This window comes from Anomalospiza imberbis, chromosome 1 (assembly GCF_031753505.1).
Source record: "Anomalospiza imberbis isolate Cuckoo-Finch-1a 21T00152 chromosome 1, ASM3175350v1, whole genome shotgun sequence".
Lineage (NCBI taxonomy): Eukaryota > Metazoa > Chordata > Aves > Passeriformes > Viduidae > Anomalospiza > Anomalospiza imberbis.
The window spans coordinates 34,058,052-34,301,844 of NC_089681.1; the positions used below are offsets into that span (position 1 = coordinate 34,058,052).

The following is a 243,793-nucleotide window of genomic DNA, read 5'->3' on the forward strand; positions in this document are numbered from 1 at the left end:
AACTCTTCATTGAAAGGAATTCCAACTTTGTATCAGCTTTGTATCTTTCACTTCAGAAATTAGTTTCTATGGATTAACTCTCTCTCTGTCCTTCCAGGCTCTGAGCATCTCAGCACCCAGCTGTGGGGGAGAGGGTTGTGAATTACATTGCACATGAATACAGATAATCTCTCAGACTTTTTACTTGTGATTTTTTTTTTTTTTTTTGTCAAAAACCTTTTAAATTTTGTGGGAAACCTTCCAAGTTACATGATAAGCACCATGATTGGTTCTCTAACTGGCATTTGACAGAAAAGGAAAGGGAAATAAAAAAAAGTTAAGATTAGCCTTAACTTTTCCAGGATTCAAAGCTTCAAACACATTGGGCCAAAGAGAAGCATCTTTACCCAGCATCTGAAGTGCAACTCAACATTGTTTCAGTCTGTTTAACCTTACTTGTCAATATCACTGCTTCCACATTACATTTCTCTGTTATTGAAAGATTACCTTTCAGACTGAGGATGTCCACAAGTAAATGAATAATGTCTTCCTTTGCTTTGTGAAATTATTCCTTTGTCTTCATGGACTACAGCCAAGGACTGTTTGTGATAGAGATGATTAATGCAAAAATCAAGTCGAACGTGAAAAGCCCTGGGAACAGTTACTTTATTTTTCAGCTTTTACTTTCAGTTACATCAGGATAGGCATACACATATTTCCTTCCATGGGAACCAAAGTCCATAAATTGTTATAGTAAATTCCTTACTGCTGGGAAGCTTAGATGGACAACCTCACATTGGATCATCTGCTTCATTACTCAGGGCTTTAGGCTGACTGTGATTATAATGCACCAAAAAAGCCCAGCTATGGTCTTTTTCTTTCCTTGAGTATCATTCAGCTTAAAATGGATGACCACATTTTCGTAAGAATTTCTATTTCACTATACTAGAATAGTGCTTTTACTTCCCATTGTGTCCTTTGGAGAATGCCCTATTACCTTGATCTTGCAGCTTCTTACATTGAAAGCAATAAGTGTTGCAGTCATTTTTTATCAGCAATGATAAAAGCTTTATTCTCCTCATGACAAGTGAAAAAAAAAGCTGCCCCTGTTCGTGACTTTGTCTAGGTTTCTTTAGCTTCCTGGTTCCAAGGAGAATAAGTCTCTGGAATCTCAATCTTTAGATCAAAGCACTGTTTATAGATCAGCTAAAACAAATAAAAATTAGAAAATCATTTCTCTGCTGTCTATCACCCTGGGCTACAAAAAGCTTCTGAAAGTAGACTGGAAGAACCATATGTCAAGAATTAAAACAGTCTGATTTCCTTTTTTATGATCCCAAGTCAAAATCCAAATCTTCAAGCCAAGCACTATATTTTTAATTTTTTTTTTCAAAGTAAATTTATTAACTCTTCTAGTAAATCAGTACTTTTTTTCTTACTGCCCAATCCATTGCATTCTATGCTATTTACAGATGTGAAATTTCCTGCTATTTGAGTAAATTTAGACTTTCAAGAGTGGACAGGTGAATCTGAACTTCTGGAAGTTAATTGCTGCTGGGGTAATTTATGGTAACTCTTCAATCTACTGTTCCTGGTTCTTACTAGAGACTCCACTTGAGACTGTTAATCTTTGACTTCCCTATTGTGAAGAAAGTTATACTTGTTCTTATGTTAGCTCATAACAGCAATATTAAAAGGAATGGTTCAATGTGCTTTATTAGGAGACTCAGAATAAGACTTAATACATTATTTACTCAAACTTGGCTAACTCAGTAGGTTTGTACAGAGACATTAATCTGGTACTTAACAGCTGCATTAAATACTAAAACACACAAAATCACACACACACACACAGAGCTCAGTTTCTACTGCATATTTGCTTACAAGAAATATGTCATTAAATAGAAAGGCTGAGGCTCATCCACAGCTTTAAACATACCGTACTGTCGTGTTCCTGACTGCAGGTTTGTCAGCACCATAGAAGACATCTAAGAAAAGAGATTTATGCCTGTCTGGCTCTTGAACCTGTTACATCAGTCACTTGTAAGAGCTGCAGTGCTCGGGTCTCTTCAGGAATTAATGGGTAAAAAAGAAAAAATGTAAACTGTGTCTTTCCTAAGGATACCATTAAATGTGAATATGCTCTAACACTTATTTAGTCATAAAGAAGCTCATCTGCCATTGACAAAATATTGATGCACTGTGTTTCATGCATTTGCTGTTATAGAAGGGAAAGAACTTCCTAATAAAAATTTTTCAGAGCTTTATAGAAGCAATTTTAGACATACCTTTAGTTTCCCTCTCATTGCTACCTTTTGGCAAATACTTTATTATGCCTAAACTCCTGTATGTATTTGACTTACAGGACTTTACATTAGTAGCTGAGTTCTTTCAATCTTTTTCTAAATAGTAAGTAATGGACAGTCCACTATTAGCTATCAGAAGATAGATTACATGAAACAACTGGCTTAAAATTCTTCCTGGATATTATCTTTCCAGAAATTATGATAGTGGAACATTCTAAGCAAAAAAAGGGAAGATAACTTGCAAATTTTTCAAATAGCCCTTACGCCCTCAGTTTCCGCTTAGTTTGTGTTTGCAACATGCTTCTTCAAATGTTTGGTTTGCACAAATATTTTAACAAACCAGTTCACTGTGAGGAATGCTTCATAAAGACAGCTTCCAAGAAAGTTTGAAAAATTATAGACAAAACCAACTGCAACAAGAAACACTATCTGTTTCATTAAAGTCTTAATTAAAAGCATTGAGTATTTACTCTTTTAGAGAAGGAAATATTCTATGCCACGAGGTCAGTACACCTTGAATCCTCAGCTTTCAGCAAAGTTTCTTGGTAAGTAGGCTACACAGCAGATGAGTATCTATTTGCAATCTGGAGCTACAAATGAAAAAGAAAGAGGTATTAAAAAAGAAAATGAACAGGACGGGAACAAATTTTGAGTTTCAAGTGACCTTTCCCCAGTGATGAGCACAGTGTTCATTACTGTTCTAAGCCCTGCAGTTGATCATTGCTGAATGTCCTCCTAAGCAATTTTAAAAACTATGATCAAAGTACAGCAAACTTTCAGACAACAACTATTTACTCCTCATAATCACAGTACTCATTTCTGATACAAGGTCAGGACTGTTCCATTACAAATCTGTGCCAAATTAATATGCTGATTTTGTATACTAGGCAGCAATAAAAACAACTGATGTTTCAGTGCAGAAATTATCTCTCTACACTAAATTAGGGCTAAATTATTTTCAATGAACAGATGTTGACTATTCATTGCCTTCATTAACTTCTACTGTACCTGGCTACTATGTAGTGCTAATAAAGTTATTGCAATTGAATTAACTTCATCTTTTCGTGGTACATTATCCCTTTGATGACTCTAGATCATGGTTTGGTTTAATGCCTCTGGTGATCAGGGAGATCAAAAAATTAAAGAATGCCATATGTTACCAGCATTGAAGAAGACTTTAGGACTTTTGTTGACAAAATAAAGCTTTGTAATTTTCATCCATTCTAAAAAATAACAATTAAAAAAAAATTCCAGGAGAGAGACATCTTTTCCATTGTACCTTTGGAGAGCACACAGGTACTAACAAATTCTTTTGGATCATTAATTTTTCAGAAAAAAAAATCGCACTTTTATTTCCATGTGCTTCCATATTTCCAGTGGAATCACCTACAAGGAAAAAAAATGCAGGTTCTTGATGCAAAATAAAAGTGAAACATTTCCCATAGTTCTCCATCTCACATATTCAAGTCTGCTACTATTAAGGAAAGATAGAGTAGAGAAGGCTCTATGTTCAAGTCCTTTGGACTGTGGCTTTGCTTGTATTTTATTTAATTTTATTATTATTCTCATTAAGTGAATACTTCTTGTCCCATTCTTCGTCCCCAGTTTTTTTTATGGCATTGCAACCTAAAAGAGGGAATCAAAAGGCAGAAATTCTTTCTCTATGTGGTTTAAAATTCTTCCTTCTGGCAACAGTTTTATTTTTAAATAAGTCTACAAAAGTTAATTGTAATAAATTTGATTTGATTTATCATGCCATACAGCTGTTTCTACCATCAAAATCTTATATGCTTTCATACTGTGAAAAACCATAATTACAATACAAGACAAAGCCTTATTTTCAACTCTCTGGAGTCATAATTGAGAGAAGATACACAACAGATGATCAACAGGAAAAATACAAATTTAATTTAAATGCTTAATTGCGCATTTAGATGAAACATTTTTAGACTTGCCAGCCTGAAAGAGCATGTATTTGTACATGAAAATTGAACTGAATATTTGCTTTCAAATAGATACATGGCAGATAGGAAGATGCACTAAGTTTGCACTACAAGATAATTTAATTTGTAAAAATTTTGTCAAATTGGATGGAGCATATGACCTAAGTTTCAGTGATCCAGAGGGAAGATGATTCCTATTCATTATATATGGTTTCTTACTCTCTAAAGCTTTATAGAGTTGCAAATTTTTACCTCTTCCTTTCTTGCATGACAGGAGACTATAAATTCATGCAGGGCACTTCTGTATTTAAGGAGTTTTAGATTAAATATTTAACTAAGTACTAGTTACTGAACAGTAAGGAACACATAAAAACCCTACAAATTTTAGTGTGTGCCAAATGTGGCATATGGTAAGTAATTAAATAAAATAGTTGCTTAACATTTACAGTTTGAAGGACACTTAAAATTTTATTACTCTACAGATTTTTTTTTTTTTTTTTACTTTGAGGGGGGAGAATTCAGTCAAATCCAGCTTTCAACTAACCATCAACTTCACTGGAAAGGTTCTTGATCCCTTTGAACTGCATTGGCAAAAAATCAGGTGATGCCTATATTTATGATCTAGTCTTTCAGATATTGACATTATGGGAGAAACAAGGGACAAGTATATTTTAGTTAAAAGAGACTGGAAGGAGAAGGTGAATTTCTAGCCTCAGCACTCATGGAGATGCTACTTTGTGCTGCTGATTTCCAGAAAAGTCTTTGGTGTGATTTTGTCCTGGGTCAGTTACATCTGTAGCCCAGCACTCCCGTGCAGGGCTTGGGAAGGGTGCATGGAGATAGTCCCAGTAGACAACTACAGTGCAGTGGTGCAGAGGAGAGCCCCAAGCATTTTTGATTTACTAGTACAGTCCAAGTTGTTGAAGTCAGTGATTAAATTCCCACTGAATTCAAGGAGTCAGGATTTACCCAGAATTTTTTGTGTTAAGGAGCAAATCTAGACAATAGGGCTGACTGGTCCTCATAAATTAACACTTCTTCAACTGCTCTGTGCAAACTACAGTTTCATTGTATCTACTTTCTTATAGGCCACAGAAAGACATTAGAAATCTTACTTTATTTACTGTTCCAGAACTTGTGAAACCTCAAAGAAAAAAGAAATCATCGTTTTAAGCCCTTAAAAGCATGGTGAATTGTTTTTGAAGTTTGTATTGTTTTATTTTGTTTTTAAAGGAAGCATCTTAGAATAGCATTATTTTTAATGACATATCGGGAATTATATTTTGAAATGTTTGTCAGCTTTTTAAAATGTGCTATTGAAACCTATTAAGCTGTCAAGAGTATGATGAATATGTTAAGTAACATGATCTTGTTGTAAATCACTACTTCGGAGTATCAGATCTCAAAGCCAGGAGAAGAAGGAAGAAAAACAATTGTTTGCAAATGTTTTGCTCTAACATTTTGCCCTGTCTGCCTTCACAGTCTACTGAATCTCACTGCTCTTAGAGGCATTTAAATGCTTTACATGCAGTGTAATCTGACCAAGGAAGCTGGACACAGAAGCAAGTGGGAATGGGAAGAACCGAGAAAGTACATCCAATGTAGCACTTTTGGTTTTCCGGCAATTTCAACCTAGAGTCAACATTTTCTATAGAAAGCAGTGTGGTTCACAAAAGGGTTATTCCATCAAAAAACAGTGTGTTCTTAATAGTTTTGACTGAAGACTTTCAGTAAACCCTGACATCAAGTTAAATGATACCAGGAAGGATGAACTTGTATCAGATTAAAGCTTTTGTCTTCAAACATACAGAGTTATTTGTTGCTGGAAGGGACACAGGAGTGTATTCTTTGATTACAAACAGGATTAAAACTGAATAAACTGAATATTTGTTTAAATTAGGAAAAAGGACACTCAGGTTTAGTTTTGCTAGGAGTGAAATTGCTTGTTACATATATTAAGATAGAATCCGCCGTCATAATTATCTATGATACTGGTATCAATCAAATGACCTTCCATTTGCTCATGCATTACCAATGAAAAACAACAACTGACATCTGGAACAGTTTTCAAACCATTTGATGTAACCATTTTCTAAAGAAAACTGGCTGAATAAAATAATTATTCAATCAATTGAAATTGGAGTTTATTTGTAACATCTGACTCTCGTATTTCTGGCTTAGCTGAAAGTAATTCTGTGATCCGTGCTACCTGATGATTTTCAATGGGTGACATAAACACAAAACATATTTGTAAGCTGCATGACCTTTTCTGTTTTGGATATGTAAATAGTATTTCTGCTAACATGACTTTCTAAGTGTCTCTCCCTCCTTTTGTATGGAGTAAGCACTGTTGGAAATTATGGCAGCACCTAGACTGAGTGGATTATGGCAGGGACCATGGCTTGGCTGGGACAAAGATGGTGGTCACTGGAGGGTACTTCTAGCCAGAACACCTCAGCTTTATTTCTCCAGAAATTCTGGAGTGTGATGGTGCATGGCAGGGTCTCAACAATAACTCAAAAAGTGGAAGACACCCCCGCCCCCCACCCCAATCTAGTCATTTAGATGTAGACACCACTATTCTGTTAATTTAGAGGGCAAATATTAAACAGAGGCATGAAACAGTAAGTTGTTCAGATACTAGAGTGACAGGAAAGAGGTAAGAATCAAAATGGAAGATGTATGTGTTAAGAAGGAAACAAAGTTCTATTTAGAATGATTATTTTTCATTTACTACTCCTACTGTCTAAATTATCTTATGCAATTCATTTCAAAAGATATAAAAATAATAATCCTTAACTACATAATGTGAGGAGTCTTCAAATTACTGCTTGAGCCTTCCTCATAGAGACCTCCCAGAGATACATGGAAATTACAAACGCTACCAGTTCCTTCCTCCAGCCAACCCATTCATCATGTACTCAGCCAAGTACATAAGGGTAATTTGGGGTCTTGGCTACATAAAAGATAATGGCTTGGATGCTTCATAAACATGAGTATTTTTTCCCCCAACTAACTATGTGACTAACTCAGGAAACCCTGATCATGGTCACTTAACTCTGCAAAGTATCTGGAGTGCTTGAATGCCTATTTACCTTTAAAACACTGGGAAAATATCATGAAATCAAATGGAAACCCTTTGAAAATTGAGTACAGAATGGCTTTTTTCCAAGATCAGTGCCCAATGAGATAAAGTTTAGGAAAAGGAGAATCAAATTAATTACATTTTTCCTAATTCAGCACGCCTCATAAAATTAATTCAATATTTCATCTAATCACCATAAATATATTATTTTTATTTTCTAACTTTTAAAAGTTAGAAAGAAGGAACTAAACTGTCAAACCACTAGTAAAACACACATTTTACACTGTCTGCTGATTCTTACATGAAGTTTATTCTTCACACCTATTCCATTATCAAAACAAACAACGTACGGTGTTCTCCTTGGAAAAAACTATCAATATATGACAATGTTTGTATATCCTTTCCTTAGTTTATGATGCTTTATATGTTTTTGATCAACCTATATTTCTCAAAACCCTTTAATGAGGGCATGATTAACTAGTGTAGTTTACAAAGTAAATACTTCACTAACATTATGTATTATGTGCACACACATATTTTTTCTTTTGATACTTGCAGCATTTTTATGGTATTACCATCATAGAAAAGTATCAGCTGTGATACTAGGTGAACCACTCCTGGTTTCCATTTTGGCTTTTCTATTCTTTTCTGTGTTTCTTATATAAACCAAAGATGGCTAGAATATGAGGTACATGTGTTTTTTGATGTCTGTATATAAAATCTAGTGCTACATGAAATCACTAGACTAACAGCTATTCTAGTAGATGTATTATCAGACAAAAAACTCCAAAATTGCCTATAGACATGTCTGTTTCCATGGGCCATCAGAAGACATGAGCAAGTGCTTGTTTACAAGCACTGAAGACAACAAAACAGGAAGTGAAGCCTAAAGCACAGCTTATGGCAGCGCTAGGATCTTTCTACCTGAAGTTTGAAACATGAACTTCAGGTATGTGCAGTAGGCATTATGGACTGTGTATGGAGATTATCTTCATATATTTTGGTATGACTCTCACACTAATATGTCTGTAAGAAAGATAAGAGGCACAATGACCAGCTGTGCTAAGAAAAGTGAACTAATAGAAAAAACACGTCACTAAGCAATATATTAAATCAGTGCTGGCAGCGCTGCCTTTCAGTGTAGGCCAATTTAGTGTTGAACTCTAACTACAGGTTTTCCAAACTGACTTCTACAGGAGCTAATACAGGCATTTAGCCTACCTGACCTGCAGCTGGTCTTTGTGAATACATTCCTCCTTATTCATTAAAGTAATACATTTCCCAAATCATCTTGCAACTTTATCGGATCATTGGTTCTAGCCACAGGAGTGCATTTGTGGCCATCTCCAGTGGACTTCTCTTTGCTTCTGAAGTAGATATATTACATGGACTGATGATGTGTGTCTGAAGCCTGCAACTTTCTTGCAACTTTTGGCAAAAGTGCTAGTGTTCAAACATTATAAATCTGTGTGCTAGACTTAACAGTACAGAACATTCAAAAATGATCACAGTAACGTGGGCCAATTTCAGCTATGGTTTTGATTAAAAGTTTGATAGAAACCTCAGAGAAATGACAACATGCTTCCATAGATAAGCTCTGCAACATTTATATTCCACTTCACTCCACTGGGTTGATTCAGAGTGTATTTGCTTTTCCTGGCCACGGTTTAAGTGCTCAATAAAGTAACATTCTGCTACTAAGTGCTGACTCTTTTTCCCTGGATTAATGGTTTGGGTTGTCCAGAGAGATGAAGTCTTTTGAAGAGGATGAAATATACCAAACTGAGTAACAGCACAGATACTGGGCTTTTGCCCTCTTATGGTGTAAAGAATGCCAAAAAAGAAAGCATTTTTCAGATCAGTGGCCTAAGATTATTTCATTTTTTGTGCAATATCTTATGACCCTTGAGGAAAAATTACTGCATTTTTCCTAATGAAGATTGTTAAAATGTGCCTTTTATAAATGCCCATGGATTAGACCTGACACTGTAACTTGATCCAGTAATGAAAATTAAAGGCTAGCTTGGACTGTTTTGCAATGAAAAAAACCTGCACAAATTCAATTTTCCTTACCCTATTATTTAGCAAATTTTGTGATTTCTAAATGATTAAATAATTTTATGTATTCATTCTGTACTGTTTAACTGATCACATATTATTAACAAACTATGAATCAAATGTGCAAGGCCTAGCTATATATCTGTATCCCCACTGTAGCAGGACTCCTAGCAGTACATTGCATATTAAATAGCTTGAGAGCAGATGTCTTAACCACCCAATTTCTATTCCCTGCCATTGCAAGACTATCTTAGTGTCATCTGAACATAAAAGAAATGGTAGAATAGCAACACTATACCCAGCAGTTCATTGCTGCATGCTCCTTGCATATTTATTTATCATTTACCCATCTGAAATCACAATATAGTCAATATTCCCAATTGCACATTTTAGCCAGACATTGGCCATTATGCTTTTCTTTCTTTCTTTAACAAGATGAATTGCACAGAAATATAAAACAGACACTAGCTACAAGAATACTGGCAGAGCAGTAAATATGACTCCATATTTGGAAAAACTCTCAAGGAAAAAACATGTTGGCAGTACTGTTTGATCTACATTCAAGTGTGGGCTTGAGGATACAGTCAGTGTAAACGCAACTATCATGTAGGAATGTTCTCAGAAATAGAACACAGTAGGTCATGTCTTATTCCCTCTCTCAATATTCTGGTAAACTATTGGACATTTCTGGAAGACAGCAAATATGTCACAAAAAAGCTACAAAAACCAAGGACAAGTAATTCAGGTACACATTATACCTGAAAAACAAAAGTATTAGGAAGAAAAAAACTGCAGCTTTTACATGATATACCCCATGAGGAAGACTTCAGCATCCATCCACTAGTTAGAGGACCAAATAGTCATAGGTTGATACAAAAGAGCTGCATGAGAACATCCTACACAGAGAAACCAGAATATATTACATACTGTATCATTGCCACAGCAGCTTGAAAGGTTTCAGCAGAAAGAGCATTTGGAACCAGCTATATATACACCATTCAGTATGGCAGGTGCTTGGTACAGTGCATATCTCACTGTCCAAACTACTAAAAAAATGACCTCTCTTCCTCCCACCTCGCCTCCTACCTGATTCTGACATCCATCCTAGCCCTACATACAGTAAGAAAACAACACCTCTTCCAGTGTCATGTTGCAGTCTTCTTATATGCCCAAGGGTTTGAGACTGACAGTCTGTCTCACTAAATTAAATAACAAAATATCCTATTATTTCAATAAAACTGGAAATTTTCTCCTTGGAGTATATGCTCAGTTGAATATAAGTCTCTACTTACACTTTCAGGAAACCACTCTACCAGGCAGGGGTCTTTCCTGACATGTCTTTCCAGTAGAGAAAAACTGTCACTGTCCCATTTCACCTGTGCCTGCTGGGTCTCAAATTGCAGAAGTGTGGCTATGGAAAAGTTAACTGCAATCACCCACTCACTTTTACTGCATTTATAGAATTCAGGACTAAGTTTTCTTATTTGCAGAACATGATCCTGTCCACTCTCTTTTAACTTTTCAGCTGGAGTCACAATTCTGCAGAAACTGATAATTTGAACGTGTTGATAGACTTTGCAGCTCAGCACCAGCAAATGGGTAAATATCTAGCTCATTTGCACCTATTTCATGTGCTGTCAAAGTAAGATGAAGGAGGTGTTATCACCAGCAAATAGCAGTTATAAGAAGAAACTATTATGTAAATAAATCCATAGATGGGTAGGATCAGCTCTAGTGTACATTGCAAGTTGAATTTCCAAGTCAGAAGAGCCCTCCAGGCTGTCCATTGGCATGACTGTGAGAGGCTCCACAGGCTGGAGAGCACAGAGATTCCAGAGCAAACATTTTCACTTGTATACGTACACCGGCACTGCTTCAGCACTGGGACATACTATACGGCAATGGATTTCCTTCAGGGTGGGAAGAGGACCTCACTGACAGAAATCTGTATCCAAAGCCAGCCACATCTCCTTTTCTTTTCTTTTCTTTTGTGTCCCGGGAGCCAGGCTGCAAGCATGAAGAACTGAAAGATGCTATATCTAGGGGGAAAAGAATACTGCACAATACTGCATAAAAAGAGGCAGTGTTTCTCCACTCGCTTTTGTTAACCAATTGCTTATTTTAACTGCTCTTCCCTCTTCATCTTTTGCTTTACCACGGCAGACTAAGGAAGGAGGTGTACACAGCCCTCAGACCTGTGCCAGACTGTTTCCCTGGATAATTTATTCTACTTTGGATCCACTCACTACATGTATTTAAGCTATTTGAAGGCAAACAAATTTAATCCTTGGGAGACATCACTTCTGCCAGGTTACCTTTCCCCTGGGAGTTTGAATCCATCAAATACAGGCCTGCTGAGGTGCTTCTACTGCAAATCAAAGCCAGAGCCATTCATATCAGCTCTAAGCCCTCTTGGCACAGTGTCCCTCCCAGAAGATGTAGGCAGTAAGTATATTGTCCATCTTTGCACAACAGTTCCATGCAGAGCAGATCCCACAATAATATTTATATGCTCCCTGCTTTGTCACTCTACAGTGAAAAATACACCAGTCCAGAAAAAAGACATTCACATGGACCCTGGAGCAAAAAATGATGCATACTTTGGGGGGCCATCAAATAAAGAAGTTTGATATCCTGCCATTTCTGAAAGCTCTCCTCTGAGTAGCATGCAGTGATCTTGGAGAAAACTTTTTCAGAGCCCAGGCACAATGTGAGTCTCAAAGATGGCAAATACTTGGGCTCAAATTCCTCATGCCCTATTATGCATATTTCCATCCAGATGACAGGGGACTTGTGTGTTTGTGTTTCTAATCCCATAATCAAATCTCATTATTTTTGTCTAAGCCAAATCATAACATTTTGGTCTACAAAAAACACTCTTCTCAGTAACAGTAAATTTATTTCAGACACATTTTTGGGGCCCCAAACTCACCAAAGAATAGCTCTACAGTTATAGCAAGTGGCGTTGCTCCTGTGGAAAGGTTTAACAAGGTGGATTGAAAATATTATTGGAGAATGTGGGCTGTAATGATTTTTACCTGGTGGGGAGTTATTCATCTGAATGTTGTTTTATCATTTCAAATGTTACTTGTGGGAAGGGAATGTCACAGCTCTCCAAGAGCTACATTATGTCAGCTGCCATGCTCTATAAACAGATTACACACACCTTGTATAAACAAACTGTGGTTAGTTAATTATCCTGAACAAAAATACACACACCAAGAAGAAAATTCATTTAAAAATGATTAATAATATAAATTTTAGTTTCAGCGACATTTTTCCTATATCCCCATGTGTAGCTACAACTTAATAAAACTCCCTATAAGATTACCACCATTTAGTTGGTTTCACAAGTTCAGATTGTTATACACAATCATGCCATGTTGTGAATTCAGTGCTAACCACATTGCAAACTATGACCTAACTTGGCAGGGAGGATGTATATACTGTAAATAGATACTTTGACAGGTGTATCAGCTAGTGCCAACAATCAACTTTTAAAAAATATATAGTATCGAATGGCTAGAGCCATAAATAAACTGGAAAAACTGTATATGGTTTCTTAAAATATTCAGGAAAAAAAATTTTATTCAGACGGTCATTTCTCATTACTCATCTCATCAGGTAACAAATTAGAAGTAAAATGCTAAGTCAGGTCAATAAATTTTACTCCTTTCTTTCCAGAATTAATATATAGTGCATAGTAATAGAATTTTGTAGAATGAAAAAAAAAACAACACTTAAGAGCGCTATTACTTTTTGTCAAATAAGAAAGTTCAGTAAAAAACAGCACACCTATGTCTTGTTTATGTCTTCCTTTTATGAAAACTAAAGTTTGTAAAATCTGTTCTGACAGCATGAAGGTTGAAGCAAATATCACAAAAGACATCCAATAAGGATGATAGAATTTTCTCTGAGACTGGGTTCAAAGCATGCAAAACACTTCCAAATTTGGAAAGACAAAGATTCTCACAGATTCCAGATCTCTGGATGAGTTGAGGAGATTAACTAGCAAAGCTAATGATTTTAAATCATACTTCCCAATGCTAACACACAGCATTAAATACAGCAAACAACTTAACTGATGTTGATACAGCCTAGGAATGGTTCCCATATGTGGTTCCTGACTATGTGTATACTGGGTAGTATATTTATTTCAGTGGTAAATAAAACCTTAATTCAGCAACCCAGTGGTTTACCAATAGGGCATGTGTGGAAATCCAGCTTTTAAGAAAAACATTTTTAGTGGTATTCATAGCCACATTACAAAACCCTGCAGACAGAAATTCCCTCATGAATTTCCATTGGAATTCCAGCCTAATATGGAACTCATGTGATATAATAAGGATTTGATTTTGTGACGTCTAAGGCAAAGAACTAGTTATGAACTGCTGGAAGTTTCACAAGTAAGTACAGAATTGACATCTTCAGTGTATTCTTCAATATCTGAACAGTACATGCTGGCAGACAATCTAAAAAGTTCTTGTAATGTCTTATGTTAAAGTTAATTGTAACAAGACTATTGTGAGAAAAGCACACTAAATTCTCATTTTATACAAATTATAGTTGCTAAACAATGGTCCATTCCTCCTTCTACCTCAACTCTCATGAAAGCATTATGCAGGAGAAGTGAAGCATTAAATATAATCAAGAGGTAGTGGAGATGCTCTCAGTTCTAAGAGCTTATTCCATATTGTTATCCAAGAAAATATTTACAAATATGTGGAAAAATAGGGAAATTAGAACAGTCCTTTTGATTTCCACATTCAAACATAATTTAGCAAACCTCTTGAAAAATAAGAAGAACTCATAAAAGAAAATACAATACAAAAGAATTTAAGATTGCAATAATTAAGAGAAGTCAATGATTAGACTGTCCACATAGCCCTAAGCTAGTATCCTTCTGCAAGTACATTCAAGACACCATGACATTAAAGACTTAAATGCACTATTTTCAGTTAAATTGTCCAGTTGATTAAGCAGAGTAGACCATTGCCCACGACTGTCTTGAAAATAGGAACATCATGATTGCAAGACCTCTGCTTGCTGCAGAAGTTGAAAGAAAGTCAAGGAAGTGTTCCTTTGAACAACTGTATTCAACCTGTCGCAAAGACCCTAGTTGTTCCACAAGGTGCGTTAGATTTATTTTGGCTGCTCTTATGGTGAAAGCTGCTTATCACTTTGTGTTTGAGTCTTCTGGAACTGGGTACTCAAAATGAATGGGCTACTTTAAAAAATATCCACCTTAGTATTTTAAAGTGTGAATTAATATTTTCTAGGAAATCCTAATAAAATTAGTTCTTTCTCTCACAGAAATAGAAAAAAATATTTTTAAGTGCTTTAAAAAGAAAACCCAAAGCGATGAGTCTTGCAGAAAACTCCATGAGATGAGTAGTGTGGGTTTTATAGCAAGGTAGTATATAGCAATGCTACAGGGAGCACAAAAGGAAGTAAAGATTAAGCAGTTGCTCATTGAGTATGTACTGCTCTGAATGAGGCAGTGACCTTGCAGGAAAGAAGCACATGCTCACAGAAGTTACAGATAATCAAAAAAGTAATCACTGGAAAATTAAATAATTTTGGAAAACAAACAAGCAACACCCTTAATTCTGGTATTTTCTAGCTTACAGCTGCAAGAGTTTGCCCCCAACGGCAGTTTTATGTATGCAATTTACCTTTTTGGGGTGGGAGGGAGGCTGCTAAATCTACTAAACAAAAAATGCTTTCTTGTGGATTCTTAAAAAGTGTGTTATTAAGGTATGAATTCCTCAGCCAACAGCATGAACTGTCTGAGCTGCAGCTGGTATGTGTAGTGGTTTGTGACTTGCTATGTATACCAGAAAAAGGGGACAAAACCTGATGGAAGGTTGGGAAACAGCTGAGATGTCTTGCTTTCAGCAGAGAAACAGGGACAGTGAGGTACTTCCCAGCACCTCAACAAGTTCCCTAGAAGAAACAAGACTTTTTTCCTGCTATATGGAATATGGATTTATCTTTTAATCCTACCAGACATTTGTTCTCCCATCTCACCAAAGACTTACAGTGGCAGCTCAAAAGACTTCCCAGCAGAGAACACACAAATGCAATGAAATGGAAGTTCCAGATCTTACTATTTCATCCATAGCAGTTTATACAATAATGTGAGTTTTGGGTCCAACTCTGGCTATAATGGAAATCCTAGTTTCTCCTTTCCCTTCCCCTTGGTTGTGGACTCTGCGTTAATTCCAGGCAGCAGTCACAAGACTCCTATACTAGTTATTCCCATCAGCCGTTCCCCAGCCTCTTGCTGCCTGGCAGCAAGGTTAACGTGATGTGTGTAGAATTGAAAGCTCCTGAAGTAATCTTCTGTCTTGCTGGAGAGGTTCAAAAGACTGTCAATATTTACTCCAGCAAGACAGAGAACATTGTGACCTGCTCAGCTGGGGAGAGAGAAAGGCAGGGAGGGGAAGTTCTGCTATGGGAGAATTTGGACTCAGACACGCCTGACTCCCAAACACACTCCTCTCATCCCACTGTGTTTCTGCTTTTCATTTAGAATATTTTATGTACTGGGAGGGCATTCCAACTAAACTGTTTCATGAGGCTCTGATCATGCATTATCAGGCCAAGACAAGCTGCCAGCTGCACCATGTAACATGTTGCTCCTTTCTCGAATACAGGAAAAAAAAGGGCTTGAAATGGCTTTTTGTGAAAGATTGATACTACCTTAGTTGTGTCAGCATGCTGCAAGTTGGTCTTGTCCTGCAAGATGTTCTCACCTAGTTACTACATATACACACAGTAGTAATATTTAAGTTTATTTAAGTTTATCCATTCATGCTTTTTAAGTTTAGAGTAGACCAACTTACTCAATGAATATGACCTCCTGCATAACAGGTCATATTAATCCTGCATCTAATCAGGATACAGTGTTCACATTTCTAAATGCTTTGCCTTGATAAAGAATGCTTTCCTTCTCCAGCTGTTAAATTTCTACTGTACACATTTAGTATGACTTGTAATGTTATCCAGAAGTTGTTTAAGGGTTAAACTACAACCTTTTCTTCTCCATAAAAACAAGGAAATATCTTAGCAACTGACAAAAATCTTCTTAGGAATTGTTATGTTCAGCAGCAACAGCTGAAAGCATTTAGTTTATGAGCCAGTATTCATCTTCAAAGACTCCATTCTGCCCAGAAAATAAAGAACAAGAGATCAATTAAGATCTCATCCAGCATGCTAGTAACAGTGGGAAACATACCTCACAAAAGTCATAGAATCCTGGAATACATCCTAAGAAAACCAAAATCTGATTTTCACTTTCTTACTTTTCATAGACTGTATAGATGCTGCTTCAGAGTGAGATGACCAGTTTGGAGGAATGTGAACAAAGAGAACCTTAGGGAGCTCAATCCCAAAAAAGGATCTCATGTGCAAGGTACCAGGTTCAATATTATTTACCACACATGATCCAGGTAATAGATCACCTGGATCTAGTGTGATGTCATCCCCATGTAAAATCTGTAGTGTATGGAGCAAGAAAACTGCATGTGGTACATTGCCCTATTTAATCCTCAAAGGAACTCCATCGAGCTGTCATATTGATATTAAACATGGACTTAATTATAAGTTTATGAGATTTTATAGAAAGGGTTATGAAACTACTGTTTATTCATCTGAAAATGCTTAATTAGGTTTATTTATAACAGGTTTTCATATTTTGTTTAGAATATTCCACTATGTTCCATGAAGAAATACAGTTCCCTTAGACGCAGACCTAAGAAAAACTCTGGGAGCTGTGCTTGAATTTTCCTGAAGATGAAAGTTTCTCAGATCTCAAGCCAGCTTGGCTCTCTGCAAAGGTACAGATGAAGACTCTGAAAATGGTAAGAATTTTCTCTAGCTTTTAAAAAGAGAATTGGTGTAAGCTCCTCACTAATTTTAATGGTAGGCAGGAGCTGGTTTTCTTCATGGAGAATAATAGGAACTACCTACCTTTCATCCCACTAGTTTTCTACATCAAATTCAGAACATTTGCAAAGGTGAATCGTATTTTTGGGGGGTCCTTTTTTTGGCCACTGTAAATTCTCTGTTCCAAGGTCTTGAGACCAAAAGGACTGATGTAAGAAAACGTATGGCTTGTAACAGCAGTCCTTATAAATCTCAAGCCCACACAAAAGAGCAAAGAAAATAAAGAGAGAGAGAACAGACTTTAAGACCAGGGAAATAAAAGAAAGTTTATTTAGAGGAGACTGACTACCAGACTGGCTTGACTTGAATGACGTTTGTAATCTGTAAAGAGTCTGTGTTACGTGAGGTGAATACAGAGTGATATTCCTCAAGGGGAAGAGAACACCTTGGAAGGCTTTCTTGTGATTCTAGAACTAACTCTTACTGTGGAGTATGGCTCAGAGCTTCGAATTGCAAGTGCAAAAATATGTACAATTAGCAAAGGTAAACTGTCCAGTAGAGCACAATTCATTAACATGCATGACAAGTAAATTATGGCTGTTTATAGATAATTTTGAAATAGTAAATGAGTGAACATTTGTCCTGCCCGCTTCTCTATGAAAGCACTCACATGCCTTTGTTTAATAAGGCAAGGGCAAAAGGGGGAAAAGTGGCTGGACAAGATGTTTTCAGTCTTAGTATACTCAGAGGGTTTTACCAGCTCAAAATATAATTCCAGCTACCACAATAATCTTATTTTGAATCCAACCTCTTATTTTTCTCTTATGGCAACGATTCAGACACTATATAGTTAAAAAGAAGCATAAATGTCTCCATAGCATTTTCAGGTATATTCTTCAATAGACTTTAGGAGAGAGATACCCACAAATGTATACTTGAAAACATTTTCAGTGTCTCCTCCAGGATATTCTTTGCAGTTCTTACACTGCAAGTCAGATATTTTGCAGTAATTCAGAAAGCTGAAAAGCAACATCTTACCATATCCTCTTATGGCAAAAAGTTATGAACTCATTTGAAGGAAAAATATATAATTGAGCTAATGTTTGAACTACATTAGTAAACAAAAGTTAACTCCAGAGCCATTGATTTTGCAAGTGCACTTGGAGCTCAGTTTAGTCTTAGAAATCAGGAAAATGGTTAACTGCTTCCATCTGGACTTAGAAAACAAGGCCACCTTCAAAAGAATCTTTTTCAATGAAACTTTTGGAAGAAGTGGCATCATGATTCTCACATCAGCAAGCAATTCTTCTGTAAGAAATCACAATTGTGTCTTTTTTCTCTGTGCAAGTGCATACAAAATCATATTTCTGCCTTGTTATGAACATGTTTACAAAAAGTCATGGAGGTTTTCGGGAATTGCAGTCCCATCCAGTGCAGATGTGTTATAGTCATGCCTTTTCTTTCTAGTAGCATGATTCATCTCATTTAAGATACAGAAATGCAGACAAAAACTACAGGCATTGGTGTGCTACATTTCAGTATCCTGTCTATAATCACCACAGGAAGAATGCCTGCATCATTTACAAAACATTCAACTTTTTTTATCCATTATAAATTTCCTGATCATAATATTATTAAATACAAACAAGTCCCAAATAATTTTTTCCCTGATCCCATACAACCTTTTTTCTTCTCCAAAAAAGCAGTATGGTAAGAAACCCTACTCAAACACTCATCTTCAAAAGCCATCAGGCTTTTCAGCCTGCAGGATGGGTTGATGCTGTTGGGAGGATAGAGATCATTCTTACTGCAAATTGTAGACAAAGGTAGAGTCCTTTGGAATGGACCAGCTGTTAATATTTGTAGCAGCTATTTGTATGATATTTCAGTAGTACATGGTGGGGAGAAACTGAAATTGCTGACTTGAACAATTTAGTACATAGATAATTAGAAACTGTGGTTGAATAATGGAATACGGTACTGCCAAGATTAAACATTAAAACATGTCAGCACCTTTTTATTGAATTAAAACATGAGTTTCTAGGTACCAAGTACAGTGAAGATTCAGTGCCTCTACTTTACACATTCTCTAAGACCTTTTTATCTTGAAAGTTCTAAGAGACTTAAATGTAAATCTAATACAGAATAGTCTTACCTCTGGGGTGAAACGGAGCAGCTGTTTAACATCATAGACAACAGCAGTTTAGGACAGCAGTTGCTAATGTGGGAAAACATACCCAGATGTTGACTCCTTGTCATTTTAGGATCACATCTTGCTTAGATATTCATGCTCAGAAGACTGAACTCTTTCATGCCTTTGAAAATTCCCTTTTCCCCTCAAATTCAAATATGAGAGGAAGCCATTATTTTTTTCCATATATAAAAGCATGACGTATATATGGCTTTACTGACAATTCTCAAAGCCCCTGACCACATGGTTTTGCTTTCTTGGACTTCAGAACTTTTGTGACCCATGAATGAATATTTGCATCTCAAAAAGCATTGGAAAAGGGGAGGAGAAAGGACTTACTGCCTTTACTTCCAGATGAAGTTCATGGAAAATCAGAAAGGGTCCCCACAAAGGTCACATAGATGTCCATAAAGACAGAAAGCTAATTTTGACAGCCACATCAAGTTTTGTTTCAAGACCAGAAACTTATTTTCTAGGCTAAAAGCATTGTGAAATCCTGAGCTGCTATCTGTTTGAAGTATTTTAAAAATTTAATTTTTTGTTCTTTTATGCAAAAAACTGTTTTAAGTCACATAGCTACATTTTTATATGGAAATCCAACATCCCTGCCCAGGACTAATGTGTTCCAATAGATGCCACAATTGTATTGCTCACAATTCAGAGAAACAAAATGCTCCTAAAGTCAAGCAACTATTAAGTGTTACATAATTTTATTGGTGTGGTGGCAGTGGAGAATTTATTTCAATGTCTAATTTCAACATCCATTTTTTTTCTCTTGTCCACAGGTTGCATTAGCAAGGCAATGCTACATCCATTGCTAATGACTTAAAGGTGTGGTCCCAGAACAGATGTTACAAGGGGATCTCCCATCAGGCGTAACTTTGGAATTTCCAGGCAGAGTACAAAAAAAAAGGGACCAATCCCATGAGCTTAAGAAACAGATATTTATTGATGGTACTTGCATGACAGAGTTTTTGGCTCAGTACTATAGAGTTCAGGGACTGAAACAAAACTGGAAGAAATTCCCCACAAGGACTGCCAGAAGGACAGCTGCATAGGGAAAAAGAAAAAAGCAGTGACCTACACTTCATAGTGGAAATGGGTGCAGCTCAGTCAATAGATGAAGTACAGACACAAAATGAACTGAAAACCCTGCTGCTAAGTAACATAAAGTTTAGATGCAAAAGTGATTCTGAAGCTCTAAGGAAGGTGAAATGTCTTAGAAAAAAAACCGTCTGCAGGAGCCAAAGGGATATGATGTCCCTAATCATGTCCCTTGAAAATGAGGCGTTTGTTTATGGTAATGGTTTAAATCAGATCCTTGGTGATGATATTTTAACCAAAATTAACTAATACAGTTAACTACAGATGCAGATCATACGGAAACCAAGGTAATCAAAGCTTTCAAGGCAAACAAGCGTGTCTAGCCTTTCCTGCTCAGGCAGATGGAAATATGTTCAGCAATACAAAAGTGACAAAACTCCCCTGAAGAATAATGTTTTTGGAGTCACGTCAATGATTTTATGTTTAATACAGATTACATTTGTTTATATTCGAATAAATATATTTATTTACATTTAAAATTACAAAGAAAAACCCCAAAAACAAAACCACAAATCAGTGACAAAAGCAAAGAGCCAACTAAACAAAAGTAAAAAATAGCTAACAATACCAGAACAAATTCTTCAGGTAGCCTGGGAGAGAACATGATGATCTAAAGAGTCTTATCTCTATTCTGCTTGCTAAACTAGCAGGAAGATTGAAAGGAAGGTAACAGGGTTAGAAGGAGGATATCAAATCTTCTTGCTTCATCACCTCTCCAGAAAAGAGCAAAGAAAATGGTTAAAGATTAGAAAACACAAAGACAGAAAAATAGTTTGCTGGGAAAGAGGGGAAAGATCATAGCATCCTTCAATTACATGAAAAGCTCTTGTCAAGAAGAAGAAAATCATCTGTTCTACTTGCTCATGGTGGAAAGAACAAGCAGTGACAGCATCAAAGGTTAAACATTAAGAAAGAAGTTTGGAATAGATTTTTCTCAGAAGGTCATGGAATTTCCATCACTGAAAAAGGTTAGACAAACATCTTTCAGGAAAAAAAAATATAGGTATAGCTGATCTTAGTTTAGAGACTTCATGACCTCTTGAGGTCTTTTCCAGGACTATTTTCTATGATTTGACAACTTAAGCAGTGATGACAAACTTTACAGACTCCTTTGAACTCTTTGGATGTCATTAAGATTGTCCAGACCCTTTATTTCAGCAATTACTCAGTACATAGATAACAAAGGCAAAATTTGCAGGAAGAGATGCCATATTTTATTTTTCCAACTACATCAAGTTAAAAAGATACTATTTGGAGCACATGTGTCTTTCTGAGTAGAGCAGAAAGGAAAGCATCACATTTGCATTGTTTAAAAGGACTGTTGGAGAAGAGCAGCTGTACTTTGCATTAGCTCTTAATATGAGGTCATGATATGACATCATTCTCATGAAGAACAATAAAACCTAATGTGCTGAAGCAATATATATAATACTAGAAACAAATTCTAATCTAGTTAACATCTCTACTATTTGTTAAAAACATACATTTACCTCTAGAGTTGCCACATTTCATACTGAGACGGAAGATGTAAGGCTTCAAGGGATTAAGGTAGTTCATGTAAACTTAGCTCACGTCATTTAAAAAATTACATTTTTTTTCCCTGTAACATTAAAAGGGAATTAAAATGATGGCCAAATGAGAATAATGGAAAAAGCAAGTATCATCTCTAGCATGTATTTGAGTGCTCCAGTGACATGAAGAGATAAGCACCAGCCTAATCTAGCATGGTTCTTCTGCAGGACAACCTCTGGTATCTGCATTTGGTTGTGATAAATGCTCAAGAAGAGAACAATAAAGTCTGGCTTGCAAGAACAATTCTTCCTGTCTGTGCCCTCACATAAGACTGTTATGGATGGGAGAAGTCAAAGACTGGAAAGGTTTGTTCATTAAACCCTCTTTGACTTTCTTTGGGAAAAAAAAAAGGTAATTACAGGAGTGTGCTATGTAGAAAAAATACTGGCAGGCAATTTTCACAGGTGAATATAAATAACCTTTCTGCTTATGAGAAGTATAACTTCAGTCATAAGACATATGACAGTGTTATCACATGGTACTGTGCCTCCCACTTCACACAAAATAAAACTAGATGCTATCAAAATAAGCTGTAGCATGGATTCTTCTTTATAATTCCTGTGCTTCCTTCATATTTTTTGCTATTAAATAGTCAAAACAGCTCTTCAGCCTTTTTCTATATTTTCTATTTTTCTCTAAAATGACCAGCAAAAAAATTCAGGAGACCCTGCAAGAAACTGCATTCCACAAACTTTACATATATATGGGAGGTGAATTTCCCTTATTCCTCCTAGAATAATCTTCCAGATATTTTTTTCTTTCTTTAAGGAAATCTTCTATTCTATCCCCTCCTAGTCTATCCTGTTTCATTCCATTCCATAGAGTGTATTTTATTTCCATGTTTTAGTCCAATATTGAAAAAGTTTATTTTCCCCAATTTTGCATTGAATTTATCAGATATGGTATGTACATACCAGATAATTTTAGAAATGGAAGTATGATATTAGGAAATATTAATACAACCACACTCTAATTACATTACATCATTGCAAGCCAGTCTATTAGATCAAACTTTGACTACCCTTTTTCCTCCTTTGCAAATCCCATGAAAGAGCTGATATTGCCATTGAAACCCCTTTTATATGCAAATCAAAAAGTCTGTCTAAGACACAAACAAATATAATTTGCGTTGTTAGCTATAGCCTAGAGACTCTGCTTGCAACATTTGGACAAACAGAAGCAGAGACTTCTCCCTGGTGATCTTCTCTTTTACACAGATCAAAGACTTTTCAGCCTTTTATGGGAGCCAGTTTAGGAATTAAAAGATGACTTGGCCTTATTCAAACATCAGACTTCCATAATACTTGGAATGGAATTAGAAAGCTTTAACAAAGCCTGTGGTTTAGAATTTATACTTCTCCTTTAAACTTAGAATCAAATCATATTTTCAGTGTGAACTATGTTAAATAAAACAGCCTCTCTGCTAGCTTATAAAAAATTGCAGACATCTTAGCTGTACAAAGTCTGTAGCGTGTTTATCTGTTTGAAGGAACTAAGCTCTCACTTGCAGATGGATCGAGTTCAGCTCTTATTAAAATTAAAAAAAATCAGTTTATAGAACAGAAATTATATCCTTAATTATGATGCAATTATTTTTACCTATTGCTTGTAAACTTATTAGGTCAGCTGTACCTTTGTTAGAAAAAAACAAAGGAAAAAAATTCAAAATAATTGAGCATATAAAGAAAACTTGCAGCTGAGCAGGCATTTTTGGAAAGAAAGCTGGAAAACCTCTCAGAAGGTGTTCCTGCTTAAATGGCTGTGTGTTAGTGTGCTACAGCTGCAACTTGCTTTTTATAAATGCCTCAAAGACAGCAGTGGACTTTGCCACTCCTCTAAGGCACAGTAAACCACAGCTTCAGCTCATTATCCTGAGCGCTCGTACGGCATAGACAGAAGTGGGATGTGCAGAACAAGCCCTACAACACCAGCAAGAAGCAGAGTATGTCAGGAAGAGAATAATACTGCAGGACACAACTTGTCTCCAGCTCTGAACTTGGACTGGCTATACATGCTCCCAAACCAGAAAGGGGCTTTCCAGTTTCTGAAAGCAGAGCAGTCTTCTGAGCCTCTAGCACCCAATTAATTTTTGGTTATAATACTTAAACCAACATCTTCTTACCAGGCATGATTGACTGAGGGAAAACCCCCCACAAGATTCTTAATCATAACAGAAGTAAATATTGAAGTAAGGTGCCACTACATGGCAGTATGTCACTACAGGAAAAAAAATGCTCAATCTATTCTGTCCCAAAGTTATAGAATACTTTTTGTTTGTTTTTTCACTTTTCTTTCTCCCCTTTAATATCATATTAAAATTAAATTAAATTCCTCAATTTACTCAGAGTAAAGGGATAAGACTGAAAGCGACCTTTGGCTAATTTGTTTATTGATCACTTACAGTAAGATTTACATTTCTGCAGTTTCTATGTAATAGAGAGAAAGTGTTAATAAAATTTGAAAAGAGAGGAAATATATTAATATTGCAGCAGCATCAATACTAATGATTCCTGCTCATTTCCAATAATTTACTGATTTAGAGAAGGAATTTCAACAAATAATGTCTGTTAATGCCCATACCTAGCCAAATATTACTGTACATTCATAACTTTATTTAATTCACATTTCATCAAGTCTCAGTAAGTGCAATACATTTTTTTGTCAGAAGCTTCTTATATAATATCCTTATATAATATACACAGCATATCTCAGCCTACTAAACAAACTTACAAGAGCTCAGAGAGAGGAGAGTAAGATAAAAGAAGAACAGAAGAAAGAACAATATTCTTTTAATCTTCTGTGGACTCTTTGTAATGTCAGTTACCAACAGATCTCCTTTCTCAAGAAACTAACATGCCACTTGTTCCAAAGATAGATCAGCAAAACACCAAGCACAGTAGAGTGAATATGAAAAAAATAAACAAGGCAAAACTGGCATCAATCTCCTAAGACAGTATTCCCAAACAAGCCAAAGGCCTGGTCTATAAAGCCTGCAGGGACAATTACCCTTCTAGCCATCTGCAAATGAAACAACAGTATGTCCTTCCTTCCTAAAGAGCAAAATTCCTTTAAGGAATTTAAATTCCATAAGGTCAGATGTGCAGGAAGAAAAAAATCTTCAATTCCCAAAAGCTTGTGCAAAGGAAAAGAATTTGCAGTCTCCACAACACGTGAATTTTGAGTCTGCATTTTTATCTGCTGAACAAAAAACTGAACATAATGCTGTATTACTAACCAGTAGTTCACAGAAGGTACTATTCTGCTATCTACCCTGTCAAAAATCAGCATTTCAGGGGGGAAAACAAATAGTGTAAATTACAGATAAACAAGTTTGTCTTCACCCACTCAAAAAATCAATGGTTGATGTATACATACAGTGTAAAATTTCATCCATTCAAGACTGTCTGAGACAAGCTAGGCAGGTGAAGTACCACAGACAAACAGAGCAAGAGCCATGGGCTTGGCTCCTGCTCTTTGTGCTCTAAAAAGGTCTTCTGGAAGTCGAGCTCTATGGAGCTTGGTGTCCTGGAGAGCAACTCCCTTAACAGACTTTCTCACTTAGGAACTGGAAAATAGCAAGCTCATACCTAAGTTCAGCTGGGACTACAAAGCAGAAGACCTCTCCGTAAGAAAACAAAGCTAGAATAGATCTCAGAATGTTAGGTAGGATGCTGTCAGTTCCTGTGCTGGACCCATTATGCCATGCCAATTAAGGCAAAAATCAGAGAATGCCTTCTCCTGTGGGGAACCGCACTGCAGGAAGCACAGGGGACACTGCAGTTTGCACCATCGGCAGTGCTTGTGATCAGTGATCTGCTGCTTCATGGGTTGAAATTTGCTGCCATGGCAGCAAGGGCTGAACACCACAACAAGCAGGAATTAACCTGAATTAAAGGGAGATGCCTGCTTGTTAAGTCTGTTTTTATAATGTAGAATAATATCATTTAGTCTGCTGGAAGCAAAGGAGGCTAAATCACTCTCCAGCACTCCCTCTCCCACAAAAACCTCTCACTTATTTTGCTGCTAATGACTATCTGTCCCTTCCCTCTTCTCTAAATGCTCTTTTGCGATGGTCCTTCCTGTGATTTATATACATTAGAATTGCAAGCATGAATAAGAAGTACCTCAGTTTTTTATCATGCCGTGTAAGTACAACACATTCAACCTAATAAATGTTCATTCTTCAATTTTTAATAGTTTTATTACTGATAATGGGAGTTTCTGTACTTATTCATTAAATTTGTCAAGTCCCTTCTTTAGGAATTGATTTTGAATTTATAACACATTTTGCTCTGAATTAATATTAATGTGTAATTCTAAGCCACATTTGTCCTGCCTTACTGAATTAATTTAATGTCTTTTTAAAGGTACAGCTCTATGTGACATCATTCCCCTGCCAGATTTATAACAGCCAATGAAGTCACCATTATAGCTTCTCATAATTTTCTTCTTTCACCAGTGGTGTAATACGCCATTATTCCTACTTCTCAATTCTGAATCTCGCTTCTGGACAGGTAACCTTTACCTAGAATGCAATATTTAACTCACAATAATTGTAAGAAATACTTTACAGTTTCACTTTGATTAATAAACCATATATCAGTATTAGCAAATTTCAGTATATTTTAGATACAATAGACATGAGAAGCAGTATAGAATATAATGGTTAATTTTGAAAATGTTGTACATGTTTCTGAAAGAATCTTATTTCTTTCCAGCTTTTAAATCTTACTTCAAAAATTTTTATTTGCTCTGTTTGTACCTACTTATTACACAGATATTTCCTTGTATAAGGACATGCATATGAAATTACACTCAGTATTATATGAAAAATATCTATTGCATATTGTGTTTTCTTTTCCTTTTACCCTTGTTAATGAGTGATTTAGTATGTTTGTGCTCCTTGTCCCAAGTTTAACTTCACTAGTATAGAAAGTAGGTGTGAAATTAATACCTTTCTGTAAAAACATTAATTTTGGCAGTTCAAACACTTTCAGCTGTAAGCTGTACCTTGGGCAGGCTGTTCCTTCATGTCTGCACACTGGCCATTGGCTCTGTCACATTTTGTCCTTTGGTTTCTCTCAGTTCCAGGGTCCCTTGGATGACAAGGAGGGACATGTGTCTCTTCTTTCTTCCTCAGTGTAGTGTTTGAAGCTCTGAGTATTTATTCTCATTTCCTCATATTTAGACTTTGTGTGGTTTTGTGTGTTTGCATTGAATGGTGCCATACCTTTGATTATTGACAAAAGGTTCACATCACAAAAAATTTTGTACCAATAGCTGGCCATAGCCATCATATAGGACCAGGTTAACACTAAGATTCTTTATAACAAAAACAAACAACCCATATATCTGTCTACAGAGTTAATTTACATGGATCCATCTCAACTGGTTCTGAAATTATCTTGAGTTTGGCAGTCATAGCTTTGGTGCTCTGGGCTAATATGGCTGCAGGAGATAGATTTATGTTATCGTAATTGTATAACATTTTTGGAAATGAGGCAAAATAGCATATTGACAATCTAATAAGAACAATATCCCTGTTCCAAACTTCAGATGTTTTTAAGAAATAAATACTTGTGTGTGGTCTTTCTTCCCTTTCCCTCCTCAGCAATGATTCTATTTCTCCAGGGTCAGAAAAAGGAAAATACTGGAAGCATGGTGGTGAGGAGAAATAGCAAGTCAGTGAATTAGCAGAAAGAAGGAGGAAAAATATGACAGATGAAACAGAGTACTACTCTTGAAAAAGGTTTCCCTAGATTTTTTAGCATGTATTATTACACTGTTGTGTACATTTTTCATTTATCAAACCTCCATTCTAAAAAATCACCCATCATGTCTATACATTTAACTTCTCTAAGCTGATTGCAGAGCTCAGCTGAGAAATATTGATGTAGAGGTTACTCTTTTCACAGCATTCAAAGTATTTATGGGAGTAATTTTGCTCCAGGATCATCACTTAACTCTTCTGTTTGCCAGAGGGCAAACAGTTCCCCTGATAAATTTTTTAACTCTAAATGTGAGAAAGAATGATTTTTACACTTAAACTCTTCAATCTAGGATTAAATTTACAAAGTTCCACCATATATGTTTTCCTTCTTACTTACCTTTCAAAGAAAAGAAAAAAAATAAATGGGCACAAAAATAAAGTTAAAAGAACGTAACCAGTCCTAAAACAAAAGTTGTGTATCAGGCCCTGATTAAACCATATTTTTCATTAAAGGATCGAATGTCCTTATTCCTGACAACTAGAGATAATGAAAAAATACAAACATGTGCTTTGTCTTTGTTGCAGGGTCAGGAGATACAATCACTCACTTAAACTATTAAATGTAATGCATACAAGCATAGGGAGATGAAAAGTGCCAGTTTAAATTAGCTTGACCTGTAGTGTTGACTCCTGGACAGATGGCATAATATACCCTGACTTCATTGCTGAGGCATTAGAAGCACACAGCAAGAGCCCATTGTGATATTAAGAAAAAGCTCACAAGTAAACTCCGACTGAGATCCAAAAACCTGCTGGCCCCCTGTGAGGCTCTTGGCTTCCTTTTGCCAGACCTATTACAATATAGAATGAAGTCTTCTCAGTTTTAGCTGAAGAAGGGCAGTGCTCAGGCAATGAACACACATTTTCTACTTTGCTGTCTAGAGTGTGTTTTAGGATGAGATTCAGAGTCCTAAAGACGAGGCTCACAAAGGGCAAACCAGTCAAAGTCAATGTATTCTTCCCAGGAGAAAGAAAAGCTAACTGTACCCAAACCTCACTGTTTGACAAAGCTGGCAATCCTTTTAAGGAGGAGTGAACAGGCATAAAAATTAGATAGATCTGTAGATCTAGCTATATTATTTCTCATGACACAGCAAGAGTCTTCTAAAGAAGTCTTTCCCCCATAAATCCTTGTACTGTTAGTAGAAACTGAAGGTTCTTACACAAACAACCCACACATAATTTTTTGTAGATTTCAAATTTAAAGAGAAACATAGTGCTTATCCAGCTTCTCTTTTGTATTCATTCTCAAAATTGGAAGGGTTGTCTCTCAAGTGAATATATAACTCACTGTCTAACCTCCTGAGAAACAGAAGCAGGGGTGTAGAGTGCAAAGCACTAACAAAACAGCCAGGTATATAAAAACAAAGAGATAAAGGCCAATGGCATCCCACCAAGTGAAAGGCAGTTAAGAAAGCAAAGTAATTAGCCATTTTTACAATGCATGGATGTTGGCATCTTGAAAATGGTTGGCTCCAAATATCAGTGGCACATCCATCTGTTTCTTCATAAGATTGCAGCTATACATTTTGGGAGCTTAGAATTTATGGGCTCTAAGTGGAAAGGACACATCACAATACTGTGATGTACCCAGCATTCATCAAATAGGGTCAGCTGCAGCTCTAAAGGTCATATGGGGTTTTATCTGGTCCTTTATAAAACTAGAGAAAATAATATCCCTGAAATCTCCTCATGCTTCTCTCTTCTGCAAAGGCAGAAAGCATAACAAAGGGCAAAGAAAGTTTAGAAAAGAGATGGTGACATTGGATGAACCTTGATTGGAAAGATTGTGTGACATTCTGTATGCCATGTTATTACTCTGAATAGACCTGCCCAAGCTTCTCTTACTCTTCAGTAATTTTTATGTACTGAGATAACCGTACAAGAAGCCAGATAGTGGTTTATTCCATAAAATGTACCGGATTCAAATTGTTCTTGCCAGTGACCACACTTTCCATCTTGTTTTGGAGCCATAGAGTAATCTAGTTATTTTCCTACACCCTCCAAAATCTTTATTATTTTACAACCATAAAGTTTTGGAAGTTCTCATTTTAAAGGAAGAAATTATTTTAAAAATAGGCAAAAATAGACAAAGATGTTGTCACCTACGAGTCAGTTTAACATAAAACGACAATCATTCAACCTCAAAGTCTGGCAGTAATCTGTGGCTCTCAATTCAGGCATCAACATATCTTGCAGCTTTTCCAGGCATTTGCTTTTAAAATTGTGTTCCACCTTTGTTACGTGGCTTGCAGAAAGCCTGCAAGAAATAAAGTATCAAATGTGGTTTATTTTCAGCACAGACCATCTATTACAGTGTGAATGATTTCTCTAAAGTTTCAAGCACCTAACAAGAGAATGATTTGTGTTCCCGAGTCTGAGGTTTTTTCTAAATAGTCCAATAAAAGATATTTAATCCTACTAATACTGCCTTGCCTAAAATTAGGCACCTGAGTAAGAAGGTTGAATTTAGGCATTCTGGCACCTGCTTTGTTAATTTAAAGCACTCTCTTAAATGTAAACATATTTAAGCACCAACACCAAAAGTGTTGGACTGTTTCCATTAATCTCTTTCAAAAAGAAAAAAAAAAAAAAGGAGAAAAAACCCCACACATTTATCTCCCTGACTAAATTTAATCATGCATATTAAAAATGTTGGCTTTTATGACTAATGGAAAGTTGAAATACTTTCTCGCTGTATTATTTTAAAGGATATTATTTTAAAGGACTTGCAGCACAGTGAAGTTTTCTGAGCAATCACAACCCTGTGCATACACACCCTGCCTCTTATTTATACCCCAATAGCACTGAGGCAGTGGATAATGGGTCCACTGTTGCAGTTACTGTACAGACAAAACTGTTGCAGCAACCTTTGCCAAATGTACAGTTTGGGTTAAGACTGAGCTGAAGGTGAAGGTCTAATCAGAGAGCACTCAGAGCAAGTGAGGGAATATTAAAAGCTCCCTTGCAGTTCAGAGCAAAGAGAGGCCTCTAAGTAGGGCAGATCTCCATTCCGGGCTGTCAGAAGGCTGAGTTGTAACATGAGCTGGGCTCCATTTGCTTTTCCATTTATATAAAAACCTTTTTGTTTCTTTTGTTATAAACTTAGACCTCCAGAATAAAGCCTGGAGGAAAGGGGGAGGGAGAGGAACACTTGCTGCCTGAAAGATGTAGTTTGTTGTTTGACCACTGTATGCAGCATACAGTTCCTAACTATCTGTCCAGTTTGCAGCAGCTCCTCTATACCAGATAAAATTCCTTAAAAAATAAAACTCCACATCCAGAGAAACTGACCCAGTCCCTGCCCCCAAGGACCCTACATTGCAGAGGAAAGACTAAAGCACACCTGAAAGGAAGAGCAAGAATGGTTTCCTTTTACAATACTCATAGAAAAGGTCAGTCTTTAGGAGACATTTTAAGATGGGAAGACCTTGGCAAATCAAGACTTCAAAAGCTGGTCATAGCAGAGAGGAAGAAATCAATAGGATGAGAATAGGGTTAGCATATTAAGAAAGCTCTGTATTTGACATTCCTGATGGCAAAGGGAGCAGACCTTGGACAGAAGGAGATAAACCTGGGAGGAAGCTGTCTCCAGGGGCAGCTGTATCTATCGAGCATGCTAAGGGGCGGCAGATCAGTAAAAATCAAGAATAATGTATTGATCATGCAAGAACAGCATATACTGACATATGCTTCTAAGAGATTAAAACAGGGAGAATAATAAGTAGTAGGACCTTACAAGAGTTAACATGGAAGATGATGAGTGAAAGCAAAAATGTAAGTGTTCTACTTTTCTGCAAGAGAAGACATATTTACCTCTTAGTCATGCACAGAGGAAGCAACACAAGCTGTGTTGATGTATTGGTGAAGGAAACTATAAAGAAATTGAAATGCTTTACTCAGCTGAGACTTATGAGTAGTAATAAACAACAGCAACTTTGCTTTTCATAAAATCAGTTTTCATCACTGCTTTTATGCAGAACCCTTATCACTGATCCCATTTTACAGAAGAGGGGAAAATGGCATACAGCTAGGTAATACCAATCACCTAAAGCTGCTGAGTGTGGCAGTACAGCCAAGGACAGTGCTTGGAAAACCCCACAGCATTTCACTCATGCAGCTGCATTCTTGCTGAAGCCAAATGCAGCCACAGCTGAAGGGAATGAAGGGGGAAAGCTCATTTGCAACAAGCAATGTGGGATACTTGAGAAGAGAAAATGAACTTCCAGGTGAGACATCCCTCTGTGAATTTCCATTGAGCAGGCTGAGTGCCTGTATATAGTTCCTGTATATAAGGGATTAAAAAAATTCACTCTCTCTCCAAATGTAAACTCTAGTTCTGTTTTTCTGTTCAGTTACCCACATCAGTTTATCTTAGGGCTTGTTGTCAAGACAACAAAGCCGTAAAAGAGAGAGAGTTGCCATAAATAGCCAATTATTAAACAACGAATTAGGGCTGTCCATGCTTTACTATGGTAAATTTAAATTGAAAGAAAGATGCATCTCAAAAAACAGAAATTCCAGTTTGGAAAGCAGTGATATGATTAAATTTTGGTGGTTTGTGTGAGCTCTGTAACTGAAACTACTGAAGGAATTAGGCAAAGATTTGAAAAGGTAAATAGACAACAAATTTCAGAAATCTGCAAAGCAAAAGGAAATTTAGTTTTGAGACTGTCCTCAGAGGTACTCTCTCATTTAAAAATTACAGAGGAGAGCTTCTCATGATGAATATTTCAGTAACTATCCACATCACAGGCTTTAAGGCTGTATATTTAAGGAGAAGGATAAAACAAGTAATGAAGACATTTGAAGGTGGTAGCTATTTCAGGATTAACTATACACACATGTCTACAAAATGGCAAGTAGCTTATAACTTCATATGCCAATGAAAAACCTGCTCAGAAAGACTTGAAAAGTACTGTAAACACGGTATATACATACATTGAGGAAGTAAGAGAAAATATGAAGGTGAACACAAAGGAAGAGCCTTGTTGTTCAGAACCAGAAAACTGTATGACATTCCAATGCTCTGTGAGCTCCCAGTGATTATGGAAAATATAAGGGCTGAATGCTCATAAGGTGAGTAAGAATTTAATGTGAACTATCACTTGGATGGTAGCTCTGCCCTGCCTTGGCCATTTTGAGCCTCCTTGCTTCTGCTACCACTGAGGCTGGGGGCTGAAATGCTGGGAGGTGAAAGAATTACAATGGGAGAAACAGTCTTCTTTTTCTTTCCTCCTACGAATCCCACAGGGGCCCAGAAACCACATTTTATATCAGATTTTGAGGGCTGAGTTCTCAGCCAGTGTTCTGTAAAACATGCTTTTTCATGTTATAAAACCAGAAAAAGCCAACAGCACTAACATTTTAAATTTGATTCTGTTAAAACAGGCTTATTTCTATTTCCTTCAGTTCCCTCTTTTTTTTTTCTTTTTTTAATTATTCCAAAGCCTATAGTAGCAAGTTTGACATTTGGCCAAGTTTCAGCATGAAATTTTATAGCTGAGATAATACAAGCTTCTGTAAAATGAAGTAGCAAAATTCTTCCAGTTAGCTTTAACAATAAATGGAAAGGGGAAAGTTGCTTCTGAAATAAGGCTTTTTCCTCTACTTGTTACTAACAAGTGCTGGAAGAGATTACTTTTTTATAGGTGCTATTTATCTTCTGCCTCTCCTTGTTATTGATTTATAAACATATAGAGAACATGCAAAACATATCTAAATAAAGTTTTTAACAGCACAGACATACACAAAGTCTCAGAATCTACAGTCATACTGCTTTTAAATAGCATAATGCCATTCATTTAATCGACATATTCCTGAGTTTTATTCCCGATTTATAAGCCACAAAAGTAGATCAGAATCTGATCCACAGAGCAATAGGATCTTTCTCTGTAAAATTTGGTTTTAAATGTTAAATAGTGCCGCAACGATCAAAAGATGCCACAACAGTAGCAGCATCTCAGTTATTCTGAAATTTTCTTGCTTGTAAACTTCAGACAAAACCTCTTTTTGTTTGTTGATGTGAGCATTTTAACAGGAAACAGGAGTTCAGCCACTAAAAAGCACTTTTTTTCCAACACAAATTTCACCATTGTACTGTGATTGACAGCCATCCCAATGTCTATAAACAACCTACAAGCCTCCCAAATTGACCATTCAGTTCCTGCGTCCAACATTTAAACACTGAGCGGTTTTTGCGCTCAATAAAATTCCTTTTCATTTCACCCTGGGTTGCCATGTCTCTTCAAACAGAGACAGAAAAGCAGTGCTCTGTGTCAGACAGATTTTAATTTTCAGTCCTCATCCATTCGTACAATGTAGACACAAGCAAACAAACCCTACCCAAAGCCTAGCAACCCACAGTTTAAACAGTCAATGCATATGAGCTACGGGATGAAGGCCTGGACCTGTTCACACATGAATAAAGAAGATTAAGATTTTCTTTCAAAGACATGAAGCCTTTTTGACAGCCTGTGTCAACAGCGCTGTCTGCCTCTCAATGTGAAACAGTCTTCTATCACAGGTTCCCACAGGGAGGTCTTGCTTATTAGCATGCTTTACACTTCCATTCCTTGTCAGTATTTAATTTAAGAATAAGGGTGCAAAGTTTTGCAAACTCTTACTTACTCACAATGAAAGGATAACTTACTGGAGACACTGAAAGGAAATACCAGCTAACATGAACACCTACAGGGTACACTTTTTAAAGAGGATAACCTAGAAAAAAAAAAAAAAGAGAAAAGGAGTGGTTACAGTTGTGTTCCCTATTTGTCATAGCAAGAATATACCAGTAAATTTGTTAATCATTGAATGTCTCTTCTAGCAGGTTACTTTTGTAGAGCTCTCGTCAACCAACACTTTAAGTGTAACACGTGTGCTGCTGTGCAGGACAATACACCAACTAAAATTTTGGACATAAAAAAATATCCATCAAAAGAGCAGCAATAATAATGACTGGGTTAATATATAAGCATAAGATTGAAGGGGGTCCTCAAAGTCATCAAACTGAATCCACTGCTATCATAAGCAATATGACACATAATCCCTCTCAAAAAGCGAGCAAGCACTCTTCTAAAACAACACTGTGAACAACAAAAAGCCAAACCCATTGTTTTCATTCAAGAGAAAGATTAGTCCTGACTGAAACAATTTAGATTCCATTTCTCAAAACGAATGACAGCCTCAAGTCACCATTACAGATTGCTGTGATCATACTGTTTAAAATTAAAATATTCTAAAACTCCAGTCTTGCAAACACACTTAGGTAGCTGTTTAGAAAAAGAAGTGATTGGTCCCAGTTAAGGTAATTTCATCATGCAGATGTAGAGCACATGCAGCTTTCAGGATTGCAGTTTAAATTTCTGGAGCTAAAAATAATAGGGGAAAAATGTACTTCCTGCAATACTGGCAAAGCTTTTTTTTTTTTTCAGGAACAAACAAAAATTGTTACCGCTGTATTTGCTCTATTTGCTCATTTCTTGGTTAAGACCACAGATTGTTCAGTTTGATCATCCAACTTAATACTAAAAATTTACTTTGAAATTATCACAGGAGAAAGTTAGATTTTCAGGGCAAAAAATATTATTGCAACAAGGAACAGATTATGTCTCAGTGAAATAATTGGGAAAAGCTCCAAATTTATCTCAATATTGGACTTAAAACAACATGATTAAATAAGGATGGTCCTGAAAGCCAAGTCATAATCCATATCACGGGAAGGAAGATTTCAGGCAGAAAAATTATAAAGATTTTTTTTCCAAAATCTCTAAGATTTTTCTTAAAGCTGAAAATAATTTGTATCTACAAGTTTTAAGGATTTTTTTAAAAATAAATTGTGCAGCTAAAAGAAAGGAAAATGAATGTTTCATGGTTCTAATGTCAAATTCAAAATGAGATACAGAAAGAGCTGAATGACCTTGTAACTAGAAATAAACAGCTGAGACAAGGAAGGATAACTAGGATTACAAGGATCAACATTTAATGCATCAAAAATCTTCCTTTAAAGCTGTGTACTGTACACAGAAATGAGTCATAGTCTTTTACAAGTATCTGCTTAGCAGATGCTTTTAACAGTATTCCTGATTTTTTGCCTTTGTGAAAATTGCAAATAAGTGTGTGAAAGCTAATACAATTACATGAAAGATGCACTTCCTTTTATCCTGGTTCAATACATCTCAAAGAAATTATCTAGGCTTTTAATTACTTATTTTTAAGGCAGTACACTTTGAGTCCTACAATTTGATTCTAGCTAGCATTTATTTCTGTCAAGCGAGTATGTGACTCAGTGCACTGCAGTTATAATTCACAACATATTTAGTTATGTTCTCAAAGCTACGTATTTGTTTAACAGAAATAAATGTCACCTCAGGTTTTAATTTGCGAAAGTTAAATTTGCCTAGCCACCTAGAGGAAAATTATACAGGTCAAAACACAAAGAAAATAAGTAAAGAAGATGCACAAATACAATGTATACAGGACCCTGGATTTTATTCTCCCTAATGTCAGTTATTTATAGGTATTAATTTTGAGAAGGAACATTAGGTTCTAGCAGCAGCTAGTGGCAGGCCTATAAATAAATCATTACCACTATAAAAGGAAAAAACTCTTCAACAAATAAAGTAGTTGATTTTTATTTTCTGATCAATTCTTTAAAGTTATTACATAAAAAATATATCCATGTCTTTGCATCTTTTTTTTTCTACCCACAAATTAATTTATTCACTGTCTCTCTGTGTCTCAGGTTGCAGTCTTTCATTTTGGTTTGGTTTGGTTGTTTTGTTTTATTTGAGATAGATCTATTACATGGAATAAAACATTCTTTTTATATTTCAATGAACAGTGCATACTATTTGCAAGAATCAATTTTAAAGTAATTTGGAGACCCCTGTGTAATTTCACTCACAGACAGGGACTTATCAGAGTGCCACATTTGTTTAAAAAAAGGTTCTAACCCCATATAGAATTGATAGGTTTTGAAAAAAAATCTATAAAATTCAGTGATTTTGATATTTTTGTGTTAATTTTCATCAACAAACAAGCTCCATGACAAAGTTGGTCAGTAGAAAAGTTCAACAAAGCCTTGTTGAAGATGTTTTTCAACATGGCTGCCATCTCCTCTTATTCTTTCCCAGCTGACCTCAGTGGGTTCTGATTTTTCAAGTGGTATTTCTGTCTCTTTGTTCTTAATGGGTTTCTCGTCTCCATCTCCTCACCAGTTACGAGGTCAACCTTCTCCCTGGGGGCATTTGGCTTTACTGTCATGGAGCACAATGGAAAATAGCCACCCTTCAAGCAACTGTCAGCAAGTTTCTCTGAAGAACAAGAATTGAGGAACAGTGGTGGTGGTGGTGGTATTTCATAACTTTCAGTACAGCTGGCAGGAGTAAATATGACCACATCTATTAAATACTTCTCAGGAGTCCTCACACACACTAGATCCTCTTGATAGCATAAGCAGGAAAGCGGAAGAAACTTGTTTTAAGTGTGTGTCTGACTGAAGGGAAAATTTAGGAATGTGTGCTAGGGGATGGGGATTTAGGAGAGACTGGGCAAAGGCTGGCAGATGGGAGGACAGAAAGTATGGATGGTGCTTAACCGTGAGCAGCTATTCCCACTCATTTATCTGGGGGATCTTTGAAGATACTTGTGTAACATATGGACAGGACTAGTGGCTGCCAAAGGCAAGAATTACCAAAATTTTTCTTCGACTGAAACATTCTGGTACCTTCAGCTATTTCAGTCATCGAAGAGACATCCAAAACTGGGTGGGGAGTAGCAGGAGTGCTCCAGCTTGCAAACTCAGAGGCAGCACCCTTGGACATTTGTGCCCTTACCATCAGTTTACATAGAATGACAGGCTGACCCACAGACACTGGATTGTCACAACCATAATTAATCTGTTACTGTATGGCATGCATGGCACAAAATTACAGGAAAATTGATGTTCAAATACAGCCTTTCTTTAACTTAGAGTTGATAAAGTGAATCGCTCACATGAGTTTCTTTTTCTTTCATGGGATTACTTCTTTTTACTTAATCCACAAGTAATACACCCATTCCTGGTCATGGGGGGAAAAGTACACATTCTGATTTAGGTTTTGTGTTTTCTTAATGATTTATCAAAATACTGAATTGTTTAAACTGAAAACCAAAATCACTATTTATTTTGAGATGTTATTGCAGTACCTTGCATTTTTTTCATTCATCAAGAACCCTGACCAGGCTACCACTTCACCTGAAGCTCCTTAAATTTCTCCCTTGGTACATAGTTTATGACACTGTATTTCCCATTGGAAGCTTGTAAAGAAATTTTGGGTTGGGCACAGAAATGCCACAAATAGCATCTTACAGGCAGCCCCTAAGTTTGTGCTCCTTGACATGCACAGCTCATAAACAATTTTTCACTGTTCACTCAGTCAATATGTTCAGAGGGAGTTTTACAAATTATCATATTCCAAACATAATTGACGCTACACTACAGTTCAAGGACATGTCCCAGCATCAGTGACGAATTGCATGACCCCCCTCCACTGTGCCCAGCTACAGGAACACAATACAAAATGTGAGGCTGCTCTATTCAATTTATTATCACATCGCAATCCTCAAACCTCACTTGGTGGCATTAAGAGCATGGCCCTTCATCCTCTCTTATTCAGGTTTGCTCAGAGTGTGAATGTGGCCCAAAGTGTTAGACCTGGTATCTCAGGTAAGCAAGAATCAGTCAGGTCGAAATTAAGAAAGAGTTGCTTCTGCCCCTCACAGCTGTGAGGCTGGTTGACCATACTTGAGGGGAACAGTAAATTCCTTCTGAATATTTGGGGAAGTAATGGACAACTTTCCCTTTGCCACACAGCAAAACCGTGAGAAGGAAAGGGAGCTGGGAGGGTGGTGCAGGGTGAGAAAAATTGGTTGAAGAAGCTTCTAGTCCTTCTGGGTCCTGAACTTCACTCAACAAAGGGAAGAAACAGATGCAGGGACTGGAGGTATCTCTGGGCATGTGAACACTGAAGAAAATCACACAAGAAACACTGATGATACCTAACAAATGGTGGTACCTATAGGATTCCACAATTTTGTAGAATGACTTTGTATGCATCAATGTTGGACCTTAATCCACAATATTTCAAAATTCTGTCAGGTGATGTGTGATCTAGTAGCTTCCCAGTTGTCCCAGTACTTGTTACCCTCACCACAAAGGCAAATAAGGTAAAAAGCAGTTGCTTAATGTTTTCATAATTTATAGTGTGTTTGACATTCATTCAGTTTACTCATCTTGTTCCTAATCCTAAAATAACCAGCTTTAAAACAGGGTATTCTGCAGATTTTTACAACTTTATAACATCTGCACCAAATATTGTGGGAATGTTTTAACCCAAGTTCCAAAATTATACATGATTTAATAAGGGAGTTGTTTATGTTGGTTAAACAAGTCAGCTATTGAAAACAGATTCACAGAGGATAAACAGCTCTAGTATGTGAATTGTTTAAGTTTATTGCATTGTCCATAAGTATATTTAAATATCAGTTATTAAATTAGGTTACTAAACTAGCTTAGCCTTACATATTTATGTTTGGAGACCTTGTATCGTATTTTGTGGCACAATGTTAATCCACCCATTAGCATTTTTAAATTAACCTGTTTGAAGAGTAACTGGAAAACAGGAACAGCATCAACAGGAAATGTTAAACAGCTATCAATGTGTTTATCTGAGAAGATTTCCTGTCTGTAAATACAGTCATTTTTGCACTGCCGTTGATGTCAATTCACTGTAAGGAGTTTAAAGCCTTTGTAACTATGGCTCCACCTTCATGCATAACTTTTCTTGAAAAGTACATAATGAAATGCTAATTTTGCATTACAGCCTAGATTTGACTGGCTTAGTAACAGAAAATTTACATGAGGTCCCAAAAATGTACAGTGTACATCCCTCTTTGTGGAATCATTTTCATGTCTCCTGATTGATGTAAACTCTTTTATTTGCAATTTCAGTGTAGTTTTAAAAAGCCATAATAAAATGCAGTTCCCGCTCCAGCATGCCAACAATCTAAAATAAATGGATAAAATAAAATGGATAAAACATATAAAGAGAAGATGCAACTAGTTAGTATGGCATTACAAACAATCAATGACTTTTTTCTTAAATATTGTTCTTCTGCATCCAGTTCTCTGCAAGTTTCTCCCCCTATAGACTAGTGAGCATGTAGATCATCTTTACGAAGTATTGCCAGAAGATGAAAATTAAGGAGTAGAATAAGTTATGGAGGTCAGGAGGAAGATAGGTGGTGTTGGACAAGGAAAGAAAATTATGTACAGTCATTAGCAAAGCACCTCTCACTTAGACAACATGTAAGAAGGCAGATGTCATGCATTTGCTAAACTATATTTCCACCTGTTCTCTATTCCCAGTCCTCACATCTTCACACACAGCTCTGCATTCCTTCACCAGGACAAAGGAAGCTTAACTGTGTTAACGTCAGGGTTCAGAGTTTTATTCCAGTGATCATTTTTATGTGAGAGAACGTACTCCTTTCTTTTTAAGCAACACTTGGCTCACTAGCAGGAGAAAGTGACAAAATTTGGGTAAGAACGCATCCAAGGTTTATAATCCACAGAGCCAGCTCTTCCCACTGCTCTCTGCCAGCCTCCTAGCAGATGTTATTCTGCAGGTAGTGCCAAGAGCCAACTGCTGCTCCTGTTAGAAAAAGCCATTCAGCTCACCTGCTGGAGGCAGGAGTTTTGCTATGACTGCTGCAGCCAGTTCATATTCTCTAACTTGAATAATCCAGCCTCTCCCCCTGGGTTAAAGGACCTGAGACCACAGGAGACACAGATGCCTTACTGGATAATTGAGACCTAAGCATGGCTAGACAGGAATTGCAGCCACCTGGTTTTCACACAGGCACAGCTTTTGCCTTGCCAGGGAGGCAAGCTCTATGCTGGCTTCTGAGAAAACATAATTTCATTAAATGCCAAACACCCAGCAGTGGCACACACTTTCTTCTTTGTTCTCTGCAACACAGAGCCAGTGGTCTGATTTCTGCCTTCCCAAAGGCATGGCTAATTGTCTCTCAGTGATCCATAGAGCGGCAACAAAACAATGTGTTGAGAATAGATATCAGACAAGGCAAGAGCAAAGAGAGGCATACTGATCATTTTTCCTCTTCAGCCGTCAACAAGCACAGAGATTTGAGCTGTTCTATCACAGAGCAATATTGAAGCTTCTGTGGCATGGCCACAACTAGCCATGTAAGTGGTGAACCAAGTCTGGCACATGCCAATTAAGGTAATAAAAACAAAACAATTGCAAGTAATGAGGTCTCAGATTAGTATCAGTAAAGTCTTGGCACTACCATTTATCACAACTGCTTCAACACCATGCATAAGTTCTTGTTTAATACTGACTCACACAAAAGTGTATCTTAAATTCAAGTGATAAACAAACCCTTCTTCATAGTTCTGACTTTTGTTCAAGTCACAACTTGAACACAAGTTAGACTTTTGTTTAAGATACACAAAAGTGTATCTTAAATTCAAGTGATAAACAAACCCTTCTTCATAGTTCTGACTTTTGTTCTTTCCCAGTTCCAACAAGACCTGTCTATAAATTAAAAGACAGGATGGGATCAGAGTGTGACTGAGGAAAGTCACGAGAAATCTGAAGCTTTTGGTAAGTTTAGCAGAATAGCAACAGAACATAGCTGATGAATACAGTAACACAAATCAAAAAGCCTTATTGTCAGTACTGGAAAAAGCCTTTATTTGACCAGCCCCACTTTAACAAAACACTTACTTTTTCCACAAGTGAAATATGGGGTGATTTGGTTGTTGGGAGTGAGTTGAGGTCTGATATGCCTGGTTAGTCTTTGGTGGGTAATTCATTTGGATCCTGAACACCTAGACCAGATGTTTGCATTTAATAGGTCAGTGAGTCTCATAAGCAAGTCATTATTTAATAGTAGAATTGGGTATTTCAGCATCTCTCTCTCCCTTTCTGCTACCAAGCAGACATAGTGTCACACATACACACTTTTATCACTTGTGTGCAGCATACTGTAGGCATTCAACAGCTGTAAGAGTTCTGTGTGGAAGACTGATGTAATTCTTCACCGTTTATGAGACCTCTAACTGTAGGTTTAGAGGATACAAAGGTTTAAGTATTCTATATATCTGGGACAGATTCAGAGAGGAAGCAGAAAAAGTCATGTTTGGAGTATAATACAAGTGTGACACAAGTACCACAACAGTCATCTGTTAAGTCCTCCTACTGCCTAATTTCAGCCATGGTTTTATTCATTAAATTGCATTCACAGCTAGACACTTTACTGAGCTGTCAGCCATTCCTTAATGTGAACCTGGAAGTGAATTCACTGGGGTAAGTCTGAATTCCAGGTCCTTTTCCTCAAATGTTCATTTTCTTCACAAAATTATTTTGGATTTAGTCCAGTGGGATAGGGTAGGGTTTGGCCCATCATCATTTCAGAGATTCGGAAAGTTTCAAACATTGGATTGTAAATGAACCTGTGATACCCACAATGTATGAAGAAATCTAATTACCAATTGAATTCAGATCTGTATACAAATAAGTAGAAAACAGTCAAGAAGTGCAGTTTTGAAGCTTATCAAATATATTTTGCCCCTTTTTCTCCATTCTTGAAGCTGTCAACTCCCACTAAGTAAAGGAGATTTTCCAAAGTGACAGGGCATAATTTGGAGCCACAATTGACAAAAAGCAAAAAGAATTGCTATTCTTAATACCAAGTGTCTTTATTTCCAATTATTATATATTAAAATGAGATTTTGAGTAGTAGTTAATCAGAAGGATATCTTTGTATAATCCAGAATTTTAGAGTGGGATAATGTACTGAAATTATATTTAAAAATAGGACTTTGAAGTAACATCCATTAATGTAAAAGAACAGATCCTTTTAGACACATAATTAAAGTTAGGTACTTAAATCCAGCAGTATAACTGAAGTATATAAACATAGTCTCATAGTACCAATACATAGCTAAGAGTTAAAACAAACTTTAAAGTGAATATGGAATGAATTAATTAGAATTCCCCAGTTCACCTCATGTTAAATGTGAATGGTAACAATGCCTTGTTGCCTAATTTTTTCCCACAATGACTTTTATTGTGAGTGTCTCAGAATTTTGCCATATTTCAATTGTTCTCCCTGAAGTATATAATGCTGTTTGCTCACTTCAGGCTGAATTCTTCTAGAGAGTGTCATCTTAAATGCTTCACCCATTTCCAGGAAGAGTATTAAGGTTAAAATGGTGTTGTCCATTTAAAAATCCTTCCAGCTGCCTTATGAAAGAAGTCTGTTATCCTTGCTGCATGGAGCAGAGGCATGAATCTGCTCAGGAGGTTTCTTGCCACAAAAATCTATGTCAGTTCAAATGTTGATGGAGACAGCTCTGAAAAGCACATTGCTACATGCTCCAGACAGTCAGCTGAAGCCTGGCAGCTAAATTTTCCAAGGATTCTCTGGGCCCTGAGCATGCCTTATCCTCATACGAGGACAAGGGGCAGAGCTAACAGTGCTCCTGGTTCTAGCCCACATTCTGCACCACTTTACATTATTAAAATGACAACTTCTGAAGTCCTGCTGAGCTTAAGAAAATTTTAGTTGTCAATATTTTTAAGAGAAGGTTTCCAGAACTCATTCTTATAATGAAAAGCCTGAAAATACAGTGTAACTACATGGTAAAATCTTAAAAAATAATTGAGAATAAATAAAACCCAAGAAGTCTAATAAAAAGAACAACAGAAGTTTGGGGTTTGGGGTTTTTTTAACACAGTCCTTTGACTGTGAAAGCAGTTTCATGATCTGTCGTGGTCTATGTCCTGATATATTAAATGCTTGTGGCTGAGAATACTAGAAATATGCATGTTTCCCTGGGAGAAATGCTGCAAGGGATGGAGCAGTTTTGTCATGCCAGTAGTCCAGAACTAAGACAGAAAACCAGTTTCTATCCATCAGGCATGCCATTCACATTAGTGTCCTGGCAGTAAAGGAAAGAATCTGATCCAAGGGGAAAGAGAGACAAGGAAACAAAAGGCATGTGTTGAGAGAGGTCAGAAGCTGAGGGTCTGGACGTAAGCAGAAGGGAGCAGGAGAGGGCTGAGAAGCAGAAATAAGCATGTCTATAGACAAGTGGTGAAATTGTTCCCTTTAGAAATCTGGGAAGAAAAGCAGCAGTCCTGTAGTCCTCTGTAGTGCAATGAAACACTGCTGTGAAAACCACTGCTAAAATGTGTGGCTTAACGCTAGGTAATAACCAACCACTGCAAGCGTGGACTGGGGTCTTAGCTGAGTTCTGAAGTTTCCAGTCTTGTTGGCCCTGCAGCTGTAGAGAGTCATTCCTTTCCCTGCTCCTTCCCTTAGCCTCCCATGTTAAAGACAAGCATGCATAATGGAGCACATTAAAACAAGGAATCCCTCACAAAAGTGACAATAGTCAGAATTAACATTGTAACAAGTCTACTCTTTATACATGATCATTCTGGAAGTCTCTGATTGCCCATTTCTTGCACAGCCTCCATTGTAGGATTATCAAACAGACAACAGCTACTACATGGCTCACACTTCTATACTTTTTCTCAGATTAATGTATTAAATACATTACAAGTATTTATGCCCCATTTTTGAATTCAGTCCTATTGTTAGTACTATCACAATGCTTAACAAATAAGGATGATTTTCCTGAAGAAGTTGTCTCAATTTCTTACAGCTAGTGCTGGGATTGACAGTAGGCAGCTGTGAGAAAGTTAATTAAAAGTATTTGATCATCTTTGCATGAAGAATTCTGTGACAGAAACAGAGATAAGGGCCAATTCAATGTTGGTGTGTTTCTCAGTTTCTTGTAGTACTAATATTGTCCTTTCTCTTCTTGAAAGCCTCCGTTTTATTCACTGACACCTTTCAGCTTCTGTAAAAACATATCAAGTGTTCCCACAAGCAAACTCGTGCAATAAATCAGGTGAACAAAGCTCTGTAGATGTAGGACTAACTCCTGCCCTTGGGATTTCTTTTTGCAGGTTATGCTGGCACCATGACTTCTGGCTCTGAGCCCAGCTGCAAGGAGAGACGTGTGCCTCCCACCACCTCCTCCCAGAAGGATGTCATTGAGGCAACCCTGCAAGGTCCCAGCATCTGGCCAAATGGAAGAACAGCAAATGACTGGATGGAAAGTTTCCAGACAGAGCTGGACTGGCAGCTGAATCTTGCCCTCACTATGTTCTGTGCACTTAATAGGTATTGCAATTATCATATAATTAAAGAACATCATAACATGTACAAGTAGGTTAAATTAATATTACTTAGGCAGTTTAACCCCAGAAATTATTAACTTCTCAGTGCTTGACTTGGAATCTTAGCGTTCATGTAAAATAGTTTTCTGGATGTAACAGTCTTTACTTATCTGACAATATGCTTCATGCTTCATTTGCCAGAAATGTTATGAGCTTTGAGTCAACACATTAGGAGCATGTCTCTGCTTTCAGCGGCAGAAGGCCAACTTTTAATTTCACTTATTTGCCACTGGCTAAACTGTGTCATTTCCTAAACATTTCTTAATTTTTAAAATAAACACCTAACCAGTATTTCAATATACTAAAACAGAGTGTTCAAATGAGTGGAAGGGGGGACAGAAATATGTGGTAAGGTGTTATATATAGGGGAACACTACTCCATTTTTATTTTGACAGCATAGGTTGAAATTTTTTTGCTTATATTCCCCCATGTTTCAATGTATTGGAAGTTTTATTTTGGGTTTAGCTATATTTTGCTTTGAGCAGGATTCTGTTTAATTTGCTTTACAGTTTTGTATTCATGATATACCATGTTACAGAATAAAACAGCAGTGCAAAGTACAAGGCAGCTTGCATGTCCCTAGAAATACAGTAGTGTCATGGTTTGACACTGGCGCGATGCCAGCGCCTCTATGAAAATGTACTTTTTTAAATAATTGCTGTGAGATGTGATCAGGAACAGAGCAGAGCAGGCCCAAACTTAGTAACAAAGAAAAGAACTTTATTAAACTACTACTACTATAAAAACTACAAACACTAAATCCTGGATGAAGACTTTCCAAAACACCCCTCCTCCTCCCACCTAATTTCCAAACAAACCCAACAGTGAGACACCACCCAGGATCCTGATCAAGTTGCCACCCTTCAGATATTCAAATACTCAATCTTTCAAGAGAGACAGGAGTCTCTCCTGTGCCACAGACTCCCCAGGAAACACAATTGCCACCCTTGTGTTTCCATGTCACACATGGCAACCGCCCGGAGAAAATCTGCCATGGTGACACTCTCCTTTCCATGTCACAGTGCTCTCACCACCGTGCATGGACAGACTGCTCATAGGGCTCCTTTAAGGATGCTTTGCCATGGACCAAAAGAGACAACAGTTCAGTTTCTCATTTTGGGACTACAGTCCCCCCCATTTTCCCCTGGGGCTGAGGGTCCAAGAACAGAGGTCTTCTTCTCCTCTTCTTCTTCCTTGAAGATAGAGGGTTTCTCCACACCTTCTCCAACTCTCCTCTGTTCTCTCTACTCCTCTGCTGGTAATCACTGAAACAAGTCTCTTGGCACACTAACGCACCCCCCTAAGTGCAGCTTCTGTCAGGAGAATTTGGTTCAGTCTATGGCTAACAAGAAAAGTCCAGCCACAAGCCACTCCATCATCTCCTTCCAACTCAAGAATTTCTTCTTCTATCATCTCGGATCCCAGACTGTCTCTCTTCTACTTCAAATCAAGGAGGAGTAATATTTTACAAAGCCTTCATTTCCCAGGAAAGGGTTAAAAGTTCAGACTCCCTGGATGGCTGATATCTCTGCCCAGCAGCCGATTCCCAAGGCCAAGGCTGGGCGCCTTCCCCCCCCTTCTTTCTCCTCCGCACCGGCAAAGTTATAGGTGCCGTCCGGACTCTCTGTCTCTTCCCTCTGTGGGGGGAATGACAAAGACATCTCCGCTTCTTTCCACCCTTCCGTCCAGAGGAGCTGGCTCGGTTCCAGTCCTTCTACCCCTCGGCTCACCTCGACCAGACCTCATGGCTTCCCCTCCCCCACCCAGCCCCATGGCTGGGCAGGGGAGGTCTGCACAGCACCCTGACCGGAACCAAAGAGAGCGAGCTCTTGGGAGTTCTTGCTTTTAACCCCCTGTGTTCTCAGAGGCGTATCCCTATCTTCAGTGGTCACTTCAGGTGCCAATATCCAAACCTGACCACTGATTGGTTTGACCTAACTTCCTGAAAAAATCACTTCCATGTCAAACCACGACAAGTAGCATGGATTAACAAGATTTGGATGTGCCTACTAAAACATTTGGCTAATAACAGATTATCATATTAAGAAGTGAGATGATTTTACTTTTTCTGCGGAACAAAAGACACCAGCACTCCTTCCACAGTGGCTATCGTCTGCATTCCCTGTGTATGCTTCCAGCGTTCAATAGTAGAGCATCTCTATTTTTAGGGTAAAAAAGCTCCTCTATACTATTATAATTTTTTTGTGGATTCCCTGCAATATTGAGACTCCATTGTCACCAATAGAGTGTCACTCTTGTGTGCATTTGCTCACAAGAGTACTTTCTCTGACAGATCCAGTTAATCTTTTTAGAGGAACTGGGGAGAATTGTATTGAAAATGAGAATAATAATTAAATGTAATCTGTCACCAGACAGTAAATGTATATCAGATTGTAAATGTAATCTGTAAACCTAATTTTTTGAAATATCTGGGGTATGCTATGCTAAATGTGTCCCACATTTACACTGAAGATTTTACTATTCACCTGAATGCTACATCTTTAAGAAATGGAACTTTTCCTTCTTTGTGACTGAAGGCTTATTGCTGACTTTGATTACTCATGTATTGCCATCATCACCTGAGCAATCTCCACACCCAGAAGTCATTCCCAATTACAAAAACAGAACAAAACAGGCCTGTTTTACCTTCCCCAAGCTGAACTTTTAATTATTTTTAAGACTTTTAGATTAATTAAGTATTCAATTACTTTTTAAATCTTTATTAATCACAAATATTGAATAGTTTGAAGGAAGATCCTTTTCTGCTGAAAAGAAAGGCACCACCACTATACAGCTAAGAAATATACAGCCATTAAAAATAACTGGATCAATTGTCTTTTATTTTGCAAAATGATAAGTGTCTTAAAGCTACTGAGCATTAAGACATTAATAAGAGTGTCCAGGGCAGCAAGTAATCATAAGTGATGTCAGCATGACCTTCTAATTTTATAGCCTTTTATTTGATATGCATTAATGAAGGAAGCCATCAATCAATACTTCTATATTGAAAAGTCAATTTTGAATTTCCATTGAAATTTCCATTTCACCTATTTATATATCTATTGTATTAATTCAGAAATAGAACTAATATTTCTATAGATGAGACAGAGACAATTCACTTTAAATATCCATTACATATATTTTTAGATGCTATTTAAAGCCCCAAGGAAGTGTATATGATATGCATGAGAACACCAAATTAACTCATTAAGATAAGCACAATTTTGTTAGTGTTAAATCAATTTCTAGTAAAAGACTGCTTTCTTGTGCTGATAATTTATGGAAGGATTTGACTGTTATAGCTCTCAGCAAATCCCTATGAGCATGTCTGTAATCTTACTATGCTGGAAGTATTACAGATAGTAAAAAATATGCTGAGGCATCATTTTTAGAGAATGTACTGTACCTTAAGGCATTGTGGAATTTTCATCCTCAAGAATATCATTTTTCACTTTAGATAACTTCCAAAACAGTACATGAAGTGGCCTCTCTCTGCCTTTTGGAGTACTCACTTCTAATGGTGTCATGTGAACTTTCCACTCAGATGAAAAAGGGGCAACATGGAGATGAATTAGGGAACAGATTGCATTAAAAGGACGGTGGGTTTTAGGATCTGTACCACAATTCATTCTGCTTATTTGAACAATCCCAATTCTATAATGGTTCACATTGAATATGGAATGCTTTCTGAAATAGTTACCAGATAAGATTTTTTACTTAAAATTCACAAGTCATGTTCAACAGCTACAAATCAGTTTAATTCCATTTGCATAAGCCTACAAATCCACTGCAGCATAAAACTACTTAGGTCTGAATTATCATGGTCCAGGCTTCAACACCACTCCTGTCCTGGTCATTCTTGCCATAGCTCTGTGGCTGAGAAATGCCAGAGCGACCCACCCTAGGTGGCTGACTGGCTGAAAACAAACCTTTGGTGGGGGAGCTTCCTGAAGGACTCTTGTTCAAGTATTTGGGCAACTCAGTGTGGCCTAAGGCAGAGGGAATACCAGTTTAGCAGGGCAGCCTGGATTTCAATCAGCTCCATTCACTCTGGGATCTTTGACACATGTCACTGAAACTTATTGCATGATAAAGCTAAATTGTGTTGGTTTCAGTGCAATAAATCTTTCCACAGTAAGAAAGGAACAGTTTTCCAGGTAAGAGATTTTCAAATAACATATGATTTGTCTATAAAACACTGAGATTGTGGTGAGCTTGAGGCACTAACTGAGCAGGGCAGATAGATGCAACTGATCTCTTCACTGAAATTACATTCAATAACAGAAAACCACAACTCCAGATTTAAGACTCCCTGATAGAAGTTAAAAAAAAAAAAAGAAAAAAAGAAAGAAAATAACAATCCCCCCAGAAAACCCCTATCACAGACTTGTTCACTGTACAGATGTGCAGCAGACATGTGGGTTAGTTGCTGAGGCTGCAGTTACAGTCTGCTTTGTACTAGGATCATGAGCAACATGTGACTGTATCTACCCCGACAAGTTGTGCACCCCAACATAAGCAGATCTGGAAAGCAAAACAGCTGGAGCCAAGGACCAGACTTCCAAACTCTCTGTGTTTGGGAGGACAGGGTGTTGGTTCAGATAAGCTCTGGTCTGCCCATGTGGAACAAAAGCCCCTCATGAGCTGTGGGGCTGCATTAGTTCAGCTCCTGAAGCATATTTTCTGCTATGGCTTAGCTCAAAACACTGCCTGTGTGCGAGGAGAAATCTCCACAACATGGATTGATAGAGAACAGGGTGAGTCTCCTCAGGAATGCTCATTCAGCTGGACTAAGCTGAAAGGCTCATAAAGATACACCCATGTATGTGTATCAGTGCCTGCTGGGATGGACTCGATGGATATTGCTGAATTATCATGGACATCAAGCAAACTGCTGAAAGATGTATGTGTGAAATAAACTGTGGTGTATCTTAATGCTTCTTTGCTTTTAGATATGAGGCAAAGTTCACCTTTGATACCTGCAAATGCTTTTCTTAATGGTGTTTTTTAATTCATGGCCAAATGCTATATGAAGACTTACATATATTCTCGGGTTTATTCCAGGCATTTTGCCTGTGTAAAGACATTAGGATCAGGCTTATAGATGCTAAATTCTTAAGATCCTTTGGGAGACATAAATTATGACTTCATATAAGTTGGCTGATTCAAGTGAAAGAAAATACATGTAAGAATGTGTACTTGTTAGAAATATATTTTTAAAGATATATTGAAAATCAAGTCCTGTTGCACTGATGTCATCTGTGAAGGTGGGGCACTGCCTGTGAGGTACTTCAATGTTTTGTGGGTTCCTATAAAACCTGGCGAAGGAGCAAAGGCATTTCAGTTTAACAAGCTAATAAATAGTTTTGAATAACTTACCTTGTGTCTCATAACATTTGGAATCAAAACATAAAGCAAAGCCAAGGAGGATAGAAAAAAAAAAAAAAAAGAAATGCAAGGCTGCCCTCTGTCTCTTGCACTGGGAGGGATGTAGGGATAATTATGGAAGCAGTTGCTTTTTGACAGTTGTGATCCATTGGCTTTTCTGTTTTCTACACTCTGCTTCAGTAAATGGAGCATTATGCTGTATTACATAAAACTAAAAAGATATTCTGACACCAATTCAAGGTTCATTAAACAAAAAAGTGTTGTGCAGAACATTTTTCAGGGAATTATGTTGCCTCCACCAATATGCCAGAATATTCAAATATTGCAGGAGGAAATAGTCCTCTGTCTTAAGATTTAGTCTAAAATTGACAGATTGCATTTAACATTCTTCCTGGGTTTGGACTTTTTCTAGGGTTTTTTAATGTTCTTTCAGGATTGCAAGAAAGTCACCTTTGTGTTAGCATTGCAGCTTCCCCAACTCCTAGATAATCTGGCAACACCATTGTGATCCAACCAGACATTTCTAAATTAAGAGAAGTGAAAGAGAAGGAGAAAGGCCATATTCATGTAGGATGAAAAGTTTTAATGGACAGACTCTGTACTTTACTGCTGGGAGTATTAAAACCATTGAAGTGACTTAGCCATAGAATAAACATAAGTAAAAGGAGCCTTAAGTCCAAAATTTTTATTGTTGGCTGATTAACTAGTGTCTAAGCTGACAAGTTTTGACTCAAACTGAATTTGAGACACAGTGCTTTTCTGTAGTTGGTGTCTAGAGGAGAAGGAATAAGAGAAGTAAATTATGAGAATAACGTAATTCAAAAGTAGCTCTAATTTTACTGCAACTGCTCTGACCTTTAATTACTTAGTTTAGCTACTTTTGATGGGAAACCTTAGGCTTTTACATGTCAAATAGCAGAAATAAATTCTAAAAATTAATTTTAAATATTAATTTTAGACATGAAGTATCATGCCATGGATAACATCTGCTTTTTAGCTTCAAAAGGCACAAGACTGAATCCACACATAGAATTTTAACCAGTTCTTGTATTTCATATAAGAGCACATGAGCACCTATGTCACCACTGTGGGGCCATTATGCAGGTTACCTACAAATCTTTAGATGTCTGCCATCTTTAGTCATACCTGAGTGCCCTCATTTAAGGTAGGGAATTAAACATGCAGCAAATGAGAATCATATGGGTAACATTTGGAAAATAATTACAATAACTATGCTGATGGAAATCATCCAAGAAAAGCTTTCGCAAAATGAGTTCTGAAGTACATTTCATCTGTGTTTACATTTTTCACACTAAAATACAAAGTTTATATTGTTCCCCTTTACTCCACCTGGGAAATGAGGGATATTTCTCTTCTATGTTTCCAAAAAAGCAAATATAAGATTGGAAATAAATGTTAAACTGTTACCTTAAGGGCACATTTTCATCTTGTTTGGAGCAATAATTTTAATAGTATTAATAAGAGGCAGACATACTGGGTGAATAAGTCCACCTGGGCTTGTGTGTGTCAGAGGTAAGTGAGCTGAGCTGTGCACGTCTTTGTCTTCATGGAATGACCCAAGCACTTTTGTACCTTATGTGCACAACTATCTCAGTCACAGCCTTTTCCCTTCCTTTCGCCAGTTAGTCCCTGCATAAATAGATAAGAATTTCTGATACTTGAATAGATAGTACTTCAGAAAAATGTAATATCCATTTGCAGATTAATTTTCACAGAAAAAAAAAAGAAAGTGGAAAAAAAGTATTCATCAATGTCTGCTTGTGTTAATGTATTACAAACACAAAGCTCAGAGGAGTATGACAGCTAAGTTGAAGGTGTTATTATTTATACTATTTCTCTATTAGAGAAGCATGTAAGTCTTTCAAACAAGGCTAAGGCTTCTCATTGTAGCAAGCTATGCACAGAGTCCCAGACTTTTTCCCTGGAGAGACCTGTAGGCATTCATTGTGTCCCAGCCACCCACTAGTACCTTCCAGTGGGTCAGGCTATGCAAGAACAACCCAGTCAGCTCCCCTTCTGCTGTCCAAATAAATATTAATAAGTAAGGGTTAAAATGGGCTACTTCATCTAGTGAAATAAGGTAAGGCATCTCCTCAGCAAGAATAAACTGAGATGGGCCATAAATATGAATTGGAAGCTTGTTTAGTTGATGAGTTTAGACGAACAGTCAATTTTTGACTTATGTCTTGCTTAGTAAAGAGCACTGCAGCAGAGCAGCAGGGATTTAAACAGAATAGATAGAAGCCTGGCTGGAGTTTTCCCATGAATGCACAAAAGCCTGTAAAAACAACAGATGATGGCCACTGAGGCTGGCAGAAAGGCTGGCTTAGCCAAGACAAAGGTCAGACACGGGACAACTCAGCAGAGGATAAGTGGTGCAAGGAGGCAGTTTTGTCCACCATGGGAATCAATAGACTTTACCAACAAAAAGTGGAAGGAGAGGAGATTGAAAAACTAAAGAAAGGATGCTAGAGGTGATGTTTTGAGATTAACCACCTGAAACAGATTAAATAGACTTTCTTCTCTGACCTAAGCAGTTATCATTTAAAGCTACAACAGGTAAAATAACTAAGATACATCCAAACAAGGTTTTGAGTTGCATGTACTATTAAAGCCACTGTAATTTAAAGCAGCAGAAGACACTGCACTGAGGTTAGTAAACACAGACCAAAAGGCAATAGCACAGATTGCATAATCCAAATCAATTAAAAGCAAAATAAACAGAAATAATTTCAGGTTGTGAACTAGTAGTGGTATTAGCTCTTAGAGCAAGTCCATCCCCATTCTGTTAAAACACAGCTAACACTCAGATAAAATAAGTAAATTTGGTAACCAGTAGTCCGGTCTTGAGCATTTCACCACAATCATTAAGTCAAAACTAACAAACCAATTACAGCAGTGTCTTCACAAAAGGGACACAATTTTATTCCACAAGAGCGGTCATCTAATTATCTCCTAACTTGATTTCTGAATGCAATTTAAAATCTTCTCAAAGGTGTTCTGCCCTTGAATTCCATGGATCTTGCCATGGCAGATCGTACATACACTAAAGCACAAAACATTCAGAAAAGTCTTCACTCATAAATCTCAGAGTCAAATACAGTATCAATAGGTAAGGGTGCCAGCATAAGCTATGGGAAAACTGTATTACATGTAAATTAAACAAAAAATTTGCAAACTAGTAGGAGCTGATTAGGCTCTTCGTTCTCAAGTTTAGCTTGGTTACAGCTCTGCATGTATTGAAAGTACCAAACAGTCAATTAAAGACTCTGCTCCTAGCCTTCATGGCTCAATGTTGTGGAGAGAAATGTTAAGCCTACGTACTCCTCTAATTCCAAAGTCTACCAGTACAAATCTGGGGCTTTACCCTATCGTTTTACAGGGTCTCTGGGACACGAAGTGGCAGGAATGCCAGAGATTCTCAGATTCTGGCAGATTCTGGAATTCTGGCAGAATTCCAGAGGTTCTCAGGACTCCTCCAAAAAACAAGGCCTCTACTAAGATAAAGATAACAGGAATAAGAATTCACTGGCAAAGACCTGTTCATAGCATAAGTTCTTGTAAAGGTGAACCCACACTCCTGGTAGAAACCCTCATTCATATTCCTGTCTTTAATCTAGCTTTCAAGATACTTTGTGAAAAATCTTGGCAAAGCTTAATTATAGTAATTCTGAGATCCTGAGCTACCCACATGACCTATAACCACATTTCTATTTGGTTTGTGACTATATCCTGAAAACATCTGGAATTTCTGGGACTTCACTGTACTAAGAGCCTCACTAAATTGTAAATCCAGCCACACTGAGAGCTGTGCTGGACTCATCTTATTGATTTTCCCACCCAAAAACATTTCTGAAGAGACATCAAAAAAGACATTAAAAAAAAAAATTGTTCTATTTTGTGCTCCAATGTGCCCTATATTTTTCTCTGTTCTGTCATGTCCTTACCCTGTGAAGAACCTAACATGTTCCCCCACAGCTATCATGCATATTTTTCCTCAAACTTTTAAAAGTTTTCCCTTTTGTTAGAACCAATCTGGAATGTTTGGCCAGCACTAGAAACTCATCTTGGAGGTGTTTAAAGAAAATTTAAGATTGTATCAGTACTGATGATAAATATCTAAATGAGGGATATACATGAAATTAACTCTCTCCTTTTGTTATCCTCTGAGACAATAAGAGGACAGCAAGGTCATATCCCTCAAATAACTCATAGCTTTTTTGGCAATTTTTGAAGAGATCTGTTACTCAGTAAATTGATTTACTTCCTGTATCGATTGTGAACAACAGACATTTTGTGGAATCTTTCCCACATTTCAGGAAAGGAACCTAATTTCATCTCTACAATATAAGAATGACATAGGAACCCTTGTGACAGCAAAACCAGAGAGACTCACAGTATGTGAGATAAACCCTATGTTTAAAAGCACTTTGAAGAGATATCTGCCTAAACAAACTGCTCTCAGTTGTCTAAAATTTACCTGTACTTATATAATGTTACAGAAAGAAAAAGAAAATTCCCAAAAGGTTTCTTCCTGATTGTATGCTTTTCATTTACTCCATGTACAGTTTTTAGGAAAATGTGTTTTGTAGTTGCCAAATGCTAATATGATTTTGTGCTTAGTAGAAAATCACAATCTCCTTTATAAATTAAAAGCCTCACAGATAATTGATCTAACACACTTACCAAGCTTTTTCTTTCTGTAAATTTAGATACAGTATTAAAAATAAACTTGAAATAATAGAATGGTTTATGAAATGCAGCTACTGTCTGTTCTACATTTTTTTAAAGTAAACTTGTGCCAAAAGGAAAGCTCACATAGAGCCAGAAAGTCTGTATGAAATCATTTACTACCCCCCAAAAATGCACTAAAGACAAATTAAGTTCTGAACTTTCACTGATCTCTAATAGGGCCCCCTACAAGAAATTGTTTATTGTTCATGGGCCAACACTAAAAATGAGATTAATTTCAGTTTGTGAAATATGCTTTGATCATAATTATTACATATTTGAATGAATCATTAGAAAACCCCACCCTTGTCTGAGATGGGATTTCAAGTACACTGTTCTACAGTAAGGTCTAAGTCAGGTGGAGTGGTTGGAAGCAAGAGAGAGGCAGTAGGTAACTTTTAAAACAGGATGGCGTGACTTTGTGCACACTAACATTGATTGCAATAAATCTTTTCTGCTTCAAATCAGACATTCCAGTGCTCTATCACTGATGAAATTCAGATTTCAAAGGCTGCAGCCAGAAAGCCTGGTTTCAATCCACCATTGGAATGGGGGCATGGGTGAAGAAAGAGAAAAATGAGCTAAACTGAAGATGATGAGATCAGCTTTTAAAGTGCAACATAGTGTGTTTTAATTGTGGTTTAACATACATAAATATATAATTTCAGGATGTCAACTGTCACGTTCAGAGAGACAATATGAGGTTATTCCAATCCTTCTTAGTGAAAGCAAAAAGCTAGCTCAGCAATATAATGGAAAAATAGGGTTTTGAAATCAAATTACATTGAAAAAACAAAGAGGTGATTGATCCAAATTATATCCTGAGAAAAATCAAAAAAATAATAAAAATATCAATTTTTCAGACTGTTCATCTCAGACTCCAAAAAAAGCACAAAAATGCAGCGAAGCTGCAGCAAATTTTGATTCCTGCAGTGCTGGCATGTTGACAGGGTATAGATGGAGAAGACATGTGGGCATGTTTTTGTTCATAGGGCATTCAGAAGTGCTGAATTATAGTCCCGTATTGGGACTGGTGGTACAGTACTGATTGCCCAAATACATAATCAGTTGTAATAAGACATGAACTGTGCAAACATTATTACATTATCCATTACATGGCTGAGTTTAATGGTCATGTGCTTCAAGAAGACTAGATAACAGAACTAATGTAAACTAAGTTGGTCCAAAATAACACACATTTGATGATTTCAGTGTTAATGGAGTTGGGGCTAGCATTCAGATTCCAAATTAGCTGGGATCAGAAAGAGCTGACAAAGGTTTAACCAATACCTCCTGTGCCTGTGTGTTTGGCAGGGACTGGACAAAAGCAAAAAAGATCTCCAAAAGCTTCTCTACTAGCCTGAGAAAACTTTGCTCTGAGACCAATATCTTCATGACCAGCAGATTCCAACAAACATGCAGTAACTCTTGCCCTCTTAAAATTAAAATTGCAAACCCATTAAAAAGCAACAAGATGTTACTTAACTCATTTTGTTTGGAGATGTTTAAGCTCCTGTGAATGCAAATAATGACAGTTTTATACAGTGACAGATCAAGGCCAAGACCCAGTTAGTAGCTGCAAATGCTCCATAGCAATATATCCTAAATAACTGCTGCCAGAGCACCAGGTTTAATGTTATTTACTCCTCTCCTTTGAGTAAGACTTCCTGGTCTGGGATTTGTTGTAAGGAGCAAGCAAACTTCACAACTGCTTTTTGGCCTCTTTCCTGTCCTGGCTCCTGAGCCTGGGAGATGGACGCTCTCCCTGTCATCATGTTTCAGAGTAATGGACAACAACAGGGCTAAGGAGAACAGGACTGGAGTCTTCAGGTTTTTAGAAAAACAAAGGTGTTTCCCTAATAAAAGGTACTAAGAAAGGAAGAGGAAATAGGGCAAAGGAGAGAAATGGGGAGGGAAAAAGTAATTTCTGGGGTTTGGGCTCTGCAGTCAAAAGGATGTTTGCCTTGATGGCCAGGGCAGGTATTTTGCAAGACCCTGACATTTTGCTCAAGGTCTTACTTGGTTTTAGTTTATGAATGTGTCTTTATGATGCACAAAAGTCTTCATAATGCTAAACCACAGACTAAATCAGGAGAGATGTAAAAAAACATTTAGAAAGTGTTGCAAAGAAGGCAGAGTATAGGATAGAAAAGGAAAAACAAAACTCAGAACAAACCAATAAGAACTATTCACCATTTACAATACTATATAAAAAGATTACAAAGACCGAAGTCACTGCCATACATGCAATGCTTGAAGGAGTTGTACTGCTGTGATGGATAGAGCTTTGATTCTCCAGTAGAAATGAGCTTGGTTCCAGCATTATATAGGAGAAACAAATAGTTCAGCAGATACACTAGACAGTCCATCATAACTGGCAGATGCTTTGGAGGACATTGAGTTGAAAGAAATTCAAAATACAACTGCCTTTTCTGCCTGAATATAGCTCAGTTTTTTAGTAAAACTGCTTTAAAATGTAAATGTCTTAAATATTAAATTAAACATATCTTTTAGAAGTTTAAACTCATAGTGTCACCACCAGATTTAAGTATTTTCATAGATCTACAATGACTACAGCCCTTCCCAGCACATTACTAAATCAAATAATATTACTCTAAAAGTAGCAAATTAGATTTAAGGTGTTTAACTGTTATAAAAAGGTAATTTTATTAGATCAATTATATCCAATATGTAATACAGTTACATCAAAGCAATTAGCCCCATTGACATCCCCTTTCTGGCAGATCTGATTTGTGACAGGCTTCCCATACACAGAATGCTAAACACAATAAGTAATCCATAGAAGTCATCTAAATAGTGTATAATCTGCATAGTGTAGAATCCCCCTGAAACTGAATGGATGTCTTAGAGGTATATAAGAAGTAAGGGAATCAGTCATCATACAGCCAGAGATTACTTCTCCCCCAGAAATATTAAAATAGTTCTAAGGAACAGATCTGGGGTTGTAAGAGATCAGCCTGCAGCCTGTAATGAAGCAAAGGACCCAAGACCACTTTCTTCCCAGCTATGTAGGCTGACTATCAAAAACCAAGGAGTAGAGCATAAATATTTCCAGAAAATGCACTTAGGCCAAATGTGCTTCCTAATGATGCTTAGTTCTTCCTGTTTATGAAAGCACTGTCTATTTATGTAGGAGGACAAATTAAGATAACTCCACTGATTTCCCCTTTTTTGAGTACCTGGTCTTGGCAATGAATTTTAAACAGAAGACATGGTGGGATATTACTTCGGTAATTCTTTGTCAGGAAGTGGGTGAAAAGGAAAATCTATTCTGCAGCTACTGAGACTACAATACCCAGCTTGCAGCAACCATATGTTCACAAGAAACTGCCCTCATTGTATAAAAAAATTGATAATTACTGAATAATTCAATGAAATCTCTTTTATTCTTGTATGACAGCAATCGTATTTTATAGCAAAATAAAGGTCTGCCCTTGAAACTGATTCAACAGGGAGATCAAGACATTGAACCCAGACAAATATCCATCCTGGTAACAAGACCTCTGACGTATCCATGTGCAATAACCAGAACATTTTCAGCATAACTCAACCTTCACAACCCTGGCAACTACTGAGCCTGCTCACCAAACCAAACCCTGCATGTCTACAAAGCCACTGGCCTGTGATTAAATTAAAATATGAGCAGATAGACTTAACCTCTGCTGTGTTTGAAGTTCTGCCATAGATTTTGTGGCAGTCTTAAGAGACAATCACTGATTGTAATCAGTAACTCAGTGGCTATTTAATACACACAATATGGTATGGAGCAAATACAAGCAGGACCAAATGGCATCAAATGGCTAATTTAATTTAAAAAGTCAGACCAAACCAAACTAAAGAAAAGAAACCAAAGAAAGAAAAATACTTGTTCAACTCTTCAGGATGGCATTAGTAAGCCCCTCCAAATGCTGCTTTCAAGCTGAATATCTTGATGGTTTGAAACAGCTCTTTACAAGCCAACCATACATTGGTCAGATTAGATTGTTCAGATAGGAAGGGTCCCTAAAGATCATCTCTTTCCAATCTCCCCGAACACCTTCTACTGGACTAAGTTGCCCAAAGGCCCATGCAACTTTGCCTTGAGCACTGTCAAGGATGGGGCATCTAAAACTTCGTGCAACCCGTTCAAGTGCTACACCACTCTCACAGTAAGGATTTCTTCCTAACATAGAATCTAAATTTATCCTATTTTAGTTTAAATCCCTTTCTCCTTAACCTATCATTACATGTTATCATAAAATGTCACCCTCCTTATTTTAATAAACACCCTTTAGATACTGGAAGGCCACAATGAGGTGTCCCTGGACCCTTCTCTTCTCCAGACTGAACAATCCCAATTCCCTTAGCCTGTCTTCATAGGAGAGGTGCTCAAGCCCTTTGATCATCCTCGTGGCCCACAAATGGAACTGTTCTAAAAGGTCTACATCTTTCTTGTGCTGAAGATTTGAGGCCTGGACACAGAATTCCAGGTGGGGTCTCACAAGGGCCGAGTAGCGGAGCAGAATCACCTTCCTCATCTGTTGGCCACTACTCTTTTGATACAGCCCAGGATGCAGCTCAGTTTCTAGGCTAATAAGCTCACACTATTAGCTCATGTCCAGCTTTTCATCTATAAGAACCCTCAGGCTGCTCTCAATGATTTCCTTTCCCAATTCATCCCAATCCATCCCAGTCCAAACAGTGAATGCAGAGCCAATCTTATTGCATTTTTCCTAACTCTCTTTTGGTAGCTTTCTGCACCATTTTCTAGATGTGCTTATCACATGTCATCTGTCTTTCTGTCTTCTCTGGAGACTGCGACACTCACTCCATGCTTTGGATAAAGAAGCAGGATTTCAAAAGGTGGCACTCTATCCACTTATTACAAGGGTCTTCAAATCAGTATTGGATTTGTTCCCAGGTAAGTTTGTGCATGCACATCTACCTGTGCAATGCTATGTGATGCAAGGCACGGGATGTACAATACTGCACTTGGCTAAATAACAGCTATATAGTCCTTACCAGAAGACCTAAATTGCCTTTCCAAAGAACACCTCATAGTTATTATATCCTTATTGTAGTTATTGGTTTTACAGTGGATTAAATGGGTCACCATGACACTTCCTTGAATTAATGCATGATCGAGAAATCTAAATTATTTATTACATCACCAAATGATTAGCAGTAGCTTTGACTGATAAGGAAAATGGTACAATATAGAAATGTCATTTAGAAATATCTACACTAATAATTTCTCAAGTTTGCATTGTCTAGGCACTATCAAACAGAGTTTTCTTGCTCAGTGAAAACACATGGCAGGAGGTTAGTGGTACAGAAAAAAGCAGAAAGATGATCATTCAAGCATCTGTTTTTGCTACCAGGGCTAGTTCCTGATTTTTAAGTAGAAAACAAAATGTTCTAAATAAATTTTAGAAACTTTGTCAACTCCTTCATGGAGGCACAGAGAAAGAAAGAAGGGCCAAGAGCTTCCAGTGAGAAATTTGATTGTTGGACATATTTACAGAATCTTCCTGCATATGCACAGTCTTTTCCAAAAAATCAGATGCCAAAGTGAGAGGCCATGAACTCATCCAAGCTCATCCAAGCATGTGTCATCACAACCAGAGAACTAACTATTCTGACCTTGCTCTTTTTTCTGGTAGACCAGTTCCACATTTCAGTATTCAAAAGCCTGAAGTAAAACGAAAAAAAAAAAAACAAACCCAAGCAAAAAAACCAAACAAACAAACAAACAAAAACAAACAAACAAAAACACCCAAAAACAAAACAAACAAACAAACAAAAACCCCAGAGAAACAATAGAGAGATTCTGGGTTCTATATCTTGCTGCCTAGAGCACTCAAGATGTTGGAAAATCATAATCAAACCCATCCTCTGATTCCAGAAGAGTAATCCCATGCCACTGGCTTTTTGTGGGCAGGACCCTAAACACCAGGGTGTGCTACAGAGTGAAGATTTCTCTACCTTTTTTAAGGCCAAGATTTGTTCTCAGTGAGAAGTAGCAAAATTTCTGAATTTGCAGCCTTTTAAAAGACAGGATAGATGCTTTTCTGCTGAGGATCTGGCTGTATTTAGAATCTATCCATGCTAAAATCTATTCATTGGTTTTCTGCCTGAAAAGTTTCATGACATTTAGAGTTAGGTGATAACTAGAGCTCTTAAAAATTGAGATTTATGTGCAGAGTCAATAAAGTGAGGTCTGTTTGATTAACTCAGTATGTTTTGGATATGAAAGTGAGACTTTGTTAGTTCTGAGATAATCTATACGTGCATACAGAGACATCCCAAGTAAAGGAATCATGCATTCTGTGAATTTAATTGCTTCAGCATCCATGTGTAGTCAGAAACTCACCTAGCAGTGTTTATTCCATTTTGCCTGAAAAGACAGGAATGAAAGAAATGACAACCAAAACAGAAGACTGAGTGGGTTTCTCTAAGCTGTGGGGTTGTGGGAAACAGTACCTAAAAATCTTCTTGTAAAATGTTTGATCCCACATCCAGATCTCTTATTGTTCTCAGTGGATGTAGGAATATTATTGTGGAGATTTAAAAGACAAAAGATGAAACTTGATATTAGCATAGCATAAATAAGGGCAATAATTTTGCTGTGATCACTACAATGTCACTTGGCAAACGCTAGTATTCATGTCAAAATTGAGAAATAGCAGTTTCAATGCTGGTTTGTGTTTCTAATGTTCTAGTTTTGATAAAATGCCTGTGCTCCATGCAGGAAAAGTATCTGAACTATTAAACTTTGCTATTTCATGATACAGTATACGTATGAATGAGGGGGCTTGAAGAGGCTATTTAACCAATGTCCACATCAAACTTGAGACAAACCTCTTTTAATTAGCTGTCAAGTTAGTACAGATAACAGTTTTGATGATTTTATAAACAAAGGTCATTAAAAGTCTACTATCGTCTCTGTGGGATTTTACTGATAATGGAAAAGAAGTAGTGTTGTAATCCAGCCAGGTTTCATGGGGAATTCAATAACATGGTATTCTAAAGTATTCCATAGAGTGATTCACAATATAGCTATTTTCCATATCTTCTAGATGAACAGGAAAAGAGAGGCCACAAACTCTAACTATGTTGGCTTAGCTAAAGAATAACAGTTTTTCCACATCTATTGTCCATTATTCAAACATTGCTATGTAATAAAAGGCTAAATCACTAAAGAGTTTAACATTAACAATGTGAGGCATGGTATTCTCTATATAGTCTCTATAGCCTCTTTGAAAACCAGCAGTAATGCACAAAGGCCCTGCTGTGAGTCTGGTTGCCACCGTCTTCATATTTTATGTTTACACTGCAAATACAAACGTGTATTTGAAAACAGATATAATTTAGGTCGGAAATATTTTAGAATTTTGACATTTGAATGGACTGATTTGTCATTATTAAAATGCTGATTTAATGTGACCACAAGTGTATAGCAAACTAATTGCAACTGTCATCTTTTGGACAGGTTACAAAAATACAGTCTAGTTTTGTTTGGGGTTATCCTGCATGACCCAAGAACACTGTAATGAAATGGAGAGAGTTATAAAATGAGGCAGGCTAAAACTAGGAACTATTCAGCATTCTTTAAATCTCATGGTATTCATCTAGAGGTTATTGTCTTGGAATAAGACAGCAGCTAGTGGTTATCCTCTTGGAATATGATAGTGTCTCCTGAGCCAACAGCACTTATCAGCTGATTTGACCAGTCAAAAATCTTGAAATTTATTTTAAAAAATTAAAATCTAATAATCATCTCTAAGAGAATTTAATTCAGCATTTTCACATGAATACTCATCTGGAGTAGGATAGTAAGATGAAGCTTTTTGAAATACTATTACCCTTAGCATGGAAATGTTTTTAAATGTTAATTTCAATTTAAATTTTTAAAATGTGTATAAAAATTTGTATCCCAGCATGCATTTGTGTGTGTTTTTTTAGCAATGCATAAATGCAAAAGGGATTTTTTCCAACCGATAGAGAAAGAAGTCAATGGACAAAGCTACTATGAATTGCAACAGTGCATTCAGCTGAGATCCCACCTTAATTATTACTGAAGGCATGAAACATTCCATATTTTATTTGATTCTACTTTGCTGGGTTCAGCCATCTAAAGGCTGCTAAAACCAGATCTCAATAGGACCTGACTTTCCAGTGCTGTACCCTAAAATCACAGCAGATTAGCCAAGTGCTGTACAATGAAAAAAAGGCCATGTCACAAAATACAGTTACAATCTCACTTGCTGAGGAAAAGGGTAAGTGAAATTTGACAGACATTCTTCAAACATGCTTATGTCAAGAAACTACTATTGACATTGTTTATCTTAGATAATCTCTATTCAATGCTGAGCAAATCAGCATATACACATCAAAACAAAGGAACACATCCATCAAGGTAAATAATGTTAATACTGGATCCCTGATAAAAAGTAATCTCATCAGATCATGGCTTATTGAATTCAGTTCACAAGACCTGAAGAATTACTTCAAAACATGGGACACAGTGCACTTAGCAACTTAATGCTTTCACATACGAGGGAAGTATGTTCTAAGTGTGTCTGGAGGACAGAGCCCATTTATCCTGTCCAATTCTGAATTCTCTTTGATTTTAATCCAACTATAGGCATGCACAAGGAAAGTATCTCCTTGAACAGGGACATTAAATGGCACTTGGCAAACTAATAAGGAAGAGTAGCTGAAAAAACCCAGGAGCTTGCATGCAGAATTACAGGTCACAGAAATGGAAGTGGACCCAAAGGTATGACAGTGAATGTAATCATAATGCATGCTTTATGGAGAAAGGAAATAACTCACGTGACTTCTTCTTTGCCTTATTTTTTTGCATCCTTTCCACCATAGACAGCATATTAGGAATTAATTTTGGCAACGGTGAATTCCTATTCTACCATCACAACTCATAAAGTATGGGGAAGCCCTTTTCATGTAACATGAGACGTTCCTCTATCAAGTCACTCAGAAAAGTGCTTATATACAACCTCCTCTAGTAATAGCAAACTGGTGGCTGAAAGGGATCAGGGACTGCGTCATATGAGGGAAGAACAACTCACCTGCTTGTTAATTGTATAGAAGATAGTGCCATGTCAACATTTATTAAAAATAGATGGCATTAATTTTTTTAAAAGCCTGGCAATTTTCCAGAGATCCTTTTAGTTAATCTTCCAATGCACTGAGCAGCTTTACAACTGAGAGGGCTAGGTTACTCAGCTCATTGGCAGTAGGCAAAGTAACTCCTCTCTTCCTTTCTGGATAAAGAGTCAAACAATTTTGGGAAGTCTGTAAATGTTCAGGGAAACATGCAATCTATCTGACTTCAGATGTTCAATTTAAAGCTGTTTTTAAGTAAAGAAGAACCAGAATTCTTAATCTGCTAAAAAGAGGCACCAGAATGCTGTAGGTATCATTTAAATTGCCACAGCACAATTATTAATTTTGAGGGATGGTCAACTCTCCTGGCATCTAAGAGAAGCCTCTCCCTTTTAATTTAGTTTGAGACTACTAATGAAATCTGAAAGTAAAAGGTATGAAATCCCACCACTGGAAAATCAGTATCACAGCTCTTAAATTTTACTGGTGGTGGTTTACAGTCTATAGCTGGAAGTTTCTAATCATTTCAGTATAAGAACTGTACTTCTCTAATCAGTCAAGTTCTCTTTGAACTATTTTCATCAAAGGCGGTAAAAACTGGCCCTACCTGATTGGATGGCAAAAAACTAGAAATAAAAACCAAGTTTCTCTATTTGTTTACTTTTATTGAAGTATTGTTTGGTTTGGCTGCCAGTAAACACTGATGTTTAATATTGAGGGAGTCAGTATATGTTACATTTATATACACATATTTGGCATACTTGGGTAGAATTTAAGAGTCTTTTTCCAAATTTTTTTTTTTTTTTTTGAAAAAGCATATATCAGGTAAGAATAATGAATTCCCATCAGAATTCTGCTAAAGAAACTTTATATTCAGTACTATCATCATTAGCAACAGAAGTATTCTTTCCTTCATGACAAATCAGATTGAGAAACCTATAAAACTAAAGGACTTGCCAGTGATAAATCTGTTGTAGCTACACTAACTTCTACCAAATATGGTTCTTATTTTTTTTTATGTAAAGACTCAAGAAATGCACACATAATCCAACATCCCAAAATGTGGGCAGACCTCTTTAGAAGTCTGTTATCACATATATTAATATGAAACAAAACATAAGTAACGCTTTAAACACTACACATTTACAAGCCATATTTTTAGAGCCTAAGGATATTGACAAGTCCATGACAGGACTGAGTATTTTTAATGAAAGTGGTCCATTTTCATAAATTTACTAAATGTTTACAACTGCAGATAATACTACAGAAAATCACTGTGATTTCATGTGGCTAAAATGAGTATACAAACCATGGAGTGTGTCTAAAGAAAGTACCTCATTTTGTAAAATAAAAAGAAAAAAAAAGGAAAAAAAAAAGGAAAAAAAGAAAAAAAACTTCATCAGGAAGACTAATTTGTTGAAGTTAAGACACTTAAGTGCTCTGGAGACTTATGGAGGGATATTAAGTAGGCTTTGGTAAGACCCATCAGGAAGGATAGTTAACCAAACCCAAGTGCTGGCTCCTTGAACTTACATTGATAGACAGCTTGATGTGCAGGACCCGTGAACAACTGAATGTCTGAAAGAATAGAGTGAGTGTCACTGAGAGCTAAGTGGTTTTCAGCCAGTCTTTATTAGCATTATTGAGGCAGAAGGAGTTCAACATAATATTTTTTTATCAGATTATTTTTCTTCTCCTTGACTACAAAAATTACCACTCTTGCCTTTCCCACAACTTACTTTAACTCTATCATTGCAGCAATTCATTCTCATCATGTTTACAGTAGATGTGTTTTGAGCTTTCTCTCTCTCTCTCTTATCACTTAATTCTGTATTAGAAAGCACCTGAGAGAGCTCGTAGTAAAGTCAGTAGTTCAGAATTGATTACAAAAAGATCTGGGACTAGGTGAGAGGTTGTAATCATAGATAATGCATACTGGCCATGTTTTTCCACATGTGGTTTTACTGTTTATTTATATGCACTGTCTGTTTATAGTGAATCAGCATTCCTCCCTCCAAGCCCTCACCTCCCACCCTCCAACTCCACCTCCACATGCCTATAGTACAATCATATTTTGTCTTGGATCTACTGCTATTAGCATTTCAACTAGCTATAGGTTTCTATAAACCTCAGCTCCATCTTTGACCCAAGATATAGTTTTAGTCTTTATAAAGGCTTAGTACTTTAGTGATTTGGGAAACAATCTGGCTGAAAGTGATTGACAAAAGAAAGTGGTTAATTTGCAGGTCATCACACAGCCAGCAACACATAAGCCCTGGCACAAGGGAAGGGGAAGTTTCTCAGCAGTAACTGCTGTAGTCCCAGTATGAACAGAACAGGCCTGATGGCTTGAGGAGGCACATACTGGCCCTTAGGCAGTCCTACTACAGAGCCAGATGATATTCAGCCTCAGTGGAATTGTTATGTCTAGCTCACAAAGCTTTAGGTATTCAATAAATCATCCAATATCAGTCAACTGAAGGGCAGAGCTCTACACACACCTCTGGCAAGACATGTTGCCAAATGGGAGCTAATGTCATGAGCAGCATGCCCTACATAATGATGTTTGGCATGTCTGCTGGCACTGTCGCCAGACAGTCCAAAGAAGTTCCCTTTCCAACTAGCCACACATAACCAGTGCATAAATAATGTGGGTACAGTGAGGTACCAAGTGAAGTCCACTTCACTTGTACCAACAACACTCTCCTACAGTCCTGCATATCAGCCAAGTCACTGCCATCAGAGAATTTCAGTAATGGATATTTCCATAAGTAGTGGAAAAAATTTGTTTCCTCTCCAAATATAAGTGTTCCTGCTTCCAGCTTTGTTCCAATATGCAGTGCAACAATTAGAACTATAAAAATAAACTGCTGGGAGGAAAAATTTCATTGTGAAAGATCTGCAATATTCTCATCCTTCCAGTACATGAAGGGAGCCTACAAGTTAAATGGAGAGGGATTATTTACAAGAACATGTAGTGACAAGAGAAAGGGAAATGGATTCAAACTGAAAGACTGTGGGTTTAGATTTGATATAAGAAGAAATTCTTCAATGTGAGGGTATTGAGGCACTGGAACAGGTTGCCCAGAGAAGTTGTGGATGACCAATCCCCGGAAATGTTCAAGTCTAGGTTGGATGGGGCTCTGAGCAACCTGGTCTAGTGAAAGATGTCTCTGCCCATGGCAGGGGGATTGGAACTAGATGATTTTTAAGGTCCCTTGCAACCCAAACCATTCTATGATTCTATGAAGATCAAGTACTCCCAATAATATCCCTCCCTCTCCATTTCTGGATTAAAACTATTGATTAATATAGATTATGTATAAAATAGGACTGTGGGTTATATTAAATAAACTAGTTCCATGACACATTTTTGTTGTAATCTGCTTCAAATCTACAATTTGAAAACAAGCTGGCATACTTGATAATTCAATAATGTCCAAATAATGCAATGAGGTTCAAAAGCCTGCCACATGTTTACAAAAGATTAAGAGATATCTAATTATGACTGGTTTGTGCTATCAATCAATATGCCACATATCCTCTACCTTAGTGACATTTCCTGGGAATAAGGTTCATTGCTTTGTGTGCTACTGACACAGGTCCTGCACAATGTAGGTGGTGAAAATTGCCATATGGTCAATATTAAGTGAAAGTTGTTCTGTTATAAATCAAAGAGTGGTGCTGCCTGCCACCACGGGAAGTACACAATCACCTTCCAAAAGGGTCAGACCATGCTATTTGTTTATGGTTTGCACTGGGCTACAGCTCAAAAACTAATTTTCTAACCCTCACAAAAAAAAAAAAAAAAGACACTTAGGTGTATACTGGTAGATCAAACTTTCTATCTATCTGCTTACTCTGCCTGTCTCCTATAAGTTAGCCCTAACTAAATTTTGTTCCTCTGAAATATGCCAGTAGAATAGTAACTCAAAATTATTCTGTAGAGAAGAAAGCTTCATAATTGTATGTAAAGAAAAAGTATATTTTATTACATGATCAATTTCAACTTCAAGGCAATAGAAGCAATTAAAAAGTCTCAAGTTTCAAATATTTCACCATAAAAACCTTAAATCTTACAAAGAAGGAATCTTTTTGAATGAAAAAATTGAATGTGTATAATAAATTTAGAATCCTGTATAACATATACCTCCTCTCTGTGATATAAATATTGCTTTCCATTGCCAGCAATAAAATTATTTTCTCATTCTGTAAAGTTACAGGATCTATCACCATATGAGTAACTTTTGTCTCCCTCATACGAGAGGAAATTGGTACCTTTGGGTACAGAATGTACAAAGCAAAGGGCAGATTTGAAAGCTCTGTATGTCAAAACTAGATTGGAGTAAATACTGCCTGTTAGTCAAGTTCTGGGACTGAGAGAAGCATTTTCTGGAGTGTTTCAGCACATCAGCATCAAATAGAGGGTTTGCGGAAAGCACTTCTAAATTCTCTCTTACAGTCCTGTCCAGAGCCAGATATTTGCTTGGCAGCAGAACAAGGAACACTAAATTGTATCATTTTAAGGGTAAAACCGCACTATTTACTTGTGGATCTGAGCTTATTCTCAAACCCGAGACAGGACTGCTCATCTCAGGACAGCAGCAGGGCATCTTCCTGGAACGTCAGTGTCAGATGGCCGCAGAAGTGTCCAAGTGCTGTCAACAGGATTTGGGAACTATGAGAGCACAAAGAATTTGGGGTGCATCAAAGAGTGTCAACAAGAATCTCTGTTTCCCAAACTGTTCTTGCAATCAGTGGAGGGGTTCAGCTCAAAGTGATGAGGTAGCCCAGCAGTAGTGCTGTGAGTCCTTCAGTAATGCGTGGCCAAGCACCTGAGAAAGAGCAGCTTGGGGCAGAGATGCCCACCCAGCTCCACTCGTTCAAACAGAAAGCAGTAGAGATGTACAGAAATGTGCACATACTCAGCACAAACAGCAGCACAGAAACACCCATGTGCAAACTCCCTTCACTTCCCAACACACCTCAAATTTTCTCCACCTGTGAAAACACATCTGAGGCCATTCCTACACTCCACCAAGGAGAGCTACAATGAAAACAGAGCACTCCTGTCTATAAGCAAAAGGAAGTGCTTCATGTGGAAAGCCATGTACTGAGGATAGACAATGAAGAGGACAAAAAAGTGCAGCAAAAATGCCCTTAGAGACTTTGAAGGAGAGGAATTCAAAGAGCTTGATTTGCTGGAAGAAAGTGGAATGCTTGTGGATCTCAGGGCACATTTCACTGCATTTCAGTACACTTGGCAAATGCCCCTTTGCCTCTACCTGGAAGCAATAAGACTGTCATCATATTAGCTGCCACTCAGCTGCATATTCTGGGTGGCTAAATGCCATCCCATTAGCATAAAAAAAAAGGCAAAGAAATTATACAAACAAAATCCCAGAAAATTCCTCTTGTCCAGTGGCATGTATTTTTCTACTAAGAAATACGAACTAACACAAGCTGAAACATAAGCCAAAACTACTAATTTTTTATTGAAGAATGGAGAACAGTCTTTAGAAATTCACATTAGCCTGTGAGAACCATAAATGTTAGTTTGCTATGAGGTTAGCTTGCTAAATTGAACTATGACCAAACTTCTTTAATACTGAAAAGGCATGAAGGCCATAAAACAGAACACTAGAGTATTCCTATGACATCATAGGGTATGAAATCAAAATGCAGACCAATTACTGGCACACTGAACAGAGAAATGAGAGATTTTTTTATTGCCAGATCTTATGAATGTGTTTCAAATAGAAAAATGCAGCTTTTACAAGCAATACGACACAACAAAGAATTTAAAATTCAAAAATTCAACATGTTAAAAGATTAAGTTTTTTATATAAGTCTCTCTCAGTTATCACCCTCTCTCCAAAATCCCATGGCAGTGGTAAATTACAATTAATAGCAGGAAAAACTATCATTGGTTCTCAGAATCACTCAAAAATGTTATATTTGAATTAGAGTAGCCATCTAATTTAAGAAATTAAAAAAAAATATTTAACATAGAGTCATTAGGAAGGAGGAGAAAAGATATTCCTAATGGAAAAATTGTAGCCCTGCAATTAATCTATGTCAAAGCTCACCTAAATCAAAATAAATAGTTTTGAAAGAATGATGAAAACCTTCAGATGATATTTTAAAAATGTCATGTAATAAAAATAGATGTCTTCCAAGCTCATAAAACATGAGGACTACAGGAGCTGAAAGTTCACTGTATAGTACAGAATCTGCTGGAAACACCATCCAGGATGCAACTGATCCTTCAGGGTGCCAAGAAGATGCAGCTGCTGGGAGGCTGCTCTCTGCTAGGACAACTTTGCCTTGCAAAGAAGAGAATACACCAGGTTAAAAAGACAACAGGGCAATTTGGATATGATGCTTTTCACTGTTCAGAAATGAGTGTAGCTTTTTGAACACAGAATTTATTAATGCTGTAAGAGAAGACCATTCTAAAGGATGTGGCACGTCACAGATGGGATAACCTTATACACAAACATCAATATTTCCTCTGAATTAGTAAGTACAGGATAAACCTTATCTCACTGTCTCTGTTATTACATAGCTGTGTATAGCATTTCATAACTACATTAGGGATAGAACTGAAAAGTATCATGGGTCAGGTAAGCAGTTGAGATAAAAGCGTGACACCACATGACCAACACAGGACAAAGTCAAGCAAAAAACATATCAACATTCTCTGTAAATATTATTTCTCAGTATTGGCAATGTCTCGTTGCACCACTCTGAAGAGTTAAGGACCCCTCTGCATGACACTTGTCAATGTTCTCAGATTTCTGAATCACTAGTGAAGACAGAAGTAATATAAAAGTATTAAGAAGGGCTGTTGAAGTTTATCTTATGTACTTGAATGGGGTTCCAGTGGAATGGAACAGAGAAGGATATACTGAATGTTTTTTACCTCAAGCTAGACAAATAAAGCACTCTGAATACAGATCACTATACTGGAATAAACATTCCTACACTCTTAGATTCATTCTCTTACCCCTTTAAAATCTACAGGGTACAACATTTATTTTTCCTAAATAGGTCAACTTTCTTCTGACATGTCCAAATGCTGAGAAATCAGTGTTCCACCATTTGAACAGAGTATTACTCTTTACAAACATTTTGTGTGCAGAAAGTGATAGAAGATAGAAGATAACATTAATTCTCACTTTGAATTAATTGCTTTAAATAGAGATAGTGAGTGTACATCTGTCTCAGGAGTTTTGGCTATTCTTATATCAGGAACTTTAGCTCTGTCTTTTAAATAGCTTCCTGTCTTTGCATAGAGCAGACACAGAATTATAGATAGGGTTGATGCTACAGTCTCTCCCAGAAGGCCTGTGCCTCACAATACCCCAGGCAAGCCCATCAGATGTTTTCAACACATCCTCATAGGAAAATATTTAAAATTGTGCAAGATCTGTGTCCAGATGAAAAGTCAATAACAGACAATGTATTCTGGACACAGAAATGTAACTACACCTGGGGGGGATAGGAAGTATAAGTTGCTGTGGAATCTCAGCTAAAGGGCCCCAGACTTTATTAAACCTGGAGTTGTGAGTGTGTAGGTGTTGGATTACACACATCAATAAGAAGAGAATGACTTCTGGGGGCACTTAGGAGAGATTTTGAATTATGGTACTTATCAGGCCCTGGGGAGTATTTTGGCAAGTTTTGAAATGCACTCATGAAATCCTCATGCACTTTTGGAGACAGCTACAATGGCTGAAGCATGGATGCTCAAAGGACTCTGCTGTTTCATCTCATGCCACTTTTAGTGCAAAAGCAGGGCTTCTCAGAGCAGCAGCATGTCCCTGTAGCACACAAGTCTTTGCTGTGTGCTGCTGACAAATCTGTGGGGCTGTAACAATGCTTCTTCAGCACTGTTTGTAACTTGGAATGAAATCCTGGCCACATTTGCATCACTGCAAAAATTCAAAAGGGTTTACAGGACCAGTAATTCATTTTCTTGCTTTGGGTGGCATCTCAATTCATTGTTATCTGAGCTGAAGCAAGATGTAGACAATTAAGATATAAAGAATGTATTCAAGGAGAAAAGATTTTGTTCTGAGAAAGAGCTGTCATGCAAAATACAAGCACTTGGATACATGATTTTCTAAAGATAATGAGAGGGGTTCTCTATCTCCGGAGATACTGCATCAGGGAGAGCAAGTAACTGATATCTGGAGCCCCATTGCCTATTACATTCCCTCTCCAGGCAAACATGAGTACATTTCTGGGACAAAAGGTCCCTGCTGAGCATCAGCAGCTCAGCATTCAAGTAACTCACAAGAGGAACTATTTCTGTTGGCTCTCCTGTGGGTCTCTTCAGAGCTGCTCTGTAGCTGGTTTTAGTGGGCAAAAAGGTCTCTTCTGTCTCTCAATTTAGAACGACATTCCATCATTAAGCTCTCAAAAGAAGGTCCAGGAATCTAGAGAACACATTGGTTCAGTGATTCTACCTAAACATTTTAGAACTGAAAGCATTCTTCAGGACTAGCTAATAATAATTAAAGAAAAACAATGTGAGGTTCAAACACAGATAATCTTCATACAACAAAGATGCATGAGCTGGAGAGGGCAGCAAATTCTACAGCAGAGCTTCTGGAATAGCAGCTGGCATAATATTAGTCACTAAAGCACTGCCATCTTCCAACAACAAAGATCTACAAAGATTGGAGCTTCATAGATTAAATTTCAGTTCTTAATAAAGGGAAATTTCTACCTTTGTACTGTGTTTGTGTAAGTGAAAACACCACTAGACTGCTTTGCTGATTAAACTGAACTGATGGTCCAGAGCAGTGTTTTCACTTAAAGATGCACCATGATAGGTTTAAAGCAGATGTAGAGGAAACTTCTACAGACAGTACATTTTAGATTTGCTGCATATCTAGAGCAGACAAGCCATAGAAAATAGTAGCTGACTGGACTATCCAAATGGAAAAAAAAAAGTGTGTAATCAAACTAAATTTGATTATGCTTTAGTTTAGCATATTTGATTGTGCTTTAGTTTTATAGAACATGTCAAGAATGAAAACAGCAACCAAAGTTCTAATGAACAGTTGTGTCAGAAATTTAACTTAAAAATAGATATCTTCTTTTAACCAGCAATTTGATAATTAAAAGCAATTAAGTTCAGCAATATAGCAAGAAGTAAGCTAATGCTGTCAAACCAGTGGTCTGTTTAAACTTTTTTTTTTTATTAATCCCAAAATTTTGCAATTTCAGCTAAAACTGTAAAGCACAAAAATATCCACAAAACTAATTGTATTGCCTAACTATCTACTCTCTGATCCATAAAAAAGTAGAAACCAGGGCAAAGACTAAATGGTCATATAATTCTCTGAACACCTATTTTTGCATATCTTTTTTTCTAGTGAAGCTGACTGGAGCTAGTAATACAGAGTTAGTAAAAGAACAGTAACTTCATGGTTAGCATGCTTACTGCAAAGCAATCCAGGTTGCTGTAATCTAACCCAGGGGAGCTTTTCTGTATTTTACATGAATAGTTTATTGGATTAAATGTGAAGCTTGTCCATGTACAGCCAGAGCAATGAAATGATAGCATCGCATTCATGAATGTGAGTTGGCTTTCATCAAATTCATATATACTTCTGAATTTAGTTGTTGGATTATAGGACTTCCCCTGCACTTATCTAGCTACCTCTGTAAGTAAAATGTAGATATACCTGAAGCAATACTCCAGGAAGCAGGAAACTATTTTTCTCCCTCTTTCTAAGTATTGACTCAGAAGAAAGACACCTAACAGTGAATAAGGTCATATTATTAGGAAACATATTCCCGCAGGGTTTTGTTAATAGAGAGTACAACTGATTGTTGTGTCAGTGTTTTTAAATTATTGCTGAAATTTTCAAGATAAGGATTTGCTCAGAGAAACTTTCTACTGGATATTTCAAAAGAAATTGTTTAATTATAATAGCTTTATGCAAATAAAAGTTCTTCCCTGTTTTTCCCCCACTCATACTTACAAATCCTAGAGCTAGACACTGGGGTAGCAAGAAGGCAGTCTTTAAAATCTGATTAATGATGAAATTACTTTATATGGGCAATACAGAAGGAAATCCATTAATAATATTGTTTTATTGAAATGAATACAGATACATTAAGGTTGTTTTTAAGATTAGCCAAATAAAGTATTAAGGGTATGAAGGCCTTAAAAAGAAGCAGTAGTAACTCATATGGCAATAAAGCCTATTTTTTATAAATTGGCCTTTGAAAGAAAAACAGCTGCTTTTTAGACAAGCTAATGCATTTTTGTATACTGAGACATATTTGGTTTTTTTCATTAACAAGTGTTATTTAGAATCCTGCATCCCTACATCACTGCATTCATAAAGGATTAAAAAATTAAGTTGCAAACATATGGCTAGGAAAAATGTATCTGTTTCTCATGACTCTTTTTTCCATCAAAATGCAGTAACTGAATAGCACCAGCAATGACCCATAAAGTATCTTTCTGAAAAGTGCTAAATCTGTTCTGTTCCATGCAATAGACAGCAGCACATTTCTATGCAGCTTTACAATAGCTTTATTTGGATGACTTTAAAGTGCCCGGTGCAGAGTCAAAAACAAACAAAAAAACCCCTCCACCTTGAAATTCTTGCCAAACTAACGAAAGCAGCATCAAGAGCATCCACAGCTGACTCTGAATTCAATTAGACACCATGTAGGCACAGTTTATTCCATAAGCAATTGAGAAACTGCTTCCTGAAGCCAAAAAGGTCAAACAGAAAATGAGTAAGGCTTCCTGCAGCTTGGAGGTGAAAACAAGTTTATCACACATGCATTCTGCATGGTCTGCCCAGCTGCTGCTTGTGCTCCCTGGCCCCCTAAGCTGAGCTGTTTGTTGCCTATTAAGTACATCTCAGCTCTTCCTTGGAGTTCTCCTGACTTGCTACGCTTCACTGCCAGCTTGTTTGCAGTCAGGGCACCAGGTGGCTGCTTCTCTGCAGTGCTAGCTCTGGTTGCTGGGCTGAGCACTAATATCAGCCAAAATTGTTTCCCATATGCTTTAGAGGGAGTAGTGCTAACTGTGAGTGTTAAAAAATCATGAGATCATGTCAAAATTATGAGAACTTAAACAAAAAAAAAAACAAACAACAAAAAAAAAAAAAAAAAAAAAAAACAAAACACAAACCCAACCACATGGGATTTTCTGTATGTTTTAGTAAAAACAAACAACATATTTTCTGTGGTTTTATCCTATGCCCTTCAGCTTAGAAAGTGTCCCAGAATAATACCATTGTTCTGGCCAGTCCCAAGAACAGCTATATATCTCAGGAGCTCAGGGCTTCATAGCTTTTACAACTGAGACCACCCAGGCCATCCTATCACACCTTGAGAAACTTGTGTACAATTAGTATGTGCTAAATTCTTAATCACTCATACAACTCTTGATGCACTCAGTATATCTGTAACTGAAAAGCCTTTTCCCCTCTGAGTACCAGTGACACGATTGATATTCTGCCTTTCTGAATAAAGCCTGTCTTGTATTTCTTCACCTATAACCAAAACTTCTAACCAGACATGTCCCTGACCAAGTATCTCTGCCCTACTGGGCCAAAACTGTCTTCAAGTTCTCATACATGCCAGAACTTCTAAAATTAAGATGCTGCCAAATTCCAATTTCTTTCTCAACTTGTTGTGAGCAATCTTGGTTCTCCTGAAGTCAATGAGATTTTTCCCAAGGATTAAATGTAGTCATAATTTCACCCAGTAATGACATGAAGCAGAAAGCATGCAGCTTAGCAGATGTTTAGTGAAGCAACTGAAGGAAGAAAAGGCAATCCTATTTTATATTTTTCAGTAATGTTGAGGTAAAATGTAAAATGAGGGCCACTAAGGAAGAATAAAACTCATGAAAAGGAGATATTAGTTTCACAAGAATGCTTTTCTAAGCACAACTGACTAATTGATGCTAATATACCCTCCTATATGCAAATGAGTCTCCAAGAATATTGCAAATGCACAGAGCATTACAGATTTTCTTTACTGATGACAAATAAACAAAGTACCTTCCCGAAATGAACTTAAAGGGACTACCCCAGGGCATTTCAGTATGCCAAACATTTTACATATAGGAACTGTACACTATGATGACACATATAGCAAGTACCTGTTCACCACAATGTTAACTTCCATTTAACTTGCTCATGACGAACACAGACCATACAGTTTCTGTGTATTTAGCACTGTGCAGTTGTGAGACACCAGAAAAAAGTTCACACTATGAAACACTTATGACAGACAACTTGTTTTTATTTCTTAAACAAATAGATGCTTTGTAATACTGCATTTTTAATAGTTGCAAGCAATTTCATTATATCATTCTATCTAAGATACAGGACATAATTGAAGACAAAGGAAACTGAGAACACACTTGACAGAATTAACAGGTAAATGAAATCAATAAATGCAACTGCCACATCCCATCATTTGATGTCTGTGCTAACACATCTAAAGTTCCAAGCACACAGCACACAACAGATAGAATATTTTAAACAACAAGTTTGTTTCAGTAATTCATATGGGTAACTAACGCTTTATCATAATATATGAAATTCCTTTTAGGATTTATTTTTGCATGCATGCATCACTACTTATTGTGTTCCCCTTTTTAACAGAGTCTTTATTTGTTTTAAAGATCAAAGTAGATAAATTCAATACAAAGCTATGCAGCACGAGCAGCACCTGTTTCAGCTACCCACACACACTCTTTCACTCATTCCCCTGTCTGACCTCTCTCTGCAGGTGACCAGGAGGGAACAGCTAGCTCTCTGTGAGACCTGAATGGGACATACACATGGGCAGATGCAGCAAATACTTTAATGTTTATTAATCTAAAAAGGAGAAAAGATTACAAAAATATAAGGAGTATAAAACCTTAGACAAGTTAAAATACATACAATCTTTAGGCAAAGTTTGTTTTGGTCAGGCAGAATTTAGTTTATCAAACATCAATCCAAAACAACAGGGGTATAAACTAAACAAAATATTATAGTAAATTTATACTAAAAGGTGACAATTACCCTTCTTTCCTAAGGCCACTGTACCACAGTAAATACTCTCATCCAGTGCATTACAGCATTCACATATCAGAGCAGTTTCACTCATGTGCTACTGATACTAGAAAAATAACTTTATTTAAATTTTTTATAAATAAACTAATGCAAATTTTCAGGTGTAGTTTTGATCACCATAATTTTGTTTTTTATTAAATTGTTCTTCAATAATTCCACTGATTTCACAAACCTGTGAAATCAAACAGAAAAACACAGAAGTTAGGGCTCAAATGTAATGTACACAAAAATAGGAGAAAAGGGAAAATTAATCCCTCACTGTACTTTCATTTTGTAAGAGTTTTCTATTATGCTGAATTCACAGTTAAAAAGCAACATGGATCAGTATGTTGGTGAATCTCAATTTTTTTTCTGCTTCTAAAATATTCAGAAGCAAACAACAGTGTCCTTAGTTATACTATTTATTCCAATTATTCAGTGTTTTCAAGGGTTTTTTTCTGCTACTTCATTTTCAATAGTGGTAATAGACTGCAAAAAATAGCCTGTGTTTCAAAAAACATTGAACATAATATGCACCTTTGATGAATCAGATAAACTGAGATAGCAATGTTTTAATTTCTGGTTGTGTTCAGGTTGAGAACCTTCCCCAAAGCAAATGGAAATTTAGCTTTAAAAATATTTACAGATGCATATTGCAATGGACTGTTTTGCAAATGTTGCTGACTGGAACACAACCTGCCCTCTCCATTGTTTGTATAAAATATAATGCTGTAACTGGACCTATTACATAGATCCAGTTAGAGAACCAGGGGTTATAAACTGGAAATAAACACCACAACCTCATTTAATTGTACTGCTGAATAATTGAATAATTGTACAGGTGCATAAAGGTCTGTGTGTTACCTGAGAAGTCTTCACCTTGCCATTTTTAAACACTGAAGGAAATCAGGCACAGCAGTTTCACTCCTTTTGAACATTTAAATAAGGAAGCCCTTTCTGGGAGATTTAAGAAACTTGGCATGAACAAACCCTTCCCACTATCTCCAGCTAATTAATTAAATACAATTGGAATAATTTTCATTTTATCAGATGATAAGCCTGGACTTTTTATATGATTCTGTACTGATAATCAACAAAGCAAGGCACATACCATGAAAACCTCTGCAACAACAAAAACAAATGAACCAACCAAACAAACAAAACACAGGACATAAAGCCTAGGAAACCTTAGTAACAGTTCTTATCCTTTATTTCCTTTACATGGCTGGGGGCTTTTTTGTCATTTATACCTAACGTTCAGTTGTTTTCCTTGGAGGTGCTTCTTTTAGCAGATATTCAAGCTCTAACACAGTTCGATCTATAAATAATGGATTTGTCTTATGATGGTATAAAGAAAAGCAAATATGCATAAGCCTGTTTCATTTGCAGATTCTTCTTGTGACTGTTACCCACAGAAAACCCAGGGACTAGTCTTAACTGGATAAATTAAGAAGTTAAGAATTTAACCACATGTTAATGGCTTTGAGTTCATTGTGTCCCTTAATTTTTGCTTATAACACCTGAAGCTCCTGGTTGCTAGGACAGAGCATTTAATTTCATTTGTCACAGTTTGATGAGTTGAATATTTTTTACTTAAACATCTATCTACAGATATCACATTATCTCTGAAGTTCCTGGTTGAATGCCTTTATGTGAGTGAGGCAAATTCCTAACAGGGCTCCCCAAACCTTAGTAATTTTTAATCATCTTCTGAAATCCCTTGAGTAATCCCAATCTTTCTTAATGGAAAGACACCTAACCCACAGGTTTTTTACTAATATTATGTGGAATAATGACTTTGCTACTTAACTTCTAAGGCATTCAAGAAATGGTCTACCCCTCTTCGTGACAGCATTATGCTGAGAGCTCACACTGAGATGATCTTCTATGACCATCCTAAATCCATTAGGTCACTGCTTTCCAGGACAAAGCCTCATTATTCTGCAGCAGAGACAGATATGTTTCTCTGGTGCCAGATATATTTCATTTGGTTTAAATGTACTTCATCTGGTTATAATAAAGTGCACTTTACTGGAATGTGGCCATTATACCAGGGGATTCATATCATTTAATAACTTCAACTTGTCCTTCCCACCCATTATCCAAATCTATCAGACCCTAATGAGACCCATTCATCTACATCTTCCCATTAGAAACTCTAGTTTTTGATTCCACATTGAGCCAGCTTTCAATTTACCTAATGTGTGTCCTGATAATTCTCTAGGCCATTTTTTAAATTACAGTGTCATTTTTTATTACATTAAATGTCGTTGGGAATCCAAGTTTAGCATAATAAGGTAAGCTGTAGAAAAAGATATCTGTAGGTTTGGAAGCTTTACTGAAAAGAGCTTTCTGCAGTAAAAGAGGTGTTGAATTTTTTTTTTTCTTTTTACTCACTGCAATGGAAAAATTCCTTCTCATACTAAATATTTAGTCCAATGTGAACTTTTCCAAAGTGAAACCAAATATGAGTCAGTATAAATAAAGCAATGTGCCTTAAAGCCTTAATAATATAAGAAGATAACAGCAGCTTTGGATTTAAGCACATCCATTCAAAAAATAGGAAACTTGAGTCTAACTTCAACTTTCCATAATGGCATTTGAACTCACCATTCACTGTTCGACAGTCATCTGACTTCTGGTAGAAGTAATGTCAATCTCAACTTTTGTTTCACCATCAATAAATAATTAAATCAAAGTGCGCAGGTTTCCATAATAGAAAATTATTTTCATCTACTTTCAGACTCAAAAAACAGTCATATGAAGTGATGCAGCTTCAGCTATGAGTGTCACAAGACATCCAGCCAAGACCATCCAACAGGCCTGGAGAAATTCTGTTTACAGGAGTGTTGTGGTTTGACACAGAAGTGAATTTTTTTCAGGAAGTTGGGTCAAACCAATCCGTGGTCAGATTTGGATATTGGCACCTGGAGTGACCACTGAAGGTATGGACATGCCTCTGAGAACACAGGGGGTCAAAAGCAAGAACTCCCAGGGGAACTGTCTCTGTTTGGTTCTGGTCATCAGAGAGTGCAGACTCTCCCCCGCCCAGCCACAGGCTGGGTGGGGGAGGGGAAGCCACTTGGCCTGGTCAAAGTAGGCCGGGGTGAAGGGATTGGAACCAAGCCAGCTCCTGCGGATGGAAGGGTGGAGAGAAACGGAGATGCCTTTGTTCCACCCCGCCAGAGGAAAAGAGACAGAGAGTCCGGCACCTGTAAATTTGCCAGCGGAGAAGAAGGAGAGGGAGGGGGAGATGCCCAGCAGTGGGAGTTGGCATTCTGCACAGAGATTTCAGCCATCTGGGGAGTCTGAACTTTTAACCCTTTCCTGGGAAATGAAGGCTTGTAAAATATTACTCCTCCTCGATTTGAAGTAGAAGAGAGACAGTCTGGGATCCGAGATGTTAGAAGATGAAATTTTTAGGTGGAAGGAGATGATGGAGTGGCTTGTGGCTGGACTTTTCTTGTTAGCCATAGACTGAACCAAATTCTCCTGCAATAGAGACTGCATTTAGGGGGATGCAGTGGTGAATCAAGAGACCTGCTTCAGCAACTACCAACACAGGAATGGAGAGAACAGAAAAAAGCTGAGGAGGGTGTGGTGATGCCCTCTGTCTTCAGGAAGGAGATGATCTTTGTTCTTGAGACCCTTGGCCCCAGGGGAGGAAGAAAATGGGGGGGAATGTGGTCCCAAGATGAAAAGCTGAACTGTTGTCTCTTTTGGTCCATGGCAAAGCATCCTTAAAGGAGCCCTATGAGCAGTCTGTCCATGCACGGTGGTGAGAGCACTGTGACATGGAAAGGAGAGTGTCACCATGGCAGATTTTCTCCGGGCGGTTGCCATGTGTGACATGGAAACACAAGGGTGGCAATTGTGTTTCCTGGGGGAGTCTGTGGTGCAAGATAGACTCCTCTCTCCCTTGATGGACTGAGTATTGATTATCTGAAGGGTGGCAGCTTGATCAGGAATCCCAGGTGGTGTCTCACTGAGGTTTTTTTTTGGAAATTGGGTGGGGGGAGAAGGAGTGTTTTGGAGGGTCTTCATCCTGGAGTTAGTGTATGTGTCTCTTATAGTAGTAGTAGTAGTTAATAAAGTCTTTTTCCTTTGTTATTAAGTTTGGGCCCGCTCTGCTCTGTTCCTGATCACATCTCACAGCAATTATTTGGGAAGGTGCATTTTCATGGGGGCGCTGGCATTGCGCCAGCATCAAACCGTGACAAGGAGCACAATCCTTTCTGGTATCCTATTTCTGAAGTGGACATAGAACTGCCTCAAGCTAAATATATAGCCAAGCCAATGGCAGGCAGAATGAGAGGCAACATATTTTCTTTAATATACATAAGTGCATATTGGAGAAATTTAGAAAATAACTCATATCCCAAGTAGACAAAAGCTTTATGACACCCTTTGGAAGGGGGAGATATGAATTTTTGACTGCAGTTTGTATTACCACATTTGAAACATTGAATGAAAGAAAGACACCAATAGGTTTCTCCAGATTATTCATGAATCAGGATAAAAGTCTCCCAAAAGTTCACTTCTGGGACAGATTCACTTGTGAGACAAAAAAAAAAAAAAAAAAAAAAAAAAAAAAAGTGTGTATTTATAGTGGATTTATTATCCACGGAGAAAAACTGCCAACTACAACAATTATGTTCTTACTAACCAGATATATAATTGACTAACATTTGAGTTATGCCTCATAAGCACCTTACTCTCTAGAGAAACCACATCTAGCCTTGCCCTAAACTCATACCCACTGAAAGAGACATTTCCAATACAGTTATGCTCTAGCAGAGCAGAGCACAAATACAAGCAGCTGAATTTGAATGACAGAAATGGAATGTGTTTGTGTAGACGCCATAAAGTTTGCAATCAACAGTTGCTGCTCTAACCCCAATTCTGTCATTCTTACTCATATTGAGTAGCACCTGGCCCTAGCAAAAACAAACTTTCACAGCAAAAACATATTCCAGCAGTAGACTCCTTCTTATTGTTAACTCTGGCCAAGTAATCTTCCAAATCTTAGGAACACTCATTTGCATAATTAGGATAAATTGACTGTTTTGGCATGTGAATTTACTCAGTGCAAGGAACTTTACCCATGGACAAATACTGTCTGGATTGGAATTTTACTAGAACACAGTCTGAATTTCTAAAGTCTACAAAAAAACACCAGTCTTTAATTCTTTTGAGTTTTCCCCTAGGCAGATGTGTGCAAATAGCAAAATGAATGTTTTTTTCAACAACTGTTGAAGTCATCAGCAGAGTGTCTTTGACAGCAGAGTTTCAAGACCAGTGCAAGAATGAATGGAGTAGAAATCCCACTTCTTCCCAATGACCATTTGATTTATCAGCAGTAGACATTTCACTGTCATCCTTAGCAAAGAGTTTGCAGATGAAGAGTAGCAAAACATTTAAATTTCCTCCCACAGGTCAGAGGGCAAGAGTTCAAGACTTGCCCTGGATCAACTGAGCTAGAAATGAGCATCTAGTGCTTCTTTTGGGAAGATGGAATGAAGTGATAATAGACACACAACTTGATGTGCCATTGACTACAGAAACTGGCATGCCTTAAGCAGATTAGCACAAAGGAATGTTTTTACACAGATGATCCTTAAGGGTGCCTTCCAGTCCTTAATGTTCAGTGGGTATATTTAAGATGGATTAACCAAATAGCAAGCTTTTCAAGAGTCTACTTCATTCACCTATCATGTACATCTTCTAGGTGGACTGACTGAAGGTAGGGACCCTTTATGTCCAAGGCTGTGTGACCTGGGGAAATCTGCTGTGTGGGTTACTTCTTGAGTTCGGCACTCAAGAAAGCAGACTTAGTCTTTTGGGCAGCAAATCCTTGCCAAGACTACAGCTGGCAGGTCAAATTATACCAAAAGCCCTGTCTTTGTCTTTTCAAGGTTCTTGGAAGCTAGCAACACTTAAAAAATTTCCAATCTTCAGTCTTTGTAGGACTTGTTCTCAAGGGAAAATTCAAGCAGACTCTTGTCAGTCCCCTGAAAGGATGAATTTCTTCTCATAAAAGCAGTCTAAAAAATGTTCTGGTGGCAGTGGATGCAGTTCTTCTATTTATGTGCATCAGTACCCCATAAAGAAGAAAATCTATTCTTGCCAGCTCAAAGAACTTTCATCAAACTGAAGGATTATGCAAGTAGTAAATATTTCTTCCAGATACCTCCTTTTTCCAAGAATGATCTCTATGCATTCTTTGAAAACTCTGCAGAGAATCAGCAGACAAGCAAACTACTGCAGATAATAATGGGGAACTGTCTACAGAATCACAGAGAAAGAACACACATGAGGCTCTGAATTTCAAAGGAGAGAATACATTTTGCAAGCAGAAGAGATTTTGTTTCTATATTATAATAGGTCTTAAAATGCATGTTTTAATTCCTATTTTTAATAACAAAATGCACATTACAAGAGCAAATAATTATATACTATCTCTTTCTCTGACTTATGGCCACAAACTTAATTAAGTGCACAAAGAGGAAAAGGAAAGGGCATGCTAAAAAAATCAACAAAGCTTCTTAAAAATGTTTTTTCTTTCCTTCTTTAATATAACAAATCTTTTAAGCTAGAATAATTTAAACTCTTTTATGTGAGTAGTTATTTGATTGAAAATGTTGTCATAATTAGTATGAAGGTTTAGCAATTATTGACTTTCAGTTATCATTGAAACTTGCTGCTAAGGATAAATTTTTAAAATGCTGTCAGAGAGCCTGGAGAATTGAAAACGTAAATTCTGATTTACAAGAACTGAGAACCAAGATCTCATTTCCATAAGACAAGATATGCACTGTTGTATCTGTTTTGCAAATGTTTCTTGAGAGATGTTGAGATTCCAAAGTGACCCACTTCTGTTCAGTTATCACTTTCTTTGAAAATAGCCTCTCTGAACTCTTACCTCTGAATACATTTGAAACTGTTCCCCCCTTATTTTTTCCATTCTTTTTCTTCTAAAACTCTAAACTCAGACAGTATTACTTTTAAATAACTCAAGGTGACTCACACAGTTTCTCTTTCTGCATTGTTTTCCCACTACCAAAATCTAGCTTTACACCTGGCTGCTATTATCTCAAAGTAGTCAAAGAATGTGGTAAATATTATCCACATGTAATTTATCAAAGCTGAGTCAAAGAACAGGTGTTACTATTGTAAAGATTAATTTTGCAGCTCTTCTGCTCAAACCCACGAATTATGGACTCCTGGGCCTTCTCAACACTAAATCACAAAAAAATACCCACACAGATTTATTTTTTTGGGGTGAAAAATGATGTGTAATCTTGCCAGCTGGTCTACCTACAAGCAGTGGCATCAGCAAGTGTGCCAAAGCCCCTTGCTGACTGCACTGACAACCAGGAATTGGCAGCTTCTCTTTGTCAGCAGTGGCAGTTCTGCACTTTCTTGACAATGTCACTACCACAAAAACTCAGACAGGGATGTTACCACCGTTAGTTACTTTTAATAAAATTTTTCACTATTAGATTTCAGTTACAGGAAGTATTACTTGAATAAAACATTTTTGTTCCATACCTTTAGTTATAGTAGTAGAAACAGTGATAGAGGGTGCACCAGCTAACTACAATGAGGTCAACAAGGGTTCACAAAGGGAAAGTCCTGTTTAACTAACTTGTTATCTTTCTATGCTAAGGTCACCCACCCAGTGGATGAAGGGAAGTTAGTGGACATGGTTTTGCTGGATTTGAGTAATGCTTTTGATACTGTCCCTCACAGCATCCTTCATGACAACTTGTCCAGCTGTGGGATGAGTGGCTGCAGGCTGTGCTGGGTGAAGAACTGGCTGAAGGGCAGAGCTCAAAGGGGGCCACTGGTCACCAGTGGTGTTGCCCAGGGGTCAATTCTAGGGCCAGCTCTGGTCAATACATTTACCAACAACCTGCAGGCAGGAGTTGAATCCACCATTAGCACATTTGCTGATGATCCCAAACAGGGAGGTGCTGCTGACTCTTTAGAAGGACAAGAGGCTCTGCAGAGGGATCTACACAGACTGGATCACTGGACAGTGATTGATGGCACGAAGTTTAACAAGTCAAAATACCAGATTCTGCAGCTGGGATGGACTAACATAAAGCACAAGTATAAACTGGGAGAGGAGTGGCTGGAAAGCCTCTCTGCAGAAATGGATCTGGGGCTGCTGGTTGGCAGCAGGCACAGCAAGAATCAGCAGAATGTCCTGGAAGACTAAGGACAAACCCCATCCTGGGGTGCATCAAATACAGAATCACCAGCTGCTCAAGAAAGGTGATTATCCCACTGTGTAGAGCACTGGTGCAGCCTCACCTGGAGCACTGTGGGCAGTTCTGGGCATCACAATTTAAGAAGGACGTGAGCATTCTTGAATGGGTCCAGATAAGGGCAACAAAGCTGGTGAAAGGGCTGGAAGGAATGACTTGTGAGGGGCAGCTAAGGATTTTGGGCTTTTCTACTTTGGAGAAAATGAAGCTGAGGATTGACTTCACTTCACAGCTTCCTGAGGAGGGCATGTGGAGAAACAGGCACTGATCTTTTCTCCCTGGTATTCAGTGACAGAACACATGGCAATGGCTCAAAGCTGGGCCAGGAGAGATTCAGACTGACATCAGGAAGCATTCCTTTACTGAGAGGGTGAAAGACTGAACAAGCTTCTGAGGGAGATGGTCAATAGCTCAAGCCTATCACTGTTCAAGAGACATTTGGACACTGACCTTGACAATATGCTTTTAATTTTTAACTCACCACTTTGTTTTATGGTCAGTGACAATGACCTACTAGTCATTGGAGTATTGGAGTATTATAGCATTCTTGGAGTATTACAGCACAGGATTTTGGGTGCTCACAAGTCCTCACACCCATACAATTCAAGTACAGCAACTATACAAAACCATGGTGTGTATCTGATATGTCTTGGAGCATCAGTCTCCCTGGTCACATAATTAGCATCAGTCTGTGTGTGCACAGCCAATCCTACCAATGTTTGTGGGACTGTAAATTCATTACAGAAAATACTGCGGAAAAATTGCACACACATGGAAAACAGGTCGCAGAGCTTCTCTTGAGCCACCCAAGGTGAGTTTCAGCTCAAAGGTAACTGAAATGCTCTGGTGCAAATCAAATTGGACTTACTGGCCTTGGACTAAAATCAGCTGGAAGCACAGAATCTCATTGTAACATTTTACTAGTGTTTAAAAAGACCTGGCACATGCTCTTTAGGATCTCACTGTGTAAATTTAAATTTTAGTCAAACTCTGGGCTGTGTATGAATTTGTGAACTGATGTATGAGTAAAAACCAATTTTTTAAATGGGTTTAAAAAATTTAAACCAATAATTTAAAATTAACTAATAATTTTTAGAAAAGCATAATTTAAAAAAATCTGTTTATCTGGCATGTTTCTTATGAATCCTTAATCCCTTACATAACTGTTCCCTTCTGTAAAGAAAACGTCTTTTTCATATGTTAACTCTTGATGTTTAAACCAGTATTGAGTTTTCTAAACATGCTGATTAAATCATCTGTTTTAATGATTTAAATATTTTTAAAAACCTAAAATATGTTAGGAAGCAGTTTGCATATTCACCCTTGCAGATCACAAAACTACTGTGAATTAAAAGAGATGATGTGAAACAGTAAGATCATTTACAGGTACCTCGTAGGCAGGGAGAATTTGCTACAATTTGAAAATATTGCAATTTACAGCCTGTTACTTGTTCTGCCATTTAGGCTCTGATCCTGCTGACCTTTACTTCCACGATTAGATAAATACTTCAAAGAGTGTAAGACATTAAGGATTACTGGTATGATTAAGAACTTTTTCATTAATACATATAAATTAAAAAGAATGTATGCAAAATAGATGTAATGGAGTGACAGACCTAAGGAGGGAGGCTCTACATTTCAGACCTGGACTGTTATACTTTGTTTTTTTTGGGTTTTTTTTTTTGGTTTTGTTTTGATTTTTTTTTTTTTTTTTTTTTTTTTTTTTTTTTTTTTTTTGCTGGTGAATACAGATTTATGAAACAGATTATCTATTTCAAGTTCATGTTATTTTCTGGACTAGCTACTTTAATACATCAGGACAAATAGTTTCACTTAGCTTAAGTAAACTGTGTTCTGTGGTCATTTTGTCATTGTTCAGTGACTACAGGAAAGCTTCTGCAAATCAATCCTATAAGGTTCAGCCCTCAGACAAAGAAGCAATTGGTACTTGTGAGAAAAGCTCCTGTGAGCAGGCATGACATCTCCACAGTATTGGAAGATATGGAAAATAGAAGTAAAGTTGAGGGGTTTTGACATATTATCTGGTCCTTACACATGTACTTACATTTGTCTTGGTCAGCTTCCACTTCTTCACTTTCTGTGTCACTCGGCAATATCCAAGGTTGATGAGCAAGTTGAAGCTGTTGTAAGAATTCATCCTGCCACAAACAGATCTATTTTAGATAAAATGACAATTTTTCTGTATAAATGAAGACTGCAGCAAACACTAGCCTCAATTAACTAGAGAAGATAAAGCCTTTAAAAACAAAAAAACAACTTGTGAAATAAAATCAAAATATAGAGGATGTGCAGGATCCTTGGAAATTTGTTTAAACTATTCAGTAAAACAAACAAACAAACAAAAAAACAAACAACCAAAAAGACCTGCCAAAATAAACAAAAAACCCCCAAAAACAACCAAACAAAAATCCACCAAAAACCCCCAAACCAAAAGCAAACAAACAAACAAACAACAACAAAAAATCAAACCCAAACACACCAAAATGAAGGGGTCTATTTAACTATCCACTATAAATACAGATACGTAATGTCATCTTGGAAATGCAGTGACAGGACAAAATTGCAGATATTACATCTGACCCTGCAGTTTTTGGACTGCATAGACATTTCAAATGCAATTTGCTTAAGTGAAGCTTTGATCTGTCAAAATTTTCACTGTTTCTAGTCTAATAAGTACAAGAACCTGAATACCTGATTTACAACCTATGGTTTTGCTGCATAAAGAGAAGGCCTAGGAAGGAAAAATTTTATGGAAACTTTTGTCTCTAAGATACCGTTTAGATATCAAAATATAAATATTTTACATGGTTAAAATCCATATTCAGCTGAATATATGCTTTTGAAAATGTTTTAAAATTGCCTACTTTTCTATTTAGTGTATATATGTATGCTAAGAATATTTTTCCATGCAGACACATATATATGTATGTGAACAGGTATACACACCGACACATAAAATACTTTGACACATTCCTCTGCAATATTCATGGGGAGAGATGAGACTGGAATGCACAGTTTTATTTTCAAAGACAGTTCAAACATGCAAGTTTAGTCTCTAAAAGAAAACTTTAACCTTGGCCAGATATCATAAAATTACTGGCTAATTTTTATAAGTTCTTGGAAAAAAAAGGGGGGTAATAACCGTTTTGTGTTACATCAGCTGAAATGAGAATCTACATATTTAAAGTTAAATTGTATTACAACATAAATGTTATTCTTAGGCTATCTGATTTAAATATAGAATCCAGGCTTGTTTAAATCAGTTTTGGGAGACTGAAGGCTGCTCGATCAAGATCTACCTCACTGGGAGTAAATTATTAATTGTGTCAGTAATGTGTTAAAAATTCCACAAAGACTGCTGCCATGGGCCAGAGTAAACTCAGGCAGGAGCTCCAGGCCTCACTCATGTATTGCCATTTCCAATGTGCTGTGCTGGAGAAGGTTGCTGGCTACAACACAGAACATGTTTTGGTTCAAGGAACAGGATTCTTACAGTAGGCATGTGTGACTCTCACACTGATCCACACACTTTTTAAACTTCCAAAAACACGGAGCAGAGACCTGAGCCAGGCAGTGGAATAGAATGAGAGTATCTGACCAAAAAGAGAGTCCCCATCACAAGTTATGCTCTATACTCCAGCAAATAGGAGTAAAAATTTTGTTCATCAGGGCTATATTCAAATAAGATGAAGTTTTACTGCTCTCAACAATGACAGACTAATAAGTATTGCTGAATACCAGTTTAAATTATCTGAATAAATGAAATTATTGCAAAATTTCATGTGTTCAGAAAAGGATATGGCAAACAAGGGAGTCAGTGGTATTTTCATTTCAAGAGCTATTGACAAGTATCACAGAATTGTGTCACTTTAATGGAATTCATCCTAAAGAGATAAGCAGGGTTCAACATTCCTTTGCCAATTTATACAAAACTCCAAAGGATTAGGAACATGCATAAAAGTATCTCTGCCAAAGGATTTGGAACCCTGATTTATTACCTTTATAAAGATAATAAAACTATTTCTCTAGGTAGCGTTTCTTTGCTATAATTCAATTCAGCCTTGAACAGAGCTGATAATAAAACACACCTGTTAGAACTTAATAATATTATGTGTGCCAGGAGGCAGAAAATTGTCCACAAAACCTCAGATCATTATAAGTCTTGAGCATTAAAAAAATCCATAACATTCTTAACAGCTGATAAGTTAAGTACTTGCCAAATTATTTAAGATTTGTGCTATAACAAGATTGAACCACCCATGCTGCAGCATGAACTTTACTAAAGCTTAAGAACTTTGAATTGTATTTATTAGTAATATTTTTCTATTTAGACTTATGTTACTCTGAAACACATTACAATCTAGGAAGCATACATAAGGCATTGAGAGATATGTTAAAATTCCCAACAAATAAGCAAGTAAATAGATAAGTAAATCAAGCTCCTTAGGGTAAAACATGCTCCTGGCACCCGGTAGTCATGTTCTTTTCAACTGACTTATTCTTATCAAATATATATCAAAGTTCTACTGATTAATTCCATTAATATCACCTAAAAGTAAGGAAGCAGAGTTATTTGCAAAATCTTATCATAGTATCTTCTATAGGATTGGCAATATAACCATAGTGTATTTACACCAGTAGAAATTCCCAGTTGAAACCATAAGGCTAATAAGAATAAAGGCAATTTCCCTTCTTTTATTTTACTGGTTTTATACAGGAAGAGGATACAAAACCTACAATGAAAGTCTCAAAACAAATTACAGTATCAGCCTTGAGTTTTATATGTTTGTGATCTGTGAAAGTACAAAGACAGGGCTCTTGTTCTTCTACCCCAAACCACTTCTGCCTTTTTAAAATATATCATCATGTTTAGAGACAAGTTGTGACACAAGAAAATTAAATCATATGGCCACAAATGGGAGGAAATGTCTAACATGGCAAAAAAGGTCACAGAACAGACATATTTCCTGGGTATGTTCCGTCTAAATCCACTTCTCTAAGTGACCAGGAACTTAAGTGGGCAAAAGACAGCTTGAAAGCTTCTAGTATAACGCCCCAGAAATGAGGCTGGGAGTGGCAGATTGGCCAGATCTCCATCAGCTACTTCCTGATATCCATGGGCCTTCACAACCTGGCAGAGGAAGGTCTTCAGTATGAACATGTCATACCAGCAGCTTTCCCTTTGGAAGTAGAGCTAGTCCCAAGTTGAGTTTCCATTATGTCAAAGGTCACTTGTGCATGTCAGAAAGGATAAATAGGGTCTGAGCTGGGTCACTAGCAGCCAAGGTACTATTGTATCCAGTGAGCAAAGAGAAAGAAAAGAATTTGTCACTCCTAGAAGGGATTTTAACAGAGGATAAGATCCTGCATAGAAATGCTGAGGTTTAACATCAGCTTTACAGTGGATTGCTGGCTGAATCTGGACATGCTATTCTAACAGGAAAATAGCATAATAATATTGCTCACTTCTTAAAATTCTTGAGACAAATATATACATATATTAAAAGTATATAACAGGACACTTACTGTAAGAGCTATCAGCAAACAGAAGTAACAAGACACAGCAAATTAAATAGGACTCTTGCTTATTATTACCATAACTACAGAAAGGCTCTGGAAGAAAGCATTTTTAAATGTCTGCCTTTTTACAGGAAAGATCAAAAGTGATGGGCAGATTGGATATCTCTCACACATTACATACACATAGTTTCAATTGCAGTATATACAATAATTTTACTTGGCATCACATGACTGTGTATCAGTTAAGAAGTTAAGACTGCTTAAAAATGAAGAAAAAGAAGGGTGAAGAATTTAGTTGGAGACAATAAAACCCTTCATTTCTTCTAAATATTTTTTGTTAAAAATTAATTTCAATTCTCATTTTCTGGTATGAGAGAAAATTATAACACACAAACATATCCCATACTTCAAAAGAGGACACAAAATGATTTTTTTTGTAAAAAAAAAAAAGTGTTACAATTACTTTTTTTATTTTCCATGGGAAACGTGGTTTGAAAATATATCAACTGGCAGTGAAGACACTTTCATGAGGAACTGTAGTCACCTTCAGTCCTCTGATCTGGATATTCAATTCTAAGGGAAAGAACAGCTCAAGTGGTGGGATTAGTGCACTGCCATTCAAACATCAAAATAATGAGTATTTATTTCACCACCAAATTTAAGTAAGATTTCTTCCCCAAATTCTAGAGTAATCTGTGCTTCCTTTCCTTCACAACAAATAATGGATGTCATATAATTAATTGAAGGGTTATACTAAGTATTTAATCTCTAATTTTCCTAAAAGCAACCCTAAGCAGCACTATCATAAACAACATTTGAAATTTCCTTTAGAAGTCATGAGACCGATAACACATTGTGTCAAGTGTCAGACCCAACAGATTATTAAAACAGATGATACTCCTCAGAAACAATCTAAAAGTATGATATTATTTTCAGTCTTGGAAAAAAGGTCTCCAGGTTTTGACAAATGGATTACAGAGAGATTGGTAATAATGGTGGGAACCAACATGTTCCACCACTAAAAAATTAGCAGTCTAGACACATAGTTCCTTCTCAAGTCAGTACAGAAGGACTGGCATATCCTGAGAAAAGGCTCACCTTTGTAAGGCATGTATAGAGATAGACAGCAGGGGTTTTCTTTCACAGGTGCTTTTATTTCCACTGCCCACACACTGAAGTTATCTTTAAGGCAGCTAAGGTTAGCAGAGGAGAATCCTACTCAGAATTTACAAGGTACTTTAACTTTTTCTTCTGTTTTGTTTTTAAAAAAGACTAGTCCTGTAAATGGCCAATAATATGTGACAGGAAATTTTTATGCTGTAAATTAGCCTAATTACCATGCACATAGTTTTAGACAGTGATTCAACAATGTTGTATATTTTCTCTTGCAGTTCAGTTTGGTGCTTTGGAAACAACTGTCCTCTCAGTTATGTTTAACTAATCATTCCAATTGCCCAAAATTATGAAATAAAAAGTAGATCAAGAAAATATCATGCACTGCCAATGCAGCAGGAAAAAAGAATTCCATGGAACATAAAGATTAGATAAAGTTTTGTTTAATAGTCCAGAGATATGCACCTGTTAGAAACTGTAATGCTAATAAAACAGCTATGCACTGTACAGGCAAAGCCCTACTGAGCTCATGGCAGATTTGGGGGACAGAAGTGTTTCAGTATGATTTCTGTAATAATACTGACAGTCTCTAATGAGTACCTCTCAAAGCTGAGCAGTATTTCCTTGCTAATTTTCTCATCATTATATTTCAAGTTCTTTTCAGCACAGTAGGTTACATTAGGTATACTGATGTTACTTGAACATAAAATGCAATCAAGTCTTGGCATTATTAAACATAGCAAAAAACATTAAATTGAAAATCTTACTTCTGATAAACTGTTTCTCTGAGTAGTGACAGTTCCAACAACATCTCCACTCACTTGCACAGAAAGCCCTGAAGCAGCACTGAGGGTCCTCCCCATTTGGCTCTTAGATGACAAAGATCTGCTTCTTTGCATGCTAATAATGCCTTCCCTATTTCCTTGGTTGCTAGGGGTAAGAGGCCGTGACAACAAGGTATTTGGGGTCATAGGTCTGCTCCCTGGAGCTGATGGCCTGGTTTGTGCACTGCTGTTTGTGACACTAGAGACCTGTGTTCTGCTGTTAGTGGGCAGCGGTGGTGATTTGCTTCCTTGGAGCTGAATGTTCTTCCCTGGCGGAGTTGGCACCTGAGGCCTTGGGGTTTGGCCCTGTGCAGCTTGAAGATTGCCTTGATGGTCAGATGTAACTACACTGGGATGCTGGACACCAGGGCTTCTCGAGAGCCTTGCTTCTTCCCACAGTGCGAGGTCCTTCTCAATGTCTGTGCACACACACATGAACAAATGGAAAAGAAAGAAACTCACTGTCTGTTTCTCTCTGGTTTAAAACTCTCAATGATTTTCTCCAATGTAAGTGAAAACGTGAAGCTGTGCAAAGAAAATCTATTCATGCTTAAAATAAAAGGCAACCAAATTAACAGTGCAAATGTTTGGCAAGCATTTCCTTAAAGTTTATTTACATTTGATTCACTGCAAACACAGCTATCCTGCAGAAATGAAACATTACCTCTTCATGTTGCATGTCAACACAATCTATAGAAATTCCTCTTGTTTCATCAAAATTATGTCTCTGTAGCTTTTGCACAGTTACTGCAAAATCAAGGTTAGTAGCAAACCAAGATAGAGCAGTGATGTAAACCTGCTATCCTCAGCTGCAATCCAAAACTGGCTCAAGGCAAAACTTTTGCTTCTGGCCCTGCTGTCTACTGCCCAACCAAAACTCTGAGGGAAGTAACTACTGAAGTCTGGTATGTCTGGATGTGTGATCCTGTTTGAACCTGAATCCCGTGCTCTGGCCTGCCATCAGTGCTGCAGCAGGTGATGGGGTCACCAAAATCCAGAGTCCAAGAAAAAAAGGTGGTCCATTGCCTAACTCACATACAACCATAAGAAATAAGATCTGTTTTAACACCACAACAGATTAAGGACAGTAAAAGTGTAATAATTTAAATCATATTAATGCTTCTAATTAATTAAATCAGAATACAACCATCAAAGTCAGGCGAGGGTAGCTGGAATTTAGGTTAGCATTAATAAAATATTGAAAATCCTTGCAAGTATAAATGCAGAGCTTAAGAAACAGTTTAATCAAGTTTATTTTATCTTACACTACTGTTATGAATTTTCACTTTCACTGGCATGTACTCTACTGTACTTGATTTTCATAGAGACAGCTGATTATCTTTAAAATAGCAATGCCATTTCCCAAGTGGCAGTCCCAGAAGCTGTAAAGCAGCAAGGCTCTTAAACACCCATTAAGTCAACTTGTCTAAAATAAGCATTTCATTTTTTTATTTTGCTAAAAATTATTTCAGGTTCTAAATGTCCTAAAAGAAACAGATTCTAAACTGCATATTGGGAAAATGAATTTTTTTTCACTTGTATTTACCAGTTGGTATAAAAGGAATGTTGTGTGTTAAATAATTAAGGATGTGCTGCCTTTAACATGTTTTAACAACATCTTGAACATATAACATATAAGATCTTGAAAACAGGAAAGGAAGCCATGCCAATTTCATGTTACTAGTCTAATACAACATATTGCACACAATTCAAATGCTATTACTAGAAAAGCTAATAAAACTGAAATAGTTGTGAAAGCCTTAGATAAAAGTTTCTCAACTTTTTAAAGATTAAATATTTTTCTGTTAGCAAATTTCAAAACATAGTCAATATTTCTAGCACACAGTTACAAATATTTCTAATTGACCCCTTAAAATTAATTATTTATATTTTGAAATTATTACATCTTGAACTACTCTTCCACTATGCTTTCACTTTGGAACTTCATAGAATCAGAGAATGGTTTGGGCTGGAAGAAACCTTAAAGGTCACCTGGTTCCAAAACCCCTGGTTATGGGCAGGAATGCCTTCCACTAAATTATTGCTCAGAGCTCCATCCCACCTGGCCTTGAGCACTGTTAGGGACAAGACATCCACAGCTTCTCCGGGCAACCTGTTCCAGTGGCTCACCACCCACACAGTCGAGAATTTATTCTCAACGTCTAATCTAAATCTCTTCTCTTTTAGTTTAAAGCCTTTATTCCTTGTCCTATCACTACATACCCATATAAAAAGTGCCTCTCCGGCTCTCTTGCAGGCCCCTTTAGGTACTGGAAGACCACAATTAGCTCTTCCTGTAGCTGTCACTTCTCCAGGCCAAACAACCCCAAGTCTCTCAGGCTGTGAGAGATGCTCCAGCTCTCCGAGCATCTTTGTGGCCTCCCCTGCACCCGCTCAAACAGGTCCACATCCTGTTTACCTTGAGGGCCCCAGAGCTGAATGCAGCACTCAGGCGGGGTCTCGTTAGCGTGGAGTAATGAATCACAGAATCTTCTGAATTGGAAGGGAGCCGCAAGGATCAAGTCAAACTCTTCAGTTTGGCCCGAATGAGGATCAACCCTGTGACCTCGGCATTATTAGCACCAGGCTCTGGCCAACTGAGCTGATCTTAGAGGAGGAAGAAGCAGCTCCCTTAGCCTGCTCCCTGCTCCTCTTTTGGTGAAGAAGGTGTAAGATGCCTGGCAAAAAATGAGGGGCCAATAAATGATACTGTGGGCTACTGATTTTAATCAAATGAAGAATATGGTCTTGTAAAGAACCAGACTAGTCTATTTCTTTGCAAAATTACAGACATCCCACTTGCCTGTAGGGAATTCAGCATGCTGAGAAATAGCATGAATATTGAATGTTTTAATAGAGTTAAATAAACATTATATGCTGGCTCATGTTTCCTTAATTTCATATAGCAATCAAGCCTGCAGATAAACCAATTATAATTATTTCTCTACACATAATTAACATGTTTCCATAGCATAATTATTCAGTTTTATTTACACATCTTCTGTTTGATTTTGCTTTAATATAAGCTTTTCAGCCAGAAAAAAAAAAAGTCACACATTCCCAGCTTTGCAGTATTATCTGATCCATATTAAATAATACAACTGAATTATGACTTAGGATTTCTAAAAATTCTTGTTGATGTCATTTAAAGGAAAATAAAATGCAACAGAGCAACACAAAGGCATTTTGCTTTTAAATAAAAAAATATCCAGAATAAGGATATGATTCATATGCACTTACAAACTGTTTATTTTTTAACAGTTCTTCTTGTGATAAAATATTTTCCAGAAGTATACAAAGACCACAAAATCAGTGCAACACACCAAACTGACAAGATACTGGAATAAACTACCAAAAAAAACCTACAAAACTTCTCTATTTACTTGTGATATAAAGCAGCCATAATAACATAAGAGCCTGGATTTTAGACAAAAAAAAATAGGAGCCATATGTAGAGAAGGAAAACCACTCCAGTATCTGATTTTGTAAAATTGCTGTTTTCAAATATCAAGGTACTGAGGCAGTTGCTGGCAATTGGCGCTAGCTCCTAATTTAGGCACAGGCACCAAATTATGCCTTATGTTAGGTGTGGTTTTTATCCAGCACACAGTACATAAGGGAAGGCCAGACCCCTTAAGAAAGTGTGAGACAAGGGGCCATATTTCATCATTACACAGGTAATCCAAGTCATAGCTCAGGCATCTAAATTACTGCCTAGATAGGCAGCCATTTTGTGGAATTAATAGGTTCCATTGCGCTTGCTAAGAGAACTGAAACAAGAGACTTGCTGATATCACAGACACTTGAACTTTTGCAAATGTATAAGACAAATGAGGCTAAGCAAAACCACAGTACTATTATCTGAGGTACTCTGAACTGATTATTCACAGAAATTATGCTATTCTTGTCTTTGACGGGAGTAATTGTCTCAAGCACCACTGGTGTTATAATAGGGCATGAATTATTATGAATACAATAGTCCAATGTTTAATAATTTGGCTGATTTCATGTGAAGTTCTCAGTCAGACAAAAATTACTAAATAGTAGAATGGCTAAACCTCATGTAACAACAGCTTTACTGAAACAACAGGCCCAAAGTCAAATGACAGGAACAGCACTGATGTGAGAGAGAAAATCTTGTGGTCACACAACTGCAGAAGGAATCTCAGAGATTAAGTGAATGTACCTAGTTAGTTTACAGTCAATTAAGTATTTAGAATTCCATATTCTATTGAATATTGTAATTATTACTGTCAGCTTTGCCAAGGGACTGCATATTTCACAGCATAATGCATGTAAGAACAGCTTGTGTGACCATGGAAGTGAGACCAGTTAGGACATAAATCAAAGCACCAGACTCCTCCTGAGCAATAAGGGAAAACAAGTGGTACCTCAGTAGTAGGGCCCTTGGGGTACACAGATCCCTACTATGCTACAGAAACCACACATTGGTTTGCTGCTCTCCTGATTCCCACTAGATGTTCCTAGGGGTTTCCATTTAGAGAGAGGGTCCATGGATTTTTCAATCTAGTTTGGCAGTGGCTGCAGCTCTAATAGGTGCCAGCTTTATGAACCTATCAAAAAAATTTAATTACAGCATCTCTACTGTCTGACACAAAACCCACCTAAAAAGCTTCATTTGCATATATTATAGTTTTTAGTTCTTGTTCCATTATGAGCAAAACCTATTCCTAAAAAGCTTCCCTCACCGTGCTTATAGCTTTGTCGTCTGCCTTGACGTCAGCTGCAAAACCCCCTTTCTATAGAGGATACAGCTTTCTCAGCATTGTTATTGGCAAGATACACATCCTAAGTACTTTAAAATACCACACCAAAAGTGTTCTCTGCCTCACTCTCTAAATAGCTTAGAAGAATGATCAAATAAATTTCTTTTCTACCTTCATTTTACATATACAGTCTTTACGGTCAGTGAAGCATTACCTTTCATAGAATTAGCCTATGAAGCTTTCACCATATGACAAATAGTAAGCATAACTAGGACTAACATAATATAGATCTATGTCATATCTTTTAATGAAAGATGAAGATAGAAAACATTGGTTACAAAGAAGAACAAATTGCAAGCTAAATTTTAGAATATTTCTCATTAATTTTTATAAAGCTCAGAAACATCTCTTTACCAAAAACCCCATGTTTTTTTTTTTTGACTTTTCAGAAATGGTTACCCCATCAAAGATGTTGCAGATGTTCCAAGACACAAAAATTAATAGATTTCACTCAGCCAGAATTCTCATGAACAAGGCGAATTTTTCCTGAAAAGCAATCTGTCCTCCAGTTAAAGATCCACTGCACCTGCTTTAAAGACTATTTAACAGTAAGTAAAACATCAGTACCTCCTTATTGCATAAGTTTGGGTGAAACATGAAAACAAAAAAAATGGTGTATTATTATGCTTTCAGACCATAAGTGTATTTAACATGGTTTAATTACTGTTTAAGTAGTGTACTTGCTGTGATTACAGTGAAGTGCATTACATCTACAAATAAAACACTAATTGTGTTTTCTTCAATGAAATAAAAAATTAAAAGTTTTTGTCTGTTTTCATCAGCATGTGAGTTAGATATTTTTTTCCTTCATCTGAAATATTGGCAGAGCAAGCAGGGTGAATACTTCTAGGCATTTTATGGTTCCTTGATCCCATACATACCAGCTAGGTGTTTTTCCATGGTCTGAAGTTCTTTTGCTGCTAAGGAGTCCTTTAGGAGTTTCTGCCTTGGGGAACCTCCAGATCTAACAGTCACGGTATCCAAGGTCCAAACCGTCTGAGACTTACAAAGATAAAAAGAAAATTGAATGCTTTTAATCCAGTTTAATATTTATATATGAAACAATAAAAACAGTGGTGTCCCCATCTAGAATCAGGAATCTGGTGCTATTATGTAGAATATATAAAATTTTATGCAAAATAATACCCAATATCATTTCTTAACATACACAAAATAAATAGTAGGAATTAGTTAAAATAAGCAGTTCTAAAATAACTCACATATACACCTTCACATAAGCTCTTGCTCTATGGTGAGACATCATAATAGGACAAATTCCTCAATGTTTTCCATTCTCTGCAGTTCCAATTATTTATTAAGGGTTGCACTTCTTTTAAATTACCATAACATTTGGTTCAGCATCTCTGCAAAGCTACACTTCTGGCAATATCATAGAATTTCCTAATCAAAATTTCCAGTACTGTTTTATCACTGCAAGAAGTATTCCTTTCAGAAATGGCAGCTAAATCATCAGGGCAACACAGCAGTTTGAAAGGGTTGTCAGCAAACAGACCATCGCCCCAGTATCTTCTTTATTGAACACTGTGGTGTTCAAAATCATTTGCTTTTTCTGGAATCCACTCAATATAGCTTTAGGAATTTTTTGTAAAATATACTATGAGGTAAACTTGATAGATGTGTATGTGAAACACGCAGTAAAACATATGACCAATTGTGCAAGACTTGTTCATAAAAACCAAACAAAAACAACAAACAAAAACATAAATTAAGTAATTCTTGACAGTCTATCGGAAATAAATTTTACATTATTACCTCACCAAAATATTTTATCTGTAGTCTAGGAAGTTTTGTTGGCTTCCTAAAGAAACAAGGCTTATGCAATGGTCACATTGTCATTCACCTCTTACTAATTTTTAAATATTTCATTAAACACCAAGCAAATTTAGAGAGGCCCCTGTTTCAAAGCCATTAAGCTGAAGTAATTTCAGGGAGAAGAATGATTGATCAGAGGAGGGAGATCCAAACTGGTGGCCCCATTCACAGAGGGCACACGGGACTCCACAGTGCATCAGGCTGGAGCTGCATCACAGCTGACACCGGGCTGCTGCGGATCACTGCCCTTAGTGATCACTGCCCTGATGGCACTTCCCTGGCCTGACTCTTGTCCCACAAGGAAAGGTGCAGCACAGTTCAGAGGATGGACATGAAAATATGGGTTTGATATCATCTCTATTAACAAAAAAATTGCTTTAAACAGTGTAGCTGCCTTCCCTTTTAGAAAAGTAGGTATAATTCTACAGAAGTAAAAGTTAAGAAGGGATATATTTTACATCATTCTTAATCCATTTCAAATAAACACTGCTTTGAATGCAAGTGATCATTGTGAACCATACATCTTTAAAATATGATAACACATATTTTTAAAGAAACAGCTATACTGTAATGCTGTTGGTGCATATGCAAAAAAGCCCAGTCACATTTACCAGCATACAAAATAGTTTGAAGCTGCAGATAACTCTGTTCTTATTAATTCATAAAATTTTCAGAACAGTAACAACATTTTTTAAATTTTACAAATGTTTTTTTGATGTTAGTTCTTCCCTGTTAAAGTTACCTGTATTTAATCCCATGCAAATACAGAGGAATAGCTGAATAAAACAGTAAATTACTCAGAAGTGAAGGCACCTTCAAACATTTTTATTTCAGACATATCTCTAGACCTGATTCACTTGTTCCCCTAAGAGGTTTTGAGCATTTTTGACTTGGGTCCTCTGTGTGAATTCTCCATCTAAATAGCAACTGGGATTGTTGAGCTCACTACAGAATATTAACTTCTATTAAATTACATTAAATGGTTATTTCAAATGGATATTAATTATCCAATATCTATCTCTAAATGGAAGAATATATTATTCTGTGATCAGTTCCTCTGAAATAAATGAAATTAAGTAAGAGAAGGAAAGGGGGGAAAGGTACATAAGAGAACTCCAATTTTTCACTTTTCAACATATTTTTAAATATTCTCTGTCCTCAGATTTTTATGGTGGAAAAAGAATATTTTCATTTGCATTTTATAGGGTAAATTTTCATATCTGGGAAAAAGCACATGGAAAAAAAACCCCAGGGTTAAAAGGATTAATACTTTTTTGAATATACAATTTCATTCATAAATAGAACTCTGATAAAATATGGAATAAAAAATAGTCAGTAGTCTCTGGCAATACTTGACAACCAAACTACTCTTCTAATATTCTTACACTGGATTATTCAAGCTTATTATAGCAAATTATTATCAGCTTTCAGTAACTCCTTGACCTCCTTAAAATCTACTTCCAAAGGTTAGCCTGATGAGATGATTTCACTTTCCATGTCCTGGAAATGCTTCTGGAAATGGAGTTATCTTTCTCTTCTCCAAACCTCTGCTGGTTTTTGGTACATTTTGCCTTTACTGTACTTCTTCCCTTCATGCACAGTAGTCATGTAAGACTCATACAAAACCAGGTGACTGAGTACAGGAAGCTCTCTACTGTTACAAATTCAAACTCTCTTTCAGTTACACAATTCCAACATCCTGTGAAACAGGGACAACTTTGGATGAATTTTCCCCCAAATTTTGTAACTGCTCCTGTGCATCTTCTATTTTATGTAATATCGTAAGCTTTTGACATTTTTTCAGGCAATAGCTTCACAAAAGATCAGAACAGTATTGCTATAGCTTCTATGGAAGATGACATATTTACTATTAGCCATTACATTTCATAACAAATTATGTGCTTATAACAATAGTAACTTTCAATTAAATGCTTACTTAAGAGAATCAAAATGATCTGGGAAACAAAGGGCATAAAAATTCATTAAAACTGTTCTGTAACCATTTTTTGCTCTTTCTCTGAAGCTAAATATTCCACACCTATAACCAACAACCTTTTTGGAGGCAGGCCCAGGTAATTTTTTTATATATTTCTAAATAACACTTAGCATTAAAAAATATTTTTTAACATTTTGAGACTATGAGTTCATCTAGGTGCATAATGCATAAACACAGACAGAGGTCCTCAGTGTCTCCAGCAAACAATTTATGCAACAGTCTTATTCCTAGAAGATAAACAAACACAAGCTGAAAGGAGGGGATGTTATCAAGATGGCTTTGGAAACAGGTCAAGTCAAATGCAAGGATAAATGAATTTGTACAGGTCTAGCAGAATTCCCTGATGTCCCTTCTTCCCATTGGATACATAGCAGTTCAAATATGTCACTTAAGAAAGAGATTCAGGCTTGCAAACCATTTATTTAAACATTCTTACCGCACTTCACCAAAACCTATCCTTTGTCTGCTGGTCAGGAACTGCAGAGATGAAACACTAATGTCAGTTAACTTGGACTTTAATGATCATCACAGCAGACTGAATGTAGTTGAAAAATACAGCATGTATGTATGAAGTATGTGCATAGAATCCTTCCAATTATTTCAGCATCTTCCAAACTACCATTGCCCTTGCTCATTCATTACACTTTATAAATATTAGCACAAAATTTATAAATGGCCTATTTGCATTAACAAGATTAATGAGATCTAACTATGAGGATGTGACTGAAAGACATTCTTGCCTTTCTAAATTGCAGAAACAACTCTGTGTCCTATTCATCACCTTCAAACTTTGAAGGTGAGGCAGTGAGCTCTGCACCAGAAATATGTTCTAAAAAAGTAATTGGGTTACATTTGTCAACTTTGAACGTCAACTGCGTATCAATTTCTTAAGTGACTTTCTTTATATATCATCATAATTTCTTCACATACAAAACATTCATTATTGCTTTTTTTTCCTTATATCTCTTGGCCAAATTACTGCTAAAATAAAAAATTACACACAATATGGCCAGAAATAATCTCTCTCATCACTGATTCCCCAAACTTCTGGAAAATACCATAACTTACCAGGCATGCCACAGTGGAACAGAAAAAAAAATTAAGGAGGTCATGAATCACAGTGAGAAAGTTTTTTCAAGCTCACTCTCTGTGCTTCAATCTGCAGCACAATGCTACACAGCATGAATCAGTACAGCTTTTGTCCCTCAAAAAAATCCAGTGCAGATGTGAACATTTTGATCTCATTGTTGGGCTGAATTGACCTGGCTATGTAATACCCAGTGACACCTGGTGAGTTCTACAGAGGTACAGCTTTTCAGAATAACTAAGACCAAGAGTTAGGGCTCCAACTTACATCACCTGGAAATCAAGTACTTGTTGGAAAATACTCTTCCTTACTGGCCATAAAGTTAATAAACTATTCAGCACATATTTCTGTGCCGTTTTGGCCTGTTTCAGAGTAATACCAAGGTATTTCCATGCATGCCCAGGCAGATGTGGAAGATTACCTAAAGTGAATGATAACTATGAAATGAGTAAAAGGTGAAACCAAATTAGTTAGCAAACTGTAAGTATATGAAAAGTGTTTTTATAGTACTTTCGATTCTACACGGTTTTGTGAATCAAGTGGAAATTTTATTGATAGCTTCAGGAGATAAAAGTGTAAGGAATACAACCAAGCTTAGCTTTCTATGACAACATAGCTTTTCTTTGCTAAATAACTTAAATATCATAAATACACATATTTGACAGAGATCCCTCTAAATTAAAAAAAAATCAAAACAAAACAAAACAAAAAACCCCAAGCAAACAGAAAAAACCAAAAAAAATTCCCTCTTTATTGAACAATTTGTTTACAAGTGTCCCTTGCACTCTGGCCAAGCAGGTGGTAAGTACAGATGTTCTGCATGCAGTGGATTTTTTTTGTGCAATATTTTGTTTAAGGCTTCTTCATTCAACATGTACTTTCTACAAAGAGGTCACCTAATATTTAATCTTTCAGCTTCCATAATCTGTTCAAGGACATAAGGTGAGCAAACCATCTGATACTGTAAAAATACAAGGCTTCTCGGAGCTCTGTTACAATATCAGCTGCCACCTCTAATCCCCTCTTCCACACTAGGGCCTGTTCTGCTTGAAATGCCGTGTAATTGTAATTACAAGCTTTTGGCTTCCCGTGGCAGTCAGCCAGCAGAACATTTTACACTAAACTTTACACTAAAAAAATGGTACTTTGAGGTAACTTACACATAGTTTTTCTGTTTACAGGAAAGAGGGAAGGAGGAAATATGTGGTCACCTAGGAATCACATTTGTTTCAGTTTTTGAAATACAACCAGAATAATTTTTTTCTAAACTTCAGTTCTGTTTTATTTACTGTTATTTGGATTAATATTTCTGAATTTGTCATGCCCAAGAACACAAAATTTTAGACACATAAAAAAAGGCATTCATTGATTTCCTTTTCTTACATATATTTTTCTAAAGTTCAGAATATTCTTCCAATTTAGAATTATAGTCTAGACTATTAAATATTTTCTAATAAGAAGATTTTTTTTCTGTATATAAAAAAGATCTGTGTCTAGTTTATAGATTTTGTCTGACATAAGGGAGGTCTCAACCAAATAGGTCCAGGGCATGCAATTCAATATACTTTCCTAACTTCTTGCAGGAATTATCATTTATTTCCCAAGAACCTTGATATTATGCTTTTCTAACCATCTTACATTCTTAACTTCCCTGACAGTAGTTAAACATACACATTTGTATGTAAAATGTACACATTTTTTTTTTTACTACCTGTGGAAGAGCTGAAGTAATCTAATTTAAACTGTTATTATTTTTATAGAAGATTTAAATTTTTAAGTTAAAATCTGAAATTTCACCTCTAATTGCCTGAATTTCTACATATTTACAAAATTCAGCTTGGATTTGAAAACATTTGTAACAAAACACAGCAATTTGAATATAAATATGTTCATAAATCTCTAATTTGAACATAAATATGTATATAAATATAATATAAATATGACCCTTATAATTCCTACTACCACAAAGGTGCACTGCTGTTGCTCCTGATGTGGCAGTGCAATCTTAAAAGAACTATTTAAATGAATAATCTGCTAAATGCTAAACAGGGACCCCAACCCAGTAAATAATTTATAGATTTAGTTAAATCTGGAAGTTTGGATGATTTCTGCTGATTATACTCAAAAAGTAATTCAGTTACTTCATATTATTCTTCCAGGGGAATAAATGGGTAAAGCTATGAAAATTTCTAACAAATAGAACTGAAATAATGTAACATTGTAATATTATTGTACTCAACATATATTGACAGCAAGAATAAAGGCTTAGTTTTTCCTTGTGCATGAAGCTTAAAGTCATTTTACAAACTGAGTTAAAGAATTTACACACGTATCACAGAAAATCCATGTCTGTATTTCTTCTATGAAAGCAAATTAAATGTTTCAAAGCAGTAGGGAATACAAGAAAAAATATTTAAAACAAAACACTTCTATAAAACATTTTATTACAGTATTTTTTTGCACAGTAATAAAGAGCAAAAACCAAAGGCACATTCATGCAGAAACATTTTTTGCAGTTGGACAACTTTTTTCTTCCAGTTTCTGTTGCATTTGGATTGCTTTGCCCTACATGGATAATTTACAAAGAAAAATATACCTTTTATGTGCATGTGCAAGGCAAGATTCACAAAAAAAAAACCCAAAAACTAAGCCTAAGTCCTCTTAGATCCAGGTGGTAAAAGAAACAAGTCAGAGAGAAGGCAAAGGCTACTCAATGTAATCTGCTCAGTGGTTGTGCCCTCGTTCTATCTGTTAGTTACTGTAAAGCTAGCAGCTTTCTCTGACACCCTGCTTTTCCATTTCTGCTGGAATTCCAGGCCACTTAAATTTTTCCTATTATCACTTCTGTATTTTCTTAGAGTCTTATTTTACTTTATGTTTCTGGAAATGTTCTAAACATTTGGCTAGCAAACTTTGTGTTCAGCACAGTGAAAAAATCTCAAGAAAAAGACTGCATTTTGCCTGGCACTTTTCGTTACAAAAAATATTTGCCAGGCAGTAAACTAGGATCTCTAAGGATGTTTTGAATATTTGTTTCCACTTTGAATTCTTACAAAACACTTGGGGAAAGTGCTGATTCCTGTAAATACTTCAACCAGCTTTTTGCCAGCTTTACTCACTTATTCGCCCAGAATGCCTTGTTTGGGGTTGTGCAGCCCTTAAAATCTAAGTTTTTGATTTTTCAAACATTAATTCTCTTTATGAAAAATACAGCATAGCAAAATATTCTATTTTAAAAAGTATAAATAAAAAGATCTAACTACATAAACCAGGGTTTTCAGAAAAAGAAAGTAAAAATATACAAAACTGCAGAAAAATCATAATATAATCATAGTGTACATTACATGAACCATGTAATAGACATAGATGCTGCCTATCTCTTTTGAGTACTAGTAACCAGATTGTTTTAGGATCCACATTAAAGTTCTTGTATGTGGTTTCATACATGGGACATGAAAAAAATAACCCAAAGGCTTTTTCTGAAAATCATTATGCATAATTCTTGCTGTTTTGTCCTACAATTTTCCTCAAAACACTTACCCCCTGAAGGCCAAGGCACCTTTAAGGAAAAATTTTCAAATATACGTAAGCAGAGAAAAAATTATATAATCATCTATTTAACTAGCCACAAACACAAATTAGCCCATTGGAATGCAGCACCAATATTAAACATTGCACACCTTGAGCCATGTCAGGATTTTTTACATGTAATACGCACATTTGAGGGAATACCATGAATCAATTAGTCAAATTTATGAGAAATGTCTGATCAACATCTAATTCTATTTTTCCCTCATCTTGCATCTCATAAAATATGTAAAAATCATTCAAGTCATGAGAATACAATTTGGTATTAATTCTGAAGTAATTTTACAGGAATATTTCTTACTGCTTTAAAGGATTGTGGAAATCCATTGCAAGACTGCATTTATCTACACAGCCTTCCTATGAGGCATCTCAATTTTATCTCTGTATTTTGTATGTCAAGATTGTCAAAGAATAAGTCTCACTGAAAATTATTAGGGCAGCATGGAACAGATCTCCCCTTTGGAGCCCTGAAAGGCAAGGAGAACAGTTAGTTCCTTTGTTTCTTTTTGAAGAGATACAGACAATGTGTTGGATAGCTGAATTTTATTTTGAATATCAAGCCTTTGTAAAGAGACAACAATCAGCTAGTTACACACTATTTAAGCAAGAACACTAAGACACAATACACCAAAAATAAAAAAAAAACCCCAAAGCGTATGAACTAACAGTAACTGGCTCCTTAGAAACTTAGGCAAAGTAGTTTTTCAAGAGCTCAAGAATGTGAAATGATCTGCCTTTGCCCTGAGGAGAGGATGGACGGGCAGAGCAAGAGCTGCAACTGCTCTTGTCTTCTTTTTGCAGCGCTGGTAATTACAACATCAGCCAGCTTTCAGGGATTCAGCCCAGGGAACCTTACTGCCTCTGGCAGTTCCATCCTCCAGGCAACCTTAAATAAGCCTGGAACTACCAGAGCATGAAATGAACACAGGTATGTATTGTTTGTTTGCTCCTAAGCCTGCACAGAGCATACATGTAAAATTCTTCAGCTGAAGGCTATACCTTTCTGTAACCAGATTTTGCTAATAAGCATAAAGAACTGTTGCTTTCTTTGTAATTTTTTAAATGTAATTAAGTTCATTTGTTTCTCTCTCCCCATGTTACATGTCTGCAGAATTACGAAATCAAACTTTGTAGCTACAAATCCAAATCAATAAGAAAATGTGAGTTCAGAAACTTCTGCAAAATTTATTTTACCCCTCTGTTTACTGGTGGGAAGCAAAAAGGAGGTTTGAAAAAGAAGCTCCAAGCAATGCCAGCTGAAGTTCTGTTCTTTACTCTTTTTGCCCAATATCAGCAAGTGCTCTGTGAGGTTCTTGCACTCCAAGTTCTCAAAGAGCTTTAGGAATCGATCTGGAACTCCATATCCCTCAACTGCTTTGATAAATAATCTGGTTGTAAATACTTCATGTTCAATACTATCTAGCTTTATTCACACTTGCCTGAAAGACTTCAAGACCAACCTGCATTGTCATTTTTCTTCTTTCTTTATATTGCCCATTTTTTCCTTAGCTAACAAATAATGAGCCCTTCTTTCACTTCCTATATCAACACAAAAGTATGCTAAAAAGCAGTATTGCTGAACAGACTGAACAGGAATTAATATGTCCTCTTAAACTTGTCTAAAATTTTGCAAAATTGAACAACTACTGTAACTTTATTTGCCTTAGGGAAAAAAATCCCAATCCTTTTTTTAACCTATATTCAAACTCCTGGTGCAATACTAGTAGCATCAAAATTATGATTATATAATTCTTTTAAAATTATTTTACTGCTGGTTATGTTTTCCACAAACTGCTTATCTGTAGAGATTTTCTTAAGTTTCAAAATAAAAGAACAGATGGAGATATTACCAAGCATAATATTTCATTTTTTAAAAATATACAAATGAACTAGCCACACATTTAACTACACTTCTCTTGTTAGCTTTCAAGCAAATAGTAACAGAAATCTAAATTATAGTTGAGATATCACAATTTCATATTTCAGGGCAAAATTGTTCTCTTCAATTTGTAAAACTGAATATTATCTGGTAAAATTAATATTTGACTAGCATTTAAAAATATACAGAATATACATAAAATTACTGCACTTCCAATGGGCAAGCCCAACAACATGTGGTCTTGTAGATTATAATAATGTATTTCAAAATACCCCCTTTCCTAGAATGAAGAAATTCTAGGAAAAAAGCAGAGAACTGAAAATTCTGAAGGGTTATGTAAATTACGTTGTTTTTTTTTTCTCTAGGATGACAGTGCTGGCAAACACAACTTTTATATCTGTGCACAATCTGTTTTTTATGAAATAAATTTTAAAAATTACAGGATTACCCATAAGGGAAGGTACTTACAGATGCTGCCACTTGAGAAGCACTCTGAAACTCAATATCTTCTGTGAGTGTTTCAACCCCAGGTACTTGAGCTGTTCCAAAGAGGTACAAGAGAAATGTAAATCACTCTAATCAAGTAAGTGTTAGTCACTTTGAAAATTTAATGCCTAAAAATTTACTGCTGGGAAGGTATATGTGGATACTGTAAATGTTCTACTTTTCAGTTACACTTCAATGGATTATAATTTATGTTTTATTTTAATTTACAACCTTAATGCAACATGGAACAGTGTCTCCAACATGACTAGAGTGATAAGCAAGCTTTCTTCAGCTGCCAAGATATCTTCTAGTTCCTTTATTAACTTTATTATTTAAACTAAATACTGTTTACCCTTTACACAAATAAGTAGTGGATCTCCAGCTTTAATTAAATGAATAAAATTATATTCAATTAATTCAGTTAAAATTCCTGAAGGATTTGGTCAATTCAGACAACATTTAAAAGCCTTGCAAGTATAATTTTTGCCCATATTACCACATTTTTAAAATGACAGAATTTTGTGAGGAGTGTAAAATGTCTCTTTGTTGATTAAAACAGATTTTATGCAACACTGTCAGAGAAAGAAATTTCCAAGTAACATTCTATGCAGTTTCACTCTTTGCCTAACATTCTGCTAAGGCACTTAGATGCTGCATCAGCAGCCTAACAAAAGAGAATGTCCTGATCTTCCCTATGTTCTGCATCAGCAGCCTAACAAAAGAGAATGTCCTGATCTTCCCTATGTTCTGCTGTTATTCAGACACATAGCAGGGAGGTCCTTATGTTTCCAGAACCCAATTCGTTAAACATCTCAGGCTGTACTTACTATGAAAGCAGAACTTACTGCGAAGCATAGCAACTGTGGTTACCAATTCATTGCAAACACAAATTGATGTGGAGGGCAAAGAGGTGATGATAACGGAAAGTTGTGGTCAGGGAATTGTGTGGGAATTGAGAGATGATGCCACACTTTTGCCATTGCCTTATCTAGTTCTCAATACTAATTTCCACATATTTGCATCCTTAATTTTTTACCCTGGTCAAGCAGTTCCACCCAGAACAACACTATATGTGTTTCATATGTTCATGTTTTTATTGAACATCCCCAATTCCAAACTTGTCCTCTACATCCTAATGTCTCTTTTGAACTTTCTACTATAATGACACTTAAAAGGGGAAAAAAAAACCGAACAAAAATAAACAAACAAACAAACCAGAAGCCAAACACCCCAAAAAAAACAGTGACTCCTGTTTGATAGGGAATAAACTACTGATTGGAAATTTGCTCTAGCAAAATTTATTTAGCAAACTATTATATATCACAATATAATCTGTAGAGCTGTAGATGCAATAGCACAATAAAATAGGAAATACCACATTCACACCGTGGCACAGTACCACAGAACCAATTATCTTTGGTCCAACATTATTCCAGGTGGAGTCACAAAAGAAACAAGTCTTTGCCCACACCCCAGAAATATGTGGAGTTGCACAATACATGCAAAGAAACTCACATAATAAACAGCTTTTCACAGATATTTGAGGAGTGGTTTAGAAGTTTTATACTTTTCATTTATCTTATATTAGGAGATTACTCCCTAATACATTAGTGCATTTTAAACTTCTACAAGAATGCATAGACTGCAAAAGCTGTATTTGCAAAAACATCTTCTTTTCCTGCCTTATATCATGGCTTCACTCGAAGGGTAAGGTACATTTCAGCAGAAGAGAATGAAACAAGTGAAACAAGGTTGTATGGTACTTATAGGAAATTGGGAGTAAATGAACAATTATCCCTAAGTGATACTATTTCTATATATCTAAACCCCCACCCAAAATACTGAAGTAGATTGCTTCTACAATCCCACCAACCTGAAAAACACATTGGGGGCTGTTGGATGTAGCTTTTTCTGGAACAATTCTGTTGTAGTGTGTATCTTTTGAAGCCTCTGCAATTCTCCCCATCTACCTCTACAGAACAAGAGCAAGCCTCAGTGGAGAACTGACCAAAGAGACAAACCAGACAAGCTTGGCACCTACAGGGAAAGTTTGCTGTGCAGTCATCTATGCTGCTGCTTCTGATCAAAATCAGAAATTATTATTAAATTCTATTTATTAGATTCTATTAAATTATTAAATTACTATTAAATTCTTCCCTTAGTTCTTTCCAGTGAAGTGGTCTAATGGAAAAGGGAAACATTTTTGAGAGGTATAGTTTAGGACAGTGAAAAGAAACTGCATCTCTAAAGTGCCTTGTGTTTTTCTATCTTAAGACCTGATTCCTACCTCTCATTTTTACTACTTAGATCAAACACAAGTCTGTCCAATTCAGTAGGATTATACTACAGTGAAATCAGTGTAGTGGTTAATTAGAACTAGATCCAGATTGTCAGTGGAGTCAGTATAGTGTCTGAGGCTGCACATGATCTTCTCACATAAGCTCCTGCATTGACTTTAGTAGGTGGAATTGCTTAAAATGAGGTTATTTATAAGGGCTGTTTGATCACATATTCTGCCAATTCTGAGCTTAGTTCATCTGAAATTCACAGGAGAGATGTTCCAGATCTAACAACAGAAATGGATCATTATTTAAAGAAAGCTACTCTCAACTTTGTTGTGCATCAGCATCTTGCTTGCTTATTCTTGAATGAATGGTTTGCATCAGCACTTCCCAGTGCACTTTTCCCTCATTAAGGTCACTGGTACTGATAAATAGCAGAACATAAATTCAAATAAACCTGCTAAGTGAAGCCTGCTAGTCACTCTTTCACGATGTAATACATCTGTAAGAGGACATAACTAAAAATTCAGTGCAACAATGCCTTGGTTACTCAGGGTTTTTTAACAATATCTCTATGAAGCATTTTTAATCATCCTCTCATACATAATATTTATTGGAAATAAGTATTGGATGCAAAGAGAGCAAATATTGTGCTGCATTTACAAGAAAAATTGATAGAATGGGCAGTTGCCTGAGTTCTATGTCTGTTTATAGTCTGTACCTACTTGTGAAATCCAGATGTGGTTTTTTTTTCAAATTGAAGTGTAGCACTAGCCAACATTTTAGGGAAAAAAAGACCCAACCATATGTTAAGAAACATTGAACATTTCTGAGAGCACCTCTTGACAGAAATTTGGCATTACCTTACTACTGACCTCAGTCTTTTCACCCAAGAGGCTTTGTTATTTTCTAGCTACATGACTAACATGCTCATATATATTCATAGACATGAGATAGATGTTTATAACAACATGAATATCATTTCCCCACCTACCTAAATTTTACTCCCTGTATTTTATTTAATGTGGTGTTTTGTAAAGAAAGCGTCTTCCATCTTCTCTGTAGCCATACTGATTGCAAAGTATTCAGAAGCACATGAAGTGGCCGAAGGTAGAACAGCTGTAGCACTTCTGTGCTCCATACTCTGTGACCATGAAAGATCCAGCTCCAATATTACACAGCATCCAGTACTTTCTGATAGTTTCACCTTCTTTAATCCTGGTGTCTCTGCCACTTAGCAAAACCTAACTGTTTAATTGAAGCCTGCAATTTCAGAAGACAGCATGGCAAAGTGGGCATATTTTCACTTCAGGAGCAAAGGTACACAGGAAGGAAAATGGAAGAATGAGACCTGTTCAAGAATATTTTGTGAACTGTAGAGCTTTTTCCCACATGTCTGTCTTACCCATCTATTTGCTTCTGCTGCAATAATCTCATGCATGTATTTTCCCTTACTTAACCCAAGCAAGCCACCATCACCTCCCTTTCTGGGAATCACTCTCACAATAGAATTTTGCATTCCTTTCATAGGGCTTGATTGAAGTCACCAGTCTGAGCATCTCTTGCTGACAATCTTTGTGAAGATTGTAAGGACATAATGTTTTGAGATTCTGAGTGTCCTATTACCTTTTCCAATTAGGTGATCAATGGCAGATAAAAGGAAAAGACAATATCTTGACTGCATGAAACCACACATTCTCACAAAACCAGTTTGAAAAATTTATCTTTAAAGACATATTCGTTACTAATGGTTGGTTTACAAATGAGGCAAGAGAAATGAGTGAAAGTTCAGGTTGCTGTGATACCTAACAGCATATTAGCATATTAGACAGCAGACAGAGAGTAGGATAATTTAAAAAAATACATTCTGGGGGGTTTTTGGTTAATTGATCACCTTAGCTAACTTGTCTATAGCTGCTGAAGACTACACTGCAAATCAAACCATAAAATTTGTAGACTTGGCTGTTTTGGACCAACATTAAGGGAATGGACTGAAGGATTTATCTTTGCAGATTCTCTGTCAAAACCTGTATTTCTTTCTCTCTGCATTACAGTAGCAGCTAAGATAAAGATAACCTTCATCAACTTTATCTTTCATAGGAAAGCTGCGCATTCTGTGGAAAGATATCCCTTATGAAGTGCCTTTTTCAACATTTCAGGTGTTACTCAGTTCAAAAACCTGAGAAGAAATTGAAATAAGCCTGAGTGTCCTGACTGCAGATTAACCCAACATATGAACATGTTTGTATGAGGGGAAAAAGGGTTTTTGAGAGTTATTTCATAAACTCTTTATTTCTACTGTAAATCATTTGAATCATCTGAATGCATGTGTAGTAATAAATAAAATATTTCAAAGACCATTCCTTGGCATAAAAGCAGCAATGAACAGCCTATGTCTATGCTATTAAGCTGTTTTAAATGTTAGTGTACTAACATAAAATCTGTCTACTAAGAACAAATTCTGGCCAAATGCACCTCTCAAAATAAGTCTAGAAATTATTGTGGAGTGTTAATTGGCCATGACAAAAAATATGTTAGTGGCTCCTTGAACATATTTAAAGTGTAAATGATTGAGTTCAAATGCCCAGGATCACTCTCTTGGAAGTGTTTTATCTTTTACAGACATAACCCCTACTCTCAAATTCAAGATGCTGATGTTTGAGATTTTTTTAGGAGCAGCAAATATTTTTATAACTTACCATCAGAGTCTGACACTGCTGGCTCAGATGCCTGAGATACCATGGAGACATCTTCTGGCCTTTCTGCCAAATTATCCCCTTGCAATCTAAATTGTGGAAAAATGCAATGAAAACATTTGAAATCCTATTCAATGGATAAGACACAGAAGAATATAATCCCTGGCTACATACCCTGCTTACAACATTGCCCTAATTAAAAGAGCAGCTTTGCTGAAAAGCCCACACTCATGGTTCAATCATAACCTGGACTGTCTAGTAACCAAAACTAGCCTCCAAGGAACAGCCAACTGAATCCTAGCTTATGCATTTTTATAAGTCTTGTTTTACAAAAGTGGGGGTTTGGTGTGCATATGAGACTGCAAGCTTCCTTCCCTACCTTCAAAAATATTTTAATTGAATCGGACTGTACTGGATGTCCATGCCCATGTGTTGGCAGTGCGGTGGCCTTGGTGAGGAGAGGCTGGTGCTGCCCTGAGCCAGTCACAGGTAGTTCCATCTGGCTCCAAAAAGAGCCATGGCAGGGCATGGCTGAGCTCTTCAGCCAAAATGGTGGCACCTTGGAGGAAACACAGTTAAGGAAGAGCCAGCCACAATGCCACACAGGCAGAAGAGCAGGGAACAGGAAGACTGGGAAACAGCAGAGGACACACCAAGGTCAAAGGAGATGGTGATCCATACTCCGAGCAGATACTCCCATACAGCCCATGGTGAAATGCCAAAGGCAATATCCCATGCAGCCCCTGGAGGACCAACACCAGGCCAGATGAGTACATCTGGGATGGACAGTAGCCAATGGAGATCCCACACTGGAGCAGGTGAAAAGTGGGGTGAGGAAGGAAAGGCAGAGAGGACCTGTAATGGACTGACCACAAACCCCCATTCCCTGTCTCCCCTGCACTGCTCAGTGGGTGGGGAGAGGAATCTGAAGTGAAGGAGTGAATTTGAGCCCAGGAATGGGAGAAGGAAAAGTGTGGTTTTAATGTTTATCTTTTAGTTTCTCATCACCTAAACATATTTTAATTGGCAATAAATTAAACTAATTTTGCCCAAGTCAAGTCTGCTTTGCCCATTACAGTAACTGGTAAGCAATTTCCCTGTCTTCATCTTAACCCACAAGCTTTTACTTCCTATTTTCTCCTGTCATCCTGCTGGCTGGGTAGGAAACTGGCCCTTAGCCAAAGTTAACCCACCACATGGGTTATGTATGCAAGAATATTTCCTCCTCCTTTGTTACTTGTTAAAAGGAAAATACAGTAATTGTGGCAGACTTTGTCTTCAGGCTTTCCCACTGCACTAGCTGACTGCAATGCCTTGACAGCAATTTATACAAATAATGTGTGTATCTGTTTTTTTCAAATGAGCATCCCAGGAGTCCCACCATCCTTCTCCAGGCTCTTATGAATCTTGAGTACAACTTCTGCTCTGAAGAAGTGCTTTGTAGCTCTAAATGCAATATAACTGCCATTTACATAAAGGTTATCTTACCTTGGATTTATTCAGACATGAAAAGAATAAGAAAAATGCAATTCAATTTTGCAAAGCCCAGGAATCATAAAAATGCATTGAAGTAAAACCTTGTGGAAAGAAATAACTTATCTCTTGGAAGAAAAAAAAAAAGTTCTTTTCACTCTGTATTCTTACTCTCTGCAGATATTTTATACTAAGCTTGAAATTGACCTTTGAAACCAAGTAGAACCCCCTTATCTGCCCTATCTAAATTTCACATTTTATGATTCTCACAGTTATCTAATATAGATGGATCTTAAAGTCATCTGTTTGTACTCCTCAAAACCATTTCCCCAACAACCCCTCCCCCAATTACTTTTATCTCCTTTTATTGCCCCTAGAATGATTTATGATGGAAAGGAAAGCTTAGTGTAAATTCATAATATTTCTTATCTAAGGTGGCAGATCCATAGAACAAACTCAAGACAACAAAATGTAAAAGTTAGAAGCTGCAAACCTAATTTTGAAAATTACTTCTATGAACCCTTTATAGCTCTGTACCTGGATTCTAATGCTCTTCTAATGCTCTAGTTGCTGATTCTTTAAAAGCCTAGCTTGTCAAACAGAAGCAAATTACTTTGCATCCTAAAGATATTCAAACAGGGAGAAAACAAATTGCAAATGAAATAACTATGCAAAAAAAAGAAGCTCTCAAAAATCACATAATTTTCCACTGCAATACAATTCACCCATCCTCCTTTATTACATACATATGCACATTTACTGCAAACACATATTCAGTCTTAGAAAGATATGCATGAAATTGCAGGAACCAGAAGTGAGACACAATTCTCTCCAGCCATGTTGGTAGTTCATTTATGTTTGACTACAAGGAAAATTACTCCAACCTTTTCTGCTTACATTACAGTCATATAAACACTATCTCTAGAAGTAGGATCTGCTTCTTTTATCCCACCAGAATTTTCAATATTTTCTAATATGTTCCCATTCTGAGCTTCAATAAATTCAAACCAGGCATGAATAACTGAAAATATTCTCATCTTATTCTAGAATTTAGATATAATTCAGTGGCCCTCTGCCTCATGAAGAACACTCAGACACACAGAAATCTTTTCAATGTATCTAATCAGAAAATCCATTTCATACGATATTACTTTGTAGGAAGAAATGGCTGGGGTACTGTGGGGATGGGTGAATAGGATGTTTGACATATCCATACCTTATTTTCACATCCAATTTTCAATTTATGTATGTATTTCTTACATACAGATTCATATCAGAATAGATTCTCATGAAACTCAAGCAACAAAAAAGTCAGTCTTCTTGCCAAAAGAAGTCTGGTACTTGGACTATTACAATTTCTCCTTCAAAAGTAGTATTATTCGTAAGACATCTCCACAGTAAAATGAAAACACTTAAAAACTCTTAAGCAGAAAGAAGCATTCATTAGAAAGACACATAACTTTAGAAGAGTTACCTAAAAACTACTATCTTACTAACACTTGACGGACTACTTCAGCTTTTAACCAAAACATTATTTCAGCTATTAATTACTTTAATGTGAGTCTAAATTTGATACCTGATAGCCAACATTTTCTTTCCCATATCTGTTTCTTGTGGGATTTCTTGCTTAGAGGACATTGTTTCAGTTATATTAACCAGCTGCATGTTGGAGCTTCAAGAGCTACAAAAGCAAACAGCCTACAGGTAAATATTTCAATTTTCTTTGACCCCAAAATGCATTCCAAGAAAACTGTTAAGGACTTCAGGACCAGAAATATTCTGAATAAATTCTATAGATTTGGTGCAGAAGCATTATACGGGGTCTATCACTACAAACAAGCTTATGGATCATGAATCACAGTCCTCCTGCCAGTATGATTTGAAAAATATGATACACAGATTCATGGAATGGGTCAGATTGGAAAAGACTACAGTGAGCCTGCTTGACCAGACTCATCCTAGAACACATGGCACAGGTGTCCAGACTGTGGACAGACAGTTCTTGAATATTTCCAGTGAGGGAGATGTCACAACCTCTCTGGGCAACCTGTTCCAGTGCACAGTCACCTGCACACTAAAGAAGTTCTTCCTCATGTCCAGGTGGAACTTCCTGTGCATCAGTTTCTGCCTATTGCCTCTTGTTCTATTTCTCGGCATCACCAAGGAGAGCCTGGATCCAGCCTCTTGAAACCCTCCCTTCAGACACTTGTAAACATTGATAAGGCCCCCTCTCAGTCATCTCTTCTCAAGGCTGAACTGACCCAGCTCCCTCAGCAGTTCCTTGCAAGAGAAATGCTCCAGTCCCCGCATCACCTTTGTAGGCCTTCACTGGACCTGCTCCATGAGCTCCATGTCTCTCTTGTTCTGAGGAGGCCAGAACTGGACACAGCACTCCAGAGGTGGCTTCATCAGGGCTGAGTAGGGCTAGAATCACCTCCCTCAAACCACTGGCAATGCTCTTCCTAACGCATCTGCAGGACGCCTTTGGCCTTCTTGGCCACAGGAACACACTGCTGGCTCATGGACAATGTTGTCCACCAGGACCCCCAGGGCCTTCTCTGCAGAGCTGCTTTCCAGCAGGTCAGCCCCCAGTCTGTGCTGGTGCAGAAGGTTATTCTTCCCCAGGTGCAGGACCCTGAATTTGCCTTTGTTGAATTCCAGTTGGCTTTTCTCTACCCATCTCTCCAACCCATCAAGATTAGATGCAGGACAAATTCCTACCTGGGAACATAATACTTCTGAGGACTACATGGGATTAATAAAAATAATTACAAACCTAGGTACTTTCTATCATCAGGGCCTAAGGAGAAGGCATAAAGTATTCTAAAAATTAATAAATGGAAATGCTTCGGATACCTCATAGTGAGACAGATTATATCTAGTATTTGTTCTTTGCATAGACTATTGATTCAAAGTATGTGTATTAATAATTGTCTGGTGCTAGTTTGTAATAGAGGTTGTACTTACTATCTGAGCCAAATAAAATTCAGAGGGTGATTGTCACTTACACACAGAGAAATTTAGATTATATTTAAGTTAATGCTATTTTGACCTATTCTTCCAGAAATATGTCACCAAAATCCCATTCTATTCCTTCCTAAAATGAACCAGCAGAAGGGTTATAATTTTTAGACAAAATCTCCTTTAATCCCAAATAAACAACTACAGGCAAGAGTTATATAATTACTGTGCATGTGGCTGGCCTTCAAATTCTGGTAATCTTTATTTTTAAACATAGCAAACTAGAGCTGGATAACTGTGCTCAAAATCTGATGTTCCCTAGAAGTGAACAACAACAGAAACTGAAACTCCACTTAAGAAGAAATTCTGAAAACCTGCTCTTTCAAGAAAATACAAATGCTTCTGCTGACTTTTTAGTAGTGAAGAAAAATTCCTTCAGGGGCTCCAGGACAGTAAAGAGCACTCTCCTAGGAGGAGGGGGAAATTGCATGTCTAAGCACTGCAGCTCCAGCCATTCTCTCTGCTTTGCCTTGTGTCAGCTAAATTTTGTTGAATCTGAATAAACACTGTAAAAAATTTTGGTTTCTGTGAAACATTATTCCTGAAAACACACATTTAATTGGAAAATTCCTGATCTCCATTGCTAAAGACTCAGTTGACTCCTTTTAGCTGAATACGGTGAGAAGTAGTGGAAAGTTTGGTAAAGAATCCTTAAATCATTCAGCAAAAAGAGCCGTAAAGTTGTTTTCATGATCAGCCAAAACAGGTGCATATTTTGAAGGGCACAGCAAAAAGGTTCTCTGAAAAACAGAGATAGTGTCATGTTTGAGTTAGAATCTTAAGGAGATTTTGACTTGTTGAATCACTTATTTTCCTTAAATTATTTCAAAGTAGATTACCCATTCTCTTGAAAAAATCCTACCAAATACTTCCATGATTTATAGTTAGTTTCTTTATGAAGTAGTTATTATTTTGGATCAGAAACTCTATTATGCATTTTACAAGATTAATGAATATCATGAACTTATTAAAAAAATAAACTTCTACACATAACACAATGATGTTCCTTCATCAGCCAAAGGGAATTTTAGTCAGAAATGAGAAGAAGGATAAATTTGACTTATTGATCTTTCTTTTTTTTTTCCTCCAAATCACCTGCTTCCTTTCTGTAATTTAAAACTTCAAATCTACATCTAACCTTCTCTGATAGCACTGTAATATTGAATTATAACTTCCCTAGGAAAAATACATAACTCTAGGGAAGTTATAGCAACAGAGATCAGACAACAAAAGCCCTGAAAGGCCCCACACGCTTTTAGGTTACACTGAATGTTTCCTTGCACCTTTACCTAGCAACCTCAACACCAGTAAGAGTATTTCAAGCTTCATAATCATCTGTCCTGACTTGCCTATAATAATGAGTTTACTTCATTCTTTGTTCCCAAACATACTGATCCAAACTCTGACCTCATGTACCTTGACTTACTGACTCCACAAATGCTGCACTCTCTTATATTGCTGTAAAATCCAAAGTTTTTTCAGCACCTAAATATAAAGCCAGGAATTTCTGACTTATTTAATTTGTTTAACTAATGTCTTTTACAAATATAAAATTATTAAAACTGTGCCAGAAAAATTCCTATTTTATTCACAGGTACAGAGACACAAAGATATCAGTTTTCCAGTACAGATTGTACTGGTTAATAATAGTGGTGAAATTATATTAAATAAATATTATAAAAAAATATACAGGCAAAAGTACTCTTCAGCTGATAAAACTCCTCATCAGCTTTAGCTACACACACTACCTTCCTAATGAAGATTAGATTTTTAAAAAAAGTTTATATGATTTTTAGATCACTGAACTGTAGAAGAAAAATGCCTTAGATCTATAGGAGGAGGATCCTCTAACATAGGATTGCGAATTTGGTGAGCATTGAGAGTGGCTGCCACCTCTGAAGCAATAATAGAAAAGCTCTGTAGCATGTTACCTTGTTATATTTAGAAATCAGTGCCATAGTTTCTGTTTTTACTCTACACTGAAATACAGGAATCATCTGCATTGAAGAGAAACAAAGCATGAAGACTATTGGATTATCCTGCAGAACATTACCTAGGAAGGCAGACATTTCCAATATTAAACTATAAGACTATGGGATAAATGCAGATATTTAATACCATTTCTAAATAAAATGTAGGAATATATGCTTACTGACACAATCAGCATGTTTTCCAATGGAGATTTATAATTCCTTTAAATCCACTTTAAAGAAGTGATGCAAGGCCATCAGGCAGGAAGGAGTATGTTGTTAATACCAGGAATTCTATTCATGTGAGATATACAGCATTTATATTATTTGAGTTTCATCCTGATCTAAGATACAGTTAAGCTAAAATAATGAAATAACCAATAAATAACCAATACCATTCAAACCACAGTCTGTTTCTTGCTTTTGCAATCACTTTCTTAAGGACATAATTTCTCAGTGCTTAAACTCTGAGAAATAGTGTCCTTAAGAAAGTGAGTGCATCAGGACATAGCAAATTATTTGTAAATTCATAAAACCAGTAGTTAAAAATGGATTTTGGTTGACATTCATTCTCCTTCTGCAAATTAAACACACTATTTTCCAGTCACTCTTGGGGTTTTTGTGGAAAGTTTCCATGTCATCAACAGTTAATGCACAGCATAATGTTTTCTGCTGGTAATACAAGAATATACACTTGCTGAGCAAAACTTACACATTGACACAGCCTGCAAATTAATCTTTTTTTTTGTGCTGCTTGCCTTTCCAAAATGTCTGAATGCAGGTCTTTGTGCCTTTAAATAAGTACACTCTGCAGCTATTTCTGAGGAGAACCAAAAGTGGAAATATATTTCCCAGAGTAAGGAATCCATAAAGAGACTGAATTATCTAATCCTTTTACAAGATGGGGAATTAGGCCATTCTTATGGCAATCTTTTATCTGCTTCTGGCTTCAAACCATTATCTCACAGGAGAAAAATTACAGTCTTTGTCAGTCTTTTCAGACTTAACACTCTTTCTTCTCCTGTGAACCATTTTTTTCGAGGACTTGTGAAAGAGTTTTGTGTGTGAGTGTGCATTTGTGTCTTTAAGAGCTATATTAAACTGCTATCCAGAGCCTCAAATTACGACCAACAAGCTTCCTCAAGCTCATGATCTCCTGGCTTCCGCCCTCTATCTTTTTCATCCAGAAGAAACTTCTGTGGCTAATATACATCACAGTGTTGTACAGAAACCAGAAAGATACTCGAAACATTGCCATAGAGAATTAGCTTGCAAAGCACACATCAAAGAGAGCAAAGGAAAAGAAGGGAGAAAAGCTTGGTAGAGCATTTGTCTTTTTAAATTATTGAGGGGGTTAAATGGATGCGTAGGGGAAAAGAGAAAGAGATGTCTTGACAAGATCTGCAAATGAAAGACAGAATGAAGTGGATTTTGCCCTCCATAAAATTGAAAGAGAGCAGAATAATTTTCAGGACCAGCAAAATAGTATTAATTTCATATTCAAATATGCTCTTACTTCCTTCATTTTTACAAATCAAGACTAGGACATTAAAAAGGCCTAAAAAAAATCCTTTACATCTACTGTTCTTAGAATTTGTCCACAGCGGTTTTAAATGTGCACCAACCTGCTCAAACAAGTTCTCTCTTTAACAACCAGCCTTAAAAAAAATAGGTGCTGTTGAACAATAGCTCTTACAAAAGATAGTCTAGTGACATGTCACTAATTCACAGCATCTTATGCTGCACTCTTCCTGCAGAACCAAAACCACATATTAATACCCTGTCAGTTAAGTTTATCTCCACATAAACTCGGTGTACTGCCATGCTTCCAAAACCAGATTTATCATGATAAGGTGTACGTGTAAGATGCAACTCAGATGCAAAATGTACCTGGTGCTCAGGTTTCAAGTCTAAGTTTATTTTCAGTAACATGTAAACACTTATCTTTCTTCAACAGACAAATGGAAGTCTTCCATTACTTTTATGCTGACTGATAGCTATTTAAGTCAAAAAAACCAAGTCTACCTCTCCTGTGCATACTATAAGGAAATAAAATAGCTGTTAAATCTAACACAGAGGGAAATACATCATTTGAAAACACTGGTCCCTTCACAGCTTATCATAATTTTTGATAACAGATGATATTTTTATTATCACAGTACTTTCTGGAACTTCTGATAGGACTGAAATTATTGCTTGGTGAACTTACCAAGTGGGAAATTAATGTAAAAAAAAGGAGGAAAGTAGTCTGATCTTTCCAGGATTTCTGTCTAAGCACTTCATGTAAATCTCCTGTCTTATATTGTTGCCTTCCCAAGACACTGTTAAGATTTTGAAATTAGAGAGACTTTGGCCATTCTTTCAAAACATACATTCATTGGGAGTTTGCCATGAAACTAATTAAGGTTTAGGACTAAAAATTATACCATCTTGCGCATTTCAGAGGTCAAACTTAGATACATGAGCTCAAAAAAAAATTCGAAATCACACAGATATTTTCTATTTTGCATACAGTAAGATGTTCTAAAGAAACACAAGACAGTGAGAGAAAAAGCAAGCCAGTGTGTTACTCTTAAAACTTAGCAAGTCAGCCTACCAAATCTTAAAAAAATTATTTATGGTCTATGTCTCTGATAACCATGAGGGCCAGTAAAAATATTTTTTTAATTATTTTCTTCTTCAATGTTTTTCTTTTGTTTTGAAAGCACAAGCTACCAAAGTGTTTCACCACTCCAGGAAAGGAAAGATAAAGTGATTTATTTTAGTTGTACTGAGCACTTACAAAATCAAAAGACAATGAATACACTATTTTGGTTATTTATGCATCAAAACTGGGCAAATTAACCACTGCCCAAATGCAACTCATTGAAAAAGCAATGTGAATATTTACTTTTTTTTTTTTTGCCGCAGCTTACTGCTTTTTCTTTTCCCATAATTATTTTTGTTTTTCTACTTTATAAGAAGTTTTAACTAGCCAAAGGAAAAATATGGAGTTTGTTTTCAATTTTCCAAAGTGAAAGGAGATTTTTAAATGTTATAAAGCATTTCCATATGGAGTTTAATTTACTTGTTTGCCACTATTAAAAGGAAAAATATGCAATAAAACATTTTGTTTAGGACAAAGTCTGTGAAGCTGGCACAAACAAACATGAAGAAAATTCAGCTCTTTTAAACAAAAGGTCCAATAAAACTAAGGTTACAAAAAAATAGATGAAGGAAAAAAGAATGTAAAATAGAGACATGAGTCATCTAGAATGCTTAGTATTTTCTGCCCTATAAGAATAGACACTTAGAAATAGTATGCAGTCAGAAAGATAATATGAAATGCATGACAGAAAAGAAAAAAAAATACGTATATGTAATCAAAACTTTTGATTTAGATTTGAAGACATAAATTTCCTCAAAGTTTGTACATGAATCCTAATCACAGAATTTTCCCGCCAACATTCATTCTGTACCAACCACCTCTGCTTGGAAACACTTTTCCCCCTTGGTACTTTGAAGTAATTTGTTCCCAGGTTTCAGGAAAATTAACAAAGCAGAAATTTCTGCCAGAAACTGAGTCACTAAGCTGGCCTTACCACTGCTGGGCAGACATACAAAGACTATTCTTTATGCAAATACATGTACCAAACCACACATATACCTGTGCCCATTCCCCAGTATTACATCATAGTGTACAGAGTCAAATAAGGCATTATATGGAGCACTTGAGAGGTTATTCTTTCTGACATATCTGTGTATTATTGATTAATAATATCAGAGTTTATAAAGAAAAGCAAGGAGTTATTTTATATTCACTGTGCTCAAGTTTAGTTCTAATTCCATCACCTCTTAACACTGCTGTTAAAGGGATGATTATAGCTCATGTAAACATACCAGAACCAACTTTAAGTTAGCATTTGCAGATTTCCTTCACAGAGCAGTTGGGACAATTCACGTAGCAGCTAAGGAATATTTGCACATGCAGAACTTTTCCTGCTAGAATGCAATGCAGACATAGCCTTTTATTACAACACCCAGGCAGCACACGCTGTTACATGTGGTCAGGATAAGGGGAAAACAGTCCATGGAGTTTCAATGTCATTTAGTCTTGCATGCATTTTCATGGTATTACTCCCTTTGAGGTGACTGATGCCAGAATGCTCCATTTGGGAACAAAATCTTACAGTCTGACTTGAACAGCAGCAGTCTGCTGAAAACAGAGCAGACGCATCTACTGTGATGGCTTAGTCTAATTTGGCAGAACATAAATCTAGACCAAGTGCCAAAAAAATGCACCAGTAGCAAAAGTTATATCCTTTCTTCTTCTGGGACCTATGGCATCTATAGAGGGTGCCAGATGTTGACACTTTTTCACCCTATCCGATTAGCCTCTATCCCAATGTTGCATGGTGCAGTATCCATTCCCTGACACCTTTCCATCCCCAGTTCTAGAGTTATTTTGGGATTACATGCCTGGGCAAGGTCGGAGAACCCATCTCATTTCAAAACACAAGTCAGCTATACCAACAGTTTCTGTTCAGGGAACACAATGACAATGAGAGCAGACTGGTCATAAGCAATAAGGAAGGGATTTGTGCAGGGTAGAAGTAGAGGAGGCTCAGTAGGCTTCCTTTCTTGAGGAAATCTTCCAGAACTCCATCACCAATGTCTGTTTTTTAAATGTAGTCTTTAATCAGTATTTATGATCTTCCTCAGAGGGGTAATTAATTTCATTATTTTTTCTCTTTGTTGTCTGAAGTTTCAGGAGTGTTGTCTGGGTACAGTGCGTACAGTAAAATAGCTTAGTAACAGCAATTTCTTCCCTCTTTGCAGCCATCAGCTTTTCTGCTTTTGATAGTTAAACCAGATTCTGTGTCAAGCTTCAGACTATTTTCTTCACAGCTCATTATCAAGTTTTCCACCAAATGCTCCTTTATGACCTCAAGTCTCATTAGTATTGTCAGAGCTTTGTGGTACTGAGATAAAGCACTTCCATACAAACTCTAAGATTATGAAACAGTTGAAGCTAGATTAATACCATAGAATTCCTCAGCCAACCAAATAATTCCTGTTCTTTTCTAGAGATATATGATGGCCAATTCAAACAACAGTTACATAGTTTCCACCATTAATCTGAAATTATGTCAAATTATAGCTGGCTCCTTCATTTCTTTTGTCTCCTCCCCTGTAGGTTCCTGGTTGTCAGGGCTCTATGTCATGAAGATCTGCTCAAATTCCATTGACATATTGCAGAGAACTAATATGTGATTCTAAATTTCACTTAGCACCACACAGTTTATATGATTATATCCCAGGCATGCATGGACATAGTGGAGACTATACTGTAGAAAACCAAACTTTAAAAAATCCAAATTGTTAATGAAAAGGTTACTGGTAAATAAACAAGCTAACTTGAAGACCATTTGAAGGACAAGTCATCTTAAAGGTGTAAAAGTCACAGACGATGAACAGGGTTAGGTTTCACAGGCAAGGCAAACTGGCATGAGAATTTTTGAGTACTTTCTTCAAACCAAGTTTTCCAAAAATATCTATAATGGCAGCATGCACAGAGTACCTCATTTTTTCTATATTAACAGCTCAAGGATACAAGTTACTACACTTGAACAGTACTCCACGTCCCAAGGCTGAGAATAAGAAAAGCTCCATTTTATTTTTTTAATGTATAGATGTACTTTGTTTATATCTATATTTTTGATTCCTCTAATATTTTAAAGGCCTCACTACACTGTCCTTTTGCTTTAGCTAACCTTAAAATATTAACTAAAACATTGCATCTCAAACCTACATTTGTATGCGACTAGTGTTTCTTCCCAACATTCTTGTTCAGAAGCCTCCAAGCTTGTGGCACAGTATGTTTTCTATAATCCCATTTCTTTTTTAATCACATGCAACCCCTTTTTTGTATTCTATTGATGTTAAAAAGAATGAATGCAGCCCTCGCGCTATTAAAAACAAAAAGCTTCTTACTTTCAGGAATGCATTGGCAAGACTCCACAAGAACAAGATTTAACTTTTGAGCATGGCAGTGGGCATACAAGGCTAATGGGTGGTCCTTAAAAAAAAGAAAAAAGAAAAAGAAAACCCCCTGTAATTCATTCAATAGTACATTAATATTATCTTTTACCTTATGGTTGATTAAATTCTTGCAAAACGCTCAATGTGCAAGTTACAATACATATGAGAAATATGGAACTGGTGTTTGGCTTTTACAAATTGTCATTTCAATATCTATTTAACCCACACAAGTTTTGTTACTGTGTGAGGATGTCTTATAATGCATTGGCCAAATCTGAAATGCATTTGTTTTTCCTGTATGTGAGAAAGGATTCACAAAAACATGTTACAGAATGAGTCAGTCTATTTTAAAAGCCACTCAGACCAACTGTGCCCTTAGACAAAGAAATAATTATTATAAACATTTTACTCAAATAATCAAAATCCAGATCCATTTTAGCAGAAGTGTCCCTCCTAATTTTTCAGGCTAAATAGAAAAAAGCAACCCTTCCAAACACAGGGTAGGGTTTTTTTGTAGCCCTTTTTCTGTATCTATAAACCTTGTTTTGTTCCACCTTGTGAATGATGTCACCCCTTTATTTAGATGACTTAATATGCTACTTAACTTGCCCTGTAGTCCAAGAGCAGCTATGGGAATAACATTGTTCTGGTAGCTACTTCCCCATTTGAAAAACCTCTTAAAGCTGTTATCCATCTGCATTTCGCTCATCGTGTGTGAAACATCTATACAGAAAACAGTAAGCTCTCTGTTTCTTACAGTTATATGCCAGACTACAAACCAATTTATACTCCAGTAGAATTAACCCTTCCTTTAATTTCTCATCTCCATCTGGGGAGTTTTTTGCAAAGGTTTTTTTGGGTCTTGGTTGTTTTGGGGGAATTTTTTTTGGTTTATTAAATCATAAGCTGTGAAAACCAACTTGGTATGATATCTTAAAAGAATTCCCCATTTTTATTTCCTGGATATCTGGGTGGAGACCTTTACCTTTTTAAAAAACTACTGACCTGGTCTGTGATAACTATCTACCTGTTTATTATCTGAAGATGATTGGTGAAATTATCATGACTGAGGGTTAAATATCAGTTTCTAAAAAAAGGTATAAGTTTGGGAGTTTTATTCTAGTTCAAATTATGTTAATTCTCAGTCTCATTTCTTATGATTCACAAACAAGTTCGTACTTTTGTCTAAGAGACTTAGGGCAAGTGAGAATATTTTCCCAAATGCTGTGTCTCAACACCATTGCAGGTTTTCTCCACAATATAAACTTGATTTAGTTTATCTTGTAACAAAATTGGGTTTTTTCTCTAACTATAGTCACTTCCATTTGGCATTCCTTTTTTGTGGTACAAAGGGAAGAAGCTAAACTGGCACTAAATTAGGTCTGATCACAAGTATCTCAGCATGGAGGTTTAGTCCATTCTTCTCACAAGTCATTGCTCTCATTGTAGGAAGCTCCAGAAGCTATAGAAATATAAAACATATAGCTGCACCCTACTGCAGGTGGTTTTATGGGGCATACAAAATGAAACCAGCACTCTTCTCAGGCTAAGGTAACCTACACAATAACCAACCTAATAGCCATAGACCTGTTCACTCTAACCCTCAAATAATGAGAGAGAGCGCTAATGATCTATGGCAAGCAAATGTAATCTTAGAAGCAAGAGCATCCAAAACTTACACACAATTTTAGTGAAGAAATAGGGTGGAATTTCAATAAGAATATTTGTCCTTTCCAGGTGAGATACAAAATATTAAGCCAAATTAATTAAAGCTAGTACTGAAAAACTCCTTCAATTGTTTAAATAAACATCTCTTAGAAAAGCTCCAAGCTTTCAAAGAAAGCAGGAAATCTTCTGAAGGAGGTGTCATAGAAAGTAAATTGAGTGGAGAGTAATGAGAGCAAAGCATTTAAAAAAAAATAAAGCAAGATTGAAAGAAATCAATTATGCAAATGCATGAGTAAAATTCAACTTTTTTTCGGAGCCAAGACATATGTTTCCTAATATTTGGAACTTTGCCAATTAAATTTCAAGTAAAAAGTCATATTTCGTCTAACGACAGCCAAAATACCTTCAGCAAACCTAATCTGGTAATCTGACTTGACAAACCCTATTATCTACACAACACCACTGCCATTAATAGCTCAATTCATTTCAAATCACCTTTTACAACTGAAAAATGAGTAACGTTAAGAAGAAAGATACCTGTTTAATTGTAACCAAAAGCATGCATGCAACCAACAGCTCTTATTGACTTATTTTTAAATTGTATTCAATCATGTCTACAACCAAATCATACAGTATTCATATATACACTGTACAGCACACCAGAATACTTAGAGAATGGAATATGAATACATAAAAGTATAATTTCTAAAACAAATTAATACTCTAAAAGATTCTGTATTATGACCTTACATTAAATATTAGCCTTTGTCATAACAATGGAAACAAAGGCCAACACTGAGAAACTGTATCAGTGAGACGATCCAAATACTCAGACTCTAATTTTATAGCACAGTATTTTCAGTGACTATATATATAATTGACTAACAGACAATCTAATTGCTCGTGAAATCAAACAGGAAAAAAACTGTCTTCGTGTCTTTAAAGGCACTTGTTTCATGCAACTGTACCCCCTACTTCATCAGCTGCAAGAAGGTTCCAGACTAAACCCCTGTGAAGGAACTGAAGAGAGAGCTAATTGCACTAATAACTGTCTTGAAGAGAAGAAAGTTGTCCTCAGTAAGAAGGAAGGAATGTTCCAAAAGAATGGATAGACTTTATCACCTTGAAGAAAAAAATGCTAGTTTCCTCACTAGTGAATACAACAGAAATACCCGCTTGTCTCTTTTGATTTCCCTTGCTCCTGAAGAGATGGTCTATTTTTCTAATTCCTCCAAAGTTTAAAGAAACTGCTAAACTGCAATGAGAGTAAAAAGAATCACAGTCATGAAGGTATCACCCAGTTCCTCACCAATTTCCTTAAACACGGTAGGGAAATCATTGAAGGTGCACCAGCAAAATAAAGCATTGTTTTGTATTCTCTGATAAGTGAAGTGACAAAAGGGATTTTTTGAGATCTTTCTCTCTCAGGTCATATTTTAAAGGGCAGAATAGTTTATTACATGCAGTTAAAGAACAATACCAATAGCCAAGGTTGCTAGGTTTGGCTCAGCATCTGAGCCCTTTGTTCCCTGGTGTGCAGGATTGAGAGAACATATAGTATCTTGGCACCTGCTGTTAGCAGCTACTTAAAGAGAATTCAAAATTTAATTAACCTTCATAGTAATCCATAAAAATGTTATGTAAGCTCAGAACTTCAGAATTTAGAGAATTTAAGGTTTCTATATTCCTTACCTCTCTACTTAATCCATGGACAACAGATCCCAGGTGAAAAAATGTGCCATGCTTTCATGTAGGTAGTTGTTTGGAAACATTTTACAACATAAGCAATTTGTTTGTATGAATTGGGAAGAATCCCATGACACACGTTTGCTCTTTCCTTAAAGCATAAGGCCACACTGCTGACAAGCAAAACTCTCTAGAATTACAAGGCCATCCAGTCACTGCTGCTCTGACAGTACTGGGAGGTGAATTTCCCTGAGGCTCCACAGCCCTGCTAGAGAGGCTATTGCACCAGTGATTCAGTTTTGCCTCCCGTAGTTGTACTTTCAGAGCATCAAAAAATGTCTTGAAGCCCCTCTGTCTACACAAGAGCTTTAGAAAAGTAGTAATTTATGAGCAAAATGGGGAAAAAAGTAGAAAAAAGTAGGGTGGCATATGGCCAAACTTTTGACTTAATTTCACCACAGGTTGCTTTTTATTTACCAGTGGCTAATCCGCTCTCAAACTACACAATGGAGCAGCCATTGGCAAAGGCAGGCAGATAAAATTGGCATGCCTCTATATTGTTCTTGTTAATCTGAACCATTAACGGAAGGGTGAGAAGGCTAGTTTTGTCATTTAAACAGGCTTAAATCCCTTCTCCAAATGAGCTTTTGTCTACATAGAAGAATTCATCCAGGAAATTTAAAGGGTTTCTGTTAGTGTTGCATTCTTGAGTTGACTAAGCTACACGAATACTAACCTGTTTATCTGGTCTTCATACTGTAAATGCAAAAATTATTGCCAGCTGTCAAAACCAAAAGGGGCTCAACCTGACTAAATTATTTCTCAGAGGTGAAACAGGATGAGATTATAAAGTGCTAAGAAGCAACTATTTGAAATCCTGAACTGCACCTGTGCAACTAAATCTCCATTTATACAGGTGCTTTTCAAATTGGATTTGAACCCTCAAATTCCCTGATTCATCCCCCAAAAAACCACAGAAGCTCAAATAACTAATGAAATTCAGAGACGGAAGGGCTCAAAATAGTTTCAAGCTGTGAAGCAAGGCCTAAGACTAACTATGTTCTTTGATTCACTGTCGATGTGACATATCAAGCATAAACATATGTTGCACAATTCAAATGCCAGAGGTTACAGGGTAGCCAGTAGCTAAGTATTTTTTTTTTTTTAGCACAGGAAAGGTCATCACCTGGTCCAAAAGCACAAAGCACAGCCAAATACCTAGAGAAAAAAAGTATCAGTTGGCATGATCTGGTTTTGTTTCGATTTTACCTGGCACATCTTGCACATATATTCAATGTGACCTTTGCTTGAGGCTCAGCCGTATGAGCACTTCGAGTTTGATTGAATTTGCTCCCAGAAGACACCACACTTGTGACTCCTTCCATTCTGAGATCATCAAGATCCTCTGCAACAAGACAGAACGATGGGATGAACACATGATTAAATTTTGTAGCAATAAAGAAGCCTTACCTGTAGAATCACTAAAAAATGGAACTGCTCAAAAATCAGGAAGAAAACAGTGACTTACATACTAATAGGAAAAGACATTTGAGAGCATTTTTATTTTTATATATTATCAACATCTTATAAGGGGTTCCTTAAAAATATTCAGTATCATTTCCACATCAAACCATGCTGCATATTTTTAAAATCTTTATTTATCTGGTTCATTTCTTAAAAATTTGTCATCAATAGATGCTGTCCAATAGCTTTATTTGACACTGGACATACTGAAAATAAAAATAATTTTTTAATGTATGCTATTCCTCTGTGTTTTTTTCATCATCTAGTCACTTAGCAGTGAAAATATATTGCTAAAATAAGTGTTCTGCTAAACCCCAAAAATATGAAATGGACATATATACCACACTGAAAGGGACCATAATGTGCATACTTAAATCTACCATATTCCTGTAATATGGGCAACTCACAATAAAAACTGAATTTTCAATGACTGTAAAATCATTCACATTTTGAATGGAGACAGAAGAGGGTCTCAGAGATTTTTTTTTTCCCAAGATGACACTACAGTGGTGTAGCTCAACTGGACTGTAAATGAATTCTCTTGGTTTACAGTCAGGCCATTCTTTCGAGATTAATCTCTTTATTTTTTGCTAACACAAAACACAAAATATTTTTTGCTAACATAAGTTCTCTATGCCTCATGTATCTATAAAGCCCAGTTTTCAGTTGTTTATAACTTGATTAGACTCTAGCTGAAATGCAAACAAGCAAAGCACTGGCTAGCTTCTACTAAATGACCATGTAAATGTAAATGACCATGTAAATGACCATGTAGCAATTCCATGTACTGACTGATGCACATGGTACACAGTATGTCATCATCTGATTAAAATGTCTTTCAGATATTCTATACACATGTATTTTCATATATTTACATTTACAAAATAAACCTAATGTTAAATGATCTGGATGAAGCAGGAAGTACAAAAATATTTTAAATCCCAATATGAGAAGGAGAAAAGTCACAGAGAACTTTAAAATTAGAGGAGGCTAATTAATTTAATTAATTAGAATTTAAAATACACAAGTAGTCATTATAGACACACAGTGGAGAACCAAGCTGCATTTCATACACAAAAGAACGACATACAATCCCCACAAATCTCTACCCAAAATACTTCTGGTTGTCCTCTATAATTGATAGACCCTCCTCCTACCAATGTGCTTTAAACTCAGGGCAATGTGGACAGATTATCGGGATTATGTCCTGTTAACAACACTATTTTGGGGAGACATGGATTTTAATAAGCAACAGTCAATAACAGCTAGGCTAAACTCACATGAAAATTTTGTGACCAAAGTCCTTGAACCACATTTTCTTCTCTGTAATGTTTTATTTTACTGTTTAAGAAAACTCTCCTCCCCACCAACACCCCCTCCCAGCCAATTTGTTGCCTTGATATAAACTGTCAAGTGTACTGAAGTTTCTGGCATCATTTTACACCATTTCAACACCTTTTCCTTTAAATTTCATGTATGGTTAATACCCAAACTAATTCAAAGGACCTGGAAGATTATATGATAGAGAGCTATGAAATCAACCACCTATGAGTCATTTCAGGAAAGGTATTACATATTTGGAACACATTATGCATTAAAATAAATACAGTTTAATTGTGCTTTAAAGAGGTGTGAGAAGTTCCATACTTTTTAACAGATGTAAACCACTGGATGGATTACAGCTTAAAAGAAATTGAAGCATATGCTTCAGGTTTTTCTCCCACTAAGCAGATGTGATTTATTTAAATAAGGTTTTCGACTGTTCTCTGCTTGATTAACTTTTGGCTCTCTGATGACTAAGTGTTTCAACAAAGCAATGATATAGGCTGCCCTCCATGATACCTTTTATATTTGAATTTGGATATCAAACCCATGCCTTTTTGTCATTTTTAGTCAAATAACAGCCTTTTTTCTCTCAAAAGAAAATTAAGTGAAACTTTGTGCAAGAAATGTGGATTCAAGAGCTGCCTGTAGTAGTAGCCAACAGACAAGAAGGCAGAATAGTATGCAATATTAATTTACTGTCAGATGCTGTTGGAATAACAGCAGTAAAGTGCATACAAAATGCAGATTTAAAATACCAAAAACCTACATCATATACAACTGTTATTTTTCTCAAGGAATTTTAGTTGATCTAACTGAACATTGGATGGAATTTGTCCATGGCAAATTACAAAAAGCTGTTAATAATACAAGTAAACAGGGTAGTGTAACTACATCTACCAAATCCAAAGAATAACTGCAGCATTTGATTTAATTTCATTACTGCACCTCTGCATGGACATGATTTCAGTTTCCTCTGGATACCTCAGATTTACAGTACAGATACTGAACATTTTCTCACTAAAGCAACTGGCCTTTGAGAAACCGCCTGTTTTGTAATACCCATAACTTTGGATGGGAATTTTTGACTTTGTAAGCAAGTTGATATGCCATCTTCCAGACCAACCCCATTCATTACTGAAGGTTTTTAATTTAAAAAAACACCAAAACAACAAAACCTAGAAGCAGTAAAACAATAAATCATAGAGAAATTTTAGTGCTAAACTCTGAGTGTAGGCGTGCATATTGTTCAATAATTCATGTGTGCTTTGCAGAAAAATATTTGATCACAAATAAGAAAGTTATTAAAATAGATACAATCAGTGAATGCAATAGTGCTTTTATTTGTAAAAAAATAGAGCTCCAAAGGTTCAGATACTTCTATCGTAAAGAACCAGTCTTACCAAAATAGGATTTCATTAGAGAGTCAATTCAGTTACAGGGTCTGGACACTGAATCTTTTATCTTTCTTTGTATTCTTTGCTAGACTAAATAATGATGATACAGCTGAGTGGCTCCATGATTTTATTGAGCAGCAATGAGGTAATTCACGGAGATAAGAGAAAAAGAAAAGCCAAGCCGGTGACTGCTTCTGTCATGAAAGACAAGAATACAGTGAAACTTCTCAAATCCTTACGAAATTGTTATCTGTCTTTGTATAGTGATAGGCTGAAAGTTCACATAAGTGAAACAATCTCATTTATGCTAATAAAAGTTTGTTATTTTAATGTATGATTGTTCACCATATTTCTCTGATTTAATGGTCACTGCCTGCTATTCTCTAGAAAGGGTATGTGAAGACCCAGCTTTGGTCCTATAGCAATTTCCATTAAATACGTTATTTGTGTTAAAAAAACTACAGGTGAACCAAGCAAAAAGAACATTACATTTTCCTCAAAACAGCAATTTACCAAAAGGAATTCACACAGCTGCAATCTTTATGCTTTGCCACAACAATACAAAAAAATATTTGGAACTGAGATAAAGATCACAAGTGTAATATAGCATAGAGGAGAACCAGATGTTTTCTAGATTCATAATAATGCTGTGCTAAGCTTAATTCATCGTGATTTTTTTATATAGAAAACTTTCACCAAAAAGGGGAGGGGAAAAAGTTATCTTTTTCAACTAAACAAGAATATAGCCCAATAACAGGGTCATGTTTTTAAATAAGACACTGTTCACAATTATTTACTTACTTTCTTTTTTGGTGGAAGGGATGGGGAGAGGGAAAGGGGCACTCACTAGTACCAAGTATTCCAGAAACTGCAAGATTGCTTATTGGCTTGGGATGACAGGTTGTGGAATCATCTTACAAACACAAGACTTGCACACCATTCAGTTTAAGGACAGAGCTCTTCTTATGCAAAACTCCTATAAAATACAGTGAAAGCTTAGTTGCACAGAAGGCTCACGTAATCAGATATGTTGTATTGTTTTATATGATCCAGTCACTTTTGTCTCCTTCCTCCATTATAAAATCTGTAGTAATTTCTCAGGAGTACTTCAAGAAGTATAAGGTTCAAAGCTGGAAAAAGTCTATGGCAGCTCAGTTTGTCTCTTCAGTCTAATACTAAGAAAAACACTAAATGTTTTCATGTGAGAGTAAAAATTCAGATAATGAATTCTGATTTATATTCTTGCATGCCACCAGGCAATCCTGGTGCACCAGTAAAATAATGCCTCATTCTTCGAAGCAACAAATTTCTCAGAGTAGTGTTCTTACATTGTGGTAGACAGTGATGCATTCCTTGTATATAGCATTGATTTGTCAAGGCATTGTTGGCTGAAGCACAAAGTCTTAATATGCTCTAAGTAATCTTATTTGAAAATAAAGCCCCCACTCAACCAACCAAAAAAAAAAAAAAAAAAAAAAAAAAAGAACAACAAACCAAGCAAAGAAACAACCCAAAAAACTCAAATCAGCAAAATCCCACTGCTGATACGCTGATAGAAGCTCTGCTTGTGGAATCTAAGCAGCTTTATATGTCATATTTTTATGTGTCTTATTACATTTACCAATCCTCTTTGTTTTAGATAAATTATCTTGCCAGATATCAAGAGATTATAACAAAAGAACACTTCAATTCCTAACAAAATACTGGGGCAAGCATGAAGTAGACTTCCAGACAAGGAAGAATCATAAACTTAGAATATCTGATGCTCCACTCTTGAAACAGATATTTTAAATATTTGCTTCAACAGATGCAAAACTGGAGTTATCTTCTGCAGTACACTAACTGCAGGACATCTCATTTTGTTTTTTCAATGTCATGGAGCAGACAATGCTGTTAGTATGGTACATATGTTCTAAGATGTTTTCCCATAAACATCTTCAAATACCAGAATTTCCCCTAGTTCAGACCCATGTCATAGAGTTTTGATACAAATATCATTCTAACTAAACACATCAACAGACTTTCACTCCTTAGGTGTATCTAAGATTTTTGAAGAGACTGTTCTGAAGACATCTTACTTAAGAAGCATCTCAAGTTGACAATAAATTCCCTAAATGTTTTTGCTTTCACTGATGGATGCACAGAAAGTCAATTGAAACATGATGCTGCTGAGTCCTTGAGTTTACACACCTACATCTACCTCTATCAGTTGTCAGAGCCAGTCTAGCAGAATCTCACTCCATAGTCTAAAAACCACAAAACCAACAGGGGAGTAGAGAAAGCAGCATTGTTTCAGGTACTGAACAATACAATGAATCATTGATTTGAGTTCTCATTTCTAATCAGTAAGAATGAAAGGAATCTTTCTTCAGTATCTCCCCCTTCCTATTTTCCCCCAGCTGGGATTCAAATTAACATAGGAGGTAGCCTTTTCTGATATAGATGTTCTAGTTTCATTAAACACTTCAGTATCTTAGAAAATTACATGAAGAACTGCCCCACAGGGTTCCTGCTTATTCTCCCTTTTCCCACAAAGTGTGATAGTTATTTTTGCTGAAAACAAGTAACTTGTAGGCAAGACTGATGGAACACTGACTTAGGAGATGAGAGCGTCTCTGCATGCAGTGCAGGGGCCTCAGAGCACATGATGGTCTCATTTTATTTACACGAGGAAGCCCATAATCACAGTTGAAAAGAATTGGCATTGTGCTCCTTTATCATTCTGGTAATCCAAGGATCTAATACCACCAAATAACCACTGCTCACCCACCAGTTCAGCAACAATAACTGTATAAATAACTGTTGTTGTTCCTTACCAGTAGGGATTTCAAACTCATTGGTCTAAACTTTCAACCAGGCAATTTCATTGAGTGCTAATGAATTTTTAAAAAAACTTTATTTTTACATTAATGGGAATCTAGTATTGCCTGGAGCATTTTAATTACTTCTACACTTCCAATAAAATAAAATTTAGAATATTTCACTTGCTACATCACATTCTACAATGCATTACTGCAATTGCCGTAACTGTACACCAGTGCTTGCACTGCAATAATACAGAATCTTAAAAAGATCATAATGAGATAATACACAAAACTACCTCAAATTCTGGAGTTCAGAAGGCATCTAAAGGAATGTCATTTAATGCTTTCCCTTGGTAAATTTTTCTTTTTTCTTTTTCCCACTTTATTTTTAAGTAAAGCAACTTTTAAAATTAAAAGCAAATTTTGATCAATATTTCTAATTAGCTTCAATTCTGATGTCATGCATTCTTGCAACCACTATAGTTGTGTGCAATTTGGGCCACAGTTCAACTCTGTGTTCTTAAAGAAAACCACTGAAAAAAGCTTCTTCATAATAATAGAAAAGGCCATGTTTAAATCCCAAAGTTTTTCTTCAATCATAATGAAAATATCAAAGCATTAGAAAAGAATGTATATTTAAAAGGTTTCAGTTTGTGGTTTTTTATTTTTTAACAAAGGGGAGATAGCTGTAATATTTTGAAGTGCATTTGGTTAACGTAATACAGATGTGCCTTACAATATATATCTGTAATACTGAATTTCACATTACATTATTGCTTACTTTTTTATTTAAGTCTATTTTGAATTAAGCTGATAATTTGCATGCTGTTTATATGAAGTTTTACAAAAATGAGCTGAGTAATTCATTAGTTCAGTATTCCTCACAAAACACAGAGCACCTAGAGTGCATTTTCAGCCAATCAGACAAAATATTATCCTGTTTTGCATTTTATGAATCAATTTTTGCACTGAGGACCACATTCATATTTCTTTGCAGCCCCATAAGTTACTCTACCAGTCCCTCGGCTGGATTAATCCTAGCTAGCTTGTTCAGAGGCCAGTGGAAATTCATGCACCATTTATTAAAATGAAAATTGAGACAAAGCATAAAAATTACAAATAATTTTATGCCAAACATTTCCAGTAACATGGAACCTTCCAAGAGGCCTTTTTTAATTCGTTTTTTAAAAACTGTTTGTCCAAAGATTTTTGGAGTGCCAGTACGTATACTCTCTTTCATAAACCTACACACAAGAATTCCTACAGTGCAAATATCTCTAGTTCCTCAACTTCTATTTTTTAATCAAAGTTACTTAAGTAAAATTAAAATGTTTTACTTGTCCTCCAGAGAATTTTTTTCATTAAAGAGAGCCACCATAAGTAAGAAGCATGATGCTTATACAGCTTAAATTTTCTACTGATAAACTAGCACATCTCCCAGTTTAAAAAAAGTGCCTTTCAGTCAAGCACTTTTGCACATATTACGCTAGAAAAGTTCCAGTTAATTTAGGGACTAATATATGAGTGATCTCAGACTGGACAGTTTGGGCAGGCAGGGAAAAAGCAATGACATCTCTAAACTCTCTGGGTGCACAGGCACATTTAGCAACAGATAATTCCTATGTTGTATGTGAAAGTTCCTAGTGAGCTCTAGGTTCATTAAAGTCCTGATTGAGACAGTAACCATGTAAGAAATTCTACGATAATCACCAAAGCTCTAAGCTAAAAAACTAGAAGAAACATACTTTCCTGTTGTTCTTCAACTTCTGCCCAGCTGCAAAGGGAAAACTGCCCTCTGTTACTTCTGCTAACTGTGAATCCAGGATGAGAATGAGTATAGCATGGCATCCAACGACCCAGGCTCTGCCATTTCTTCCAGCCCCATCCCTCTATTAGCTTGCATCAATCCTGCTTGGTCCTGAGACAAGACCATCTGTTTTGTATCACTATCCTTATTTTGGCCAGACACTGGGACATCTGGAAGACTGCACTGTCTACACTCCGAGAAGCAGACACTGAGCTGGATACCTTCAGCATACCAATGGCATCATAGCTGACAGTACATGCTCTTCCTCACTCATTGATTAAATTCATACCACTGACATTTTTCCGAAGAGGATAGAAAAAAATTTTATAATTTTATCTCCCCAGTGGGGTCATGCAGATAAACTAGCAGGTATGTCAAAAACATTCCCCACATCCAATAGATTAATCACTGAATAAGGTTTCAAATATACCACACAGTTTTCCAATATTTATTTCTTTTTTTACTAAAGAGAAGTAAGTGCTTTTTAAATAAAGTTTAGGTTACTGAAAAACATGTGCAGTTGGAGATGTTGTATAGGTGCTGTTTATTCTGTTAGATTGCTTTGTGTAACCTATGAGTTCAGTGCACTGTTGGCTTATGTTTCCTCATGCTTTTGTTTTGGAAAGTAGAAAATTAGGTTTTTGGTTTTGCTGCAATGCTTGTGCAATTATTCTACAATGCAAGACAGAGACCTGGCTGAAATGGAAAATGGTCTAGTGGCACATATAATGCATTTGGTTGCTACACTTTCATTGAATATTGCAGGACAAGATAATTGCCTAAAAATAAATCAGGCATTACACCATATTAGGTCATGCAACGTTAGTTCAAGCCTAGTATCTTAAACATCATAAAGATACATTTGCTTTTACTCAACACTACTTTATCTTCCAGATATGAACGACATATTTCTCCAGAATATCTCATTTCAGAAGATTAAAATAATTTTGAAAATCAATCAGAAAATTTTATCTGACAATTCTGCTTCTCAAGACACACTAACACTAATCATGACTCCATTGAACTCAAGGGGAATTTTCCATTACTCCACAGACTGAAAATTTATCTTAAGTATTTCAAGTTTCTCCCTTTTGGGTTTTAACTCCTTAAAATGAGAGCTGTGAAACTCAGGTACATCTTGAGAAATAACTTTAACTTTGGAGTCCACAGCAGTGGAACAGAATGTGAACCACATCCCCGGCAGTCACTGTATGTCCTTTCCCTGTGGAGGATAAAAACCGCAGGCTAACCACTCTATCTACACTATCACTGACTGAGAGGGAGTCAGAGACTCTAGACTGGAAAGCCAATTCAACATCAGATATCAAATGATCCTCTAAGAGCTGTGAAAAAAGGGTGAAGGAAACGCAAAACATTAGGAAGCACAATCATCATATGCTGGTTGGAGGCAGCAGAAGAGTACATTAAATCACAGAAGATAAATTACTAATTTATTGTATTTTCCTTCTCAAAAATAACCATCTGTACTAATTTCCTAGACTGTTGGCAGTTTGACTGTTAGAAAACCTAAAAATGAAATAAAGGCAAAGTCACAGTACAAACCATATCAACAGGAAGAACAGAGAAAATAAAGAAAAAATCCCAACAGCAGAAAAGATCTATTTCAAGCCAAAAGGAAACAGGTAGCACTGCACCAAGAAGAAAGTTAGGTCAACATAAAAAGGCCAAGTAATTCATGGTTTTCGACCTTCAGCCACACTAGCAAACCTCACTAGCCTTGAAATACTGTTAGCTCAAATCATGGATGAATAAGGTCAAACTCCAAGGTGCTAACCTGCAGCCACTAAGGATGCAGTTCTGTATTCCAATAGCTTGTTTCCTGTGGTTAAGTCCCACTTCTTCCTGTGCTCTTACCCCTTTCTACTATTCCCTGTGATATCAGTGCTTGATTATTACCTGACTCTGGTACAAATGCATAATAAAAATACTATATTTTTGGTGGAATCTTCTGCATGTGTGTTGGTAGAGTTGCCTTGGCGCACTGAGGGTTCAAGCATTAAGATCTATCTAAAGGAAACAACAGGAGCCTAGGAGCCTACAACTCTGCCTGAAAGTACAGAGAAGGAAGTAGGATCACCTTCTCCAGCAAAAACAAGCTTTCATATTCAGTTAGGCTCAGCCCTTCTCCCAGAGCCATAACACTAAGGAGTAAAAGCATCTGGTATTTAAGTAACACTAACAAGTCAGAATATGAACATGTTTATCAGAGCATCAGTAATAAAAGAAAACAAGATATCATTTTTACATTAACAGAATGATACCCCATCTGCGACTCACCACTGCTGCTTTAACGACCTTAAAATTTAGTGTAATTTTGCTTCTTGCTTCTCTCAAGACACAGAAGTTTTTCAAAACTGAGATTCTATGAGAATATTCACATCTTCAGAAACGCATTCCTAATATATTACCAACACATGATTCTTAATACTATGTGTTACCACATTAAAGATACAATTTTCAACTTTTTAAAAAAGTATTACACATGGCAAGTAATCATAGCCTTTTCTTTTTTTCTTATTTAACTGAGCAATGCCAAGCTGATAAAATCTGTTACGATTGAACTTCGAAATAAGCTTGAATATGAGAAGCAGGCTAAAATCAGACTTGTTATTAACACAGCGTCTTATCACCTTTTCCTCATCTGTTTTAAAATTCCTGAAATATGGTAATGTGCATAAATTAAATTATATCTGATATTACGATACAGCTTTCTAAATGAATGCAGACCTAATGGATAAGTCATGATATTTTGAAAATTAACATAAATTAGAAAGGGGATCCATAGACTCAAAGAAATTTTCAAAACTTAATAATTTATCAATTTCCATACTACAGATACAAATATTATACTGAAACTAGTGTACACGTACATTTGATCCTTCATAAAATTATGTCATATCAATTAAGTTGCATTCCTCCAAATTCAACACCCCTTAAGTTTCTCAAAACACAAGAAGTAGCTTGTAACATCTGACAGTGCTTCAGCATATCCACAGAAACACTCACCTCAGCTCCCAAATCACCTTTCCAATTATTTATGCACAAAGTTCCTTCTCAGATGAGCACTTCCAAACAGTCTGTTTAAGAAGTTCAAGAAGCTCAGAAGGCTGACACAACTTCCCAACACACCAGTGAAAGTCCCCCATATGATTAATGTTCTATTTCTTATGGAGCATTTCTCTATGTGAAGATTCAATATGATGTGAATTCTTGCCAAACTGTTGCTCATTCACAAACTATAAATTATAGCTAATATAAAGAAATCAAACCCACATAATCCAAACAAATTCTAAACAGGCTATCAGAAAGACAATTCCCAAGTCACGCGTTGTATAACTAAAATATTTATAGAATTTGGAAGTTTTAACAGAGAATTTTAGGTTCCTTAAGCTAGTATTTTATTCAAGCCATTTCACCAATGCCTTTGAACACATCAATAGAATATTAATATTCAAAGACAAAAAGATAACTACTGCTTTGTGAGACCATAACAATATTTTGCCCCGGTAACCAGACATATATTTAGAAAAAATTTCACCTAAAAAAGTATTGTTTTTATCAAACCATTGAGTGAATATTCATAAAAAACTCCACAATGATAAATTCAGCCAAATTATTTGTGACTGACATAACCCACTTGCTACCCATTTCATGAAAAACATCAGGAAAAAAAGTTCCTCTCAGAAATATTCAAATATGTCAAAAGATTTTTCTATCCCTCTGAGGACATCCAAGTAAGCATAAAAACCATTTCATAAAATCCCCCATATGGACACATTTCCCCATACAGCCAAATGGAGAAACAGGTCTGGAAACTATTGCTAGACACCCTGACAAGTCTTCTCTACCCCCAACATTACTTAGAGTACTTCTGCAGTTAGGTGATAGTGATTGAGTAATTAAATCTGTGACGTTCTGAGGAATTGTCTCTCCACAGACATTAACTCACATTTACTTTTAATAATTTATACTCTAAGCAACTGACAGAGATGCTGAAATAGGAATTAAATCATACATAAAGTCCCTTTGAATACATAAAAATGACAAAAATTCACTCAACTTCTGAATATCCTAAATAAAAATAGAGTAATCTGTATGTCAAGAAAAAGCATTTTCCTGTGATGTGCCAGATTAATCTTTTAGAGATGGGGCAGGTGAGCAAGAGGAAACAATTCCATGAAAGCAAGCATTAATTAGGAGTGACTGTATTCTCTACATGTAGGAGAGAAATGAGGACTTTGGTTCATAGTTCAACGTTTGAAGGAAATAAATGTTTAGTCACTTCTTTGTACTATAACAGGGAACTATCACAGTGAATGGCAAGCTCTCTGTAAGGTATGTGCAGTTCTCTTGTGTCCATGAACACCCAGTTCTCTTGTGTCCATGAAACCAGCTGATTTGCCTTCAGGTGCTCTGAAATCTACATGCAACAAGAGAAATATTTCTACATGAAAAAACTGTAAAACATGCACATGGCAAGCATGGCTTATCTTCTCAATCTCAAAGTTTCATGTTTTCAGCTTAGTCAGGCAAAAGATTACATATGATAATAAAATTAGTTAGCCTTCATTTGCATTTCATACAAACAGTACACAATGATTTGTAATAATTATTTAAAACAATAAATGCATTTTTATATAATACAAATATTTTTTCTAGCTTACTGGACAATACTTTAATTGTCTGAACAAGCTTGAAGCTGAAATTACTCATAAGAAGCAGCATGAAGGAAGACTAAGAAACAATTATATGCAACATTACTTTCATGCTTCAATGTCAGCATTTATAGATTCAAAAATAGGAAAATACTAAATTCAATAATATTTTAAAATTTTGCAATAAGGTAGGAATGTTTTGAACAAACAGAAAGCATGCTCTTTACTTAAGTTAAAAAGGACAAATATGTGACTATCACTTGTTTTGTTTTATTATGAATTATGCTTTTAAGAACAATTTTGTTCTTTTATAGTTTCATTTACACCACCTTGTCAAGTCTTTATTCTCACCATATTGAAAATCATGCAATCTCCTTGTAACTTCTGGTTTTAATAAAATAAAGGGAGAATTTTTTTGATGACACAATGGGATTTGTTTCTCTGCATCTGGTTAAAAATCAATACTGACAATCCTATTATTTGCATATTTATTTATATTTCATCATTCCCAGAATGGTAAAGTTTCTCTGAAGAGAATTAAAAACAATTGAATTACTAATAATTCTTTTCATTTCTATTTTATTCCTTCATTATTGGATACTTCAAAGATATACCATTTCTTTACAGAGAAGAAATTTGGGCTACATCAATATAACCTAGAAAACAGTAAGCCAATAAATGAAACCTTTGTGTTCAAAATGCCTTCTGTCACAAACACACACTGTAACCTCTACTGTTTAGTCCAGGATTGTACCAACATTATGTATTTAACATCACATACATAGACACAAAACCTAATAAATTTTAATTTCTTTTTCAGATGCTCAATATCTCAACATTTTGCTAACCATTTCCATCCTCACTTTTACATATTCTTCCAAAGGTGACTCACCATCTTTCTTGCCATGATCACACTCCCTCACAGCAAAACCTTGGCTTTATATGCATCGGTGGCTAAACTCATATTTTACTGCAGTGGAGCCAGCATTTAACTCTTCTAATAAGTTGCTCCCTGTGCAACTTATTGTTCAAAGATCTCAATGACTCCAGCAGCAGTTTCACAATCACTTTAAGCTAAACAAAGTCTGTGCTGCCATGGCAAGACTCAGACCTGCTTGTCCCACAGGCCAGCTGACTAATTTTTCCATCCTTATGCCAGCAGCCAAGCTTGTGTGGCCCAAAAAGAGCTGGACTAAGCAGCTCATCTCTCTGAAGGTTATCTCTTTCTTGCTGCATTGATTTTGAGCTCAGCTCAGACTCACCCAGCAGTATCTTCTCTGATGGTTTTTGCTCAGACATGGAACTCTTAAACAAGCACTCAGAAAAGCTGAATTTAAAATACAGCTTAGTATTTGTTTTCAGCTCAGGGTCTATGATATAAAAACAGTTAAATTAAAACAGGGTAATGTCTTGTTATTTAAGTTAAAATACAAGACACCACCAAGAAGCATCTTTATAGAAAAGAGCAATACTATGTCATCTTAAAACACAATTTTTAATTTCCTTGGGATACAAAACTGAAATCCTATAGCCTACAATTTGAGGAAATATTTGGTATATATTAAAAATTAATTTTAGGACTTAGTTTTAATTTAGGATTTTAATTTAATTTTTACATTTTACTTTACCAGCTCTTGCTTTGCATTTAGTTTATGCACAAATATTATGTGTACTATCTTGAGATCACTGCAGTAGTAAAGTACAGAGAAACATAGAGAAATTGTCAAAACTTTCACAACTCCAAAGCAAAGGTTAGAAGATAAATTTGCTTCAAAAATTGATATTTAGATTAAACTAATACTCCCGACTGCAGGGGGGAAAAAAGTGAAATAAGGAAAGGACCCCAAATAAAGAATTATGCACAACAACCTCCAGTGTCTACTTTTCCTTTTTACAAATCCATTGACTTCAAATTGTTTAATATCAAAGATAACTTGGATTCTTATATTTAAATCTGGCATATTAGCTCTTTCTTGCCTTATCTTTGCCCATGGCCATGCCTTTTTAAAAAGACTTGTTACATAGTGTATTCTTACTGTACCTGTCTCACCCACACCCTTTAGTCCTCACTAATTATGCACAGGGTCTGGAAGCTATTTATGATAACTGACAACGGCCTTCATTTGAAATGCTCCTTTAGGTTATTTTTAATTTACTTGCAAGCATTCCTATTTTGTAATGACATGAAGTGATGATTACCCCAATAACTGTTCTGTTTATAAATTTCTCATGTCCTGAATACTTTTTGTCTCCACAACATTTTACCCTTCTTCATAATTGATACATTAATAGTCAAAATGTCTCAAATACAATAGCACTTACTGCCAGTATATTCACATACAAAGAATGATGTCTTCATGACTGTTGGGTCATTAAAGAAAAAGCAAGAACAGGCACTGGAAGCAGCACTACTGTTGATATTAGCAGGTGCGATGCAGTTACTACAGTGAACGTGCAAACCCAAGGTATTGCGTACGGTGACCCTGTGAACCACAGCAAAGGCTGATGAGACTCTTGGTCAGCTCAAAATGGCTCAGACTTACAAAAGATGGCACTGGTAGTGCTATCTGACTTGGAGTGCTTGAGACTATGCTTTTTTTGCAGGGGAATCATGAATTTTACTGCTAATTTTACCTGATGGAAGTAATTTCTTAAGACAGAAATCAAAGCAGACAAATTGAGTATTTGCAATTTTAGGTGGGCTAAAGACCTGTGTTGAAGTGTAGTTACTTACTTCTTTGTTTTCAACCTCACTCTCTTCTAATTTTTATCAAGGCTTTTCAAATTGCTTTTTGAGTTCTGAAAATATCAGAGACATTCCCCTTCTGAAAACCCACATTTGCTCCTTTTGTACTTAGCTATAAATTACCTCCTACTTCACTCTCTTTCTTCTCCATGTTTATTCTTCCTCTGTCTTCTTTTTTCATTTTAGCAATTACAACCAGTACTCCACTCCCATTTAATTTTATAAAATAGAACACTCAGAAATTCTTCACATACAATACACTATAAAAAGAATCACAGAATAATGAGATTGGAAGAGACCTCTAAGATCATCAAGTCCAACCTATGCCCTAACACCTCAACTAGACTATACCACCAAGTGCCATGTCCAGTCTTTTTTTAAACACATGCAGAGATGGTGATTCTACCACCTCCCTGGGAAGACAATTCCAGTACTTTATTATTCTTTTAGTGAAAATTTTTTTTCCTAATATCCAACCTATACCTTCCCTGACATAGCTTGAGACAGTGTCCTCTTGTTCTGTCAGTTACTGCCTGGTGAAGGAGACTGACCCCCACCTGTCTACAACCTCCCTTCAGGAAGTTGTAGAGAGCAATAAGGTCACCTCTAAGCCTCCTCTTCTCCAGGCTAAACAACCCCAGTTCCTTCAAACTTTGCTCATAGGGCTTGTGTTCCAAGCCTCTCACCATCTTTGTTGCCCTCCTCTGGACGCACTCAAGCATCTCAATGTCCTTCCTGAACTGAGGGCCCAGAACTGGACACAGCACTCAAGATGCGGTCTCACCAGTGCCAAGTACAGGGGAAGAATGACCTCCCTGCTCCTGCCGGTCACACAATTCCTAATGCAGGCCAGGATGCCACTGGCCTTCTTGGCCACCAAGGCACACTGCTGGCTCATATTCAACCAGCTGTTGACCAGCACCCCCAGGTCCCTTTCCACCTGAACACTGTCCAGCCACACCATCCCCAGCTTGTAATGTTGTAGGGGATTTTTGTGGCCAAGCAACAGCTCTTTAGTCTAAGTTTAATATCCTGTTTTCAAGTAAGAACAGGTAACTTAACAAGTAAGTTTGTAATCTGCCATGTTATTCACTGCTTTGCATATTATTTGCTGTTTGCAGCATTTACAATTACATTTATCTTCTAAATTTTAAAATCTGGCTTGCACTTGGTATCATACTGAATGGCAAAAGCACACCTTGCAACATATAATAAAATTAAAATTCAACCTGTCAGGGAAATTAAAATACACAAAAAAGGTAGACTTAGTTAGTCTGTAAGCCACAAAGGTAATGAGAATCCCGGAGAATCCCCTTGAATTCTCAGGGATTTGTGTTACATCTCAATAATTCCTTCATGCTAATATCAGCTGCTTCCCTCTATATTTTTTAGAGTATCCTCTCCCTAGTAATCCTGCCCACCTTTCTTCTTTCCCTCTCCTTCATTAATTCAAACAGCTTGTCCCAAAATGCTTCAGCAAGTCAGCAGATGCTTTATTTGTTTCAGAGCCATAATAGTGATCAATCTACAGTGGTAACTCTTTACCTTGCACTGAAGCTTCAGGATGGTACTAATGAGATTGTCTTCTAACCAGACACCAATTTTCAGGGAATTGGAAGAAATTTCCTGGATTAGAAAATTGTCAGTTTCAGTTGAAATTTGACAGTAGATTTAAAAGGGCCAGAACTCAAAGACAGAGTTGCACACCTTACAAAATCATCTAAGTCCACATAAAAACATCCTCACGGGAAAACAGGGGCTGAAAACCTACCAGGTGAAAAACGATGTACAGGGGATATCACTATCGGGTTACATCACACTAAAATCACTTGTGTTACTGTGAACAATTTCCCCACTGAAATAAACCCTAGGTAAAACAAACATTTCCTTTTTTATCAGCTTTCAGTAGTTAGTAATAAGCTTTAGTCCTTGAAATTTTGAATACATGAAGTCTCTGGCAGACTAACCCTGCCTTCAGTTGCTACCAGGAGAAACCATCTTTCCCTCCTCTGCCAGACAGTGCTACTCTCCTAGTCAGAAACAGCTTTTCTTAATGCACTGGGCTGAAAACAACAGTGATTCACAAGCTGATTTACAAGCAGATCAGATGTCTCTACCTTGAGGGCTTCCATATCTATTATAGGCTCAGGGCAAGGCAGATGGCTGAGGGTGGCAAAAACTCCAGCCAACAATCTCCTGCGGCAAGTTTCTCAGAAGCCAGACAAGAAACAATTTACACTCACTAATGATTTTGCATGCCCTTTTTCATTCCTTCTCTAAACTGCTATCCATAAAACCCTTCAACTTCTGTCTTCAGTCATTTCCCTCCCATTTCCCTCCCATTTTCCAATGTCCTTCCCTTCTGCTATATCTTCTCTGAGATGAGGGTGCCTAGAACAGAAAGGCTTTACACCAAACTGGGATGGGGATAGCTCACTGGCAACAAACAGGAACAACTGAAAGACACTTGAAAGCAGGATATCCAGTGCAGACAAAGCTATTATTTTGACCTAATAGCATGGGTCAAAGGTATCTTGCTCCTTTTATGTTCACAGCTGTTGTGGGCCTGCAAACATATCATCACAACCATTCATTTTATTTAGTTACCTGAAGAATGTAGCAGTAGGACAAATCATTCTTTCTATCTGTTCATGGACATTTCCCAACCACAAAAGACATCTAATATAACATTGTTAATTTTTAGAAAATTCTTCACTTGTTTTTGGCCCTGACCATCTTGGATATTTTAGAGTAATGCTATAAATGTCACTTCCCTTATCGCCTACCTCCCATTAAACGATAACATTCTAATAGAGATACTCAAGGCTACTGGATTGCTAAAATAATAAATATTATAATGCTTAATGCATTTATTAATTATTACTCTTTGCCACATGGGCAATTATTAATCCATGTCAGCACTTTATTTTTCACTTTATGACTACTTTATCTCCTTAGTATGCTTTTGTTTGAGGTTTTGGCAAAAGTTTTTTACGAAAGTCCAAGTAAGTCATCCCTACTAGTACCTACTAGCCAATATTTTGCCAACACTTTCATGAATCATAATTACACACACTCAAAAAGGAAAATATACTTGTACTCAAGCCTATTCACTAGGAACATCCCCTTTCTGTATCTTTCTAAGGAGAAAAATAAACTTGACATTACTATGAACACACACCTTTCAGAAGCAGAGAAAAATCCCTCATACTCAAATGGTTGATTTACTAAATACTGAGAAAAAGAGAAGCAATAAGTAAATATTTAGTGTTTGAGACCAATATTGGCCTCAGAAGCAATTTTATAGCTGTCATCCTAACAATGTATTTCTTATGAGAAGTTCTGAAATATTTATATGGAAACTCCTCTGATGCCTTCTTTTTCAGAACTGAACCTAGCAAGCAGCTAACTAAAATTCCATCAGACTGCAATCATAAATTCATAAGAAAATTTACATACAATTTTTACAGTTGGTCATACTCTTAAACAACTTTTGTAATAAATTCAATTGGTTTCGTTTTAATGCAAAATAAGCACTTATTTTAAAATATTATATTTTCTATTTTTACTACACAAGATGCTCGTTAATAAACAAGTACCGCATTCCACAATTTTTCAAATAATAATATGTGTTCAAAGATATTCAGTGTCAATTAATGACTCTGGGACATTTCATACCAGCTGACACAAAACTGTTATTTTGCCAATGACAAAAGGGATGCTAGTAACACTAAAGAAAACACCTTCTTTACTATTCATTGAATTGCAGGGTGCAAAAGAAGGGCTCTGGTATACACTGACAAATTTTTTTAATCAGTGGAGCTTAATAAGCCAACAAAATAGAATTGAATTCTTTACAATGAAACACTGAACATGATTATATGTTCTTGAAATCTGCTAATCATGGTTATAACTAATCTTCATTGAGAAGTTACTTGAAATGCTGCATAAATGCAACATTACACCAAGAGTGTCAGAGTGTAACTTCTAAACTCTCTGAAATTTTATGCTGTGGCAAAAATTATAGCAAAGAAACGTGGTTATGCCTTGCCATCACAATTGTGTCACATCCACTCCTTATATTAAATGGTTTTGTAAATGCTGACAGCTTTCCTTTGCATGCAGCCTGACTACACCAAGAAAACATTATCCATTTCACAGCCAAAAGCCATTCATTCGGTATTGGGCAGACTCCCTTTAAGAAATTATACAATGCCTAGGGGGTACAAGCACTATTTATTCTCTAAATTTCAGCTCATTTTGTTAACCAAGCATGCAAAAGGACAATAGCTTAGAGTCCATCCTGTTAAACATGTAAAACCACAGACAGAAGTATTTGCCATACTGTTAGTTAAGCAATGCCTTTCCAGAGGTAAAAAGACCACAAGCTTTTTCAGAATTGCACAACTATTCTGGACCACTGAAAACAGAAATTTACTTTGATGATCATCAACAATACTCCAGATGCTCATTCCTTCTTTTAGGAAAAACAATTCTGAGCTGACAAAAATGACTTTGGTGCTACCTGCTCTGTATTTCAAATATGATTCATCCTAATTCTAGTCAAACATCATCAAATATATTTCAGCAACAACTGCCTTCACACTAACAGTGGAAGACTGATGTTCAGGTTTCCATGTTTCAGCTATATTCAAAAGTACTACATCATTAAGTTTAAGCATATTGTATTAAAAAAATTACCAGGTTTGCTATATTCCTTCCCCATACAGCACAGATTTACACCGGCTTTTTTTACCCAGCAGCAGTGTTTTTTGGTAGGAATTCCTCACAGATGTTCTTGCTGGAACCTATTTGTTGCTATCACACAAGCCTGAGAAAGCCTACTGGGCCACAGTCAGCATCTGCTCTCAGAGTTCAAGGGTTGGGAATTTCCAAGGAGCTGGAAAGCTTCAGTTTAAAGAAGCTAGAACTCTAACCAAAAACCAGGTTTACACGCTGCACACTGAAGTCACCATGGTATCATAACCCTAGCCCTTAACTGCAGATTTGGACATACACCACTCCTGTAAATTCTGAGCCATTCTGAGCGAGGTGGCCCAGGCCTGTAATTGCACAACCCACAGAGGGGCTCCCCCTGAGGCACAGATCTTGCAGGTCCCAGCGCCTCCTCTGTGAAAATGTTCTTGTTTTTCCACCACTAACAGTATCTGGGAATTTGTCAAGAATGCCATTTTCAGCAGCCTGCAGCAGCGGAATCAGGCATCTTCACACAAAGAGATTTACAAATTCCTTACTTGGAATAAAACATTTAAGAAAATAATAAAAACAATGTCTGCTATTCATCCCACCTTAATATGTAGTTTTTCTTTGAGGCATGTCTAAATAGGCATGTGATTCATAAATGTCAAAATTTCATACCTGAATTGCAATTAAACATACTCTGCCAGCTTCAGTGATCCTCAGGGTGCAGGGAAACACAGAAGAAAGACTTAAGTGCTTCTCACAGGAAATGCCCTACCCTTTTATTGGCAACAAATTATGAGAATGCTGCAACATTCATTCTTACACTGTAATTCTTGACTTCAAATTTGTAAAATTACAACAATATTCATTTTCATGGCAATGAATTAATAATACCCCATTATTGCAACAAAAAAGAAGCAAAATCCTGTAGTCACAGAAAAAAAACCCCAAATATTAGGCTAAGAAAATTGGGATTGTTCAGTCAGGAAAAGAGAAGGCTTTGGGGTGGCAACCTAATTGCATTGTTCTAAGTACATGAAGGGAGCCTACAAGAAAGATGGAGAGGGACTGTTTACAAGAACATGTAGTGGCAGGACAAGGGCGAAGAGATTAAAAATGAAAGAAGGTAGATTTAGATTAGGTATTAGGAAGAAATCCTTTAATGTGAGAGTGGTGAGGCACTGGAACAGGCTGCCCAGAGAAGCTTTGGCTGCCCCATCCCTGGAAGTGTTCAAGGCTAGGCTGGATGGAGCTCTGAGAAACCTGGTCTAGTGAAAGTTGTCCCTGGCTTCAGCATGGGGTTGGAACTGAATGGTCTTTAAGATTCCTTCCAACCCAAATAATTTTATGATTCTATGATTATATATACATACATATATATGTGCATCACAGACTTTTGCTGGAGATTACTTGAGGTCACTCACATAAATATATACTACACTTCAGGTGGAAAAACTGCCATTGATTTTCTGAAAAATAAAGAACATGATTCTGCATATTATTTAATCTGATGCTGCAGATTTATTTCACCCATCATCCTGAAAAAGTTATTTAAGATAAAGATGCTTGTGAGAAGTAAACCTTCAGCTCCTGAACAACAGTATAACTGTTTTTCATTTTCTTATAATAATGATGAATATATGCAATTTCATCTTTTTTTTTTCCCTTATTTCTTATATCTCTCAAAAGATCTCCAAGAAAATGTTACAGAGTTAAATGGTTTTATCACTTCTAAGCATAAGGAACTCAAAAGTATGTCTGCTCATGTTAAGATAATTATCTATTTTACCAAGGAGTTCTTAAACTTCACACACAGAAGCAGGAGCAAAAAAATGTTGTATGAAGTCATGAGAACTTCATTACTATCAGACATCTTATTGGCACTTCTGTGGAAAACACAGTCAATGTGGCATCCTTGTAAGAGCCTTAAAACTTCAAATTTATCTGAGGTTAATAAAAGCTTTTAGGGCTAGCAGCTCACTCTGCCTACCATCCAGGGATACGGACAGATGTATCCTACCTGGTGAATATCACACCTCTACATTGTACCCTCTTGTCAAAGGCTCCAGTATCGGACAGCTATTCATTGTTTGTTCTGCTGGACACTTGCCAGCATTGTTTCACCAAGCATCAGAACTGATGGCATGCAGTGCAAATGGAGAGAAAAGTGAAGGATGTACTTGGTTGGAAACAGGCACAGAGAACAAGAGCAAATGTAGTCATACATTAAAAAATTACATTCTGAGCATATATTCTAACAAGGATTTCAAATGACATATGCAATAGAAGCCTAAGTCTAGTATTTCTCAAGTTGTGATTAAATGTCCTGCCATTTTACATCTATCCATACTTAAAAAAAATTAGTCCTATGTTTGATAATCCACTTACTGAAGACAGAGCTTACAAAGGGACCATTCCTTGAAAGTCTTTTGGAGTTGTAGTTTTGTCATGAAGTAAATCCCTACAAATTCACATTATCTTTTGCCAGCTAAGTTACAGTTATGCCACTCTTTTATCTTGCTCTCTTTTCCTGCTCATTGTAACTCACTTCAGTTAATATATGACAGCCTCAATAAAATAATCCACACTATTCTCCATTCTGTATTCTTATTTCCCAGAAATTACAGTCAAATTGCATCACAGATTCAGGTGAATACTCTCTAGAGTAAAGTTACAGTTGAGCTAGTGATGGTTTCAGTAGCAGTATCTATGCAAGCTTACATCTGTTTATAATGATTATCATAGCTTATTACATATGATCTATCTGAAGGGAAAATGAGAAATGCCTATGCTCTAGAAATAGATATTATTTAAAAGCATCTTTTGAATAGCATCAGCTTTTTTTCCCCCTAATCTTCTGTGTGGAAGTGATCACTCTCTCACACACACACACACACACAAAAAGAAGACTCTATCAGCACTGTCTTTTACCCGAAAGACTTTTGAGCCTTTCATTTTCATAGAACAAGGACTTTTATTAATATTTTATAGCAAGAACCCCTTAAAAAGTAGGTGATTATATGCCAATGCTCTGTTTCCTTTTACAAAACAATTTGCAAAACAGACTACTTTTTATCTTATAAGATAAAGACAAGCATCTTTAAACCCCTCATGGGTTTAAAGGTTTTTTTTTATTTTATTTAAACCACAAGTTCTCCCTTCTTTCAACAGACTTAACTCAGTCAACTATTTGAGACAGGGTTTTGTATAAACAAATCAAATAATAAAAAATTAAAGTTGCTAAAATAGTCACACATTAAACAACTTGCCAGAAAAATAGTGTCAGGATTAGAACCATTTAAAATTCAATTCTCCCACATGATTCTAACAAAGTAAAAGGTGTGCTACAAACTAAAAGTATGAATTACAGTCTGAAAAGAGAAAGCAATACATACACAATGAAAAATTTTCTTTGCTGGAGAGAAGGAAGCCCTTTAAACCCATTTGACCTACAACTTCTTAGAACAAAATAAATTCTGTTTTAACTTCAGTAGGAAGGGTAGCACTAACTTCTTATTTTCTATAATTATCAACATACAAACCATAAATTAATTGCAAAAACTGCGCGTACTCTTAATAAAAATTTTAAACAATCTAATTGTCCCTATTATTCCAATGCAATCTCTTTTGAACACACCAACGGAGAAGAAGTTATGTGAACAGTAAAACTCACCTTAAAGAGAAAGTATCAAATTCATTAAAATTTTAAACAACTGAAGCTGGAGATACTGAGCCCATTTTTTAGGTTCTCTACATTTACATTTTCTTTCCAAGAGTTTATTTTTCTGGTCTGTACACACAAGGTATTTTTAAAACTTATTTTGTGATAATATTTCACAGAAACAGTATCAATGTTATACTGAGAAAAAGGATACAATAATTACTGCAACAAAACAAGTAATAATTCTATTAATTTTGTGGCAAGAGGATGAATGAAAGATGACCATTTTGATGATGGGTTTCACATATCTCTGTTCCACACTAATTAGTTCTTTTAGCCTGATACAAGTAACTGTAGTTTGTACATGTATTCAATTAAGCACGTTTTATCATATACTATGTCACGCTCTTGATTTATAAATCATTTTCCAGCACTATTTAAATGTCACCATTGGTAAGTCTAGAATTAACTACATGCTAAGTTAATTACAAATGTACTAAAATTAAATGAAGTTCAAATTCATCACAGCAACAAAGTTTATTCTTGTAAAAATATAACTCCGCAACCTTAACTGAACATCAGCAGTTCTTCTCCTTCCTACACATTTATTCCCTCCCCATAGCTAAATAACTCCTTTGCCAGCAGATTTACAAAAACTGGGATGAATTACATATACAAGAGATCAGCGGTGGCAGTCTTTATGAGCAGCAATTGTTGATATGATTCTGTCATATTTTGACAAGTGTTGCTCTCTGAGTTCACTTGCTTCTACATTAATCAAGATGACACAAACCAGATAGTCAAAATTTGTACAATTAGATGAATAATGCGACAGGCTTACAGCACCACTGACCTAGACCAAGAAAATTGGGCAAAACACTCCATATTTTGTTAAAAAGGACAAATCTGTGCAGTTTCAAATAGCTACTATAAGGCAGGCCAAATGGAGGTCCATAACACCTTATTTTTTTGCTGCATCTTTCAGCACTTGATTATACAGAAGAATAAGAAGTTTTCTTTCCCCTATGAAAATTTTACTTTTTAATTCAAGGAGTAAAAACTAAATCTGATTCTCATTTCTTCTGTCTGTTACTTTTATTTGATGCATATTTCTATAATGAAAGCTTCAAAATCTATGTTCATGGCAAAAAAAAAAAAAAAAAAAAAAAGTTTATGTGGACCACAGAACACGAATTAAAAATTGCTTATTAGTTCTTGCAGTCACATGCAGTTTTCAGTGTGAATTTCCATACAACTCACAATAAAATAAAGCACCTATTTTATTTTGATAACTTTTGAATGGAAAAATAACACTAAAGGTTTACACTGTGCCTTTTTTCGCCCCGTTCTCTTGCCCATACGGTATTTCTCTCCTGCAACACGGAGCACTGTGCTCGCCTTTTAAACAGATTAAATCTCATCTAGCTTGCCATGAATCAACCCCTAAGGAAAAGCGCCAGCGCCCCCTCGTGGCCACGGCCACCCCCTGAAAGCACGGGCGTCACCTCAGCTCGGCGACAGCGACACGGAATTGCTTTGCTAACGCGTTCATGATTTCTAATCGTCCACTAGGCTGCGGAACTAGGCCTGTAAACTGCTGAGGGACTCTCTTGTTTGCCCAAAACGTTCGCTTTCGTATCCGTATTTTTGCTATAAAATACATGGAAATAGGCCTATGAGGAATATAACCTCTATGCTCTTTGTTTTAGTGGCTCATTTCACAAAGTAATTAGAAAAAGCAAATCACATTTATTACGTTGGCTTGTTATTTTAAAATATACTGAAAGCTGTTGTAGAACACAAGAATGACAGGCTGAACCTGAATGGTCCAATCCTAGTGCAAATGCACATAACAGTCCACACAATCAACATACACGAGTGAAGATGCGCTAAGGAACTGTGTCTTTGTTTTTGTGAGGCTGCTTGCAGGAAAAAGTCTAAGTATGTTCCCAGTGCCACTCAGTTTTTCACAGTGTTTAACATAGCTGATTCCTATAAAGTCTAAAGATATCAGACAGAAGTCCCGCCTGAACACAATTCCCATGATATAATTGCAATTTCAGGGTAAACAGCAATCACAGTATCCCAGTTATAAAGTCTTCAGAGTATAAATCTTTGGTTCAGAAAAAAGATATCGTTGCAGCACCAATAAGAAACGGAGTCCCAAATGCAGAGCAGTATTTGGAACCAGTGTGCCAATATCAGTTAATTCAGGAGCCTCTCAGTCCACTTCTGGAATTGTGTTCATCACTGTAGGCAGAAAGTGTCTGGGGTCATATCCCAGAGCTTTCATTGAGGCATATGCCAGATCATTGCACCAACTATTTCAGAGTATTACAGGAAACATTTCCTTTCTGGAAATGAAAAGAAACTCTTCCAGGCTGTCACAAGTGGCAGAGACATTAGACTGAGTCAGTGCTGAGGAGTACTGCTGAAGATGAAGCCTATCCCAGTCATTCTCAGCAAAAAACATGACTTTTTGAGCATCTCATTTTGTCTATGTCCAAATACTTGTGACAGAGTGATACTCGGGGTATGAGGTAACTTTGCATCCAAGCAAAAACTTTTAAACAAGGTTCCACTGAGTTCACGGAACTGTATGAAATTAATAGGGACCTGTTTTAGTAAGAAATCACAATAAAACAAGCAAAAATCTTAAGATTTAGCCAATACTGAAATATAAAATTCCTTTATTGTTCTCTTTTTGCACATCCTTGATTTAAAGGAAAATATTGCTTATCCATCAGAAGTTTATTTTGCCTTTGGACTATTTATTTTTTAAATGCTATTAGTGTCATCAAATTTGAATAAAAAATTAAATATTTGCAAAATCTGTTTCCACTATTTTTAAAAAAGTCTAAATAAATTAATAAAAGCCCTAGAAACATTAGAACAATAATAATGAATTTTGAAGACAACATAAACTGAGGCAGAGGCTCCAAAGCATCCTGACCAGGCTCTGCAGCAGTGGAAAGGGACTAGATGTTTATGCCTCAGGCTCCTACATACTTTTCCTAGCACTGTTCTTACCTAGCTCTGTAGCTTCCTCTCACCTCCCAAGATGTGAATGCTGTAGCTTCTCTGCAGACTGCAGCAGTGAGCAGTGTGACTCTGCATCTCTCTGTGAGATACTACTAAGACCTCATCTCTCACCTGTTCAATAACCAGGACTGCTCTGTGTGGGCCACCGTTAAGACCTCATTCTAAACGATTATATTCATTGCATTTAAAATAACACTGCCTCCTCACCTGTGTCATGGTTAAATGCACTATCATAGTCTCTGTCAAGGATTTTGGAGACATGAGGGAGCTGCTAATTGTTTGTCCGATTCTATCTGCCTTCACGTGTAACTCTGTGATGCTTCATTGCACCAAATATATCCATATATTATCACCTCATATTCTAACAGATAAAGTTTCCAGTTGTACCTAAATAAATTCATACACTCTCAATTGACTTTTTACTGATTCTTTTTTAAATTTTCCATTAGGATTGCTCTATCTGGAGACCACTGGTTAATACTAAACTTTCATATATTCTGTCGGAACTGTTTCTTTCTTCTATCTAAATCTAGGTCTCTATCACACAGTTGGGGATGCCTCCAGCTTTGTGCTCAGAGGGCCCATTTTTCCATCTATCTTATCATCCTCCTATTCCACAAAAAAACCCCTATCACTTACGGGTTTTTTCAGAGCTAAATGGGCAAAAATTATTACTTCAACTAACTTTTATTCATAGCATTTCACCTTCTCATTTTAGCTTCCTGTTACTACCCTCACAGCTGAGAAGCTACTTATCAACCTATAAAGCCTGCTACCATTTTTAAAAATTACTTGTTCTGAAGAGAAAGCAAAAATTGGAAGACATTCACTACCATTTATTTAGATCATTTCAGGCAGGCATTTCAGTCCACTTCAAAGGCTCAGGAAAAGTAAACAATTGTAATGGGCTGTAATTACTTGTCCAGGTCATTTTATGTTTGACTTTCTATCTGTATAATTTTAATATTAACTACTTGGGTCTATCAACTTCTAAAATGTGGCATAAAAATATATTTACTTCTGAGTGTTTAACTGGACAATACCCTTCAACCCTCTCACCTGGTTTTCTTCTTAAACAAAATCAACATTTTAGTTTTGAATCAGCCTGCAGTTTCTTTTTTACCCCCATGGTTCTGGAGATAACCACAAGGTTTGACAGAATTTCAGCAATACATACAATGAGAGCTCATACAATTGTCTTCAGTAAATGAATGTCCATCCTAGATGACTGAACTGGTAATCAGCTACTGGTTAGTTAGAAGTGCAGCTTGTACTTCTAATACTTGTTACCATATTTGAAACTGCCTTTTTATGTTAAGTTATAGAGATCTGAGAGGAATAAGGAAATTCAGCAATCATTCATGCATATTTGCATGACAGATATAATTCTTATACAGGTTATCTAAACCATCTAATATTTTAAACCCCTTTGCATGTCTTCTAATCACACAGAAAGTATCCTATTTCATTACCTATCTTACTTTCTCTCTGAAATCTAGATCCAATCCCTTTGTCTCAGCCTGTGTGTTTTGTTGGTAAAACATTTATTTGCACAGCAGTTTACTCAGATATAGATCAACATTACGTTTCTAATGATCTCATTTTGAGTATATTACAAGCAGAGTACAGCAAAATTACATGTCATGACCCTCTCTACACTGGCAATTCACTGAATCATTCGGGCTCAGAAGGACCTCAGGATGTCTAGGGCTCACTGTCTTGCTCAAAGTAGCATCATTCAAGATGCTTAGGGTTTTACCCAACTAAGTCGTGAACACATCCAAGGCCAGTGATTCCACAACCTCCCCGAGCAACCTGTTTCAGCAGTTAATTATCCATACACTGATTTTTTTCCCCTTTATATTTAATCAGGATTTTGCCTCTATCAATTTCTGCCCAGAGTCACACACCCTCCAGGTGTGGACCTCAGTAAAGGTTGTGGCTCTTCTCAGGAACATCCACTTTAGCTCTGGGAAGATAGATAGGACTCTTTTATAAATACTGGACAGTCTTAAAAAGGGACGTCTCCTGCTTCTAGCTGCTAGACTTGCTGCAGCATAACTTACTCAATCTCTTTGCTATCACAACCTTTATCTTGTATACTACTCTATGCATTTAATTTTTTTCTTTTCTTTTTTTCTTAAAGAATTATAAGAAAACACAAGCTGTAAGTGAATGTGAAAGGCATGGAAAAAGCAGCTCTACTTCTTTACTATCTGCTTATCTCAAAACTGTTATATCTCATCACATCAAAGTACATAGCTCTGCTGCAGCAACTGAAGCTTCAGGGAACCTGAATTTCCCATTTGACCCACATTTCTGTTTATGAGGTTTTGCCATTAAAAAAAAAAATTAAACAGCCTCAAGGAAAAAGGAAGATATGGCTCTATTTTTATATTCATCCTCCTAACTGTACTATTACTTCTTCTCTAAATCACTTCCTCTTATTTCATTATTTTACTCTTAGTAGACAATATCACACATACATGAGATATCAGATGTACTAGTTCATTGTTGTTTCTGGTGGGAATACTAGTTATTTTGAAATATCCCACTTGTGGAGAAGAACGTATTACTAAAGCTATTCCCCCACCCTGTTACAGTACTTGTCAACTCCAATTTCATTTTGTTAAGTTTCACACTAAAAAAATGGCAGTTATACAGTCAATCTGTTTTACCTTACAATCCAATTACTTCTTCTCAATAAAATCATACACCTAATTCTCAGTCTCCTTCTCGTACTTACAAATCCACATGGCAAATCTGTGAATGTAAACCCAAATATTTAACTACACATTAACAACTAAGTGATCAGTCTTCTGGAGTTACTAACATTGGTAGTGTCCAATGCAACATAGACATTTCAGTCTGACTTCCAAAGTAACAAACTCAGTCGGCACTCCCTACTTATTTTCTGTGATTTAGAAACTTGTCAGAGTTTATCAGTATCTTTTGAATAATCCTTCTATTAATTCTGCATCAATAAACCACAGTGACAATTGTGAATTACACTAGTTGCTAAACTGGATGTCAAGTCTCAGCACATGTTAACCTTACAAGCCAAAACTAAAAGGCTTTTAGTAACTGGCTGTATAGATACTGTTTGAGTTTGGTTTTTTCTCCGTGATAATCCACTAATATTTATTGGGCACTGATTTTTGCTACAGGTTTTGATGCCAACTGTGTTACTTTATCATATGATTTGCTGCCTATACATCTTGGAAGAGTTAACATCAGCTGCTGTGTTATCCTGCCACATGGCAAACAACTGCAGATGCAAGTTAATTTTAACATCACAAAGCACTGCCTTGTAACAATGGAAAACCCCATCAAAAGGAAAAGAGAGTAGCACACATTTTTACATCACCTTACCTTTAACTGGAAGTATTTAGGGTAGATGAGGTAGGAAATCCCAAAATCCAAATACACAGTCTGTTGGAATGAGCAAGAAACAATAGCTTTCCTGCCCAGAGAAAAGCCAAAAATATTTGGTGCATTCATTTAATGAAAGGAGACAAGGAATCAGTCCTCAGGGAATAAATTTTAATTTAGCACTGTGTGATTTTCCCATACTATTGGCAGGACAGGAATAATTAATACAAGAATTAATTCATGAGTGATTTAGGGGCAAAGAGGTATGCTAAGAGTATCATCTAAACAGTAATTATAGAAAACACTTAACCTAACTTCAAACAAGAGAAATACTTACTGTTTCAAGGCAAACTACCTAAAACTACTTTATATGAAGTCCTGAAAATGTATCAAGTATATAGCAATCAAATGCTGCATTCCACATCAAAAGACATTTTTTGAGAGAAGGAGAGAGATGACAGCAATGCATTAGATACCTGATTTCTCATTACTATGATGGCATACATAAAATCCTACCCACAGCCTCATTCTTGCACTAGCAGACTTGGGATCAGCTCCATTACATACTCCACCTGAAACTGAAACAAATTTAACTGACCTACCGAGACACAGAAAGATACAGTAAACAGTTAAACCAAAATATGAAGAAGTGACTCTTTCTACTGCCACGTAGTGTTCTGAGCTGCTTGGGCCTTGCACTGTTTTGAGTACAGCTATGTATTTAAACCACACATTTAGCTTTCATAATTTAGCTTTCACTTTTAAGTAAGAGGTTCAAGCAGATTGAGCCTTTTCAGGGCTTGTCACCTGAATGCTGACTCTTTCTGTAAGACTAGGACACAGTTCTGTGATTCTCAACTTCTGTAACAATTTGAGGATATTATTTCTCAAAATACTCTTTTGTTCCCTTCCAGATTCTATTCATATGTGGTAGCTGAAGGTCTCATATAAGTGATATTTATCTACATTGAGTTGTAATATTAAAACACCTCCTCTCTTTCTCCTCTTCTTTAATGGCAGAGGAAGGAGCATCATGAGCCCTCAGTTTAATATATAATTTTTTAGTTTCTCCCAAAATTCTCCTTAAATAGTCACTGTGCTCCACATAAGAAGCATGTAAGTTCATGTCTTGATAAGTGCCAACACAATTCCACTAAATCATGTCAAATTAGGCTTCTAATGTTAGGAAGCAGCAGAAATTATATATTTTGATTATTAATGCTTTTGATGATCATTTTGCATGGCATATATTATCAGTTCTGGAAATAGACTAAATAGTTTCAAATCTAACTCTCAATAGAAGCCACTAATGTAAATTATCATCTGCAGAAAAGCAGTATTTGAAACATCCTTTAATATACTAATAACCTTTAATAAACCACATATAACCTATGTCTCAAACAAATTTGGAGTGCCAAACTCAACTACCAAAACCAAATAAAACAGAAAAACTAAAAGCAAATACAGTATAAAATACCAGGAAACAGTACATAACAAGTTTTTAATTATAATACTTACATAAGTAGACAAGATATCCATAGTATTTCAACAGAACTCTCTTAATTTTGGGTGTATCAGATTCAACAAATCAACCCAACAAATTTGGGTGCACCAAATTCAACACTTTCCCCTAACTGCACCAGAAACAACTATATTCAGGAAATGTAAATAAACCCCTATTTTCTGCAAATGGCATTAAATTACAGTTTCAACAATTGGAAAGGCTTCACCAAGTAATTAATGCATCAGAAAAACCTAATATGAATTTTTGAAAAAGTTGCTGTGGTGTTCTACAGCACATGGCAATGGAATCAGTTTTTCCACATGGATTTCCAACACCTTCCTCTCAATAAATTCTAGTTTAGGAAGACGAACAGAAAAGCACATTTTAAAGTATTTCATACATAGTTTGGCTTGATTAATTTTGTTTCAATTTTTACTTTGTATTGTTACATATGCCAAATTCTGTCCATTATTCTAAACAGCACTATGATTCAGGGTGCAAAACCTAAGAAATACTCTTGCAAAAAATATTTTTTTTTTATTTTTTTTATAATTTATATGTGTGATTTTATATTTATAAGTAGATCTCTATGGCCAAGCATAAAAACCTGCTAAATTTATACTTCACTGAATGTTCTTGCTGGCAGTAATTATGTTATTGTGAGCAAATTATCTGTATGTAAAATAAAGGACAATTTATTCATAGAAGTTGATACTTTAGCAATTCAGAAAAACATGACACTAATCAGCCACACATTAATAAGAAAAATACCTTTAAAGCTCTGCTGTGTTTGGATATAATTTCTTGCCTTCACACTCTTGCCTCACAATATGAATTCACAAATGTCTCTTTGAATAAGCCCTCTTCCTATCTATTACTTGGATGAACAATCTCCCCTCAGTAGCTGAAAAGAGCCCCAAAGCCAAGGAATTCAATGAAGCAGTTAAAACACTAGCTCTAAGGGGTTGTGATACCCAAAATCCAGTAATTGCAATAACTCTCACTCTGCTGTCACCTCCCTGAATTGTCTGGATAGCTCTAGATCAATCCTGTCCTCCCAGCACAAAAACAGCGATTTCAAATGTCTTTAACTGAGTGCTAAAGAACCCTCACCAGAGCTCACAGGGTTCCCCTGCTCTCTTCTGAATCTCCAAGTGAAGAAATCCTGTAATTTCTTACTAAATTACAAGATTGACTGTTGTAACTGACTTTTTTCCTACTTTCTTTCCCTGCATGGTCCAAAAAGAGAATGTGATTGCCCCCGGGCTGGCAGCAAGTTTAGCACAGAGACTGGTCAATCAAGTGGGCCAGATCTCCCCAACCAGCTTGTGAACTCCAACATTCTCATTTTCAGTTTCACTGTAAGCTAAAGAATATATGCAGAGTATATGAGGATACAAGTGCTGATTACTAATACTGGAGAGTCAGCACCCTGAGTAAAACAGATCCAGGCACGAAAGTAATTACATCCATTGCTGGATTTCCTTAGATATGTTGCCGCAGAATGATCTCCCCAGTATGTCTAAACTAACCTGAGTATCCTAAAGAAGTACAAAGTAGTTTGGACATCAATTTATCCAGCACCCTAGGGATATCCCATTTTTAGGGATTATACAAGATCAGGGCAAGTACATAAAGATACTTTATCAACATGCAAATGTGAGAGGTTAGCAAATGTGACACCCATCTACAAGAGCAGCCAGAAGGATCTGGTGAACTACAGATCTGTTAGCCTGACCTCGGTGCCAGAGAAGGTCATGGAGCAGATCATCTCCATTGCCACCACACAGCACATGACGAAAAACCTCATGTCCATGGCGATCAGGCTCACCAGTATGGGTTTATGCTTGACCAACATGATGTCTTTCTACAACAAGGTGACCTACTTACTAAACAACAAAAATGCTATGCATAGTGTCCCCCTGGACTTCAGTAATTGACGCCATTTCTCCAGTATTCTCCTGAAGAAATGGACTGCTCACAGTTTGGATAAGTGCACTTGTTCATTGAATGAAAAACTGGCTGGATGATGGGGTCAGAGAAATGTGGGGAATGGAGTTACATCCAGCTCGTGGCTGGTCACCAGTGGTGTTCCCCAGGGCTCAGTATTGGGGCCAGCCTGGTTTAATATCTTTAGCAATAATCTGGATGAAGAGATCAAGGGCACCCTGAGTCAGTTTGCAGATGACACGAAATTGGGCAGGAGTGTTGATCTGCCAAAGGAAGGCTCTGCAGAGGCATCTGGACAGGCTGGATTGATGGGCCAAGTCCAACGGTACGTGTGGGGCTCAACAAGGCGAAGGGGTGGGTGCTGCCCTTGGGTCACAACAACTCCACTCAGTGCTACAAGCTGGGGCAGCATAACTGGAAAGTTACCCAGTGAAAAAGGGCCTGGGAGTGCTGTTTGATAGATGACTGAACATGAAACAGCTGAGTGCCCATGAAGGCCAATGGCATCCTGGCTTGGATCAAGAATTGCATGGTCAGCAAGATCAGGGCAGTGATTGTCCCTCTGTACTTAGCACTGGTGAGGCCAACCTCAAATCCTGCGTTCAGTTTAAGACCTCCCACTAAAATAAAGACATTGAGGTGCTGGAACATACCCACAAAAGGGCAGTTGGTGAAGGGTCTGGGGCACAAGTACAATGAGGAACAGCTGAGGGAGATGGGGTTGTTTAGCCTGGAGAAAAGGAGTGTCAGGGATGACCTCATCACTTCTACAACTCCCTGAAAAGACGTTGTAGCCAGGTGGGGGTCAGGTGCTTCTCCCATGTAGCAAGTGACAGGACAAGGATCCAAGTCATGCCAGGTGAGGTTTAGATTGGATATTAGGAAAAAATTCTTCATGAAAAGTTTGTCAAGCATTGGACCAGGATGCCCACTGAAGTGGCTGAGATGTGTAGATGTGGTGCATAGGACACGGTTTAGTAGTGGACATAAACTTTCTCCACTCTTGTTTAGGTACAGGTTTAAAATAAAGTTTGGTTTCTTCTACAAACTATAAATGAATGACATTTTAAGCTTCTGCACATCATTATATTCAGTACACATCTATTCCTTGATAATTAATCATTCTTTTGAAACTTTTTTATTAGCTCATGTATCTTATTTCAACTCTAGAGAAGCTAGTATCACTAGCTATAATTGGTTTTCTCTCTCTACTTTACCTATAGCAATATGAAGCACAATCAACCTCACTTTCAATCCATTTTATGCTTATCTAACCAGCAGTTGTAACAAGTGTTGCAATATGTGACTAATTCATTTAATAATTTATTCTAACATTACAAACACACTCTTAACCAAACAATAGAACTCAGCTTACTGAAATTTATTGTTAGTCTAAAAATTCTATTTAAACATCAAATACCTCGAGTATTAAGCATAGAAAATGCAAGAGCAGGATTCTATTAGGACTTTAAACACCAAATCCTTCTTCTCGGAAAACAAGTTAAAGCTTTGCTTATTCTCAGATCAACTAAAATATGCTCACAGATGTTTCTGTCTCTTAGCAAATGGCCACAAGATGAAGTGAAATCAATGAACTCCATGAATGACATTAAACAGACTGTGGGTAACTGCATATTTCTCTTGCTCAATGACTTTATATATTTGCAGAAAAAATAGAAAAACTGAATATGGTATTTGCTGGACTTTGACCTCAAAAAGATATTTAAACCCAGACCTGATGGAGCCTGAGTGCTCTTCTAGAGGACATCTGTTACACACACACCAGTGCACCGTATTTGCCACTGAAAACTTTGCAGTGTATAGCACAGCCAGTCTCTGCATACAGAGGAGGCCTCCTGTCTCCCAGGGGTGTCATTCTCTGTGCATGCCCTACACAGCACATGCCCACGTAGTTTTGCCAATAGCTTCCAAAAACACAAGACTCAGTGAAAGGGAACATTAGGAGCAATTCACACATCTTTCTCCCACACAATCATTCTACTTAAATCACAACAAAACAGGCTACAGGCCAGAAAACTGTTCTAAAGATGTAGTACAACTCACATCATCTTCCCCAGGGCTTTGTGGTCTCTTTTCTGAAAATTCTGTATTCTAGTCACATAATGGAGAAGGTTTCATTCATCTGGGAAAGTCAACAAAAAGCAACAACCTGTTGCTAGCATTAGCATAATTTATCATGGCTAGAGTCAGCTTCCTGCATGTTGTCAAAGACCCCTAGGAACCAAGGAAAACAGGAATGTCTGCTAAATCAGAGGAAATACACTGAAAATACTGCAGATTGCACACCCTTTCATTAATGGCACAGAGGCTCATTAAAAAAGCAGTATAGATATTTAAGGGGTAAACTACCAGACACTGAGCTACAGTCTCATCCTTCAGACAAATGCAATCTCCACTATATTCTACTTATCTCCTCTTGTAATAAAATGTAAATATATCACCAAACAACCTTTCAAGAGTGTTAAAATGATTAAATAATTAACATTTGAAAGTTCTTGAAGAAAAAAAGGCTAAAGATTAGAAGAAGAGTTACTAAAGCAAAAAGAACACATCAGGTATCTCCCAAAGCAATAATTGTAAAGTTTATTGCTAATTGAAGTGCATTTATATCTTTAAAGATTCAGGTTTATTACTGTATAGAAGGAATTACACATAATAAACATGAGGCAAACAATCACTTCAACTTTCACTTCAAATTCATACATTATGGGAAAAAAAGCATTATTTTTGTGAAACCAGCTCCACAGAAAAGAAGAGTTTTACAAGTCCTGATGCTCCAAACACTTAAGTTCAGCTCAGATATAAGAGTATTTGCATTGAAATCAGAGAGGCTCTTCAGAATCATACAGACTGCCATCAATTGCAGGAATTTGGCTTCAGTCATCACCACCTTTCACTTCAACCACAGTTGTGTGAGTGAACTTCCTGGGTACCCTTAGCAGTGGTGCTACAGGGTTAACTACTGCACAGCGTCTGTTAACATATGGTAACACTTTTAGTACCAAGAACACACTGAGAGATTGGGCAAAACTAAGAAATTGCTGCTTGAGTATTATAACTAAATATCACAGAATTACAGAATCATTTAGGCTGGAAAAGACCATTAAGATCATCAAGTTCAACCACTGCCCTAGCACTGCCAAGTTCACCACTAAACCATGTCCTTAAGTGGCACATCTGCTTATCTTTTAAATCCCTACAGGGTTAGTGACTCAGCCATTTCCTTGGGCAGCCTGTTAAAATGCTTGACAAACCTTTCCATGAAAAATCTTTTCCTAATATTTAACCTAAATCTCCCCTGGCAGGACTTGTGGTCTTGTCCTAACACTTGTTACATGTGAGAAGACAGAAAACTCGGCCTCCTTTCAGAAAGTTGGAGTGTGGTAAGGTTTCCTCTAAGACTCCTTTTCTCCAGGCTAAATGACCTGAGCTGCTCCTCACAGAACTTATTCTCTATACCATTATTGTGTAAAACAACACAGAATGTCTTTTTCATCTTACTTGTAAAAAGTTTAAGAATGTATATCTAAGTCCAAATGTGCTACAGAAATCCTTATACTTTTACTACATGTATGTTTATGCACAGCAACACACTTAAGCAATTACATTCTTACACTTAGTCAATTGATTTTTTAAAACCAATCGAGTCATGCTTTGGTGACTCGAGTATAATCAATATTCACAGCAACTTCAGGGAAAATAAGAGTTCAGTCCTCTCCTATGCACTTCCGTGAGATACTGAGGGAATAACATAATTTCTAAGTCTCAGTGGACTTCACCCAAATGTGAGAGACAGCTTAAGCCCAAATGTCATAGAACTCCAAATGGGCTGCAGAATTTCTCAAAGAACTATGTCGGCTCCTGGTTACAAAACACAATACTTGGCATTATGATGTGTAAAAAATGAGTCCCTTGATATAATTTTGTCCCAGACATCAATTGCTATGACCCTTTCACATTTACAAACACATGTGAATTGACAGTAACAGTTCTCAGCTTTTTGAAGTCGAGAAGATCCTTTCCATTATGATGTTATCAGTCATTAATCTATTGCAGCCATCTGCTTAACTGAACACACTTAGAAAGTCACCAGCATGGGAACAGCCCTCCTATGCATCTTATCTAACATATAAAAAGTGATAACTGAAATCAGAATATAGCCCTGTAACATTCTTTTTCTTCTTTGCATATACATTTATTTTAAAATGGATAACAATGTAATTGTTTCTTTTATTTGGGATAAAAAAGAATTCTAGCTAAAACCTTCATTGACTCACCTAGGCAATGGGGTTTTTTTAAAGAAAATATGCAAAAAGTCAGCTTCATGCTTTTAATATCTAAATAAATCAACCAAAATCTAAAAAAGATTCTCTTGAACACACCTAAAGATGGATGTTTGTGTTCTGCATTTTAAACATAGTGTATGCTTTAAATTATCTGCTATAAATAGCAGAACTGTTTTCCCAGAATCCTGACTTAGGAGCATGAAGTTTTCTAATTTTTTTAAAAAGGGTTGAATAAACAAAAAATACTGAACTGTGAAGAGAACAAACCTAAGAGCTATATGCAACAGTGCCCTGCAATTCAGTGATGGCTGAAAGCCATGATTTGAAATTAGTTATACTGCATATAAGGTGTGTAAATAGCATCAAAGCAGATAATGGATTAATGCGGTACATAATAAAAAACCCAAAAAACCAAAAAACAAACGAACAAACAAAAAAAACCCCAACAATTGCAGTATCAGTTACTGACCTGGAAAATACATGAATGAAAAATACCTGTATTAGCTGATAGGAACTGAATTTCTTTATGTTACCTTCAAAGGAAAACTAAAATATCCTTCCCATGTAATATAGTCATATCCTCAAATTTTGAGCATTTCTGGAGAATGTAGCCTAACCATTATATGAAATATAACACACATTCTGTTAGCAAATTGCAAAATGAGAATTAAAATAAAAGCCACTTTTTCAGAAGCACAGCACTTTAAATACCTAAATGTGCATATAGAACCATCTCTCAGTGGTTGTTACTATAACATGGCAATATTATAATCACTACAAGGATGGCAGCTCCTCAAATATGTCAGTATTTTGCCTCAGAATCTTACATTCATTTATACAACACCCTACCCAAATTGAAGGTCCTGTTTGTGAACTTTCTTAGTTTTAAGTTGGTTTTGTATAAACTTAGCCAGTTTTGATGAACTGCAGGATAGAAAAATATTCCAGGTTTTGCATGGCACAAAACTAGAATGAATTCTTACAATCAAGTACTTAATAAAAGAAAACCCCAAAACACTTGTTTGTACATAGATAGTTTTCTACCCAAATGTCAAGACACTAGAAAATTCCTTTATACTGCCTTCTTGGTTCCAGATACCTTCAGGGATTCAAGGAAGTAAAACCTGTACATCTATTGGATACATTTTGCTCACTATCTGCACAGAAATTAACAAAAAATCTATCCTGTGTGTGATAAACAATGAGTGATCCAGGCCATTCTCTTCTTTCTTGTAAAATAAATGTAGGTATCAAACTTTAAACTACTGAAAAATAAAAGGAAATTATTTATTAATTCACAATTAATTGAGCAGAATACATATATTTTTTTTTACCACGAGCATGGTCAAGCACTGGAACAGGCTGCCCAGAGATGTTGTAGAATCTCCTTCTTTGGAGAGAGTCAAAATTCACTCAGAAAAGCCTGTTACGGCTGATTTTTTTCAGGAAAAGGTCGTGCTAGATAACTCCAGCAGTCCACTCCAACCTAAAATATACTGCGTTTCTTTGAAGACTATAGTAAGGATGCAACAGAAATATAGAAAGTAAAAAGAGCAGCATGTGTTTTCCTTATTTTTAGATCAAGGTCCAACCTGAAAAAGAAAAGTCATGCTAGAATTCATGAACTTAAGAGACCTCAGTTATTCTGAGATTGTGAATTTCCCATGCTTTGATCCCACATAAAGTTCCATAGAGCAGAAACTGTGAACAAATAATGAAATCCATGAATGCCTTTCAAGCATCATATACTGAAACTCTGAAAAATAGCAGAAAAGAAATTATTAAGTAAAATTAGAACCATTATTAACTACAGTTAATAATTCTAGGAAAGGGAGGCAGCAGCAAGCATCAAGTCTTCTAGAGTGCAATTTAAGATACAATACAGTCTAGTGGAAAATTACAATCAAATCCTCTGAAGAGGTTACAAATTCACATTACATAAGCTTTGTGTAGCTAGTAAGTAAAAAAAATCTACTGAAGTTAAAACTGATACAGCTAAGAAAAAGTAGAACCAGTTGAAAAACAATGAAGCTGATTCTGTTCCTTGTACAGAAATATATTCTGCAAGTAAAATGTGAAAGGGATTTATGTAGGAAACCAAATTAATTACTTTAAGCACCTGAAGCATTTATTTAATGGAATTTGGATGCAGCTGGGAGTTTATTCAGAGACATTTATGGTCCTCCTTACATTTCTCCTGAAAATTTCATGTTAAACCCTAATTAACCTTCACACAGCTGCTCAATACTTCAGCTTCAAACATAGGGAGTAGTTTCTGACTAATCTCTGTTTGATTTTTTATTATAAAAAAATTCAGAAAATACACATATTTTTTTGCAGTTACCCAGTAGTTCCATTGCATCATCTTCATTGTCAATGTCTTCTTCGGTTACAGATGGAGCTGTGCTTTGAGCAGAATCAAAGGAGTCCTGAGAAAGCATGGCAGCCAGCAGTTTCTTATGTTGCTGCTGTTGATGTTTTAATCCTTTGGTCTTTGGCTCCATTTTTAAGCTGTGAGGGAGGAAAGCACAACTTTCTCTTACTGGTGCTCTCTTCAAAATACATCACTCATTGGATGTTCTAAGACATTTTGTGTTTTCAGTTTCTACTTAAAAATTTGATTAAATTTGGGAAATTTCCCATTGATTTTTATGTGCACTAATCAAGTCTAAATAATCTAGACATATAGAACAGGATGTCAATTAGTAATCAGTATTGCTAAGCTATTGATAAGCATAGCAAAAAGTTGACAACAAAGAACTGCTCTCTATAGTAGTTTTAATACCATTACCCCAAAGGATTATAACACTTTTCCTGATTTGTTGAGTTGTGCCTCTGACCTAAATAACAGACAACTGGAATTGTACAGATGTTAGAAGGGTCTAAGGTAGGACTTGCTACAGTTTGCCATTCTTTACTGTATCAACATAAAACAGACAGGAGTTTGTTGCCCCACATGAGGGGCACCTCATGAGTGTACCACCAACACCTCAGATTGTCCTTACAGTCTGTTGCAGGAAAGCAGAATTGTTGCAAATGTATGATTTTTTATATAAACAACAATTGTTCACTTCTCCAGCAATAATAAGATAAAGTGCACCTTGGAGATTAAGAATGGGCTTTGATTTTAGGACATCAGGTTATGGATAGGGCCTCTGCAAGCTCTAGTTCATTTCACGCTCTAAGAGACGAGTATCTAATAAAAACCACTCAAATTCCCCATTGTGTACATACATTATCCCTGGAGGAAGATTCCCAAGAGCCTTGCATCTTCTCAGAATTCCTCCAAGAAATTTTTCATATAGAAAACTACCAACACTGACCTGGAAATGAGTTTAATCCTATTTTCATGGAGTTCAAATTTCTGAAAGATGAGCTCGGTACCAGCAGGATTGCCCTCAGCACTTTTATATGGTCTCTTATCGCTTATTAATACCTTGCCTTTCTTCCTTACAGCAGCAACAGATAGCAGTGCAAAACCAGTGACAAACACAATCTTTCCTCTGTAGCAATCCAGAACATTAAGAACAAAAAGGTGACCCTTCATCCATTTGACAAGACATCCCTAACAGTGCTACCACAGACTGGCTACATTGTCTTTCCCAGTCAGAGCAGTAGTAACACCTGTCCTTTCAGTTGCTCTTTTTTTCTTCCTTTTGAATTACCGGGCTGGGCTTTCAAATATATGACATGCCTGCTTCCGTTGCTCATCATCACAGGAATGCACGTTTTCAGGAGGAAATGGTGGTTCTGTCACACTACACTGATGGCACTTACTCTACCAATGATTTGTCACGTCTAATTCTTTGGATATTTATATAGTGTTTCATATATGTACCATTTCCTTATGTTTAGTGACAGGTAAAATAAAGCATACGACATGGAAATAATGGAATGATTACAGTTTTGACTTTCCCATTCTTGTATTTTAACTGAGTATTATAATTAGTTCTAAGAGTTTCCTGGCTTATCCCATAGATCCTGATAAATAGTGATAAACAACTGATCACTTTTTATTAAAAGTGATAGCCAAACTTTCTTTACAACTGATAAAGTCACTCTTTTGAGAACAAAACACACTCTTCCCACTATTTTTAGATGTACTAGTTATTTGCAAGATTAAAACTAAATTATTATTACCTAGTACTTGCCTTGTGCATTTGGTGTGTGGTCAATTCCAAAATTTTGCATTAATAGCACTTCAATTCACAGTAACACTAAGTCAGACCTTGAAGAAACTGCCAGTTATTAGTGAACTATTATTAAATATTCAGATTAACCCTGATCAACATGAGTCTTTAAAATTTCCATATAGAGTTGACATCAATTTTAGTATCACCACTATCTTGAAGTTCTGCAACTTTATGATTCCTTTACAAGACTGTACACATGGTTTTTATAAATGCCATACAAAAGCTGTTGAAATGCTAATGAAGCAAAGAATTGTCCCAGACACAAAATCAGTCATCCAAATGTAAATCCATATGCTGCATGTAATTTAGTAGTTACTCATTTCCACTGAAAATCAGTACTCCCACTTAGCAATACATATTTTTCAGTAGGCCTTCAGCACTTACTGCACCTAAAAACAGAGATATCAGCATCCCATGAGTCTGTCCTGGCATCAGGTTCCCTATATTCTCCTTATTCACACACCAGGAAACCTGATTTTGTCATGATACTCGACATGATTCCTCAAATACTATACTCAAAGCCATTAATCACATTTTTAATTATAGCATTAGCTGTGAGGTTTCTCTTAGCTTGTACCACCCTCTACAAAGAGAAAAAGGTGCTGCTTTGAATCATGTCTGTTGCTCAGAACTAGACCTCTTTGCTCCCTTCTGGAAATTAGACAGAGATGCTTATTTCTTCTCCTTTCTATTGACAGAAGGGATACAATATCCTCAATTTGCTCTGAAACATGGAACAGATTTTTATTCAATGCCTTTACTGAACTGCTGAATAAGGAAAAAGAAACCCAGGCCTGCACAATCAAGCTGCAGTGCCAGTTGCTGACTCCATTATTTTCCCAGGAACTGCACTGAAGAGACCCAGAGTCTGAGTTGTGTTGGTTCCCGTCCAAGGGCTGGCTGAGGGATCATTACTACACGCTGCTACTTCTTTGAAATAATAGTACTCACAGCTACTCCCACAATAATCTAATTAAATGAAGTACTCATGGATAACAAATATTCCCAAGATGTGAGGAAAGTTAATGAATGCAGTCTGTAAGAGCACAGCTAGTGACACATTAGTTTTGGTGTGACAGGGAGGTGAATTCCAATGTAGAAGGCACATGGAAGAATGTGAAGTAAAGGAATACCTTATACCTTTTCAAAGGGAAAGCAGAGAGCTTCTGCCTTCTAAAAAAAGGAGGAAAAAGGTGTCTGTTCCAATCAAAGTACTAGTTACAACCCAGGAGATATGCTCCAAGGCTAAGGGAGAAATGTAGGTATTTAAGCCAATTAACAGAGGCAGTGCAGAACATTTATCCCTTTTAAAGCAAGGCTGTGAGTATTTAACCTTCTGTGATAAACATATCTTTAAATCATGGAAAATGGACTCATTATATTATATTCTCTTCCATGTAGCCAAAGCACAAACTCTTTCAGTCAAGTGCAATAAATCTTCAGAAAATATTTACTGCAGAGAACAAAATTTCTCTTTGAGAAAGACTTGTTATTAACACCAAAAAGCTAAGATGTGAAATGAAAATGAATTTAGGAAGCTCTGTTAAAAATTATATAGATATTGTTTCCCTTGCCTATCTCTCCTTTAAATGAGAAAACCAGATTTATCACTTAAGTGTCAAGAAGACTAATAAATAGCTACTACCAGCCCTGGAAAGATGGAAGGATATGAAGTATCTGAATGAAGCTATACATTACAACATTACTACACAATGGACCCCAACCATGTCAAAATACACTTAGCTTTTCACATGGGAATAAATCCATAGGATTGCAAATGGGTATTAAATTAATCATCGAGAAAAGCATGAGAAGAAAAAAGTCACATATTAATGACTTCTATTTATTGTGCATGTGCCCACACTATGGCATGAGAATTCAAAACCCCTGCACTCAGCCCTCAGAAATGGAATTTTTGTAACAAAGACAGCTCTGTTTCACAAAATATAAAGTTTCTAGGCCAGATCAAAAACCCACCTTCCTCCAGGACTGCTGCTATCCTCACTGTCCCACTGCTCATTTTTATTTCTTGGTATTGGTGGCTGCAGCATCTCAGCAGCCAGAGGGTCTGCGTCATTCTCTTCACGGCCAATCCATTCTCCAATAACACGAGGTCTGAGAAGGGGGGTGCTAAAACCTGCTGTGTCCTGAAGAGGAAAGAAAAAAAAAAACAAAAAAACCCCAATGCACTGCTTGTTCTCAACCATAGATGTAAACAGAGAAATAAAAAAATTTAGAAGTACAAAACCAATACATTGCATTATCATTACAGAGGGCTGAAAAATACCCAGAAACAATGATGGACTAATGAAAAGTTCCCCATTAACAAAATTCCAATAAATAATCGTGTACACTGATGCCCTGGTGCCTCAAATCATTCATTTATTTTTTTTTAATTGCAACTGTAGAAAAATCACCTTTTTTATTAAATGCACAGCTCTTAAAACCTTCAGTATATCTGTTCTGCTAAGCAACACAAGGCCATTTGTATAAAAAAACCAGCCAATAGACTGTTGTAGATTAATAGCAACACTCTTATTTGCATTATGAATTAATGCAAAACTAATAAATGTATCTGCATCTTGCATTTTAAAAATAACTCTGCTGGGCTTTACATAATGTATCTTTTTATTCTGAAAATAGTATTAACATTTGAATAAAATGCATTTTTGAAACTATTTTTAACCACTTACTGGAGGACAATAAATAAACCAGACAGGATTACAAGAAGCAAGCAAAATATAACTGACATATTCAAAACAATAGCAGTAATTTGCACCATCATATTAGGAATTTAGATTAAAGAAACAAGTTGTCCTTAAGTTCTATGAAAAAGTATTCTGATGTAGTGAGTATCTCTGTTTTCAATTTTACTAGAATGGTTGTAGATAAAGGGTCATGTATAACAGCATAGTCAAACTAAAAAACACACCTGTATACCAAAAAAAAATTATGGGATAGGACTAATTATTTTTCTTTAATTAAACTGTTTATAGGCTACTAAAGATATTTTAAACATAGTGTACCTAATTAGGACAGATATATTCCTATCATTTAACAAGTGAAAATTATAGGAAAGCAAATCCTTGGCTGTTAACTTAGTGCCTCAATAAATATTCCTGCAATAAAAGAATGTTTTCCAAACAAAAAGCATCCAGAAAAAGTATAGCACACTAACTAGGTAGCCTAGAAACCATATTTTATTTCCTTCCTAAAAACAAACCATTTTTGAAATCTCCTCCTAACTGAAACAGATACAGTAAAAGCAGTTTGAAGTATAAGTCTTTACTGAAATGAAAGTAACAAACAAAAAAACCAAAAGAAAATGCTGCAAAGTGCTTTCAATATGAATATATTTACCCTCTGGCTAGATGCTGCAATTTTGCTGAGCACAAGAACCTCTATTTTGAGAGTCAAATGTAACCCAGGCCTTGGATCTGACTCACTCACCCTTGCTCTTTTGTTTAGCTTTCTGCAACATGCCTGTAAGTGCTTTTCCACACTCCACTCCACACACCTCTGTCCATATTTGTCCATCACTTGACTGACTAATTCACTTTCACACAATGTTTTTTTTTCTACAAGGACCACTGAAAATTGAATCTATGGCTTCAGATGTTTTAGGATACTTAACCACTGGAGTTGGGGTTTTTTTATGTACTTACATGTTTTGTGTGTCTATTTGGAGCTGTGGCATAGTCAGGTAATGTAGACTAGATGACAGTCACCTCTGGGCACTTGACAACTACAAGTTGTCACAAGTGTGGCAATTCTTGTGAGCTTAGAAAAAAGATTATTTTGCTGCTCATAATGCCTTCATTACACAAGGTGCTTACATTAGTTAATTAACCATCTGGCCCCTTCTGAGGTTTATTCCTGTTATTCTAGCTATTTTATCCTGTCCCTTTCTCCCTAGGATAATTTCTAATAATTAATAAAAATTGTTCCTGGAACTAGTTAGTTAGAATAACTTGCACTGTCAATCTTGCTAAAAGCTTTCAGTCCCTTAAATGAAAATGCAAAGCACCAAAATATTTGCCCATAAGTTTTTCCTGACACTACACACTGCAAAATCAGCATATGAATAAGTAAAACATGAATTCTGTGACTGTCCTTGCTATGCTAATTTCTTTCATAGGCATTTTAGGGATAAAGTACCACTTTCATACTCTACTTATCAGAAATGTAATTTACATTACATAGTCATGCTTTGCCTCACTTTATCACCTTGCTTTCCTTTTTTAAATTGTGTTAGATAGTACAATATGGTTTCACTGACCTAATTTATTGTCCTCCTTTCAACTACATAAGCAGCCTCATTGAAAACACCAAATGAAGAAGAAGAGACAGCTCCATTCAGAACACCAGGATGTTTATTTGGCAGTCTATTTCAAAGGCTGCAAAATATTGAGATGAAGTATTCTGTTCTCAAACATGATGTTATAGTTTTGGTTGATTTCTTCATATAAACTTTAGAATCTTAATTGATTTCCAATTTATATTCACTTATAAATAACAGAACATATTGACAGTTACATTAGTGTGCCCAGAAATATTTTCAGTATAGGTAGGTATTTAAATCTGCACTAAAACAAAGAGGATTATTTCATGGTGCAGTCCAGGTGTCATCCACTGATTCACATCAGTGGCTACCAATTTGACACACTCAAGCTTCCTTTATGTGGAGAAAAGAAGGGAAAGACTGACAGACAGCTGATTCTCCTCTTCATGCTGGGCTGAGATGTGGTTGCTGAATTCAACCTCTGCCCAAGAGGACAACATTTGTATATCCATTTATTTATGCATCATTCATAAAGCTCTATTCCTGTTTTCTGATATGGATTTTGAGAGAATCTCCATAGTGAGAAATACCTTGGGATGAGAATAAATTAATTTATTTTTATGACTTAAGAATAGTTGTTTCCTCTATTTTATTAATAGTAACCTGTTTTCATTTTAGAATACTTCATATAGGAAGAAACTATGTCCTAGACAGCATATAATTTTTTTTAATATTAACATTGAGGGTCAAAGTCTACTATTAATTTTTAGATCTTCATTTGGGTCTAACTCTGGATCTCTAATACTTAAGTGTCTCCCATTATTAGTGTTTGAAGTGACTGAAAGATATCACTGGGAATTCCAGACAAATGTCACAATGTTATGACAGGCCTCACTCTTCTAGAGTTTTCCTCTAGCATATTTTTTTCAGCCTAGAACTCTGTGAATATCAAAAAAAAGGTGAACATCCTAGCTCTTCTTTGTTTACATTAAACCCTTGATATTATGCATGGAAGTGTGCAGTTTCCTAAAATCCTTCAATAGTTTCTGTTCAGTGGCAATGAGGGTGAGTCAGTTCAGAAATATGTATTATATTAAATCTGCATTTTAAAATATGTGACTGACAAGGCATCCCTTCTTATTTCCTTTTCTTACACAGTGTACTTGCAGTGTGGGTTTCTGACTTTACATAGCCTCCATGGCCTAGAGACAGAGGCTGAATCATCAAGAGAGACAGAACACCTCTGCAAGCCTGAAGTAAATGAAAAATAAGGTAACTGCTACAGTAAGCCTATTTAAATTGCAGTAATTTTCATTTTTATTTCGCTTTTTTTTTTCAAGGTTACTAGTGAACTCAGAAATTTTAGGAGATTATGTCAAACTGGAAAATTCCATATTGACCGAAGGCTCAACTCATGTGCCTGTATTTTCTCTATTACTGTCTTGGACAAAAAGCTCTAAGTACTGACAAAAAGCTAATACTAGCAGATATTTGACAAGAATCCATTTAAATGAAACACTCTTTCACAAAAGTGATTCAGAGCAAACTGGCTTTCCAAATCCAAATGCTAGAGTAACTAAGCAACTAACTAATTAACTGGATTACTTGGAGGAGGAGTTACATTAATCAAAAATGCTGATTAAGTACCAGCCTGACAAAGGAAGCTAGAGGTTACTGAACCCAGAAAGAAATATTTAAAAAAAAAAGACAATCAGAAACAAAAATAAAGAAACAAAAATGAGGAAACATACACGTGCATTCTCTATTTTCTCTAGGTTCATAATCTAAACCATAGATAAAACAGCATAATTATGGGCTCTGTCATACTCTTAGTTCCCCAAAATATTCCTGTTCATCAAGGAAGTAAAGCAAGGAAGAGCACATATTCAAGTTTTATATGTCTCTCATAACATCTCTGCAATGCTGATGTTTTACTAGAATCCAATGCCAACTTTGGCCATGCTGTTCTAGTCCAAAGGCATGCACCTGATGAGTAAATTGTTAATCCAAACCAAAGATGAATGTGATTTCAAAAATTATTCAGAGCTGCTACAGTTTAGATAAGGAAGCTCTAGTATATCAGCATGTATTAAAAAATTAAAACTTGACTACATTTATACCTGAAAAATAAACATCACCTGTGAACACATTTAGGTGAAATAGAACCAATTCTCTTTAAAGTTAAAATAACTATTATCAGGTTGTCTTTAGCTGCTTTTGGCCCAAGGCAAATAATACATGTAGAAACAGGTCACAGGAACATTTCAGGAATTAGCTTGTAAAAGGGATCATTCCTAGGAGGCAGGATTCCACAGAATGGTCCTGGGCATGCTTATTTTCTTAAAACAGACTAGATTTTACATTAATTAAAAATCCTTAAAGGGTCAAACAAGAAACAGAAATGAAGGTCACTAAAGATCATGGAGATAAAAAAAAATCACTCTTCTTCTCTAAATCTATGCTGAAAGCCTGTTGAGCTGTACTGCACAACTGGTGTATGCTAGAGAGTTTAATTGTTTGGGGTTTTTGTAGAAATAGCTTTTGACTTCAAGAACATTCAATCTATTAATTGAATGTATATAACCTAATTCCAAGTTTTTTTTTAAAAAAAAGCCTACCACCCTCCAGTTTTAAATTATAAAAAATAAAGTATATAGTAACAAAAAAACCCTGACTCTTCACTCAAACTACATCCTGTGGAAATTCCCCGATTATGTTCTCCATCTCGGTTTTCACATTGAATAACTAAATTTAAAAAACATTAATGTTTTTGAACAATAAGGTATTATAGTTAAAAAAAAACAACAAATCAACCAGAAATCATTTGCTAAAATATATATGTAAAAAGTATGTGACACCAGGCTCTAGCCTAAATTGTCTTTTTCCCCCCTCAAAGAGTATCTTAGAGGGTTTTTTCAACAACAAAAACATAACCAATTGAGTTCTTCATAAGTATTCTTAAAGGTGAGGGTTGTAATGGAATGACTTTCTAATTGTGTTTACCATCACTTCTGAGCCGAGTTATGGAAACAGTGGGAACACTTAGGCCATAGTTTGGAAATGGCAGCCACAGATGCACTTCATTGCACTGAAACATTTATCAGTCTTACCTAAGTGGCCTTCCTTGGAGAATGCAGTGATGGTATTTTATACGCACTTGTGTCAGAGGGACTTGTGTACTCATTTTACCAGCAGAAATGGAAGTTATTTAAAAAACCAAAGCATTCTATATTAGGCATTATTCCTGTGTCTTACATACCTTTTGAACTAATTATCCTGACAGCAATGGCTTCTGACACCAAGAACACAACTCAAGTTTCTTGGCACTAGAAGCACACTGCTGCTCACTGCTGAGAATAGGGAAGAAAAATTGGTTCTTTTTCCATAAGTACTTAAATAAATCCAGCTTGATTACTCTTTCAATATAGAATTTATTATATCTAGGATTAAAATTCATGTTAACTGTGTAAGGTATCAAAAATGGCCAGAACTGAAAAAATCTTTTTTGCATTCAGCAAGGAGGTAAAGACTGATCTTTATGCCTTGTGCATTCCTGAGTAAATCTGGGTGGTAAAAATAATTTTTAAGTATCCTCACAAATCATATTTAGGAATGCAGAATTCAATTTCATGAATAAAAGGTATTCAAGGCTAAATGTTTCCAAAAGTACACGAAGTAATCCAACAGATTATATTAAGCAAAGATGGTGTCAAGATCAAAAGTATTTCCATGGTCTCATTAAGAGTCTCTTAAACTCAGTCACTTTTTTTTTCTCCACACTTGATAGCCCATCCTTGGTCAAGATCATAATGTATCCACATATACTGTACTTACCCATATAGCTTTCCGTACCTAAACTTCCTCTGAACCCAACAGAACAGACACATATATGCCAGGACAGTGGCATGTGCCTTATCATAATCATCAGCCTCTTTGTATTGCTCATTAGACATCTTTTATCAGTCTTACCTTATCGAGTTCATCAGAAATAGCAATGCCTGAAAACAAAACAGATTGAAAAAAAATTTAGAAAATTTAGAAAAATGCTTTCTACACATCTTTTACTATGGTAAGTAAAAGTAAGGTTAAATCTGAAAACTATACATACTGTTCTCTGCATGCTGTTGTACCATACAATGTATCATATTTTGTTCCATTACGAAATTGCCTGGAAACAATACACTCTTCATTTTCCTCAGCCCAGAATATTATCAAAATGACTTCAAAAATGTGGAAATGAAAATGGCAGATGTGCTAGTAAAGTGACAACAAATTTAAGCATACATCTATCTGCTTTCTAAAATTAAATCAGCAATATCAGATTTACCAATGGACACATCATTATGCAAATCTCACCCTGACCAGCATGCATAACACATTATGCTGCAATTACAGGGCAATATGCACATTTCTCTTCTCTCTTTCTTCACAATATAAAGTGGAAATGATCCTATAAAACCAGGTGGAACTTCAGAGAATAAAGTAAAATTTCTCAATAGAATGTAAAATATTTCCTAAATCCTCTGAACAAGAACTTGTATATTTGGTCATTTTTTCTGCAGATGCCTTCTCAAGGCTTCACAATGCTTGCTTCCATCACGTCGCATCTCAATTATTTCTATTCTGTAGCACATTAAATATGCAGAGTTGGTCTCAGAATTTTTAACATTTTAAAAACACCAGTATATCACAAGGAGTGCTCAAGTCATCATATATATAATCCTACCATGTTGAAAAATCTGATAGATTGGAAGCAAGCATCTCTTAGATTCTTATGAGATTTGATAACAAGCATTTCCAGATTAGAACTTCAAAATCAAAGAAAAGTTTCTCCTGGTGGTAAAAGTAAGTGAAATACATAAGAAGAACACACACTTGAAAATTGCTTTGTAAATCATATATCTTGTTATCAAGACACCTTCTTTGACAAAATGTAAGAGACTATATTTCAAAATATATATTATTGGCTGAGTAGATAGCTGATTTTACTCTTTCTAAAATCACACTAAAGAGTGCAGCAGTATAAGCTAATATATAGGCTTGTACATATGCAAGTCTATACTACTTGATAAACCATAACTACATGAATTCTTTGGGGTTTTTTACTGTGCTTTTTATCATTAACTCTATTTGGCTAATTATCAATTTAGATTACTTCCTTACAGAAATTTCTGTTTTTAAAGGAACAAAGTGCTAAGAGAACTGCAATTATAATTTAAGGACCTCATCAACACATAAGAAACATGGCAGGACTTAAATAAATATTTACAGTAATTCAATAGTACTAAAGTAGATCAAATTGAAGAAAATCCTTCTATCCTGACTAATCCTGACTAATCCTTCTATCCCTCACTGCAATTAGCAAGTTTTTAATAACTTCAGACTATTATTTAGCCCAGACATATTACTAATGCCCATAGAGTATAATAGCCAGGTTGCATCAACCAGACTTTAGGATGTTATGAATTTCTTCAATCTCAAATGGACATCTTCTAGAGAGAAGATAATTTCTTTCTTGAAGGTAGTAAAAACCTAATTCAAGCTTCTTTTCACCTCATCTTTGAAAACCTGGCTACCATCAACCAGTTCTCCATCACATGGATGCATTTTGCTTAACCAAGGTCAATCCATTCTACAACCACATATACTCTCTAAACAGACAAATTAATTTTTCTTAGCAATTTCCCATAATGTTAATGTAGTTCATTTGGTTTTGATACAGGCTTATTTCCTCATATTGAAAACTGGTACCCTTTTCTTCTGCTTTCACATATCCCCGTGAATGTGTACTTGTAATTTGGGAGTGGACAGAAGGGCAATTTTATCTTTTCTTGACTCACCCCTTAAAATATATTTTTTTTCAAGTATGGTAAAAGAAAATATAAAATGTAATCCTGTCATTTCCAAAAATCTGTTCCAAAAAATGCCAAATGTTTTTTACTACCCAATTGCCTATGTTGCCTATCAAAGATCGTTACTAAAAGGACAAAGTAGCAAAAACAGTATGGAAAAAACAGTACGCACTACTATATTTCTCACTCAAAAAGCTCTACTAACCTCTGTGATTATATTACATATAAGACATAAAATTTTAAAATATCCATAATGTAAATAACTGTGCTTTTAGCAAAATGCTTTGTGTAAGTCCAATTGCTCCCTAGAACTTACTCTGAATTTAGAGAAGAGACTGAACTGAGTAACTGAATTGACCAGAATGCCTCAAATTTTTTCTTTACTAAATTGAAAACAGTAGCAAGACATGAAAAAAATGAACTGTATTTTTTAGACAAGCATGTAGAGAATTAGCAGCTTCTGAGGACACATTGCCAAAATAAAATTTTACAAACTTAGAAATCTTTGATCTTTGCAATCACAGAATTAAACCTGCAAACTCTTTTTAGCTCTCTCTCTCTAGTGTGGCATCAAGAGAAAAGAAAAAGAATTCTGGGGAAGAAACTTTTTAAGGAGCTTGTTACAGCACTCTTGTGTGGTGGTATTTACCATGTCAGTCACACAGACCTTTTTGTCGTCTTGAGCCTCATAAATATTAACAGTACTCTTTTAGTGACTGATAACACAACTCCGTCAGCAGATACTAGGATAAAGAACCCCGAAAAACATTTGATGTAGAACACTTACTTCATTCCAAGACACTAGTGCACCACAGTTAGTGTGTGTCCAACTCTTAACAATTTTCTTTGCAATTGCCAAACTCACAGAATGTCTTGGCTGACTGAGAGGAGGGGATTTGCACCCTGTGTGCAGTAGACATAAAATCCCAACAATGACATAATTTTTTGGGTGCAGATGTCAGGTGGAATAATATGTACTCCAGTTTTCACAAAATAATGCCTCAAAAATTTTGAAATTCTTGCATATTTACAATAACATTAAATAAAAAAACTCGACAGAAGAAACCTTAATCCCGAGTCCTGAGAACAAAACTAGAGAGAGTCACCATTATTGTACAGGAGTATTTAGGGTTCCTGTTAATTTCTTAACCCTTAGCAGACATGACTTTTCCACTGTCAAATAGGTTACTGTCAGTTACTCTATTTTCAAATAATACACTGACAATTTAAAATAGTTTCATTTCTATAAAGAAATTGTACCAATGGTTGCTATCTCTGGTTCATCTAATTGCTAGTATCCAGACAACAGCATTTTTCAAAAAGAAAATCCTTTTGTCACTTCTTTGTGTAGGTGACAAAAATTAATTGCTTATGCTCTCTGCACTTTCCATAATAGTTTTCATTTACCTTTTATATATTCAAAATAGAAAAACAGCATAATAAAATCACAGAACACTAGAGGCAAAGGGAAAGCCTATTCCATGAAAATACTAAATGGAAACAACATTGCAGTTTTAAGTAAAACATTCGTAGGTATAGCCAAAATGTCCATACACAAAAAACCTTCAATCTGACAATTTAGTCACTTGTTCACACTGTAATCGTTTCCACCAAAACTTAATCCTAAACACAAAAAAACTCTTAATACCAGAAAAACTGACACATCTAGTTTATTCAACCTTAAACCCTATGGCTTTGTTAGAATAAAAGTTACTATGAACAACTATTTCTGACTTCCCCTAGCTTAGAGCATTTAAATCCTGACTCTGCATGATGATGAATGTAGAAAATGGAAAGTTGCATCATCATTGCCCTGCTGCAAGACAATGAGCAGAGATAAAAAGGGAATGTTAAAACTGCTTTCCTGCCTTTGTTGGGAGAGGTCTTCTGACGACAAAAGCAAATCCTCCAGTAATAAAGGAGTATGCTTTACCTTTTATCTTATAGCAGCTGTTTCTCACAGACAATGTTTGCCATAGTTTTATATCATAAAACTCACAACTATACAATAGACCAACTACTCTTACTAACCATTGCAAATAAAGGGATGAGAAGTTTGCTTCCCACCACCAGCTAAGGCTCATGGGCAAGGTTTAACATGATAATTATTCAGGTAGCTAGCTGCCAATTTCATGTCTTTAAAAAAATCCTCCCTTTTACAAGTAGTTACTGATGATAAAATTTGATCAGGCATCACAAGTATCCAGCCAGGGCACTTGTTTCTAGGATGTAACAACCCTCTGTGCTGTAAGGATGCTGAATAATGAAATAATTGGTATGAACATGTTTCCATAGTCCTTCAGAAATGCTCCACAGCCACAACTACTGCCATCTCTGATCAGCAACAAATCTGGAGAGGTGCTGCTAATGCTAGCACAGCCTCTCTCAGCTGGAACACTCATTCTGTCATTAGCTTGGTTTTTGAAGAGGACTGGAAGAACAATGTACTGTCTGATTGCAAGAAAAGTTTGGCATGCTATGATTAAATGAAATATATCTAACGAACAATGTAATAACAATGTAATTTATTGTAGCTTGTAACTTAAAACTTATATTTATTAACTTATAACTTGTAACTTATATTCTAGTTACTATTATCAAGTCTACTTTAAGCAGATTGCCTAAAAAGTGTATCTCATGCTGTATTAGCCATTTACCTTACAGATTGTCTATATTTAAAATGCTAAATCAGTTGTTTGTCCTGTCTCTTAAAATTAGCATGGATTATTAAAACCATTCTTTATATGGCTAGCTTAGATTTCTGTTCCCAGTCTTCTATCCCTATGACAATCTGCAGCAGCACAATGCTAAGTATGGAGAAATAAAGATGTAGATCAACACAGCGTTACAGTATCTTCTCTGATGTAAAAGCCACCTCTCAAAACCTTTGCATTATATTTTAATAAAATAAAATCCTTCCGAGTCTTCCACAGTACAGGTTTTTTGCTTAGGACATTCTGCTTCATTTTTATCTTACCAAGAAATTAACTTTCTTTTCAAAGAAAACTGAACATTGTTTACAACAATTCTGTGACTCCCTAAAATGCCTAGCTTTTGCATATGCATATGCTTAGCAGAAGAGCTTTATTTATCCAATACCTAATGCCTTCACTCAGTGTCATTATTTATCTTTGAAAAGTGAGTTTTAGACTTTGATGTTCTCAATCCAACAGCATAAAATCAATTTTCAAAACAAAAGGTACCACACAAGTTCAGGTCTTTTTGAAAAAAAGCAACTGATATCATCTACATGGACTTGTGCAGCGCACTCAACACTGTCCCATAAACATCCTTTTCTCTAATCTGGAGACACATGGCTTTAATGGGTGGATCAATCAGAGGGTTATTGCTGGATGGCCACACTCCAAAGAACTGTGGTGAATAGCTCAGTGTCATAGTGGAAACCAGTGGTGAGTGGCATTCCTCAGGGGATGGTACTGGAATGGGTGCTGTTTATTTTAGTAATGGACACCCTCAAGTGCACCTTCAGCATGTTTGTTGATGACATCAAGCTGTGTGGTGCAGTTGACATGCTGGAGGGAAGGGATGCCATCCAGTAGGACCTTGGCAGGCCTGAGAGGTGGGACAGCTGTGCCAATCTCATGGAAGTTCTACAAGGCCAAATGCAAGGTCCTATACCTGGGTCAGAGCACAAGTATGGACTGAGCACAGAAAGGACTGAGAGCAGCCCTGAGCAGAAGGACTTCTGAGTGTTGGGAAACAAGAAGCTCGACATTACTCTGTAATGTGCATCTGAAAGGTGAACCCAGAAAGCCAACCACATTCCGAGCTGCATCAAAAGCAGTGTGACCAGCAGGTCAAGGGAGGTATTCTCTGCCTCTACTCCACTCTTGTGAGACCCTGCCCTGGAGAGTGTCCAGCTCTGGAGCCCCCCAAAAAAGAAGGGCATGAACCTGCTGGAACAAGTCCAGAGGAGGGTCAAGAAAGTGCTCAGAGGGCTGGAACACCTCCCCTATGAAGACAGCCTGAGAGAGTTGGGGTTGTTCAGCCTGGAGAAGAGAAGGCTCTGGAACCTTATAGCACCTTCCAGTACCTAAAAAGGGGCTACAAAAAGCTGTAGAGGAACTTTTTACATGAGCATGTAGTGATAGGACAAGGCATAACAGCTTCAAACTAAAAGAGGCTGTGTTTAGATTAGATATTAGGAAGAAATTCTTTACTGTGAGGGTGGGAAACACAAGAACAGGTTGCCCAGAGAAGTTGTGGATATCCCATCCCTGGAAGTGTTCTCAGGTTATGCGGGGCCTGGAGCAACTTGATTTAGTGAAAAGTGTCCCAACTCAAGGAAAGGGGTGGAACTAAATGAACTTTAAGGTCCCTTCCAATTCAAACCATTCTATGATTCTATAAAATGGCAAGGTATAAAATGCCTTACTGCTGCATTATTCCTAATCAGTTTTACAGTAGCTTAAAATCTAGCAATATTTTCATATGCTATACACACCTGAAATGACAGATCTGGTGTTCTGGTAAGAATGAAAGTTTTGGAACTTAAAGAGATATCTATCATTTTTGCTTTTATTTGTGGTCCTTAAATAATTACAGGAAGTAATAACACGTAATAAGAATTTGTTGAGGGGCTTTTTTAAGACTTGCATTTTTCTAAACACACAATGTACATCTGAGAAGACTTATGTGCACCCAATCATAAGAAAATAAAATGCTACTACTTTAATGTATGCCAGACTACCATTATTTAACTCAATATTCAAGGAAATATTTATGTGTTTTCCTAAACATCCAGAAGATGGCCACATAGCTCCCAATAGCCAGTTTTCCTACCTGCCAAACAAAGCTTTCTGGATTTGACAAATGGCTTTTGAAATTCAAATTTTAGACATACTAAGACAACTTCAATGCAGCTCTGACTAACTTGACAAAATTCATTCTCAGGATCAGTCTAGGCAGGGAAGTTCTGGATGGCTGGACTGTCAACCTCATAGTGCATATCACAGGTTCTGTAACAAACTCCAGGACAGAAACAGCATTCTTATTCTACCATTATTAATCCTGCAGCTTTGCGCACAAACACAGAAATATTGCATCATGTATCAACTGTCCAGCAGTTCACTGCCCCATGCATTCTCCAGCTCCAATTCTCAGGGGAAGCTTATGTTCTTCTTACTGGTGGGACAGGCCATCTTAGATATACTTGCATTTCCCATTGGCAAAACCTTGTGCCATACTGCAGCAGGCAGCACTGTATGTTCTAGTCCCTGTACCTCTATGAACCATGTGTTGAAAACAAGGAAAACTGAAACTCTTTCATACCATTCTTGGATTATAAAGGACATAAAATGGTTGCTCTTGTTGCACCAAACAAAGCATTCCTCCCCCAGAAAAAGTACACAAAAGCCTAAAAATCTCTCAAGTTTCTGTGTAGGAACTTTAAAATATGTTTGTCATTGACTGTCATAATAGACATTCTTATAATATTCCTTTATCTACAGAGTCGTTTTACCACTTTTCTCCAGTAGTAACTCACAAATTTTCTGTAAAGGCATGTTGAAATGAAACCTCAGAGTTTTCACTAATGAGGGGTGTATGTCCTCATATTATTAAGCAACTTTAAACCTTTTGTAGTGGTATCCATCTTGAACAAGGATAATATTCCTCCCAACACTTGGCCATATTAAAACAAGAGAAACTGTCATTGTCAAGGCACCACATATCAACATACATATGTTGATATGTTGAGCACAATATGCATCTTATAGTTACTATCTAGAAAACATGGATTCAATCCCTCCTCCCCATATTGGCTTTAAAAGAAGATAAAAATAATTAATCCCTAGCAAAATAATCTTTGCTTTAGACTTGCAGAATAACTATATCCAAATTTCTGAGCAGCTCCAATGGAGAATTCAGATTTCAGGACTAGGTTTAGTGACTAATGAATTATGCAAACACAGAGAGATAAAATGCAAAGCATCCAACAAATATTATGTCCCAGAAACTCTCCTAGGCCAAGGTCATCTCAGAAGAGAATAATCAAAACTGCAGAACTCTTTAGGGGAAGGTGTACACTGCAATAGGTGGGTTAAGCATTCAGAAGCCAAGGACAGAGTCATAGCTCATGTTCTGCTGCCCCACAAATGCCAACCCCCTTGTACGAAGAACTAGAAAGTTCCATATCCAAGATGACAGTCACACAAATCCCAGTTCTGCAATAGTATTAGAGAAACTTCTAGAAAGTCAAATACTAAAGAAAGGACAAGGTAACTCAAAAAGAGATTCTAGTCCTAAAATTTACAGGATCAGAATGGCAAATACCTTCACAAAGGTGATTAAAATATCTGCAGGAAAAAGATACTGATAACTAAAGTAGCAGTGATCTCCTGGCCATACAAGCCCAGTTTATAATTGAAGAGTAATATTTATGCTCATATTGTTCCTCTTTCAATCTCAGAAAATATTATTTTGTATTATTACTCATACATCATACTAAAAGCAAGTGGATTTTATGAGCAAAGGCGGTATCAGATAACAGCTGTAGTACTGAGATAAAATTATCTTCTTTAAAGGTTTGATTGAGCTTATCTAAAAATGTTGATCTCAAAATAAATCACAAGCATTGATCTCATGCAAGAATATCATGATTTTAAAGTTCAGACTGAAGAGAAGAAGGGAAAAATCCTCTACAGGATGACTAGTCTTGTGGCTCAGTTAGCAGAACACATTTAGGGCTAGGTGGTCAACTGATATCAGGGAAGTCATCTTTATAAATTCTACGTCAATTTCAGATCATCAGCTATATACAATTGAAAAAAAATACTAACATGTTATGTCCTAAAACAATGCTCCCCATAAGGCAATTGACAAAAGTCTAGTTATGTCCTGAAGATGTGCATTTACAGTTATATGATCATGATCACCACCATCAGAAATGGCTGGCTTCAATAAATGTTAGTGTCATTCAACTGAAGTTCATTTTCCATATCTGGAATGTAAATCATTAACAGTTTCCTACAGTGTAGAAGCTTCTAAATGAAACCCCATTCTAATGTGTTTGTCAGAGACTACTAAATGCATTCAAGTAGTTCATGATGTATATATATAAAGCTTCTCACATCCCACACACTCGAAGGTTCATCCACAAAACTGAGGACATGATTTTAGCAGTTTGTTAACATATTGTGATTTTGTTTAGAACTTGTTCTACCCTTCTAGTTATGGGATTTTTACTCTTGTTGCTTATCTTCTTTCCTGTAAAATATAAACAGAATATACGCTTTTACGTTTTACTATTTTATATTTTTCTTAAAGAGGTAAGATCATGTTTGCCTTTCTTAACAAAATTATAAACAACATCAACTGATTCTAATATTATGATAAATAACTGTTTGGGATACTCTGGAGGGACTTAGAGATCTTTCATTCTAGAAGGTATTGAAGAGCCTTGACACTTGGCTCTAGGTGAGCCTGCCTGAGCAGTAGTGATGGACAGGATGCCTTCATGGGGTCCCTTCCAACCTTAACCATTCTTTGATTCTGTAATTGCTTATGATTTCCAACAATATCTCCTACTAGATGGAAAACCATGGTTTTCTCATTTACTGATTGTTTACTGATTACTCCCCTTCAAAGTCAGGAAACAAAAGAGGATTTTTCTTCTGTTATATGTAGATACCATTGCTTCTGGGATTCCCTGAAACTGACTTTGATTCATAGTTTTGGTTAATGTTAACTTATTGCCATTTTTTGACTTTAGAATGTCAAGTGAATTCAAAGCATGATAAATTTGTTTCTTCCCCTCTGATCTGAAGTGTACACCTGGCCTGAACAAGCATTCAAACACTACTAACAAAATGTCAGTTATCTTCACTAAAAGGGTATTTGTGATTATGAAAGAGTACCTATCTCATAGCAGAAGATATTTTTTTCATCAAATGCAGTTACTAGCACCTTCACTATGCACACATTTTCAATATGCACTCTAATCTTTAACTGTTTGTATAAAAGATGCAAAGTTGTTCATCAAGTATACAGACTTCCCACCTAATTGCAGCATGATCTCACTGATTTAGTCCTCAATTTCCCCCTACTTAAAACTCTCATCATTCACTGGTTTCCATATCTTGTTATCTGTTTTTCTATCCTCAGAAAATAGGGGAAGGACAAAGGCAAGATCAAAGGCATTCACTGGCAAGATCCTCAGCTTTACAGATTTTAATTCTGTTTTAAGGCAAACAGGCCAGAAGGTGAAATACAAGAGCATATATTTGAAGCAGGATGGAACTTTTCTTCCATATGATCAGCACAGGAAGAAGGATGACAACAATAAAGGTAGGAGAGATTGCAAAAAAAGAAAATTAAACATGCACAATGGAAATGCATTATATTCCTTTAAGTTGCTTTACAAACCAAAATCTTCCCTAAATAGATGACTTGATAGTTCCAAATCCAGTTCAATTACATACAGCTGATTGAAGAAGCAAAGAAAATCCAGCTCTCCCATGTGAGTAAGCCTCTGAAAAATTGTATACTTAAATCAGCAAGCTCCACCACACTTGGACCATAATTGCAAAAATAATCTTCTCCAGACTCTCAAAACTCCTAAGATATTTCAGCTTTGAGTGTGAAGTCACTTTTTGGTTTCTCAGACTTACTAAAGCAGAGAATTACTCACTCTTGACAGGGACTGGGAGAAAGCGTCCAAATAAAAGCAAGTTCAGTTTTAATCACTAGGAACGAATATAGAAGAGACCAGACATCTATGTGCCCGAGTCTCACCTTCCAAATCTTACAGGCAGTTCTAATTTTGGTTGAAGTGCACAAGTTTATCTCAAAGCAGGTATCTAGACTGCATAGTAAATGAAGCAATAGAAACTAGAATTTAATTCACAGGCTATGTCTGCTGCCTAACAGGCAACAAAGTCATGGAAACTCACTAAAAGATCCAAAGATTATCTTTAAAATGTAAATAAATTCCAGGACTTGATGGAAAATTCATTTAACTTCAAACATTTCATTTTATGTGTCACTCTTCACTGTTGAAACACTGAAGGAAAAAAGAGAGGGTGCTGTAAAAAGCCATTAATAGTACATTTTGATCATTTGTGTACTCAGCTGTTGAGCCCAGTGTCTGTTCCACACCACTTCAAAATAAGATTGGCATCAAATGCAGTATTAAACTCATGGCATCCTTGTAGAAACAAAAGCACTAACTAGCCTGCCTGAAACAAGCAACAGGAGAGGTAGATGTGAGATCTTGTGATGGCTTTTTAAAAATTCACCACATGGGATGTTTGTTTGGGTACAGCACAGAATGAGTTTCATGCACCTTATACTTCTAAAGTCCTTGACCTTCTATTCATTGAAGCCCTCTAAGATATTTCCTATGTGCAATCTACATTCTATCTCTGTGAGAACTAAAATTAATTTATTTTCAAAATTCTACCTCTTCTCTATTTACAAAGTTTTCACATTTTTCATTTTTATTTTTCAATATAATTTTGATTTTTCAATATCATGTAAGAAATAATAGCAAAGATTTTTTTATTTCTTGAAATTAGGTGAAAAGAAGAAGAACAAAACCTGGAAACAAGGAGATACAGCTTAGAATTAATCTGATGCAGGGGTTTAAATGATAGCAACAAGAAAAAAAGGTTAAAGTGCAGAGTAACTAACAACTATAAAAGAACATAAAAAGCCATAAGAAAAGATACTATAAATACACTTGAAAAGGAGAACAAATTAAAATACAGAACTATTACATCAAAGAGAAGCAAAGCAAATAAGACATGACACAAAGAATTCCCAGTGTTCAATACTTTCCCTGCTTCAGTCTTTATCAAAATAAAAATCAGTCACAGCCAGATGCTTAACAGCAGTGGCTTTAAGAGGAAAAACTGCAAGCCAGACAAGGGAAGCTGAAAGATCTGCTGGTGATTTAGATACATTCAAATTAAGACTCTTTTGAAATTCACTCTAGAGCATTTAACTAACTAACAGAAGAAACCTCTAATCCATTGACTTTTAGGAACAGAGAGGCCAGAGAAGGGCAAATACATATCTTTGAAAAAAAAAAAGGGAAGATGTGGGCAACTACTAACTACCAAGCCTAAATCAGACAACGCTGTTAAATAAATAATGTATCAACATCTAATGGAATAGAAAGGCGATAAGAATGAGTTGACATGAATTTATCAAGAATGAATCACATTAAATTAGTCTAATTGCATTCTCAACTGGGAAACTTGCCTAGTGGATAAGAAAAAGAAGCAGATGCAAAATACTCCAGCTATAAGACTCTATTTACTATCCTAGATGATACCTCAGTAAAAAAAAATAAGAGAATTACAATCTACGTGAAAACACTGCAAGGTAGAAAAAAGTCTGGTGGGAACAAACACACTTACTGAGTAGCTTTCAAGGGCTGGTTGTCAGATCTGAAACGGGATCATGAAGAGGTCTGACAATATTTCCATTAATGAACTGAATGAAGAAATAGCACATTCATGAAAGTGAACTGATTATCACGCTGAGAGTGATTTAAAGCACTCTGGGGAATGGGATTTAATTCCCATATTATCTTGACAAACCACCAGAAAGCATCAAGAACTAGAGAGAAAGAGTGAAGAATGTTTCACTTGTGAAATAACTATGAAAAAGACTCCAACAATGGTGATCAGGTACATCCACCTCATCCAAGTGTAGGACCCAGTAGAGCTGCAGAGTTTTACACTCTAATTAGAAAACTGTGGGGCAAGGAGAGGTACAGAATGCTGCAAAATCTATTTTAGGCATAAGGAAGTATAGGTATCGTTCTCGGTAAAAGTGGAAACTTCACAATATTCTGAAAAAAAGACAAATATGTAGAATTGAAGAGTAGATTTAGGCATTAATTACTGAACATTAGTTATTGAACAAATCTGATTGATTTGTATCTCCAGAGAATGAATAAATAAGCCTTTCTGAAATTCAAAATATTGTTTCTGTATCTGTGCATAGCTTAGCTACAAGTCTGAAGGAGAAAAGCTTGAAAATGATACTCACATCCATCACAGTCAGGCAACAGGGAGGCTGCAAATCAGAGATGCTGACCAGAGTTGGCTTAGCTCCTTACAGGCAGAGAGAACAATTTACTAGAAAAGTATTTCAAAAAAGCTCTGTAACTGTAATACAAGTTTGAAAATAGCTCAGAATATAATTGTCGTGATCAAGGTAAAACATTTGGGAGAGTGTGATTTGGGAAAACTAGTTTTGGGTATTTGGCACAACTTGAAAAAATGCTGAATCTCAAAATTAATTGCAAAACAAATCTTCTGTTCCTCATTCAGCTCTCTCTGACCTCACTATCTGTAAATTCGCCAGAGAATCAAGAACTTCCAGGGATAAAATTTAATGAGAGAAGAAATAAATGTTTCTCACAAAATATCTCCCAGATCATGCCACACCTACTTTCCATGTAGCATGGCAAAGAGTACTTGTCATCATTTCATACTTTAAAAATTCTTAGCAGCATTTGCTCCCACAAATGTATTTCAGAATTCTCTTCTACAGGAAAGAATGTAAAAGGAAAAAAAAAAAAAAAGAGCAGCTATTCCTAATCATATCCAGTAAGCATCAGAGCTGTTCATTCCACGAGAGTTTAAGGGATAATACATGGGGTTTATTATGAAATAACTCTATTTCATGTTTCTGAGTATTTATTTGGGATGCTTTAAAATATTTTAATTTCTTTTGAAAACTAGAAGGTCAATGAAATCAAGGATACAAAATAGCTAAACGTTTTTCAATAACAGGTCTGAACTCCATCAATGTGGTTAAGGTTTTGCAAAGGTTGATCCCCTTTAACTACCACACAAAGGAGCAATCTTCCTGCTGCATGCTCCCACCATTTTCATTAAGCCAGCCTCTTGTATTGAGCTCATTATGAGCTAATTCAGCTCACTAAACTGGTAGAAAACTAAAGTAAAAAAAGAAAAGGTGGTGCAGGGGTAGTAGTTTCAGTTTTCAGGAGAGCTCCTGAATTATCTCAGACAATCTGTAAACCTTATCAACAGGAATGTAAGTGCTGATGTCAATGACCTTGGTCTTCATTGAAAATGAAGACCACCTTCCTGATATGTACTTCCAAATTACAAGTCAGGCTACATGGTTACATTAAAAAACTAAAATCAATCAACTTACTGCGAGACAGATTCTCAAGGGCTTTTCCAAGTTTTTTGCTCTCTTGAAGAATATGATTTAGTTCATCAAAATCATGGTTCTCCGGATTTGTCTTCCAATCCCATTTAGGATGCTCTATTGACCTTGGCACTAAATATACACAGATATATAGATGAAGTTTAGATTTGGTAGTTCAGACTCCTACAGTAGAAAAAAATCTGCACAGTGAGTTTACAAGCTCAAGTATCTTGGGTGGAAATTACTTAACTATTCTTTTATTTTAACTGCTGGAAATATTTTCTTTGGTCAAGGTGAAGTAAAAACATCTATGAACAAATGTATACCTGAATTATTCTTGCAAAGAATTAATTGATAAACAGGATTATTAGCATTAATAATTGAAAATAATAAAACTAATGTAATAAAAAAGTATTTAAACTATCATACATGATGGTATCTAATTTACAACAAAATAGAATTGTGTGGCCCAGGGGTCCATAAGAAAAAATGTTGAAAGAAAAATGAGTAGTAACTTTTGGCTTTGCTAGTTATTTTATCAAGAAAAAAAAATTTAGATTAGCTTTTAAAACAACTTTTTTCTTTTTCAAAAATCATAAAGTGTAGATAACGCAGTTCATAAAAAACCAGTGAAACAAAGTCCTTATCATTCATGTTGTACAGCCTCTAATCTTCATTGCACTACTTAAACAAACTCAGTCTTTGGGAAGCACAGACCTGAGCTTACAATCTACTGCTCATTATCTATCACCAAAACCTTTAATTTTAAAATAACAGTATCTCAACTTCTGAGCTAAGTTTACCTACAATGAAGAGGAGTGTCTGAGATATGTAGGACTCACAATGAACAGAGCTTCTTTGAACAATGTGAACATTTTCAACAATTTTTAGAAATGAAAACAAAAACAATGCTCTTTCTGGAACTGCAGTTTAACATGTTCTTTTGCCAGTGTTCAGAATTAAGTGAGCTTCTGCTTTTGCCAAGAAATGCAACTGTTGGGCTGTCTTCAAATACTGCATTACCATGCTGGTGTAAAGATGATGATTTCTAGTCCACCTTTCCACCAGAAAGGACCAGTTGCATTTTTACCAACCATCATTTACCAGTTGCTGACCACTCACTAAAAAACAACTTCAAAGAAAAGCCTAAAATACCCAATATATCCTGGCCAGCTTAAAAATTTTTGTTTACTAATTTGACAACTGTCAACTAATCTATGCTTATAAATTTCATTTTCATTACATGTGAAGAAGGCAACTTACAGACTCCTATAGATTGTGCTAAAAAGGTGGTTTCATGATAATTTGGAACTTCAGACTGCTTTTATGATGGTATGGGGAAATCATGCTCAGACATCAAGTCTGGTAGCTATTACAAAATGTGTTAAATAACTGTGTGAATATATAATCTGCTCCACTTTGGATCAACTTCAACTTTCCCTTGTGGAGTTAAGTCAATTGTCACCTTTTCCAGGAAAGAAATGGAAAAAAGTTAAGCTGAAGTCCTTCTTTCACAAATAACATGATTCTACCTTCTGTAGACATAAACCAATTCATTTTCAAAACAGACATCTATGGGGAGTCTGATAACCCAGAGTATATCCTGATCTGTAATATCCACTCAGGAACCTGGCTATTAGGGAAGTTAATGTATTAGACTGCAATTACAGACATTCTCAAAGACAGAAGACAAAAAAGACATTTAAAAAGACCTACAGTGATAAGAATAGAAGGAAAGGGACACAAGAACCCTCAATAAGGAGGAAGGAAGAGAGGAACAAGTTGAGTGTCAAAGTCTTGTTCTGTTCTGTGTTCAAAAAAGGCAAGTAATATATTTCTGTCTCAGGACAGTGGAAATAATGAGCTATAGTGGTTCCCAGTAAATACATACAGACTTTAAGGTATTAGAGTATCAATAGTCTCTACTGAAATAAGCAGCTTGTTTTTTTTGTTGATATTTATAAATTTCAAACACTATTTTATAATTCCCTGGTTTAAGAACTACTAGGTCAATTAAAATTTACATAAATTTGTGTGTAACAAAAGTTGACTCCATTCACAGATTGTAGCATATACAAACTAAACAGCACAACTTCAGCATTTCTCTTCTTTTTTTTGTTTATTTACAGAAAAAAAAAGTTCCATCTAGTATTTTTTCAAAATTATTACTAACTGTATATATAAGTTTTTAATAAACTGGAAAAGAAATTCTATAAAGAGTTTGCTCCATTTTCACCCACCTTTGTTTTACATTAAGATCACACACTCCTTTTGAGTCCTTTTGCAGTCATCTTACCAACATCCTACTGTGGGCCAATACAATATTCTACAACAATCACTCATTAGCAGTATGACAGACTTTCCTTTCTATGTTAATGCTAAATTTGCCACACCAAAAAAAAATCACACAGTACCACCAGAATACAATCAGGCAAAAATTTAATATAGTAAAACCATACAAAAAAACGACCAAACCTTGGAGCTTCCATGTTGAAGAAAATTTCCACAAGCTAGAATTTTATACCACAGCAGTTTGAAACAAAACACATTTTTTTTAAATAAAAAAGGATTTTTGAGAAACCATATGCTTTTGAAGCAAAATTTGTCATGGGACAGAAGCTGGATGAAACAAATATAAGTTTTACTTGACAGCTGTGGAGTTCCTGGATCAGCAACTGCCAAGTATATGGACCAACTCACATCAGGAAAAAAGAAAGTCTTAAGACTCTTGTTCTTGAAAAGTAGGGACACTTGCTCAAGGTAATGACCTGGTTGCTAATTTCAGAGAAATGTCGCACAAACACAGGAAGCTTGGACTGCAGCTCAGTATACGGATAGTGGGAAATCAGTCAAAGCCATGGTGGAAATTTGCTTTGCATGCTGGTGGACAAACAGTTCTGCTTTATTGAACCATTTTGTAATTCAGTGAAAAAGTACCAAAATAGATATGCTGTCATTATTTATTTCTATGTTAAATACAATTTGCTTTAACAATGATTTGGCTCATTCTGAGGAATCAAAACAGAGGAGGAAGTTAAACAGAATTAGAACTGACTGAAATTTTTATTACTTCTAGAGAAGACATAGTTCTTCCTACTTACCTAGTCTTTCAAATAATGAATGGTACTAAACAACATCTATTTAGTAGCATCATGTGGCACGTGTTTGTTCTTTCAAGTTCATTTTCTTCTTGCTTACAGATTTTTTCAAAATATAAACCCTTATCTTCTCAGCTTTAGGATCAACAAGCACTGGTAATTTTCAAATTAATGGCTTTGTTGGAAGCATTCAGAACTGTACAAACACCATATGACCTTTCTTAGGAATCTTTTCCAATAAGTGATCCTCCTCTGTATGCATGAAGTACGTCATTAATCGTTTATGTGCGTGTGTCACTACACACTCAGCAAAATCCTTTCATTATACTCTGACCTTTATCTTTCTTTATTACGCTCACTCATTCCACAAAATCCTATCAGTAATTTTAAATCTCTTATCACATTACCCACCTCAACCTCATCTTTGTTATTTGAAAGATTTATATATTATCTAACACTTCCTCTTGAAATTATTTGCCTACAATTCAGAAGATTTATTACATCTATATTGTATCATTTGTATTGAAAGATGTAGAGTTTCCTTTTATGAACCTGAGAATTCACCATCTCATCTTAGGAGACTGGACAGACACACTTGCCAGTATTTCTGTTTTTCTGGTGGTGTGCCCTGACCATAAATGCACATTATATTTATTCACAATTGTGTTATGAATTCTGCCACAAATCAGCACGCCTTTATTTTCTACTGGATGATGGTACAAGATCAGTACCGGTACCCATACAAGTCTTTTCAATGCATGATCTGCAGACAGAATTAGACTAATTGCTCATTAAATCCAACATTTCATTAATACATTGTATGGCCATCTTACATCTCAAAGAACAAAAATATGTATCATGTAATTGAGTGTAAAATTACTCATTTAAATCTTGTAATAGCATTCAGGTTGAAGTTCTTTGATAATAAATCCAAACTTTTTGGTTTACATAGTATCTGGATATTAAAAGGCTAAAACAGTGATGGTCTACAGTCCTAGACTGACCAAGAGCAACTAGAAGCACGCAACATTGTACTTGCATTTGGGATGTGGTGAGAATGCTAAATGCAAGCAGCATGAAAGGATGATTTGTGATCTGATTTAATATGGAAGTGGTGAAGAGATCAACCTACTTTGCCAAAAAGTAGCTTGCTGGGAAACAAAAAGTCTGTTTTACAAACTAGCTTGAAACTTCCAAATTTATTTTTCTTCATATACAGAATAAATTTAAATTTAAATAATTTAAATTGTTTAAATTATAATTTAAACATTTCATTTATATACACACAAACACCCCTAGCTCCAAACTTCTTTCTTGCCAGACAACAGCAGCAGCTTCTGGTTAACTCTGGTTTTGCACACACCAAACAAGTGGTCAGATGGCTTAGATATTAAAAATCTTTGTGTGTTTCATGTGCACCTGAGATCATAACAGGCAGGAGAGAGTGGAGGTATCTTTTCAGTAAAAAAATTGAAAGCATAAGGAAGAGACATTTGTGCAGGAATAACATGCACACTGCAGTCAACATCACTCTGTTGAAGGAAAAATATATTTCCTAATTAAATAAATCAAATACCCTCATGTTCCCAAAGATTCCTATGAAATGACAGTTCTGAATAAATGTACAAGTTCCTAATCATTTGAACTAGACAGTCACAAGGCAAAAACTCTGAAACAGAACATAATAGAGCTGATGGACTCCTTTAAATTTTGGGTTTGTTTTGGAAGTTTGGGAGGGTGCTTTTTAGATTCTTGGGTGTGGGGATTTATTCTTTTCTTTTAAACAGAAATCTAAGAGTAAATCTTTAGGTCTTCGCAGGTCCAAAACTTTCTGTTTCTCAGATGAGTCCTTACTACCTCTTTGGAGATGCTTTGGGAAAAAAAGTACAAGTGGTAGAAGCTGAAGACACAAAACAAATGGAATATGGTGTGCACATTAGGACAGAATTCCTTCTAAACACGCTTGCTGATCTGTGTAGTTGAAAGGGTACATGGTAAACGCTGATTTTGGCACAAACCAGAAAGAAAAAAATGTCAAAAGCACATTCAGAATATTAATCTATATATATAGATTATATCTATATATATAGATTAATATAAGAATATTAATCCATTTGGCCAAAAATAAGAGAAGCAAGATATCGCAAAAAGTCACATGTCTGAAACCAACATCTGCAATAACAACTAAAAGAAAATGTAGTTCAAATACACAATTTTCAAAAAGTTGCAGATACAACTAATTGCAGGTGTATGAGATTAATTAAGGTTTAAGTAAATCAGTGTTATGGGAAAAAAAATGGAAATGCATAAACAGCAAAGCACAGAAGCAGGGGATAATTAGGCTGGAAAGGACCTCTGGAAGTCATCTAGCCCAACCTGGTGCCCTGGACCAGTCCATTGAGGGCAGGTTGCTCAGAGTATTTAGTTAAATTTTAAATATACCCCATGATGGCAATTCTAAAGCCTCTCTGGACAACCTGTTCCAGTTTTTGACTACCCTTGCAGTATAATTTTTATTTCCTCGTCTTTTCACTAAACACTCTTGAGAAGACAAATCTGACTACGTTCTCTCATTCATCCTCCAGCATACTAGTTGATGGTAACAATGAAATCTCCCCTTCATTTCTTCAGTATGACCAAACCAATTTCTTTCAGCTTTTTCTTGTCCATCACATGTTCCAGTCCTGTCATCATCTTGGTGAACCTCCACAGGACTTGCTCCAATACACCACTGTTTCTCACAATGGACTCCAGATGCCACCTCAAAAATCAAACACTGCTGGCTCTACTCTTGCTACTGCAGCCTGGTTATGTAGGTCATCTTCAGCACTGCATGAGCACACAGCAACAGCTAGTTCATATTCCAAGTCCTTGTCCATCAGCATCCCACATCTTTTTCTGCAAAGCTACTTCCTAGACACACATATCCCAGTTTACACTATTGCTCAGGGTCATTCCATCCAAGACGTAGGATTCTGAATTTGCCTGTGTCAAACTTAAAGAAGTACCTCTCAGCCCATTCCTTAGTCCTATGCCTCTGAATAGCAGTCCTACTACCCAGAATACCAACCACTTCCCACAATGTGGTCTAACCACAAACCTAAAAGAAATTCTATCTCATCATCCAAGGTATTAGGAAATTCTTTTAAATGGCATCAATCTCAGTACCCGTCCCTTGAACATGCCACTACAGATAGACTTTCCCATTGGACTTTGCATTGCTAGTCAAAATGCCTTGAATCCACCAGCTAAGTCAACTTTCCATACATCATCTTGTCCACTTACTGAGTCCATATCTTACCAATTGAGTAATAAGGATACTACAGGAAGCTGACAAAGGTTTTGCTGAAGTCATGGTATGAAACATCTATCGCTGTTTCTTTGATTACAGAGCCAGTTATGTCACTTAAGAGGGCAACTGCATTGATCTGATCAGACATACATGGTCTCATAAATCCATGCTTGATGTTCCGAATCACATTTTCTTCCTTGTGACTAGGAACACCTTTCAGGAAAGTTTGCTCAATAATCCTTGCAGAGGGTGAGGTTAGGGCTGATCAGATTGCCCTTCCTCAAAATCAATGCATTTTTTCTAATCATCAGGAACATCCCACAATAACTATGACCTTTCAAAGATGACAGAATGGCCTTGCAATGATATTAGTCTCCTGTTTCAGTATGCTTGGAATCAATCCCATGTAGTGTCATGTATTTATGAATGTCATTGCACTAAGCACACCCTAACTACCTCCTTGCAGGCAAAGCTGCACTGCCACATGCTCTTTCTAGACTTGGGAAGCTTGAGAGTAAGTCTTACCAACTGAAGAGTATTAAGTTTCCTTCAGTCCACAAGGACAGATCCTTGACCCCAGGTGTCTTATGAATGTATAAAATATTTCCTTGTTTGACATGAGACCTTATAGTTTAGAATGCCCAGCCTCCTCTTTGTCCCTCTAATGGGACAACCTAAGGGCTAACAAGCACAAAACTTGCAGTAGGCACATATTTGAGGGGAGTGACATGATGTCATCCCCCTATCTGGGATAAAGGCAGAGAACTCAAGATCTTTAGGAGATGGCATGAAAGTTATTTGATGCATACCACAGAGTCTGAAAAGCAAGCACAGGGCAGAAGGAAGGAACAAAGTATGACAGGAACAGCTCATAATACCTTTTGGCCACTGTTTCTAACAGTGGATCTCCATAAATTGTTATTATCCAGCAAATCTGTTAGATAAGACACAGACTGAGTGACTATGAGCATTTATTGGATTGTCTCTATTTATTCTTGAAAATAAATTAAAATTCACATGCTTCTTTTGAACAGACTTAAAAATTCATGTGTCCATTGAGAGGCACAATGGAATTGATGATCAAATTTGAGTTTTTGAAGCAGACAATGTGCTTCATGAAGAAGAAAAACAGACAAATGCTCCATTTCTAGAAAAACATAATCCTGAGAAAATCCTGTACAATGGGACACAGCTACCTGTAACAGCCATTTTTACTTGTTGCAGTTATTTATTCTCAGTAAAAAATGTTGCATAATCATACAAGACTTAATCACTCAAAAGCACAGTATTTGTATTGCATAAATTTATCATGACTATTTTACCAACTGCTGTGTAGTATTTTGAATTAGTGAGATCACTGGTCAATTTTCCTTGACTCCTAAGTCTAGACTTTCCCATATTCTTTTAGAGGAAAGACAACAAATTTTCTATTGCACTATACTATATCTCTGTTCTCATCTGGTACACCTCATCACACCCCACATTAAAAAGATTTGGCTATAATAAAAATATCAAAAAGCTACAAGAGTCAACAGAAGAAAATCTAATTTTTCAATTTATTTTGGAAAAAATCTTGTACAAACAATTCCCTGGGTGTGTAACTATATATATGTATGCATATTGTAAATATATTTATTTTTGAAAAAGCCCTAACATTAAGAATCAAGCTTAAAAATTAGATTTCTTCAATAGCCAGTACACAGGAAGCATATTTCATTAAGGCTTGCTGTCTTCATTTTCACTTATGTTTTCACAGGTAGTTGACAATATCCTCTTCAGCTGCTCTATTTCTACTATGCCTTTTTTTTCAGTGTACATTTAGATTCCTTTGGCAATGCTCAGAACAGTACACCTGGTCTGCTGACACTACTTCTATATCTTGAACAGTATCTGTTCATATTTCATAGTACTGAATTGCCTGACACTGAGAAAAAAAATCTATTAGGATCAATATCAACAGAAGAGATTTTACACATGCAAAATGGCAATGCAAACTAAAACAACAAACCATAATCAGTATCTGGACATAGAATAGTGAATGACACCCAGATATTAGTCTGTTTTTTAATCAACCTATCCAGAATTATTTTATATCTACAAATGATAACATAGGGCATTATAAAATATTTATGATTCAAGTGAGATTAAGGCAAGAATCAAACTCTTATATATATATATATATTTGTATATATATATATATATTTGTGTATATATATATATATATATATATATATAGAGGCATTTCATCTGCTTATAGTTTGCTTTCCATTTTAAACCTTATTCAAATGAAAAAGATACTATAGGTTGGAAAGTATGCAGAAATTATTAATGCAGTGAAACTTTCTTACATGACTTGGACTCCGGTGATGGTGGAGAAATGTTGGACACAGCAAGGTCGCTCTTTGACTTTTTAGGCTTTTTTGCATTTACCTGCCAAGGCTTATCATAATTTCTAAAATCTCTTCTTGTTCCTTTATTTTCTGTTAAAAGAATCAAATTAGATAATCATAACATTTGTAGGGTCATTTTCAAAGACTTAACAAATAATTAATCAAAAAACTCACAAGGTATATCAATCCAAATTAAAGACAGTCTTTTTTTTCTTCCTATTTCTGATTTCTTTTGTATTTATTATATTTATTCCACTTTTTAAATATCAAAGCTTAGAAATTATTATGTTTTTCATTAAAAAGGTATATTTTTAATGAAAAACTACTTAATGTCCATGTTATGTACATGTTTTACTGCCTATGTTAAAACTGTGTATTTGATATAAATGGTTAATTTGTCAGCAAATTAATACGTTGGCTACCAGCAACTATTTAAGCTCCATAGTCTGAAACAGATCATTAGCCAATTTTTAAACACAAATCTAATATTGTAATAGTAGCTTGTACCAGAATATGAAAACCAAAACTTCTACTTTACAATCAGAGCGGATACTACTTCAGAATATAATTTTAATGCTTCTGAAGATTTACAATCATAAATTATTCACACTAGAGTTTATAAAGTAGCATAGCAGCTCCTCATTATGGGTTGGGATGATAGGTATATAAAAACATGTATTATTAAAGAAAGTATTTCAATAGAGTTTAATCTCAGGCACAAATACACCATGGGAGGAGAAAAGAAAACAAAGAAAGAGGACAGCAAGGGAACCTCTCTCATTGAGACTGGGACTGTTTCCATTCTGTAACTCTGATGCATACTCACATGACATACACCTAGGCTGAGCTGACAGACAGCAATGTATATTAAATTCAGTATCTGCTGGATAAACAGGATTTATTCTGCATGCTCAAAACCATAAAGCAGTCCCTGTTCAGTAAGTAAATGTGCATCCAGGAAATCATGGACACAAGTATGGGAAGATTATACTGGAGACCAGCCCTTTCCAGCACACAGAACATACCTGATGTTTCACTCTCTGCCCAGAGGGCAGCAGAGCCAGACAATGTTCTCTGAAGCTGACCACGGTTTCCCTGCTTGGACTGAAGATGATCAATTAGAAATGGGATTGGCTGGTCAGGTGTCTCCGTTATCAGCTTGGTCATCAACTCCTTTAGAAAATTAAGCCAAAACAAAAAATTAGTGAGATATAGCACCTAAACTAATCCTGTTCAGGTTTATTAATAATAAAAAACTAATATTTTATTACACTGTTGCAGACATGGATATAAAGCCAATGGCAACAGGAAAGCATCTTCTATGACATACATTGATGCTATCCAACTGCTGTTCTGCACCTTGACTGTGCAGGGCTGCAGAAAAAGAAACACTCTCCATTATTGCTGCTGGGGTTCTTTCTGGCTTCCTAGGCATAAAACACATTAGGAATCCAGAAAGAAGCTGCGGCTCTGCTCTGTGCATGTACTCTGAGAGGAAATGTATGACTCAGGGCAGGTGAGGTGACCCTGAAACCCATTTAGTTCTACAGGAGATCTGTGGCTGCTGCTGCAAAATGAAAAAGCTCCACAGAAGTAAAAAAATTACAGGAATGCACAACAACATGAGAACAAAATAAAAATAAAAAAATTAAAAAAAAAAAAACCTAAGCTAAGTTATTCAGAGCATATATTCTCTCTTCAGCAATCACCAAGTATAAACCTTAACACAACTTACATGCACTTAAGTCTATCCCCATTTCATCTTTTCCACACTCTTTCATGTAATAAAATTTTTTTCAAATGTCAGTAGTTACTTAGCATTACCATCAATTAAGTGTGTTGGGAAAAGATAATTCAGAGGAAGTATACTAAATAGCAGCAAACATGAATAACTGCATGTAGGATTACTAAGGCATAGCAAATTCTCTTTGTCCACAAAAAGGAAAAAATATGCCCAATCTGACCACATGTCTTAAGACACAATCTTCTGTGATGTCATTTTTGATACTTATCCACAGTGAAATGAAAAACCCTGGGTGTCTCTGGTTTTGAACTGGAACTCCACAGGGAGAAATTAAGCTACTTACTAATCTTAGAATTGTTGGAGCTATGGAGTGTAACTTCATCTGGACTGCCTCTTACCAAGGTAGGAGAAACCCTCCGATACACATCATACAAGAAAAATTCAGAAATTGCAGTAATTCATCTTTTAGTTGCTTGGCAACACTAACAGCAAACCTTTATTCTTCTCCCTGCCAAAATGCAGAATTAGTTACAATGGGAAGATGCAATCTAGTGCTTGTAGTGGACCACAATATCTGTAGTAATTCCACTGCAGAGGATTCTACTACCAAAGGAAAAGGGCCAATCTGTTACAGCTAACTTGTAATTTAAATAATTTCTCAGAATCATGGTTTGAAAACTATTTTTGTCGTACATTAGTAATACATTACAAAAGGTAATACAGAAAAATGAGAAATTTTAGAATGCCTACATATCAATGTAAGACAAATGCTACTTGATTGTTGTCATAATTGATTTGCTTGTAGCAGGAAGAAATGGTCTTTAAGTAACAAAAATTAATCTAATAAAATAAAACTGATTACAGGATTCCTTACCTCTTCTGAGATGTAGCAAAAAACCTAAAGATCAAGGTGATGTGAAATTAGATTCTATTAAAAAGTATCACTTTTTGTACCTACTGTTATACTAAGACCTGAGTGATACAGAGATCTGTGCTGTCCCAGAGAATAATCAGTCCTGTTCTGAGACAGCACTTAGAAATTTTTAAAAACTGTAGATAGAGGCTACTTTTATCTGGAATAACAAATGTGTTACAGGAATCCTGTACACCTAAAGTGGGAAAAAAAAATAACATTGCCAAAATCCTCATAAACTGAAGAGTGTGAAGTTCAGGAAAAAACCTACTTATTTGTGTAATAAGCCTCAAACTAATTTGCCTCAAGCACTCTCAGAAATGTCAAAAGTAAATGCAACTTAAAATGAACATAAAGGCAACTCAGGTTATAAAATCTGCCATTTAAGGAAGACAAAACTCTTTACAACAAGTATTCCACTGCAAAAAGGGAGTAAAGAAACTCTTGGGAATCTACTTCTTAAGATGCTTCAAGCAAGGTTTGGAAGTGGTCTCCAATTCACCACTTTCCATGGAGTTCCTGAACTCTGGACAAGGTGCAAAGAACACCTCCACTCTAAGAACAACAGCTTCAGACATAAACTCTGTGCAAATTCACATTCACATGGTGAAGGTGTTATCGCTCTTCCATATCCTTCTGCCTCACACACTGTCAGACATCCCAGAAATAGGATCACAGCTCCATGACCTTCACTGCCTTTGCTCTTCTGGCCAGTTTCTGCCAAAGGACACAATTACCAGTTTCATCCAGTTTCTACCAGTTTCATCAAGGGACACAACTCCATCTGCTCAGCTCTCAACCTGTCCTCTTCAAGCTCACGTTTCTTCGAGACTTTTGTCATCCCCAGCAAATTGGCAATTACATGGAAATATGCTAGCTGCCTGCATTCAGTTGCTTGGCTATGCCATGAGGTGGGAGGGTTGGAGGGCAAGAAAAACAAAAATAAAGCCAAACCCAAGCTACCCAACAAGAAGCAAGCACAAAGCTTCACCAACATTAACTGTACATAGTGAGTGCTCTCCTAATTTTTTAAGTAAAAATACATGCTTCTCTGGAGGTGAAAAGATATTAGAGATTAGGAACGGCAGCTAAAGGGTATTCTCATTCTAGCACCATTCTCTAGCAAAACTAACTTAAACTTCTGATTAAATTATCAAAAGCTTATCTAATGACCTCATCTGTTCCTCAGGTGACAACTTAATAGACAGTAGGAATAACATACTACATGGTACTCTAAATATACTTTCACGTGTTTGAAATGTCTCTAAAAAAAGATTACAAAAGTGAATGTATTAAATAAGAAAAACTAAAGTGTACAAGGTACAAAAATAAAATTCCTTTTTGGTTAGCAGCAGTCTGATCTGACTCACAATGTGCTAAGTAGGCAAGGTTTCACAAGAAAAAGAAAAGGGAAAAGACCAACTAGTCTCACTGAAGACGCCTCTGCATTAAAAGCAGAACAAAAATGGCACAAGATTATGGAAACTGAGATTAATTTTTTCATTAACAAATCATCAGGTAAGTTTCAACTCTTCATAAAAACAAAAATGCAAGACACCTAAAGATAAGTCTCTTAAAAATATTAATTATACTTTTCACATTTTTAGCTCAAATTTCTTAGTTTTCTACAATTCAAATAAGGCAAGTCTATTGTTCTGTGCACAACATGCCTTACAACAACAAATAAAAAGCCATGACAAATTGGGTCTCCATGATGCCAAATGAATTGCTTACTACCCATAATTTCTCTCTTCCTATCTCCTTTCTACTGCTATGTCCTCCTTTCACTCTACATCCCTTTGTCTTTTCTATCAGTGGACTCCACACAGTCTCTTCCTCCCAGCTGTGTATCAAGTCAAGAAGCTGTTCGGAAGTCAGTAATTATGAATTCCCTGTGCACCCTTGAGACACACTGGAGCACAGAAAAGGGGCCAAAGGAAACTTCCATGGTTACTACAGACTAGAGCACTCAGATGAATACATCAGTTTCTGCTCTTTCCTAATTCTATTGCCCCAAATTAGGCTCTGCAGAATGAGAAAGAACAGGAAGGTGATATAAGCTCTTTCAGTTAACTGCTTCATGGATTTTACCTAGCACTGTGAAAACCAGTTCTTCTTTCTTCATACCTTGTAAAGGTATCTTCCTATGCTCCTACATTCACTAGTTTTATTGAACTATGTTACTAAGACTGTTTTAAAACAATAACTTGTAGAAGTTCATTTGTGGATATTTCCAAGAGAGGTTCATGCACGTGTAATGAGGCTGCAAAAGATCTTGAAAAAAAACACCAGGTCTGAAGTAATGGTTTAATATATTATTTATAAAGAACATACTAGAATTTGTAAACAATATTTTATAAAGAATTCTTTATATCTTTCATTATTGTGCTATCCTGAGGTCCTCTATTAGTTATTCAATGAAGGCTTAAATTTTTATTTCCTTGTAACTTTCCAGGTGTTTAATACAAATTAAACAGTCTTCATAGTCTATTAATCATAAGCCCGATTACAAGAAAGTCCTAATTAGCCCTGTCTAAATGTACCTACCAGGTTATTAAGTTAATTAAGAGACATTCTATCTTGCCCTGCAACTGGTAATGGTAACTACACAACAATCATGTTTTAACTGTACAGACTTTTACAGACTGTGGCACAGCATTCAAAGATTCTGGCTGTGTTACACTCTGCCTTTCATGGATTAAATTAGAAGTTTAAATACAGCAAGTCTTCACAGTGATGTCAGTAGTGACTTTGTCAATAAAGAAGTCATGAGGAGTTAGATGTCTCCCAGCTGACCAGCCAGAGTATGTCCACTCAGGATAAGAAGAATTGCTCTCCTGGCTCCACTGACTTATTGGAGATATATGCATTGACTACAGTGAAGCTCGGACACTTAGACATCTAAATTTAGACTTGCTAACCCCTTCATACAGACTATAAGTAAACAAAGAAGATACAAAACTGAGGGAAAACTTGTGGAAGGACAGTAGGTTTAAGAAACTCTTTAATGACTGACATTTTTTTGTTAGAATTCCATTCTGATTACTGCAGTAACAAAGCATGTAAACAAAAAAAAAGTAATTCTTTACAAGTATATTTTAACATTATTCTTACTGACTAAATTAAGAGTCTGAAATTCTTAAAAGAGAGCAGAAATGACTGCTTAAATGACTGTTTCTATAATAAAAATATTAATTTCTATGGAAATAAATGAAAAATACCAGCATCCTTCTTTTGCAAAGTACCCAGGCTTTAAATATTCTTGAGCAATTTTTCATTAAAAGTAGTAGAATCACATTATAAACTATGAACAAAATGGACCTCAACATATTTTATGTTCATGAAATGATCATCACATCTCCCTATAAAATATTCAATCCTACACAGATTTCCACACAAATAAAATTCATATGCCTGTACCATACTGTTTACTTCAAAGTAACCATAGCAGAATAATAGTTGAGAACAAACAGTAGTCCTATTCAGCTTGCTCATGAAAATATTCAGACTTTTACCTGGAATTGACTAAAAAATTTTCAATCAACACATTCTTTTTTCAGCACCTCACTGATGCCATTTCAGACAGCTGTGCAGTTAAATTCAATATCACAAGACTGTAGTACACAGCATGGGAACACAACCCACACTTTGGACATAGAAGTAAAATGAAAGTACAAAGCTGATATGGTGGCTCTGATGCTTTGGTGCAAACAAAATTCCCCTAAAGGTGGCATTGTTGGGGAAATCTAAGGTATGGGACTAGTGGCACAGGTAACATTTCATAGAATGAGAATAACAGGAGGAAGTCTGTAAAAAAAACATCATTTAATAGCTGTCTTTCTTAAGTGTTCATCTAGTAAGTATCTGTACCAATTCAATAAGAAAAGACCATTTTTGGGGGCTATATTACTAACCATTTTTTAGGGGGACTCTGGAGAGCAGAATGGAAACAGTAGACTGGTTCCACTATAAATCCTTTGCAGATCAGTTCCCTGACTCAGATGAACTAGCTCTATCTGAAATAATTCCAACTCGTGCACGTATTTAGGAATGCAGGGGGTCTGGTGGACAATTTCAAAGTTTCACTGAGAAAGTTCATGACACTTTATCAAACTCCACCACACAAATTATAATATGCAATATCTATCTGAACCTCTTGCTGCATCTTTTCACTCATTTATCCTTTGAGGTTTTTTCCTCTCACAATCTTAGTATTTCAAATATCATTGTCCCTAATCTATTTTACCACTTCTGAGTTCACAAAATAGCTTCAAACACCTTCAGTCACCTTCAGAAATACTGAACTACTTCCTTTCTCCCATTCAAGCATTCCAATAATGCTGTCAAGAGAGAAGTCACTGCTACTAGGTTACTCTAAAACATTAAATAATTCTCAATAGAAAAGATTAAAGACATGCTCTCAGAGATGCCACTCATGGCAACAGTTATCATGTTTTGTCCCATAGTTTAGTTTCCAAGCCACAGAGATTTCCTATGATAGCTTTCTGCAATCCTGTATCTCTGCATGACAATCTCACACTTGTGGAATTATGCCTACCATATAATTATCTTAACTCAGCAAGGATTTATCAAATGAGGGTAGTTCATGTTATTGCAGAAACACTGTTAGGTTTCCCTGAAGCATAATTCAGAAGCCTTCCTCAGTTTCCATCCACTCTATCAGCTACTGAAATTCTGCCCTCAAGGCATGCACTTTACAGTTCAGCTAAAGAAAATGAAAACTGCTGGTTTTCTGAAAGATTTGTAGGATTTACATCAAAAGAAATACTCATAGATAAAGACTAGGAAAGACTATTACAACCTGGACTTAAATTACAGGCATAAAACAACACTGACTGCACGTCACTGCCTTACCTAAAAGCTAACTCAACAGGCTGGAGTTAATCTTTCTCTTATCAGCTGAAGTAATCTCCTTTCAATTTCAAGGTCTAAGTTGAAATCACTTGTTCCACCATGTGCAATGATTCATTACTGCAACTGTTAAAAAAAAAAAATCACATCGTATTTCCAGTTTAAGCTTCACTGACTTAGCTTCAACCTGTGTGACACATTTTTGAGGAAGGGTAATGCTAGAAACTGAAGTAGCAGGTATTTTTGTGACCCAAACCAGCAGCCAAGCACACACCAGCCATTTATTCATTCCCACCCTCAGTGGGATGGGGAAAAAATGAAAAGAACAAAACCAAGAAAAATTAATGGGTCAAGATAAAGACAGCTTAATAACCACAGGAAAGAGAGAAGGAAAAAAACCAAAATCAAAGAACAAGTGACACCAAGGCAGTCACTCACCACCTCCCACTGCCTTGCCAGTCTGCAAGCAACAGATATTTCAGAACATTTACTCCCCAAGTTTAAATAGTGAGCATGAAAATATATGGTACAGAATATCTCTTTGCCCAGGCTGGGTCAGCTGTTCCAGGTGTGTCCCTTCCCAATCCATACCCCCCCGGGCCTGCTTGCTGGTGGGCAGAGAGAACAGAGTAAGGCATGAGCCTGTGCAATCACTGCTAAGCAACAGCTAAAAGGCTGGTGTACCAACACTGCTTTGGCCACAAATCTGAACTACACCAACATACAGGCTTGCAGTGAAGAAAATCCAGTCCCTGTCAGACCCAGCACAGTACCACTATAGAAAGGGTTATCAAGGGTTTATGAGTGGTGATCAGAAGAAGGCCATATATGAAAAAACCAACTAGTATATTGAGGAGTTGTGTCAGCAAAGCCCTTAATCTTAGATATTCTTTATGCCTGAGAAGTACATAATTACAAAGCCATGGGCATGCTTAAAATGCTTTGATGAATTAGATCACTGCTCTGTGATTTTAGAATTATGAACACTTCCTTCTTTCTGGAAGCCAACAAAAATAAAAAAGGTAAATGAATGTTTTGAAGATTGATAGAAATCCTTTCAATTGCATCCCATGGAAAACTTTGATAATACACATTTTAAAAAAGTGTGCAGCAACCACCACACTTCCCAGGTGCTTTTCTTTCTCCTCCCAAACACTCCTCCAGTAACTTTGCATTACTATACCATTAGATTTATTAAAGTTATACAGAAAGATAAATGTGAGATGATGTTTTAAAACATTCTACTGTCTAGTGTGTATAGTCAAAGTTATTAAATATTCGGCGTAACTTCTATGCAGTAAGATTACTATAAAAATTGCTTTCATATTTTTCTTAATCTTGACCAAGAATTTTTAAACTATTCACATGGAGCGTCAAATAATAACCAAAAATTACAGTGACACAAAATGGAGAATGTGAGTTACCAGAGTCCAGGGTGGGGAAGTTCTAACACAGAATTAATTACCTTGACTTTAGCTGCCTACATAAATTAACGCTAAGTTTGCTCCAGTAATGTTCACTAAACACATGTCAAAGAAGTTAATACATGCTCCCTGATTGTTAAAAAATTACTTAAATCTTGTAATTTGGAAGTGTTCCTTTAGTACAGCAACTAAATAACTATGAGCAATATGCAGTATAATTACAAGTTTTATTCATACACTTTGAATAGATTAATATCTATTCAGATACACATCTTAATTTCCTGTTATTTACCTGTGAGAGATTGTCTTGGTCTCATAAGACTTAATACCAATGTTGTAATCAGCTTTTTAAATAGATCTAAATGTTTAATATGCAACAATACAACAGAGATTTCTCAACTGGAAAGGTGAGAATTTATTGCCACGGAAAAATCTGGAAATTCATTTTCACCACAGCAAAACACAAAGAGGTTTTTTTATGTTTGTAGAATTTATATACTGCAACTGTGCATGGAACTCCTTAAATAATAATAAGTGCTTTTTACATGGCATTTTAAGAAGACAAAGAGGTTATTTCACATGTAAGCAGTTGTTTGATTGACTTAAAACTATTTGCATCCTATTCCCACCCCCCGCACAGGAAAGGTCACACTGATTTGCCTGTCACAGGTAACACAAGATGTGCATTATCTTGTCAGGGTAACCACCACTGCAGACTCTCTGCAAGTTCTAAAATCTTTTGAGAACACTTAGTCAAGTTCAGTTTGGTTCAACATAACTAATACTCAATGCTTCTCTAACGGCAACTGGAAAATCTTTTTACTATTACAAGTAACACTTTTATATTATTTCAACCAGTGTCCACATAAGTATAGATTAAGCTTTTGCTTAATTAACACACTTAAACTTTGCTATTTGAAAAAAAAAAACAAAAAAAACAATCACAATGAAATTGGAAATAACTGGTCTCTTTATTGCATGAATACAAGAATCTTTTGTTATGCAGAAGCCATCAGTCCACAGATTTAACAAAACTTGATTATAAATGCATTAATTAATAAAATTCTGGTAAATATCTAAATAATCATGTTAAATAATAAAAAAGAAATGTTGACTAATTTGTTTTTATACTCTAGAGATCTTCCTCCATTTTGTGTACTATCTTCTATTAAATGTTACCACATGGTACTGGCAACTATTTCATTTCAAAAAGATATCAGTGTACCTGAATCTATCTTCAGCCCCAACCAGGAAGACACCTTAATAATTCCAGTTCAATTGAAAGCAAAATACAACTCTGATAGCTTCCATATGGATTTTTATCATCCATCAGTTAAGTCAAAATACCTCTATGATTTTCCTCATCAGCAACCAAGATGACAAAGAAAATGCTTCAATGATTTTTTTTTTTTCTCTTAATATTTTTTACAAACTTCTGTCAGATTTCTAACATTTTCTGCCATCATGGACTATCTCTTTGTTTCAAGTGAAATTAAAATAGATATTTCTGCTACTTAAGGTGAAGAAACTTCTGAATATGATGATTCAATCATAATCAGACTAAAAAAAAATTAAAAATTGAAGATTGGAAACACATATGGGAAAAAACATGCAGGTGTCCATTTTGACCTGAACAGTGCAGCAGGCTTGAAGTATACAGGTTTAGAATGCAGCATGAACTGTGAAGAATCAGGCAGGAGAGACACAGTGGCAAAATTACACAGAAAAGGAAATGTTAACACTGAGGGCAGAGGTACCATGTTCTACATGCCTCCAGCCACTTTCCGAGGTTCCCAAAATGCTTCCCACTGGCACTGCCAGGTTCATTGCTCTGCCTCAGCCCTGAGAAGTTACAGTCACTGCCTGTCTCCATCTAAAATAGGCTGCAATTTGGGGAAGCACTCCCAGGCTGTCGTCTGGGCTTCTCCCAGAAATCAGGCCCTTCAGGGTTGGGGGTTACAAAACACACACAGCTGGCAATGCTGAGGTCTGAGCCCAGGAGATGACACCACCTACTGAAGATGAACACCACGCTGCCCAGCTGGCTGCTCCTATGAGAGAAAACCTGTGCTTGCAAAGCAGGCACCAAGATTACCCTGCTGAAAATGCATGGTCCAAGATCCTCTCCACTGATTTACTTGTTCACCTCATTTACTGCCTGTGTGCTGCCTTGGAATAAGACTCAAAACTCATCAGGCAAGTCCCTTTTGCAATATATCAGGACAATTTTTGTCACAATAGGTATGATACCTTTCCTTTGCTACAGCCAGAAGATGAAAATACAATATTAAGATAATAGAGATTTGCAGCAGACAATTTATTTAACTCCATATAGGAAGGATAATATTTTACATTCTGTTTTAACACCTTGAAATGTACCCTGAAAAAAGACACAATCGTATTCCCCAGAAGGCATGTAAAAACATAAAATGTCAGGTATAATTCAGTAGTCATATTCAGAACAGTACAGATACCTAAATAATATTTAACTTTGTTCATTTAAGAAATACTATATTTTACTTTAATCCTGCAGTATGTAATGTCAAAAATTCAACCTAAACATGTGCATCAGGACAGTCCTGCATTAACTTATTTCCACAACCAAAAATCAATTCCCTGTGCCTAGACACAACTACAACATCCTGTGTGGAACTTGAATGCTCAAGTGCATTTAGATGTCACAAAACAGAGAGATCTGATCACCATCAGAAGAGACAAAAGCCTCTCACTCTACTTCCTTCCTTTCCACAATTGTATTGCCCATTGCGAAGCACCATGAGGAAGAACACATCCCCATATACAACTTCTGCACAGAAAGAGTCACTGGAAAGCTTCCTTCAGACAAGACACTTCCTCCTTAGAGGAAGAATGTTCTATGATCATGCCCAGAAAAGAATTCTTCAGCAAAAGACAACTCATGAGCAGAAGTGAACATACAGTTGAACTGTATGAGGAAAAATACCAAATTTTGTTGACCACATACAGTAGGCACATGTTTAACAGAAGAGAGGTCTAATGCTATTATTTGTTTCATTAGAACTAATTTGAATGCCTAAGCCCTTAAAATACCCTCACCTAAGGAAGTAATGTGAAAAAACTCACAGTAGCTCTAAAGAGCAGTTGAAAACGGAGAACTGTGTCAATACCAAGCTGCAAAAAAAAGGCTCTGAAATGAGAGGATGTTGGACACCACTCTTTGACCTCTGAGGCCAAGTGCTTTGGTTGTACAGGCTTAAGGCTGACACTTCTATCATGCCCACAAATAAAGTAGGTCTGAGATAAGGGGGACAGATAAATAAATACTAGCTTACATAAGCTGGATATACTTTCCACTCTGTAAGTTATAGATTAGCTAAACTACACATATGATGGCAATATTAAAGCCATTAATGCAAAGCGTAATTATGAAACAAGAAAAAAAATTATTATCAGTCTCTGTGTACCAAAAAAACACAAGTTAATGAATATATTTTTCCCAAAAGAAAAAGTAGCAGGAAAAAATATTTTAAATACATAAAAAATATGAGCACTAATAATTATATCATATGGATCAACTTACTAAAGTCACTTTCTAGCCCAAACAAGGTAAATTTAACACATACACAGAACTGATATGTTCCTGGAAAGTATCATTTGCACCTAGACTATCTCCTCCATATAAACTGTCACTATGGATTTAGTCACCATGTCCTCACTAGCCTACCAGGGACATAACCTGCAACATCCAGGAGCTGTCCTCTGGCTCAGGTTTTCAAACAAAGGACTAAAGGTCTATATTTTACAAGAAAGCTAGAGCCTTAGGTGGATATTTAAAGAGGTACTGCTGTACTAACAACTGGAGACTTTCTGTGGGTAGCAACAGTAATTATTAAGGACAGATAATTGAATTATACCTAGAACAGGAGTTAGGCCCATCATTTCTCATTAGACACTTCTACCATCAAGACTGCAATGGCTTAGGCAACTAAAAATCACTTAATTTTGAGAAGCTGAAATTTGTGTGATTTTAGATGATGATAGGGTTTTGAAGCTGTAGAGCTATTTTCAATAACAGTCAAAGCATTATTAGTCTGATTTTCTAATGCTTTTTTATTTAGAAAACGTCTGTGAGTCACTGGTGTACATTTTTGTTTGTTTCCGAGATTGCAAAGTAACTTCCCAACCCTGACAGTGATTGCCCAATTAAAGCTTCCTGATGATTTGATTGTTCTTTATTTAACATTATACTAAATCTGCCTGGTTATGAGTGAAGGCCTTCTTCTTGTAAATCAGGGTCTCAGCAACTGCAGCAGGGCTCCCTGTGGGAATACAGCGTGCTCACATGGACTGCGCTGCAGCCTTGAGACTTGTCAGAGCTCTGCATTTCCACACTAAGCAGTGGAGAAGGAGGGAGAAATCAATTTTTTCTTGATTGTGTGGCACCAATTAATGGGATTAATAGCACTACCAGGCACTGAAGCAACAGAATGAAAGAAGAGAAGGCAGAAAGACCATAATGAGCTAAGGGCCTTGCTGTGAAAACTCCTAAACCATGTGAAGACCATAGAAGCCAGTGGGGTTTGCAGGCTCTATGCAGACAAACAAGACAAAGGAAGGGGAAACACAAGCACAAAATAATACATAATAATGCAGCAGGACAGCATCAGCAAAAGTAGGAATATAGCCACATAATTGACTATCATTTTAGTATCCTAACTACTATATATTTTATGTCCTCTTCTTACTAGTTAACTTTTTTTTCAGTGTTTAAATGTTAAGTGGATCTTCATTCTGGCCAACTTCATTTTTCTAATCTTTTTTTTGTATTATCACAGGGAAACATAGAATAAAATAAATTCTCTTGAGCTTCTTTTTCTCCCCTGCTGTCTTTTTCTTTCAGATATTTCTCCTTCAGGGAATAAGAAATCAAGATTAAATCTGTTACTCTAGCAATTTAGTCTTCTTTTTGTGCTTATCTCTCTGAATTGTTCCCTATTGGTAAGTCTACATCCGGCTTCTGTCTCCAAATAGCTTCACTGTCTTACACTTTGTATTAGACTACAGGCATGACTATCTAACAGCATTATTCTAAACCATGACACACTTAGGAGGAGCTCTGAAACACCTTTTTTAATTTTTTTAACTGATGTTTCTACATCATGCAAAAGTATGTCATCAGCACAACTATGGGTGGTGGTTCATACAGCACACCAGAGGAATTTCTGCATCTGCAAACCTTGGTCTTCTCCACTTGCATTTCTCTGGACATCTCTGTTTTGTCCTCATTACATAGAAAGGACAAGACTCTTCAGAATCCTGAGGAGGATGAACACCCAGGTTGCACTGGGTGTATTGAGCATGTCGTGCATGCAATGGGCACGTGCAATTAACACAATGTGTCTGAACATGAACACACAACACCTGCCACATTTATATGGGATCTCTGTCCAGCACACATGGGATTCTCAGGCCTGTCCCAATGTTTCACAGTGTATATATGCATTTCATAGAGCATGCACATGCACACACATTTCAGTCTGAGAAATCCTAGTACACTCAGTAATGGAAATTATCCCATCTCGCTTTTCTTCTCTTTCAAGTGAAATAATATCCTTAATTACACAAAAGCCCCCAGTTCCATCTCTACGAGATGAGAGTCTGCATCATAAAACTTTTCTCTTCCTAACTGGCCTATGCATAATTGCTTCCAGAGGCTCTCTTCAAAGGTCACCTACAGCTGAAACTACCCTTCCTTTTCAGTTCTATGAACCATCTCTCATGTCTCCAGAAGAGACTGCTTCCACTTATTTCGGCTTCTAGGATGAAATCTGTTATCAACAACACAGAGCAGCTTTCCTGCACTAGTGCACCAAAATGAACATGGAGCTTATGTTCATTCAGAATTCCTCTCTTTGATAGAGATACCCAACCAGAGGAATATTTCACAATCACAATCTGTTTACCTCTCCATTCATACAAATATCAGCAGAGGCACAACACCTGTCAAAATGGAATGTAGCTCTTTCTTAATGAAGGAGTTCATGGCACAGGAGCTAGTATTAATAGTGGTGCTAAGGACACCTTTAACTCTTTGGCAAATCCATGCCTAAGAAATACATCCAAGATCAAGTACTAGAGGTGTGAGTCAGACACGGCAAAACATCCATACTCTTTACATAATAAGTTATATTTTCCCTGTCTTTCTCACTCTTTGGTTATACTCTTAGCAACCACCACCACTAGAACCTTTCTTTAAAAAAGGAAAGTACAGATTCCAGGTAGCCACTTGACAGTACGGACCAAGATTATAAAAATAAAATAGAAAACAAAAATAACATGCTGGTAATACAGCATTAATAATTTTCATCCCACCCTCTCCCATTTCCTATCCTTTCTCACTCTCACAGTGTATTCGTATGGTCTATTTCCTCCTATTTTGTTCAGCCATCCTCCCTAATTATTCAATTCCCTCTTCTGCTCCTTCACAGAATCAACTGGGCTCCATGACATTCCCCCAGCCTATGGGGAACTGCACCTTTACAAGACAAGATCCATAAGATGCTAACAAGCACACAAGCTTTCCAAATCTCTCATGCCTACCCAGTAGCTTGCTCCTGGAGAAAAGCAGTTGTTCTTCCCTTCCCTCCCTCCCTTCACCTTCAGGCCACCTACATTTTCTCTCCCAAGTCAACGACACATTCCTCATCAGACTACGTGGTGACCCACTGAGCTCAGCCTACTGAATAATTTTCACTTCTTTGTAGACTTCATTTTCTTCTATTTCATATTCCCCAACTGGGTAACTGTAACATGACACAACTACCAGTTCTGGAACAAGGGCAGCAGGAATGTGCAGCCAAAAATGAAGATGAACAGAACCTGCAACAACTGGCTATTAAATCAGCCTCATAACCCATAGTCCTGAATACTAAACCATCAGAGTGTCTGGAGTAAAACAAACTATGATAGGAGGAAAGATTCAACTAAAAAGGCTCCAACACAGTTGAAAGACCCAAACTCTCATGATTCCTGCCCCAGAAAGCAGCTCCTACAAAAGCCAACAAAAGAGCTATTGCATAGTAAGTGCATTGTACTAGACATTATAGAGAAATATAGTTTATGAGTAGAGTGATTTCATTTATTGAATATTGCAGGGAGCTGGAAAGTGAGGAAGGTGAAAGGATGTTTCACATGAATACATAATTAAAAGTTTCCACTCTCTGAATGAACAGATTTTTTAAGAGGTGGCTAATGTAAAATAGCCTTCTATTTATCATGAGTAACACATATGCATTCTTCATTTTGTATGTGCACTTCTCATAACTGTAACACATCTCCTCATAGTGCTATATATGCTATATGTATGCCAAAATCTGAGGTGTATCACTGGAAATTCCATGTTTAAAACAAAGATAATATTTGAATTTTATTTGAATAAGGGAAGAAAACTGCCCAAATCAACAGAAGAGCAAAACCAGAAAGGCAATATAACTACAGCCAAATGATTCTGCCTGAACATTTATAGATGGAACTAAAAATAAACATTCAGTGAAACTGAGTAGACAAAGGAGAATTGACAAAGCACAGCATATGGGACCTGACATAAAAGTTAAGGCCATCAAAAACGTGTCCATTGCAAGCTTTTTAAAAGGATATTATCATCTCTGCTAAGAGCAGATTTGGATTTTGGGTTGTCTTGGCAAAGACATAGGTTTGCATTTCAAGTGATCATGCTCTTTACCTGTGTCCAAGGATGAAAATCTGCAATCTTTGTTTCTCCTATCAGCTGTGTGCTGCTTTTCATTGCCTTTAGTAATGTGTGAGACAGCCCACTGCTTTAATCAGGAGACCAAGGGCTTCCTATCAACTGTATTTGAAAATGCTCTTGCTTTCACTGGTTTCTAACCCCATCTTAGGGTTTCAGGCAGAAAAGACTCAACATAGAACCTGTCTTTCTGTTATACTTCACAGGTCCTATGACATTTCTTAGGAGAAAAAGCATGCATCTGTGCAAGGGGGATAATACCAAATACAGGAAAGAACACCTCATTTTTGTCTGAGTAATTATGGACACTAAAGTGTTTGGGTAGTATTTGTTCCAAAAGTTGGTGAACATAAAATGCTTCCAGCCGCCTCTTGTAGTCCAGAGGTAAATAAGTATCTCTATCCTTCCTCATCTATACAAAAATACATATGCTTTCCCAGAAAACAAACCACATATGCTTTCCCACTGTATGAAAAAATCCCAAATAATAATTAGACAATTGAAAATGAGAAATTCGTCCCCACTTTTGTATTTGCATAAATAAGACAAATGAAAAGACACAAGTGAGAATAAAAGATATTGGTAAAAAAAGGAAAGAATATTCATTTGATATTCAAAATAAGAGGCAAATTGTAAAAGAACATGGTGTTAAAATACTCTTAAATATTATGTTTCTAAGTCAGTATAAATATTATGTTTCTAGATTCCATTTACTATGTAACACTTTTAAATAAGAAACACTAATAACAGGTGTCTGCCTAGGTGTTTCTTTTTAGTCAATGCCATGATAAAGCAGATAACTCAGAAACACACTTGCTCCAGAACAATGAAATAGCACATCACGTGTGACAGAAGTGCTGGTTAAGGTACTAGCTGTTCCCTTCCCTCCCAGAAGCTCCTAAAAACAGAAGGCTGAGTCTGAGCTGACTCTGGAGTATGGATACTCTCTAGCCCACTTGGAAAAGCATAAATAAATAACAGCAAAGAATATGTTAGAAAAAATTATAGGCCGAGTTAAAACCATCAAAGTATTTTACTCTATATTTGCCACTTAACATTGATCTGCACCAAAAAGACTGGACTAACCAAAAGAAAAAACCAAACAATTGAAGAACTTACTTCAATACTGTTAATGTAATCCTAAACTTTGACAATACTTCATAATGTGATAAAACACAAAGAAATAAGACCAGTAGTAATGGGCTTATTTTTATCCAGACTGATTAATTATTAGACAAGTTGCCAGAAAAAATTCAGTATCATATCTGTTAGCTTTACACATTAGCATTGAGCAATCAGGCTTTGCTGATACACGATGGTGAGAACAACTCAAGTGAGAACAACTTCTCATTTTCCCAGGTATTTTATGATGCAAGATAGTAATGCCTTCTGCTCCTCCTCTCAATAAACAAAGTAATTGTCATTTTGAGAGTTTAAAAATATTAAAAGTTAACGTAATAACAGGATGCTATTATGATACTTTCACCTTATCATTCTGTATTTTAGATACAATTCTTCCAATTTAACTACTACTTGGATTTTTATTTATTTCTGTGTCTGTTGCCAAATAATTTTTTTTTAAAGCAATTAAGAAATCAATTAAGAGAGTCCACTTTTCCATTTCAAGCAAGTAATATTTTTACTTGCCACTATGGAAACAAGGTTTACGTGATTACTATCTATGTTCTTGGCCAGACAAGTGCATACCTGTATCTATGATCTCTTTCACTGTCTTTTTCCAATATGCTTTTAAAGTCTTCAACTAACTTCAGACAAATTCCCAGAGGAATAAACATCACAAAAGTGCAACTCCTTTTAAATGCTGAGAGGTTAGGTTGACTAGTCAGGCAGCAAGACAGTGTAATTTTCCTCATTCAGAAACATTTTTTCTTAATCTTAGATTACATGGGAGAGTAGAATTATGACTGCCTCAACCACAGGGAAATTTCTTACATTTGCATCCTGTTGGTCACCACAAAAGCTAAGCAATAAGAATAAAGCCATTGCTTATGGAACTGTTTGCTAATGGAAAAGGGTGTGTCTATAGTTTTAATTAGTCTTTCATTTGTTTTTACTTAAAGATAAACTTAACTATGGCAACTATGAGAATATATGATGAATTCTCCATCATGCGAAGGACATCTCTACACAATTTTTCCCTTTGACTTACATTCCCCTTAAATAAGTCTTTTACGTCAGTGCACATTAAAGCTACAATAACATCTTACTGTATCAGGCACCAAGAAAAAAAGAAATTAGAATTTGATTGTGATTCCCTACCCCCTACTGTGCAAAACTGCAGCATTTCTAGGTCACTGTTGGTTTCCACACATTACTTGAAAACCAGCTAATACTGGCTTCCCTGCAACAGGAACTGCCAGGCTGGAACAATGTCACTGGATAACCAGTTAGTGCCTAAAATGATACTTGTGATGCCTAAGTACTGAAAAACTCAGCCTTTCAAAGGTTTCATCTAGCTGCTTGAAATCAAATGCTTCACTAAATACATTAGCGTAATCCATAAAACAGAGCCTTTCAAGCTAGCAACAGAATCTAACCCACTAAGTTTAATACCAAAATACTCAAAATTTGGAGGTTTTGAGCAACCTCAAAAGAAAACAATTCTTTGAGCTCACCTCTGTCATTCAAGTTCCAGATTGAAGCTTGAAACATAATTTTACACTGTGAGAAATTGTGAACTGGTTAATTAGACATTCAAGTTGACGGTGTCTATCTTTGTGTATTTAAGAATCAAGGGTAAACATTGCTTCAGAAGACAGTCCAAAACTCCAAAATTAATCACCAAACTTTGACTAAGTCGGTCATAAGATGAACTATAGATAGTGTTCATCACCAAAAAGGCTAAGGTTTAAGTGAAAAATGTAGTTATTTTATTTAAATAACAGATATCACTGCATAATATACACCAATAATGCTATTTCATTTAGGGAAAGAAAAACCATCATAGATTAAAAAAAAAAAAAAAAACAGTTTCCCATTCTATTTGCTAGGGTAATTATGTCTCCTAAAGAAAGAAAAATAAAGCTAAGGGTGGTATTATGAAACCTTTATGTTGTTTGAAATAAAAATTACAGTTCTTATCCCACATTACTTGGAGAAAAAAAATCTTAGGTAACCAGGAGTTTGGCATGTTTACCTTGAGAAGAGTTATTTTGGCTTTTTATAGCTCAAAGAAATTACAGTTCTTGGGTTTGCATAACAACAATGTACCTGCTGGATGCTTTTTAGCTGCACTTCTAGAAAACAAAAAATTCCAAAACACTAAATCCATCTCAGAGCTCTTGAAGATTTATTGCAATCTGTTCTCAAGAGTGCTGATCCAGCTTTCAAATTCACAAAAACTAACTGTCAGGTTGCCCAAATGAGAGCACAACTGGATACTAAAGAGATACACTTGTACAGAAGAATAGATGTATGGATACAGGCAGCAGGATTATTCATTGAGATTATTAGCACACAAATAGAACTTGTTGGATTGGATGCTTGAAATGCAAAGTGGGTCAATACTTCACTCAGACAGAAATGAGTAGGTGCTGATTCTGAATACTCTGTCCTAGCCAATTTTAGGCACATACCTCCTGTTCACATTTTAGAAAGATGGAAAAAAAAAACAGCAAAGCTTCATCCCAGAAATAATTCATACTTAGAATTCTTGTTACATTCCAAGTTAATGTGGAAAAAAAATCTAAAACAAAATCAGGTAGTGCCATGGTATGTGTTACCACGAAAATCCCAGAAAAGAGGCACTTCTAAAGGGCATTCCTCAAATCTAAACTCGTTCTCTAACCACAGTATTCTCAGATGCCAACAATCTCTCACAAGTCTAAGCTTTCTGTAAGCTTCTTTCTAAAACCAAAAGAAAAAAGAAAAGAAACCCACAACAAAAACTACACAAAACAGGATAAGGATGCTCATGAAGCCTGACAGAATATAAGGGCTCAGTTTAAAACCTTACTGTCAGCACTAACAACACCTGCATGCCCTGGGGCATTTAGAAGCTGTGTTATAGGTTCACAGCGATCTTACCTGCAAAAATCTTGGGCACCTGAAAGATGAAATGGCAGAGAAGTAACAATTTTGAAAAGTCATGACTTGGGGATCTACATTCAAAGGGGAAAAAAGGAGGCTGCAATATCAAATTTGTTTTGCAACCTGTCAAGTCTCAAAACTGACACAGTCTCAGATGTACACAGTAATTCCCGCCCACCTTCCTTCCCAGCTGTAACCCATAAATAAGAATTTACCTTGTAAAAATGTTTGGAATCAAGTGAATCTGGGCTGAGTAACCATTCATAGCTGAGTGGATAGGGCTTCCTACTATGTGTTAACAGATACTGGTAGTCAGTAGAAGACCAATGCTTGCTGAGTCAGCTTAAGCTCATTAATTCTTTCTCCAGGAGGTTACTCCTCACATTTCCTTACAGAGAAGGAAACAACTTTCAAACCAAGGCAGAGTCTAAGGTCTTCCTGCATCTCATGTGTCAAGCACTTCTCTTGAACACTTCTCTTTCACACAAATTAGGAATATAATTCAAATGTCAAACCACACAAAACTTCAGGAAAGATGTCCTTAAGTAGGTACTGCTGGTTAATGAAGTACAAAAATCCCTAACCACTGTAACAGAAGGCCACAAATACAGGACAGGATGGAGAAAAGAGACAACCAGGATACTGGAACGCAATGACCTACTAGTGAGAGCAACTACTGCTCTTAAGTGTAATGCAGGGGAATTGTACTTCACCTTCAGTACACTGCCAACTGTTCCGTCCATCAGCATTCTATGCCTTTGTAATTGTCTAAAATCAATGGTGTAAAGTCCCCCTGATCATTGATTATTCATTAGGCAAGTATGAAATACAATCTGTTTATGCATCACTATCCCTGCTCTCATCTCAGAAAGCTCACAGGTCCTCTCTCCATGTCCTTCTTTCCTGTGACTGCCCTCAGCTACCCTGTTTTATTTCATGCACTCTCTAAAATGTTGACTTGAAGCATATATTGAGCAATTACAGTCACAACCTGCTCAGCAGATAACACTGGAGAAAACTGAACCCAAGTCCACTCTGTTCTGAGTTGGTATTAGAAAATTAGTACTCCTGAGAAAAAAAGATGGCTGTCATCCATGACAAGTGACAGTTAATTAGCATCCAAATCAGAAGCAGTATAAGAAAATGCTAGCTGTTCCTGGATGAAAGACAAAGCACAGATCTCCTTTTGCAATGTGTCAGAACTTTTAGACACGTGAAAAACTGACATGTTAGTGACTATATCTGACTGTGAACACATGGCATTCTTGAAACACCATAAAGCACATCTAATAGGAATACTAGTATAGAGTACAAGATTCATCTGTGCATAGTCTTTGATCAATTCCCATCAACTTCAAATACCTGTCTTCCTTTTTCTAAGGACTACAGGATCAAGCAAAGGCTGCAGATCTTCAGTAAACTATTGAGAACAAAAAGTACATAAAAAAATTAAATACAAAAGTAGATTTTAAATGGCCAATTAGGAAGTAGAGGAGACAAAAATCATGATCTTCTTCTTCCCAGTGTAATGGATTAAAATAACTGTAAACAGCTGTAGGAATGCTATAACCCTATATCTTAAAACCAGTCACTAGTGTTTAAGTAGATTTCACACCAAAATGCCTTCCTGGAATACAGGAGTAATACAGGAGTATACAGCACTAAGAACCTGTACACAGCCTGCACAGTTATGCAAAGAGCCTTTCACAGATTCTTTCTATGACAATAAAATTCCTGCATTACAAAGATTAGTGAAATGAGTGGTGATACGTGAAATGCTGAAACAAATACAACTTCTTAATCTTTCTCTTTGCTATTGATAACTAAAACATCTCACAAGAATCCAAATAGAGACAAGCATCTTATACTACAGAGAAACTAGGTTAAAACACAGTGACTCAGAACAGAGATGTCAAGTGGTTCACTTGAATTTTAATGTGTAAACCTATGGGTTAACGAAATTCAGAATGAGAGCTGTCAAGGGCCTAACCTTTGAACAACCCCAAAGCACTGAATTCCCACCGAAATAAACAAGCGTCAGTTACATACTTAGACCTAGCAACACAGCTGATTGAACAGAATTTTATTCAGGAATTGAACCACACAAATGTTTCCATTTTTATCAGTTCCTTAACTAGAAAAATCACCTGCTGTTCCCTAGTACCCAGTTAGTGTTCTATCAAATGGGGCTTTATTTATTGCAAAATAAAATCATCTAACACCGCTAGCACTGAACCAGCACAGTGTATGCCAACAGCCTATGTACACAAAAAAAAAAAATAAAAACAGATCATCAGTGAACAATTTTCTAACTAAATTTGAACCTTTCTCATGGAGGGTGGCAAAATATACACTGAAGACCAGGCATCCACCACACCAGAATAAAAGAGATTTCATACATAGTAAGCTTGATTGAGAACAAGTTAAATACTGAGAAAAGGAGACTTGTGCCTTATGATAATACTGTCAGAGTGCAGTGCATAATATATGTGCATTTAGATGTTTAAAACTGCATGAGAAACAGGATGATAAAGTGGTAATAATCACGATTGCTCTAGCACCCTTTCAAATTCTAAGTATTCACTGCTTACGTACTGAAATAGTAAAATATGCACATCTGTGCATCTACAAATCCCTGCAAGTGCATCGCTGTAAGAAAACGTTAGGTCTATAGCAAAAACACGCTGTGTGACTACAGATAAAAATTTCAGAAAACACCATCGACACGGACTTTTCACAGGACAGACTTCTTTCCGAGTGCTCGGTGCCGAGGGTGTGTTTCCCGGTGGGAGGCACCCACCTGTCCCTCACCGCTGGCCGGTCACGGAGGGGCAGCGCCTCGGGGCTCGCCCGCGGGCCGTGCAGCGCCCGGCGCTCAGCGCTACCGCCCAGGAGCCGGCGGGGGTTGGAAGCGCCGCCTCCCCTCGCAGCGCACGGCGGGTGCGCGCTCGGCCCGCGGCTCCCCGCGGCCGGACGGCGGGGCCGGGCCGCTGTCCTGCGGCCGCCGGGGCGAGGCGGCAGCGCCGACGGGGGAGGCCACGGGTACTCGGGCCGCGGGCGGCAGGGCGGAGGGGCACCTGTTTGACGGCCCGCGCGGGATCGTGCAAAGCAGAGGGCGGCGCGTTCGTGGCTGGGCGAAGAAGCGGGGCACATCCTCGGGATAGCCGGGAAGGGAGGGCTGCGCGGAGCTCCGGCGCTCGGAGGGGCGGGGAGGAGAGACTCGAGGGCACACGCGTGCTCCAGGACAGAGTGAGGGGTGCCGGCACTGCCGAAGCAGCGCCTCAAACTCATCTTCGCTCCTGCGTTCACCTGGGCTGCGCGGGGGGCCGCGGCCATCGTGGGGACACCCCCGCCCCCACCGCTGCCCGCCGCGGAGGAGCCGGCCGGCAAGAGCGCACCTTACCTCGAAGAGGGGACCGATCTTATTCTTCTCCAGGTAGGCTTGGATCCTCGTCTGCTGGTGAGACGCCATGAAGAGCTCCGGGGGCGGGGGCTTGAGCTCGTCTCCCCCGGCGGCGGCTGCAGTCCCTCCGGCTGCTGGCGGCTCACTCCTCCGCTGCACAAGGGCTGCCACAGCGGGAGAGGGCGGAGGCGCTGCCAAAGTGCCCGGGACGGAGCTAACTCAGGTAACTGGGGCCGGGGGGAAGGAGCCGGGTGCCAGTCGCCCGCTTAGCCGGGCGCGGAGCTGGCTGCCCTCAGGGAGCAGCGAACGGGCGCTGCCTGGAGAGAAGCATGGTGCAGGGAGGAGAGGAGCTGCAAAGGCGAGCCCGATCCCGCGCCGCTCCGCGCTGCGTGTGTCTGTCAGTCCGTCTCTGTGTTTCTGTGCCAGGCAGCGCCTTGGTGACGGGAGCGGCCGCGGCTCAGCGCTGCCGCCCTCGCCACAGCGCCGCTGCCGAGGCCGATAGCCGCGGGCTCCTGTCAGCTCCGCGGCCGCCGGCGCCCGTTGACGCCCGGGCTCGGCGCACAAAAGGCGGGAGCGGGGGAAGGGGGAGGAGAGCGGGCGGGAGGCGGGGGCTGCTCTGCCTCCGCCGCTCCCCTGCCCGCCCGGCGAGGGGCTTGCCCCCGGTGAAGCCGCAGCCCTCCCTCCCCGCCGGCGGCCGCGGGGCCCCCAGCTGGCTCCGGTCCCCTGGGCGGGGGTGAGCGCCGCGGGCCGCCCGGCGTGAGGCACCTGAGCGGCACGCGAAAACTTCGGCTGGGGGAAGGTCGCGGAGGAGTGGAACGAGTCGCGCTGCCAAGGGGGATGCAATGACTGCAGCCAGGGCTTTTCCTTAATTTCTGTTTAAATTGTCTTTAAATCTTAAAATGCGACCTTTCTTATGATGCCAATGAAATTACCAATTAGGTGCAATGATCATCTTAATGGAATAATTTGAGTAGCTATGCAGGTGCATCCTGGTCGCAGGTTGTGTTGAGTTCCAGCAGGCAGCCAAGGGCGCGATGGAGCAAGTAAGAAATATTAACCCGGCTTCAGAGAGTACTGAGTTAATGGGTGCATCAAAGAATCAGTGTTTATTCTGTCTTCAAGTAATTAGTATCCCACCATTTCTGGAAGCAGGATCATAACCAGCTTTTTTTTTTTTTTCCTCTCTCCCTCTCTCTATTTGGAGAAGAAAAAAACATGCTTCTTGGGGTTTGACACTTCTGTTCTTCTGCAATAACTGATTTTGCTGTACTAACATTAACCTGTTTGGTTAAAAAAATACCTTTTTTTTAAATAAGGATTTTTTAAAAATACACAAAACAGCTTTCAGGACTATTGGGAACATTCAGCACATCTGCTGAATCAGGCTGCCTGTTCCCAATCAAGCAGTGTTCTGCAAATGCAAGAGTACAAGCATCTCCTGATTCAGAACTCGCTAAAGAAAAGGATTAATTTTGTCGGGAGTCAAAAGATCCTGAGTTTTGCTCCCATAGCCATTGACTCTCGTTTGACTTCAAAGTCCTCCATACTGACCTAAACCTCAAACCTCTACCTAGAAGGAGGTCAAGTGTAAGTTGTATTACAAAGAGCCTGCAGCGCATCCTGTAGTGTAAGCAATAGCCTGTAGAATTCTTTAATGGTTTGCTGGAATGTGCTCATCCTAGCCTTACTAAGGCAGTGTTTGTTTCCATAGTAGTCACTTAAAATGGCACATTTTTTAAATTTGGATTCTCAGTGGGTAGTCTTCTAAAATTCATATCAACTCAGAGTTTTAGTGTATCTTCTTCAGCAAAGTATTGCCTGGTGCCACCTAATAATATGGTGCAAAGCTAGTTTAATCAGCCTAATGAAGATCATACAATCATAAGGGTAATTGCCAGTGATGCTGGTTCTCTACAGTGGCTCTAATGATTCCCATCAGATGAGAATGTTTGTAAAATTTCATAAATCTCACCAGAACCCAGACTGCTCCAATAAGTAAAAGTCTCCCACTTTGTAAAATTATGCCCCCGCCATGATGCAAAAATGAGAGCATATGTTTCTATAACCCTACACAGCCTGACGTCTCAAAGTAGCAGCATGTCCAGACCTGCTGAGATATGGCCATATCAGGACCTGCAAACTGTCACTGCTGTGTAGACCAGAAAGAGGACTGAAGAAAAGAAAGAAGACTGTCAGCAATATCAATAGAAAAGAGAATTTATTAAAGGAGGTTTTAAAGATAGCATAAATGTCTATGGTTGCATATTGTACAATTAGATAGATGCAAAGATCTCACTGTTAAAACCTCAGAGTTTTGAGAATTTCTGTATTTTGGCTTTTTTTTCTTTCCTCCCAGTGAATGACAGATTGGTTGAGGTTGAAAGCGACTGCTCCAAACCCCCTGCTACAGCAGACTCACTTACAGCTTGTTGCCCAGCCCTACGTACAGATGACTTTTGAATATCTACTAAGGATGCTGGATTTTTTGGTGTCCATTGTCATTCTTGCTTCCTTTTTCCCTAGACCATTTTTCCTTCTCTTAATTCTCACCCAGACATATAATCTAGATTTTCCAGTTGGCTTGGGAGACACAGTAGCAGTCTTGCTGTGGCTGGGAAAGCTTCCAAGGCCAAATGTAGAATTAGCTTTCTAAACAGACACATCTTGTAACCCCCACAGCTCCTGTGAGAGTTAGTGACAGGTTATCCTTTGATAATGGATTAGATACTTTAGGGAGACAAGAACACAGACAGTTCCTTACCAAGAGCTTCATGCTGCTGTTACCTAGTTGAAGGTCTACAGCAGTTCCCTGACAGTAAAGCTTTCTGAGTGCTAAAATATGGGAGTTCAGGTGTCTCCTGCAGAGAGCATAGGCTGAGTGACATGGTATAATAGGAAAAGGATCTTCACTGATAGCACTCTTTTCTCTTTTTTTACAAGAAAGCACAAAAATTGTTGCTAGGTTTATCACAAGCCACACCAAAATAGCAATCAATAAATACATGTGATTTGCAAATAAGCACAGAAAGCTGGATATGTTCCTGTTGTCCTCTTAGTTGTTAGGAGAAAAACATTTTCAAAATTTAATTAAGATATTCTAAGTTTTTAAAACTGGTATTAATACAGTCTTTTAAAATTAACTTTCATCTTAATACCAAAGGAAAAGAATCTCTTGGATTAAAATTACTGGTTTAGGCATGCCTGAATTTTTTATTACTTTTAGCAACCTTTTTGTATGACCCACTGAATACTAAGTTACTTTACAACCTAAGTAATAAAATATAGTCTCTGTATTGCACTTTGCTGTTGTCCTGTTTCATCTCATGGATATTTTTCTTTCAGGAGCAGTATAGAGCATGCACATCTACATAGCACTCAGCAGTGAACTGCAAGAACAGAAACGACTGAAAGAATTTGCACATGGGCACCAAAAAATGAAGAGTATCTCAATTAAAAATATATTCCCCTCACAAAACAAGATTCCCAAAAAACAAGGAGAAAGAGTCAAAAGAACAGGGCTACTTTTAAGATGCTCGTGACCACACTCTATTCATTTTTTATCCTGTGTCTGTGATACCTGAACTCCCTGCTTCTTACAATTGTTATGTTGGTGGGTTTCTCACCCTGCAATCTTTTCTTCAAGAGAACGGTGTGCATTTTTGATAAGTCGTTTCCAGTTTGACTTACTTAGTTCAAGGACTTTGCTAAAGTAGGGACCCATTAAATAATTCCATAGTATTCTACATCATTTCAGTCCTGCCATCCATTTTTCAGTTTTTCAAGTTTGCTACAGTTCCAATGCTGAGCACTGAATTTTCTAAGTTACAGTCAGTTGCAGTACCCATTCATCATTGCCAGAGTTAAGTTACCCAGGCTTCACATGCAAAGGTGTTCTTCAGGAGTCAGAGCTGCCACTGCCTAGCAGAAAAGGAAACTGATGACTTGGCTGGCTGTAAAAGTACTCTGTGGGTCACAAATACTGAGTGCCAAGTCAACAATTTTTTTTCCCTTCTGGCTAAAATTTGATCCATATGCTCTGTATGAAGTTTATTTTTTGAGATGGCATCTGGAGTACAAAAGAGACATTACAGTCTAAGAGAAATATAGCGGCAATATATGAATTTGTTACAAACCTTTAAATGGCTTTCTAGTTCCCATTAAGTGCTTTATTTCTCAGCTATCAAAAATCATCAGAAATTCCTTAACAAACCTTTCAAAAACAATTACAGAGAAGAGAAAATGTAGCAGGCACATCAAAAGAGGTAGTATTCATCAAGACCTGGTGATGTTTTCCTTAGAAAGCTTTCTGTTTTGTCAGTGTTTCCTTTCATGTAATAACTCTACAACAGAGAATTCTTCTTCCATTACTGTGATTGTTTCTATTGAATTTGATATTCTATTCTAAGTCATTATCTGCTTCATGAAGAGCTATTAGCCATTAGTCAACAACTTACTAAATGCAGTCCTTAAAGTATCCTTGTACTTTAAAAAAAAGGAACTGAAGTTATATCCAGGAGAATAAAATCCCTGAGTTCCTGCACTTTATAAATGAGACATTATTTTTTATTGCCAAAGAATAGCCTTGGGACATTACAAACCCCTGTTGTAAAATTTTTTGAAAAAGCACACATGCACACACACACTGGCTAAATATTGCAGTGCTCCAAGTTGTTTAAAATAATGAAGGTCTAGCAGTTCCTGACCTAGAAAGCTGTCATCTTGCTTTTTATTTAGCATTCCCCTAAAAATGGATTTGCTCGGATGGCATGTTCTCAAAAGAAATTGAAGCATCTTACTGTATTATGCTGAAATATCCAATTTACCTTTTATCCCATATCCAGTTAACTGACAGAATTAGGAATAACATCACTGGAGGGCTGATTTTGTACACTTAATTTTATCTGGTGGGTTTTTTTTTTAAATGTACTCAGTAAATGATATATCCACAAGCTTGAGTTCAAGCAACCTTAAATATCCTCTGTATGGTTTTCTATTCACACCAAGATAGGAGCCATGCAACTTCAAAATCTGGACTTGACCCAAACTTGTTGTAAAAAGCAAGAATTTCTTTGCATCTTCATTCTCATAGAGAATTCAACCTGTGTTTTGGATACTTTGTCCTTTATACATTGTGATCTTGACCACAAACAGCCTCTGTGGTAAAAGATTTCCTATTCTCTGCAGGGCAGGAGCTCTTGGGAACTTGAAAGTTTGCATTATCGTCAGGCTCTCAATAAGGACAAGAACAAATCACTGTAAAATCCAAGATTCATAAACCCCCACTGTGCTTAAGGAGGATGAGTGTCTACCTCTTTGACTCCTCTTATTTTCAGATGTATTCTGTAATTTGTTTTCATGTATCATGTTCACATTCCTGCTTCCAATGATTTGTTCGGGAATGCTCTCATCCTATTCAGAAAAAAAAATTCCATCTCAACTTGAAGAATCTTGCTCATATCATATTAGCAATCCAACCATTAATAGAAACTACTACTCTTTCAAGACTTTAGTGCAGCTTACAATGATTTTTAGCATCTTTATAGTTGTTTTTTTTCTGTTTGGCTACACATTAACATAAAACATAAGTAGAAGTAGCAGTACTTACGAGAATATTGGTAATAGAGTTGGCTGTATATATTAAATACATTTAAATGACAAATATGCTCTGAGAATTTACTCTTATTTGCAGTATGGAAGACTGCAGATAGGCTTTATTCAGAAGCCAGCTGCAAAGCAGAACTCTTGGTACCCTCCTGGAGATGGATTGGCCAGGTTTATATTCAGCTTCACTGACACCCAGGGACTAAAGTAATTAAATAAAAGACTTGCAACACAAACTGACAGTTACATTCTTCTTCCTTTCTGAGGGATAAAACTATTAATTTAATTCCTTGGTAGTGACTAAGAACATAAAATTTCAACCCTTCAAAAACTGTTCCTTTCCCCTCCTTCTGTATCACTGCCAGAGCAGAGACCATTTTTCTGTGCACTGTTGGCATTCTGGTAGTGTGGAGGGCAGCAGGGACTGAACCAAAATCTTTTGGCATGTCCTGCTGTCCCAAGAGTCTGGTCTAGTCCTTCTAGCCCTCGACTAGTAACTAATACTATGCAGACTAGCCACTAGAGGGGAATAAAGAATCAAACTGTTCTAACATAAGTTACTGCATTACAAACTGCTTTGCAGGGACATCTCAGCCATGGCCATGAACAAGTGCTGTATCTGACTCAGCTGGCAGTGCTGCTTCACGCTGCAGCCATTACATTTGCATTCAGACAGCAAGTTTACTTAAGGGTCTTTAAACCTATAATATGTTTGTACACTCACTGCATAATTATGATAAATGTTTGTACTGCTAACTGTATCCTAATTACTTGCAGTGGTAAAGTTTTGTGGGCTCTGAACCACCAAGCATTTCAGCATGTTTTATTAGCTAAAAACATACATCCAATTTAGGTTTTTCAGGTGCTACAGATAAACACAGATGATGGTGTTTTCAAGGGCAGGGAGGTATGGCCGTCAGAGATCAGCCACAGCTAACTAGCCTAGGAGAGCTATCAAGCCTTAGATGCCTGTAAGACCCTCATTTGGGAAGCTACTGAAAGCAGGTAATGGTACTAAAGCTGCTGAATAGTGAGTGAATGGTGCAGAAACCAATCTAGATAGTGGAAGTTTAGGACAGCTGATTTTCAGATGAATGAGTTAGCTTTTCTACAGAAGTCTACACAACTTTGACTTCTCTGCTCTTAACAATGCAAGTTAAGACCGGTAAAACATTCTTATTGCACCAAAACATACAGGAGGCTGGTTTTTATTACCAGAACGGACCTAAGAATGAAGAGGATTATGTTAAATGAGCATACCAGTGATGTCATCTTCCAGCACTTCAAAACAAAAGAAGCCGTTCTAATCCAAAATCAGGAAGAGATACCTTGAAATAAATTTTAAACCTTTAAATTTGACAGTTTCAAAGCCTGTGAACTCCCCTTCTCTCCTGCCCACACTCCTGACACAGAGCTGTGATCTCTAGTAACTCTTTCTTTTGATAATGCAGGCAAAGATTCTGCTGTAGCCATTTGATTGCAGGAAGTAGAGTCAGAAAAAAAAAACAGCACAAAAGGAATAGTGGTAAAAAATATATGAGTTGGCAATGCTGCTGTATATTATTTTCCAGGCTTAAACCTTCCAACCTAAAGATTGTTATCTTCACACAGAAATCCGGGCAAGTAGGTATGTATGTATTGCTTTTTAGTAAGAGGGAGGCTAGCAATGATCCCATTTAATTTCCTGTAGTAGGAAGCTTAGCAGTTATTCAGTAATAATATCTCCTTAGGTGATTGCTGCTTACACTTGGAGGGATGTGAAATTAGAGGAAGTCCTTGAAATATTAATGCCAATGCCCATTACAGTCCTTGAAGAAGAAGACAAGGACACTGGACTGAATGTGCCATTGAATGCTTGCCCTTGGCAGTGTTTCAACCATCACACACTTTCTCTCTAAAGTGGAAAAAATTCTTGGCTTGGGACACATCCCCTTGGGTTGTTTCTCATGGAAAATACTGGACACAGAGTTGCTTCATCATGACTGATTTGCTTAATTGGAAAGAGAGAATGATATTTCTGCTTTTAAAGTAATTGGTGTTTAACGTTTTTTAATCTAACTGGTTTCAGAAAGTTTCAACTCATTTTCCTAAAGCAGTGTGTGCACAGGTCTTCATAGGCTGATGCCTTGATGATGAGTTGTATTTTCCACTTGATACACCAAATCTTAGCCATACAGCTGTCTCCCACTAGCAAGTATGAACTTGAAACATTTTAAATAATATGCATTACAGTAAGAACATACATCAGACAATTAGCAAAAAGGTAATTGAATTTGTCTCCTGTCTGAAAATAGAGGGAAAATGTTGGCTTGTTATTAGTAGCATGACAACCCTAATAACATTTTAAAATGTATTTTTAATCTAGGATTAATTTTCCAGTGCTTGATAAAGCAATTTAAATTTCATAAGCTTCATTGTCCTAAACAATTTGGAAATAAAGGATTATCTGCAACAAAATTGAAAGGCTCATTTGGAGAATATCTATGTGCCTAAGATTTTTTATGGAAATATGTAGACAGTTATTTTGCTGGAAACGTTTTTGTGCGAATAGAGGGATGTATTGTCTATTTCACAGAAATATTTTAGCTTCAATCATGTTCTGATCAGGAAACTTAAATTCCAGACTGCATATAAAAAATAATAAGTGGGTTGGTATCAACTTTCCCTCAAAAGAATAAAGCATGGAAATATAGACTGCATATAGAGATACTAAGTCAATGCTTATAAACAATACTGCAGTTAACTATTAATTGTATTTTATAAAAATGAGTCAAGATTTTAAATTTTTGGTAATCACTGGCAGATTTGCTTTAAATCTTCTTGTTAGAGTGTTTATATAAATTGTTTATGAACATTTACACAGTTGTATTGTGGTTGGATTTGTGAAGTCAGTCTCGAATGTTTTGTTTGAAATATGCCAATTGACCCATGTAGAATTAATGTGGGTTTTCCATAGTGTGCTATAGAAATTTAGCATAGTGGCTCTCTTTACAGCAAGAACTATTTTCTAGTTATTAGATAAGCATTTGCTCATGATTTACAAAACTGTAATTTAGGGACTTCAATACATTATCAAAGATAAGCATAAAAAATTTATCACAATTTTTCTGGCTTTCAAGGCTCACAAGGCTTTCAAAGCTTTTCAGCAAATTCTGTAGAGGAGAGATTTTTTAAAAATAAATGGATACTCACAATTGTCAATTTACATAATGACTTTTTGACAATATCGAAATAATGGCACAGAAGCTTAAATAACATGGAGAGAAGCATAAAGACTAACTGATATAGAAACCACTAAGGGAGGTAACTGTGTGAGCACATAACTACTATCAACAGAGTGAGTGAGAAAAGTACTAGAATCATGCATTGGTACCACATTAATTCACTAGAGAATGTGGAAAGGGTTGTAGACCAGGTATCATGGTTAATTAGAAAAAAATATCTGCCAAGTTTGCTGTGCTATGCTATGATGACAGTTTAGCCAAAATGACAAAGTAAACAACACATTTATCTACTTGTACCTAGGAAGGGAGGAAAATATTCCAAGATATTTGGAATCACACCTGCAAGTCAGAAACTATGGATCAGTATCAGGTCCACAGTAAAGATAACCAGTAAAAATAAAGCTGAAGCTTTGAAAGGAAATTTTAAATTTATGTTTCTTCCAGATTTGTTGGTGCAGCCTTTTTTTAAAGTAGCAATATGCTGCACTTGAGGGGAAAAAAAAGCATGAATGAGCGGTCTGTTCAAACCAGAGAAAATGTAAGATTACACTATCATCAGTATCATCAACATATTGTGAGCATGTACACAGGGTACAGCTATATACACAAAGTAAAGCTATTACTGAGCTTTAGGAAAGTGGTATTTGGAACATTTCAAAAGGTTTGGAGAATCAATTCAGATATTTATCTGGACTGATATAGAGATGGAAGTGGTCTTAAGCATTCTGCAAAACACTTCATCCACAAGCCCATGCAGGAATGCAGTATCTATTTTACTCATGTTTTTCCTATTTCTGTTCCTCCTGTTCACTTCCTATTTAGAATTTATGACAATTATCAAGAGTTATTCAGAATAGATGAGTACATTTTCTATCAGAGTAGATGAGTGCATTATCTACTTTATTGTTTATTAGTAAGGATGTTATTCAAATTCTAAGAGAATATGGGGATGAAAAAGAAATAAAGATTGTTATTTTTTGGAACCTGAGCACCTCACACAAAATAATCCAGATGTTCACCGACAGTGCATTTTCCTACAGTAAAATCAGCATCTCTCTCTCTTTTCCTACTTTTCCACTGAGTTTTCTCTCTAGTCAGAGTAAAGGCTTCTTACATACCCCACTATCTCCTCTACCTCGTTCTTTGGCATACACAAAGCATTTCTGCCACTGAAAAAAAATCTGTATCCAAACACCTATCCTAACGATTCTCAATTCAGGCACTAACATGGGTTCCAAGGATAGCAATCTCTGTTTTATTACTTTAGGCTTTGTTATGTCCTTCTCATCTGCTTTATGCTGAAACATTTGTAGTAAAAATATTTCTGTTTATCTTTCAAGAAGTCTCTTTAAAGATACTTCTATTTTATTTGGCACTTTCTGCAGATGTGATGTTTCAGTTCAATTATAAAGAATTTAATGAGCTTCAGTACAACTTTGATCCAATGACATTGGGAGATATTTCCTCAGGAAATTATTAATTTAGTCTTCTGTCTCCACCAATGGTAAATTTTTTTTTCAGAGAATCACCATTTCTGCCTTTCTACTTAAGGTCCTTAAGTCAGAAAAATAATTATTTGTCCCATAGCAGCTCTATAGAAAGAATTAATGTATTACAAGTATCCTCCTCCATCATGAAACTCCATTCACTTCTGAACTAGTATTGAAGTTGCACTGATGTTGAAATCCTTCAATTGTCCTTCAGCATTCTTTACTACAATGTTTCAGTCTTAGTTACTGCACTTATTCCCTCTTTGTGTCCTCATTTACCTGTTCCGTAGTCTGCAACAATGAAAAGTTTCTATTCTGCCTCATTTATTGGAATATTAATATTTGGGATATTTCTCCAAATCATTTATTTGCTAGCATCCCAACAAAATGTTTACTTATTTTTAGCTTAAAAATGAATATCCAGTTGTTTCATTATGCATGACCATAATGACATTATGCAGAAATATATTTTCTTTCTGGAGTTATGATTGACTGGTCCAAATTCAAAGATGAATCCCCTTTCCATTATAACCCCCATTTTATACAAGTACATTATAGTCAAAAGCTGGATAGTATATGGACATCTTCTCCAGATTTTCTTTCAATATATCAAAAAAAAAAACCAAACAAACAAAAAACCACAGTATTATGTTTCAAAATTATCTGGTTCCAATTTCAGAAAGATATTGAAATTACTTCTACCACCTGTGAGAATAATACCTAAAGAGAACAGGAGAGAAACTGCTACCTGGGAATTATTTTAAAACATTTTTAATATATCTTAAAGTATTTATAAAGTAGTTTTAAATGTTCACAGAAAGCAGTGCATTGAAAAAGAAGGACATGGAAAGAAGACATTTTCCTTTACAACAGTGTAATTTTATTTCAGTTCACATTTTAGAAGCTTGAAAAACAACATATCAAAAATGCAAATGTATACAATATGTTCAAAGACAAATATAATGCAATGGGTCTGTGTAGTAGCTAAATAAGGAAATAGACTGTAATTGTAGTTTATTTTGTGAGAACATAATATAATTACAAGACTGTTGAAAGAGAAGCTTATATACATCAAAATCAGTGGATTAAGACATAATGTTCTTATATGAAATTCTTCCCTCAGACTCCGAGGCAAAGGATAAAGTGGCAGAGTGTAGTAATGGAGTTAAGAGCCCCACAGAGGATTAAAGAAAGCCATACTGCCAGCAGTGCTCAGCAGGCATGCAAGGAAGGACTCAGAGTATAGTTTCAAAATAAATTGACACGAGAACATGGGATGAAGAAACTGCTTGAGCCCTAAAACACAACCTTTCTTTTTATAGGCTGTAAATTAGCTCTTCCCTATGCCCACATAGAAAGTCAAAAGTATGAGGACACATGCAGCCTTCAGTGTCCTGCCTGGACTGGAGGATAAAGTTCCCAATGGACAAAAAGATCACCCAACTGATTGAGAGATGAAAAAATGACACTGTTTTCTTAGAGCTCAACAATTACAGAGAATAAAATTTGCCACTAGCACTGATCCCTGAGGGCAGGAGAAGCAATGCTTGTAGATTGCTTGGACATAAAAGTGACCTGTAAAGGGTTTAGTTCATAAGTCCTACAGAGCTTCCATTAAATGTGTGGATCAAGTGAAATAAAAATTATAGGATGACTAAAGAAATTTATGTGGAATACAACAGTGGCAATGAGCTGAGGATAAGATGAATTGTGTTTTCTCATATGAGCTACTGGAAAATAAGATCAGAGACTATTTTGGATATAGTCCAAGATGCATGCCAAGCAGAGAAAAAAGATTATGAGCCAAAGGAACATTAAGAAGTGAGTGATTACAATAAAATCAGATATAAAATATGTGCAAAATGTATGATGCAAGAAGAGTTAGTATGCTTTTAATAAGTGGAGTGGAACTGAGGTTTGGGAAGATACAAATTGCTGTGGTTGATCTATCCTAATGACAAAAGTACCGTCAATTTGGACAAAATAAAAATGAGAAATTGGGACATATAGATAAAAAATTCTCCAGCGGCAGACTAGGAATCAAATAGGTTTCATATACATTCTGTAGAATGAACTGCAATTAAAATTTGCAGCCTGATATTAATATGGCTCCCAAAAGATTCTTAAAATGCTACCCAGCACTTTAGCAAAGTGACAGCCACAGCATAATCACATTTTAAACAAGTGTGAAACCTTTCAAAAATGCAATCCAGCTCAAAAAAATTGCTACTTGTTACAAAGACATTTCTGTGATGCTGTATTTTCTGTCAGCACTTTGCATATGTTCACCTGAACTTCACTTGTAGATAATGCAGGAAAGCTTTTCGGTTTTTCAGAAGTTTCAAATTTCTTGGGTCAGGATTCTAGAAAGAACAATTTTTCTGTTCTGTGTTAGACTAGGCCATGAGACTGCCAGGCCTGACTTTTCTTTATAGAAGTGTTACTTTCTACCAGCATTTGAAAAAGCATTACCTTTAGGAGTTTCCAACATGTGCACAAAGTAGAAGTCTTCCAGTAGGTTATAATGTGTTGAGGGGTAGTAAATGTCTTTGATATACATGTTTCTCCTTATAAAACAAAAATATACAGCTTAATGCATTACAAAGGGTGTTGTGAACTTTCCACTCACCCCACTGTTTTATCCCTTTTTATTAGTTAATAGAGAGTAAACCACTACTGAAACTGCAACAAATATGTAGACTTGGCAAAGATACAGGTGGCTTGGATTGGCATTGTCTTGCCCAGTTCTGCAATGGAGCACAAATTTATATTTGCAATAGAAATATGCAAAACCCCTTAAAGTTTCAATTAAAGATCTAAAACCTAAGAGTTTTCAGTCAGCACCTTTAATAATAACTCTTCTTTTCTATGCATGAGGGCATTTATATGTTCATTCCACAAAGTGTGGCAGAAGCTAGCCAGGAGGCAGGAAAGGGTTTGGCTTTCATAGGTGTAACTGTCACAGCAAAAAAACCCCAACTTTCTCTGCCCTATGTCTCCCTCTTTTCTTTCCTCTGTCTGCAAGTTGGGCTGAACTTTCAGATTCAGAGTGAAAAGCTATTGTCATAGTTTTCTACTACAAATGAGTAATTTATTTTGCAACTTTTAACTATTGAGGTGGTATTATGCATATGTTCATATTTAACTATTTAATGTAATTAGCAAGTCCTTATGGCTTTCCTTTATATGGTCATTGTATTTTTCATGTGGTGGAAGAAATGAACAATAGTTCTTGTTGTTTTGTGATCTCATCAGCTCATACAAACTAATTTAGATCAGGCTGCACCAGGTTTGGATGCTCATCCAAAATCCTTAAAAGGGCTTCAGAAGATTGAACTAGTGATTTGCAGCTTGAGAATTAATCTGGCATGATTTAATGCCAAATGATCTAGAAGGTGCTAGATTGCTGCACAAAGTCTTTGTGAGGTGAAGAGTGGATTCCAGCTCCTGACCAAATTCAACTTCCTTCCTTAGAAGGGTTTTATTTAAGTAATATTATTACCACTCACACATAATAAAAACTTACACTCACATATATACCAAGAATTCCTGAGGACAAACATGAATAAAGGTGGGAATTTGAGGAATATGGCAGAGAATACAGTATAAATCTAATAGCAAAACAATAACTAGCTTTTGGAATTTGGTAGACGATTGCTGATAAATATTAGAACTTGAAAGGTGAATCATAAGACAAATTAAAAAAAGATTTTTCTTTCAAGTGGGATTAAAAATTCTAACACAATATCTACTAAATAGTTTCAGTGTCTCCTTTGTGTAGTTATTTCAACAGATAATATGGACAAAATTTGTAACTACTTATTACCTTCAACTTCATTGGTCATATATGCATTTCCTCTAATGTACATATATGTTAATTTAAAAATATTTAAAATCTTTTAAGGCAAGTGTTCTCTATGCAAGGAAAACATATTATTAAAAGGCATATAAATGTACATATATGACATTTCATCAGAGCTAATGCTTTTCGTGGCAGTTTGGTGGGGGTGTTAAATAGCAAATCCAAACAAGTTCTGCATCCAGAGGACAAGTGATACTTTGAAAAAAAAACACTTGACATCATATAATATATAGTATATTAAACATCCTAAACATATTTACAAATGAGAAGGAAAACTCTGTAATTAAAACGTAACAACAAATTGAACAAACGTTTTGGTCAGGAAAAGATCCACTGCATAATTCAGAATGGTTAGAAACTCCTAGATACAAGGCAAAATACAAAGGCACAGAGACAGAAATTGCCTACCACAATTCAGTGGCAATCCACATTACATGTAATGCATAGTATTTCCAGAATCTAATAGGGGAGTCAAGGCCAGTAGGATCACATAGGCAATTAGGCTAGCCTTGTTGTAATAGAAGTCATAGAAATTGCAAAATTAAATAGAAGGAATATCCAGATGTTTACATTTAGGTGCCTAGAGACAATCAAGTCTTTGTTCCTCAGAAGTATTTATCTATGTGTTTAACTTCACAGAACTTGTAGCTTCATGAGCACAGAGTTGTCAGGAGCTATGATCTGCATCTCGGGAAATGTGAGACCAGGCCACAGAGACAAATAGGACAAATGAAAAAGAAGAAAAGCCAAGACACATGCTAAAGAAAATAGCACATATGTAAATATGTGCACACACACATCCATTTATGTACATGTGTATACATATGTGTCTATATATATGGCTGTATTTATGATGCCTGAGGAATGAAAAAGAAGAGAGAAAAAAAAAACAAGATTCCATGTCTGATTATAAAAGCCTTGAAAAAATAATACTAAAGCACAGTTAATTTGAAAAGTCTCCATATTTCACTGGCCAGGCCAACTATTATTAATATTTACAACAGAAAGTGAATAGGAATTTTCCAGTTCCTTTTGATTTCAATTACAGCTTTCACACAAGGTAAACCTTCCATACTTTTTCCCCCCTAATCTGCATTTGGCTGTATTTAGATCTTATATACTACACAATTTATGCAAAATCCTGGAAGCCAAGACAGCAAGAATCTTCCCAAAAGCCATGGCAGACAGTAATTTTTACTCTTGCATTGCACATACAGTTGTGTTAAAAAGTGCTTAAGATAAAAAAACATTTTGGAGCAGACAGAAATAGTTTCACTTACTTCAATAATAACTTTATGTTTGTTCTAAATGACCAGATACTGTCAGTTCCAAGATAGAACTTTGAACATTGAAAGTAAAGAATGAGCTTTTCTTTTCTATTGATGCCAGCAGATGTGCAAACCCCCACATGATACAACATTAACATTGACTGTATTTCCTTATCAGGCTGTGGATCAGGGCAAGCTCAGGTTCATGCTAGAATGTCATAACAACTTTGAAAATTAGGGATAAAAAGGATTTTGAGACATCCTTTAAGCCATACTGTGGTCCAAAGGCAAACTCAGCCATATCTGTAACATGTGAA

General features: G+C 36.5%; 1 protein-coding gene across 6 annotated transcripts; it reads right to left on the reverse strand.

Annotated features, from left to right (window-relative positions):
• Positions 1–77,153: 77,153 nt before the first annotated feature.
• On the reverse strand, positions 77,154–228,606 carry C1H8orf34 (chromosome 1 C8orf34 homolog). 6 transcript variants are annotated; one of them, XM_068187177.1, is made up of 14 exons: positions 228,032–228,165; positions 204,907–205,054; positions 203,840–203,971; positions 195,105–195,233; positions 181,066–181,094; positions 174,792–174,961; positions 170,966–171,132; positions 131,074–131,209; positions 113,969–114,054; positions 108,970–109,040; positions 99,000–99,120; positions 93,329–93,750; positions 87,919–88,012; positions 77,154–77,773 (listed from the first exon to the last, which is right to left on the reverse strand). In XM_068187177.1, the coding sequence occupies exons 1-14, from the start codon at positions 228,098–228,100 to the stop codon at positions 77,766–77,768; spliced, it is 1,782 nt and encodes a 593-aa protein (XP_068043278.1). In that variant the 5' UTR covers positions 228,101–228,165; the 3' UTR covers positions 77,154–77,765. The 6 variants fall into 6 exon arrangements, with proteins under 6 accessions (XP_068043278.1, XP_068043270.1, XP_068043252.1 ...); XM_068187169.1 differs by having other exon boundaries at positions 93,275–93,750; XM_068187151.1 differs by lacking the exon at positions 77,154–77,773 and having other exon boundaries at positions 87,571–88,012; positions 93,275–93,750; positions 228,027–228,606.
• Positions 228,607–243,793: the final 15,187 nt, after the last annotated feature.

Coding starts and splice junctions, on each gene's coding strand:
- C1H8orf34 (XM_068187130.1), bottom strand. CDS start 228,100: ATGGCGTCTCACCAGCAGACGAGGATCCAAGCCTACCTGGAGAAGAAT. Junction 181,095..195,104: donor CCTTGAGAATCTGTCTCGCA/GTAAGTTGATTG, acceptor TTTTGTTTTCAG/GCATTGCTATTTCTGATGAA. Junction 114,055..131,073: donor ATATGTGCAAGATGTGCCAG/GTAAAATCGAAA, acceptor TCCACAATTTAG/ATTGCAAGGGGATAATTTGG.